Source organism: Varroa destructor, unplaced genomic scaffold, assembly GCF_002443255.2.
Source record: "Varroa destructor unplaced genomic scaffold, Vdes_3.0 BEIS01000001.1, whole genome shotgun sequence".
NCBI lineage: Eukaryota > Metazoa > Arthropoda > Arachnida > Mesostigmata > Varroidae > Varroa > Varroa destructor.
The window spans coordinates 34842293-35130650 of NW_019211454.1; the positions used below are offsets into that span (position 1 = coordinate 34842293).

General features: G+C 41.7%; 9 protein-coding genes and 3 long non-coding RNA genes across 58 annotated transcripts in view; 5 read left to right on the forward strand and 7 right to left on the reverse strand.

The window, feature by feature from the left end:
• Nucleotides 1-9004, reverse strand: part of LOC111252260 (neural proliferation differentiation and control protein 1) — a 19574-nt gene extending 10570 nt beyond the window's left edge. The window contains exon 1 of one of the 2 annotated variants that reach the window (XM_022809821.2): nt 8518-9004. In XM_022809821.2, the coding sequence (XP_022665556.1) occupies nt 8518-8608 (91 nt within the window). In that variant the 5' untranslated portion in view covers nt 8609-9004. The remainder of the gene's footprint in view (nt 1-8517) is intronic. The other variant, XM_022809813.2, reaches the window with a different exon arrangement.
• Nucleotides 1628-11271, forward strand: LOC147758559 (uncharacterized). Its single transcript, XR_015325049.1, has 4 exons — nt 1628-1753; nt 6457-6625; nt 7490-7561; nt 11023-11271. It is a non-coding gene; the product is annotated as an uncharacterized LOC147758559 (long non-coding RNA).
• Nucleotides 11272-14626: 3355 nt separating this feature from the next.
• LOC111250207 (uncharacterized) lies at nt 14627-21117 on the reverse strand. Its single transcript, XM_022805079.2, has 2 exons — nt 19589-21117; nt 14627-16272 (listed from the first exon to the last, which is right to left on the reverse strand). Exons 1-2 carry the CDS (start codon nt 21046-21048, stop codon nt 16092-16094), a joined length of 1641 nt encoding a protein of 546 aa, XP_022660814.1. The 5' UTR covers nt 21049-21117; the 3' UTR covers nt 14627-16091.
• A 2429-nt stretch (nt 21118-23546) lies between these two features.
• On the forward strand, nt 23547-83074 carry LOC111243171 (uncharacterized). Of its 26 annotated transcripts, none has more exons than XM_022788336.2 (12): nt 23547-24564; nt 25263-25986; nt 31304-31408; nt 42101-42217; nt 46311-46475; nt 50751-50950; nt 51805-51904; nt 77302-77695; nt 78760-78979; nt 79143-79410; nt 79679-80040; nt 80391-83074. In XM_022788336.2, exons 8-12 carry the CDS (start codon nt 77517-77519, stop codon nt 80667-80669), a joined length of 1308 nt encoding a protein of 435 aa, XP_022644071.1. In that variant the 5' UTR covers nt 23547-24564; nt 25263-25986; nt 31304-31408; nt 42101-42217; nt 46311-46475; nt 50751-50950; nt 51805-51904; nt 77302-77516; the 3' UTR covers nt 80670-83074. The 26 variants fall into 26 exon arrangements, with proteins under 26 accessions (XP_022644071.1, XP_022644077.1, XP_086839386.1 ...); XM_022788342.2 differs by having other exon boundaries at nt 25521-25986; XM_086983260.1 differs by having other exon boundaries at nt 23547-24547.
• A 1169-nt stretch (nt 83075-84243) lies between these two features.
• LOC111242911 (uncharacterized) lies at nt 84244-113416 on the reverse strand. 6 transcript variants are annotated; one of them, XM_022787869.2, is made up of 4 exons: nt 112970-113416; nt 98274-98462; nt 97442-97582; nt 84244-96573 (listed from the first exon to the last, which is right to left on the reverse strand). In XM_022787869.2, exons 2-4 carry the CDS (start codon nt 98344-98346, stop codon nt 96368-96370), a joined length of 420 nt encoding a protein of 139 aa, XP_022643604.1. In that variant the 5' UTR covers nt 98347-98462; nt 112970-113416; the 3' UTR covers nt 84244-96367. The 6 variants fall into 6 exon arrangements, with proteins under 6 accessions (XP_022643604.1, XP_022643591.1, XP_022643599.1 ...); XM_022787856.2 differs by having other exon boundaries at nt 113196-113415; XM_022787864.2 differs by having other exon boundaries at nt 112992-113415.
• Nucleotides 113417-124169: 10753 nt separating this feature from the next.
• On the forward strand, nt 124170-128462 carry tw (Protein O-mannosyl-transferase 2). Of its 3 annotated transcripts, none has more exons than XM_022787816.2 (6): nt 124170-124356; nt 125621-125766; nt 126231-126408; nt 126592-126817; nt 126964-127110; nt 127324-128462. In XM_022787816.2, the coding sequence occupies exons 1-6, from the start codon at nt 124295-124297 to the stop codon at nt 127870-127872; spliced, it is 1308 nt and encodes a 435-aa protein (XP_022643551.1). In that variant the 5' UTR covers nt 124170-124294; the 3' UTR covers nt 127873-128462. The 3 variants fall into 3 exon arrangements, with proteins under 3 accessions (XP_022643551.1, XP_022643534.1, XP_086839301.1); XM_086983175.1 differs by having other exon boundaries at nt 124221-124360; XM_022787799.2 differs by having other exon boundaries at nt 124208-125766.
• Caf1-105 (chromatin assembly factor 1, p105 subunit) lies at nt 128431-133223 on the reverse strand. The gene is made up of 5 exons (XM_022787829.2): nt 132593-133223; nt 131267-131464; nt 130662-130957; nt 129302-130230; nt 128431-128821 (listed from the first exon to the last, which is right to left on the reverse strand). Exons 1-5 carry the CDS (start codon nt 132851-132853, stop codon nt 128808-128810), a joined length of 1698 nt encoding a protein of 565 aa, XP_022643564.1. The 5' UTR covers nt 132854-133223; the 3' UTR covers nt 128431-128807.
• A 193-nt stretch (nt 133224-133416) lies between these two features.
• On the forward strand, nt 133417-210555 carry LOC111242859 (WD repeat-containing protein 47). Of its 6 annotated transcripts, none has more exons than XM_086983145.1 (15): nt 133417-133553; nt 135981-137052; nt 137326-137558; nt 138235-138392; nt 138630-138919; nt 139143-139922; nt 140506-140639; nt 141023-141150; nt 148934-149009; nt 188565-188726; nt 204837-205054; nt 205549-205675; nt 205941-206157; nt 207460-207636; nt 207970-210555. In XM_086983145.1, exons 2-15 carry the CDS (start codon nt 136980-136982, stop codon nt 208296-208298), a joined length of 3102 nt encoding a protein of 1033 aa, XP_086839271.1. In that variant the 5' UTR covers nt 133417-133553; nt 135981-136979; the 3' UTR covers nt 208299-210555. The 6 variants fall into 6 exon arrangements, 4 of the variants coding, with proteins under 4 accessions (XP_086839271.1, XP_022643500.1, XP_022643518.1 ...); XR_015323410.1 differs by lacking the exons at nt 133417-133553; nt 207970-210555 and adding exons at nt 133593-133913; nt 206582-206877 and having other exon boundaries at nt 207460-207599; XR_015323407.1 differs by lacking the exons at nt 133417-133553; nt 207970-210555 and adding exons at nt 133593-133913; nt 206582-206819 and having other exon boundaries at nt 207460-207597.
• On the reverse strand, nt 153819-160319 carry LOC147758560 (uncharacterized). The gene is made up of 2 exons (XM_086983159.1): nt 159758-160319; nt 153819-157806 (listed from the first exon to the last, which is right to left on the reverse strand). Exon 2 carries the CDS (start codon nt 157573-157575, stop codon nt 154735-154737), a length of 2841 nt encoding a protein of 946 aa, XP_086839285.1. The 5' UTR covers nt 157576-157806; nt 159758-160319; the 3' UTR covers nt 153819-154734.
• Nucleotides 210198-221467, reverse strand: LOC111242945 (uncharacterized). Its single transcript, XR_015323505.1, has 4 exons — nt 221329-221467; nt 212824-220460; nt 210991-211061; nt 210198-210813 (listed from the first exon to the last, which is right to left on the reverse strand). It is a non-coding gene; the product is annotated as an uncharacterized LOC111242945 (long non-coding RNA).
• On the forward strand, nt 212954-229723 carry LOC111242845 (uncharacterized). 9 transcript variants are annotated; one of them, XM_086983107.1, is made up of 23 exons: nt 212954-213094; nt 213186-213349; nt 213994-214131; nt 214281-215480; nt 215788-215954; nt 216240-216376; nt 216598-216721; nt 217035-217176; nt 217397-217478; nt 217737-217895; nt 218014-218146; nt 218378-218506; nt 218810-218909; nt 219254-219363; nt 219781-219885; nt 220291-220424; nt 220730-221630; nt 221738-221776; nt 222281-222354; nt 222665-222759; nt 222893-225664; nt 228777-228863; nt 229575-229723. In XM_086983107.1, exons 1-17 carry the CDS (start codon nt 213072-213074, stop codon nt 220908-220910), a joined length of 3228 nt encoding a protein of 1075 aa, XP_086839233.1. In that variant the 5' UTR covers nt 212954-213071; the 3' UTR covers nt 220911-221630; nt 221738-221776; nt 222281-222354; nt 222665-222759; nt 222893-225664; nt 228777-228863; nt 229575-229723. The 9 variants fall into 9 exon arrangements, with proteins under 9 accessions (XP_086839233.1, XP_086839252.1, XP_086839221.1 ...); XM_086983126.1 differs by lacking the exon at nt 222893-225664; XM_086983095.1 differs by lacking the exon at nt 222281-222354.
• Nucleotides 229724-260432: 30709 nt separating this feature from the next.
• The window catches only part of LOC147758561 (uncharacterized), a 33372-nt gene continuing 5446 nt past the window's right edge, over nt 260433-288358 (reverse strand). The window contains exon 3 of the long non-coding RNA XR_015318635.1: nt 260433-270922. This is a non-coding gene — a long non-coding RNA (uncharacterized LOC147758561). The remainder of the gene's footprint in view (nt 270923-288358) is intronic.

Consider the following 288358-nt stretch of genomic DNA (forward strand, 5'->3'; position numbering starts at 1 on the left):
CCCAAACTACTGTTTCCAACAAGGTTTTTTCAATGCGTAAAACCCAGGTAGGTACTAGCGTCGCTTCTAGTTCTCCCCCCACTTTACTGTAAACACCTCGACAAATAGCGATTTCGTCGTCAGACACGCGTACGGGCGTGTGTATATACAAGTAACGAACATAGGATTTCTTTAAGCGAATTCAACTATACGTTACAGTGAACTCCGGATTTGTACAGCTACGGTATTTACGTGTACAAGTTAGATTTCTCTGATATTGAACACATAAGTATTGCATCTATATTTGAAGTGTGGCTTTATCCAGTGGCAAATTGGCGTCAGGTGGACGGGAAATAAGTTGAGCGTTTCCCAGCCAGGCGCCTGCTAAGCTTACTTGCTGTTCGACATTGGTGCCAGGTCTGTTCCTGACAATCATTCTATGATATACTTCGAGCGGTGTTGGCGTTCAGCATTTGTCAGACTCCGTCTTATTTGAATTAACCATTTCAGTATAACAAGGGGCGATAGACACACCTTATGCACATTTTTATATAGAGTGTGCATAGTCAGTACGCTACAATGTCAGAATGAAGCGCCGTCCTACGCTAAGTTCTTATTGAGACATCATTACTAGACAGCGCCTTGGTAGCACTCGGATTATTATCGATTACGGTATCTGCTAGCTATCCTATTATTTTTGCTTTGGGAATACGTTATCTACTGGCACTTCCAAATCTAGGTTTATCCATAGCACTATCCATAGGTGCACCTGAGGAAGTTAGATCCGGGGGGTGAAATTGCATTAGATAGAGTTCAGTTTGTGCAAGCCGATACGATCAGAGTTGCGTACCGGTCCGGTTGCTCAGGTTAGACTGGTCGGCTTATTTAGAACGTAAACATTTCAGTAGGCAAAACTTTGACATGGCGTAAAGTTCACTAGTCGGATAGAGGACTTGCTGCATGGTCGCTTACCAAGTAGGTAGTATGAATTTTCTATGAAACAGAATATGAGATCTAAAAGCCTTTAATAATGAAACAGTCTTTGCGCAACAACAGATTGCACAGAGTTTGTGAGCTTATTTCGCATTCATTATTAGAAGGTGCATAACACGATCGAGTTTAAAGTTAAGAAACTACTGTTTCATATAAAACGCACTATTATTACTATAACGTATAATAAAGTAATGGTTAATGCCAGGTTGAAGGATCTCTGACTACCTATTAGTGTTATAAGCTCATGCGAATGGCTGAAACGGACTCAGTCCCCTTCCGATGATTCTGGGCACTCAGTTTGCCCTGCGTATTTCAAGTATGTAATAGCCTGATCCCGATAGTGCGCGTCGCTGGTCACGCTGCTCTCTTCGTGTGCGCTGTTGTGTTCGTACTTTGAACGTCTTTTATGGTGGCAAGGGGAATAGCTATACCGAAGTTGAAAATGCCATATCACACGCGGCCCGAAAACGTTGATTCGACATTCGCTATGGAGAAACGGGTCGAGAGACGGTAAAAAACTACCAACCTTGTCCATTTTGTTTTTTCCCACCGCCAAACCTAAAATCCACAGCTCATGAACTTGCTAATCGCTCTCCGCTAAGTTTTCGTAGAGGAAATATATGACGATTCATAGGTCTGTATGTGCGTTGTTGGACGTATGTTGCCATTCGCGGGGTCAATGGTAACAGCGCGGAACGCTGAGGCTATCGGGCGTGGTCGTTCGGATCACTGAGGATTACAATTAGGTAATAATGAAGTGATGTCGTGTGCTACAACAAAGGTATGTATACATTTATGGTACTCTTATACGACACACCCAATGAGAATTACGCATTCGTATGATGATTAGAACACTGAGTTGTAGAGTCATTTTCCTTTATTCTATTTTAAGCAAATAGCATATGACAAGATAATGATGGTCCTGGTAATTAGTATAGGAAATAGGACATCGAGCCTATCAGCGGGTTATCAGGTGAACTATTTTCATCAGTGGCTGTTTTGGCTTTTATTAAACATTTGCTTACAAAAAATCTATTTGTAATATGCACCAGTCGAAACATTTTGAACAGCGAAAAACTTAATTCTTCAATCCTGTTTGCATTCTTTCAATACGAAGAAATACGTCTACTTCAACTAGATGTGAAACTTAATAAATTGGCTATGTTTTCGCTATGCCGTCAAACGCAGCTTGATGCGTCGATCATGGCTTCATGGGGTATCACGGAAGCGAAATTTGCACACGAATATAGTAAACAGCAATTAGAAATAATACTGAATATGTAAATGTTCAATTCTGCCCCCGTGGGCCATTTCGAAATCTGCAAGGCCTTACTTCCAGATCGTTAACCATGGACAACATGAGCGTACATTTAGCTATCACTTAGCGTTGACTTTGCTTATCATGAAAGCACGTCCAGTGACTAGATTGATGCCAAAAAACACCTCGTGAAATTTTATTATGTGATACTAAATTGAAGACAAATAACGTTTTGGAACGGTGTAAGTAATAAATGTAAGTTCACTCAAGCCATCTCTCACTAAATTTCATGCGTTACTGTATCAAGCAGTGCTAACAATTTTCTCATATTATTATTTGTAACCCTAAAAGATTTTATATATTTGCAATAGAGTTACATAAACAAAGAATCCCTTAGCATCGGCTGAGCTTGCTTCGAGTAATTGGGCTACCTGGGTAGCCCCTGCCCACTCTTAAGAATGACTTTCTTTTTAACACCCATCCGTGCAAGTGGGTTTCCTCATCTGTAGGGTGATCACTTGAACTTACGCGACGTTCAAACGCAAATGTTATCCTTAATTTCGCCTCAGATGTTTTTTCTAATCATCCTTCGGGGAATCGTAAGTAGTACTGGCTCACAGTCGGCCCGAAATAGGTGTAAACGGTTGTCCTTATGGATGTTCACCAACAATATCAACAGGTTCTTTCCAGTATATTTAAAAATAAAATCTTTCTGGGGTTGAGCCAAAAAAAAATCTATGGGATCAACGTTTGATGGAAAGCTGGCTTGAGATACTGAGGGTCAAGAGCGGTCACAGGGGTAGCTATTGCATGCGAATAGGAGCTGTATTTGTGGCGAAATGTCGTAACATTAACGGATCATTCGATTACGGACTCATCTAATGGCACTACTCCCTGCGGGAGGTGATCAGTCCCTGTGGGCTAATTAGTATGAGACAAATTGGTGACCATGAACGGCACTTGTTTGTGATGGAGAAAAGTTCTATTCGTTTACAAGAGAGAAACAATTCAATCGATAAACGTATAGGGGAATATTTGTGTAACATATACTGCAGTTCCTCTATTCCTCAGTGCCATGCAGTGCAATGAACCAACATATTCGCTATGGAAACCACAACTTCTCGTGGGCGCAATTTAGGTGTGAAGTTTTAAAGGAGAAGATAAATACGTCGAGTTATAAATTTATTGCTAATAAACTTGACTGTGCAGTGGAAACTTGTAGTGACATCAGGGAAACTTGAAAGCTATTGTTTACGTACAGCGAGCCGAGATCTTCACATCACTTTGGAAACCATGATTCAGGCGTTAGAACGTGCTCGGAACAGGTAACGTCTTAATACTCGTACGCATGTCGAACCGTATTTTAAGGGAAAGCTGTGAACTAACTAAAACAAAAGTCAAAGCTCGTTTGCGTTTATTGATTTTCGTAATAAAAAGATCTGTACTGTAAAGAGGGCAAGGCCATGTCTTTGGTATCGCCACTCACTTCGAAAGAGTTGTGGGCAGTATGGGTTTTGAAATTGTGGCAATGACCCCTTTCTCTGTTTTTAATTATAAGGCATAGTTTGTTGAAACATTGAATAATTCGACATATATCTAGTGCGATAGCAAAGCCGTTGGGAGAAGCAATTAGGACTCAGGACTATTACGGATCATTAAAGTAGTTACGGTTGTGTGAAGACTGTGTCTCTGAGATATTGATTAGTGTTTCACCGTTGCTAGCTCGAGAAAAACTTTTCATTCAGCCCTTTGCATAACAGCATGCCCTGTATTTAATATTTGATCCATCGATTCGAAGGACGTTGTCATTCGCCTTGGAAACAGACGGCTGCACTTGATTAAAGCTCCATATTCTGGATGTACCATATGAGTAGCGCCGTTTTCTCATCGTTGTAGATACCCTGTGCGAGCTAGTGCAAGACTAATAAGAAATGCGTATGCTGGTAACCATGTATGTCTGGGAATGATGACGCCCACTTGAAGATCTCGGAGTCCGATAACTTATACAATTTGGCATTTGAGACCAATTCTTGTCTAGCTCTCATCACATGGGTCAACAACGCAATGGTAGGAAATAGCCCAGATCAACTATACAAAACGTTATTGCTAGGAGATGTATCTGATACGCATCGTGATCGCTTAAAGCGTTTAGAACAAGCTTTCCATGTACGAACTAGAGGTAGAGTTAATTCATGTTAACGGACGCTATAGGAGATCAAATTAATCTTAAAGACCTTATCCCTATATTTACCTATGTGAAAAAAAAAAAAAACTGTTCCTACTGTGAGCTTTTTTTTTTTGATAAACAGTATCGTAGGAAATAGCCAAGTTACTTCAGCTTCTACGCCGGTTTTTTTTACCGAAGGCCTTCTGCGCTGGTCTGCTACCATCATCTGTTGCAACACTTCTAATTAACGTTAGACAGCGTAAAGCGACATTCTTCAAACTGTATTCAGTCTTAACTGATCATGTCAGTATTGCGCTCGGCGGGAATCTTCCGGCATGTAAATTTTCAGCCCAGTTGCCAATGGGTAAGGATCAGATAAGCTCAACCCGTACGCCACGTATAGGCCCGATAATGGTCTCGTCATTTAACTCGATGTGTCGGTGAAATATTAAGGCTGGGAAGAAGCAACACCTTAGAGCCTGGTTCGGCTACATGACATATGCTACCGTCAATCAGAGTATGAAGAAGATAAACGTACCAGCAACTGTGCTTACTTTCGCATTAAAATATGTTTGCTCCCAGCGAGGAAGTAACTTTCAAGTTAAATATTAGTCACACAAATAAGTTATACAAAATTGGCCATTGAGAAAACCATGTAATTAGCTAATCTTAAAGAGAACCGAGGAGCTTGTTTAGCAAGCTACGCATCGTTCGGGGCCAGGCAGAATGTAACGCGACTTACTGACTTTTCATTTCGCTCGATTTGTTTTACCTAGGTATTTAGATATTAATCTCTAACCTGACATATTTTTTGGGCAAGGGCGCTTGAGTAGAACTTTATAAAGCTTATTTTCGATGGTCGGGTTACCTTATATATTCTTAAAAGCCTTTGTTTATTTTCAGTGCTAAAAACACCTGCAGTCATTCGAAGATTTATTCGAATAGAATTGTGTGTAAATTTTACAGGTTTAGCGTCTTTTTACGCAGCGACCAATATGATAATTGCTTTTCTATAAAGCCTATTGAAAATAATGATATGGTAATAAAGTAGGCGTGCGAATCTATACGAAATAATGCAAGTTACCTATACGGACCCTCGGAGCATATGTAACTATTCTAATGTAAATTATCCTACGTCAGCGGGGGTTCCTTTAAGGCCCGAACACAGGACGAAGTCCAGGCAGCTTCTAGGTCGGCTTAAGTTAATTTCAGAAGTGCGGGTTGCTCCCAGAGCAACGTATGTAAATGTATAAGAAAGACCCAAATTTGAATATTCATTTGTGGATGGCTTTGAATTAATCTATACGCTTACCCAGGCTTTTTTTGCTATAAAATATTAGCGGTGCGTATGCAACACTATCCTGTGTACAGCTTTCTTGTAAATGTGTGAAAATCGAGAGCCTTACCATTAAATCTATTGTATGTCCTTGAGCTCGCGAAGCGAACCAGAGCTGATTTACACGGAGGTCAGAGCAACCCTTTGGAACGTATGGTCTTATTATTTTTTGAAAATGGTGCGAGGTATGTGTTAGTCTGGGAAGCTATACAGTTCACCCGTTCCTGGCTTACAAAACGCTAGCAGATGTTCAAAAGTAGGCTTTTCGATCACAGCTAATGAACCTGATATGATAGTACATCTATTATAACTGCCGCAGGTCCACCATATGATCGGACGCATAGTTCTACTTCGTCACTCTAGTACGTAAATACGCTGGGGCAGTTAGGGCCGGCTATCGCATAGGTCACAGGCCACCGGGCAATTCAAACGAATCCTCGTAGCTGTTTCAAGCTTGACTTGTATTCGCGTCAGATATGTTCGATTATACGGTTATATATATGTATGTACCCTTGCAATCGTCACAGAGATTGGGAGGCGCTAGAACCTGTCTAAGAACTGTTTCACAGCCACTACGTTATATGTTGCCAACTTGGTAGAAGTTCTTAGCAATTAACGCTTGTCTGTGCCTTGAAATCCAAAGCTTTTAGAAAGGTACTAATTAAATACTTTACGAAGAAACATTGTATGGAATGAAATACATTTTTTTTACAATTATTACAGAATATTTCGTTTTTGAGCGAAACTCCAAGCGCAGTTGAAGGTGGTATTTTCTTCAACAGCAGGGCCATAGGAAGAATGTTTGATGGAAATATTGAGATGAGCTTGTCGATAATGGCCAAGCCTTACGGGCGCGAAGAAGCTGAGATGAGACTATGGGTAATCTGCAAAGGTATCTGAATAATTACACGACAAGCAGCGAACTCAAAAAAAGGTTAGAACGATCCATTAAGAGAAGACAGTTAAGTCGTGGCTTCTATTAGCAGATGTGACGTGAAGAATGCAACACAAAAACATCACAGAATATATCATTTCTCTGCTAGCTAGTTTCTCTTAATAAATGTAATTTATTTTCCACATGAACGTTTGGCTTGAACTCTTTCGAAACCTATGTTACCCGCCGTTGCGGGTACCATAGGTTGCAATAACTTATCTCAGGCAACCAATTGCAGAAGACATATTAACAGTTTGGTAGGTAGAAGTTGTGATCAATAACCTCAAATAGGTATCTCCTACGTTGTGAGACCTTAGATGATATTGTGCTGATTATCGTACCCCATCTAGCGCTTGCCCCTTGAATCCGTCCCTCCTTACCTTCAGACCACGAAATTCTTTCAGCTCACACCCGTTTGGTAAACTAGCTCGCGTAGTTCACCTGACAATTCTGTATACTACAGTATGACTTACTCTGGGCGTATCATAATTACGTAGTCCGTAACAAGTTTGAGACGGATAGCTTATTACTACACAGCACCAGCAATCGTTCATACCTGTTACTTCTAGAAGGGTTTAAAAGTGTTTCTTCGTTACCAGCTGCGACAGCAGCTGCCCATGGCAACGGAATCCCGGTGATTTTGAATCAGCATTTAAATATTCTTCTAGGAAATATCATGCTGCCCCTTAGCAGTATTTTGTCTTCATAAAATGCTTTAGCTAATGATAACGACGAAGCCCAGATATCATGTAAAATTTAAACGCGATACAACGATACGTCTTTATAAGACTTGTACCCTAATTGGTCGTTGTTTTTCAAAAGGTTTCCTACAGGAGATAACGAGGGGAGTAGACAATCTTTGAAAAATTGGACGACAGCTTTCTCCGATGTCAGGTAAATCGGAACGCTTTACGGAGCTTACGTCTAAAGTATTTGGAAATATGTCACAAAAAACATCGGCAACACCAGAAGTATTTTGTATAACTATCTTGGTAACTGTGTGGAATATATAAGGGCATATTCATGCTTAAAACTATAAAAGAAAGATTTTTACGCATGGTCTTTGTTACTGATCGGATAAGAAGGCATAACAAATTATCCTTGGTACACCATGTGGTATGAATTTTTTTTTTTTTTTCGATTTTCTTTTGTTCTTCTACGGTTTCGAGATTGCATTGCGCACCGTCATGTTGGAAAGCCTTGCTGGAATTTTTGTCAAGTGACTGTTTCATCAATGAAAGTCTTATATGATCTGCCATCGTACAGACCGATTCACTAACAACTACGCGCCAAAGACATTGTAGATTAAGCAAAGTCAAACACCGTCAGACTCTACTTAAATTTATAACAACAAAACACTGTTTGTATTTCGAGCCCTACGGCTGAAAGGTGTCGTACAAATCGCTATGCAGAGAAGTGTCATTATTAACGCAAAGTTGGCACATCCCTTCATTTCCGGTCAGCATCGTTCCGGTTTTTTCGTTCCGCATGCGGATGCCTTCTGGGAGACTGTTTTTCTCACAAGCTCCAACTCCCTTAGCCTTTAGCTGCTCAACCGGTACAACAAAGTCCTCTATCACACCTTCTGCTTGCCGATGCTTTACATAATAAGTGAACCCCAAAAACTCACTATTAATGTGAATCAACCAAGAAACAGACGCTGTATCTGTCATACAAAGATAAGCAAGCACGTAAATCTTCCACATGAGAAGTGCAGCAAGCTCTGGGGACTAACAACAGACCCAGCTGCCTAACAAGTTATAGTTCTTCATCTGCAACAACTGCAAACCATAATCAATCCTCACAGAGTTGTAAAATTAAGGGCAAAAAAAAGTCTGCCTTTAACACACCTTTGTCGAATGGTATAGCGTTAGCAACTTCAGTGATTACGTTGAGAACTAGTAGCGCTAACAGCAGCGCGGACCCCAACGGGGGGACCATCGCCAAGTCGGACACCAGCGATACTAATTGAAAAGTTCGGCGTCGCGAAAGAGCGTTTTAGCGTTCCGCTAGACCTACATATGGATCTCACATACAAAGCAAAACGAGTACAACCATATTCCTACGAAGCAAACGACACACGACCGTAGAAATAGCTGTCGGAGGATAACACACAGCTCGGTAAGCACACAGCCACAATGAATAAAGTCGCAACAGGCGGTAAGGCCACTCCAGACAAGAGATCTTTTTTGTTTCACTAACGGCGATCTGCAAGCTTGCTTCACGGGCCTCTTGCTATAGCAAGCAGAATTAGAAGCGAGCTGCCGATAGGGGACGCCATCTTGTTAGCTCCAGCTGGCTTAGGAGAGACAGAGAAGCCAAGCTGGAGCGCGAGAGTAACCATGAGCACCTCTTCAATAATTGGCGCAACTACTACTGCTGCTTCTGCTGGCAAAAACGTTGATCGGCAGACAGGAAGGCAAGTCCGTGTCTAGTATGGGGAGCGCAGAAACGAGACAAATCATAGCACGAAGAGTAATTGGAGCAGCCTACGAAAAAATGTAAGCCTGATCTCAGACTATTGAGCTGAACGGGCGGTGAACATTTTGTATATCTTGTTATGGACGATCTAGATGGCGAACTGCTGTTCACAGTTGCCTCAAGAAAAGAATATTCCTGAAGATGCTTTTTCGGTTTATTCGATCGAAAAATCCCGACCACTTTAAGAAGCGCTGTTTGAACTAGTTAATTATCGAACAACAAGACTGAGATGGTAACCGACTGTTTTCATATTTACCGAACCGGAAAGCTATAATATACGGGTCTTCAATGCAAAGCAAACGTGTTGCAAACGATTCATTCGAAGCGTTTACATACAGGCTTGCTATTGCACAACCATCTGCACTGAAATATGTAGGAAAACCATATAAATACGATTATTCATTTAATTAAGAAGGCATCATGTAGCACGTCGTAACCTAGGCAGACCTCCTCCTTAACCTTGGAGGACATCGGGCCCTCTCCACCAAAGGCACCAACCCCAGAGATCTTACTATGTTGCGCAGTGCCTTCTACAGACGGTAGTGGACATACGTCACATCGGATTTGGACGCCGCCTAGCGGTTATAGGGCACGGAACCCCTGTCGAAGCAGCTCACAGCCTCTAGCAAAGGTCTCTGAGCTTTCCATAGTTGCGAGGGCCAGAGCGTGAAGCAAGTCCTTGAAGGAGAGTGAAGCAGGCCTGAAGTTCGCCTCGCGGATCTACAGGAACGTGGCATATGGAGCCTATAGCTACAATTAGAGAAAGGTCACTCAAGCCGAAATGTCATTATGCCTTCAAACGAGAAAAAGGAACTCCTATAAAGAATTTCGGTCAGTTTCGGCGCCTTCGATGAACATGCATACCTCTAGCTTCCTCAAAGAAAGCTAATTAAGCAACTTGATTTGCACCGTTGATGAACTTAGATCGTTCCATTATGAAGGTTGTTAGTTCACTTTATTCACAGTAACAACACTGAAGTTCTATTCTTTTAGTATTTCGATAGTTCGCTGTCGTGCTGCTTCACAGCGTAAATACACGAAAGTATTTTACAGCAATTGAAAGCGGACGATGTTTATGGCAACATTGATTGCTGGATCAGGATTATGACGATTGGTGCAGGATAATTTTAGATTCAAATCAAGTGTATTATCAAGTATATATTCAAGTGTAGAAACGACTTTTTCTTAAAGTGCTTATTATCAAATAAAATTCAACACAAATCTAGGGAAGTAAGTATATGTATGTAGGGTCCCCTCTGCGCTCCAGGATAACTTGCTTGAAAAGCTTGGAAAGCTTTTCAAAGTGACAAAGCAACTAGTGGAGTGCATCATGTAAGCTGATGGTTTCGCTCATCGTTTACGCTAATCTATCTTAATATCTTGCACCTACAAGAATTAGAACCATATCCGTTCAAAATACATCCATGAGCGTCGAAGGGACTCAGTATTAGAAACTGACAATTGGTCAGAAACATTTTGATTCGTTATTGAAATGCTGCGATGCACAAAATACTGATTAAGTTACCACCACCGTTGGATTCGAACCTGTATCGACGTACAGTCTGTATAATAATAATAATACATGTTTGCTGTCATACTCTCTAGGGTCAGTAGGAAGCAATGCGGACATAATATTGCCTTCATGTCCCCCCTCCCAATATATTCCTCTTTATTGTGAGCGTCTCTTTTACATCATACAAACTATCGTCGTCGGTGAGAATCCAGCTTTACACAGATCGCGAAAACAGCATGAATCAGGATATGTAACCCTTCCTATGAACCAAAACGCGCAACAATCTCACATATGCATAGGACACTTCCACTATTTTTCATTAATAAATGTCACAGGTTTTACAATATATATATTCGTTCAGTTTCATTGGCAGAGATGATAGCCATTACCGCTTGCTAATGATAAGACTGTACCGCACATGGGCGTCTTTAGACCTACTTGCCGATGGCCATGGGTGGCGTATGCTTCAAGGTATTCCTTTCCGTACAAGGATATCCGGTTATAGCATTGAACTCAAATGCTTCCACGTTTTTGAGCTTTGAGTCACACTAGGACTGCTCACGTAGAAACGAACAAACACGTAAGCAAATAAAGTACAGTGTTGTTATGTGTAAACTCAAAATGTATGCGTCCTGCTTGCTATCTTAATAGGTCCAATGAACACCGAACACTACTGCCTGATGACTGACTCTTGACCTACATGTCGAGGTTGAGCCTGCGCTTAAATCTCGGTCTGGTCGACAAAGTAAATAAAACAAATTCTTCTCAGTACAAAGTTTCATAGGCTAGTACGAATTGTCAGCTAGTAGTATCGAAAAAAGCATTACCTAGTCAGGCCGAAATTGATGATACCGTCTTTTCTATCTGCCTTTTGGTTATGTACGAAAAAGGCCGAGGGCTAGAAGAAGCAAACAAACAGCAAATTCACTTTTATCTATTACAAACAATATAAAAGGCCAGAATACGTTATATGAATACGCTCGTCTGAGTACGCGTTTCCGCTATTCGTACTGCGCTTGTTCGTCCTACTTACACAGAAACACCCCCCACCTCACGCCCTTCGTTCCAGCTGGCCTATTTTCCCGTCTGATTTCCCGAAATGTTCGCTGAGCTTTCATGCCAGTGCAAATTACGTTAAGGCAATATCCGAGCTATACTTGTTTTTGTGGTCTCTTTTCGGAGGATTCAGGTTGGTTAATAACAGTTAAATTATCTTCCATAAGCTACTATAGCTTAGAGCGTAAAACGGTTGAAACCACATTGAAACGTTTTATGGTTTCATGAAATACCTATAAACAAGGTCGAAGTTACATTCTAATTGTTGTTATACACAATTTTTTAAGCTGGGGTAGTTGTTTGACTGGGTAGGTTTTTTGAAAATTGGCGCCTTCTACTAGCGATTTTTCGTCACATTCGATATGTTTATGGAAACTGCTATTTGATGTTGCTTTTGCAAAGTTTGCGCAAAAAGCTATTTTTAAACAGTTAGCACATTGTGTATAAAGGAACATAATTCCCTGCAAAAATTGCAAGTCGGTAGGTATTCTATGTCTCAGAGATCAGCTGAAGGTTTTCTTTCTTAACAAACTCAGATCTAATCAGAGTAATATATAACAAAAATTCATTCGATTTCAATCGATCAAAAGCGATTTAGAAATTGGAAAAAGATCCTTAAGGCGAGCATGGCTTACCGCCAGTGAGAACCACTGGCGCTCTACGAAACGGTGTTTTTGCGTTTATCTAGACCGTAAGGTTCACCCATAGGATAGGAAGCGTAAGATCTGAACACCTATAGCAGCTCTCGATCAGAAGTATAGTGGGGTCCGATCTTCTGTTTAAAAAGCAACCTCGTATCTCCCTAATAATCGTAAAGAATCAAGAACAGCTGAAAAAAAAAACATGAACACTAAAGTTTCACGTTTACTATTGCTTTTATCACCATCAGGGCTGCTGACCATTAATGGTCAACTTTCTCTAATAGATTTAACGATAGAGAGTGTTGTTAAAGCAGCTGATGTGTGACTTACGCGTTCATAGAATCGATAAGACCCAGCTTTTATATGCGTTGGCCGCTTTCTGCTACATACGCTACCTGCGACCCAAGTGCTAAGTGCTTCCAGCCCGTAGTGTCATTGATGCTGACTTTGCTTATAAATTTAGTCATTATTTAATTTATAGTCGTCCCATTACTTATCGATATTATTAAGTCACCTGCTATCTCAGCATACACACGCTAGTTTTTAACGATCTTGTTCTTTGGTGCATGGACGTTTCCTTTGCGTCAAGCTTCTGATCTCGTACGGACAAAATCGTTCACGCTGACAAACGTCACGTCGTTGTTTGCTCGATACTGACGATTTACGTTACTGCCAATTTTTGGGATATATCTTCTAACGAGTTGAGACTTAAAGGGCTTAGAAATTTATCAAAATGGCGCAAAAAGTCAGTTTTAATATAGTTCAACTCTTGTTACAGAAATTACCAGTTGTTTGAGATAGGCGAATATCAATTGCCGATTGAATCATCCAGATAAGGTCCAATTTGTCCTGAGACTTCTTGCTTTCGCTTTCAACTTTTTAGCCGTTTCAGACTCTTGGATTTTTTGAACCTTTGGCCTGCTATCGGTTTCAAATTTAGTTGAAAAGGAACTTGCTAGTTAAGGGAAGAGTACGTTAGAAATGGCCAGTTAGTAGTTTATGATCGCCGGGAACGACACGTTTATCACGTGAAAAGAAGTTCGCTAAAAAAACTCTGTTTTTGTTGCGCAAGGTAAACCCATAATTTAGGTGCGTTACCCTGAACATATCAGAAAACGAAGATCACTAAGGCCATTGTTAAAAACACAAAAAATAACATCTCGCAAACGCGGCAAAATGAATGGAACGCGCATGTACGGCTCAGGCGAATAAGCGTTTTGCATATCGCTCTGTTATATATATGTATTATTACTGGTAGGTGGATGCGACTTCGGCTTGCTCTTGCTCACCGAGCCGCATGCCTCATGCTTATCGGTAAAATATCCCGGTAGGATCCTTTTATCGACTTGGCGTACAAAGAAAGAAAAATACATTCATTTCTGTGAAGGTAACGACAATCGCAAGTTTCCGGCATGGGTGTGTGGGAGGCGGATCGGCAGCAATGCTTTAAGCACAAAATCATTTCTGAAATCGTACTTTTCCATTGGGTTAAGCATATCGGGCCTGTACCAAAACCCAATACAGTCCAGGCTTTGTCTGAGGCTAGGTCAGTACATGTACTAGTAGAATGGCTCGTTTGCGCTGCTAAGCTTCCTGCTTCGTATACATACTCATAAATTGCATTTACACTTATCCAGAACTCAATGAGTAAATTGCTACTAAAAAAGGCATTATGTTAATACACATCGAACAAAATCAAACTGGCACCTTGTACTCGTCCAACGCCTTTCTCTGGAACAAGTGATCATTTTTTTTTTTATCTGAAAACTTTGTGGACGCGCTCAAGGAGAACAACAGCTGTGTCAGTCATCCTACCTCCTGAAATTGAGATCGCACATCGGTCTCCTAGGACCAACGAAAGCTTCGTCGCTAACAAGATGGCCGATCCAGTATGAAAGCAAAAGCTCGTTCAATATTAGGGTTTCCAGCTAATACTACGCGTCTTATCTATGACGTTTCTTCTGTTTGTTAGTAGTTTTAGTAGAATCCTAAAAGTCAGTTGTATCGACATCATAACCAGCGTAAAGCGTGTATATTAGGTCTGACATTGCCAGCGACGAACGCTATCATATAGAAGATAGGCACTATCATACATAACATAATTGAATATATTAACTGTCTTACATTCTTTTAGTACTTTTTTCACTAAAGATCTTTAAGAGAGAACGCTGCTTAGGAAGGCATATTTACCTGTTACGCTTTCTATATACGGATGAACGGTACTGCGTAGCGCAAGAGTCTATTACCTAAATTGGAAAGAGCATTCAATGTCATAGTTAACGACAGAGTTACGTCAACTCTGTCGTTCTTCTTTGTATTTAAGAAATCTATATGCGAAAGAGTTTACAGGCTTACGGGAGAATCTTTAGCTACCGACTGTTATTTATACACGCTTGGAGTGAGTGACCTTTGAGATGACTTCCGCAGTGAATGGAAATATATACGGATCCCTCTTAAATAGGCATAGTAAAAAAAATCGCTTTACATAAACAAGGATTGCAAACAATACACCTATGTAGGAAGAATTGTTCCGTTGTGTAATAAAATGCCAGCCAGCTTCATACCTATCCTATGAAGCGGGGTCATTCGTAGTTCCTAGACACCATTGAAAAAGTTCTTCTTATTAGAACTGGACGCAGTTAGTGTCTACCGAAGGCGGTCAAAAAGTGCTCGCAACTCATGCCTTATTTTATAGTTTTATAGATCTATTGCAGACTCAAAAATATATTTCAAACTTAACGCGTTGCAATGTCGTGGCAACGCAGAAAAAATATTGCTTTGACTAAGACGTCTCTACGTTTCACCTCTGGATAAAGTCACAATTCATTTCTCTTTGTTGTTATCAAAAAATCATCATGGTATATATACGCCTTCGTATTTCATGTTACATCACTTCCCTATTCTAGTTCGATGAAAGCTATTTATTTCCTAATCTTTTCGATCGCAACTATTTCATTCATTCAACAGTTGGTTATCGCATTATGTACATAAAAAAAAGACAGTTTACATTGAGATGTGAAATGACGTTTTTGAAAGAGCCCGCGTATGAGCGTATGTCTACATCCTGTGCTCTACCCAGTCCGGTTTGTTTTTACAATATCTGTGATTGAACTTCTCAATAGAGCTCTTTCCTTAACACTAGCTTCGGACTTTCTGATAGCACGTTTGAAAGCTTTTTGCGATTTCGTTGACGACCGATCTGCGAAGCGTTTTGAAGACAAAGATGCACTACTCGATGTACTATTATCCCTGGAAAGAGTTTTTTGGATGATGCCATGCCCGTTGCTATTGACGCGCGCTGTGCAGGTACAACTTATTTAAGCTGTACTTCGATTTGGATTTCGAGTTCGCAGTAGAAAATTTCTTTAACTAGTTATTAGATTTGTTATTGCACAGATTTTCGTCTGCTAACACTCCTATATAGGTATATACATGAGTGACACGTGTGCAATAAGCCGGTTTTGACCATCGTCGCTTTTTCAACCACTGAGGATCCACTTTAGGACGATGCTGTTAGATCGTCACTGCACAGTTTACAGACAGTAAAATGTATTGATTGGGGCCAAACGGTTGCGGACGATGACCAGAGCGATGCTGGCAAAAATCCTCGAGAAAAAAGATTGCACGAGGGAGGTAGCCATGTGTCGGGGCAGATATTCAGGTCTTGTTTGTTAGGTCGGCGCGATGGCGTTCTGTGAAAGTACAATTGCTGTTACTTTAGACTTTCCTCGAGTTATTTACTGTGCCCTCTCGTCATCCCGCCCCGTCCTCGGCCTCCACGTCCGCGCGAAGGTACCGGCTTCGGTGCAGTAGGCATATATCCGGCTGGAAGGGGTTTTGGCTTGGCTTCTTCGATTCGACGGAGGCGTTCTTCCTCTGCCAACCGTCGAGCCTCGGCTTCCGCTTCCTGACGCCTGAAAAAACAGCAGCAGCAGTACCAACAACGACATTTGGGTGAAAAATAGGTGAACGAAAGGAACATTTAGAGACCATATTGATGCTTACTCGCTTCGAAGCAGTGTAACGATACAGTTATATATATATATATATATGTGTATAGTGTAATCTGTACGACCTAAGATGCCCATAAGGATGCTAAAAGCTGTTGACTGTGTGCATCTCTGTATTGGAAATTAGACATCTTTGTATACGTATTTACTACAGTTGAATATTAATAATAGAAAAGGTTCGGAAAACTCATCAATCTCTCAATAATCTTGTCTTTGAGGAATACAATGTTTAGAACTTACCCTTATCGATTTGGTAACCTAAATAATCCTGCAATTCATTATTATGTGATTCTTCGAAAAGCTATGGGGTGAACCAGTCTAGGTAAATCTAGTTCCCAATAACCAATCTACTTAATTTTGTTGTTGGGTTTGCATCAGGAATCATCCAGTTCAGAATCAGGTGTATAATCTCACTTGGGTCGTTTTAATCCATCAAGTTTGAATATTTTGCTTATTTACTAAAATTTACTGGAGCCTATAGAACTAAATTTATTTTTCAAGATTACAAAGTGTCTTGCATTTCTATTTTCGTTGCGCCAACTCAGCCGAAAGGAAAAGGAGCGAAAAGCTCAGATGTATTACGAAACCGTACTTTATCTGGTTCTAGACCTTCTTCACGAGTTATACTTTACCCATAATAGCATTAGTTGTCGGTACTCTCATCAAAAGTTTCCCGCCTTTGTCCATAGTCGACCGTACCCCATAAGCCAATAAAAACAGAGGTCAATTTCTATTTTAAGAAACGCATTGTCTGAGAAGCTGTCACATATGTAAGCTCAAGTATTTGTCATCTAAACAAACTGCATTTGTGTGCAGGGATGACCAAGTTCCTATACAGTGCGGTGCACAGATAGAACCATTAAGTAAAACTTGTATAGCGTCCGCAACACCAGCCATTTCTTGTTTTATGCACATGATTATTTGAGTATAGCTAAACTGACTAGAGTTCTATTTTTAGCGTTGTCCTATGTCTGAACACGCACGCACGCATGCTCACCCACTGCGTTGTTTAAAGCCCATTCAACCGAGACATCGTCCTAACACAGTATAACTGGGTTGATCAATTTTTGACCCAGTATCCTATTTACGTAGCATATGCTTTGTCGCATTATTTGCCAGCGATCCAAGTACGGCATCGTGCGTGCACAGACGCAAGGACTCGCGACCCATAGTACAGTATGCTTATTCAAAGTTAGTACGTTCCATTTGTTTAGGCTTCAATTTCGAAATGATTTTGGTCCTGAATTGCTCATATGGCTATGGCCTACGCCAGCCTGTGAGCTTGCAGCAATGGCCATTATTTCGTATTATCTGTACGAAATTTACATCTGATCGATTCGTCGAATTGTCGCCGTGTGTGCGGGTGCTGAGGCGTGTCACGAGTCGAACTCTGTAGGCAGAAAGACGTAACTCGTCCTAAGAGGTTACGGTTCAAAAGGTAAGTCAAGGCTGAAATCATACGAGCGACTTACTCAATCGTCTTTGGCTAAAGCAGAAATGGTATAAATCCAAATGAACGTTGCCCGTTAGGGCTAGATCTTTTGAGAGATCTGTCACAATAAATGCTAGATCTATCCGCGACTATGCGTATCATGAAAGTTTTTGAATTTGAATGAAACGAGACACACTGACATTTTATTTCCGACACAAGATGATCTGTTCAAATGAGACTAGTTAATTTTGTAATGTATCTGGGTTGTAGAGAGGATCAAGAATTTCAGTTTACCTAAATAAGACACAACGATATCTTAGCCCACATCAGTTTATGTATTTCGATAGGGCCTACAGATGAAATCGGGCTTGAGTGCCGCTTGCGCAAGGTGCCTCGAGTAATTTCTATAGACCAAGGCACTGCAGAGATTATGAAGGTTCGTAACTTGTGTCTTTTGCCTAAAACTATCGATTCCAATTGCCAGCGTTTTCGAGCAAGCAACGCATCAATCCCACAAAGGGGGCAATTTGATTAAAAAAAGAAATATAAGCCAGTACCCTGTACGATATCGATAGAACGCGAGAGTGTAGTTGATAGTACACAATTAGAGAAATCGCAGTACGAAACTTGCATAGGTGAGACAGGGCTTCCAATCATACATTCAAATGGGCTATTATCATTATTATTTCAATGAGCTAGATGAAGAGATTTCCATCGTTCGGTATTGTGCAGACTAAGATGAAGTCTTCCTAACTACAACCGCTGTTGGCAGCTTGCTAGGCATCTCAAAAACACCATTCGACTTATACGATTACTCCGTTCCTATTATAATATATCTATTTGAAGGAGCTTTTTAGCGCTGCGCATTTCGAAAAACTCTGAAAACATAGGACTACCGCATTATTCAGCACTAATCCTGATCGTAAGCTTTACAGCAAAATACACCGACTGGTAATCTTTTTTCTGTCTTAATTCAGTGGTTTAGACTTTTAGTTATTATCAATTTCCACCACCGCAATCCCAAATGAATCTCTACTAGCGATATGAGCGTCTCCCTGCTATTCGTTGCAACGGAACTCAATATACTATAACATGACGAGCTTGACTCGCGCGTCAACGCAAACACACGAAACGTCGTATGTTAGAGTAGTAGCAGTGGTAAAATGAAAGGAAAAGGTGGTGAACGTTCGGAAGACGAACACGCGTACCCGAGCGCCGACGATCGAATGCTAACATTCTATGCGAGCTGCTGCTGCTGCTGCTGCTACTGCATCGAACGCCGTCGGCACATCTGCGACGCAAAAACCCCTTGTGCTTCGCTAGTAAACCCTAAAAAAATTAACCCTTCCTATAGTTCTGGCCATTGCCTACTCTATATAGGTTCAAAATTGGAAATTACAGTGTGACTGAGGGTAGACGGTGGCAGGTGCAAAATTCCGTAGAACTATTCAGGGGCAGCATGGCCTAGTTGGCTAATGCGCATTACTTTCAGCATGCTGCCATGGTAGACTTGACTACCAAGCATACTGCCATGTTAATTCAAATCTAGTGTGGGCAAAATTTATTATCAGATATTAATAATCAGCAAATTAAACAATTAAAAAAAATGAGGAGTTCAAGAAGTTACTATTGTTGAGATTAGCAGCGGGTTTGTTGGGAAAACCAGTCAGCAGAACCCACTTCGGTTAAATTTCTGGTGGGAGCAAATTTCTGCTACGACTAGTAAATATATGTTTTGAATCTTGCACTGTGTTGGCATTATTGCTATTATCACTAACGAAGGCTCACTTTTTTAATTCGATGGCGCGTCGAAAAAGCCAGTTCATGAAGATTTCCTTGAGAACGATGCAGATCCAGATCAACAGCATGGTGCCAAAGACGATGAGAGCCATAAATGTTTCGGTTACCGGAAGGATCCATTCACAAAGCGGAGGCTCCATGTCGTATTCGCCGTTCTCTAAGCAAGTAATTCGTTCAGGCCCCACCATCGTGAAGCCCTTCCAGCAGCTGTAGGTCACATTAACCCCCACGGGATACTCAGGAATGAAACCTGTTTTGAGCTGGCGTTCCCAGATACCCTCAACTTTCGACTTGGTTGCAGCAGTTGCTACGAATGGTACACCACAATGTATAGGAGGAGCTTTGCAGAGCACCTGCAGTTCAACGTTCGCTTTCTCTGCTTCGATTTTGCCGACCTTTTCCATCGTGTCGATATCGGTGTCGAGTTTAAATGTGGCACAACTTCGGTTGTCTGCGGGACACCTAAAGAACACTTCGATTTCGTCCTTTTTGACGTACGCAAGAAATGTATGAACAAAGTATTTTAGATTCGGCCGACGCATCACCTCCTCCCTGGAGAGTTGCTCAGCATGGATCGAGCTGCACATCAGAGCTGAGTTGTTAGCATTGAACCTTTTTGTGTTCAGATAGAAGCACATATTGTCCATTGTCGAGATAATAATGTCCTTATTATTTGGGTTGTAGCACAGTTTCGGTGGCATTGTATCGGGGGACAGTACGGCAATTGTGCAGATGTCGACGGTTACGGCTGCCACTGATGTCTCAACGAGTTTAAGATTGACCACCGTGCCATTTCCGTTACATACAAGCTGAAAGCTGTTCTTCCGCATCGGGACGAGAACTGTTACCGAATCGCACATGACCCGACCGGCGTCTGGGTCATCTTCGGTTGGTGTTTCCATCCATGCTTCCATCTCTATCTTACCCTGGCCGACAGCCTCTTCGTCAGCCAGAGTTTCAGGTGTTTGTCGAAAACGCACTTCGAGATTGGTGACCAATGCGCTTTCTAACAACGTCACATTCCAAATGTATTCAATCCCGCCGATGCTCTGACAATAATCTTTATCAAACGACTTAAGAATCTCGGCCGATCCATCTCGGTTATGTTGGATCTTGAGATCGTTTTTAACTGCGACAAGATTGTTGAGACACTGCGGTACTTCAGGTGGTTCCCAACGATCAGACTCTGTACACAGTCTGCGAGGCTCGCCGAATAGGACTTGCCCCTCGTCACAGGTATATTCGATAGAATGCCCTCGTGGAAAGCGAGTCCATGTCGCGTTGATTAGGCGTCCGAACTTTGGTGATCCAGGGTGTGGACATGAAGCCGTGCATTGCTGCTGTCCTACTGCGATACACCATAGTACTAACAGTGTGCGCATCGTTCGATTGCGTTTGGTCGATCTTCTCAGCGACGGAAGTCGCTGAGCTGATTTTCGTAGACTCATAAGTGATTCTGAGACGTTTGGGTGGGCTGCGAGACTGTAGCCGACCTTCGGGCAACGACTAGCGGGCCTTTAGCCAGTGAGGGTTCTTTTGTCGCTTTTGGAAAGGGCTAGACTGGGCAAGTGTGTGGCAAGCTTAAAGTAGTCAAGACCCAACTGGTACTAGTCGTTCTACCACAAAAAAATAAGGCAGGACCATCTGTTAAACCTACGCTAATGCAGAACAGAGATTGTTGACTCGCACTGCCAGCAGCTTGAGCTCTCACACCTTCATACGTACAGTCAGTCAAGCGATGTCATTAAATCTGTGTAAGCTTCAGCAACCCCACTTGCGAGGTGACAGCAGGGTTTGTCTGAGTACACGTTATACTTGTGATACGATAATGTTAATGAAATTTCAGAATCTGTACTTTAGCTGTGTCTGCATATTGGTTATTTCCGCATATAATAATAGATCAAATAAATTATTCAGCGTTGTGTAGTGACTATAGCCGCGTGACTAGACCGCGTTTTGGCGAGCTCAGAGAGTGGCGCGCGCGCCGTCTGATGCTCTTTTTACTGCAGAAAAGGTAACCGTTTCTCGCTTCATAAGCGACAGTATTAAACGAATTTGGCGGAGTTTGAAGTTAAAAGCTTTTTGAACTGAGCGCCTCTAACAAACGCAGTTCAGTCTGTAAATACCTTAGTCCTATAGCAACGTGTGAGTGTAAACCGGTTGAGTAAATCAAGGATAAACGAATTCACAATAAAAAAAATATTTTTTGGTCGCGAAAATCAGCGTTCAGTGGTTAAGGTTTTGTTCTTCGAAGACCACAGTGCTGTGCAAATTCATTGAAGGCTAGTGATGACATCAGGCAAAGAAAGCTTAAATGAAAGCATAACTTGCAAATGGTGCAAGAACAATAATTGAAGTGTTAAAGATCAGTGAGGAGGTGATCAGATGTCGTGACTCGCAGCACAACAACACATTACTGCAATTCACGGGGCTTTTTAGGAGAACAGAGCTTAAAGTGTAAGGTCTTTGACGGTCAAAACTGGCACTTTACATGTAGCGTAATACATAACTAAAATCCAAATACTAGGGATGTGGAAATTGATTGAAAAATGACTGCCTAGTAAAGTGATTCCAGGGCATGTAGAAATGCGTCTGATGTATTCTATGGGCATTTGCGGATTTCTAATTAACAAGAATCCGCCTGAAGCATAGACGAGGTATGGCTAATCTTTACCGCCAACCAGAAAGGCATTAGGCGTAAGAATAGCGTGATCCTGGAGGAGAATCAAATTCGGTGGTGGTTGCATTGAGTACGTTCGGACATAAGGTGATAGTAATACTTACAATGGACATCAGAAGCGTAAAATACTTTCCGAAGATGAACAATAGATGTAGCCCGCTAACTCGGGTTTCTCGAAAAGAAAAAAACTGTGGACACGGATAAAGGTTTACCGTCAGCCGTAATTCAGCACTAAATAGCCTGATAAGGTGATTGGGCTTTTAGCGAGAATCTTTTTATTTTATTTGGTTGCTTGTTAAAAAAGTACATGCTATAATGCATTTCTACTTTGAAACAATGCGATATCAAATCGTATATACAAGATACTTATGGAACAATTGAATCCTGTTGGATTTTTACAGGCCTAATAATTTCAAGCATTAGAATAAAAACTTAATGCCGTTTGTCACTGGGAAATAGCGGTTAATAAAACTTTATAATCGCCGTGTAATACATTGAATGACATGTGAAATTTAATAGGAAAGAAGTCACTTAGAAGCCTTCTACATTTGAAGTTTAACTGCTTGTATTTATTTTAAATATTAATATTCAGATATGAACGCTTTCGATCAAGCGTCAGGCGGAAGCACAGATTTGAGGCGACACGTTTATAACGTTTTACGTTAACGTATCCTTGACAAAAGGGACTTATAAATGAGAGCTTCGCTCGACATGAAGCAAAACGCTATCATGAACACAGTATTGAAAAATCATATTTAAGTCTTTCTTTTTATCTTTTAAGGATTTATGGAATTTCATTTGCTAGACTATGGCTTGTACGAATTCTGTCTTGATGTGTGCACTCATGCAATTTTTTAGCCCGACACGTGTTATTAATGACGAACGAATGAACAGATTAATGTGTGCAAAGATTGTGAATTCATTTAATGTGTAAGCAGACACCTATTTTTCCTTTTCATGTTATTAATGCATCTCCTTTTTTGCCTGTATGTCCGTCGCACTCGAGCTTTCGACGGCTCGATCTTTGTTCACCTTTCGTTTCATTCCACAGGCTTTGCTGCACTGCGCGGTACCGTCCCAGTCTCTCGTGCAGTGACCTCGTTTCGAATCAGCCGCCAATCGTCACCCATTCATGCCACTTCCCTGCGCACGACAGTCGCCCAGAATACATCCATTCGTTTAGGTTTCTCCCTCTACCCACACATGCGCTAGACAATGTGCAAGACACGCGACGGTTGGCAACCGTGTTTAACGCTTGACAACATCGCGCTGGCTGGCCGCCGAATAGGGCATAGCACGGCTTTTTACTAGCAGACGAACGTACAGCAACAGTAGCAGCGGCAAGCAGACATTCGACTTGTTATACTGTGTAAATAGCTGTCCGTTGCGCTACTGAGTAAGTAGTGCTCGGATAGTAGTGTTCTGTGGGTCTGTGCTTCGTTTTCTCCCTCGCTCTCGCAAGATCCAGTCCGCTGGCGCCGTCTGTGTCCGCTGTCTGTCTGTCCGTCCGTCCGTCCGATCGGTATCGGCCTGTCGTCGTCCCGTGTTGCTTAGTTAATCCATCGGTGCGGTCCATGGTGGCCAACGTTGGTTTGGCCCGCTCAATCGTTGGTCCGTTGTTTAGCAGTCGTAAAGATAGCAGAGTCGGGTGAGCTGTGGCCTGCTGCGCTCGCTGAGAACAGCGCTGGCGCTCGTTACAACGGACGACAGTACTAGCAGCAGCAGCCGCGGCGGTAGCAGCAGCAGCAGGCGGACTCCAGTTTGAGCAGCAAGCAAAGATACGACGATTAGTTGGCTAGGCAGTGTCATGGTCGTGGTGTAGTGTAGGACAAGACCTAGGAACCTCAGGACATGAGAAGAAGAGAAGGCAGAGGAGAATGATGTACAAGCGGTCGGGCAACCAATCAAAAACGGCAGACAACAGTAGGGACAAGTGGTGACGATGGTAGCAGCATTGTAGGAGATGCTGCTGCGACAGTCGTCAAGTTGTATGAGGTAGCTACGATAGGGGCTACATTTACAGTGTAGTCATGCGATAGGAAAGAACGGTGAACAGCGACTAAAAATAGTATAATCACCACTGAGTGAGCGTGTCTGTGCTGTTGTTGATGAACTGCTCCCCACCCTGTAAAAAGCACAAACAGATACGCACATCGTGTACGACTGGAACCAGCGGTCCGCGGGCTGATTGACCGAAAACGGTCGAACTCCTTTGGCCATCAAGAACACCAGCGTAAACAGAATGAGCTGGAGCGTTGCTGCTACTAGTAGGACAATTAGAACGGTTTGAGTATTGATCGTATCAGACTATATTTGTTCATATGATTATTCTATGTAACTGCTCTCTTTGTTGAGCTCTATGTGTAGAATTCTTCTAGAAAGTGGTCTACCTGGGGTACTCACCACTCAGACAACGTGACTTCTGCTCCTTCATCCTCATTGCGTAGCTATGACAACAATAGGCCACTTCTAGTACCAGTAGAGTCGAAAACAACTGTATGAAAGGCGGTCAGAAATTGAAGGCCGCAGAAAGTATCGCTCACCTATATACATATATAGGTGAGCGATACTTTGGTGAGCGATATATATATATATATATATCAATATCTCTATATATATATATATATATATATATATATATATATATATGCCTATTGTAAAATCACTGTCAACTAAACAGCTGCAGGCAGCACGATTAGTATATTTGTAAAGAAACACCAACTATATTATAAATGGTCTTCATTAGCGCGGAAGCAGCATCGAGTTATCCTTGTTATTCCGCCGGTTAAATGTTTGCCAGTGGTGCCACTTTTACCGTAGATTTCGCTCATTCGTATCTCCAGAGTCCTGTTTAGCCATAAACTCACTCGATCATTAAGCAAGGCCAATTATATCTGTCGCAAAGTCGCTACCCTTAATTCTCGATGGTTGTACCCCGTATATATTTTGCCGCCACTCAGATTTATGGTTGTTGTGCTGCAGTTTTTGCAGATGGCTGGTGAAGAGTAGTAAGTCTCTAGTAAATTATCGTGTTACTTTGCCAATAAAAATTAAGCAAAAGGAAGCAAATCGAGGTGCTGGCCGCCTCATAGTTCATTGCTCGAACTCAAAATCGAGTACCTGCAACGCACGCGAATTCTGAGATAGAAAGCCAGAGGGAACCAAATCAATACGTTTCCCATCGGACTGCACGAGCCACTTTTACCTACTCTCGTGTGTATGTCGTTTTTCAACAAACAGTCTGACCTCTGTAAAGCGTGCGTTTCCGCCATCGCTACTTTCATCACCGTTGGACGAAATATCATCGTATCTTGAGCGAATCGCGCCTGTGAGCAAAGATCGGGGAAAAAAGAAAAGCAGTTCTGCCCAATTAATAGCTATAAAGCCATTAGCTATTCCGCTACTGTTAACAGACATTATTGGCGAGGACAGTCGGTAACGGCGTTAAGAAGTACGAACCAAAGGTGTCTGAAGCTGGCGCCAAAAACGGAGCCATAGTGACCGATCGTTTCGTGAAACAGTTCTTTTGGAAGTACGATGAAAACAGAATTATAATGTTATAAACGACGAGTGAAGTGCATACAGAAGGTGATGGCTTTTATTTCGAGAAAGGGCCACGGAAAACTAGAGTTGCAGAATCAACGGTTGAAACAACGTCACCGATTCGGTTGATTGGTCGGCGACATCATCGTACTTCTACTACTACGTAAGTTACGTGTTGGCTAGTTTGTGTTAATTTCATTTGATGTGACTAAACGGGACTAAAGTAGATATGTATAAAAGTGTTGAAAAAAATTATAAATTAAGTAAATATTTACATTTCGATTATTACGTGTGATTATCGGGGATGCACTTGTCAACACTGAAAATTTAAACCTGAAGCACATGCTCAGATATTCTGCTAACATTTGTGTAGATTTCGGACGAATCAATCGCCAGACCCCGAGAACCGCACCTAGGATGATGGACTAATACTCGTAAGGAAGTACATATGAATCTTACATAAGCAGAGCTGCTGGCCAAGCCAATTTTGCTGAAACAGACCAGTGTTGCGCGTATTGACGACGATGTGGTCCGATAGGAGCTTGCGATAAAAAAAAACAGCGTTGCGTTGGCGTTAAGCTGCTTAGGTCTTGCAGTGTCAATGGGAGAAAATGATTTCTGAGTAGCTTAGCATTTCATACTGTTGTTAGCTGCTGTTGGTTCTATAGAACATATTTTCTGGAGAAGATAAACGACGATAAATCGAATTTATAAATTAATGCGGTTGTGTACAGTGGTAGTGAAGATGGTGCGCAATTGAACCACTCATTGTTATAGCCATATTCTTAGTTTCTTAACTATTAAAAAAATATTCCAACTAATTTACTCGGAAGTTCCTTATTTAATGAAATATCAAATAAAAATATCAATTAGCCCAATAAATATAGCGTAATCTTTTTAGAATAGTAGTATCATCCCAATAGTAACCCACAGATTCTTTTCTTTTTGCTCTGAATGGCCCTTCTCACCTATGATAATAAGCCGTCGCCATTTTTATCTCGATTCTGGAATCACTTAACGCATGACTGAAGCGTTTGCAGTAAAGGAACCGCAGGCCGCCATTTTGATGGCCAACGTCAGTAGAAGGAAGCACAACTGCAACACTACTCAAGGCAGCGGCAACAACAACAACTTTAACCTTGCGATTAACTATTTATTACGTACAGTGGTATTACTACTGCTGCGATCTGGCGACAACATACTTAGCAATAATTGACATTAGTTAGTTGTGGCGATGTTAGTTGAGGAAAATCAGGCTCGATCGATGCCTTGAAACTGGTCGTTGCTTGTTCGGTGTTTGCTTTCTCACCCTCCGATTCCCCCTGCCGCCGCTCTTGTTCTTCAAATCTTTTGATGGTCGATCAAATGCCGACTGTTCGTCCTCGGTCGGACACATTCGTTACCGTAAAAGTCCGTGGCGACATATTGAAATCCTATTACAGGTAGGTTTCCGTTAAAGTATTTTTGCCCCCGTTGTTTCGGCCTTTGCGGCCGCTCAGCCATTTGAAACGGTCTCCACCGTCGCTGTCGGCCCCACCAACTCTGGCGGACGGCAAACTATAAAAAACCCACAATGCGACAGCGACGTGTGGCCGTCGGATCGGCGATGGACGCGAGCAGCCGCTGCTGCAGTAGTAGCAGCAGTAGTAATAACTGTGACGGGGAATGAGCCCTCTTGTCACCAGCAAGCGATTGTTTGCGAAGCAATGAACAAACAAACGAGGTATACTATTACGTGAGATGTCCGCGCTGCCTACCAGCGTCGCTCAAGCGTCCCTCCAGAAGCCTCGGCTCAATCCACCCCAATATGGAAATTGCTTTTGTAACCACTGAGATGTATTATTCTACGTACTGGTGCGGCGGTGCGAATGCTATGTCCGGCTGAGCGACACAAGTAAATGGATGACTTATTATGTGGCAGCCGAGTCACCTTCGATGATGGCGGAGCGTGCAGTCACTTCCAGCAACTTAACGACAGGCCGACCAAAATGAAAGGAAGGGATCCACAAAGATCAAATAGAGGGAGGAGAGAGAGCAAAGGGGAGCAACATTGCTATGGCCATCGCTTAGAGTCATTCCGTCGCTGGAGCCAGGCTCAAGACGTTCGGACAGTGATGCTGTGTCATTGACGTATGTTTCCGTTCGTTGTGTGTGGGTGTGTGTTCATACATCTACCGATGCTGTGCATGGTCATGTTATAGGAATAAGCAGGTACATACGCAGAAACCAAGTCGGGCTTTAGCAGTTATCACGTATGAGCTTTTCGTTCGTATCTGAGCATATACATACAGATAAAGGGTTAAACTAACCGTCGATTTTGACCGTTACCAACAGACAACTATTGTATTTAACGGGTTGAACCACTAGTAGACTGTGAGATGGCGCTATTTTGTCGCGACGTGCTATAACGTTACCGTGCTGAGCCCACCAAGAACTGCATTCATGCATTGTAGAATGTGACACAATTTGAAACAAATCATCCTAAATCAACAAGTCGAAAAATAACTTCTCGAAAAAGATCGCATCATGCTCAACTATTTTCTTTAATATAAGGTTAAAGAACAGACGGACAGCGTCTCCACCGCTCTCGTCTCTCCATGTTCCATTGACGGCACATTCCTTCGACTGAGTTTCTGTTCTTCAATGCCTTTCCTGAATTACCTGTGTCTCACGACTCGTCGATTCCTTCATTACTCCAGTTTTTCTTCTTTGCCCGCCGCTATTGGACGACATTGCCATAGACCGCCCTAGTCTGTACGGGTAACAGGGGCAGGTCCAGGGACTTCACAAAGGCTTCGTTGCTGACGCTACCGATATCTTCTCGGTGTCTTACTGCCGCTGTCCCGGTCACGGTTCGGCGAGCTGGCTTTATTGCCGTCTTGCTGCAAATATAGACAGAGAAAAACGCTTCATTCGATGCTGATAGATCTCCTCGAGTTGCTGCAGTTACTTTTTCCTCGAAAAAGCGACAACGTTTGCTTTTTCTGAGGAACAGGTAGCGTCGATGAGAACTGTGTCGAAGTCGTTAAAGTAAAGCTGTAAAGTTGTTCGCAGAGCGAGGGATCCTGAGAATATACCTTTTTTGCTTTGTTTTTATTCGCTTGTCCTTGGATTGCGTTCATTGACTCTCCATTTTTCTGTTTCTTATTGTTGTTGTCATTGTTGTTAGCACAAATCGATCACTTTGAAAAGCAGCGAATGTCATTGAATAAATGTCTGTCATCACCAGTTCTCCCATACATATATCGATGACTACGCGGCTGCTACTAGCACGACCGGCCTCACGGCCACGTCAAATTGACATCGTATTTTCGACATTTTCTTCGACCTTCCAAGCTCGAACAGAACGGTCCATACCTGTCCGGTTAGAAGAGCCTTCCTAACATGGGGCCAGCGGGCCGCCCGCACACTCACACGCGCACATACTCTTCTAATGCTTTATATAGCATAGGCGGACATAAGCTTTCCACTGCCGGCGCATTGGCAGCCAAGTGACCGTTCACAGATTAAATTGACCGGCACACCTGCGATTGCTCAACCGTCGCCGCGCTGGTTTCGACTGCCACTGTAGCCGTTGAGACTCGTCGTCATACACATTATCGTATGCAGAGAGACCTATACTAGCCGGCATTTCTTAACTGACGCGCCACATCAGAAGCTACCGGTGGTCGACCGTCGCAAAATATATTCCGATGTTTAGAGAGTAGCATGTTCGCTTGAATCATTGCTAATTCTGGTGTTTCTCACCTGCGGGGGCTGCTGTCAACTCCTCGATAAGGGGCGCTAATGGCGTGGAGGACACTGCCGGAAAAGAGACCACTGGCAAGGTGACGTTACTGTCGTTACATCGAGGACCCAATATAACATCGAAATGCTTTGTTGTCTATGATAATCATTGTAGAGGTACCAATAGCATTAGGTGACATTTTAAGAGATATGAACACCGAACAAATTTGACAAGTGAATTCTGTTCTGTTTGACAATATCCTTTGCCAGCGTTGCTCCTGGTTTGACAGGTCGTTGAGCTTAAGGTTTCCATGGCGACGTGGCCTGGTCAAAATGAATTAGAATGTTGGTACAATTTTTAGGGGAAAACTGTTGTCATTCGCTCCGTCATTAGTGCTGTAACTGCAGATGATTTTTACGCATCTCAGACATAGGCAGTGACTCGCCAATGTATTTTCAGATGAATCAATGAACCTAACGCTTAATCTCGGTAGGGCATAGGTATAGAAAAATGTTTAGTGGACCGAAATCAATTTACAGGGCAGACGCGTGTGTTAACTAGTCAGACATTGCGCTGAGTAATTTATTAACCGACGCATAGCTGTAGCTTATTGAAATCTTCAAATTTTGTCGTAAATATTGTATTCCGAAAGGATTTATCCAGCCGGTATATGCATTTGATGGCAGCACAATTTAGGTTACAGATTGGACTTTTGCGTCCGAATACATTGTATTACCGATCCTTATTCAAGTTTCAGAGGGTGCAAGTCCGCCACGATTCTGACTAGAAGCATCGACGTGCACGCATTCGGAAGAACAGGCGATGCAACGCACACTCATTATTGTCATGCCAAAACCCATTGCGTAGCAATGACTGTCGCGGGTGTATGGTGTTGAAGTCTACTGACCAATAACAAATTCGCGTTCTCTAATAACCCTGATCATCGTGACTTAGGGACAGTGAAGTCATCAATGCTATTTATTTCTAATCTAATTTATATGCGCACCCGACCTAGTCGTTTCGTTTGCGTACAGTCAGAGTGATCGTTAGTCATCGATGTAGAACGCCCAAACTGCGCATGAAATATAACAGACGATGAGGCGTTTGTGGCTGTTGTTAAGTGCTGTTAAGTATTTGTGGATCTCACGAAGCAAGCGTGGAAGCGCCATCATATGAGAACAGTTTTACTCTACGAGTGAGCTTACCACAACGGAAGTTGTTCTGCTGATACCGGTCGTGAAGTTGGTGGACATCATTGCGCGCACTTTTCAGCCTCTGCTTTGTCTTCTGCAGAAAGCTTTCATTAGTTCGATCCCGTAGAACAACTAACTCATTCAGCCATCAATCATTAATAAGCGCTAGGCTTATCATTCACAAAAAATATCAATGTGGAAATGCTTCCCGATTAATACACGTTTAGATAGCAGAACCTTACTATAGGACTGAATTCCGCGAGGCCTGACTTCTGCGACACGCAGATACAAACCGCGCACCAAAAGGCGTCAGATTCGATCTCTTAGCACAGGATAGAAATAGCAAAGGCTAATTATGACGAGAAGAACGTACAGTAACGCATTGTATTAGTTGTGAACTTTTGCCTTTGACTTGCGTCAAAGGCTTGCGTTGGCAAGCCTGAAATGAAAATCTGTTGCGCATGCGTTTGGCCTTTCTTAATGCCAAACGATGCTGTTATTGCTGCACCTATTAAACAAGATATTATGTTAGAAGTAATGTACTGTTTCCTCAATTGTAGGAAACGCTCGTGCAGAGCGATACGGCAACAAACCACGATGCTTCGCGGCATACCCGGAGATGAGTGTGGACGCTCGCGTGATGTTCAGGTGCAATACGGATAATAGTAGGTCTTGACTCAGATAGTAAGATAAGCGTGAACAACTAGCAGAAAAATACAATATTTTTATTGCATCTAAAAGCACGTCTAGGAAAAGAGAGTAATTTTGGGCTTAGCTCAACATGTATGTTATGTGCTTGTATATTGTACGGAATTTGTATTCTGGACTTGAGCCTACATAGTAACATATAGGATAAAACAGTTCTAGCTAGAATGGTGGCTCACGGCGACTTCTTTTAGCCAGAATCAGTCGGTTACGCGTACGGAACACACCACACGGTTAGCTTTGAATAGCCGAAGGCTTGTGTCGACACGTCATAGCTTAATTAAAACATATTTTAAGTAAGTACATAGTGATTTATAACGGCATGCATCCGTTTTTGCTTTCTATTCATTATCATTACTACTGTAACGCTATCACCTGTCTGTGTATGTATCTCTGATCGACATATTGTGCGATTCGATAACAGATAAGCAAGCGAACGAACAACTGGAATGGCTTTAGCTTTGTCGTCGAAGAAAGGAGGGGTCTAGCTAGCAGAATGCGTCAAAGTTAGCTTATCCATTTGTCGACGCAGACGACGTAATAACAAAAGGAATAGCGTCAGTCTGTTAGATAAGCACAAAATTTCTATCTATGTGAATATTTCTTAGTTTCAAGCGCACACGTAGACGCACAACGGACCCAACAATATTTGTAGTTTGATATATTACGTACGTATGTTTTTTATTAAGACTGTTACCTGCAAGGGCGGTTCTCTAATAGGCGTATGCGACGGCGGCTCGATAGCTGCTACAACTGCAATGCACGACACTGAGATTCATGACTGTGACTGTGTGTGAGGGCGACAGTCTCTGTTCTTTATTGGTCTGCAGAAAGAACATCGTGTCATTCTCTCTCTCTCTGTCTCGCTTTAATGTTTGTCGGAGTGATAGCGATTGTATCACTGTGTAACATTAACAACATCGTATGTGTCTGTAAACATGAAAGTAGGTAAGTTTGCTATTTAGCACAATAATGTAGCCTAGTTAACGAAGACCAAGCCCGCAACTAATTATCATGTACAACATAAACAGCCAATTCTATTGTATTGCGTTCATTATTAAGTAATTATAGTTTATTGGCGCCTGACTTCTTATCAACTGGCAGGTAGTTTTGTTGCAACGGCGGCAGCGGCACGGTCATTCCGTTCACGTTATACCACAACAAGATTACGGGGAACGCTAACGGCTAAAGATTAAATAACGTTGATAGCGAAAACAAGAGCGGAACTTGTAGCAGCATAACCCATAGCGCGCGCAATCTTGGCTAGGTTTTTCGGCGCTGCCGTTGCTCCTACATGGCAACAGCGGAAAAATCAAGAGCGCCACAGAAACAAATGCAAGTGATTCTATCTGACCGTTCTCTCTTTCCCAAGAAGTGAGATCACTCAGTATGTATACGCTAAAAGCGTCCCATCTCTGGTATTATTTTAAGTCTACTGTTACTGCGGATAATACAGAGTATAGTATTTACGATTATCACACAGAACTAGGGAATGTAGCTTACAAAAGTGTTTGATTGTCAGCTGGAGTTCAAAGCTATCCATTCCATTGCCTTGCCAAATGATTTTTGATCGGCCTGCTGGCTTGTCACCATTCTGCTGCCGGCGCCATCACCGACGGCGCCGCTATCGCCTGCCTGCACCGTGGCCTTGTCGGAATAGACGCGGCCGTCCCACTACAATAATAACGATAACAACAGTGGCAGCCCCTAGCTTCCAAAGGGAAACTATTGTTGCAGCTTCTAACCGTGAAAGTAGTGCTTCGCTGGTTACTATTTTTCAACGGTTTTTCTCTTTGAGCCGAATGCACCATAAACGTCACGAACTGACTGCTGCATTGTTGTGGCGACGCTCGTGGAAGGCAAAGCTTTTGCGTGTGTGTCTGCTGGCTGCTTTCTACAGGTTATATGGCCAGGTAGGTATGTAATGCATTGGACTGCATTAGTTCGACATCGCGGGCATTTCATCGGCGTTCTAATAGTTGTTCTAATAGGACGTGAGTTTAAAGTAGGTTTAAGCAGGCGCAGCTGTTCGTGTTATTATTGCAATTCGTTGTCATGTCCTGATAGTTCAGATACGACGTTAGGACACAATTTCTGCTCGGTGCTAAACCTACTCGAGTGTACTTTGTTTGGGCGTATTGTTTATTACAGCTCTATTCAAATCTCTTCGCAAATCATCGTGACACCGCTACTTTGTTACTTTGTGATATACTCACATTTTTTTTTTTACATATTTTAGTTTATTGTCCACCGAGGAGCAACCTACATCATTTTGATTCTGCCCTCGTTAAATGCACTTGTTTAATTCTATAGTAGATCCGATGTAGTCCAAATATAGAAGCATTTATGTCAATCTACACATTTAAATTCTAACATATAGGTAAGCTTTATATTTCGGATATGTTAACCAAAATTGCTCGTGAATTCATTATTGATCAAGCTATTGGTGATCCTTACTTTCATGTAAGCGTTTCCTCGCTATGGTTCGATCTATCAATGATATAGGCGTTAAGAGCCTACTGTGCTCGACTAACGGTGGTATTACTCAACACTGTAAAATTTCCATTTTCCAGGAGTTCTCTCCTTGTTTTTAGATGTGCTTAGTTCCTCGTTTAACGCTTATTTCACCCTGTTTTACTTTTAATGTGAAACAAACAGCTGCAGCCGATGAGCGCAGCTGCAGCACGTAATCGAAGTTACCGTTTGATCTAAACGGAACTTTAACGTTCGTTCAAGTCAAAATTACAGCGTCGAGTTGCGCGCCGTGCGCTAATTTAACTAGTGAAGTAGAACACATCATAAGCAGCTATTTTGTACAAGCTGGAAGCTTTTGACCAGATGTCTGAAGACGATAAATATAGCGAAGAGTTCCGAAATAGCATTAAATAAAAAGGACAAATAATTGCAAGAGGACTAAAGAATCTAGAGAGGATGCAAGTGGATAGATATGAACCTGTAGCTCGGCCTGTCTTCACAACTACGCTTTGTACAACCATGTATTGATACCGTCTGTTAGCTTGGGTTGTCAGTAGCCATATTTATGTAGGCTTTGATACGAGTTCAACAATATCTAGGTTACTATTTGATTGCCCAGTAAGTTAATGAAACAGCTGAGTTTTCGTACTGCAATAACTCTCAGGGCACTCAAATGACCTAGTCTATTTCCCAAATAACAAACACTGAGCGAGGATTTGTTCGTACGATTTAGCTTGCTTTGTTAGCGCGATACACATTAAACCAGCTCAAACGCTGCCTAGTGGCTTCTTGATGCACCTTCCATTGATTTCATGAATAGATGAGCTGAATCAATGAATTCAGCGATCACTTTCCATTGAACGAAGTGGATGTTTAAAACATTACTGCCGTTCACTGATTTCATTTGGAAGAATTTGTTTACTTCATTAGTAAGTGTGATGAATAGAAGCTGTTATCAAAAAACCCTTTACCCATCGGTTCTACATTAATATTCGGGTTTACGTATCTATAGAAGTCTCTTCAAGCAGTTTCAGTGTGGGACCATGTGCGACGGACGTCGGGCCATTTCTTTTCAGTTGCTTCGAACCTGTAGCAATGTGACCTATATTTGTTTTGTTTAGATGGGCCATAGAGGCTGACGGTGCGGACCCGTAACCCCCGTATAATCAAATAGTGAATGAAAGTAGGTACAAACAGTGGTCACTAGCAGCTGCAATAACTACATTTTTTTTTATTGAGCAAGCCTGGAAATGAAGGAAAAGAGACAGTACAGAATCATGAGTCAAGTTTTCCCTAGAAATGAGAGGGCAAATGGTGGGTTGGCAAGTAAACTCTGGCCAAAGGCTACCAGACGCCATTACTTTCTAGCTAGTGAATATAAATCTATTGACTGCCACGCCATTATTTGCATCATTTTCTACTTCCAGGCGCAGATGATGATTGATTGATGGTCATCGCCGGAAACGTCACGCAGCTCATGGTCGACCTTTGGTCGAATCGAATTCTGTTTTTACAACCGGACATAGCTTACTTATTAGCTTGATAGCAGATATAAGTAGCGGTAAATCTTCTTTTCGGCTTCCTTCTTTGCAAGAGACATGCAAGAGATTCGTTCCGGAAAGGAAATAACCGACTTCTAAGCTTTCAAGCGTCCAACGCTCAGATCGCCTTCGCAGACATTACTTTTCCAAAGCTCTAGTAAAACTCTGCTAGATCTGCCGATTTATAGACTCTCAAGATCACTAAACGAAATAGGCCATAGAAAAAAACTCGGCCTTCTGCTTGACAGCGGCAAATGTTCAGGACAATAGAGTAGCGAAGTCATCTTAGTCTCTGACCGTTATTTACTGTGTTCATTAGTAAAACAGACAAAAGAAGCGTGCAGCCCAGTGGTTGTATCGCTATTACGATGTTATTCAGTCTGTACTTGTGTAATGGAATACGCGAAGAATATCCAGGCGTATAGTCTGTCTATAAATGAGGAATGTGGTAGGGCTAGTGGTAGATCCTAGATTAAAAAACCCCGTGGGCGGCAACAATGTACAGGAACTAGCAGTAAGGAAACGGGAAGGTGAGACGGAATTAAAGTGACGCTTTGGGATCTGTAGGCTTAAAGCTTGTAGTGCCATGATCTGCTATAGGCCATAGATCGGCTATAGGTCACCCTAGAGATGGCCCCCTTATGAGAAACAGAAACAAAACAAAAAACGAAGTCTGTAGTCTACTTAAATGACACAGTTCAGGAGTCGTTTATAAGACTTTTTGCGCGCTCTTTTTCGTTTTCCGCAAGTAGAAGAATTAAATAAGCCGAACCAATGCAGAAGTAGCGCAATAGGATACACATGTCATTCAAGTCGACAATACAATAAAAAGCCAAGTTTATGTATGAGCGAGATGAAAGGTGGTGGAGGTGCGCCTCTTGTTAACGCTTTCTTCTTTTTTTTTTTTTAACATATTATACCATATTACAGTTTCTAAATTATAGAGCTCGCTTTTCGTATCTGGTTGGTTCATATGGATAACCTGGCTTTGTTTCATATAGAAAAATTAACGTTCGAGATAAACGAAAACGAAGCTAACAAGCTGTCGCTGTATCACGAAAATATAATTTAATTGATATTTAAAACTTTGATATCGCTGGCGACAAGTTAAATTCTCTCCTCTCGCAAGGTCGGTATGCCGTCGTAGTTCTATTACGTCAGTGCCTGTTTTTATAACACATACTCTATGCACTTCTCCATCGACAGCGTCGTCGAGTATACTCTGTGAACTCTAACGTGAATCCAAATGCAGTGAATGTCTTAACCATACCGATGCGGCGTGTTCAATAATGCCAGCAGGTCTTCATCAAAATTTCACTTCGCACTATATATATAAGATCGTCTAGCTCTTGCCATTTTTAGTTGAAGACCCTTATGACACGTGTGTGTCCAGCTATAACGTTGTAACAGCGACATGGTAGTACGAATTACGGTGTATTAGGCAGGAATGTATCATACAATAGTGATAGGTTTAGATCTTATGGTAATGAAAAAGGGCGACAATTGAAAGGGTGCGACCTGTCCTACTGTAGGTCTTCTTTTCTCTGCGAAAGCTGTTGTTGCAATTTATGACTAATTACATAGCGACGAGACTGGTAATAGTTACATAGGAATATGCTGATGAGCACTGCAACTGCAATTGAGTCCTATTTATCATCGTTATATCACTATTATCATCGTTTTGTCACGTTGATCATTTTCTCCTGTCGAGTTAAACTATGACGACGTCCACCCTGATGGTCTGCGGACTCTTTTCACTGATTGTTTGATTGCTAACCATTCATAATGCGTACAGTCGAATCTTCTCTTTTTACCTCGTGACGCGCCGCTGTTCTGACTGCGATCAAAAGGATAGCTGAAGGTCAGCGAGATTCAGGCCCTACAAGTGAAGAATTAAGCTGTTTATTTTCGTCTAACGTTGTCTTCGAAGCCGCCGGTCGTTCGCTTGCGCTCATCTGACCAAACATCGAGTTCGCGGCTACCCCTGATGCCGTGTGTTTATTCGTCAAGGGCACCTACTGTCCTCGTTGATGAATGCGCTTTCGACTTAGGATCTGTGCTCACAGTCAAAGTTCCCGTTCGAGGCTACCTGCGGAAATTTTGTCAATTATTGCTGTCAGTCCCGTTCTGTCGTTTGTTCAAAAAAAAATTGTTTACGAACACTAGACATTTGTAGGCCATTCACGAACCGAGCTGCTAGTGAAGCCATTCCCTTATTAAGCTTCTCTTCAGACTCTATTAATAGAGTCTGTAAACTCATCTTTGAATGGTTTGTTATGATACCTTTTTCGAAAGACAAAATCACTTTTGAGCAAACTGCTTTACCGTTGCTTTTGTTAGCAAAGAATGATCTTTTTTTCTCTCATTCTCTGCGTCACTACTTCGCTCATGGTATTTGAGTGACTTTGGCAGTATCAAGGAGAGCGACAGGGTCATTAAAGGTGATGTCATTCTTTCTATGATATGCATACCAAAGCAGAATGCTTTTGACGACCTGTCAGCTTTCTGTCCTCTGTGATGGCGGCTTTTTTCGAATTAGGTCAACCGTATGGTTGTTGAAGGGAAATCTACCGGCCTTAACTCAAACCGAAGAAATGGGCATAGTAAAATAAATGTATAGTGCTATTTTGCTTATGAGCTGGGTAGTGTTTATACTGCAAAATGAGTAACGTATTACAATTATAGTCCTGCTTTAATCTGATTCTCCCTCAAGGCATGCCTAAAGATGCCTGTGAGGTCCCGTTGAGATGGTTGATGTATGGCTCTGTCCAACTATCACTGGAATATAATTCGGCATACTGGTTTTGCATCTGGTATCGACACGATGTGAATAGAAATGTGGTTGTTTACGATTAAGTGGGCAGTTTTTGTGCAAAAGTAAAATTGCCTAGAGGAGAAGCATTTTATAAAGTGATGGCGTAAGGTTCTTGTCATTTATATTACCTTTCTCGTGCCACTATATGTGTCTATACCAAGCGTACCATTTAAACCTTCGCATCATGGCAAGATGTTTTGAAGTGGTAAAATTTTCCTTCAAACATCCCGTGATCAACGATTTATCTCAACGTTACTCTGTGAAACCAGTGAAGTACTTCACTTCTAGCGAATCCGATAGAATTTAGTTTTTTTTTTCACAATCTTGCTGTTTATTAGGCGTTTTGCTAAGAAAAAATTATGGAATCGAAAATGGGATTTTTGCTTATTGATTGTGCCCGGTCGTATTTACGTAACTACTCTTTTATCTTCCATATAGATAACTCATTATTATTCGCGATATAGATATCAATTTCTATTTATACAATTATGTAAGCGTATGTATCGGCATGCTAATCAAAGAGCGAATGTAAATGTCTTTTTTTAAAGTTAAAAATTAAAAGTTGGAAAGAAGTTGACAAAGCTACCTATCTATATAATTCTCATCTATATATATATCACACAACTGTAAATTTGTAAACATTGTCGAGCTGTTCTGTTTATAGTCTGCTGTCTTTGCACCAGCCAGGAGGCTCTGTCCTATAACAGACGTTAACCGTGACGAGCAGATACACGTACTGAAGTTTACATACAAACTCTCCGAACATTTTTTCATCAACGCTGTTTCGTAAGTTTAGTATTATGAAAGTTATAATCTTCTCTAATTTGTTTGCTGCTTGTGATGTGGTGGCAGCCATTAAGGTCGTTTCGTTTGGCGATGAATATGATTACCATTAATTCAGTCGAGTAGCGATAAAAGAAATTGCCTGGACAAAGATGTCTACCAACGCAGAGTATGTGGCGTTCGTGAACAACACTATCATATATATTATTGAGTAAATGAACGTTTCTGCATTGCCGCTGCTAATGTAGTGGGTGGAATGGTCCTCGACTGGTTTCATATGTAGACGCATAATTGTACACGAGGCGACTATCCCATCGTAGAAATGCGTAGAGGCATTTCACGGTATCAATCACCAGCATATCGTCAAAGGTCCACTTTTGTCTCTGCGAGCCTCAGATCGTTCGAATCGACTACGTAGTAGCGTATGACACAAATATATGCAGCATATATTGCGTACATTATATATAGGACCTTGCTGCCATTAACTCTGTAGTGTTTAAGAATCGTATCATAAAGAAACACGTGCATGGGCCGGGCTCGTTTTCATACGGCGAAAACAGTTTTTCTAAAACGCTGACCTATTTTGCCCCACATATGTTCATGGCACAATATATATATATATATCACGCGGTGAAATGCTAATTCTAGCTAATTTCTAATGGTGTCGTACGGAGTTTGTGTAAGAAGGTTGAATACAAGCGGAATGGGAAGAGTTAGTGCTTTTCGAGTATTTTCTCGCATCTAAATTGTACTGCTTATATCCATCGCTAGCTACCACTGCTAACAGCTTTCCAGGGAAATGTTCAACGCGTGTCCACAACGTGCTTTTTTTTCACTAGCTTGCGGTATAGAAACGAAAAGGGATAACACGTTTAACGTACAACCGCTACTGATCACCAGTCTATAATGAACTATTAGCTTGGTTGATCACTAAATTCAATAGCCATTGTGTTTCGTGCTTCATATTGTATTCTGATTCCGTTTAGCATTGTCACTGCGTGGCTATTCTATTGGTGTTAGGGACGCACGAAAACACGTTTTCGACACACCGGTCTCCGTGTCTACGAGCTGAGTGCGACGTTCAATCAGCTGCCTGTTGACCTTAGTGGCCTGCCGCGCATGGGGGCCTATTTGCGAAGCAAAGCTGTTAAAAAGGCCGATTGGAACCGTTATACGGCCGCAGTGTTAGCAGCGGCTGCAGAACTTCTCCCGTTACAGTGACAACAGTCAATGTAGGTTCACGTAGTGCAACCTCACTTTCGCTGCGTCCTTATCGTCTTAGTCGTTACGATTCTATCTTCTCGAAGTGCTCCGCCATAGTGAGGAAATCTGATGCAGCAATGGCGCCATGGCACAGCTGTTACTGGACAAGCGAGAAAAGCGTTGAATGAAAATCATTTTGTCACCTTTTGCTTAAATAAGCGAGGGTTACGTTAAACTATATATAGCGCTCATAGCGAATGGGAGCATACTGTGACAGCTGACAACAGTAAGACGAAGATTTGCAGCTCGATACATTCCGTTCTACGCGAACAAATCCTTGATGGTGAACTATACACTTCTTCTAAGGGTAATAGACATAATGTAGAAACTGGTGCATGATCAACAACGTGTACTTAGTTGAGAACGCATTTGCGGTTTACTTGCGACCGTCGTCGTAAAGAGCACAAAAACAAATACACGCTATAACTCTCGCATTTTTTTTGCTTTCCTTCTAAGTACTGATAGCCCGCCAAATGAAGGAGATCCACACGACCAATGCAAAATGTAAAAAGACGAGACATCCAGACAAGCCAGTACGCATACGCCTTATTAATTACCAGCGCCCTAATTACTCTAAATAGCTCTATTCATAGATGAAAGAGAATAGTGGAAATATCTTCATAGTACATCGTTGACCGTTCGCGCGGCTAGAGGCATGTGTGGCCGTAGTAACATTGTGCATATGTTGCTGGGTACAGCTGCCGTGTTCTTTCCAATGGGATCCAAGAGTCGAATTCTCGATATGAATCGTATAGGAGTGAATGGAAAAGGTGATCAGAAACTCCAGTGGAAGTTAGCTTGGATCGCTTTAAATGTTACGTACGTGCAAACTAGATGGGACTGTCGGGGCGTGGAACACGGCCAGTGAATTATACCCTGAAGGCATAATGATAAGGTTCGAAATTAGCGTTCGGTCGCGAGCGGACGCACGATCGACGGGAAAGGCACGAGTGGAAAACTGGGCAAAGCTAAAATAAAGTTCCGCAGAACGGTTTGTGTTAAAACAAGTGGACATTTTGAGACAACCAAAATGTTTCGTTTTGGTGGAACATCTTCAATAACTGGTGTCTTTGTTTATAAACGACTCTTGTTTAGCAATTGAATGCCTTATTTTTAAGACGGAATACAGTAGAACAAAAAAAAAGGAGCCAGAGATCGGTCCGTGTGACGGCAAGACAACTATTATCATATTTTTTAGCTCCATTTTGATCATTACGATGTTAAATAGCCCTATATTTAGGAGCATTTATAGCCAATAACACAATACCTATCTTAATTCATTATAATTTCATTTCAGCTAAGCTACACATATCTGCCGAGTTATACATGCTCGAATAGGCCACAAAGCGGTCATTAATTTAAACGAACCAAAGATCCGAACGTTGACGATTAGGACACCTTTCTCTCTTTTTTTTTTTTTGTTATTTATCTCTTCCAGCACAGACGTGCGTCTGTTAAAGCCGGCACAGCTGTATGGATCATTTTCGTAAAATAAGACGCCTTTGCTCACCCCTTTATTTGCATAAAGCCAAATGTACCAATAGTGAGATGGCTTTACTCATTTCTTTATCATCTTCATTGATACGTCATTGCTGTGGAACTGCATTATCCGGCATAGATTGGCATCTGGGTGAACTGGGTGTGGGGGGTACTTTCGACAACAAAAAGCTGCTAGGCCATTTAGGAGTGATTTGAATCGTTTCAGGCCGAATAACAGCAATAGTTATTTATAAATCATAGTCAACTAACCTCTCCTTCTGGTATTCTTCTTGCAGGTAAGGTAAGCCAAGTACCCTTAAAGTGGTCGATGGAGCAGACTAAGGCAAAAAACCTAAACAACACTACAGAACTACGCGTATTGGCATTTGCACAATAGAACGACAGCAGGTTGGGTAAGAACTTACCTTTACATGTTCAGCTCGATACTGATTTATTACGGAACTACTCTTACACAATTAGTATTTAAGCGATTTTTATAGAAGCAGTAATATCACGTAGTATGCTATCCTCAGTGGTATACTGTACAGCGTCTCTAGCCCTGGTTGTTACCAGTCCTGCGTTTGCTGTCTTTTTCCCTCATAACTGTCGGTGGTCGCATATTGGCCGCAGCGAACAGCGTAATGTCGACGGATGAACGCGGCACCGGCATCCACTAAAGGACGCCTGTCTGCCATCTTTCATCTAATCTGCAGAGATGTTCTCCGCGCGACAGATCGTCTATAAGACGGCCTGATATTAGTGTAACCACTAGCGGCATTGCTGGTACAGTTTCTGCCCGAGGTAGTTTCGTATCGGCAGAACATTTCGTTGTGACGGCGCGATCGCTGCTGCCATCGTTTTCTTTTGCGGTTGTCAATACTGCCGATGCTGATGTCTGCCTATCGTTGTATAACATTCAACAGTTCTGTTTTTCATCGAAACGCAGCATGGAAGCTATGGACATTATTTTTATCTGCCGGAATAAGCTGACGGCTGCTACGGCTATTCAAGGGAGACGGCCTTCCGAAGTGGCCATCTAGACCATGTACGCACTCGGCTAATAAATATATGGGTTCACGGGCTCGCGCGGGCGCTGCCTCCCGGCGCAGAATGTTCGACGATGGCGTAGATCATCAAATGACAACTCGATAGCTTCAATGAAACTCAAAGGCTGCTGCTGATCTTTTGATAAAGTAAATGGCGTCGTGCACGATCGCATCAAGGGCAGCGGCTGTTCCGATTTTGTCACCGTCATAACCGATTTTGTTGATGGGAGCACGCAGATTGCCATAGATCGCCGCATACTGTACCGTCAGTAGTCCGTGTTGCAAACGGGCTCATAGACGGGCAAGTAAAGGCAAACGGTTCCACTTTCTCTGCGTAATCGTCATTGCATTGTTTACGATACAGATGGATATCACCGAAACGTTTCATCATCTATCTATATACATTTATGTATACGAAGCATGGTTCATCGTACGAATAAATGAAGGTATACGACAAGACGAGCTGTCAAATCTTGACGCAGAGGTAGAGCGACGTGCGCAGCTCCTGGCTTTACATTCGGTCAATGTTAATTTTAGAAGTAAGTTGGAGCAGCTGAAACTGGCGCTCGGTTTTTTTTGTCCAATACTTGCTTACTCGAATACTGGATGCCTTATGAATGATCGTTTACACCTGTTCTGGAACTTTGATTTATTGTGAAGATACATTCTCTTACTAAGATCTACCCTTACTGATTTTCTTATAAAGAAACAGCTTCATTGGAAGTTGGCTTAATCCATTTAGTGCTGTTCTATCAAGATAATATAGGATACATTTTTATAAAGCGTTTCAAATTAAATGCTGTCTGGTGCTGCGTACTCCCTGAAGCTGTGACGCTTTACCGAGAGGGTTAAACCATGGTAGTGTTGGCGCTCTCGGCGTCTGCTGTATTTTTACATGTTTTTTTTATATGTCTTCTAACAACAAGAAGTTGAAGATACGGAATTGTCTGTACGGCAATTTACATTAAGGTTCTAAAGTTGTTTTTGCAAGTGTTCCAGAGGTAATGTGCAATAGGTAAGCTAGACTAACTATTGGTAAAGGCCGCTGTCGTTTGGAAGTTTTGATCCATGAATTGAGGTCCTCCACTTCATCTCGTTCTCGGCAAACGCTGTTCACTGCACTCTTTGATATGAGTGCAAACGTGAGTCCCAAGAACTATGCGCCGCCACTTTATACACTTTAAATAGGTTCAGCAAAAGGAGCTCCTACACCAAAGGATCAATTTAAAATTGGACGCACGGACCCTCGTTGATGCTTATGTTCTATCAAGGACTTGTATACCTCTATGCAAATAACAATGTTTCATTGATCCAAAAGATACTATGAGTATTTTCAACTATTTCGTCTTCGTTACCAAAACTAGCACAGCTTAATAAATCCTCCAATAACAATGTATAGCATATGTCTTTATCTGCATGCTTGAGGGATGAGGTTATGCCAGTTAACTCAACCAGGCCAATTGAAAACCTGACTACGGTTTGTTACTTCGGGTTATCAATGATCTGTTTCAATGGCCCTCCCGCATTAAATTGGATATCTGTTTTGCCCCGTCCGCTATTATTTATCTTCCGTAAATTGGATTGTGCTGCTAAAGGTTGGTATTGTTGCCCCGCTGCTATTGGTATGATGCTCTCGCATGTGCTGATTTGATTGTGGTTGCTGGTGGGTTTGCTGCTAGGAAACAAATGACTTAAAAAAAATTGTAGAGGTTTTTACTTTTAGAAGATCGTATTTACACATCATCCAGCAATAATTGCACTGGAAATGTTAGTATGTCAATAATAATAATAAGCGTTAAATCGTGGAGAAACAAAGACACCCGTCATGGAAACAAGGTTCCAAGTCCTATTTTAGAGACATGTGCATTAGAGACAAGGTGACTGGCGATGCTAAACTTTTCCGAATAAGCAAACTCATTAGACACTAGGAGATTTATCATTCAACAGATGGATACGGTTTATGCACACGGACTTCAAGCGCTATGCTTTTTATGAAGGCGCAGCCTGTAATATCTGCTCCACCACGCGTGGTCTAGACTCTTGGCAAAGCTAAAAGCTGCTGCCCTTAACCTTATTATACATACAGTGATTCTGTATATCATGCATATCCGATCATCTCGCTAAAACCACGTACACACTGAGCGGGTGTATTTAGGTATTCAAGAATGAAGCCAAACATGCATTCCTACATAAAACTCTCCTCTTTCGTCTATTTCATCTGAAGTTATCATAGATAGTAAACGGAATCTTTCTGTCCCTTTTATTTGTGAAATTTTCGGTTTACGGAATACCTACTGGTTGGGTACGTCGTTTCTGCGCGCGCTTTTTATTGGCAAAGAGGGCGTATGAATGACGTAATTCCTGGAGTTCCAACGTGAATAACATCCTAGCCAATAATCTAGTGCTCTTTTACAGTACTGCAGATTATGAGATCGGACAATGTGACTCGATCAAGGCTGCCTCGGGGGGGGGGGGGGGTCATGAAGATTTCGCTAGCGATCTCATCCTTGACGGTGTTGTCTAAGATAGGTAAAAAAAAAAAAAAAAAAGCTGTTGTTTCTAGTGCTGACAAATAGTGCAGTGACGAAATGAGTATGATTTGATGATAGCGTCAAAATCATGGCAAGCACACGATTAATCCACACTACCAACTTACGTTTACTCGACAATCAAAAAAATGAGGTAAATATTTCTCATTTATTGGTGCCCGTGTCGCGTTTCCATTAATATTGTTCTTTATCATGTTACAATGTTTTGCTGTGTTATTACTCGTTAATGTTTGATTAACACAAGATCTTGCCATCTGAAGCATAAGAAGTGCCAGCTTACGACTGCGCGTGGTCCAGACGAGGATACGGCCCACAGTACCATGAAACCATTCCATTGTATTATATGGAATGCATATTCGTTAGGCACCGAGACAGGCGTCTGTGGGCCCGGAGCATGTTTAGATCATCCAGGGGTCCTGTAGAGCTTCTGCTGTTTATGCGGTATGTTATCAACTATGAAGGATGTAATGTAACGCGGCCGTGAATGACCCATATTTAGAAATGTGGGTGGAGCTTGTCAAACCCGACTCATCGCCTAAAGAGTGTACTACATTGTGTCCGTTAATTTGAGGGGTTTATGAACGCGCGGAATGAATTATTGCGGAGAAGTCTTATCAAAGACAAGCAAACCATAAGTGATATATTGGCGATGCACGACAGGACGCATGCGTTCTTGATAGCGCTTACTATTACACGTGGGAATACATTAGCAACCACTATTAACTTCCCCGCCAATCTGTTACAGACGTTGTGTCCATCAAATAAATCATACGATCATCATCCCGCAGGTAACAAAGGATCGAAAAGACCTGCTAGTTTCTATGTTTGAACTACTAGACCCTAGAAAGACGATGCACTTCAGCACCAGCTAAACTACGTCCTGGTTGCTTGGTTGCTCCTGAATGTTTCAGGAGAACAACCTTAGCCTGCGCTATGAAGAAATTTCGAGCGCCGCCGCTGCTTACGTTGCCGAATTCATCTTTCTATTCCCTTCAAGCAAAAATAGGGACGTTCCAGCGGAATGGGACACTTGCTAGGTGTCATACGGTTCTTGCGTGCTTCAGCGCCAGACTGATGTGAGTACAAAAGGTCAGTCTATAATCATTAATATTTTGTCTTGCGAAAGGCCACGTAATTAACGTTGATCTGCTTTGTGGTTACTAGTCGAAAAATTTTATAGGGGTTTTAAAGATTTATGGTGTCAGCAGAAGGTGAGATAGGGATCATCCGAGGAGAAATGGGTCAATATTAGAATAACTACGTTCCCCTTTTGCTAATTCGCCAACAGATGCTAGTCAAAACAGTGTTTTTTTTTTTTTTCCGTATGATATGAACAACAGTGAAGCAAAAAAGAAGCTGGGTCGTCATTCTTCACCGACTCTGACCAAGAATATCAGGGGACGACGGAACTGTTGGGCGTGTACCAGCACTGTAAATCTTACAGTTCTGCGTGGATACGCGTTCCTAGCCCCTAAACGAGCCATGTTCTCTGAATACAGTGTTTTTCGCACTATACATATACATACAGAATAGAGTGTGCAGAATTTTTCTGCACCGAGCGATGTCAAATATTTACTTTAGCTTGTTTCTTTGTAGTTTTCCTTGTTTGGCCTATGACCATATAACGCATTATATCTTCCTTTTATTTTTCCTTTACTATTCTGTAGTCGAGCTCATAAGCAGAAGAAAGACGAAAGATTGACACAACTACAACTACATCGCCTCGCCGACTTCCTTGGATCAGGATTGTAGCTTTTCGGAAAATTCCTATTCGAATAATGACTATTAGGTAATAAAGCGACTGGCACGTTTCCAGAGAACTCTTACTAACACAAACGCTGCGCTCGTGATCACTAAGCCAGGTCACAATTAGGCGGAACATTGTAGGCGCCACCCGTTGCTGACGGATTCTCCGCTATGTACGTGTGTCAAGTTGGCATGTACGTTTGTACTTATCGTAGTGTATGTGCATACGCTGATGGAGTAAACTTATTTGTGAACCGGGCATACCAACGATGAGATCTGGTGTAAATTTGCTTTGTGAAACAATGTTACAACATTAGAAAAGGTGGCATCCTAGCGTCGAATAGAATTTCAGAAGATAATCTCGAATTAGCAACGAGTGCTTAGATTAGCCTGTAACGCTATGTATGATAAGGTATACCTAAACAGATAAAAAATACCGACTAAATCATTGCAAGTATATGGCAATTAACACGTGCCCAATAAAAAACACTGTTACGTCTTTCTTTGATATAACAACAAGTTCTATCTCAATATATACACATCAACAGCAAATGGAAACATTGAAACTAGTGGACGCTTCGTGAAGTCTCAAGTAATATGTCAAAAAACGGGATTGACCGCTTTCGACAAGCGGAAAGCAGGCTTTTGTTTATTTGCCCCAGACGGTTTATATAACAGTATCATTGCTGAGTGATGGCTTGGCCAGTGTCAGACGCTGTGCCGTCTCTGCCTTTTTCATCCCATTCGCAGTCACTATCGCCAACGCTTAGCCGATCTGAAGAGCGTGGCGTTGTTGGGTTAGATTGAGGTGGGTTCTTATTTCCTTTGTTTCTAATCCTCCTTTTTCCACTGTTCGTTTCACTTGCACCACTGCTGTTTCCATGATCATAACCGTAGCGGTCTGGCGAGATTGCATTCCCGTGCTGACAGCGTCCGGCCTAACTTTTTTGCCAAACATCTCTCTTGGCTTAAGTTGTCTAAATTTCGTGTATCACATGCTTTTTTTGTCTATCCTGGTACTAGCGTATTTACACGATTAGTTTAATTTGATTGCCCTCCTAAATAGACGCGTACCCGTATACCAAAGCAGGCACGCGTTCACGTTGCCCAATCGTACTACCGCTGCTAATCGTTGCGCCATCGCAAACTATCTCTGAGATGGTACTTTTCGTTCGTCCTCTCGGGCTTGATTGAAAGCATTTTGTCGGGTAAACCTGGGCTGGCGTGGCCACTTTTTCACTCGGGTAGCTTCTGTCCTTTTCGAATCTTACGTGTAAAGGTCTAAAAATTGTTAGCGAGAAATAAGTGGTCTCTATATAAGAGATGAATCTCAGAAACAGCAACAGTGACTGCAATGACCGGACGTTTCCCACCGTTCGGTCTTCAATACACGTTTAAGTATGGCTTCGCCCGGATGTGTTGCTTATATATTTTCTGCTTAGGTATACCCCTACGTATATCATTATTTCACAGACCACAGAATCTCTTGAAGACAAATATTGCACCGCAACTTCACTGACTCTGTCTGCAGTACAAGTTCGCAATAGCATAGGGAGCAATAACAAACCATAAAAGTAGAAGGAATGGCGTCAGCGTTCGTTGTGGTTTCTAGTTGTGCCGTTTTACGATCTTGTACCTATCTATCGAATGCATTATTGCTATAAAATGGCTTATTCTTAACATGTTTCTATGGCATAATGCGTCTAGTGTATTGTTTATGGGTAGTGCTGTGCTGTGCAGTGTTCAGCCTATTTAACATTGAGAGAACACGGCATTAGCAGCGAGGACTGCGGAAAAACAGCTAAATCTGTTGTTTTATTTCTAGCAGACGAAATTCGTGCACGGCGTTTAAGGCTCACTGTGCATTTGTGTTATGCTGCGCGATCCTCCATACGAGTGGATTAAACATTAATGTACGATTAAAATTAAAAAGGATTGACCGTTAGTAACGAAATGTACGAAACGTGTAGCAAATTCCAGTTGCCTTTTCTTGACGTCACATTCATTCCATGTACAAACCTCCTTTCCAGCTTAGAACTATGTGGCCTTGCCCTTAACCACAGATTGACGTCTTACCAAATCGTGAGCCTACTTCTACACCGTCCTGTATTGTTGTTGTTATCGGCTTAATAATAACACTACTATAAGAGCTTAGATAGCATGTTGTTCAAAACAGCTGTTTTCTATTTTAAGCTTTAATTGAGTGGCTTTGAGCAAGTTGTGGTTTTGGACGCAGATTTCACAGCTCAATTTCATTTCAGCCCAGCTATGAGCAGTGTCCAGGGAGCCTAACGGGCCATGGTGCGCCCTCGTGTACGACGTACTCATGCCTCCGCAAATTAGCGGTACATTATTCGCTGTTTACTCTGCTGAGATCGTGACGTCAAACCTATGCGAACTCGTTGAGCTACGCCGCTTTCTTATCTTAAATATTATATAATCTATGATACCAAACGCGACATTGCGTCGATGTTCTTGACATTCGTTTTGTTTGTGTGTATCGTATAGAAGAACTAGAGCAGGCCATCGAAGGCCGAACGACAGCAAACTGACCGTGGCAACGATAACTAGATGCAACGTATTTTACGATCGAACTTCACTTAGCGCTAATTATCATCATTCAGCGATTTCTAGCGACAGTACATGACGTTACATTTCAACGTTCCATATTGAACTGACACGACCAACGAATTGCTGACGCTGTTCCTGTACTTAAGGCACGAAGGACATACAGCTTCGGCTATACGGTTGATTGCGGGATCGTTAATCTGTGTCTATCTGCTAAGCTGTTTTCTTTTAATGTGCCTACAACAGCGACAGGACATCGAAATCAACCAGTAACACGAGTGTCGGCGATCAGTGGCTGCGGAGCTCCTCGTCATCGAATGCTTGTCCCGACGTCATATTATTTGTTTATATAAAGTTCCGATCCGATTTTCTGTGGAGGTACAGCGTTCATATTGAGCTGTCTCATCGCACACTCATTGCTTGTCCGTTTTACCATTTGATCGTTGTTATACTATTCTTTATGTCAATAGAGCGAGTATTGTAGGCCAACTGTTCCTTACATTAACATTCGTTAGGAACACAATACAGGTACTGAGCGGGTAGAGCCAACAAATAGATTTCCAAATACTATGTTAGAGTTCACTCTGACAGATCAGCTTTTCTTTGATGCGAATTTGAATTGTTTTCATTGGACCTTTCATATGAAATCAATGGGGTCACTTGAAGTCTATACATTGTTGGCAGACTAAGCATGATGAAAGAGGATTTTGAAATCTTAGCCACTGAAGATACTAAATATCATTCCCTGAAGGATACTGAATTTCATTACGTTCTTAAAAGTAGCAAGTAGGAATTATTGCGTGTTCTCCTGGCACTATTTTCGAATTGCGGATACGACTATCAAATAAAACAGCCCTTTCTTTCGGTACCTCAATTAGTATGTTAATACCGCATTGAGACTGAGTCGGCTGACTTTGAGCAAATAGCAAGGTTATTTTAAGTTTCCGTATGCAAACTTCTAACGTCAACAAAAAAGATCGCTCTATACAATATATCTAACCATGTCGCTCGAACTGTATTTGTCCACATTTTAATAGATATCAGTTGGTCAGAGAAACGTTCTTCTGCACGATCGGACAACGAGCCAACAAAACCTTGGCATGGTGGCCTAGATGGGGCCGGGCCCGGGCCCGCGGCGAAAGTCCGGTTTAGCGTGTTCGTTCACGCGTCCACCGAAATTATTTGACGTTTGGTTTTTAAACGGACGCAACATACGGCACTGCACATTGGATTGAAGGTAAAGGTCTTACCAGGGCGAGCAGCGCTTTTATTCATCTTAGAATTGGTTTTTCAACAGCTCGGGGAAGTAGGGCAATATCAGTCAGCACCCAATATGTAGAGACCGACCGCCGACCATAAACAAATACAAAAACGAACACCGTCGGGCACGTTTATTCAGACAGGCCGCAAGTTACAGATTGCCGCTAGCTCTTGGTTGACACGAAAACCCGCAATGCCAGACAGAATTTTAGCCGAAGTATAACTTGAAGTACGTAGCAGAATAGAATACCAGAAAAAAATTAAGCAACAAATACCTATTGAACAACCTGAGGCCGTTCTAACTTTTAATAGAATTTATTCTGATTGAAAGCCCTTAGAGATACTCATTTTAAGCGCCGTCAAAGCTTCTAAGATCTAATAAGCAGGCTCTGGGTTATACGAAAAGTGACGGAAGCCTATAATCGCAGTCGCGTTTAAGATGGAGAAGTAACCAGTAGGACGCAGCAACCAGATACGGCCTGCCTAGCATATGCAATCGATTTCACGTCAAATCGGTAAACTGTAACCGGAATCTCATTCTGGATACGAAGATACGAACTTACACAATCACGAAAAACATCTAGAACAAGCTGACCGAAAACTGATTTAAAATAAATCAAAAAATATTCCCTAGGCTTTAATCGAGCTCGCTCGATTGATGGCAATCTGACCGGCACTATAGTCGAACTGAAACAGACACGATCAGTAGAGCACTGCTACTTATACAGAAACCTGTTTAGTCATTAAGAATTGTCGAAGCCTTGATTATACCCTATCTACTTAGCACTCTTATAGCAGCTGGTCCATAGATCGCAATTGTTTTCATTTCAGTGCGGAAGATTTTGTGCGGCTTATAGGAGAACGTGGCTTACGCTGAAGTGGTTTTCAGGGACTCCAAAAAAAGGACAAGGCGGACCAGGGATTGAGGAAGGTAGTAACACGATTCTAGCCGATTTATCTTCAAGCTTACTCTCGATGATCAGCTCAAAGTATGTCACTAGGGAGTGAGAAACGATAAAGACTGGAAAGTACTGTCTTTTGAGACCTAACGAACTCCTTTTGAGACGAAGGTCGCGTCAGGTTTCCTGTTCTTTACACGTGACGTCAAAATTGATTTAATTACGTTAGGCAGAAACTTTGTTGAAGGACATGAAACTGATCTGGAAGGTACGTCACGTTTCTCCTGTGGCAATTTCTCCTGTGTGTACTAATCTCAATTAGGAACGATTAAATTACAAAGTATGTTACGCTTTTGTTCTTTTGATTGCTTTACCACATTTTCATCTGCTGAGTTTTTCATTGATTAGTTTACTTTAATCAGTCTAAGTAAACCCTTCTTAAGCTCTGCGCTCATCATCGATTCGAAGGTTTATTCGACCCATTTGCTCTCTCAATCGTTTGATACTATCAAGCTGACGTCGAAAAGTTTATTGGAGTAAGGCGTGAGAACGTGCAATGACCAACATGTTTATACCCCGAAGCGTGTTCTCTTCTCAAGTACATATAATCAACTCTAGCATTAAAAGGTAATGGCTTTTGAACACTTCATAGATTTTGGAGGGTGCGAGACATAACCTTCAGTCTAGGGTCGAAATCCATAGGTAAGCTATGTCACCGTAATCGATCGTGCCCAAGACTGCACGGCAATAAAGTTCAAGTACGATACCGTTGGGTGAAACGAAGTGATTAATGCTAAACAGGCGCCATATTGCGCTTGAGTTCTAGGGAAGATTAAATCGAATCCTGCTGGTGAGAAGTCCTCTAGCCGTTAGAGTCTTTGTGATGCATTAGTCTTGGCGTGGCAGGATAATTGTTAACGTATATACATCTATAATATAAGCAACTATAGCGTATATGTTGTCTTGTTCGTTACGTCACAACACTTTGCCATCTAGAGCGAACGATGCTTATATCGTTGTGGTACTTTGACCTATCTCGTATTTGTAAGGGAAATAGGGGTTTTCCATTTAACAAATTCCACATATTTTCAATCACCGTCAATCAGCAGCGACTGTATTAATCATTCGAAGCTATCATTGGGTCGCTTTGAAATCGTGGAGCGTGGTCTAAGGTGCGTCTGTCTGTTGTCGTGTCTGCAGCGGTAACTACACCAGAATCTTAACAGGGGCGCGAAGTTCGCCTGCTACTTGCTTCCGGCGTTACCGTTAGTCTCTGTTTGCCTAAAAAACACTGATTTCCCCCGTGTATTGAGGGAAGGGAGTGGTGTCGTTATATTGCTTGTCCAGATACGTTTTGTCCTAGCAGACTTCCTATCTAGACGAATAATATTTTCGGAAAATTTCATTAGGCGTATGGAATAATTTAACAAAAAATATAACAGATCAAATATGTTGAACCGACCATTAAACCACTTGACTTAGTGCTAGTTGGGTGTCTACTGATTAAGCCGAACTAGTGACGATAGTCACTGAACAACGCTGGCACAATGTCGATTGTCCAACTATTCGTGCCACTTCAATCTTCGCCTTTGGCACGGGAGCTTTTTCCGGTCACACGCCAGCACGCGGCGATGCCTTAGCGTATTGATGTCGCGGTGGAATAATATCATACTCGTCGCTTGCCCTTTTAAGCGATACAGTAAAAAGCACATGGCGGCTTAGCCGTGTTCGATCACTGCCATTCGCGCTTTTCGACGCGATCCATAACTGCTCACCGTCGCTATCGTTCATTTTGTAGTGGTCCTCGACGAGCGATGCCCGACGATGGTAGTTAACCTTTAGGAGCTTGCTGTACTAGCGCCTGCTCATCCTGTCATCGTCCTACTGCCCAACCACTGGTAAGGAACGACTTGATCTGCATTCAAATGTAAACACAATGTATAACAACAAAGGCTAACTCAGACAACTCTAGCACACAACTTGTCCAGATATTCAGGTGTCGAGATAGGCAATGAGATGCACAGAATGATTTCTGAATTTGTCCGCAGCTTAAATGAAGTTGGATGAGAAAATTCACGACCTTATAGAACCCCAGTCGAGCTAACGAAACTATTCTAATCGGAATACGTTCGTGTCACATATATAGTGCAGTTGGTAGTAATGCTTACCTAACGGCTGTTTAGCTACAATGACGTCCACGTTATTGACAGTTACCATAAGCGTTTTCGATGTTCTTCTGCCCTACAGCCGAATCGCTTTGCGAAAGCAAATGGTATGGTGGTTTGCTCTATGCTTACTTATATCACTATTTCTCTGTATTTCTCCATATTGTTAGCCATTGTTGCACTAGCCGACGTTGTATTTTAACGGCCAAATATTGTTTCAACGTTAATTCATCTTGAGCACTTACTACTCTTAGGCTTCCCTTGTGAAAACCGGCATCGGTAGTGTGGTCATGACAGTTGTAAATTATAGTTATTACCTTTATAGTTACCTTACGGGACCTATTTTTAGATGTGATGGTGGTCAGTATTATTCATCTGGCTCTGTGTCTATGATTTAGTGAGCCTTATCCGGCGGTGCACAATTTTTGCCATTAGCAGTAACCCTGCACATCGTGGCTCGTGCGTGTAATTAGTATACGTCCGACGTCGGGGTCGGTGCGACATGCGACACTTCGCATTAAGAAAACGCAAGCGATCTGCTCGTGTATAGCGTTTCTTCAATTACTGAATTTAGTTTGAAGGCCAATGTTTTACGGAGCGCCACTGTTTCATGTCGAGTTAGCACTGGCCGTTTAACGTTATCTATGTAATTATTTATAATAAATCGAATAGTTAACCATGCAGAGGTGGCCGCCAGCGTCCGGTAGATGGCAGGCTAAACCTTATGCGTTTGTTTTCCTTCATGCATTTTAAATGTTGCCCATTCCTACACTAACTGGCTCTATATCTGAGCGATCTTAATTACGTTTCGTCGAAGCGCATCACACGGAACTAAGAACTGCAATAAATAACCTTATGACATAGATGCTTAACTTTCTAAGATCAACACGTATAACTATATATACCACACTAATCGGGGAAGTGTCTCCCCAGTAGATTTCAGTTTCTTTTCTTCACTTCAATGTCTAATTCTCTAGCTGCTACGTAATATTTCTACGCTAAATCACAAAATTTATTATCGTTGTGAAGTTTTCCTCCTTTGGACGGAATTCAGCTTCACTATATTTCAAACAGGCAGCTGTTAATATAAAAAAGTAGTGTTCATTTGGCAAGAGTTACTGTTTGCTCCCTAGTTTGGCTTGAGTGATGTATGGAGGGTGCGCGGCAACGAGGGCTAGTGCAGCCCCTATCTAATTTCTAGGGGTGTCCTATTGACCTAAGTTGTCCTTCTTTTGTTTCAGTTATCTTGTCGCTACTACGGATACGGTCTAATACCTAACTGGGAAATGATAGTCACAGCGTTATTTTGAGGCAAAGAATCTTCCGTTTGCCGCCTTCACCCCTTTAGACCAACACTAAATCATCTTCTCCACCATTGGCCGTCATCATTGTTGCTATTGTTGTCAGTTTTCTAGTGAGGCTAAAACAACAACCAAAGTACATTTGTGGATCACTTTGCAAAGATGTGCACATATCATTGCACACACACAAATTGTACGGATCTGCTGATCGCTGTCAGCCGGGTGCTGGTCTCGCTTATCGAGCAGGCTTTTTTCCGGTTCATTGATGGCTACACAGAACATCAGCTGCGGAATCCATCAAAGCAAAGCGATCGTATTTGTGTCACAAGTTTGTGCGCTGCCGTTGGCTTTTGTCTGCGAGATGTCCTGTGCTTCTGCCACCGTCCAGCTGGCAGCTGAGGGTGAAGGCGTTATCGGTGTCATCTCGGATAGGTACGGGCGGGGCAACGTTTTGCTAGATACAGACTAACAGGTACCCAATCGCGTCGTTCTGATAATGCCAGATTGCGCACCGTAGCACAGAGACGTCGTCACGCTTCGAAGGACGGCGCCGACGCTCATTAAGTCAACAACAGCACCAACGATAACGACAGTCAGAATTCATGATAATATGCATAATAATATATAATGCATTATAATCAGTCACTTTCGTTGAGTTCTAGTCTTACGGTGGCAACGAGTGTTCAGATTGTGGAAGTGTGGCGTTTTTTTTGGGCAGACAGCTTTTACGGATAAGCAAACTTGATAACGTCACGGTAAAGTCCAACTTAGGTCACATCCGATTTCCACTTTGATACAACCACTGGTACATTGAATAGTTACAACTAATATATACACATATTTGAACTTATAGCATATATATATATATATACACACAGCTTCGCTGTGTCTCATTGCAGCATTCCGTTCTGATTTCTTTAATAGAAGGCATAATTAAGAGTCCGTAGCCAAATCGTGTGTCTTCATTTGCTAAACTATAAAAAGATGTTTATGACTATGATTCTGTGACCGCCTTTACCAACTGTACACCCACTATAACTTATTTATTTACGCGGGGTGCGCTGCCGGAGTGGACTGAATTGATCGGATACGTGTGCGTCCGCGAATGTTTGCGAGTCGCGAGGCGCTTCAGCGATGTTGCTGCTGATGTTAATAGCGCAGACGCTGTATCCGCACTAGAATAAACGCCATTACGTCTTCGCTGATGCTTCACTGGTCATCGTTACTCGCGCTGCCCTTATGTTGTTACCACAAGCATCAACCGTGTGGCAGGCGAGCACCCAGCTACTGCTCAAAAGTCTTTGCTTCCTTGCAGTATCAGCCGCCAGGTGAGTTAAGCACACCCAGGTCGACCAAACCAGACGCAGTCCTAATGAACGGCATTGTTACAGCTTAAGCTTGACTTAAGTCTAGCGTAGTCTCCGATTTATCTCTTCGAACACGTTAGAACGTCTGCTCTTTTGTTGCCGGATGAATAGGTCGGCAGTTAAAGGACAAAAAAGAGCCATGAAATTGCCAGCGTTTTTAGCCAATGGCTAGTACAATGAAATGGTTGGGCGAAAAGGCTGACAACGTACTGCTACTGATCCTGCGGTTTCCGTTGTTACCGCTGTCGCAATATTTTGATATTCGAATGTTAAAATGTCTCTGGCGGTACCGGTGGATCGGATCAGCGTGATGACTCAACTAGTAAAGTCTGGGCAAACCATTGCGAGTGATTGTAAGCGTTTCATTTTCCTGCCTCGATATTGAACAAAAGGAGATGTCCTTAAAAGGAAAAAGCAGCCCTCACAGAGCGGGTCCGTTCTAACAATGTGTATCCGCCTGTGTATGTGAATGCCCCAAACGTGCTGTTTTGTTCCACGCAATTATCTGCGAGTGCCCGACTTGATCGACTATAACTGTCCATGCGCTTCTGTAAGTTCTACCTTGACGGAACAGTTTTTGGAATCCTTTTTCTCCGTTTTCATGGGAAAGGAAGCGGGTTCGTGGACATGTGTCAATAAAAAAAAAATATACGCATCATATGTTACCTGGGCTTTAGTGTCGGACGAAATGTCTAGGACCGTTAGAGAGTCAATGGATAAAAAGCTGGGAAAGAAAATGCTTCTATGGCTACCGGCCTAGGCATAGCGTTCATTGAGAGAGAAAGAAATTTACTGAACGCCTTGCTTTTTTGGATTTGATGAAAAGGCAAGAAGTTACGCCCACCTTACTTGCTATTTACGCTCACAAAATTAGGGGGCACAGTCTATAGGCAGAGCAGCGGGCGTGGGCGACAAAGAAAAACGCAGAAAATGGAACGCTGCATAGCTCACCTGTCTGTATGGTATGGGATGTAGTCGCACGTTTCAGAATTAACCTCAGATCTCGTCTCCATTTTAATGCTACTATATAGATCTGTTTTTTTTTTCATCCATGTACTATTCAGCTACGCGTAGCATATCGCTGAACCTATGCTTGTCGTTATGTTAAGCGTCCGAATTCGATGTAAAATTGATGGGCAAAGGTAGAAACTGCAACGCGCGCAACTTCTAAGATATTCTGTTGTTAACGTAGTTTACATGTGGCGTGTCCTAAGTTACCATAACATACGAGTTTATTCAGAATGTATGCATAAGATATATGTTTTTAAAAAAAGAGCGTAAGCTAAATGTGTTGCATTGCACATGAGTGTAAGGACAGACCGCACACTGCTAAAAAGTGCTACGTACACATATGTATATATACTACGGCACCTAACCTAGAGCAGACCTATAGATAGTTTATTAATAATAACCGTTTTAGGACTACGTGCTTTCACGACTTCTTATCTGCTATCAACCCAACATTTAATACCGCTAGAATCAGATCTTCTATGTGGCATATGTTAGCGATACCTTAATGGATTTACACATACGGGTATCGCGTGACCTGCGGTTGCTACTAGGGGACTGTGTGAGAATTAACATGGGCATATTTTAAAAATGGCATCGGTATAAATTTTAAATTGAAACTGTCATCACGGTGGATGATGATTATACTGAATAAACATAACCGTGAAGAAGGACAGTTCTAGTGCATAAAAATTAGGACACTTATTATTATACCTATACGTATATAAGGTGTGCTTTATTGGTAGCAACCTCTCAAGGTGAACCGCCAATCATTAGGTTGCTTTAAATACACCTGATTCGATCATAGTTTGTTTCTTTTTACTGTTAGGTCCTTGTTTATTAATTCTCCTAAACTTCGTCCACGTAATAACCAACATGGTATTGTTGCCTTGCTGTGTTGTGGTGTCTTGCGCGCTGTGACGCCTGGCAAAGCTAACTGTGATTTTAGCAACTCAAGGTATCCTTTTTCGTTTACAAGCCTCTCGATTAGCTGATAGGTTTAGATGGTAATAGCATGAGTGTGAATATACGCAGGGTCCTTCTGGTAATGACCGACCACAGGTGCGTAGTTATCAAAATATGGAACTAGAAAAGGCGCGCATATTTTCGTTGCCCTTAGATGCGGCCAATAACGTTTTTAATAATTTATGATGCGTCGTAAATTTGTAGCATAGCGACTCCCGTATGACTTTTGCCATCCACCTGATTTGCTAGTGTGATGCCAGATATCAACCACGCTTAATGGTGACTGACGTGTAAGTCACGAGCACAAGCACCTGCTATTAATAACGGCTATAATATCATGGGTAGCAGCTAGGGTCAAGCACGCGCGTACATGCTTGATCATCATTACGAGACCAAAAACAGGTTTTAAAATATTGTTGAAAGTTACGGGATTCTGTCATTCCTTGCATCGTTGGTTTATGTCAATCTATTTATGTTTTGCGGAAATGTCTCAATGTTCCGGCAGGTGCACGCGCATGTTGTTATATGGCCAACTCAGCGTCTGATGCATCGGAAGTAGACGTTGTTTAGGCTACCGTTAAACGTATTATATCCATGATCCTAGCCATATGCCGTGTCGTGCACGTCATTTAGACGGCCATTCTAGCCTAGTACTGTCGCAAGGCCGTATAGTTGTGGATTCATGCATTGCTTTATGCCTGCAGCTGCTGCTCCTATCTACAGAACATTAGTGAGCACTGCTTTGATTTACAGTGGATATCAATCAGACGATCGTGGTATTGGTCGTTGGCCGCTACCAGGCGTCCGTGAACGCCGCCCCACTGATAATCACCATTGGCCGATAGGAAGAGATCGTGCCGTATGAGCATCCTCCATAGGCTTATCATCAGATCCTAGACAGTGGTAACAACTCCAGACAACATGCGTTGAGGTTCGCTAGTGAGTTGGTCGATCCGCTATCGTTGTTAAAGTTGGCTCCTGCCACCGAACATGCATTCGTTCTGTGGCAAGCCAACATGACAAGACCAAAGACGGCCAACAATAAAAAACGGGGTAAAAAAGAGAATGAGTAAGTAAATAGCGGAGGTATAGTCTACGGTACAGAAAGTCGTGCTTCGGTTTTAGACGAGCAAAATTATGTTGTGTTGGAAACGCAAAAATGCGCGTTTTTCTCTCTTACCGATGGCGAAAGTGATGCTGTGGTAGTGGCAGCAATAGTAACAGCAGCGGCAGTTGTCAACAATCCGCAATGTCAGCATCCCGAGGACAACTAACCATAGGCTGGCCCTTTTGCTTATTGACATCTTGGAGCCGCCGCGTGTTTGTTAGACCCCTCACAATAGCGGCGCACAAAGATTTGTAGAAGGAAAAAGGGAGAAACACGTACACACACGTATACGCTAGTCTCAGAAATCACCTTCGTGCTTTCGGTGATGATGCTATTGTGGGTTCAGTGTATCCATATGCATCATAGAAATGCAAATATTGTAGATGGAAAAAATAATGGATCGTAAAGTATACACCTTATGACTGGTTCTTAAGAGACCTGGAATCATCTAGGTATCTTGCAACATGAATTTTATAAAATTCACCACAATAACTCCGGCAAAAGAATATCATACAAATATGACCTCACGAAAGAATATTCATGCTTGACAATGTGCTGCAAGTCAAAGTATTCTATACAGATTTAAGCCTGTCATGGTCATCTTGCTGCTACTGGTTTGTTCCTGTCACATATCATGTCCCGTACGATCTAGAACTGGTTTTGTCTTTATTTACAAAAAAGCATTTTCGTTCCAAATCCAGATAAGAGCAAACGCGTTTGAAGAGCGTCGGTCGCTTGCTTTAGCACGTACTGCTACCGGAACTATTGGTAAGGAGCGTGAGGAAATTTAATGCGGTCTAATAAAAGTAATGCCCCCTCACTTGCCCTTTCTCTTTCTCTCGTTTATTCCTGGTTCACTTATGGCGATAGATCAGTACCAGTAGCTTAGCGGCATACTCTAAGCTATTCATAATAACGCGCTGATCTTCCGACCTTAGTGAACTGCCTAGATTTATTGTTTTGTCAAGAGGGCGACCCATGTTGTTTCCACTGGGCTTATAGGATAATTACTTCGTATATTTTAATGCAACTGAGTCCAGGGACGGTCCAGATCGAAGAATCATGCGGGAGTTGAATATTTGGGCAAATCGGGGCAAAAAATGCTCTGATACTTTGCCTTTCTCATACTCTATTTATATCGATATACTTGTTTTTGATAGATTTTCTTTTAAAGCATTCCGTCGGCTGGTCTTGTGAAGAAGTTTGACGGTGTCAATCATTTTACTGATGTTACAGTCTGTAGCAATGGCTTCTTCGAAAATTGTCTGCAGCGTCCATTGAGTTTATGCCTGATGGAAGAATTATAGCCATCTCCACTAAAGTTAAGTGAAGTAAGTGTATCAAATGCCAATAGCATTGAAGTAAGCTAAAAAATGATTTTTCGAGTTGAGGGAATTCCCTCACGTAATGACTTAAAGGAGCAATGAAAAGGCCCGTACAGACTATCCTGCTTGCTTTGGCTGGATGCCCGTGTGCTAGTTGTAAGCAGGTGCACCAGATGGCGCCCTTGAAGGTTTCTATGAAAATCCAAAAGCGGCAGTTGACTAGTAGTTGACGGTAGTTAGATGTTAAGCCTAAACAAGTCGACATTTGACTACATATTTAAACCCCATCGATGGAAAGTTTTAGCAAGTCAAATGCTCCTTGTAATATCGTCGGAATTAGTTTATGCTGGAAGACCTTAGTTTCTCTCAGAGGATGAAAAGCAATAATAGTGGAAGCTAGCCTAGTATAGGCCGACATTCATCTGCTAATAGCGTTCAATTTCTCTTTGTTGGACGACATAACGAAATGGGTGGCATATTTAGTTAAAAAAAAAAAAAGTTCTATCGCATTCTACGTTCGCTGCTCCTAATATGAAACTTATCTAATATTTGTAAAAGTATATCAAATATTGTTTTTAGTAATTAAAACTGTTGTCAGCGTAAGTATCGGCTTATTGTACCTTCGGACGAATGTTTCTATTCCATATTTTAGTCCAGCGTTTTTACTTGCTCGTATCTCAAGCCTGTTACTGCATTGCATCTTAATAACACTTCATTGACCTCGCGTGACAACAGAAATACAAATCGGCAAGCGTAATTTTAAATTATAATTTACGTTTCGTCTCGATGGCTAGCATCTTTGTATAAAGTTGTGCGATATATTCTCCATTTCAGCTTAGAGTTTTAGCTACAGGAACGTCTTAGCTCTTCTACGGTACTCCTTTACAAGTTTCGCTTTGTATTTCTATTTTAGAAATTAAATTGATGGAAGTTGATCCTGTTGTTTCTAGCAGCGCATCGATGGTGTCGGCGTACTCACAGTACTCGAGGACCGAGGCTAGTGTATGGGGAAAGATGAGAGTGTAACCAGGAGACCATACTCAGTTTATGATCACTGCCATAGAAACGTTTTTCGATAGATAGACAGCTATCGGGCTGTTGTCCAGTCAAATCTGGTACGGACGTTTTATTGGGCTATCTCGAAACCATCGTCTATTTGTCCAATTAGATGAAAACCTTTCGTTTATCTTGCCTCAGACTCCTCTGTTTGAAGCTGAGAGGCGTACTCAAGGTAACCGTCGTTTATTTTAGTTACCCTTTAGCCTGCTCACACGTGTATATACAAATAACCCGACAAGTTAACGGGCCGCCTTAACCTCCCTCTTTCACTGCAACCTGCGCACGCCGACGTCGGATAGTGCACGACTTTCGCACTATCCGCTCCTTATCGGTGTCTGCCCTCCATCCATCCATCAATCCAACATCGCCTGGGGTTTTCGCCTGGGCTTGTAGCGCTTGCTCTACGTCCGCCCGTCAATTCAGTTCTATTCGTGTTTCCGTTAAGTCTGAGACCGACAGCAGTCTACAGAGAGAAGCGCCGCCACTGTCGCTGACTTCCTTTTGCTGTCGTACGAGTTTTTGCCCTATTCTTCCCTGCTCAGCGTTTAGCTGCGTCTAATCTGCACTACCAGCTGCGCGCTCACTAGCGCAAAGAATTAAATATTTTCTAAAATCTCGGCTAGCGGCATCATTCTCGTAATTCTGGCAGCTGCTTCCAGTTCAGGCTGGAGCACTGGTCGAACCATGGCAGAAGCCAAATTTTGTCCGAAACAAGAATTCTATGCAGTTCGATATGCATTCAAGGTGATCCTTTCGAATTTTACACCTCACCGAAAAGCGTCATCGTACATGTGTAGATCTTTTTGAGAAATACAAAAAAAACGTGTGTATGTGCCTTAGGTCGAATGACGTTAGTGATTTTCTCGGCACTACTCAATCACTTATGGTAGCTTGCTACTTGTGCACCTGTCAGTTGCTATCTATGGACTGTATCAGGATTCATAATCTCTTTTGATTTAAACTGTAGTACGTCTTCTTATGAGCTACATAGTGTGCGTTTACCGCTTGCTCTCTGTCGACATAAAAAGATCGAGACGATACAGAGGCAGTTGAATTCTTCACGGTCGTTTTACGTTCCCCTGCTTGCCATCCAACATGAATTATCTTCTCGAAATCGCTAACCAATTCTAAAGTTAGCTGCTGCCACACTGCCCACACTTCATCTCTAGGCTGACAACACGTCCATGTTGTCTAAATGTCGACAGTTCCTGCTACTACTGTTGCAGTAGTCAATTCATGCTGGACCAATGCACGTGTGTATGCCATTGAACGATGGGCACGGACGATTCCGTTGATCCTCATCGTGGCCGGTGTTATCGTTGTTCAATTCTATTCTACGTGCGACAAAATAGAGTAACCCTATCTGCGGCTCGGTAGCCAAAGTATGAAGAATCCGTAATTAGATCTCTGCTGCCATAACAGCAAGTTTATTAATTTTGTATAATCTAAGCGGTTACCCAATGTTCAATCGGTGTGCCAGGAGTACCTGGTGCCAGGGTTTTTAAATGGCGCTGGATATTGTCAGACAGACTCCAGACGTTTCGACAGGGGGAGATGCGGCTAAGAAGATGAACTGACCAAGCCATGTGGTCCTCTATCATTTTCGTTCTTGGAAAACAGTGCAAACAGGTATCTCTAATTATCATTATTGCTAAGGATTTAGCCGCTACTGTCGCTGCCCCAGCTGTATGTGATCTTTCGACCTTTAAGGCACACTGCCACCCACCAAACAGCTCCTAGATTACCTGAGTGCTTACGACATCGTCTACTCGATAATGCTAATCTTACGATATATATATATATATATACTGTAAAGAGATTTTTTGATGTTGTAGCGAAAGAGTGCGCCCGAAAGCTGATCAGCCGTGTATTTAAGGTTTATTACATATACCATGGCTAGATATGATCGAAATGATGATGATCTTTGATTTGGTGCGAAATGGACGGATTGTCTGGGTCTGGTACAAATCAAGAGGCCATAGTTGGAGCGTGTTTCATGCGTACAATTTCTAGGTAAGCGTACGCGTCCAATTCGGTTATCAGATATGTGATGAGGAGCATGGCAATGTTTTGAATTGACTGTTTTCCAGTATTATCCTCGTTAGTCAATGTGCATAGCGTGTAGACACACCACGTACGTTCTGCTGTTCGATTCCGACAATATAGGAATATCCGATACAGGTGGGTCGTATCTTCGTCACGCTAAAAAATAACCATACCACTAATTAGTATCGGATAATCAGCTAGTGACGACACACCCAATCGCGTTTATCTTCTCTTCAGTCCGCCCGTACGTATTTTTGTTCGTCCTTAATCCCATCGGCAATAATCAGATTTTTCCGCGAAATAGCAAATCATCATCATCGAACAGTCACTGCTACACCGAATATGCTACCCTGATCCTAATCTATGGCTTTGAGGAGATATCGAACGCACACATAAGTTCACCATTATAAGATTATGGACCGAACTATGTGCTAGAAGATAATGATATTAAGACAGCATCCTGTCGCGCTTATCCAAATATATATCTATATAATTCTGTTCAATGTCTCCTTAAAGCCATAGATTAGGAGCAGGGTAGCATATTCGGTGTAGCAGTGACCGTTCGATGATGATTTGCTATTCCGCGTAAAAATCCGGTTATTGCCAACAAAAATAGGCGCGGGCGCAATGAAAAGGGAATCGACAAGTGAACGGTATGTCGTCATTAACTGATTATCCCATATCGACTACAAATAACAGCTGTGTTAAAAATACAACCCATCTGTATCTGGTATTCTTACGTTGTCTCCGTTAACATAGATTTGCCTTAAACAGCAGAATATGTGTTTATGTGCTCAATTCGATTGAGGCCTGCCAATATATGTGTGTATGTATGTCTTGTATGGCGCAATCAATACCTCAATACGGATTGAGTGTCTAACAGAGTGCACTTCTGGGTTCGGAAAGGCTGTGTACCCACTAAGGACGGAAGCAGAGCAGCTACAAGGGAAGGGAGACGATCGAAAAGCTTGCATATTGGCTAAGTCCACTAATAGCAAATTATGTTATTCGATGGCTTAATGGGGGTGCATCTGGTACTGCACCCGCAGAGCTTGCTATGAGAGTCGTCTATGGAACATAATAGTGCACCCTGGCCTCATGTGCATTACTCCAGAAGTGATTTGACGGTAGCGGATGCCGGCAGAAGGCAAAGCGGCAGAATTGGCTTGGGAGTTGCCAAACGCTGATGAAAGGCGGTGTCAGGAGCTAATTGCCCAACTGTTCTATGAATGACGATTACGTACAGGTGTGCGTATATATCCACAAGAAGTATGGTGGAAAAAACTTAAATTGCGTTTTCATGAAACGTCCTGCCCTCTGACCGGCAGTGCTAATGCTAAATGTAACCTGTGGTCGGGCCAAGCATGATGGCTTGTACAGTTATAGACAATCCGGTATACGTCTACTTTCTGCGATTCGACGAAAGGGATCCTGGGAACGGGATGCAAAATGCTTTACTTGTGTGTGTTCGCACTTGCAGCAAGTGTCAACTGGCTAATATGCAGGCAAAGAGAAGACGACGCTGAAAAGCGGCTCTTGAATGGGCTGGCAGACTGCTCGAATGGGGGGTGAAGAGGGAAACACTTGTTGGTTCATTACACTGGAAGGTACATTATACGCGTCTTGCCTTGGACAAGTTCGCCCAAAAGAACCACACCCAAGAAGATTGGGTGTGGTACTGTTTCGTATATCGATGTTCGTATACTAGAGGAGGGGCAATAGTGGAGGCAGAAATGCGAGCGAAGCTACATATTTGTAAAGAAGTAAGGGGACGAGCGATAGTCTACCGTCAAAATGCGAGTCGCTTACGTAAAACAAACATTGAAGGTGGTCACAGACAAGATAGATACCTTTAGGAGTTTCCCATATCGAAGCTCCCATACATAATTGCTGGTTGTGTGCGCTTATACGTAATCAAATCCGCTTTATCTGAAATTCTCGTACATTTGATGACAATAATGATCATAAAAAACGACTGTAACATTGAAGATGTGTTTATACAATCTTTAGCATAATCCCCTTGTCCTTTCACGAACTTGTATACCTAGAAAAAATAACCACCTAGCTCCAAAGAGTCTTCAAAGTCGACGCAGCTCATCGATCCTGGCTGTTTGATTTTAGCAATTTCGAACGTACCAATTTCTTGCCTCTGCACCGTTTGTCCTGTAGCAATCCAGGTTTAGATGCGCGTACAGCATACGGCGTGAAAGGATGCACACGGCAATACAAACGTACAAAGCTGACAACGATTAGACAGACTCATTTCTCTATTTGACATACGTGCACGTCAGCGTGTCTTATCAGATGTATTCTTAACCTTTCGGTCCCACTAACAGCATCAGCATCAGCAGCAGCAAGAGGAACAGAAACAGGAACACCGTTAGCGTCACGTTGCAAGCTAATACCCCCTTTAGCTTTCTCTAAACCTCGAATACGTTGAATGGGGTAGCTATGCTCTTACTATTCATTGTGAAGTTTTTGTTTCTATGGCTTTACGATTCACACTAATCGCTAGGACGCTCCTATTTCAGTGGCGTCGGTCCTATAAGACCAGGGTATGCCTGTACGAACCTATTCTAGGGCTGTGTGATTGTCAGCACAGCTTGAAGTTACCATAAAAGCTACGTTTTTCACTGACATACCCCACAGCTTCATAATATCGTTCAATCACTACCACCTACCGTGTGGTACGAAAATAACACCAGACATTTATCGAAATAGATGTCAATTTGTTTTCTCTGTTAATAGACTACCTGAAACTTTGCACATGTCTATCACACATGTTAGTGTACATATGTACATGTACTTTTAGCGACAGCAACAATCGTGCCTTTGTCATTATTAGCTGGCGCGTTCTACTTTTCATTTTAGGCACTTTGAATGGCCAGTAAAAAGAAGGTGGTAGTTTCATTGAGGCTCGGGGTGTGGAGAGCGGCATGGGCGGTAGCTGTGAAATAAAGGCAAGTGAAGCCGTATTGGGTCATATGGATGTCACGTCAACGCTGCTGGGATGCGGCTAGGGACCGGTCTCTATGGACTTACCTGCTTTTATTTGCAGACCATTCATGTGCAAGCCCCAACGTCGAGACATATAGTCCACGCTTGACACGCTGTCACCTTCTTTGTTTTGCTAGGGATATACCTTTAACGTGACGCATTTACTTGCAAAGTTGTTTTCATTACATGTATTCGTTAGTTCGTTCTCTAATCACGGTCGCTATTCACGCGACGGGGCTACATGATGCGAATGCAAATCGTTCGCTCGAGTCAAACTGGCTAATGCGAACACTGATTTACGTAACGGAGGTGGGCGGCTGATCTTCGAACGGAGGGGCAAATGTTCAAAACGAATCCAAATTCATTCACAAAAGGGCTGAAGCACTTTGCTAGCGATTATGACATAGCACGACCCACAAGGGACCGCGTGAATGAAAAGAAGATATCATATCGAACCCGAACCAAAACAAAATCTGCAGCTACACGTGCGTCTTGCATGGGTCGTGCATAATGAAGCAATAGCGAGGTGATGACTTAGCGAAATGTCTTCCTGTATGCACAGGATGGTATCACTAGAATCCTATTGTCTTCACACATACCCTTCACACACTGCATTCAGTGTCTACGGGTATCGCATAGTAGATGGGTACGTAGAGGTGATTGGTACCGACAGACAGAATCCTCTACATACATTTGTGTACGTAACAATGGCTACGAGGTGAAAAGTATCGGACTCATACTCTTATCACGTTAACAATGGATATGCCCGTTATTTTATTATTGGACAAGTGAGTCGATGTTCTTTAGCTAGTTGCATTCTATATTTTGCCTGGTGTTCCGTCGCGCTACTGAACAGTGTTTAAGGTAAGTAGTCGTAGCGGGGTCTGACCGTTGTTTCCACCTTAATATGTATGACAGTATCCAAAGCCCGATAACTATCATCACGATCTACCAGTAAAATGGATAAGTTATCTTTACGGAACTGGTTCGCGCTTCGAGGTTGCATCAGTTCAGATAATTTTATGCATAGTGTAACTAGCCCGACTCAAGGGCCAATAGTAATTTTTATTGAAAATACTTATACGTATGGTTTTATAAAAATATCGGTGAAAATTTGAAGCCCCAATGAGTGCTGGAACACTTTGTAAAATGATGAATAAGACAATAGTGCAAAACCATGAACTTGGTGGTGACAAATCTGTGTAAAGTATTTTACGTTTGACCTTGAGCTATGTTGATCGGGATCTGTCAATGACCATATATGCATCTATTGGAACATTATATTAAGCTATTACAGGTGCATCTGGCGTACTTTTGAATTAAATAAATTTTTTAAGTAGTTAGACTAGGAGAATGTTATTTTTTATAATGCGTTAGAGACGCCCTTTTTATCTTTTTGTGTGTCAGAAAACAAGAAAAACCTCTTACGTTCGCTTAGCCATTCTTCAAACCTTTAAAAAGATCTAATAGCAGGTGCTTTTACCTCATTTTGATGCATATCCCTTGCCACTCATTAATGCTTCATCTATATACATATTAAACACGTTAAAAGGGCAATGGAGGGGCGAAAATAGTGAGAATCACAGCAGAATACGAGCCTCGAGCGGTAGCTGCGATATCTGTCTCAACGTATTCCGTTTATTTGTCCATCAAAGAAATGCGTAGGCCAAACTCTATTTAATCTGTACTCTCTTCGACTGTACGGTCAGACATTATTCTTTTAGTGATCACTATTCGACAAATTTATGGTGGCGGACCTGTTAGAAGTCGTCTATGTGCGTGCGGTTACAAATGAAAAGGAAGAGCTTCATCCTTGCGTGACTCTGCCGATACTACCGAATCATAGTAGCTGATAGAAAGATAGTCCAGATAAGGAACTATAATAATTCTTTTTAACACGTTACTTCAATTGTAATGATATTCCAACATCGTTCGTAAAAGGATAATCATTGGAATTACTATTACTCCCATAGTAAATGATGAGGACACAACGACCGTAGAGTTGTCGTCGTCCCATCGATTTTTTATACCTGTGGCTGTTGATTTGACTACCATTTTGAGCGCTTGAACCACATTGCGTGATGAGATGAAGGTGGCATGGGGCCGCTTCCGAAATTTTTCACTGACGAAGACGGCGATACTTCTAAGTCTAGAGCTCAATCCTTTGGACACGTGTCGCTCATATACTTCCGGGTTTTACCATGACTATTGTATGCTGACGTTTGTCTCGCTGAGCACTTGTGCAGCACCCCTTACATTTGACTGCATCTTTTTTTATCAGTACGGAGGGTTAGGAGGGTTAGCTTCAGAGGGTTATCAGGCGGAGCCGCTAACCCTCGAAGTGCTTTGGAGTACAGTCATGCTTGTAACGGATATCCGAGACTTGGTAGGCCTGTTTCTTTTTCTTGGCTTCAAGGGAGTGGGGCCTATGCAGGTGCCACTCTGTTACCAAGCCCACAGGCGAAAAAAGAGCGTCTTTAGGAAACGCCAGTGGATCTAGCGAAAACCCCTTAATTTACGTCGTCTATCGAGGGAAAACCTCGCGCTGGCAAGAGTGGGTTACTCGTCACGTACAAAAGGCGTTTATTTCAATTATATATAGTACATTTAAATTATTAAATAGTGGCCTTTATTTGCGTCCAAGAATTTTTGAATAGCTCTGTCAACTTATTGAATGTAACCTTAATTGTATAGAGTAAATGGAATAATGAATAATATCTGAAAACTTATTTGCGTAAACAGGTTTTAGCAGCACTAAAGCATGGAACTGACTACTTTGGATCCGATGCTTCAACGCGTTGGTGAAGTAGCAATATGCCTGATTTCTTCATAATTGATTCTTAGACCTAAATATTTAATTATTTATATATATTACTGATTTCTCCGCATCCTACCTTCCTCCGTCTCTTTTCACTCTGTATATTGGATCTTATTGTTTCAGCTATTGTTTTTTCAATTTTTTATATATCTTTATCGAGGCCTCATTGTGTAGGTGTGTCCTCACTTAATTGGTGGTACAAGCTAGCATACCCAACCCATGTCGCGGGTTTTAAGCTCCCGCCGCTTCCAAAATATTCGAGTCATCGCGTGACTGATGTAAAAGACCATATTTCATTCAATTATAAGTATTGATGCCCGAGTGTTGACACGAAGAATGGGAGTATATATGCTCTGCTGCATAATCAAGTAAGCAATAGCGTAAACTTAGCTAGATATTTATCAAATACATTATTAAAACTGATGGTTATGGCGTTCTTGTATGTTGGAGAAGCTGTGATATTTTATTCAATAGAACGGTTGAAAGAGGCAAAAGAAACCTAGGTAAACATGCTTAAGGGTTTGTGGCAGTGCAACTCGATCCAAACTGTTATCGAAAATGAGCTTCTGAAATGGCTTGTCCCTAAGGGTCATTCATTGTTAACGCTAGGTGAGCTTTTTGATTTCCTGCCGTAAGTTGGTCTCAGTTCTTCAAGACCTAGATTGTCCATCTGATTGTCGGCCGGCTCAGAACGGGGCCCAATTGAAGTCAATGAAATCTTGTTTACAAAGCCTGTACTTCAATGACAGTTAGAATACGTTCGCAATCCATTATTTGGTCATTTCATGCAATAAGGCTATGTTCTGGTCTTTTCCTATTTTCTAAAGTTGCTAAGAGACCATTTTCGCGCATTACGGACCGGTCATATAGCCTGGAATTTCAAAATGCCTACAGCAGCCTTTCGAAAATTGAGATCGAATAATTTTAGTAGAGTAGGCACTTCATAAGCAATAAAGCTTATTCAGTTTCGAAAGCCTTAACTACACCTTTTTCAATTTGGTTCCTGGACCCTTTTGCTCCAAACGATATTCGAACCGAGGCGCCTTTTCGACGACAAGCGCCTATACATGTGTATATATGGAGCAAGCCTACATAGGCTATCGGAGAACAGTTGTGCTGTGTGAACATTTGTTTAACTGTGTCTCGGAGCATTTGAATAACCGACGTTATTGACAAATAAATTATTGTTAATAATGGTTTCGTTGATTTTTGTTAGCACTAAATGCAGTTATCCTATCGATAATGCTTATATCTCGATTGTGTTTCCCGGTCATCTGGAATCTAACCTAGGTATAGTAGGGCTGTCTTGTCATGCGCGGTCCCGATCCATCTTTCTGGATGACGGTTTTTGTTGGTGTGATATGGACTGCCATCACACGCTGTGATGATCTATGAGTTTGTCTATGTGAATTTGTGTGTATGTACGTGTGCAATTAGGATAGACAAATGGCTGTCGCGCGTACCGATTCCTGCATATTGTTACTGTCAGATACAAACATATGCTGCGCAAATGTTTGATATCAAGGTAGGTTGATAGGTGCTATTGATGCAGCTAGTCGACAAGGTGGCGCTAACAGGGAATGATCTAACTGCTCTTTGAGAGGAGTTACCAAGTCCGCGGCAAGTTCCGCGTTCGTTCTCGTATCGCTAATGAGCTGTTCTGAATTGCACTACGACAAACTTGACATTTACGAGGCGCCTATAAAATCGGCGGGGGCCGCTGCTTTCCAGCGGGCGCTTGCCCGACCGCCTACCCTAGCCATAAAATCCAACGTCACTCCATCGGCAGCAACGGTAACAGCAGCTGCTGTGACAACGAGTGCCATTTGCGGCGCAGACGCGAATATTTCAGAAGTGGTCCCCGAACGATGATAATGTTGCATGATAGGTACTAACATCTGAGATCACCATGTATAGCAATAGAACAGATTAGTGTTTTGTTACTCGTAAATTGGTCGCACGGGTAGCGAGTGGTCAGTCAGTGCGCGCTTTAGACAGACGGATTTAGATAGCGATAAATGTGTAACGCCAGATACGGGTTATTTATGCTACCTGACGCCGTACTGACGAGAAAACGCTCATGCGACATTTGAGGTAAACTATTACCACTGAACTCGGGACACTGGGGTGAATTTTCCCACTATGTACTTTCTGTACGGTGGCAATACATGATTTATATTAGGGTAAGGTTTCGTGCCAAGTAGCAATCACCTTTTAGTAAGGACAGTGGTCGCAGTTATTATTCGATAAAAGACATAGCATACGTTTGCTAGTTACTTGTGACCAGCGAGAAACCTGGTAATGGCCAGTGTGCTAGTTTGGAGTTGGCTGTCCGTAATATTGTTAGTACGAAGAAAACGGTTGCAAAGCACTTCGCTGTGGTAACAGGAATCGCTTGTATACGTAGCACTTTAACGGAAGCCAATGGCATACCGACATTTCGGCAACCTAACCGTTCCTTACGCGGTGACAAAGCGACGAGGGGCAAAGCTGACCTAGGTAAGAAAGACGTGCTGGAGTAGGATCAGGTTCAACCTGTTCCGGCTAAGCAGAAGGACCGATCCCCGCCTGCTGTTACGTTACCGCTGCGCGTCGCATCCTAGCAGTGTTAAAAAGAGAGATTCTAGTGCATCTCAACTGCAATAAGATCGGCTGACAAAGCGGCCAAGCGGCCTATGACTGCCAAAGGCAATTGCAGTACTTGTAGCTTCATCATAGGTGCAACGAGTAGTGCGACCCTACTAGTATTAAGTGTCTTCAGAAAGTTCGACTGGTGGGATTTTAGCTGAAAGCTGCAGTCGAAGCTCAGAGGAAGACCTCTGTGAACGCGAGCACACATAGGAGATAATGTGGGGAATCGTACGTCCAGAAACAAGAACAAGTCCTGCAACGAAGAACTGCTAAAGTCGAATGTAAATTGCCACTTCCCACAATTTAGCTTAGAAGTAGGTACTTGTGCACATCAATGGAATGGGAAATGAGAAAAAGCCTTCTTCGAGGCTTTGTCAGCCGCTGGTTTTTATGCAATTAAAAAGTAGGTGTTTCCACGCAGTGAAAACCCTCTTGACTTGAGCACAGAAGGAATACGCTTTATAAAGAGCCGTTAATATTATAGTGCTACAAAAAGCTCTTTCAATTACTCTGCTCTATAAGTAATCCACTGCGACACTTCATGGCTTTTCTTATACAAATGACACGTCGATAACCCTAGCTTACGTGGACTAGAACACATTTACAGTTCGGCTACGTCGTTTTTACATCTCTCAAAAAAGATAAGAACACATACGGGTTCTGTGTACACTGATTATTTAGTGCGTATCAGAAGATAGCGCGAAATTGACAAGCTGAAACAGATAACAACGTGCCATGATACGCTTCGATGGCTACACGTTAAACAATGCTGGACAAAGACCCAATCAGAATATATATACTTCTAAAATGCCGCTAAATTAGCGTCATCTAACAATAGGATCATTTGCATACGCTTGCTTAGGTCTCTACTCTAAGCTAGTATGAATCTAGCGAAAGTCGAATTTTTCAACAGGCACCCATCCTATGGAGACAGTGGAAAAAGTTATCCTGTGTGCCCTTTGTAGGTATGCAGAAATCGGTGATAGCGTTACCTAAGTGAGCCATTATTAATTTTCGCACACATTGTCGCTATCGTTCTAAGGAATTGTTTTTATTGACAAACCGTCAAGAAACGAAAAGCGTAGCTTCGCGCAAATCATTCAGTTGAGAATAATTTTCGAATGTATACGTACTCGTAACTCGGATTATTGAAATATCATTGATATCGTACGTTGTGCCGTATCCTTTACCGTTCAATTCGCTATAAACCGCGACACGCTCTACCCTATCGGTATAAAAAAGCAAGTGATTTTTGTTGACGTGCATTCATTCCGCTCTCTCCACATTGTTGTCTGTATGTTGCACGCTGGCGTACCATATGCTAGTGCATTAGATACTTATGACACAATAGCTGCACACGGATAACAGACCTGTCATCTAGTTACTTAACGCTGTTAATAGCAATTGCAGCGCAAAAGGTTGAAGACCTCTAACAATATCGTGCACGCATCTCGAGAAACCTCCTCCTTTTGGTCTATGCCCCAGAATGGAGCAACGTGGAGCTCGCGTTGTCCGCTTTATGCACCATACACTTGAACTATCTGTTCCGTTTTCGCATGGCACGTGAGTATAGCTCAGCTTAGAGACTTTTGTTAGAAGTCGGCAAAAGTTTTCGACGCAAATAAGCCCGCAGTCGTAGAAACTATAAAAAGATATTTGTCCTTCAGATGTGTGCGATGAGTGTTTTAGGTAAACCCATTTAAACGTTGCTCCCGGTACCGTTGCCTTTCAATCAAGGCGTTAGCGTGTGTTTAAAGAACTTTTTTTCTGGAAACGCAAATCCTGTCATCGGAGTTGACAGGAACGCTGCAGGGCGCCGATCAGCCGGCTTAGCGCGTAGTTGTTATTTTTAAGGAAAACCTAGATATGAAAGAGGTTCAACGCCTACCGCATTACAACCTACTTCACTGGTGAGTGAGCCGTTTGGAATGTCTCATTTGAACGTGAGCTATTACATTAAAACTTTGTTCTAGTTTAGAATTGCCTGCGAATAGGTATTGGACTGAGAAGACATTATAAGATAACCCGAGCTATTTTCTTTCAGAAAGTGAGCTAGGATTTTTTTGATTCTACATCATGACATGGATACTAAAAGTAAAAAAAGAGCGTACTACCGTGCCAATCCTTCAGATTATAATCCAGCTGTTATGATTTTACGGTGCAAGGAATATATATATATGCACTACTTGGTAGAAGTAACACTTAAGACGTTCTTACTCACATTTCATTATGATGAGTAACCGTGTCGCATTGTGACTGCATGTTTATCGGGTCACCTTGTGTACAAACTATAGTACGCAATTGTAATTTAATAATAACAGTTGTTTCACATGATGAGAACTTAATTAGTACTTAACAAAGAAAAGGCTACAAACAAATAACAAAAATCCTATTTCTTACGCATTGGCCTAGAAGTAATCTCCATAAGAGCGATAGTATATAGCTCTCCCAGTGGATTCGACAAGGTATTAGAGATTTATTAGGAACAACTATCAACGATCATCTTTGACGCAAAAGAACGCCGTGCGCTGGACAATGAGCATAGAGCGTCTGGCGACTGTTTCGCCAGAGCAACAGATTTCGACTGTTGTGTGGTTGAAGTGAATCTTTAGTGCCAAGTAATCACTAGTCGCGGGTAGATGCGATTCTCGCACCATTGCTCGAGCTAGTACCAGCTACCATCATCTGTGTCGGTACGCTTGGCGCTAACTGTAAATCTGGTAAGCGTTTGCAACTATCCTTGCATCGGAACCAAACGTCTCCAAACACAAATCGACGACGATTTGAAATGTAGGCGCTTGACCGAAGTCACGCAATGCTTCTGTTCCGACTTCCCCCAATGCGAAGGGTACGGAAAAGCGGCCTGTCTATGGAGCGATTGCTCATTACGCAAAGTTACGTTCATGCACTTTGTTTTGGGTCGGTTTTTTATACTCAATAAACATGCGGTCGGTGAATTTAGATGCAGCATATGAAGAGCTCCGTAGGCCATGGGTGTGTAAGTATATGCGCGCGACCCGGCTGCGCTTGTCGCTTCTGTTGAATAGTGCTATCAGGCCTTGGCTGGCGTAACTAGTCCGATTCAGAAGGGAAACGTTTACTGCGCCCATATATATATATATATATATATATATATATATATGTATGGGACGTTCAGTATCGCGCTGTACAGATGAGAGACTCGCACGTTGTCGGAATATTATCCACTGATCTAACCGCCTCTGAAATGTTAGGTCATCTTCATTCATAGTACCGTCGAGGCCGCTGTGATATTCGGTAGACGGGCCGCACCGATTCACATTCATGGTATATTAGGGCGTGGAAGGTTGTCGGTTCGCCTGCTGGGTCTATTACGATCTTACAAATACTATTGGCGGCAATGCCTGAAACGCTCGAAGTAAATATGACCAGGAAGCAGTAAATATTCGACGGGAACCACCGTATAGGGCACGCAAGCATCTTCCGCGGAACTAATCTCGTTTGAGATAGGTACGTCGGAGCGGGTTTTACAATCGGGCCGACGTCGTGTAATCTATGGACGCACATACACTTGTTAATAATGAAGATATTGTGAAAATCCGGTTCGTACTAAGTGCACGCAGTTATGACATGTGTCATAGTAAAAATCCGTTGAATCGAACGAAGGATTTATATCGGCTTGAAAATGGTCCCTTGTCTTCAAGCCGTAAGTAGTAGAAGAAGTTTTGATGACATCTTTACAATTACTAGCCTTGTTTTATGTCGATCGAGAAGTCGAAGACTAAATTCTTGTTAGTATCGAGTATTCGAGGTTTGTAGCTCGTGCCTCGGTTTTGTAGGCTACCGATTTCTGATGGGACTATTTGATAGAACTAGGACGAACTTAAATAAGTAATTGCAAGAGGCAAGTACAGAAATCTCGTAAGGCTTTCCAAGCACATCTTGATATGTAAGGTCAATTATTCACGAAGCTCCCAAATGTCTCCGCTAAGCCAAGTCTTTCGCTGCTGCCCTTTGGCCTTGCAAGATTGATCCAAGTGCCCGGACTTGCCGAAGTCATTTCAGGCATATTTAGGTCATTCAGTAGAACCTCATGGTGCATTGCACACCAACGATTATTTAACGGGTCTTTGAATAAATCAGTGACATCGTGTGCACAAGATAGATGCATCGGTGGCATTCTTATTGTTGTATTAAATTATTATATTGGGTACCCAGATTTATTCTGAGCCTATTCTACTTATCTTTGTAAAAAGCTTAAAATGACACATATTTAATTTAAATTAGGCAACAGGTAACTGTTCGTGTTAATGACGCTCTACAAACTGTTCACGGTTTTAGGACAAAAATCTTATTCTTGTTTATACTTAATCATTGCTGAATCCTGATAAATTGTTTCAGATACACATGTTGAATTTGCTTAGCGTCAGCTGGGATTTCTCCTATGGTAATTATCGGACCAGACGTATCCAACGTTAATTATGACCTTCATTAATGCCTCAGTGCTAGTCGGGGTATAGTACTTGCTTTTGTCCGTAATATTAAACCACGTTCGGGCTAGCAGTGTAATCCAAGCGAGGGTAGGTCGGGTAAGTTAAATGTTTTTCTTACCCATTGTTGACCTCTCGTTTAATGGCCTGTCCTTATTTCCTGTTACAGGTAAATTTTGGCTGCCTTCTGGCTGCTGGTCGGGGCAGCACTGACGTGATGCTACCTAGAGGCGTCGTTGAACACCGCCCTTCCCGGCTGCAGCCTCTTTCCCCCAGTTCAAGAGTGGAACGACAGCTTAACAAAGAACCTTTACAAAGACAGCAGTGTCCAAATCCCTATAGCGACATCAGGACTACGAAGATTCCGCTTGCGCGGCTCTCACGATGAGTATCGGAATGTTGCTTAAGAAAAAGAAGTACCGTTTTTTGGTCGATTGCACCATCGAAGAGTTGACGGCTGTGCCATACGTCAATGCCATTCTTTTCGCCAAGCTGCGCCTCCTCGAAGGAGGCACATTTACCGAGGAAAGTCCGAGACTCGAGGTTTCCGACCATTCCGTAAGGTTAGTAGTAACTAACGTTCTTCCTTTCTAATCTGTCATTATTACTATTATTATTATCATCATCATTATCGGTTTTTCTGCTAAGAGCCTTCGTATGCCTTCTGTACAAGAAAGTAATGCGAAAAAAGGTAGGTGAGCTTGTTTCATCTACGACATCGATGATGCGAATATGCAGATCCTCTAAAGGCAAAAGGGGTAGGGAAGTAGGCGTCGAACTTAGGGTCCAACGTAGCATGGCCATGTGTATAAAGTAAATCTCACGATTCAACCAAGCTTCTTTGGGTGGGGAGGGGGGGGACAGGCCGTTAAAGGCCGCTTGCTCAAAGCGGGAGAGTCTTACGGCCTGTTGTTCCATTAATTGGATATTGGCAAAACCGGCGAAAGGCCAGTGGTGCCTTTTGAGTCCTGTCAGCACGGCCTTGGATTGTCCGAAAGCAGGGGAATTTTTAGCAATTTCTTGTACGCACTTAGACAAGTAGTGCCGGCCTCCTCACATAATTACCCTTCAGCTTTACCGACTGTGAAAATTGTTTGTTACTGAAGCTACAGCTGCCGTTAAGCGAGTTTGTCGGGACCATTACCGTGGCCGCCACGTCACTTGTCTGAGGCGATTGCCTATTGCACGTGACGCTTAAGAGGATTTTTCACTCTTTGTGTTTCAGCCACCCGTATCCTTCGGATTGTTGGAAGGGGCTGTGCAATTTAATCAAACAAGAGATTGCTTTTTTTTCGTTTAAGCCGTCTTTCGATAACCTCTTATGTGCTGCCAGCTTTATCTAGAACCTGCCTATAAGCTTTAAAAACAATAATAGTGTTGTCTTTACAGATATTCGTAGGGGTCTCATAAGATTATGCATGTCGAAACGAAGAGTACTTCGCAATATTGACGTTTGAAGTGCAACAGCGTTAGTTGTAACAGAAATGATTGGATCTATTGGTATTGCTATCATCAACCTAACGTAACCGCCTACCAGCAGTAGCGTAGTTACTGCTCGGAAAGCAAGCAGGACCAACTAACTTATGGTCCTTTTTCCACCTTCTCGCTCTCTGTTCTCTGGAGGCAGATGGCACAAAACGTTTTCATTTCAAAGCAAAATGACGGCGAATGCGGCGACGGGCGTGCTGGACGCGTGCCACTGCCGCGTGTCCATCCGCCGCGAGGCGCAGGGAGGCAAAAGCTGCCATAAGCTCGGCTTTGTGGACCTCAACTTAGCTAGCTTTGCGGGTCAAGGCGCCACGACTCAGAGGTTCTTGCTTGAAGGCTATCGCACAAACCACCGACAGGTACAGCAAACATTTGGCGCACGTCTTATTAATGAAAATTGTTTCTCAGTTTGTAAAAAGTGTATATATGTATAGCCAATTATCGAATACATTCACCGAGGAGACGCTAGTGCCAAAAAACTGTTCTTTGATATGTTTATGTGTGTGTCTGTGTGTTTTACAGGATAATTCGATCCTGCGGGTAACGGTGAATATGACGCTAGTGTGCGGTGACCCGTGTTTCAAGACGCCAAGCCGTACAGCTGCGGGCGAAGGAGATGGCATCCATACGAGCAGTAGCGCTTCCGCCGGTAAAGGTGGCGGCCAGCCCCCGCAGGACGGGGGTAGTCCGTCGCCCGATTCGTCACCGCTGCAGGCCAGCAGGACACTTCTCGCCCCACCATCGTCTGACGTCGATTACAGCAGCCTGCCTCGCCGGCAAACCAACCCTAGTAAGTTGAGTTAACTGCATGTCTCCATTAGTCATTTTCTTCAAGAAAATCTGCTAGGTTTAGCTTGGAATATCACTGTATTATGTAAAACCCTTTTCGTTGCAGAAGAATTCTCATATCACTGATTATTAACAATGAAACATTATATTATTAATATCATGTTGTATTGTTTTTAAAATAAAACTATGATCCCGCAGCATGATAAGAAACTGGATAAATTGAATTAGGAAACAACTTGTAACTTGAAATGCACTCTTCAATTCTCTAGCAGATGGTTGTAGCAGTGGAGGAAGTAGCGCGGAAACACCGCCTCCGTCATCCCAATACCCGCTCCTTGAGCGGTTGGACAGTTGCTCGCTGGCGGGCACATTGAGCCTTGCAGGTAGTGGAACTGCTGTCACGTCATGTTGCGAGTCGGGAGCTGGTCTTCCGACTGCTGCCGAATGCGGCTGCGCCGTTTCAGCTGGCGGGGCCTGTCCTGCAGGTCAGGGCGGCAATCTTCACCAGCGTCAAGGCAGCGGAGACTCGAATCAGCACCTGCGCATTCACAGTTCGGGATCCAGCCACTGTGACAGCGCCAGCGGTTCCCTTAAAGGCTCGAAGCGTAGCAGTCACAAGAACCCTCTTAATGTAAGTAGCTATAGCGTGTGAGTATACATTTTCTTTTACTTATTCTACGTTTCCTACGTTTGGCATTGATTCGTGTCACTAGGTCTACGAGTCCTTAAACGGCATCAAGGTTAAACAGAGCACTGACGAAATAAACTGGAAGAAATTATACCGTTGTTTTGATGCTGCTCTAGAGTGTAAACGGGTAGCAGATCACTAGAGACACTCAGTGCTTCCCGGTTTTCTATCATAAGTTCTGTTTTCGTTCGCCTTTGCTCCTGGATTCATAGCTAGAATAAAGCTCTGACTCCTTTAGATCGTTTAAATAGCTTTTATCTCATCCTTTGACTCTCTTTATTCCCATTTTCCAGGTTGTGGAAGAACGGGGCAACACAAAAATGGACTCAACCAGAGTCGACCCTGATGTTCTCATTAATCAGCTGATCCTCTCTAGCAAGTTGTCCCCATCTCCGGTTGGTAGCGGTGGTGGGGTCGTATTGTGCCCTTCACCATTACCCCTGGGGGGTACGCTCAGCAGCGGTCCTGATTCGGGTGTGGGCATTGAACATGAGTCGGAACTAGAGGGTGGATTGCGACTGGTGATTGGACGGGACGGGGTGCCCGCATTGACGGCGAAAGACCACCATTAGTCACCAGAACCACCTTCGTCCCAGCTCCGATGAAAACGAACAGCGACAGCAATTAGTAGCTCAGAAAAACACAAAAAATGAGACCACGTATCCTTATGGGCGCAAAGGGTAAAAGTACACACATAAAAAAACACACACACACACACCCATATACATGCCGACAGAGACACACACACACACCCATATACATGCAGACAGAGACACACACACACACACCCATATACATGCAGACAGAGACACACACACACACACACACACACACACACACACCTTACCCATATACATGCAGACAGACACACGCGCACGCAAATGCACAGGAAAACCGAAGCAGTCATTTGCATCTACACACTGCACAGAGAATTACATAGCTAGCATCGTATAATCCACTATATGGCTTTGCTATATTTTGGTGAGCTAGTCTGCGCCATTGTTGAGCGTTAAAGTATAACGGATTGAGCTGCTGCAGAGCGAATCAAGTTTTAACAACGGCTTGCGTACGGAACTCCGTTCATTAGGAAATTAGGATGAACCAGATAGGGCAAAGCTGGTCGGTCAATCGGTCGGAAGCAAAATGGCTATGAAGAAAAAGGTGTAATTAATGATGATCATGTCAGTGAAGTCGATGATGCTGCTGCTGCTCCTGCTGGAGCTGCCGAAAATGTCGATCAGATCGACGATGATGATGATGGCACTCTGCTTTGTATCTCGATTTAGTCAACAATAAATAATGTTCAAAGGTGCCTGGTGCACTCCAGTTATTACTATTCTGGAAAAAATATATAACCATACGCTCCTGTAGTTACCGGGTGGTACCCACACGCTGTAAAGTAATTATATTAAATACATAGGCTAATTCGAATCAGTCACGCTACTAATACAAATGATAATACCATTCGTCGACGAACAAACAGATAACCGAGAGAGCGAAGCAATGACAAAAAAGACAGGGGGAGCGGACCGGAAATAAGCACCGACCGTCTTTAGAATACCACATTCATTGAATTAAGGACCAGAGCAAATGGTCATGGATGTTCGCCTTTCTACTTACTGAGTAACACTATGAAAGTTCGTATATTTGTGCCGATGCGGCTCAGCGCCGCTGCCGCAAGCATATCGGCCTCTAGTTCACTCTATCACCACGAGCTGGCGGTGCCTTACAACGGGATCGCATCGACATCGATCCGATGAACGCATTTCAGAACCATTTCGGCATAACGTTGCAATGATCATCTCTTGGAACCACTAAGAGACCGCTGCGGAATGATGTGTCGATGCCTGTTTGCCCTAAATGTTTAAAGGCCATGCACCTTTCGAGCCGCCAAGCTACATTAACAGTATTCTAGCCATCCGTACGATGTGATTGTTATTAAGACGGTGAGAGTGACGGTAATTAGGAAATAGGTAGCGATTTTTTCACCACTCACTCAGAAATGCAGAAAAAATCAGAGCGTTAAATTATGCTGGCGTTAAACTATGCTACGTTTATTAACCTTTGAGCAACGATAGCCTATTCCTATATAGGTAAATACGAGATTGATGATTTGGATCTTTGATATCGTTCCGCTAGACCAACTATTTGAAGATAAAATCGAATTGTGAACATCAATTACGTACGCTGGATACGCTGCCGTCCGAATTGCTGACTCCCTTACTAAGCTATTTTATCTTTGGTCAGTTTAATAGGTCGAAGTAGTAACGCAATCACAATGCCAATAGTTAAGACCAAGTGCTGTAAACCGTATTGCCTTTCTGTCACACTCCAGCTGACGAATAACGGGACTAAAAAGGATAGTTGGAACTTTAAAATACTATTAATAACAAAGGAAGGACAAAGAAACACTATTTCAAAATTCCTAGCTAACTGCGCAGTCGCCAGCAGGGAACACGGGCTGAACGTAACCTTTACCGTCAATAGTAGAGACGGCTGCAGTAATAGCTTGAACCGGAATAGGTCGTTCATATGTACGAAGGAAATATCGAGGCGAACCTGAAGTTAGCAGTGTTTGTGAAGCTGCTGCTGCTTCTACGGTACGGCCATAAAGTAGGGGCGGCCGTCGTCGCAAGACTGTGAGTACGATTCTATAGCTGTTGTGTTAACGTTATTCTATTACTGTAGCCGGAAAACGAGAGTGAGTGAACGATAACGTGGACAGAAAGAACGAGCGAAAAATCGACGAAAAGTGCAAAAAAACATACAATAAGATCATAAAATCGACGAATATAAACAAATCGTTAAAGTCAAACACACGGACCATTAAACGCGTTTCGAGTTCGGGTGAGCGAAGCTGAAGATGCAATTATCACTAATAATAAAGTGAAATACAATATATATATATATATATATATATATATACATATATATTTTTATATATATATATATATATATATATATATAGTAAAATTCAGTAATTTTTGTATTCACTGTTATATGGTCCTGAATCCAGGGAAGAAATCCCTGACCAATGGTTACACTGGTCAGGGATTTATTCCGCGGGGATAGGAATAATTTCGTTTCATGTATTAGGCAAAATGTCGTAGTTTAAGGATACTGCATTGTACCGTACTGATTAATTGTATGTAGGAAAAGTCAACTGTAACCCTTCTTTTCACCTATCTATATTAAACTGCAATTGAAAATTGTAGGTTTCGAATACCCTAACAGAAATGGTGACATCAATACGGTTTCATTTACAAAAAAAAGCTTGTAAAAAAACTGACACAGAAAAGGACCTTTGGTTTCAAGCCGAACGGTCGAAAAAGTTATGTCGGCCCTCAGTACGAGATTGCCGCATAGCGATAAGTTGGTGCAACTTGATGTAGATTGGTGTTAACTTGACACAGCGAATGGTGCAACGCGATGCAGACCGTAAATAGCACTGTTGTGGAGGGGGATGATAGATAATACATGGGCATTTAAAGCAAAGGAATCTAGCAAAGCGTTCATATGGGCAACAGGGGGGTTAGTTTACACCAGTACTTTAATAAAGACGTAACTTTTATGAAATGCCTTGACGAAGCTCTTTTGTGTAAAATGCTGATTCCAAAACGAAGCTAGTTTTTTTTAGAATTGTGAGTCAAGGGTTTTTATTTAAGAGCTGTAAATTAGCCCCTACTGTGCTACAGGCATTACTGCCTCATTAGAAGGATTTGAGCGCTCTGCGAGATTTTAGATCTAATAAAAAATGCAAGACTTTGCTATGAGGAAAATCTAGCCTAAAAAGCTGAAGTTATAGTTGTTTATAGAAGTAAAACAGGCAATGACGCAGGATTTTGTTAAGGACAATCAAAAATTAGATTCTCCCTGTCAAATATTGGAAAAATAATGGTAGCCGTCAAGGATTATTCGCATTTGTTCGAAACTCACCATAGCAGACGATAGATCGTCTGCTATTTTCAATATGAAATTCTATATAGCATTGCAATATTAAATAGACCAGCGACTCATGCGAGTTTTCCTTCAAGAAAATAGAGTGAGTTTTTGATAGCCATTGCACTTGGTTAGCTACTTGCCATTATTTGTTATTATGTGTTTGTGCATACCTTATAGAAACTAACTTAACAGAAAACATCACGCTTAGTGGTCTAAAATTGAACATAATTAAACCTATTTTTATTTGTTTATTGTTTTAAATTTAGTGAATAATAACAGTCTCGAAACGATCAGAACTATATCGATACGTAACCTAAATTCACTAAAGACTTTAATAATATCTTTATTAAGGGTGTTGTTTACTGTTCATCTTTGTCGTCCTCCTTGACGTTCCCCCATACACTTGTTATCTTGTCATTAACATCCACATCTTCATCATTGTCATTTTGTATATTTATCGTCGTCTATCGTCATATATAAGAGCAGACATCACTCAGCTGTTGTTGTTGTTGTTGTTGTTGTTGTTGTTGTTGTTGCTGTTCTGTTACTGTTCTATAATGATGTATCAACTACCGTCCATTTATTGGTTCTTTGTCACTCTCTATGGGAGGGCAAGAGAAACCTGTGTTTCGGCGAGTTAGACTCTTCTGGGTTTGTTGATGAGTTCCCAGATGTCATCCATTTAGTTCTTGGGACTTCGAAAAAACCGACGACTAATCCAAAATTCAGTTTCTCACACACCCACCCCTTTAACAAGCGGCTCGCAGCGCCGACGTTTCGAACTCGCGGCCTTTGGACACGTCTCCTATATCATTCTCTCTGTCGTTTCCATTAGCCCATCCCTTGTGCACGTATGTCGTTGGGGTTCCCTATACAGAAGCCGCGGAGGTGCAAGACATCTGCAGCTAGCGCCATGATCGTTTGCAAGACCTACGCAACTTCAGGCGTTTGAAACACAGACGCGCGCAGAATCTAATCGGTTGATGTATTGGTTTTCTTCTAATTTAATAATTAGTTGTCGTTCACATGCGGCTGGTTCGTTTTCCAGGTGGGTTGAAATTATTTTGAGCTCTTAAGTGATGCTTTTCTCTCTTTATTCATAGTTCGTATCTTATTATGGTTATTGTAGTACAGTCGGTGTTCTTCTAGCTTTATTTTGTCACTGACTCTCATAGTCGACATCTTTATCATCCCCAAGTACCGTCTCCTAATTGCCCTCCGGCATTTTACACGCTCGTAACTCTTTAAGTACTAGAAATTTCTTAATCATTTCATTAACCCGCCAACATAATCACCATTAACGTTATCGTTATCATTATTAATTTAGTAGTAATATATAATACTAGTAATCGTACTGCTCTCTCGACTGATTTCTCGTGTTTTTTTTGTTTGTCTATTTGTTGATTAATAATAACCGCTCAAAATCGTGACCTTTCTCTCTCGTATTCATCTTATTTTACTTGCTCGTGCTCTCTGAAGTCCTTGCGCACCCTCGTATTCCGTCGCTTTCGTTCAATATCCCAGTTGCTTTTACGTTTCGTATGCAACCCTCCCGCCCTCCCTTCTCCCGGCCGATCGTTCGTTCGTTCGTTAAAGTTTCTTGTTCCCCCCGCCCAACATCGTCTCCGGTTATTACAGAACAATGATCTCGTCGCTTAACCATTCCCAGCATTGTAATTATGATGTTTGTCGTCGTAACTAACACTTTTCATCTGCTGCTTACCCATTCATTTTCTTTATTTCTTTCGTTCTGTCTTTTTTAGCATATAATAACACTGTCTCCATAAGTCCTCGACTGAGTAAACTTGTCTCCTTACATTTATTAGTCGTATTATTATTTTATTGGTATTTATAGATTGATCATTCTTCTTATAGGCGTTCAATTTGCAGACACGCACACACACACAATCTCTCTTTCTATCCCCCGATTTATATATGTCGACTTTTTGCTCTCGTTTCGGCGGTGTCTCCTCATCTTTCTGGCAAGAGGTGCTCTTGTAAACAGCATGCCTTGTTTCTATGCACGTTTATCAGCGTCAACGTTTGATGAACAATTCCATATTGATGAAGAAACAAATGAGACACTCGAAACAAATTTTGTCCAAAGAAGCTGCCCCATGTATCCTGTTTGAGGCTAGCGGCTCACAGATCAGTCAGTCAGTCAGTCAGTCAGTCAGTCAGTGAATCAGTCAATCATAGTTGAGCTGATCTATTGATCTAAAACCGTCGTGGACTTAATTCAAACATGAGCTTACATAGATTTTTTTTAATTGAATAACAGAATCTGTTGGCGAACTCAGATAGCGCATCAAGGCTCGAAAGCGGTGATCGAATACATAACTGAGGACTCAATAACTGGGGAGAGGGGTTTAATGATTTTTGATTCATTGGTTATTGTAAGCCGAATGCTACACAAATCACCTGATTATAGCTATCGTCTGGAGCTTGCTTAACCGTCATCTGTTTCCGCTTTTTCTCCCGTTTTTTTTTGTTTCCTTTGTTATTGAAAAAATTTACCTCATCTCTATTCACAATTTCCTCGCACGTTGTCTAACATCCGACTAATACAGTAACTATAGGAACAATAGTTATTATGATAATAAGAATATTAAATGGTACCTATCGCAACCTCACCCATATACCTACAGTACAGCAGTGGCCGAGATGTGGCCGCACCAAGAGTGACGATTTGCTTGGTAAACAGTAATGTCTTGGGGTTGTGTCGTATATTCTGCGCCCCCATTATGGGTTTGTTTGTTACTGTTGGAAAAGTGAATTTAGGGTAGGAAGTTTAATGCGCGGAGATCTACTTATCATCTCGTTCTGTTGGTACCTCTCAGCCCACAATCTTTATCTCTCTTTCCTTTGCAAGAGTCTGTGCTAGCCTTTCTGTGTTACTCCTCTTTATACGTTCATTTACGTTATTTCTGCTGTGTTGTTTTCCATAATCTCACCATTATTAATAGATTAGCTATAACATCATTCTCTCCGAAAACAAACTTTTATCCGCGTTTGCCATTTATCAGTTAACTTTGTTATCGTTTTCTTCTTAAGCTGATCGTTTTTGAAGTTTGTTTGGCAAAACAACTATACATTGCAAGCACGTACTCGCAGACTCGTCCGTCCATTCATTCAATATATAGGCATACATCAATCTACCCATCGCAATCAGTCGTCTCTGAACCAGCGTGCCCTGACCTTCCCTGCTGCTACTTCGACTTTTTGCTTACCATAATAAGGTTCTTTGTATACTATTCCATACAAGATATTCATCAGCGATGTTCCTCAGAACTCCCGTTGTCCCTTCGCATTGTTCGTGCCGCCTTTTATGACCTCACACTGCCACTTTTCCGGGCTTCTTATTGTCATGCCTCGTTACGTTGCCGCCATTTTCTCATTGTTGTCAAATTATTGCCACATGACAAATAGTCAATTCACGTTTTTCCATGAGGTGTCCGTTTGTGTTTGTCTTTTTTTTCTACTGTTGTAAATAATAGTATTCAATGAACAACTGTAGTAGCATGTAGTAATCGTCATAGTAATATTAACCTATGGTATTTAAGCTAGTCTTGCCAGGTCAGGTGTACAGCGTTAACAACGAGCCGTTCATTATGCTACACATCGTGCCGGCCCAACTTCCCTCTACAATTTTGACATTTTAATTACATAGGAGCCCTCTCCCCCCTGGCTTCTTCATTTCCCCCCTCTCTCTGCCTCCATTCTTCCCCTCAATATCCAGCCTTGAGATTTCAAGTAAAGCGTTAGCCTACACGATTTGTCCTCCGTATCTGCGCCCGTCACTATGAATGGGGCTTCTTTTTCAAATCCACCTAACATACGGTTTCGGTGGTAGTAGCCACACGTTCCGAAAACTGTTGTTAAAGGCTCTTTAGCCGACGATGTCGTAGGCAAACACAGCTACATTCCCAGCTTTTTTTGTTGACGAAAAGCTAGACTTGTTTTGAATATAGAGACTTTTCACTGCACTCCACCTACACCTCCTCATTGCCGCCGCCGCCGCCGCCATTCGGCATCGATCGTTTTCTTTCATTCTTATCTTATCTTATTTTTCGCGTTCTTACATCAGATGCTACTATTTCTGTATAATTATCAATTATTTAATTCTCATTATTGTCATTATTATTATATTCATTCTTTCTCTTTATTTATAGTCATCGTTATTCATGTTATCAACAATTACATTAGTCTGGCTATTACTTGTTGAATTTATAGATAATTATCCGTACCTATAGTATTTATATCCGTAATTATGTCGGTAACTAGTAGTTTATATAGCATCATCGTCCATTAACTAGAAACAAGGGTGGAGCGTTTGTCACTCTCGCGATTTTTTGGCCAGTCAGTCAGTTATAGGCATATATACGATACTTAGTAAGCTTGTGGCTTATAATTCGATACACTCACCTATCAAGAGTAACCTAACGTTGCGCATCGAACAGTAAGAACATCCTGACCACGGAAAGAGAAGTAGTAGGCCAATCGTATGTATTCGTCCTTAAAGGAGCCCTAATATTTATACTCATCTAAACTGGTAATGCAAGTCGCTGCCTGCCGGCACTGATAGATGATGCGGACTAGATTAGCTCGGGCGGGGCATATTAAGGGCTAGTGATACAAGCGTCAATCAAAATCGCTACTGCGGGTCCTGTCTCCGCTACATGAAATCCTTTCATTTTCGCATATTGCAGTCATCCGCTCGATATCGGTCAAGTTCCTTATTTACTTCTATATTATCCTTAGGAACCACTCCGGTGTCCACTCTGTGTGACTACTCGAAAAGTGAGCATTCACTAGACAGATACGATGCTACCATATTCGCTATAATAATTTACTTTACGTTATTTGCACTATTACCGGTTGTTTGTTAATAGTCGTGAAGAGTAACAGTGGGAAACAAGCCAATCTTCATATTTGATACGGTGGCTATTTAAGCTCGTGGAAAACCCCCGATTCCCGGGAGAGGGTCAATATGGGAGACCATTCATTCCACCATAACAGCTCAATGAATACCTCGGACGAGTATCCGAAAATGAATCTGACAAATAAAGTAGCAAAAACATTTCTAATCGCGTTCCGCGAACCGTTGAGCGAAGCATCTTATTATCGTTTTTTTTCTTTTTAGCATAATTTTTTCAGTTCCTCTGCTCGTTCCCTTCCGCCGCTTAGCCGAAAAAAATCCTGATTTCTGCGCCTTGATCTCCCGGTCTCCTCTTTTCCCCAGTCGATATCTGAAACATCCCATTTTTACCGGTCGGATAGACGATCGAAACCCCACAACCCTCGTCGTACTCATTAGCATATTATATCCATAGTGTATAGTATGTAGACGGCGTGTGTGTAATAGTAAATCATTTCCTTCCATATTTAGTGTTATATAATTATTATCGACTTCAGTGTTATTAGCAGTACAATCTTTATCGTCTTAACGTTTGTTAGCAGCTCGATTTTAACAACTAATAACAAATCTCATTGTTTCTGTGCTTTCTGACTGCTCAATGGTTACTACGTGCATCCGTATCATCGTTCTCAATTCACGCACACTCGTTTTTATTATTGTGGTCCTGCTGCTAGTGGCCATCACAATGGTCCTACCGTCAGGGTAATAATTAGCAGCAGTTAGGCCAATTGTGACTTTTGCCTTTTACAGTGCGTGAGGCACTTCCGTCCGTAGGACAGCGGTGCTTGTTTCGGTCACGATCGTGGCTAGGTTGCACCATCTTGCAAAGCTGGCCTCGACCGTCAACACGCGATAGGCTGTGATAGACAACGACTGTGCTAGTTAGTTATGACCAACCTGTTGTTGTTGTTATAGTTATCATTCTGAACAGATCGATGGACACAAATTAAATTAATCGCTTGTCCTGGAAATAGGCCTGGTGTAGATTTGCGATAGATTCACATGGCTTGTCTGTAAGTGCATATAACTCGCGATTCGAAACGACGTTGCTCGATTTTTTTTTCTGGCTAACAATTGAGAAGACAGAGAGCTGTCGGTTGGCTAAGTGGGTTCCACTACCAGTTATAAGACTTGGCTGATCGGATAAATGATATGCTGAATCGTTTGAATTTATTCCTACGGATATACTATATATCTGAATACCATGCGTGGGTCAGTCGTCGCCACAGCAACTCGAGCGACGAGCGGAACCAACTATTGGAAGGACTGGCAGACGCCGTCGGCGTCAAACGGCTGCCTGCTAGCTGAGAAAGAGTAGAAATTTACCGAGATTTTTGTGTCCCCTCTTTGTGGATATATTTTCATCGGTGGTTTACATATCGGTGAATCTATTTCGGCGATTTTATATTGCTTGCAAATCTTCGCTAACGATAACCGAGACCGCTTCGGCCGAAAGGCACACGTGGGTTTGACTTATCATGTGCGTTACTCGAACACGCCAGACCTGATGGACCCTAACCGTACCCATGTGCTGGCGATGCAGCTGACGCGCGTCAGCGAGATAATCAATAGACCGATGGATGCACAGAGAACGAAGGCTAAATAATTTTTTCACGTCACCGTGTCGCTGCTCAGAAACGGTCTCGGGTCAGAACCACTGAACAGATACATTTGAATCATTGTGTAACCCTTCATATAACCAAAACTTGTACGAGCCTACGAACAATTATTGTTATTTTTATCAATAGTTTATTATATTCTAACAGTAATAATCTTGTTATATGCGTTAAGAACATGAGTCAACCAACCAACCAATGTTTACGGTGCACTTGTTGTCAATGTTGTTATATTATTAATACTGTTACAGCCACTTCCGGATTTGTTGTTCAAAATTTTTGTACAAACATCCGTATATATATATATATATATATATATATATATATATATATATATATATATATATAATTAGTTGTCATTAATGTTGTTTTTAGCTGTTGATGTTGTTGCCCCTTTTGCAATGGTGTCAGTGGTTGCGTAACACCTGTTTCGTACGTAGGGTACGAAGCATGTAGGGTTTCGTATACTCTAGCATGGCAATAGCTAGCACGCCGTGTGATTGAGCTGTTGTGATTTATTCCTTGAACAAATATGTTCTATTATCGCTGTTTTTAATGTTATTCTCACATGTTTTTTTCTTTTGTAGACTTATTATGGTTGACTCCCGTAGGTGTTGCGGGATCACTTACGTAGACTACGCGGCATTCGTGTATCTACTACGTAACGTGAAGTGTTGTGGCGTATTCGTCACAATGTGAGACAGTGTCTCGTTTGTCTTCTGTCCTGTCAATGACAGGCACTGTTTCCTGTCGTCGATGATAGCAGTTTTGGACGGGTAACAAGTGGATGAGTCGACGGAAAAATGCCACTTGTGAACCATTAACGCCTCTATTTTGCAGTGGATCATAGCCACGAGTAAACATTCCGACATTCAATTAGTATAGATATCGTAACGTTGATGGCAATCTTGCGTGTTGATGTTGTTAATTTGTCTGTTTGTATCAGTTGTTTTGTTTGCAAGGGAGCTGCGTCGGTTAGCCGCTGGTGAATTGTGCGGGGGTATCACGAGATGCTTATATGTTAAAATAGTCTCCCCTTTTACCTGCTCGGCCAGTGATCTGAAAAACTGTTGCAAAGTTCTTCAAGCCAGAAGAAGTTTTCGGTCTTTCAAGCGCTACTTTCCAACTTTTCGATATCAACTATTAACGAATTGAATCAACTTGTACACTTCACTCGGAACTTAGAAAAGACCTTATAAGAAATATTGTTAAACTGCTTTCCCCTTCGGCGCTAAGTGCCTTATCAATGTCAAAAGGCCATGCTTTTTGTTAATTTTGGAACTCTCGGAAACGCTCCTGTGAACAACGCACGCTTCTCCAGTCTTTCTTCTGTCAGAGGCAGTGAATAGGTTGTCGGTCCGGCGTCTCGATCGAGAGAACATTCTAACGTATTGATTGCTCGTAATTTTTCTAAATGGGGATTGATTGATTGATTAGCACCATTGCCCTGTCCTGACGGCATCGTTTTATGCTAAACTTTAGACTTGTTTAGACAAAGATATTTTGCAGCGCTTCCCTGTGCCCGGGTCCGGACCCAGATCTTGCCTCTTTCTTAGTCGATCATTTATAATTACTAGTAGTAATAACAGTAGTATTCTTATACTAAGAGTATAAAACACTCGATGGCATGTACTTAACATCAAAGACAAGTATCCTTGTATAACCAGCATCACGATCATAGTCATCGTATTTGCTCTGTCATTCTTAGCATCAGCAGTCATGTTATTAGCGGTATTAGCAGAATAGCTATTCATATATCTATTAATGTTATTTTTATATAATATATGCGGATGCATTGCGGTTCGTGTGCGAGAGAGCGTCGTGTCACCCCCTAGCCAGAGAGGGGGCGGTATCATTATCATGATCAACATCCTCATCATCCTCGCCGTTATCATCATCAACCGACTACATGCTTGGGGGCTTGTTATGTGTGAGGTGTCACTATATATGTGCTGTGTCATAATACAAGTTTTGCTTACGTAGCACTCACGCTCATCCTTACGTCTCTCACGTGTTGCCGTTGTTGCTTGTTGATGTTGTTGTTGTTGTTGTTGTTGTCGTCGGAGTTGTTGTTAACAACGTTGGTGATGTCTCTCAGAATTGAGTTGTGGCAAGCACCACACAAGGCACGCTCGAACGGGTACAGGGGCGCGGATAAAGCGGGCCGGCAGTTCTGTGACGAATCGTCGTTCATCGTTGTTGTCGAGGGGGTGCGGACAGATAACGGCTGCCTTAAGCTTGAGTAAAAGCACAGAGGGCTATCTCTCACGATCTTTCTCCCCGCTCCCCCGCTAAACATGACACGAACATGACCCTCGAGACAGGGCGAGGCAGGCAGGGAGACACATTTGAAGTAGTTAGCAGTTAGGTAGTTAGTAGTAGGAGTAGTTACTTAGTTAGTAGCAGTATTTAGTTGCATTTGTACTTTGGGTGATTCGGGATTGGCGGCGTCCGGCTGCGCACATCCCGCCGACGCGAATTATCCCCATTTACGTCCTTATGTTTACTTTTGCGTGTGTGTGTCTGTGAGTGTGTGTTTGTGCGTGCGTTTGTGTTTGCGTGTGTGTGTGTGTGTGTGTGTGTGTATGTGGTGTGGGTGTGTGTGTGTGTGTGTGTTTGTGTGTGTGTGTGTGTGTGTGTGTGTGTGTGTGTGTGTGTGTGTGTGTGTGTGTGTGTGTGTGTGTGTGTGTGTGTGTGTGTATGTATAATCAAGTCGGGCCATTGAGTCGCCGTTCACTTCCTGTATCATTCTATTGAATATGTCGAATTCTTTGGCTTCATTGACTCTTTTTATAGAGACAATTTTTTTGTTCTGCGTTTTCCAGTCCGTCACTTTCTTCCGTGGAGCACAAACCTCTTTGGAGGTTCTGATACACTGTTTGGTGCAACAGTAACTTTGTTGCTGTTATTATGATTGTAATGACAATGATGATGGTCATTATTATGTTTAGGACAGGAGAAATAGCGTTCGAGCAGATGAGCGGACACGGACGGTGCCTTCCGACGCAGACCACGGCCCTTGGGAAACATGTTCAGTAATAGCAGTGGTAGAAGTAGTTGATGATGATGATCGATGACGTGCCCACCCATGGTCCGCCTAAATCTGCCCAGACCGGGCTTCGAGATATGAGCAGCAATTCAAATTGACTGGTAATGGTCAGGACCCTGCTCGTATTCAAAGTCGATTTTTGTTTCTCTTGCGACTACTAAAAACTGCGATTTTCCGGTTTAGTGGTTACTTAGATGGCGACAAATTGGCTGTTCAGGCGACACCCCGAAAAGGCAGTGAACACACGAGTGGACGTCCATTGCCAAATCAATTCGTGCGCGTAATAACGCAATTGCTCAATAGTCAACGTTTCGACATTGTTCAGTCATCATTTCATTGAAAATCTTGTTCTCGAACGTGTTCCAGCGCGTGCTGCAACACGTAGACAATGCAATTAAGCCGATTCGCAGGAAGAATTTCCTTCATGTTGAAATTTTGTGTTTTTCCGATAATCTTATTTTCGACACTGTTAAAAGTAAGTGAATCGCTCCTGCTTGTCTATCTGTTGGTATTATGTTGCTTGGAACGGTATTTGCCATACTGTCGCATACATTCTGGAAGATACTGCGGTCCTCCTCACCACCTTCCTTGCCTCATCTCTATTCTTCTCCTGTAAGTGGTAAGTGTTTTTGGCCATGTGAACATAGGCGCGAAATCGTTGTTGCTATCATCTGGGTAAAAAAACAACGTTTGCCGCTTTTGTTTTTGCGTCAGTACATGGAGATCGACAAACAAAACTATTCATTAGTAAAAGGACTGATTTCGGTAATACGGTGATTCGGACACATCATCGAATTACGTTAGGTTATTGTGGACAACAGTCACCAGTTATTAGTCCGTGACTATTGTTCATGGTTATTAATTACGTGCATATTATTACTATAGTTATTGGTGTTAATATCGACTGATTTGCAAAAGCGACCACGAACGCATATACTCGTGTGTGTATATATATATATATGTATATGTGTGTATATATATATATATATATGCGTTGAAATTGTAACGCTCACAACGTGCTTCTTTTATTATGACGACCTGTCATCGTGGTGATACGATGGTAAATGAGGTGAACGTTTTGCCCTAGGTCTTTTTGTCACCTTGCTCTTTTCTTGCTTGTCGGATCGAGGTGGCGTAGAGACCTCGGATCTAGTTGTGATGCGGTCCTAATGCGCTCATCGTCTGGTTAGTTGTTCGTACAGTGGCAGATGCACGTTCGACACGGGAGGTCTCGTCTATCGAGCTTTTCTCAGTCATTTCAATTGTCCCGTTTCTTCTACAGTTTAGTAGTCGTTCACGTAAAGTTTGCCAGTCAAGAATCTCTAGCCTATTCTAGCAAGTTCTGTTTACTTATTCCACCTTTGTTATCTTTACGCTTTGTTGAAATACGCTCTAATTGAGACGCCCGCCAATTGCTCACGTTGATCGCAGTTTGAAGGCTTGCCGTTGTTTGATTATTATTCTTTATATTATTTTTATTGACATATCTTCAATATTCTTCATTTTCTGCTTATCATTAGAATAATATCTAGCATTCTTATAATCGTCACACCATCACGAATACTCAGCCATATATCTATGTATATATATATATATATAAATTTCCGCTTCAACATTATCGTCGCCGCCGCCGCCGCCGCCGCCGTCGTCGTCTACGTTGCAAAGAAATTCAATTAGGACTGTTTTAAAATTTTTACTTACTTCTCTGCTGTCGGCTTTTTTTTTTTTAGTCTCCAAAACTGAGTGAGTGGATTCTTACAGATTTGGGTCCCCCTCATCTCGATGGTCACCTAGTGCAGGAGCTCAGTACCGAGGCGACTGGGGCAAGGAAACGGGCAATCTATACAGCAATGACATTATTTTTTAGTAAAAACGTGTTATTTCATCATTTCATTCAACGTCTCCATCTCGTTATTACGATTATTATTACTATTTTATGGCCGCATACGGATCTTGAGTCGTTCCTCGCTCGGTTTGGCTCACAGTGGTTTCTTGCTCATATCAGATCTTTTTTTTTTATAATTATAACGATTTTTCTATTTAGCATTGTTAGTATTTTTCTTACATCTTTACTAATAGTATTGTTGTTATTATTGTTATCATCATTTTTATAATGTTCTAATTCTTATACTTCACTTAGCCATTATATTTATCAAATAAATCCCTTTGTCATTGCAGTGACTATAATCATAGTACAATATTGCTAGTAATAATAGTAACGATCATAATCATATAGTTGTAGCAGTAGAAGTGGTTCGTGTTTTAGCTGTTCATAATCGTATTAGTGTTATTAGCAATAATTTGTTGCTGCTGTTGCTGCTGCTGCTGCAAATGGCTTGCTTTTGGCCTTTGGTTGATCCTACTGCTATAGCTGTGTTAGCAGTTGCTTCTATTGCAATATACAGATCGCATTGTTACTAATGTCGTAATGAGTCTTTTAGTACTTGTCTAGTAATTGTGGTATTACAATTAGCAGTTTTGCCTTCTTATTGTTACTGTTTTTGCAATGGCTGCTAGTCGATTTGACAGAAGAAAAGATGGAGTCCCGTTGTTATTGTTACTGCTGGAGGGGTTGACTACACTTGTAGCGCTTCTTGTAGCAACAAGAATAGTAGTTGTTGTGTACACTAAGTGACTGGGGCATCTGCTTCTGCGCAGGCCAGACTGGGCCGGGCGCTGTAACGCAGCACTGTATTCTGCGAGTGCTGAATATGTATGAGTGTGTGACCACTAGAACTAACGGCTTTACGGCCGGCAAAGTCCGATGCCGATCACTGCGCTCAGCGTGACGAGCAATAGTGCCGGAGCTGCAGAGGGGGACGCTGGATTACAGGCGTCCGTTTTGCATTGGCAGGTCGTGGATTTGATCTGGAATGTCGCCGTGTTCAGACAGGTCTTGTGCTGGGGTAGGTAGCCACAACGGCGATCCACTGTAGCCTCCTCCATGCCCACTGTGAATCAGACCGAGCAAATCGTACGTGGGTTAACTAACGGGGGCAGACTAGATGAACTCTCAGATTGTTCGACTCGTACGGCTCTGTAGCCGCGCTACTAGCATTATGATTATAACATTACACCACGTGACTTGATGAAGTTGCTCGTACAGAATGGAGAATCAGGGTTTCCCCACCCAGTCAGTCGGTTGGTCTGCGTGTGTTACCGGTCAGTTTGGTTTCACTAGTCGCTAGGTGATACTAGGGGGCCAATAAACGGTGAGCTCTTGTGCAAAAATCGCTATCTGCGACCATGGGGCATGGATAGTAATAATTTCGGCGGTTCAACATAATTATACGGAGATCTTAGGACTGGCTGTACGCGACCGCGTTCCACACTCAAACGAGATTTCTGATAATGGCTAGTCGATAGTCACAGACGGAAAAATATTATCGAGAACGAGAATCCCAGATCAAAATATTATAATGATGGCTTTATTATTATTATATATTTATTATGGAAACTTAAATGCAGTTAGAATGGGGCATCTTTCTCGAGTACAGAGAAAATATGAATAGGGTATGTATTAAATTTTCAGCTTGCCTAAATATTGTGATTTGTGATAAATTTGTAACTAAATACTGTGAGATTTTGCTATCTGATTGCTACACTTGATTACACGAGTATCGGAATTCCGCTCAAGGATAATAAACGTCTAGAAAATACTAACGATTTGTAATTACTACGATTTCAAAAATCCCGCGCATCACATCAACAAAGTTTAGTATCGTATGATTTTTTAAACAATTTTTCATTAGATACATGTATAGACTAGAACACGAAAGCGGATTATATGTACGTATTAGTCCCGTTGTTTGTACTTACTGGTTATGTACATGGTCCTGCAAAGGGAAGCGGGGTTGCCGTGTATGAGTGGGCACTCTTGTATGTGTTCCTTGTGCGGCGGTGACAGGCACGTCGTGCCATTGTATTTACTGTTACAGATGTAGCATCTAAGGGAATCCGCTGTAACACCGAACATGAATGAAGAACGATTCAAGTGATCGGCACATTAAACGAGATAGATTCTAGTAAGTGTACTAATCAAATTTATATTGTGTGAGGATATATCAAGGATCGCAATAGAATGAGCAAGGGAGCTAGCTCACTGAAGTACAAAGCCGTTCACCTCTTTGTCATCCATAGGATTACGTCTATCTTAAAGTAAACAGAGGAGGCCACTAAAAAAGCTGAGATCTGGCATGTGCTAATGACTAGCATGCAGTAAAGTGCTGGCAACGTTAATTTAGTAGTCGAATTCAACAGCCATTATTGCAGTAGGAATCGTTTTTTTTCTGTACTTTATTAGTAGCCTGTAGTGAATCAGACTAGTTTCTTCTGTGGCGGTTGTTGTGTTCCATCTTAGGCTTGGCATGCCATTCCTCCGACAGCTAGAAACAGAAACCCTGTTTATAGTAAATAATTTAAATTGAATCTATTGAAAACACGATTTGAGCCGTTAGGTCATCTGTTATTAGTGTCCCGTTTCTTAATGCAGCGCGTTCCGATTTTAAAAACTCATCCATTGGCACAAAAGTACACAAACACGCCCGACGCACGAAAACACTACTCCCAGGGGTACATACAGATAAGTCTCGCCACGAACCGTATGACCAGACGCATATAGGACTTTGTCCGAGATGGTTTTTCTACCCACCCGAGGGAATAAAGGTGATGGCAAGGATGAAGACAACGGCTAGAATGGCCACTTGCACAGATGTGTTCACCATGGTGACGGAGTGCGTCTGTGTCTCTTGTCGTCTGTGTTCGTGCTGTACTGCTAGCAGGAAACGGGAACGGGACGGGATTCCTGGTGCTCCGGGCTCCCGACGGACGCACTACTCGCCTGCTCGAGCAAAAAAGAATAACAGACACAGTAGTAGAAATAGAACAAAACACACCAATAACAACAAAATTAAAAGAAAACCTATCACCAAGTCAATATCGTTATTCACTAGGTCTTGTAATTATAAAAAAAAAAACCGGGCGACCTGGTTTTAGCTTTATCTATGCTTACTATCTAGTCATTACGGGAGTAGACCTGGAAGAGACGACACAAACCAGCACGACTGCAGCGCACTTAAGGCTTCTTTATGCGAAAGGAAGTGACGCTCTACTACAAGATGAAAAAACAGAAAATGTGTTTTTACTTTGTATACTAGTTCAACGACTACAGCTACTACTATATGGAAAAATCGACTCGGCCCATCGTGTCCTTACAGAGTTAGAATAACTTTCTCTAAACTGCCTATGTACATTGAGACGAGAGGAACGGTCCAATACGTTTTGAGCTATTGGTTGTGCGTTGCATTCAAAGGGCCGTTAGTCACCAGATTTTTTTCTGCTTCTGTCTAACAGGGCAGTAAAAGCAGCATTTCGGCAGTAGGCAAGGCCTGACCAAGTCCAGCCCAACCTGGCGTTGTGCGATAGAAGGAACGGAGAACAAGGGCGTCACACATTCTCGCTCGAGGAGAAGGCTCCTTGGGTAATCGAAATAGCAGAAATACAGGTGGTCCAGACCAAGCAAACATTCAGACTGGCACGCACACTTCTACCATCCTATATCAGCTGGCCTTTTGATGTGCAATTCAGGGCCCGTGATCTCGGAGCGATTGTCGTGGCCATTTGGTGGGATGTAGAAAAACGAGGGATGAAAATAAAGATGGTTTGCTATATTTATAAAAATATAACCTTGAATGTAGATCCTCAAACGATAGTAGAAAAAGTAAAATTCAGACACGCTGCTAGAGGTCTAATAGTACTAAAATAATAAAAGGCAAAACTGTGAATATCTCCGTAGTTGGTTCCGCTCGGCATGACGTAAGAGTATGGAGAAGTCGAAGGTACCTAACAAGATAAATCAACTTGACAGACAAAGGAGCTGTGAGGGAAAAATGGTTAAGCATTAATTATAGCCACTTGAAGGTTGGTCTCCTCGCCTTTCTAAAGCAATTTGACCCAACTCTTTGAAAGGTCTGACGACATGACGGGCATCGTGGGTGCACACGGGCAGCCGCTTTAGGTAAAAGATAACCTAGTCGGCATTCTTGTTTGACCTGTGGTTCTGACAACGTTCCATTGAGTTAAGACACAGTATTGTTTTTTCCATTATCCAACTTTCGTTCCCTGATATATCGTTCTGAAATATAATTCTCATGTCGCGTGATATAATTGAACATGTCAACAAAAATTGCACCGTTATCTTTGGCGATCATAGTCTTACACACTAAAGAAATGCAAATACAAAGATGGGGGCGCGTACAAAGAAAAACTAAGAACGCTGATTGGCTCGTGATCGGGGCGATTGCTTTAGGTATGTATATGTATATAGTGTCCCACACAAGTTAGATGCACGGTATTTATTAACTAGTTGTGAGAGATGTGCTTGCATTAGTGGAAATAAACACGTCGTGTTGGACGCTTTGATATTCATTTCTTTCTTCCTTCGAAATAGGCAGTGCAAACAATATGTCACAATTCCCGCGACCCTGTGTGTTCCTTACGGGCCCTCGCAATGTTCACTCTTCAAACAGGGAGTCACGAGACGGAGAACAGTACATAATAAGTGCAGTGGTTCCACTCTCCCGCTTTGTATGTTCTAGTTCCCCGCTAAGTACAATGTGGTAGCTGCAAGAGCTGTGCCGACCTAAACGAACCGACCAGCTGACACAGCGCTCGGACCCGCGTCAATTAAAGTCAGTTCGTCAGTGGCTCAGCCGCCAGCCTCTGGTATCGATTTGGCTGTTGGTCATCGATCGGTCGACCAATATTTCGAATTTGTGCGGGTGGGGTATAATGGAGGTGGTCAGATGAGCTTCTTTGTTGAGGGACCCTACTCATCACAGCAGCCCCTGCAACGATGCAGCCTAGACAAGAGAGTACAGTTACGTAGGTGACTATTGCGGTTGCTTCGCTCGTCCGTACATTCCACGTACGTAGACACAGTACGCAGTTACTACTATTTCGATTATTCTGCCACCTTATACCAGCGTTTACCAACGTGTAGAAAGTGAACAGAGAACCCAGAAACGGTAGTTCTGCGATTTTTCCTCTGCGTGGCTTATATACTTGGACTCACAGAGAACTGATATAGGAACGCAGATTTTCAGCATCTGTTGCAGCATTTACTATGCTGAAGTGCTGGCGTTCTATAGCCGGCCCTTTTCAAAAGGTCGCTACTCCCATTCGTCCTTCTATCCCTCCCCGATTCCAACAAGTCGTATCGAAATAAGTCTCTAGTCAAGTAACGATTGTAAGACTGGAGAGAAACATTAACATTGGCTCAATGAGAATCGTTTTCATCATTTCGATAGAAAAAGCAATCCGCTTTACAATGCGTACGCCCTATTCTTTCTTTGAGTCTACCTTTTTCAGCTAGCTGGCTTTATCCGAAGCATGAGAAGAACAAGGCGTAGCTATACCTTAATATAATACATGGCATTTTTTGGAAGTGGCATTGTCTGCATCTCTCTGTATGTTTGGCCAAATGCAAAGTTCGCTTGGATGTCCTTGACCTTTTGACCTTGAGAGGTAACTAAAGAGGAAGAAGCAAAAGCGAAAAGTGACGAACATAGCACCGTCTTGTGCGTGGTTAGAATGAATGCGGATCACCAGACCCCGTATTACCATACGTGTACAAATATGGTCAGTGTTTTATGGGACTAGTTTTCGCAGCCATCCATAGCTTTTGTAACTGCTGCTATTGTTAGCGACCGCCACGCGCCATTGCTGGCAATTTTTCCACCCTCGGTGTTACTTATCGCTGAGCGACCAATGCGCTATAGTAAAAATTAGTTGTTTGAGTTTTTACTTTTTGGAACGCGGCGGATTTGTTGTGTTGCGTTGTTCCCAGCGCTTTATTGTCAGCAGTAGCAGCAGCGTGTTAAAATGAAAGAGGACAGCGTCAAAGGTCAAAAATTATGCCAGCCTAGATCAGACAGATCTAGACAGCCGTGGCAAAGGCCTCGATTCGGAAAAGGGGGTTAGGGTGTTGGAGGTAAAGCAGACCCAAGTGTTTCCATACGTGACTTGTGCATTCGCAGCAGTCGTCTGATACTCGACAACCGCTTACCTGCTGTCTCCGCGAGGTGGTACGATAGGTCACGACCCCACAGCGGACTTGGTAAGGGAGCAATGTCAAAGGAGTGCCGCAGCTCGACTTGATAAAAGAGGAAGATAGCCAATTGGAAAATAACCTGTATTCTTGAACAAGGAAAATCCACCCTCTTCTTACAGGATGATTTCTATGCTATCATCAGAACAAACGGTGACGTTCTTTACGGAAGCAAGCCAAGCTCAATGACGACACGTATATTTCACCGACTTTGCTTCAAGAAAAAGGACAAGAAATCAATAGAAAGCTCACGGCAGCAAGATTCTTCTAAATCTTCTGTCTGTTTATCCCTACAAGTGATATTATGTCTGGAAAGTGACGGGTAGGCCAGCGGAGGCCAATTCGAACCACTCGCAGATACATTATAAACCCGCTTTGAAGTAGACTCACCGACCCTTTAGCCTACCTATGCAATCCGAAGGTCAAAAACATTCTTCTTATCATTCTTTCTTCTAGTCCGAGACGGAAATATAATCGTTGGGCCTCAGCTGATGCGGTTTCATTTACGACTTCGGTACACTACACAGGAAAAGAAGATAGAGTTTTTATAGTGTTATTAGGGAAACGTACAAAGTAACCACATACGCTCAGTAAAGATGCGTAACTATTCAATGAGCATTGTATTTCGTGTAAAGTATTTGGCAAGCACGGAATCATCGAATAAATATAGCTTGTTTTGTGTCTCTGCCATAGCCTTTTAATGTATAGTTACAGCTATCACTTTTCTAATGACATAATTGAAGCCATTTATACCTGGGAAAAACGCCTTGACTCCAAAACTGCCAGCATTAGCTATAAAACGATATTGACACCGTTTAACTCTAGATACCGATTGATCTTTCTAAATGGACGCCTTGGTTCCTGATTTCTACTACTAGTAAAATCTTCGCTTCTATGTAACCTTTCAGGGGTCAAGACAAAACAAGCAGATGTTCGTGAGCTTTTATCTCATACAATCGATCAACTGTCAGAAGGTGCGTGAAAAGAATTGTGCCCGTGATTGAAAGAAGCGAAACAAGCTCTAGTTCAAATACGCTACATTCCATCTACAATAAGAAGTAGACAATAACCACGTCATCACCTCTTATGTGCCACCTGTCATCACACAGGATTGTACCTTCCACACAACCGTGTAATCCAACCAGCTATTCATCCAGCTTTCCCTCCCAAAAGTAGTTCTCCTTGTTTTAAACAAAAAAGCACACCAACATAGACAGTGACTTTTTGTTCCAATGGTAACCATCTGCCAGCTTTCGCCATAGGAATATTCACAATTTATGCTTTCATGCTCCATTCGGCCATGTCGCGCGTGATGGTAAATATAGCCGACGCCATGTCAGTATTGTACTCACTCTGGCCGAGCGGTAACGAAGCTGCCGCAAACGGCGCCTAGGGGAAGACAATCCAAGCCAAGCTAGGCGAACGGACGGATGGACGGGTCTGTCGAGTGAGGTAGTGGACTTGCTGGCTGGCGTGCCTGTAGAACAGCTGAAGAGCGGCCGAATTAAGGGAAGAAAAGGCTCGTAGACGGAGTGAGTTGCAATGAGAACGATACTAGGTTACGAGACGACGGAACACAGCACAGGATTGGATAAACCCTTCGCGGAATGGAGAAAAGCGCCGTTTCAGATCGGGGGGGAGGAAAGAACTTTCCAACACTTTGCTGAACAGAGGAACTACTCGCGTCCCGTTCTCTCTTACCATTTATTTCTCTCTGGTTCTCTGTTCCAGGAAACAACAGAAAACGCAGCGTCTGTTAGTTTGTAGGAAACGCACCGGCAGAGGTAGCAGCAGAAGATTGCTGAATTATGAAACATGAGAGGAGTAGCTTGAAAAACTAGGAACAATGCACTACTATGATTACCTCTGCTACTAGCCGAACTGTAGAATCATTCCGGATTTTATCTTTTTTACCCCCCTGCACATTTTCTGTGCGACTTTTAGCTGATCTACGTCTTTTCAAAAAAAATCCTCTCTCTGACATTGACAAGTGTTCCTGTGTCTGCACGCACCGTATGGGATGGTAGTGCGGCGGCAGTGGAGCGAGATATAGGCTAAATTAAGAGCGTTGCGAATCCTTCTTCCAGCCGTGTATAGCAGCGGAGTCAGGCAATCATAGAGTGCATACCAGTGGCATTAATGTTGAAGCCGATCAAAAAAACTGACGTGATGACCCGAGCGTGCTGTACGCTTCCCAAAGCTGCTAAGTACGCGTACTAAGATGCGCTTCCACACACTCCTACAGACACTGCGGTTATAAAGCTACAGACACCCACACCTGCGATGTTGCATTTCTCCACTATGGGAAACTCCATGATTTCGCGCTTGCACAGCCACGTGGAACAGAGGACGCATATGGAAACAGAAGAAATACGTACCGTACTTACTTGAAACCGAGAACATTCCAGTAGGTAAGAATACCAAGAACGAGAGAATTGACAATTACAGAAGCAGAAGAAACGTCAAAGATGAAATATTAAAGAAGCAGCGCCAGTTATCGGTCACATAAGCGCAAGATGCGTGAATTGCTAATGTACTGCCTGCTGGATAGGAGCCACCGAAGGCCAAATTTGGCTGGCGCTTAGCAGCCTATATATCGATGAAGCGCACATCTAAAAGGAGGCAGCGGCAAATTGGAGTGGAAACTATAAGCAATGCAATTTCCCAGATTTCTTGCAACGGTGGTCAGAATCCAGATAGTATTAGAAGGACCAGCAGGGAAATTTCTGTAGGCGAGAATTTGTATAAACGGACGGAACCGACAGAAGCGAAACTCTACTAAACCTCATTGCCACCTACCCGAAATGCTGTTAACTTCGCGAAATGGGTCTATGCATAAAGTAGCGAGAAGGTGGGCGTAGCAAAGCATATCTAGGTGTGGCCGATGGTGAGAAATTCACATAGGCAAACAAATAAGGGAAAACAGGCTTATGCCCCCTAAATAAACGTTCTAGTTGAGAAAATACTCAACGCATAGGACAAAGCATAATGGAACTTGCACGAGGTGGGCACGGGTGGGAACAAAATTATGAAACAATGGCAATGCCCTTTGGCAAAAATAGGAAGACAACGAAACTTCGCTGGCGCCGAAAATGTTTGGCGCTAGTTTCAACCTCAATCGGCAGGAATCAAAATCCGTTTCGTTTAATTTATGCGGCAGCAGAAATAGCACTTTTGTATGGCGTCATTTATGCTGAAAACTGCATTAGAATATATAGGTATTGGGTGTTCGTTAGCTGATACAATCTAACGCATCTATTCTTTCGTAGCTTTCGCTGAGGTTATTTGGTTTTCATTATCTACGCTGCATTTCGAGACGAACCGGAGCGAATGACGACAAGCGACAAAGATGATATTATTTAGCGACTACGACGGCCAGATTAAGCCCATAATGTTTGCCGGTTTGAAGCGTAAGAGAGAAGACGTACAGTGATGCGTAGAAGTGAACAGGTGACTTGACGCTTTGTACAGATAAAGGAAGCAAAGTAACGTTTGTACTATATTCAAAATTATCTACGGTATTACACCTAGTCATCCCGGAAACGTAGATAGAAACAAGAACCACCATGCTTGATAAAAATCTTGATCTTAAAAATGTCTACCAGTCGTTGGCAGGTTAAAAGGACCACGTGTACAATATAATGTTTGACTATTCGGATTGTTGTAAAAACACCATAACATGATTGCAACGCATCTCAAATGAGGTACATTGAAGACATCAGTCCACACATGAGGCAGTTCAGCAAATATTTGTTGGCAATGATAAGGAGCACTTGTAAAGCCTACAACACGGCTCTTGGACATAAAGCGTAAGGGCAGAATCCGTGGGCGTGTCTGCCTCTCTCTTTCTTTCTTATTTCGTCCTTTCAGACTTCGTAAATGCGTTTTTTTTTTCTGCGCTGAACTGGATGCAATGACAACGATGGGCCGGTCGTATTGTATGATGTTAGTGACGCGCATTTCTGACGCTCGGTCGCAGCCATGTAGTGCGCAGGGCGCTGACAACAACTGCGCGACGGTGGCACACTGCACGTGCGACGCCGATACTGGTGCCAGCAGCAACTTTAGCTTTGATAGTCGAGAGCAAGCATGGCAAGGAAACGGTCTACCACACTTTGTAGGAGCTGCACACCCATACGTGTACCAAACGGAGCCGAGGGGTAGCGCCTTGAAGAGATGACACAGGGTAGAAGAGGAGGAGGCTTCCGCCACCTCCATGTGCGTAGTAGAATTGCCCGTCCGTTTCGGGGACAAGCGAAAGAAACAAGGAAGAAGACCGGCTGAGTGAGAAACCGGCGAACAGAAAAACGTTCCATAAAAACCAGCTCCGTTTCTTTTAGACTGGGAAGGGCCGAGCGCCCCTCATTGTGAACCCCCGTTAATCCTTTTCTTGCTTTCTTTCTCCCTCTTTATCTCACATTCTTATTTGTCCGCTTCTCAAAATCGCGTGCTTCAGCAGGCTTTCTATTTCCCTTCTTCTCATACAGCTGCTGTAAAATAATACCATGTCCATACTATACCCTGCACACAGAATGCTTGGTAAAAACATAAAGGTAACATCGCCAGATAGGTGAGGCTTGGTAAGCGTACGGACAGGAACAAGACATAGTAGCACCAGCGGCGGCAGCAAAGGAAACAGGACAGAGAAAGGGGTCAGTGAGCCCGTCAGTGAGAAGATGAAAAGGACATCTGTTTTCACGTCTGTATCTGAAATTGCAGGCAAGGCGCCATCAGTGCAGACGCCACAGACCAGCTACTGTATCAATGCTCCAGGGAACTTGCTCGTTTACGCGATTCCGCGCAGTGGTGGCATTGGTTGGCTTCGGTTAATCACTGCTATCGTTTAGCATTTAGATAAGGCGTTCGAGTGGGCACCTCCATATTGAATAACCGTTCTCGCCTGCTAGGTCTTCTTAGCTGCGGGGATAACCAGCGACCCCATCTCTAATCGGGAAATGAGCGATGACAGTTTTTAAGCATAGGACAAAAATTCCGGGAAGTTATTGCGTTTAGATCTAAACATTGTTTTCTCAAGAGTTACCAGTATAGCAGTGGATAACAAACTTAGTACAATATAAATAACTGAAACGCAACTAAGTTGCTGAATGAAACTGGTTCTGATTTAGCAGCAGCAACGATGACTTAGCCAATAGCACCCCTCTAGAGGAAACTAGCATTAACGACTTAGAGGATCCTACAAACACGCTATGAACTTACATTGCTCAGCCACGATATACAATCACGGATTACACATTCATATGCTGAGCCTCAGTAACAACTAAACGACGCACAACTGGAAGTTTTTTCTTTTCCGCAAGTGTCGACATCGAGGACAACGACCATTAAAAAACATCTCGCGGAAGAACTCTTCTCTGCTCTCCTTTCACTTTTTCGTATCGCGGAAGACCCTGAGTATTTAGAAGTAAATTGGGAGGCGCCACCAGACAGGCAACAATTTTGTTGGGTCTTCACACTGCCGTTCACGCGTCGCTCGCACAAGATCACGAAAATAACCTACTCCAAAAGCAACGCGTAACTCTAGGAGGGCAGAAGAGCGCTTGGAGAGACGTCTCCGAGACGCCTGTCTAAAAATGCCTATCCTTTTTTCTACAGCATGATCCATAACAACGTAAAACCGTCGTAATTTTACTCATAATGATTCATACTTTATAGTGATTAGCACAACTGGCCGCTACTGTTGCTGCTATACGGATTCGAAAGGGTTAACATGGGGGTCCACGAAGCTGACGCGAGCCAAGGAGACAGCTGCGAGACAGGGATAACGTGAAGACTTGAAGAGATTTATAAGGTCGGCGGCATATACGGGCCTTGCGACGAGCAGCGCGACTTGTCGCACATGCAGCAAGAGTGACAAGGATACCACGTAACCAGCAATAAATTTAAGCGAAAACGATACTCGAGCCACTGGACTAGGATAGTACTACTCAAATAGCTTAGGAGCAACGACTTGAAGAATGGCGTCGGTGCCGTTATTGCGTCGCGTGTGGCATGGTAGGGGCGCCTAGTTTTCTCGACGCCTTCCTGTGCGCACGTTGGTGCTGCGACGCGGTCCTGACTAGCAAGAGATTTGAATGGTCGTTGAAATAGAGATGAAGTACACTGCAACACTGAAATACATATAGACGGGTTTAAAAAACATAGTGCTGCCGCAGACCGTTACAGGTTTGTTTTGATCGTTAATAGAGATTGTTTCTGTGACAACCGAGCGTAGCTGACGGACAGAACCCTTAATCACTTAAGCCAATTAAGTAGCCCGCTTAAATATAGGCTCGGTAACGAACTTTACAAGCCGGAGGCACATTGAAATTATATTACGTTACTATTTGCTACAAAAGCAATCTGCATTAAGTGAAGTTCGAAAAAAAAGTGATCGATTTTACTTTTACCAGCAATATAAATGTATACTAAGTGTGTAATAACTAGATATGTACGTTCAGCGATGGCGATGCACAGTTATCGGAACGGTATCTTCGTTTCAAAGTACGTATAGACGGCGGGAGTTTCAAATATGTCAACATCACAGTGTACGACCATCTTTTTCTGTGAACGTCCATCATCACTTTTGCTTTGCCAAATTTTTACTACTCCTTAATTAGGTGATCATGACTTTTGAGCGAAATTCGGTCGATTCTCCTTTTCTGACCGCCCCGTGAAAGAAGTCGGTCTTTTTGGACATCCCAAATAAATCACCAACAATTAACTAGTCGAACATTATTATCCTGTAATGTATTATAAGAAAAGAAAACATTTGGTATGAAATAAGATGTGTGCTACTTCGGCGGCTCCCGTCACTTATCGAAACAGATTCTCTCTATAGAAATACGATAGAAACATTAGTTGTTAAATGTTAGCCGTTTAATCATGCCCCGTAGCTCTGTCCACAATTTGTTCAACTTAAGAGAAATAGCAGTCAGGCGTACTGATAAACTTATGCCATTTCTGCTATGTGTCAGTTATTGATATGATATCAATGGCGGCCACTGAAGTCGTGAATATTGTTTGCTATAGGGAATAGGCGGCGCACCGATTTGACCGTTTTTTAGGCTATCATTTATTCCAATCGACGTTCTAGCTTAGTTCGCTTGGACCATTGTTTCAATTATGCGTCTATGCTATTCAGCTGTAGGCTATACATCGTCTCCATGATATGTAATATATGAGAGATGATATTGTTTTTAATTTTGCTCCTTTCTGATGCGAGTAATATCGTCGATTTTATGAGTGACGCCCGCAATGCCAACAAAGCCAGTAGCCAATAATCCTCTGGGACATGAAGGTGGCTTAAGCTCTTTGCTACCGCCTTAGTTAGCCCTTGTCTCTCTGTACGCCCTTACGAACTTACACACACGTACAAACAGGCGCAACGATAGCCAATCGACCGTCGTCCGGCCTCGGTAAGTTTCGAATGTCGTATAGATAGACAAAGGCTATCTATTCGGCATTCGAATGTCCTAACCAGTTGAACAGGGCGCCGACGACCGTTTCGTCAGGTGATCCAGCATATGATGCACTGTGGCGTCAACGTTGTCGCAAGCTTCTGTTTACATCTTGCACTACCGTTACTTACATTGTTAGTGTTGCCACTGTTGGGTGTAAGCATGTACATTTTCGCATTAGCCCAGGGGCTTGTCTGTCACAAGCAGGTCTTTTCTCTCTCTATAAATGTCGACTTGCTTCCCCTCTCGCTTTGGCTTGATCTCGACCTTAGAGAAGCGCCCGTGCTTATTATACTGCCCTTGTCACAACGCTATTCTAGTCTAGTGCGAATTTCTGCGTAACAACACGCTCACAAACTTACTAACTAGTGAACATTCACTATAAATAGCGTTGATCGTTGAAGAGTAAGTAAATATGCAGCTGTTCAATCACAAGCAACAATATTGTATATTATATATACTGCAACATGGATATATGTGCTTCATAAATATGCATCAAGCATTAAAGAACGACTATTTAATAAAACGTACTGATGTATCACCAGTATGACAATTACGACTATTCTAAATATACTTAACAGTCTTCGTTCAGCTCTGGGTTGACACATGTGCGTTTTCTTGTAAGACCAATGGGCGTTGCCGGCGCTAGACTATGTGGCCGCAGTGCGACGGACTTACAAGAAGATAAATATGTCAACGATTACCGCTCGACCGCGTCGGATAGCGGTCCTGCGTTAAAGGCGAAGCTAGAACGGAAGATGAGATGTCTACAATGAATAGAGGTGAGGGAGGGATAAGGGACCTTTGTGACCTTGCCTAGCCAACAACTACTACTTTGTCACCGAATTTACATAGGTGGAAGCGGTGGATCCTGTGGTAAAGTCACATTGGTCCCGTCACCGCCAGACATTCGCCGTCCCCAGCTGCGTTTGTCTCGTCAACCCGCCAAAGTATCCAATGTCATCCAGCCCATTTATCTGTGGATAGATGTACATATATGATCCATCTGTAGCCGTTGGGTTGGCTCTGATGGGTCCTCTGTTCTGTACGACGCCTCCAGTTCCACCTAACCGCCGTAGTTTAACGAATAGCAATTACTGAGTGATCGACACTCTCATCGTAGTCGCCAACGAGTGCTCACTCTAAAATCCCTATTCAAACCAAGTGACACGCTCATCAAGTAAATGGACAACCTTCGATATCGTTACTTATATATATACACACTGTAAAATGCGCTTCACGTCTTTACGATCTGACTCAAGTTATGAGCTGTGACTGCAACGGCGGCGAAAGCCAGCGACAAAGACAATATCTCACAAGTTTCGGATGCAGTGTCTTGGAGTCTTGAGCCTGACGTCTTGCAAGCAGGCCGCCTGCCTGTCGTGTAAAGACTTCATAGAGAGTCCTCATAATCGTCCCATCGATCGTGATCCTGCCCATAAACGATAAAGTTTCATTATAAGTGAAGCCAGTGGTTCTCGTAACTCGCCCGGTTCTGGTTTGGCCTAGACAACCGAGGAAGAGGACATCAGATGGCTATTAGCCAGTTGTAAGCTAATGAAGTCAATGCTGTGTCAAATGTCAACATTGCGCTGTCTCTCCAAAACAGTGCGCAAGATAGACGCGCTGGGCAATGTACAAGCAATCAGCATCGAAGAACGAAAAAAGAAGATAACTTTCCATGGTGCTCCTGTATATGACATATACGCAGTCCACGTGGAGTCACATCGCGTGAGGACCTTCGCGCTGAATAAGCCTTTCCGTTCATTTTTGTTTTGACAACCATATCTATATGGTAGTGGTCGTAATGCAAATCTCATTGCACTAAATCACCGATTCACTAAAAAGGTCCGCAAAGAGCGCGACTTTGAGTCGTATTTCGGGAAATTACGGTGGTGACATTTGACGTTCAACAAGAGGCATACAATTGCCCGAGTATGTAACACCAATTTCATACAGATCGCATTAGCAAAAATAAGACCTTATCACAAACGCAATTATATGGCGCGATTACGCTCCAGTGGTACACATATAAGTGTACGTTATGGGCTAAATATATGATTCAGAGCTCATCGTGTACAACGTTGTCTCAAATTCTATTGCCGTCATCGTACGACAATCGGCAAGTCAAAATGGCAGATCGTTTTTAGCTCTCGTAACGGGCACATAGCATCTCTAACAGCTGAGAGCAGCGTTTGTAGTACTGCCGCGGCTGCCAACTGCTGCAACTAATCGGCAGGTCTTAGCCTAGGTCCAGTAAGATTTGAATAACTACTGGCTATTGGGCTGGTTTAACAGCAACATCTACGAGAAATCTCGTATTTAGCAGTTCTCTGCGGTCTGCCAGCATCAGACGAAGGTGGAATTGTCCCACCGAAGCGATAGGTGGATGAATTGCAACTGCGGGGTACCGGGACAACGGCACACACAGACAGAGTCGCACTTACACGCGCGTACGCATGGACGCGCACACTCACCCCCACACATACACACACACACACACAGACACACACACACACACACACGCAGACGCAGACGGCCAGAGACGGACTCGAACGCCGACAGACGGACGCAAGAGACGGTAACCGTAAAAGCTTTTAAATCAAACGACAACACTCGTCATCGGCGAGGTTTACATAAATAGATTTTCTTCGGGTGCATCAAGCAACGTCATCATCAGCACCGCTTATTCGAAGCGACGCGGGCGACGATGGTCACTGGCGGCTTCTAGCTATACAAAGCATATCCGCCGCCGAAAACGAACTGTCTTACTAAAACGCTTGCTTCGCACGGAGGACTCGAATCATCAAATGACGCCACCATTAGCGCGAAACACGTAGTAGAAGAACAATCATCGTCATCACCAGCATGACGAGCCATCAACAAACCGACCCGCAGGTCAGATCACTGCCGACAGCACACATACTCACAAAGCCTGCGCAGCTCATATCTAGCACGTCGAGCCAGCTTTCTTTCTTTCCATGTCTCGCCTTTTCTCGCTATGTGCGCATGTATGTATGCACGGAGATCTAAGAGTGCACACACAAGGCCGCATTTAATGAAGATAGATTTCGCTCCGCGGGCACCTTCGACGCTACGCTTTCTGTACCAATGCCATGAACCTTATTGTCGTCATCATCATCATCAACAACGTCACCAAATCTATTTTTATGCGTCCACACAATGTCAGCTACCCTCAGTAGAAGCAGTTGCAGTATCAGTAATGGCCCTCCTAATAGTGGCCGAGGAACCCATCACAGCGGCAGTAGCAGCACTCTTTGCTATGGTAGCAACGTCTTTTCAAAGTAATTTCCATGCCCACCGTTCGTCTAACAAAATCCCTACGGATTCATTGCCGATTGCTGCACCGATTACGGCCACGATGAGTCTCTACATCTCGACGTGGACACGAGTTTTGGCTTTGCATGCAACCTGCAGCTACTGACGGCGCAGACGTTTTATGAAAGGCGATCACTATTAGTTACCACCACTATCAGGAGGAAACAACAATCAAACTCCACCGTCACATTGGCTGCATAATATCCGACAGTATATAGAATGGGCGCGGGTCGTGCCGATAGGGGGTCGACCGGGGAGGGTTGAATGTCATGGCATTTTGGCTGCCGCCATCGCGGTTAGACCATGCCGGCGTCGCCACTACGGGCGGTCACGAGTGCCAGGACGCATCAAGACGTCGTCCGATGTCGTCCTTCAGCTATTGCAATATTCTTTATAGCGTTTCTGGCCACTAGCGCGTATGGGGGGTGGAGACGGAACGCGCACCCGATATTGTCCTTAGAGTCACCTTGTTGTGGGCACACGGACTTGCTCCTATGTGGTGGTGGTCCGGGCCGCGGCTTGACGGCTGGGCACGCACACACAACGCTGGCTCTGCTTCTCGGCTGCAAATCAGTCCATGCGATGGTCAGCTGCACTGCTGAACTCCACCAGCACCTGCACAGCGATCCGCAAAAGTAGTAGTAGTAGTACTCAGTCGTGCTGCACTCACCAAACGCGCGATCAACGAACGAACGAATGAACAGTCAGACAGTGTTAAGTCGTCAGACAGATAGAGATAGGTAGACCACGGTAAAGTCTGTGGCAGGCGATCACAGGCAGTGAGTCGAGTTCAGTCCACTCAAGACAGGCAGACAGCAGCAAACAGGCGAAGGCAGCAGGAGGCACAGGCACTCGCATGGGCGGCTCGACTCACTCGCAGGCAGACAGAAGAGATGGCGGCCTCCCAGTAGCGGCGCTGCCAACGCTTCGTCTCTCCGTCCGTCGGCAAGGGAACGGCCGTCCTCCTCGCGGTAGTACAATAATAACAGATGGCAGCGGCACGGCTGCAGGACACGACTCTGGCGCCCACTGGAGGGCGCCACGCATCGCTCTCCCTCAGGACAAAGGAGAAACAAAACGAATGGCGAGAGATAAAAGGAGGCTGAACGGATTCGCAAGGAGTGGTGGCAGCAAAGCTTGTATAGTGGTCGCTCAGTGAACGGGTGACTGCCGAAAACGAAAAGGGAGGAGGGAAAGAAAGAGTCGCCGCGAGTTGAAGTCGAAGGCAGCCAGCGCAGCACGGCCAAACAGCAAATGAAAAAAAAAGGGATAGATCCGCTCTCCTCCTCGAGCACTGGCGCTTGTCTAGAACCGCCGTGCTACTCGTTGCTGTAGGAACGCTGCTACCACTGGCTTGACTAGGGGCCGCTAACTGTTCTCTCAGAGCTAAGCGCGCGTGCAAATGTCCGTAGCCATGGTAGTCCTACACAACGATAGCGAAAATAGGAGAATAGCAAGGGCAAGAACGAGAGAGCCCACATAGCCATGTACTGCCCATCCACATGATCAAGGAGGCAGCAATCCCACTGACCAGCCAAGAGCCCCAGCTGCTTTCGGTCTCTCGGTGTATCTGTCGATTTGACTGTTCGCTCCCACAATTGCCCGTCGTCAAATATTGCTCCCGCTCCGCGCCAGCATTGCTCCGCCATTGCCAAAGTCGTAGTCACCGTCGCCAAAACACGGCCTCCAAAGAGGGCCAACATATGAAGAACAGAGACACACCATCCGCCGAGGCTAACATCGATACGGAACTAACGAAACAAAGGAAACGATGGAGGCGGCGGCGGCTTTGTCTCCCTATCCCAGCAGAGCAGAGAGCACGACAGAAGGACATTACGAGGTGGCGGCAACAACAACAGAAGCTGGCTTTGCTTACTAGCTGCCTTGAGCAGCTTCTTCTTAGCGCCAGCGGAAGCCGACGACGACAGCGGCGATGATGTTGATGATGAAGACGATCATCATTCGATTTGAACAACTGTCCTCCACGGGCCCTTCTCCTCGCACTGAGTCGCGCCCAAGTCGACCGCCACCGGAGCGGTTGGTGATACAGACCAGCTAGACATGTAGATAGACTCACTGCTAGTGCTGTTGCTTTTAGTGCCAAAGCCTAGCGCCTCAGATAATCAACAGATAAATGTAAATCTTTGCCTCTATATTACAGCCAATCGTATCGCCGCTGATCGAGGCAATCGGCCTGTGGCCTATTCAGTTACTGCTCAATTGGTCTTGCCAATGCTGTCGATAATGATTCCCTTCCAACAGCAGAACAGGCTTCGAACGGCGATGACACGATGCCGCTACTGCACACACAACATGACTGGTTGACGTGAACGAGACAGCTGGCGCCATCTAGAGAACGTCCCTCCAGATAGCCAAATAGACTGTCGAGGACGGAGGAACGGAACAACGACGGCTAGTTTCGATGGATTGAGTCCTCGGAGCTACTTTTCTCTTTTGGCACGGGCGCTCGGACGAGTGAACTATTGCTTGGCGGGCGCTATTGGGTCACCGGCAGCGAAAACCGGCTAAGCCCAACTAAACGCTGGAATAAACGAAGGGACGAAAAGAGCCTTTCTTTTTGCTCGCATGATTCCGGAGTCGAAGCATGGCAAGGATTGTACGCCTCTGACCAGTAAAGAATGACTTGGGAGTGCACGCAGGAATACAGAAATCACTTCGTCTACGTCGCTTATGGCATTTTGCCAACAACATTAACGGTAAGGAGGTTGCGCTGGGACAATTATCGGAAAGATGAGACGGGGGGCAAGGTGGTGGGGCAAATGCGAGGGGCAATGAAAACGGTTAAGCAATGGCAAAGGCGACCGGCCTAAAGTACCAAAACAACAAACTGCAGTGTGCTTTGCCCTGCCAGCTGGGGTCATGGTTGGCGATCTATAATAGCTAAAATAGTAACATGGTTCCCTAACTACGCGCACCACACCCTAAAATGGCGGATATTTGTGTGTAGAAGGGACTGGGTGAGGAAAGTAGCCACTTCCCGACTTCGGATAAATAGAGTTCGATTAAGTGAGCGCAAGGCCCAAATAGAATAGGTATAGGCATTAATTGTCACTACTTAAAAACATTAAAAAAAAAAAAAACAATAATACAATTAAGTATTCTATAGGGATGCTTCGGTTTACATGTGCGACTCTAGCCGCGTCAACAAGCTAAGACATGGACGTAACTAATGCTTACGCATCACTGCGTATCTAGCTTTTCAACTCAGCTAGATGTAAACGATTATACTAATACAAACCAAGACAGTCAACAGCTTGAAATAACTATGGCAGTGAAATCGACCATCGAGAATTATTTCAACATTACACGTTGGTCCACGTAACGGAAAAGATATACAGAAGCCCTACTAGCTCACCATCACAATAATTACAGATTGATTATAGAAAAAAAAAAAAAGGAAAAGTATTGAACGCGTATGGTTAAATAAAATAGATAGATTTAGCCGATATCGGTAAAGTTAATAGTTGGTCTTGTACATTCCTAATATTGATCATTGTCTATTGTGTAAATAAGTTTACTATAACCTGGTTAGATAAACAATATACACATTGAAGAGTTATTTTCAAAAACCAAACGTAAAATCGCGAAAGAGTCAATATTTCATCGGCTCTATTCTTTGTTTTTCGTAAACCTCCCGCTATGTCAAACGATACAGATTTGCTTTGTATCGTGCAACAGTAATCAGACCTAAGGTTTGCTCTACACTAACCGTAAGCTTAGAAATTAAATTTTAGAGCATACAAAGCAAAAAGAAAATAACACTGTATAAGCACCGCTTGTTAATGTTTTTACGCGATGAAATTTCTATTGTGAAGATTATGGAAAAAACGTACGTTAGCATATTTACTGCATGATTAGTTTTTGATTCACCCGGAGGCGTACAGAGATAAGTGCACACGATCGTGCACTATAAATAAAGTAGCAGCTCCAGTACATTGGGTAGCTAGATACTTTGAATCGAAGCAACATCTAAAACTAAAATTCGAATCTTATAATTGTTGTAATTATAATGCGGATCTTCTTTATAATTCATCTCTTTATTCTGTCGAATCGCATACTTTCTGAGGTAGTTTAAAATACTCAAAAAAACGAATCACGGTATTACGAGTTGTGTATGTGCATGATATTATTTTTTTAGCCTTTGCAATTTTTGTAGGAGCAAGTAGTCGGAATAGTCTTCTTTTAAATACAGCACCAAGGACTTCCCCCATTAACAGGAATGGGTCTTGTGGGACCCATCCGGGGTTTTTCCAACACACCTATGAAGCGGCGTGGGATCCATACAGGATGTTATCAACCTTTTTTTTTTTTTTCTTGACAACTAATCGTATAGGATAATAATAGTAGCTAGCGCAAAATACTGGTTAACTGCCAAAGGTCGTGAATTGTTGAGCCCTTATACTGTATCGGGAAGTCAATTTGTAGAAGTTTTTCATAAAGGCTCACGTTTTAGGTTCTTGCATACGCATGAACTATTCTTAGAGAAGTATACATTTCGTACAGAACGTTGTTAAGAAAAAGGGTACTGATTTTTACAGCAATAGAGTGTTTATAAATCACTCTGTAATCTTACAACACTGGCGCCTTGTAAAATCAAACGATCGCAGCGGACCATCTTACGCTTAGATTGTGTAAGTAGCACACTAATTACGGCTGATATGTCGTGTCCAGCTTCGATTTCTTGGAAGGCGAAGTCTTTCTCACAATGTATATAAAGACTTAAATGATTGGAGTCCCCAGGGTACCTGTTTATGAGCCCGTCTAACGATATAGTTATCCACACGCACGTCACTTTTGAAGTTTTCGACGCTGATTTATTACTTGTCTTGCCAGCACGCTGTTATTCTGACGCAATACAAATCTTTACTCGCCACACTCTTTCTTCAGGATTATCTATGAAGCGTTGTTGACGACCTAGCCATCTCGGAGTAGTCTCTAAGCACGGGACGGTTCATTGGGCTACGACTGCTTTACTGTTAAACAATTCGCTTACAGGAGATACAAGCAGCGCGCAGAGACAAGAATAAATTATATGAATGCCATGTTCAGTCTTCTCAACCAAGTGTCCAATAAATTATTTTTTTATAAAACGAAAACAGCAGTTCTTCCCTACTGTTATTATGGCTGCGCTACTCCTGAGTCGTTTGAGTGCACCACAGCCGAGTCACGGCTGGCCACCGACGGCCATTTGTGACGCAAAAAGTCATGGCGACCCGAAGCGACAACGCTTACTATAACAGAACCTTATCTTCTATCAAATAAAAGTTTGCCACTTGTTTCGAGCTAATTCTACTCGATCAAGTTATCTTCCTAATAGGCGATATGTACAGTATTGTGTAAGACAGCTTTTACGAGCGTTGTTTACTATCAAGACAGACAACATTTTTCAAAGACAACTTAGCGTAGCTGATAGGTCTCAACTCCGTCTACTCCCTTACCCTTCGTCAGTTAACAATTAATAGCCCCCTAATTAGCAATACTAGATCCGCACTCTCACGTAACGTGGATGATGTATTCACAAGCTGCGGCCTTTCTCTATGTCTCATTCTACCTCACCATCGTGCTGTGACGATTACGATCATCATAAGGCTTATCAACGTTATTATAATCATAATCCAATTTCGAACAGTCCGTCCTATTGGATACAGTCACTAATTCATTTGGTTTCTATTCTCTCTGTTTTTCCTGTACTCGCTGCCTGTGCGTGTGTCCACCCGTCATCTCCATCGCCATCAAAAGGCCAAAGAGGAGCCTGAGATTGGATAATTAAATTGTATCGTCACCATTGTGGCAACCTTTCTGCCCCCGTCACCTCGCTTACCTCAACGACCGCTGCCGTCGGCTGCGTTCACTCGCTCTGCGTTAAATAGAAAAGGCTTGTAGGAGATAAGCCAGTAGGACCATCTTGTTATCACTGTCTGACAAAAGCCCGCCCCCCGTTGACTTATGTTGCCGTTTTTGCGCGAAAGCAAGCCACAATAATGACCTGGTTTGGCAAGGTGCTGCTGTCAGCTTACCTTTTTATTTATCATCGCAGACGAAGTAACCCTTTTACCCACCGCCATTTCTGCGGGTCGTCGCTTCCGATGCTCACACTTTACGGTCTTTTTCAGCGTCGCCGTGGCTCTTTTTCGAGCATTTTCTCTATCTATCGGCTCTTTCTTCCTGCGCTTATTTTTCCCTTAGTTACGCACGACTTTTTTTATCATATACGTAAGTAGAACCTGCACTGATCATTTATCCTTTTTTTTTTTTTTTTTTTTTTATTTTTTCGCTATTCCGCCAAGAGGCACGCGAGTCTGAAGACGTTGCCTATAACTTGTGTACCCTGCATGTGGCATTGTTACTGTTCTATCGAAACTAAATGCCTTGAACTTTACATCCTTTACTGCGCCAATGATTGCTTCAGAAGGGAAAACTGAGTCATGTCCGGTTTAAAGCTAAACACCTCAAATGCTTTCAAGTTTGACCACTACTGTTTCTTGACTTAGAATTTTTGTTCGGATACATTTTATTCATATTATAACGTCCTATAATAGGTACTGCATTTATTTTCCCCTTTTTTCTCGCTTTTTTCAACGATTTCCTTTTATTCGCCGTCGGTTGGTTTTTTAGCCGACGCTACTCGCTCTGTCATACTCAACCCTCGTTGTCGTTGCGTTGGCCCTAAATTCTGATTTGGTTGTTTCTGTCTCGCTGGCGTATATTAAATTACGCCGAGATGACAAATGTATTGGCCTTAGTCGCTTGATTTTTCGGTCCTTGCTCGGCCTATCCCCCCCCCTCCCCAGCCATAGCTACACCTCGAGCTTTTCGCTTTGCCCCCTTGTACGTGCGGTGTGCTCTGTGAAAAGCGGTTTCGCTGCTGCTGCTGCTGCTGCTGCTGCTGTTCCTATCGCCATAAACTTTTCTTTTCCTAACGAATCACTCTAACGGAAGAAATTAGCTGGGGCGTAACAGCAGCGTTGAACCCTTGTGGGACGGTGGCACATTGCCCACAACAGTTAGGACCAGCTACCACTGAACCTCGTCTCTAAATAGCAGCAGCAAAAATAGTTAGTACCCACTGTATGTCTGCGTCGTCGCGCACTCTTGTTCTTCCTCTGGTTTGTGGCAAGCAATTTCTACGTTGACTTGTCATTTCTTGGTTTTTATCACTATCTTTATTTGAAATATGCCGCTTCACATTACTGCCTTAATGCGTGTTTACTAATGGAGTACTCCAGGAAAGGCTTTGCTTAAAAAGCTAGCAAACAATATAAGCCAAGCCGACTATTTTTTCGAGTATAAAGCTTTACCTTAATCTTCCGTAGCAAATCGGATCGTAGCATGAGGAATAACATTCGTATCTAAATAGCTGTTCTTATATATTCGTATTGTGCACTTTGAAACGTTTTATTAAATCTATTGTTATCATACCGAAAGCTTATTGTGCTGTGAAGCGGTAGGTTTGCCGAATGGCGCACGACGCGTGTTATTATATTTACTGATATTGAATATAATTAAAAATAGCTATTTTGATTCGCCGTTCGATAATAACTACTGATCGCTAGCCAAAGTTTATCGACTGTTGGCTATTTATACAGGCCAATTTGAATGTTTATAAACACCAACATTAGACAGGTGCCAAAAAGAAATCTATAAAATCGATATACAAACTGTTAGAATGTCGAAGATAGTTGTGGATGGCTTTAATGCAATCTGTTATATATGTAGAAACAGCAGTAGAATTGCATTTCTTACATCTGTATTTGTGTTGCAAATCTTTTATAACTTTGTCATAGGTTATTGTTAGGTGCCACTACACCTTATGTGCTAGACGGTTTCGTTTGAAACCATCTTTACAGGCCGAAGGAATCTATTTCGCTTGGTAATAAATACATTCTTAAGACAATGTTGAACTCTGAACAGGCGTGGCCTCTCACAAACAACACTTTGTATCATAGTTGCTCAACGAACCTCACTCGCACGTGTTTTGTAAAATTGCATCGTCTCTGCATGATGCACTACTGAGTAAACGTCGATTGCTTGATCACCTCTACGCTTATGCCAAGAAATCAGAGAATAGTAAACCAATAGATGTTTCAAGATTCAGGCCTGATTTAAGCCTGAGTTAAACAGTCCTGCTTCAGGCGACTGATGGCCCTCTTTCCAACCCGAAACGAAGCAAACTTGCACCGACTAGCATAAGTTTAAAACCTTCAAGTTTAGCAGGCAAACACTTCGCCATTGCGCCTCGATAAGGACAAGAAAGGAACGACTAGCAACGCCTTAGGTCAACGACAGCGTCAGAAAGCTTAGCCATCCACACAGCTTTAATTTAGATTTATTCATAATGCAAGTAAGTACATATTTTATAATTGGTTGAATAAAATCTTTGTAGCTGAAGTGTGGTTTTTTGTTGAACAGCTGCTCTCGTTTCCGAGCACAAAGCAAATTGTTTATTTTATGACCCAAAGTGAAGCCAGCTTGAACGTGACTTCTTGAAGCTTTGCGAGCTGTCGACGAAGTAAGGCGACGAGCCTTGTTACTAGCACAGTTACTGACCACAATGTTAAGTTACATTCAATAGGACTACAAAAGTCTATTCCGTATATCATCTAATGTCCCTTTATGAAGTGTTATGTGTATCTAAGGGTCCATAAATCATATCACGTCAGAAGGACACAAACGACACAGACTGATTTGCGTTGCTTAGTTTTGCTCAAATGTTTACATACTTCACTGTTGCTAGTAGGTTGGATCATGTCTACAACTTGAAATAGTAGATACAGAATCAGACAGAACTTAGAGAGCCCTCACTATAAGTTAGTTCGGATATTACTGCGTGAATTTGTGTATCTTACGACTATATGGACTAGTACACCGCTATATAAAAAGCATCGAGAGGATGTTAAGCTAAGCTTAGTAACTATAAAAAGTATTCGTAATATTATGCGAATTTATATAAATATTATTTGTTTTTATGCATTGTAATGAGCTTTACGCGAGACAAATACATATAATCAGGACAGTCAGTAGAAAGAAAATGATTCGATTAATGTATGGTTTTTATGCCTACTGTTATCGTCAGTTCCCCCTACTGGCTGTTTTGCAACACATAACTAAGTTACGCCGCCATTTTAATAAAACTTGTGCGGATTGTGTTGCCATCAACTTGCACGTGAAATGTTTCATTTTTCCATTGATTATTGATTCAGTATCACAATATGAGTATGTTAATTATGACCTGATGTTACTAATGTTACGAATATAACAGAATTTGTGGCGGGCTACCCAGCCAGTATCATTTTTGCGCTGTAATGCTGCAGTTATAATTATTATTATAACTTATTATAGTGTTATTACTATTATTTCATAGTAATAGTGTAGACAGCATAAAGCTGCAAAAACAACTTTTCAATGAAAATAGCTTTACAGAAGTATTCACGAGGTTCGGTCTGCCGTAAGCACATGACAAGGCTTAATACTTTGCATGACGTGAGGCCTCACAGCCCCACCGTCTCCAGTCGATTACTTCACGCACCATTACTTCGTAGAGAGACTACTTTAAATACACTATGGGAGGGAAGTGTAACAATATGCTATTCATTGTAAGTATATATATATATATATATATATACATCGCACTAATTCTGTAGTTCTGCTACGAAGAATCGCTTGTACCAGCACCGGTAGTCTATATACAAAGATACACGGCCATGGTAAATCATAAATCAGAAGTCAATCAGTTGTTTGTAGCTTAAATTAAATACAGGTTCCTTCAGCTTTTTTCCATGGCGCTTTCTTTTCTACTGAATAATAATAATCAACTAAGAAAAAAGCAAATGTCACGAGAAAGCGGATGGCTACCATTTTTCAGAGCCTTAATCCACTGGTAGAGCGGTTGAAAAGCTATAAACAGTATTTACAGTTCTTGGAATTACGCTGCGCTAAATTATATTGAATTATGAATGTGTCTGGTACATATAAGTGTGTTAGCCCCGTTCTGCACAAACTGTGTGCACTGCAGACCGTTACTGCCAGGAATGAAAAAAATACCACCCTCGGTCGGTAATGATGGTCAAATATTTGTTTCCTCGGAATAACGAACATCTAAGGAATATCCATGAAGCAAGTTCCAATAGTATTACTTAGGACTGTTGCAATCCGTTTAATTGCAAGAAAAAGTAAATCCGAGTTGGTCTGTAAATGTAAAAAATCTTTGAATACGTACGAACGATGGCCCTTTAAAACTAATGAGCGATTTTGCCGAGTAACATTATTTTTTGTTTCGGATCTAAATAAAAACCAATTATGTATTTGCTTAAGCAAACATTCGTCGGTTAGATAACAATCAACTTGATCTTTTACCACGGGGAATGTATATATCAATATATTTTCTGTTAGAAATCAGCAATAACTTGCTGGCAGAGCTGTAAAAGCTTCTCTTTTGTACACTTGGAGGGTGAACCATTGCAGATTCAGGGCAAAATTATTGCTATCTCAGACCAGATACGTTCTTGCTGCTTTCATTTGACTCTCTCACTATCTGAGAGATAGGTTTACAATATCTCTGTGCACTATGATTGGAATTATTTTTCTGTCCGTTTCAGTTTTAATTGGATTAGTCTTTGTTGTTGCAGTAATACCTATAACCATCTTTTTTTTTTAAATCATAAAAATCCGAATCGTTCGAATACGTCCAACGCCTAATGATTTACGCAAGTCTACCGTATCTACATATGTAGACGTCTCATTGATCGGTGGCTGAGAAAACAAATGAAATGTCTGGTGTTTCTAGTGCATCAACGCCACTTCAGTAACTTTGACGGTTACCAAAAAAAGAAGTGAGTATTATATCAAATAACAAACTTTTTCACCTTGAGGGTGAGACACTTCAGCCGCAAGCCGTGTTATATTCGAACTATTAGATAATATAGCAGAACATAATAGTGATATATTATGCTCTATTTATACGAATTCATACCTTAATAAATCGTCAAAATAAATCTGAACCACTTCGAATGTTCCTTTATGCAGAAATCTGTTTGAGAACGGAGAAAAGGTTCTCATCCCTCAACGAATTCACAGAATCCAAAAGCTATCTAAGGCAACCATTAGTATTTGCATTGCTTTTATTTATTTGAGTTTTCATCGATTACCATTAGGGACCCAGTGAAAACACTGTGTGTAAATAAAAAAAAATTGGACAAAAATCGGCCCAACAACGACGATATTGACAACTTATAAGAGCTGTACGCAGCTCGTGCAGATGACATGTTCTATTCATAGGATTGGCACATCTCGGTCGCTAAATAGATAAAAGGCAATTTCACTTAGATAAATAGTGACCACCGATACTGCTGCATGTAAACATAATATACAGCAGAACAATTTTATAAATCGCTTTCACATAGTTTTCGTCGTAATGACAAAGATGCAACTATGTAAATTGACATATGCGCTAGCTTGAATTGAATTGCGTTTCAGCCCCACGTCACAGGTGAATCCCTTATCTCAGCTTTGTTGGTATGCAGCAGGAAATTAGCACCATGATAATAATAGAAGTTCGCGGTCTGTCGTTTGAGTATTTAATATGGCGTATACTCTCACCCCCATCGGGTTGGTGTATACCAAACCGGGTAGAACGAGTCGTCAGCCGTTCCCAGCTGCATTAAAGCTTGTTTATCCGCTGCGCCTTTCTCTCTTCTGGTGCTGACGGCGAACAGAAGATGGAAAGGCCACTGACGTTACAGCAGAAGATCCATGAAGACAGCTTCTTTTGTAGACAAACTGACCAGGAGCAGCCGGAGCCGACGAATCACAACGTAGGTCCGGTCATTGTTCCTGTGTTGATGTGTTCTAGATCTGATGAAACTGTGTTGTTCGTATTTTTCGCTAGTGTCAAACTTCATAGAGCTAGCTGATTGAAAAACTGATAACTAGTTGGTTTTATTTGCATCTACCTAATTATCAAGCGTGTGAAGATTCAAAGCCTTAGGCTATTGAGTTTTTAGTAAAGTCTACCTGTCCTCTTGGATGGCGTGAAAGGTGGAGCAACATAATGGTGCCTTTTCAGAAGCTATTAGAAGAATGAATTACTGACCATACGATTCGATTGCAATCTCAATCGCTCGTGAAACATGGTACAAAGCCATATGAGAACTGGCCTGAAGTATGACAAGTACGATGAGTGTCGATCGGTTTCCAGCTGATGGCTAGACGATTAATGACTAGACGAGCGGTACAAAGGCGTGACTCAAGTTGTCAACGTCAATAAAGTTAAAAAAAAATGTTTGAAAATTGCTGCAAACGCCACTGGCAGTGGACTCTCGGGGCGATCATACTAGTTTCAATAGCTACTAGGTTATACAAGATTCAAGAGCCTGAGCACGTTTGCTGGGATGAAACTCACTTCGGCAAGATGGGTTCGTGGTACATTAATAGGACATTTTTCTTTGACGTGCACCCGCCACTAGGGAAAATGCTAATCGGTTTGGCTGGCCACCTCACTGGTTACAACGGAACATTTCCATTCAACAAACCCGGCGACAAGTATTTCGATACACCATACCTCGGTATGAGGGTATTCTGCGCCTTACTTGGTGCTGCAATACCTCCGTTGGCATTTATCGCTGTCGGCAGTTTGACAAAGCGTATATCAGCGGCCATTCTCGGCTCATCGTTGCTTCTCTTCGATGTTGGTATGATCACTTTGACTCAGTACATCCTTCTTGACCCACCGCTTTTGTGCTTCATTATCGGAGCTTTCGCGTCAGCCGTTAGCCTGCAACACTTCGAGCCGTTCTCCCGAACCTGGTGGGGCTGTTTAACGTGTACAGGGACATTTTTGGCATGTGCCATCAGTGTGAAGTTCGTAGGCCTGTTTGTGGTGCTCACAGTAGGCGCGCATACCGGTTGGAATCTGTGGGATCTACTGGGTGATCTCAAAGTGCCACTCTCGAAGCTTCAACGCCATTTTCTTGCACGGGCTCTTTGCCTAATCATATTGCCGAGCATTTTGTATATATGCTTTTTCTACATCCATCTGCATCGTCTGTCGAAGTCAGGTAATGGTGATGGCTTCTATAGCTCGGAATTTCAGGCCAGGTTGGAGGGCAACTCGCTGTACACAGCTAGTATGCCACGGCAGGTTGCGTACGGCGCTAAAATCTCTCTCAAGAATCATCGAACAGGAGGAGCGTATCTGCACTCACATTTTCATCTGTATCCTGAAGGTGGGAGTCTAATATATTCAATTGCAAATGTAGTTCGCTTTTTGTACTCGAAACTTACTTCGTAAATAGAGCACTTGTGCGGTTGTTTGCTGATAGCACAGAGCAGCGCCCAGGTTTTGTGCTGAATAAATGTTCTATTTATCTCACGACTGCTGAATGCTTGCATAGCTCAGAATAGCTTTGCTGAGAGAGTGAAAAAAAAAATTTACTATTAACGATTTTATTTGTAACATATTTGTCAGGGAACTTCATAAAATCACAGTATAATCACTATACAAAAAATGCAAGATCTAAAAAGATACATATAATGTTGTAGATTATTCGGGAACCATACAATTTACATAGCTTTTGTGCGAATATTAGCTTGATTTTTATAGGGTGCCTTTAGTGAGCACTTATCAACATCTGAGATCTACAAACGATAATCCATAGCTTAATACAGCATCTGTGCTGCTACTTGATAGGAATCGGTGCCCGACAACAACAGGTAACAACATATTCTCACAAGGATGAGAACAATCAGTGGCTGATAAAGCCGTGGGATCGCGAGGTTCAAGAGAATGATACAGTTATACTTCTCAAGGATGGCGATTTACTCCGTCTGGAGCATACACAAACTAGCAGAAATCTTCATTCTCATAGGTAAGACTTACAGTGTCAAACAATTTTTTGTTCTATTTACTATCTCCCAAGTAAACACATCGTTAGCACGATTGCTTCAGTACGCTATTTTCGTTTCCTCTACGAAATCAGTTACCACATTGATGCGCGAGTCTATTTAAAATCATTAGTAATTGGAGAATCAATAGAATACTCAATTTGCAGGGAGGAAGCTCCACTAACAAAGCGTCACAATCAGGTCACATGTTATGGTGAAAAGGGTGTTGGCGATGCCAATGACGTCTGGCGACTTGAGGTTGTAAAGGGTGCAGGGCCAAATGGTGAGGTCCATACTGTCACTACAAAGTTTCGACTAATACACTATTTAGCGAACTGTGCTCTGCTGTCGCATAACAAGCAGCTTCCAAAGTGGGGTTTTGACCAAATGGAGGTACGTTAAAATATCTACAGTGTTTATTTATTCCTTACAAAATTATCCATCACAAAGCTATCTCACCATTTGAAGTTCGATATAATTTTTTACAATCATGGATTTTAAGAGGTCTAACAATCTATTTTAATAACTTTTTTCTTTAGGTAACATGTACACCAAATAAAAGAGATAAGAATGCAGTCTGGAATGTTGAGGATAATTGGTTCTCGAAGTTACCGAGTGAGTCATTTGAGAGATATCGTCCTGGATTTATTCAAATGTTCTTTGAATCGCACGCTGTTATGCTGCAGGTAATTAGCCCGCTGTACATACACACACTGCAATGCGTCTGACCCAGATGTCAGTGATATATTGGCATTTTTTGAAAACAACATCAATATTTAGTACAGTAGTTAGCTGCACAAGTGCAATCCTCTTTTTTTTTGCCCATTAACTGCATCAGTAAACTCCATCAGTCAGGAGAAAAAATAAGTAGTTCTTATTTTATTTCTTGTTTTGACCAGGGTAACGCGGGACTTAAGCCAAAAGAAGGAGAGCTGACGTCACGTCCTTGGCACTGGCCAATCAACCTTCGCGGTCAGTTCTTCTCCGGCTTCGAGTACCGCGTCTACCTTCTAGGTAATCCACTAATCTGGTGGAGTAATCTTATCCTGCTCGGCGTCTACTTTGTGCTCCAGACTGGTGTTCTAGTGCTTGGCCAGCGACGTGGTGACAACGACGTTCACTATTTGACATCATCGTGTCGCTGGCTTCTGCTTGGTTGGGCTGTTCACTACGTCCCATTTTACGCAATGGGTAGGGTACTTTATTTCCACCATTATTTTCCGGCATTGATGTTCAGCTCGATGCTATCTGGTGTTGTGATCGATTACGTCATAACTCTGTGTATTCCGACTAGACAGCGGCACTGGGTTATAGCTGGGCTACTATCAGTGATTGTATACAGCTTTAGCTTATTCTCCCCCTTGGCCTACGGTATGCAAGGGCCTCCAGCAAATCTTCCTAATAGCACAATGCACGGACTTAAATGGCTCGACACATGGGAATTTTAGATTGTTAGATTTTTTCAAAGATTCAACTGTGCAGTGAGAACGTTGTAGAACGCTACGATAAAAATCTCGCTTTTGTCACCTAATGAAACGTATCTCGAACAGTACAATGGAATATATTAACATGAAGCTCGCATGTGATTGGTCATAATAGAAGAGACTAAGAAAATTTTATACAGGTCAATGCAACAAGACGAAATTGCGATCGAAGCTGTGAAATGAAACGACGACCGCTATAATAAATAGTTTCAGTATGTATATCATTATTTAATTATCCGACTGTTGATTATACTAATGCAAATGTAAGAACAGAAATGTACATGGTCAGAAATTAGCACATAAATATGGTGTCCGTCAAATAGCTAGATATCTGCCCGGTGGCGCTATCAGAGAACAACCGCTAAAAAACACTCATAACGGTGCAACTCTTGCAGCAGACCAGAAAGCAATGATAACCCCTGTACTATATACCCACATTTATATTTTTACTGACTTCGTACGAAGGTATATCTCTACACAACGGGTATGTATACTATGCCGATTTTGGAAATAAAGACAAGATTTTTATATAGAAATATTTTTAAATAACTTAATCAATTTCGTTATTATTTCACCATACGATAAGAGTTTTTTGTTATTCTTGTAGTCGAACTAGGTGAGTGTAGTGTTACTTATAAAGCGCTGAACCAATACAAGCCTAGTGATTACAGCTCAATTGATTTGCGCTATATATTTTTCATTACATAACTTATTAGCAAACCTTTATTAGTCCCACTCATTGCATATATATGTTTCTTTTGACACACAGCTGTTTTAAGACACGCATCAGCTAGTCTAAATTTTATTATACATAAACAACTATCAGTATTTGCTTTGCCCATGTTAACGTGGTTGCGCTGCCAGCATGGTTTTCATCATACACAGATTGCTCTACGGCATCATTTTTGTTCATCTACAATACAAAACAAACAAAAGAGAAAGAACGTCACATATATCGGCTACTTTTTATATCTCACACATGTATTCACACACAAACTGAATCTTCATCAAATAGAAGCTAAGGCAGTGAACCAATCTTGTCAATTATCACATCTTCCTGTGTAGATGTGACCTGCTAATTTGAATAAGTCAAACAACTTTTATGAAATATTGTACATTCAGGTATGCTTATTATACATTACTTACGTTTTTCAAGCTACATAGTTCCCTTCAAATTACATATGAAAAAACGTACTAGTTCCATGCTAAGCTTTATGATTGTCGAGAATATAGCCTCGAAGAACCACCGCGTTGATCTTCGCAGATTTACCGTTGTTTTTTGCATGCCCTTTAGTCTGTAGGTAAGCCACTTAGAAAAAGTTAGAAAAAAAATTACCCCTCTAAAAGCCTTGGAAAAAGTCGACCTTTAAACAATGATTTTGCTACTATTTGCCTTTAGGAGGTGGATCAAGTGTTGTCAGTGTGACTCGCTTCTCGTCTTTGACATCAACGGCCACGACTTGTTGTGGGGTATTCAGAGTGGCAGATTTTTTTTGTTGTGAGGGCGACTCTTTTGCCAACTCTTTTTTCTTTATGCCAGTTATTGCTGTCGTTAGCGTCATAGACACATCCTTATTTTCCTTTTCCTTGGCGGGGCTTCCGTTCGGCGTCGCTTTTCCTTCCGAATCGTTTCCGTCTCCACTATGTTGCGTATCGTCGAGGTTGACATTATCGACATCATCGTCCATGTCGTCGTCGACGTCCATCATCTCTTCTTGATCCGGATCCCCATCGCTAGCCTCTTTCCTCTCTCCCCCTGAATCGTCCTTTTTCTTGGGTGCTTTCGTACGTTTCCGCCTTGTTAGAACATCTTCAACTACATGGATATGAGGTAAATCACCTTGGTACTGCTCTCCAAGTTCTTGGCCCTCAAAAAACATAAACGAGCAATAGCCATCTGTCGAGGACGCCATTAGCGTGTGATTGTCAGGCGACCATGTCAAGTCGCTGATTCGTGCATAGTGTGCGTCAGAGATCATAGCGAAAGGAGTGAAGGTCTCTGTATCGCAAACCAGAACCATGTTTATCGTTGCTGCAGCAAATACCATACGATAAGGGAGTACTACGGCACTGCCACTAGAGTGTCTCGTCTTGTAGAACTTATTTGAAAAACGAACAACCGTCGTAACCTGTTTGTCGGTAGGAATTAAAGCCACCGGTTTGGAAAAGTTCGACCTGTGGAATACGTAGATACAGTTGGTGATTTGGCCGTTATTTTCTATGACGCCAGATGGCGCTACAAGGAATTCACCATCAGGGGAAAAATCTGGCCGTCGGCAAAATGATTTTAACGTGTCATCATGGAAGAGGCGCGTCGACAAGCTGAAATAGAAAACAAACAAAATGTTACCTAAATAGAAGTAGGCTCATCATCATCATAGCATCATGTAATAGTTCTACAGAAATATAAATTTATCGTGCGGTAGTCCTTTGGTTATGGAAATAAGGTACTATACAATTATATTTTCGAAAATTGCCGCGTAAAAAGCGCCCTAGCTAATAAAGATGCATGGCATGGATCAACATTTTATGCTCGTCAACCGTTCTAAAATCTCTAAAATGCTTCAAACCTTGCCGATGACACACAAATATTATCCAAATTTATCGAACAAAATAGTATAAGCTGTATCGTAAAATAGCATATATATATCTTTCAAATGACAAGTTTTAGTTCTGCATGATTTCCTCCTAGATGGTTTTAGTGGTAACACTACTGTCGATTTACACCGTTGGTTACAGTTAGGGTTACTTACACCTCTCTATCGCCATTCTGGGGTATTTCGGCTTTGGCGGCAACCCAAATCTTTTTTCGTGTATCTGTCGAATAGACGTACATCTGCCGATCAGAACTAAGAGCTGCTACAAATCGCCCTCTCGGATCATAGGCTACACCCTGAATGAAACCTTTCCTCTCTTTGAAAAACCCTAGTGAGCGGCCTGTTGATACGTCCCATAGGATGCTTGCTGAATCAATGGAGCCCGATATCAGACAGGAATCTCGAGGAGACCATTGCAGGTCGCATACGTCCTCGATATGACCACGCAGTACCTAATGCAGGCCAAGCACAGAAAGTAAACTAACTAATTAATGATTTACGATATACCAATTTGGGTATAAGCTTAGCATTGGTTTATATTTTCCGAATTATTGGATATAGATAAAATGAGACAAAATCTCTAAAGCCTTGATTCTTAACAGTCTGTGCCTGCTAATTGCTGTAAAATTTGTCAGTCACTTTCCAACCGGTAGACCTGTCCCAACTGTCTGTTGAAAACCGAATTCAAATTATAGGCACACTTTAGATGTACACCTCCTACGTCTGATAAGCCTTTCTAATAAGCGTAATTGATTTATTACCTTGTAAACCTGCCAGTTTTCCTTGTTTTCGCTTGCATCAAATAGCTGGGGAGCTCCATCAAATGAACTTTGTAGCTTCCATAGGATAATGTTGGCTTCATCGTCACCTGACGCGAGGATTTCTCCTGTATGTGAAAACCGCACGACGCTAACCGTCCGCTGGTGCCGGGTCAGATCAGCGCGAAGTTCAATATCAATCTGAAAATAGTGCACGAATAATTTTTTTTTATATATGTAGAATTTCTAATACAGAGCTAGATTGAAGTACTTGCATTACAATGAAAATCGTATATTAGAGTTGGTTTTACCCTTCAAACACGAGACGGCTTTCAGCCGTTTCAACGACATCCTCAATTCGAGTCGGCCGGTTATTGACCGACACTTAGTGGCCGTATAAAGACTTACAAAAGGGTTTTTTATTGGAAGGAGAGGCACCACCCGCCATGATACAGATAATAAAAATATTACTACAAATTAACGCTAAATTGAATAACCAGACCTAATAGCTCGACAGGTCTACGTTTCCGACTCCGTACGTATCTGTTTAGAATTATTATTTATCTAGCATTGTCTCTTATATTAATGACTTTTCAAACACCGGTATATTCAACTTTTGTTTATAAATTCGTATAATGTATGAATAGTCGCGCAATAGTAACATGGTAGCTCCTGTCCCGAGATAAAACGAATGCGCGCTGTATAGCCTAATCGACATATCGGTAATATGACAGTTATCACGCATGAACACTCGCGACATCGCCCTTGCGATAAAAAAAGTTCTAAAGTCTCGTCCGTGGTCCGATATAAAACCAAAAACCACTGTAGACTACAATGCTACTCTAAAAGCACATTAAGACATTGTCTCTATCTATGGAAACGCTCAGAAAAAAAGACTTTGCTAAAAAATAACAGACGTTGCTTTTCATACGCTCGCGTGATGAAAGCAGATCCTTAAGAGTGGGTTATCTCTCATGAAAAAAAGCCAAGGGTCGTCCCTATATAATGTTCGATCGTATTTTACCGTTTGTTGTTTATTTCATATTTATAAACTCATTTAAGTTATTTCGCAAGATATGTAACGGATATATCGACTTGTAACGTCGTACTTCAAGGCATGTTGTTAACTTTACATTATAAATGATTATACGTCGACTTACAGCAAGTAGACCGACTCTGCGTGAAGCAGCTTGTTGTCTCACAAGAATAATTGTCTCAGAAAGGGTACTTTTCTTAGCCTGCGGCCTATATCACCCTAACAATCAAGATCGCTACTATTGATGTTTTTTTAGCAGTCTATTAGATATCGCGCACGATCAAATCACCTACCTTATCTCTGTCCTTGGCTTTTTTCGGTGAATCTAGCACTGTTAAGCCGCTGTTGGTGCTTGCAGATGGTTCGATATTCTTCGGACTGCTTTCGGTCGGTTGTCGTTCGACTTCAAGTTTAAGCCACCACACTCGAACGTGTGTATCGGTGCCGCACGTAGCCATCCGTAAAGAGCCATCTTCGTTGGCCGGCTGGAAATCGACACTGAACAGTGGGCTAGTGTCGAGCCACCAGGCTAACTGCGGCACGACACACCTCATCCCCTGCTTTCCAATACTTGGTCACGCTCTTTTAGCTTCGATTTAAGCACTATTTTAGCTTTCACTTATTAACTTCAATTCACACGCGATACTATTGTCTAAACACTTCAGATGGATACACACACGCACATATGCACAGACTCACTCGATAACCTGTCTACCGTTTAAAAGCGAGTGAATGGTGATGAATAAATGCTCTTGATACACACCCTAACTGTCTCGAAGTAAAATAGTACCGAAAAACAGAACGTCGGTTAACACTTCACGCTAGGGCTCTGATGTGGGCTTGACAGGACACGTTCAAAATTACATAGAATACTCACGTTACGCAAAGAGACACGACCGTATTCCACAAATCGCCAAGCTTGTTGCATTCTCGGTGACCGCCAAAAGCATTCCCGCTGTCGTCTGCCCGGGACTAAAAACTTCCGGGTGCCGCTTACGCATTCGCGAGCTCCCGGATATCTTGCGGCAATTAGGAGACTTTAACAATGGTTTTCATGAAGGACCCAGTCAGCAAACCACCATGTTTCATGACAACTGCAGTAAAGTGCCAAGCACCCCGGAGATCCTAAAAAACAGCCGCTGAGTACTGGTGTAACGCACTTTTCAGAGTGGACATCCGTGCACATGCAAACAAGATGGCGACACCCATGAGCAAGGGATCGACTGTGTGACGGGAGCGCCCGTGTCGCGCGAGGTAAATACTGTATTCGCGAGTGGCCGCAAGACCAACTAGTATTCATCCATATTCAACAGTTCAGTGAACACCTGATGTGATGGCTCTTAGAAGATGCACCATCTGTGCTCATAGTAGCTTCGACGTTCAGCGATGGCTGTGACTCAATTAGCATTAACAAGGGTTGAGCAGAGTACCGGGATCGGGATGGGGTGGATTGCCTCTTAGGAGTACTGATAACCGTCTGTGCAAGTGCTGTTGTGTACAGTCAAAGTTATTACACGCAGCGTGAGCTCTTTGTCGCTCGACCCGACACGGTTGGATATGGTGAAGTGGATGTGTTCTGGACACTCTGTCATATCGTCGTTATGGCAAATAATGGTATGGTCATGGAAAACGAATTTTCAGTTCCAAAAGGTGAATCCGAATAATCAAATTGATTGCGTTCTTAACGAAGAAAAAAGAAGCATATTACTACGCAGTAGGTGTATTCTCCTGCATCTGCCACGGCGGGGGCGCGGTCTATGCTATTGTTATATAATCAATAGCAAAAACCTTTGTTGGTTTTGGTATTGTTTCTCCAAACTCTTGCTCTGCGCGGATCTTCACTGTACAAAAATTATGAAAAGTAGGTGCGGGCCACTGCTTGTGACTAGAGCTAATATTCATTATAATGAATTTCCTTCGTGGATTTAAGATGCCGCAATGTTTTGTCAGCCACTAGCTGCGATGCCCGTATGTCTGTCTTAAGTAAACAAAGCCAGGGGCAAGGCTATTGTTGATACTGGTAAAAGGGTTCCGAGTAGTGCGTCGGACATCAACTGTATGATAAAGAACATAGGGTACACTGACCTAAGTGACAAGCAGTTGTTTTAGACATCTGTGCCTCGCTTCGTAAACGGGTTTATTGCTTGTCAGCTTTAGTACGTGTTTGGTACTGTGATTAATTGTCGCCGTTGCTGAACATGTACGATGTGCATTGTAAATTCCTATAAACATTGTCTGCTTCTTGAAGACCTGGGTCGTAAGCGGCGCGTCAAAATCGAAATTACCTTAGACTGAATCACGCTGAAACAATAAGGATGCCAATTCGTGTGCGTTAGCTTTTGCTCCATTTAACGTGGACGATACGAGCTGTATAAACTTTATGCAGTTCATCCGTTATTCCTTAAACTGGCTTTCTCCTACCTGTAGCTTTTACTAAGGAACAATAAGCCACATCGCAGTTTTCTTGCCTTCGCATCACCGTTGACCATTGCTTTGTTCAAGGCGAGTGCTTATTCGGGTGCGGCTTCTGTTGCGCCGTTAAAACCGACACAAAGTGAATATGACGGCAACGCGAGCCCACCAGAAGATTTTGTTCAGTTCGCAGTGGCCCGTTGCTGGCAAACGCACAGACACACGGCGTCTTCATGTTGTCCTGTTGAGACTTCCACATCATTCACCAGGTGGTGGACCATAAAAAGCTGCGGACTGTGAGTCTACTTTTGGTATTTGCTGATGTATCGCTATCTGTTTTTCGATGGAAAATTGCTAAAAATCTTATTCAAAGCCTTTCGAGCCGGATCACGACCCCTCAAACGATCTAGATCAGTTATGTTATATACTATTTTCGTAGACAGGATACGTTCGACACTCATTAATGGAGGTGTGTTATAATTGTTGAGCTCGATTTCATAACAATATTCGTTTTAGCGTCCGCCGGAGGAGGCCATGTTCCTCGAAGCTAGACAGCTATCTAAGCAATACACTGATAAGAAAATGTCGATACTTTGCTGGCCGTTAAGGCGTGTACGTATCAAAATTTGTTAGGGAAAAATATAGACCGCGAATCATCTGGTAACTGGTAGGATGAGTTTGACATGTTGTCATTGTATATAATAAGGTCATTCCATTGACATACTCATTTTGCATTAATAAAAAAAAAGAATGAGAATTTCCGTTAAGTCGTAGGGGAAATTGAAACTCGAGGCTTAGCGTTCCACTACTGCCAGACTGTAAGAGCAACACGCCTTGTGCGTAGAGACTTCGTTCCGACGTACTCGCTGCGTCGCGTCTCTGCTTAGCCGCCGCTTTCGCAGCAACAATTGACGTTCTGTGTGCTTAGAGATTTCTAATTTGGATGAGTTCATTAGAGATAAAAGAAACAAAGAATGTTTTAATTTTATCGATATGGTTAAAATCGATAAAAGCGCCTACATTCCTTGATCGTGTGTTGTAGATACTCTCAAAAACCTACATCACGGAAGCTGAACAGCTCGGAGGTGAAAACTTTTACCTGGAGCTTTATCTCCTTGTCGACTTTTTTGGCATAGCGCAATTTCGGGTCTTAATTACTTAGCGTTTTGTCTAACTTGTGTTCATGGTGCACAGGATCTTTTTATCAAATAGATTCAATTAGCTTACCAACAGAAACTAATGTAAATTTTCTATATTGTTTTGTCTTAGGTTGCAAACGGTGGACACAATGTGAACCCTAGAACAAAAATGCCCTTATGCATGGAAATATTGTAAAACTCGATGTGGTTGTGCTGGTATCGGAAGTCTCGAACGCATTAACCCTAACTAAAACTGGGGCAACGACTCCGAATCATGGAGGATGTGCCGAGTCGTTTCAACAGGAACCACCCTTAACAACTCTTACTCTTATCGATCTTTGAACACATGTTACACATTTCTGGAACGCTCAATCATTGCGACCACTCAGAAGCCAAAGATATTCAAGCACTTATAAACACAAATTAACAAACGCCACTCTTATATACAACGAATTCAAGCGTATATATACATATATATATATATATATATATATATATATATATAGAAGGTATAGAGGGCCGAAGGGAACCAAACAACAAATACATCCCATTTATCTATCAAAGACACGAAAAAAGTCAGTCCGGAACTTTGTGCACTAAAGGCGCGCCATCCAATTGTAGCAGCCGCTGCTAACAGGTGTAGCAAACGCCACGTAAAAAGTGATACAAATGGGAGAAAATCGTAACCAGCAGAAATAAATAGAAACATAAAGTTCGGCCCAGCACGAGCTTATGACTTCAGCTTACGAGGCACCTATATAGGTTGTGCTTGGTGGATCTCGCAGTTGCTTCAGTAGGGACAATGCCAGCTGTGATGGTTACGGCGCAGATAGAGACGTTCGAACGTGGCTCCACGCCATATCTATAGACATATATACACAGAGTTTATACCGGTGAGACAAAAAGGAATTAAACGCAAAAAAAGGCCATTAACGAACTACTAACGGCGACGATAAGGGTAGCAACACTAATAATAGAGGCAAAAACTAGCAAGACCATATCGGCCGCCACTGCGTCATCCGTTATCGTCGAAGCCGAGAAATAATCGTATCAATCGACTTGTAGTAATGATTACAACAGCAGCAAAATAAAGTCTAGTTAAAGCCAGAAATCTACTTTACTGTGCAAGATGCCACAGCTACAGATTCGTGAGGAGGACGTTATCTGTCTCGTGCTTGAGTTCCTGCAGAAACGAGAGCTTGGTAAGTAGAGAGCTGCTTTACCTGCCAGCTAATTTATACATGATAAGTTTGTACTCATTGTTGTCCTACATAGTCTTCTAAAAACCGTTTGTTGTGGACGTACAGAAACAATTGAGAAGCAGATATTTTTTTTATATTTGCGTACTGCTAAATGTGTATAAAAAAATTGATTGGATTTGCGAATTCCTCTTATGGCAGACTACCCGGTCGCAGTCGGTGGGTGCATGGAGTTTATTCTAATAATAAGTTTCTCTACCTTCTGTCTGATATTAGGTATTAGCCAGCTGGCCCTTGAACGTGAAACAGGACTCGTAAATGGCGTCTTCTCGGACGATCTACTTTTTTTACGACAGCTTGTCCTTGATGGTCAATGGGACGCCGTGCTTGACTTTGTTCAACCGCTTGAACACGTAGAGAGCTTTGATGCTCGGAGATTTAAATATGTCGTCCTGAAGCATAAATTCCTTGAACTTTTATGTATTCGGGGAGAGACAGGTTTAATTCAGGTAAATCAAGCAGTTAAATCTGTGTGTATTTTCTGTACCTAAAAATAATAGCCAGTCTGATAATGGAGACATTTTTGCACTCTATCGTATGATAGTAGTAAGAAGAGAAATAATGTAAAGTCAGAACAAACAATACAACACGTAAACAATTAATAACACAAACAGCCGATATTCGCGCAGGGCTTTCAATAGAGCGACAGCGATGAAACCAATCATAAATAAGGAATGTAAGAATTTCACTCTGTTCCATTCTATAATTTTTATTTTTATTGAAAAATGTTGGATTTGTATATGCCTGCACAAAAAAGCGAAGTAACTTTGCTTCTAAATCTGTTTTTCCTGCTACAGTTCAAGTCGTAAGTTATGTTTTATTAAAGGACTTACATTAACTTTTCGTCCCAGGTTTTTTCTCTCTTTGTCTGTCATTAATTAAAAAATAAAAAAATACACGTATTTAAATATTCCTGCCATTGTTTATAGAGCAAATAATATAATATTATACGATACGGAAGTAAATATCTTTTGCCTTTATCGCGGTTGTCATAGCAAAAGGTTAAGGATCTTCCGTTGATAATACCGTTGGATAGGCGCTAGATTAGCTGATGAGTTTAGACTTGTTATACAAAGATATTACCGATGCGAAATATCTAGAAGGCGCTCCATATCTCTGTTTCAGCCGCAAGAAATGAACGTCGACGAGATGGTGTCTACGTTGAATGATCTCGAAGCGGTGGCTCCATCTAAGGAGGCTTACAACTCTTTATGTCTCCTATTAGCTTACCCAAAGCTATGCGACCATATGGACTATAAACACTGGAACCCCAGTAATGCTAGGTTTGTGTATTGTTTTATAATTTCATATTTCAAAATATCATACATTTTGAAAATGTAACTGTTCTATTTGCTAACCTTGGCTGTCTCTACATTCTCGTTAATCTACATCATAGAATTGGGCAGTTCTGCAAATTATCTTTTGCCATGAATTGATTCTATATACAGCAATCTATTACCAATCGACATACAAAAATATTACCAATCTATTTTATCGGATAAAATAATTTTTTTTTGCAGAATCCGCTGTTTTTCGCAGTTATGTCCGCTAGTTGAGAAGTTTCTACCAGCCCCAGGTAGTGCACAAGTGATGGCAGGAGGTGGAAGTGCTACTAGTGGTGTGCCACGACACTCAAAGCACGATCGTCTACTCCAGCTGGTTATCAAGGGTCTTGTTTACGAGGCCTGCGTTGCCTTCTGCCAGAACCGGGCAACGGCGGAGAACGCAACCCCGGAGAAGGCCGGAGCTCAAAAAGTGGATGCCGCCTCGAGAATCATTCAATTCGGAACTGTCTTCAGCAATTCCAACGGTAAAGCTGGCTGTTCATATCTTTTCACAGCACTCTATTTAAACCATTTTGAGGAGGAAATTTGTTGTCGCACTTTTAGTGGAGCACATATAGAGAATGACATAATAGAGACGAAGCCGGTTTCCATCAGCACAATTTGCGCATATTTATATTTTTACTTACAAATGCACTATTAGTATTGATACTAATTATATACATACGTTACGTTCGCAAAACGGTGCAGGATTTTCTGGTGCGGACTTAGGCCTTTTCTCCTGGTTGCAAGCTCTACCCAACGAATCGTTCAGCCACCCGTTCGAGCAGAAGACGCTGAAGATTGATGTTGCTCAGATGGAAAAACCGGTTTTGGACGCCCAATGGGCGGAGCACATTTTGGGAACGCCGGTGAAACCACGAGCTGTGTTCCCTCACTCACACGTGCCCTTCCAGAGGTCACAGGGTGGCCTAGAGATGATGTCTCGATCACTGATGATGCTAACATCGATGGAACAGAGTCGCCTATCCCTCTCAGGCATTTTGTCTGGTTCCACTTACGGGGACCTCTCCAAGAGCAGTTTCCACCTGACCGGCGCAAAAGTCATGACAACGTCCGTCGACAAGTTGTTTGCTAGTACGACTGACCTTGCTCTTAACCAAAGCACGACGAAGCTTAATAGTGAATTCCAGGCCAGAACGCAGGATGAAACGCCCCCGAAGACGTCCCCAGTTCACAAAACCTCGAGGGTGGTCAGTCCAGTACCGGTCTCGATGCCGCAACAGGAAGACACCGACACAAATGTCCTTTGGAAAGAATTCCAAAAGCAACGCCAGAAGCTGGAAACCCTCGTCGAGGATGTGAAAACGCCCGCAACCGATGGCACGCCACGGCAAACGGCGCAGCAGAAAGGCCAAACAAACAAATCTTCTAATAACAACGTCACTACTCAGATCCAGAATACAACACCAAAGAAGACGAAGTTGGGAGCGTCACAAGTCAATCAAATACAGGAACCTATTCCACGAGGTTAGTCCATTAACTAATATGGAGATAAATTTGATTATTGGCATAAATAGGGCACCGGACGGACCGCCTTGAGGTCTCGAATTTGATATGCAGCCGAGACTCAAATGATTTCGATTGGTAACTCGGCTTATCGCACAATGACGCTTGACCAGTGTGAATATCATTTGCTAGCTTCTCGTCATATCTCCAACATTGGTCCCTACAACGGCATAGGCATTATCGGGCTATGCTCTAGGTTTATTGGTTTAGGCGTTGCTTTAGAAGATGGAGGATGGATATTATCTAAATCATTTTCAGAAGTATTTCAGTAAGTTTAAGTAGCACTTGTTGCTAATACGGTTGTAGTTCCGAAAATGTTCTATGCAGGAGTTATTGATTGTCTACTAATATTTTTCCCGCTATACACCTTGATTTGCGTATTAGGGAGAGGCTTTTACCTCAAAGTATTGGCATTTCTCATCTAACCTAGTGACGTTGGCATTTTTGCAGTCCTAAATTCATTAAACTTCGCTTTTAAGCAGGTATGTACTTTGCCGACTTCTTTCAAATAACAACAACGTTCTGATTGTTGCATCTAATATAGTGGCTGTGGGATCGATCCCACTCCCCGCAGCTCCGTTCTACACCTCCCACGGGCCTCCCAGTTCGCACTCACCAAGTATGACGTCGCCAACGACGGGCGTCATTACTTCCTTGAGGGATTCCAGAGCTTCGCAGGTACGTTGAAATTTAGTTTGTGTTTATTAGCGCCTATTATCAGTAGGTTAGAAAAGTGCAATTTTACTCTTTACTTTCCTGAGCTGCGTACTTCCATTAATGAAAAGAATAGAAATTTTACTGACAAAACTAAAAATACAGCAGAACATCAATTAGATAAGAAGTGCTTATGTAACATGTTGCTGGGAAAAGTCATACTTAACAGGCATCGTATGTCGTGTACAAAATAGTGACTGCAAAATGTGAACAAAACATAACGTAAATCCTTATATTACTTCCTCTAAACCCAAAGAAGCAATAAGATCCGGTAATGAGATGTTTTAAAGTTAATTGTTTTAAGACCTTTTATAGTATATTGAAGATTCTTGGAACTGTTCCGCTAGGTAACTGTGTTTCAGTCGGAGCGACGAGATGAAGACAAACGGCGAAGTATCATTGAACGTGAACGCGAGAAAGAGGATGAACGATTGTCTTCCTCGAGGAGCTCTTGCAAGTCCAATGAGACATCCTGGTGAGAGAAAATGCGATGATGCATGTATTTCTGTTGTAATTATTACCTGTCTATATGTAGACTTCCTTACTGTTGTCATGTTATTGATGCTGTTATTGTTATTAATATTAGTAGGTCAATATAAAAAAAAAATATTTTTTTGCATTGGATCAGTTTTAATTTCATAATCAAACGCAATACATTAAAGAACTAACCGGATTCGTACACTAGCGTAAAGTTGTGCTACGAATTTGTGTAAAATTCTATTTGTAGTCTGCTTCCAAACTGGTATATCGTTTTGGTTACAGGCTAGTAACCTTTAAAAACTTCGAAAATATTATTCGTTGGCATGTAGAAAGTATAACAGATTTGTTTAAAATTATACTGATTAATTGTTTGTGAGTTATTGACTAAGTGCTTGCTACGAAATATTTGCTGGGCTCTATAGTTCATGATGTGGCTAATGCAGATTGATGAATTTATGGAGTTACTTTTCGTTGACCCACTAGATAGTATATAGATACTATTAATTGCTTATTTGTTCTTTAAAAGGATTTTTTTATTATGAAGTTCTATATCCAGCCTTTGATAAGTGATCGTTTAATAGTAATTTACATTAGAATGCCAAGATCGCTAGTGAGTGTCGAAAGAAACTTCCTTTTGCTACTAACATAGAATTTGAAATAATTTTTAAAACACGCGATAATCTTGTTGATACGCGTCATCCTTGTTTTCCTCATTATGAAACAAAAAAATCTCGCGTTTTGAAGCAAAAAAAAAATCATGGACTTAAAAATGTTATATTCAGTAGAATTTTATCATTGAAGCTCTCCATGTCTTAATAGCAGAAAATCTAGGGTCACATCTAAGAGAACATCCTAGCTTAAACTCAGGGAAATGCATTCTGGGCGGCAAGTAAGCATCTTTTTAGGTGAGCTGCTCGGGCTTCAGAGATAATCGAGCCCTTAAATTGAACAGACATAATACCAGAAGAGGATTTCATAACTAATAATAATAATGTGTCTACATTTATCTTGTTTCTTTATGTGATCTTGCATAAATAAATGTATCTGCAATGTATAGATTTGCTTCTTAGAGATTAGTCTGCATGGACATGCATAGTTCTGTACAATTTTTTTTATCCTACTGCATGTTATAATTACGTCAAAACTGTGAGTGCAGATAGACATAATATTAGGTTGGGAGTTCTAGCGACAAATTAATTTTTGCATTCGCCATCATCAAACCTTCTCCCATTTGTCAATCAGTGACTGCTTGATGGAAATGTTTAGATCCGGTATTGAGGAGCTCCTCCAACAGGTTTTGACATCCTCGTCATTGTCAGACGTATGGTTCATAGCTTCGTTTGCCAATGATTGAAAGAGATGGCAATCCGTCAAGGTGAAGTCTACAGGATATAAATGCAAAAGAACTTCCGATTCAGGTTCTTGCAGAGTGGCTTTTATAATCCTTCCCAAGCTTTGGCTGGCATTCTAGGGGGGAAGGATGACTTTAGTTCGTCTATCGGGTCTTTTCCGTTGGATAACCTCTTTTACTCGATGCAACTAGGCGATATATAAATCCTTGTCGAGTGCCGTGTTCCTCTCAGGTATTTCCCAGGTTGAAGGCCAATCAATGCCTTCTTGGGATGAAGACCCAGTTTAGCTCAGAGCTACCCATTCCTTTCCATGCCTTAAATCGACTTAGAGATATTTCTCCCCATCACCGGTGACAATTCTGTGTAGAAACTTGTTACTGCGATTGCGTATTTTTCGAAGCTAGGCAACGTTTTAAGAGGCAATGAGAAATCACGTTTCATTTAGTTCATAAGATACCCAAGCTGTAATCTTTGAGTGAATTCCAAAATTGTCTGTTGACAGTCTGCAGTTCATCTTCTTGCCCAGTTTACGAAATTTTTTTGGAACCTAAAGTTGACATAATATTTCGTTCATTGCACAATTAGATCATAACGGGCTTACAGAGAAAGAGGGAGAAAGCCTTTTCGAATACCATACGTAATGAAAGTAAATAATCAGTGGAGAGGCGAAAGGGAAAGGGAACGTTACAAAGACACCGAACCTGTTTATGTTCTAATCTGATGTTTTTGGGTGTTTCAATAGTTTCCGAAAATCAATTCTCGTCCTCAAATCCTTCGTGCAGGTATATATTTCATTCGAGGTCGGCAAGACAGATTAAATACCTTTCGATAAGGTACCCAGCAGAACTTTGTTTCAAGACAAACAAATTCTAGCTGCAACTCATAATAATAAAAATAATGATACAGCAACTTCAATTTTTTTTGACACTTGTTCACCTCATTGTTCGCAGTGGTTCAGGGTCTAGGTAGATTAATTAACAGCAAAATAGCTCCGAGTGATTTTTTCAAATTGATTTTTTCAAAAAAAATATTCAAAAAAAAAGACATAAATCTTCACATTGAAAAATGATAGTATTATAATATTATTTCGGATTGCTTTATTACAATAGTGGTGAAGGGACTTTGGTGGTAGGTTGGCACGTAGTAATCTAAAATAGATGGGCGAACGCATTGTAACTGCGTTAGCCTTGACCTCCGTAGGTTCTTATTGGCAGACAGATTATTCTTCGAAGTTTAAAGAATAGGCAACTTTGGTGACATAAGCTAGAATATAATTGAATAAAAACCAAAACAACTGAAGTGCCACATTGTCCACTAGATAAGATGTTAAAAAACTGAAGGGTAGCATGTTCATCAAGTTTTATCCAAATGTTTGACGAATAAGTGATAGGAAGTTACAATAAAGAACGTTATTTAACGCTCAATAGGAATATGGCAGACACATTTCTCACCTCAACGTATGTACTTGACCCTTTTTAGCTTAGTAAAAAAAATATATATAATATTATTCCGTTCTTTCTGGAAGAGCGTATCTTCACATTTATTATGTACTTGAAGTTCTGTAAGTACGTCAATATCTGCGGGTATCATCGATATTAATTTAGTCTAACCCTAAGCAATGTTTTAGGCTCATCTCAACGTATTTTAAATTGCGCAATTGCGGCATGCTATAGTGAGCGTAAGCAACCAGTTAATGCAATATGGGTGCCATAAAACGTTAACCACTAGCGTATGTCTGAGCTGATTTTCCATACAGGACTTGATATATATATATATATATATATAGAAGTCGATAGAGTTAACTTAGTCTCTCAATATATTTTATCAACAATATGTTGTCAAGTGCAACAATGTCACTACGTCATAGTGAAGGGCATTGTATTAGGTATGCTCGAAAATAAAAGTCATGCGGTCTGGCGTAAAAGTCCGTTACTTGTGTTGTATCAGAGTTCTGTATCAGAGTATGCATTATAGATTTGCGCATATACTTGTTCCGTATTGATTTCCTATTGAAGACGTTCGTTTACACATGGGTCGCTAGGTTTTTTTAGGTTTTGCTGTATCCAAGCCTAAAGCCCGTATCCGTGTTCAGTGTCTGAAATAAAAGCTAATTGGTGATTACCGGTTGTTCGGTGACATGATCTCCTGAATAAGATGTGCCTTGCATCAAGCAGACATGATCTGTGAAGCACTGTAACACAACTACTTGGACGACCTAGCGTGACCCTTCTTCTTGTCGCCCAGCGCTAGTTGTTACGGGTGACGCCCACTGACAGTGGTGACACTTGAAGCAAGCAATAACCAGATCTAGCTTTCGAGCGTGACAGTTCAGTGCTGGGTAGCTTAACAGTTTTGTACATGCCCAAATTGGACCATAATAACACTCCGACGTAAATTACAAAATGCACTAGCAATTTGGCTCATCCATGATCCATGGCCATGCAGTCGATTTTGTACGCATAAGTGCATGGTTCAGTACGAAATCTAATATGCGTGCGTTTGGCACCACAACAATATCCATTTGCTTTAATATGAGTCATACGATCTGATGTCACTCAGCTAAGCAGATCAGCTCATGCGTACGTCTGGCAGAGTCGGCTGCAACAACTTTTTAGTGTAACATATATTATATATATATAATACGACAGGTAAAGTAGCGGGAAACAATATCGTCTAGAATGACATAATGATTTGCTGTAGGCGATCGACACTCCTATTTGAAGCTTTGATGTAAACCAGCGAGCTTTCACCATATGTTCCTATCGTACTCGATTGGGTTTATTGTTCATGGAGTCTTCCCCGTCCTAGTTACGTTTACTCTTCACTGTGATTTTGAGAACTTTTTTCGCTGATCCAGTGTTACCTCGTTTACTGGAGGAGGTTTTTCTACCCGAGACGTGTATACTTTGCTATCGTTAACATCGTTGGCGAACACATTACCAATTAGCAGGCTTTGTAGTAGAAGACGCATGTAAGGCAAATCCTTTAAGCAAAGGGCGAACAGTGAACCGAATGATTGCCAAATAAAATCAAGCCACCTCACTACGTTTATGGTAATGCTTGTTCATCTACGTTCAGTCTAAGTACGCATAGAAGTGATGAAGTAAGTATGTGAGGTTATCTTTGAAGCCATCGTAGGAACTGGTACAGGTATTTCGAGTGAATACGCCAACCAATTATATATATAAATCACTCTATTCTTCACCTTGATAACATGTGCTAAAGCTTTTCGCAATCATTAGTTTATACCTAAATACGAAGTTAGACAAAATGCTGAGATTCTACCCAACCATGTAAGAAGTATTAAGTTCTAAAAATGCTTTGATTATCCTGTTATAATCCAGCAAAGAAAAAAAACGCCTTTAAGATTTTTTGAAACGACTCAAACCCAGCACCGATACTTCCCTTTCTTCTTTTATTAGGCATGTTTGATTCATATGTATCATATTTAATGATTTATGGTCGCAATTATTTTTTCCTCACATGGTCAGTCTTTGCTGCCCCGACGCCGAGAATGTTTGTTATCTATTTGACTAGCACTTTTCGCCGTGGAAAGCGGAAACGCTATTTTTATGTGAAAAATGTGTCTGTGAATGTTTCGGAAAAATCTAATCTCAGCAAATTTTATCTGTTGTCGATCTATTTTTGTTAAGTCGTAGCCGCAATCAAAAACATTTGGGGGCGGCCCAACTAAGAAGAAATGGTCGCTGTTTAACTTTGTTGCGGATCGCTGGTTTTCCCTCTTGTAGTTCTTCTCCTTTTTGCCTTGCTCCTTTGTTCTCGATTTATACTGTGCGTTGATTATAGTGCCTGCCCTCTCATCGCTTGCATTCACTTGCGTATTTATTATAATAACGGCCAGTAGATCTGCTTTATTTAGCTGTTTCTTGCTTTGCGCGGTGTGGGATGGGAGTAAAAGCGCCGCCGTCCCTGTTCTTCTACTTGCGATTCTATAGCAAATATATGTAGTCTACACAATATTCGTTCGTCCGGCCGGCGTCGAGCAGTCCAGACTGAGGGTTGACATGAACACATACAGAGGCCTGCACGGACGTTAGGAGATCTAGTAAATATTTGCAATAACCACCTTTAGCATAGCCTCTGTAAATTCCAATAATCACTAGTACTATCTATTAGGGCATCTGATTATAACAACCTAACCTAGGTTGCAGCCGAGCATTAGCTCTGCTAGCAATGATGTCTAGCATCCAATTGGACCTGTAATATGTAAGATCTGTCGTCTCTTCTTTAATGTTTCTTTTTTACTTGCGTTGTTGTTAGGTTAAGAACTAAATAACGATGAACGATACTAAACGCTTGTTAGATGAGAAATCAATCAGCCAGTTGAACTGCTCAACGTAATCGTATCCGGGAGTATATAGAGTTTACACGTGTTGATGCGATACCTTTCTGACCTAACTCATAGTCACGCTAGCGTCTAATTAGACTGAACGAGGTATTGAGAAAACGAAAGGCGGATTATCCCTAGAACTAATAATCCTTCCTATGCAAACAGAACAGTACCTTTCAGAAATATACCATACTTTTTACATCAGTATCAATATGGAACTCAAAAGATAAACTTCATCGGGAGCATGAGCGGTTACGAACCGTTACAGGTTAGTAAAAGGCGTTCTGATGATCGCGTTAAGCATCTGCAACATATGCTAGGTTAAATAATAATTGTAACTGGTCGTGATAGCAGGTGTATGTATGTATGCATACAATATGCAGCCAGATCTAAGCCCTTTGAGAGCGCTCAGCCACCCGTCGAGTTAATAACCAGCACGGCTAGTGACGTACGATTGTACGTTGCACGTATCTTTGAATGTTCCTACCTTGTAGCTCCCGTGACATATAGGTTCATTTATTGGTAGGGGTAACAGGGTAGATTCGTCTGCGAACGAACCCTTTTTTATAGCGTAGCAAGATACCCAGATAGCATAATGGCATAAAACGAATGCGGGGGCGGAAGTAGCTCTTGAGTGTGTACTATACGCGGAGAGTAGTGTTGCAAACAGCGCCTGGGTCTGGTCGTTAGACTGACCAATGCCGGCGGCAGTTGTGGTGACAACAACTGCGATAAACCGATCTCGCGATAGTACCACAGCTATTGCTATTGCCGTCGGTGCTACTCGGTTTAATTCATCAGTTAGTTGACCTCTTGAAATATTCTTATCACATTTCACGCTTCGCGTGGTCTGGGGTTTAATGCTGATGTTGCTCCAGCGGGTAGCCGACTGGCGCTACATCAGATAGAACAACGTCTTGTTTTTCATGCTCGGTACTTAAACTGTTAGGCACTACTTCAGATGAGTGGTTCTTCCCAGTACGAAAGAAGTGTGTCTCTGCCCAGAGTCGAACATAAACCAATAAGTGTTTCCTAAGCAACACACGTTACTCCAATGCGCAATCACGATCACAGCGCCGGTGCAATCTGGAAGGAAGCAAGAAAGAGCACGCCGAAGGCCTAGAACGAAGCCGGTTCTTAAGCGTTGGCGGTTAGGTCAGCAGGCGGTAGGACAGCAACGAAAATGATGATAGCACTGGCGATGTTGATACGGACGACGCCGAACGAGCAATCAAGAGGTGTCTAGCAAAATATTAGAAGTTCTGGCGAAAGTGTCTGGCGTAGTAGTGATCGAACTGTGATATTAAATTGGTGCGTAAAAAATGGCACTTTTTTTTTTAACTGCTTTTTGCTTCGGTGCCTTGTGTGCTAATAGTGCGGGACGAGGCGTGTATAGCGTAGGATGCCGTTCAGTAGGGGTGAGCCAAGTTTCAAAATGACATTATTCTACCTAAAAGATGTACTCGACTCGCTTTTCGTCATTTTTAAAGAAAGATGATTGTTTTAGATTACATCTTTTAGCTACAGATTGCAAGCGGTACAAGTACTCTGGCTTGCTTTCGTAGTTTTTGCACAATGTGGAAAATGTAAAACAAAATAGATGCTAAAAATATTAGAGTCGAAAGAAGAAGAACAAAAATTCGTAGGCAAAACGACGACGACGACAGCCGTGTGGGGTGAAAGTAAAAGCTTGCCGGCACACGAATGCCAACATGCCTAAAATTGAAGAAGGAAAGATATGAAATAAACAAGTTTCGTTTATACAATAATTTAACATATCAATAATTAGTTAACATATTTACGTGACGAGCCATGGTGGAAAATTGTATCATCTACTCTCTCTTATTACAATACACTCATTACGCCATACGAAAAATCCTAGCAGCATAAAAAGTGATGACCGTTAGCTTTTGTTTTGGTTTTATTTCTGTTTACCGAAATTATTTTTCTGGGTTATAGCCCTAGCTTCGTTAACAGTGAAGTGTTTCTCTTCTAATTAAAGTGTAGTTTACTTTGATAAGGCCAAAAAGCGTAAAGACAACGTGTTTCTTACCTAAATCTCATATCGTTTACAGGTCCTCTGGCAAAGGATCAACGATGCTGCAAACTTGTCCCACTGGACCTCAAGAGCAAACACAACAACAGAATAGGGTGAGTACATGGACTCTTTTGCAGGTGTGGTATTGGCTACTATGTTTCTGTAGAAATCCTAGCCTGATTTTACGAAGAGTATGAAATTGTCATGCTCTTTTTTTGTTGTCTTTTCTCTTACTGTCGTTGTTCAGTATGCAATAGCTAGACGATAATATACGTCACTTCATTTGGCTTAAGCTGCTTGATATTTGAACTATTGAAAAGTAAGGTTAGAAAATGAGGCGCTAACTGGGATTAAATTTCGGTGGACATATTATCGATTCTTGGAAATCTTAAGCAAGCATCAAACATATCATCAGGGAAATTCTGTTGGGACCACTTTGTTTTGGTGCCCAACGACGTTTTGAAATTTTAATAAAAACATGAAATTACAACAGCCTGTAGAAACGACAAACGTCCATCTGTACTTTGTAAAGTGCGTCGTAAAGTGAACTATATGTATACAACAACAACAACAAACCTATGTACTTACGTGTCGCTTCCTGATTTCCTCAAGCATCGTTTATGGAAATTATGGAAATAAACATTATTCTTGATTATCGTCTCATGTTAGTGTTTTAGTTATTTTCGCATCACATTATATTGTTGTATCAACAATGCTGTGATGGTTAGCGAACGAGTCCATCACATGCACGTTCTCTTCGTCGAAGTATGTAGGAACTGCAGGATGAGCGTCACCATCAAGCAAATAATTGTCTCTGGTACCACTGTTGTAAGCCTTACCAAATGGTCAGATGTTGCCTACTCAGCGTCGCTTGAGTCGCTAACTTGACAATAGTTGTTCCGTGGAATCATTCTGGACTTTAATATCGTACCAACCTTGAAAAAAAATTCCGTAATTCTTTATTTAACTAGTTCCGCTGAAAAAGGACTCGTGATCAACGGGCTGCATTAATTGCTTCTACTTGATTTGGTCCAATGTTCTGGCCATTGTTTAGGTTTTGAAAGAGTGAAGAGTCCTTAAGAAAGTTTCAAAAGATCTGGAGCTAGATTAATAGAGGCTGGTTTTGGCCCAATCGCAACAATATATCATTGATGACTCCACGTGGGTTAGACTCAACGAGATCGTAGACTGAAACTTTGTTAAAAGAGATTAACAAAATTCAGCTGGAGTTTCTTCCTCTGACGGGCAATTGTGTAACGAGGTTTTAAACTAAGAAAAAGCTTTAAGATTGCATAATATAATACGCAATGTTAGTAATATCGATTATTGAATTACCCAGACACAAAAATCGACTCATGAATCTTACTCATGAGATATTCTGGAACGCGTATTTTAGCTAAACTGACAATTTTCTTCGTGTATACAAGAGTTATTCGAATTTAGGAAAATTTCCTTAAAACGGAAGAAGTCGAGAAAAAAACCTGGCGGCAGACGTCTATGAGTTCCCTGACAGTTTTCTAGCTAAAGCTCTCTGGAGTTCAACTTTCCCCTTCGCAAAAGGCTAATAAGACAAGATGGACGGAGGCGTTCCTATTGAATCGCATTTACGTCTCTTAAAATCGTCACTGTTCTTGGCGCTGTTGGCTGTTAGTTTCTAACTCATCTGTGTACGTTCCGTTCACATGTACCTGAAAAATTTTCCAGAACCCTGAAAAAACAATTTTTCCTGTTATAGCATCCCGAGTTCGGTCTGATGGGCTGTGCGTCATCGAATAGTCCGCCCGATGTAATTTGCGTACAAGTTGGACAATCAATAGGATTAACTGATTTATTTTGTTTTGTTAAAACTTCAGTCTGTTATCCGAAAACAGGCAGACGCTGCAGGCGCCTGGAGGAGAAATGGCGCGCCACTGCCGCCGTTGTTGTTGTTGTTTTTGTTATTGTCTGTGGCCTTCGTTGCCACTGCTGCTTTTCATCATGCTAGCATCATGTCGATGTCAGTGGCTTTCAACTTAAATGAAGCGCTGACGATTTACTTTTGAAGGCAAGAAGCACTACGCTAGGCAGGGGCGCAGGCAGGACGCTGTAAAGACCGGCGATGGCGATAGCAGTGTTAGCAACGGGCGGTTAATGGTCGTGGTTATCGGGCAGACGCAGTAGCAGCGTTATATGTGGCGGCGACGACGACGACGACGACGATGTTCCATTCTGTTAAAAATAGTGGCGGCAGTGATAGTGGGGGGATAGGTAGTGCATTTAGATTGGCAGATGGTAGAATAACTGTTGCTCTATGGCCATTTCTCCTACGACTATCTGCGTCATTTTGCCTAAAGCTCGTGCCTCTTGTACAACGAGTTTACACGACGTGAGAATATGGACGCCGCCAACAATCACGAAGATGACTTGAGATCAGCGAGCGATTGGACCAAAAGAACTGTCTGCAGGAGGTTGGAAAAAAAATTGAGAACTTAGCTGAGTGAACTATAGCGCACGAATGTGTTAAGACTTGCGGAAAAACGAACTTATATGTTGCAGCTATGAAGTATCGTTCCATCCATGGGTGCCCATTCATCCTTCTGGTTAGTAGCAATCTTGTCTTTTATTATATTTATTTTCTTTCTTTGGTCTACTGTAAGGCCAGGCGATGTTAGCTTTTGATTCGTTTCAATAATGGCATAAAGGATTGCTAAAAGGAAGAGCGAAAATATCAGAAATAAAAAAGTGAACAATAATTGAAAAATAGAACTTACTTTAGGAGTTTAATTAGTTTTTAGTCAGGCCCACCGTTGTGGGATGCCGAGTAGGAGTTCTCAGTAATGAATTATAAGCTTGTTGTCATCGTATTCTTCAAGGTTTTAGACATCGGCCCACTAAGCGTAGTTAATTATGATAATTCCCTGACAAATTTTCAAGCTCATGATAGTCCCTTAGCGGATTACACCTGCCTGTACGAGCAGAGTATATTTATTTAATAGCAAATAGCGTGGAGATAAAAAGTTTCCGCTTCTGCAAGTCCCGCCAACGACGCAGAACTACACAATTTGTATGAGTAGAGAACGTTATTTGAATAGAAATTATATAATCATACCAACCTCAAACAGTCTCTCGTGGGCTCGTTTGTTTGGCGTTCCAATAAGCGTGCTTGTGAGTTGAAGTATTTTGAGAAAATCGTCGATCAATTTGCGGAAAAGGCTAACTGGATGATATCTGCTCCACTGTGTCATTCAATTTCGACGTTTTGTTGACATTTTTAGCAGCAGCAGCAGCAGCAGCTGTAAAGTGTAGTGAAATCTTTACGCCAAAGTTAAAATCTGCTATCCATATTTATTATTTCAGCTCATATATACGAACGAAAGAGCAAATCATGCCATAGACTAACAACATTTTTTTTTAACTTTATACGCGTCGGTTAGCTCTAGAGATGAACAAGAGAACTGAATTAGCTGAGCCTATCCAATTTGGAATAGACTCAGCGAGGCAAAGCTCTGCTTTTTGTTATTAAGAAGAGTCTGTAATTGGCAGACACGTCTAACTTTTTGTCTTCTGGTTATCTAAGCGAGAGTTCGGATGGATGGGATGCGCGCCAAGCGTTTCGCCTACTCATGTAACGAACGACGTGAATGGAGCAATGAACGATTAGACGATCCAGCGACGAACTCGTCGGCTTTCTTCTTGCTTACGTCAATGAACATTTTGGATTCATCGAAACTATGAGCGAAAAAATATTCGAAGCAAACCAAAGACTGGTTCTCTAACTCTCCCTGGGTGTGGAAAGGCTGGGTAATTGCTCTGTGGGAATATCAGGGTGAAGGGGTGGTGGCGGTTCAATTACTAACACCCAGGGGCTCGAATAAAACCCGCGCCTTGATTACCATGAGTGACGTAACAGATGGAACCATCGGGTTCAAAAACCCTTTATGCTCTGGCTAAAAAAGGTTCCGTTAGGGGAATGGGGGGGACAAGCTAACATACCTTCACAGATCATGTGATATGCAAAAGGCCACGATGAAGACAGATAGGGAACACCCACCAGAAGGAACTTGCGTTTTCATTTTTGCTGACTAACGATTTTTTAGCCTTTCCTTCTCTTGTCCTTCACCTCTTTCTATTAATATAAAAATTTTACACAGAAAAAAACAAAATCAAAATTGTTGCGACCATAGATCATCACGAGAGATAGAATGAAAATAGATAAAATAGAAAATACGACAAATCGCAAGAGTTATCGTATAAACCTTCATATAAATTTCTGGTAAATAAAGAGGGTTCCGATGAAAAAATCTGTCGTTCTCTGTAGGCGTCTTCGAACTTGTATGGGGATTGAATGAAGATATATCCATCCATACAAGAAGAATTTGCAAAGCTTGTACCATTTGTAACGTGTTTGTAACGACTACTCAGATAAGATAAAGCGAATAAGAAGTTCTGTATACAGGAACAGATATAAGTGGGAGTTTGCAAAATTGCATCTCGTCACGGAATTGTTGAACCTAACTAGCCTGTAATTATTAAGCTTACATAAATTGGTTGTGAATTCTCTGCATTATGTGTCATTCTCGTTTATAATTACGATTTCCAAAGTCATTACAGATTAGAAAAATTCTATCGGTAAAAACTAGCAAAGATTATACATACATAACCAGTGATTTTTTTGTTATACAATAATGCCTTAAGCGCGATACCATTGAGTGATTCTTTTTAACTGTAAACAATTTCCGCTTCGCTTAGCACCAGCTGTCCTCGTTTTTTTCCTGACAACCCGTCCATCACAAGAGATTATGGCGGGTAACAACGATCAACAGCCGCAATTGTTACTTTTGACAAAATATGTCAACATTATGAACGAATATTGATAACAGTGATAATTAAAGTTTTTTTTTTTTGTTTTTTTTGAAGTAAATGAGTAAATAAATACATCGAGATAGATTTAGTTGGCGCTCGGTGGCGCATTTATTCAATGGTTATTGTCATCATCACAAGGATCGTGTTTAACATCATCGAATACCACCATCGGTAGCTCGCACGGCCATTGATCCCCTTATTTCGTCAGACTGGGTTTCTACTGACCGCCGATGTTGAGGCTCTTGTGGGCAAAGGTGGCGGCGTTGCACTGATCGTGCTTAGCTCCGCGAGGAAGTCCACAAACCTGACACTGGCATTTACGCGATAGGGTTCACGTGATTTGTTGGCCGATCACCCTGCTAAGATAACTATTTGTTGGCAGTCCAACTATGACATACATTGTTGTTGCACTCATTAACGGATATATATTCGAAACACGGGAGTATCAAGTGGACAAAAAGCAAGTTCGAGCATCTCGACACTTTGTCCGTTGTTCTACATATATGGCTTATGTCGTTCGTTTGTGAGGCCTATCCATATTCTCTTTCGTAAAAGAACTGTGGACGCGCAGAAGAACCTAAAAAAACCTGAGAGTTTTTTCACGACTGAGTATGCTTTGCAATGTGACTACAAAGAATAAGTTATTTTCGTCTTCATTAACTTGAATGATCGCGGAAAGAAAGGGTGAAAAAGAACGGAAAGAGCGAAGTTAGCCAGTGTCGTGGTCGGCCATTTCGCACGTCAGCGCCCTTGTATCGAACATATTGATTATTTCGGTAGGTCAGTGAGCGGCTAAAAATAGCGAAGTGCTGTAACTAAGCTTAAAATATTCGAATCGATGTCATTTGTGCGCAGAGTACACTGCGGCAGCTAAAATACCTTTGGTCCCTTATGTATATTTCGTTCTAAATTAACCGACCAACCGTTGGGCTGTAGCAAGCAAAAGCTGCTAGATATATATAGGACCGTAAATGTACGGCACAAAGATGATTGGCACTAAAACGCTTGTCGATTCTTACGGTCGGTCATGAAGAACATTCCGTTGTTGAGACTGGTCAGCTTCTGTAAAGTCTCTCGGGCGGCTTGAAAGTTGATCCGGTCCTCTTCCTCGTCACGAACACTTTCCTGATGGGCGTCCGCAGCAGCGATCTCCGAGAAGGGTTCAGAAGGCTCTTGGGGTACCTTCGAATCGGCCGGGTCAGAAACGTTGGCCAGTGGTGGATGCGATGAGACTTGCGGCGTCTTCAAATTGGGCGGCGCAGAGACGGTTTTTGTTAGCTTGGCTTTAATAGACGTCGTCGAAGCTTCAGCCGCTTTACGGGTCTCTTCCACGAGCATAGGAATGGAGCGGTTGGGTACCTGCTTTAGCAGAGGGTTCGAACCGTCGTTAGTGAACTTCTTTAAAGCTTCTCGAGCCTTCTTAAAGTCCAAAGCTTCCACATCGATTTGTGAATAGGCCCTTTTGTGTTCACAGTTCGCGGGCAACCGTTCCGGTTCTTTGGCGTGTTCTCCCTCAGCAACGGTGGAAGCTTGCTGTGGGTCTGGTACTAAAACCAACAGTTCTTTTGCACGAACCTCAAAATCGACTACAGGTAGTTCGAAATCAATCTTGCTTTCTTTGCGCAGGTCAAGCGTAAGATAGGGTTCACCTGGCGTAGAAGTAGCTTTACGCCAACCACCGGTCTTATGAAGCTTCGTTATAATTTTTTGGATTTCCATCCGAATGGACAATTCATCATTCTCCTCATCGATGGGTGTGATCTTCCTTTCAGACGCATCTCTCAGTTTTGGCATTTCGAACATTTTCGGGCTTTCGTCTATTTTTTTGTCACCTTCATCTCCAACAAAAACGTCTGTTCCTTCCTGGGTGACTGAAGGCATAGGTAAAGCAGGTTTCTTCTGACTTCGTCGTGGTTGTTCGTCAACCACCATAGGCTCGTCGCTGTACGATCCTTGTTTTACTGTACGAGGAAGTGAGTGACTTCGGGGTGTCCGCGGGGGACTGGGCGTCGCTGCCCTATGAATTGGCTGATGAGAATCAGGCAATATCTGCTGCTGTTGTTGTTGTTGTGGCAAAAAATCTGCCTGAAAATTCCCGTTTTCATTATTTACTGTTGGCTCTATTAACTTTATGAGCGATTCGCTCTCGATTTGACCCCGCGAGTCGTCATAGAAGTCCTGATCTTCCTGGACGAGGGCTTCAATCTGTTTCACGTGTAGCGGTGGTGACGAAGTCATGATATCTCGAACGTCCGCTCTAAGTTCGTAAACCTTCATTTCTTCCTTATTCACTTTCGAGTAGCTGTCTTTACGTTCAAGCGAGTCCTCATTTGATTGTGGGATCTCTGTAAGATTATGAGTGGACAAATTTAAAGAGCGCAACATTACCTTCGAAGGCGAACACTGATCGCCCTTACATTCGAGAAGGTCTCGGCAATCGATATCAAGACCTCGGCTTTTATTATCAGTGTAGCATTTCTCTATGCTATTCAATGCATTTTCGTTCGACTCGATATCATCTTCGGTGGGTGTCGCTAAAACAAGAGCTTCCTCTAGCTCTTGATTTCCATACGTAATCTCTGTTCGGGGTTCACTAGGCGGGGCAAATTCATCGGACTCATCGCGTTGACGAGGCTTACGCACGTTTATTCCTAGCGATCCTCGACGTTGCAGATCCATATCTTCGTACGTGTTGATAATAGTTGAAGAGCAATTCTCCCAAATGGCACCAAACGCAGCATCAGGTTCCACGTCTTTACGAGCGTAATAAATCCCTTCAGGATAATTAGGGTATTCGCTTGATTCGTGCTTATCTTCCTGTTCAGGTTTGGCTGCTACGTCTAAATCGTAGTCATTTTCTGCGGCCTGCGGGGAAGAAAGAACCGGAGGACTCGGGCTGCGTCCTACAGATTCATGCGACGAAGCGGGGGACCCTTTATATTGAAGCTGCGGCTGCATCGGCTGCCGTTGGTGAAGCTCATGATCGAGTGACTTTCTCAGAGACCGATCCGAACCGTTGCCGATACTCGAATTAATCGAGTTTTTATCAATTCCACTGTCCTTCTCGCTCACATCGGAGGGTAGGGGTTGATCTACGGTGGTCATAATCTTCAGCACAGATTCCATCGATGCTTTCTCCGTCGAATGAATCTCAGCGCTGACTCGACTTATGAGACTCGACCGCGATCGATCGCTGCGCTGATTGTCGGAGTATTGCGACGCGTATGGGCTCGATTGCTCATCTGAAAGATTGCTCGCGGACTGCCTTCGACGTTGTTTGAGCTTCTTGTGAGCCTTATGGCTACGTTTAGACTGCTGCTGTTGTTTGCTCGTGATCGAGTGCCCGTGAATAGGACAGTCTGGCATTGGCGTAAGGAAAATTTGGTGTCCACTTTGTATGTACTGGTTGTAACGGACAAGCAAGTCCCACATCTCTTGCTCGTTGTAAAACTCCCACGTGTTGAAGAGGGCCATTTGACGTTCGATTAGTTGAAGCCTACGTCGCTTCTCGACCTCTTCCTTGTACGCCTCGAATTGTCGTCGTTCGAATACCTCGATATCAAGAGCGGGAATGATGTCGTCACTTCCAGTCTTCCCCTTCTTACCTTTTTGAGACGTCTGCGACTGAGGCATGTGTAGGGGCAATGTGATGGAACTTTTTCCTGCTCCGATCATGTCAGGACCGATCTTTTGAAACGACGTGGCTGGGGTCGAGATGCTACGTAATCCTTCCCTGAACGCCTCAAGATTCTCGGCCGGCTCTTCGAGAAGGTTCGGTGGCTTCGTCTTGGGGGGCTCCTTGCCCCCCGACTGCGCGAAGCAGCACAGACCGAACATCTCCACAGCGAGAGCTCAATCCATAATAGGTGAGAAAGTTTTAAAAGTTTGTGCGTACCTTTTCCTACAGGAAAGCAATTAGACACTATAACTTAGTCTCACTGCGCTGCCGACGCAAATGACAGCTTCACCAGGATTGAATTGACAGTAATAATCCAACGTTGTGAGCACATTCAAATAGTCGCACACGGGTAAGACGGACGAAACCAACAACTCGAGAGTCCACCGAAGCTGCTGGAACAGAAACACACGAGTTACTTTTACGAGTACGATTTCCCCTGTGACTCGTTGTACTAGCACGATTAGAACAATGTAATTGATAAGACACTACACGTAAATAAAACGAATTCAAGTTTCGAAAGCTGGGTGCAACCCGAGTGCGCAGTGGCTGATGTCGACTGGCTACGTCACTTAACGCAAGTCACCAATTAGCTCGACAGACAATTGCGCTTTCCTTTTCTTTGTGCTACAAGAACATCGATCGTGTCTCCGATGTAGTGTTCACAGGTGCTCGGTTTCGTATAGAATGAGACTCGCAACCGCGAAGCTTGAGTAGTAATAGCAGCACCACGACTACGTTCGCGGTCCACATTCGTAGAAGTTCGTAGTTGCCTAGCAGGCACTCCCCGTTTGATGCCTGCTGGTTACCAAACCGCTACCGGCTAACGGGATTTGGGAGCGGGCGAGGGAAAAGTGCGCGTCACTGGGGCTGGTAGCGATTGTAGTCGTTGTTCTGTTGCCGCCACCACCGTCGCCGCCGCCGCCGCCGCCGCCGCCGCCGTCGCCGCTGGCGGTGGCAGCCACGCAACTAATGCTCAGACGGACCGCTCGCGGGCCGGCTGTAGAGTCGATTACCGGGACTTGCCGCGTCCACCAAATGCTAGAGCAGGCAATGGATGCTGATGCCGGAGCTGCACCGGTGACTTTATAGGGCAAAGAACGCAGCAGCAATATAACGTCGTCCAACAGAGGTGTGACGCATGCGGCACGAGGTGGCTGGTCATCCTCACTTTCGTTCAGTGGATGACTGCTGCTGCCTCGGCTAAATAGGCGGTGAAGATCGCCGAGGTGTCGCTTCGAAGAGTGGCGGCGACGACAACAATCAGTAGAAGCCGCTGCTACAGATATGAGTGCATGGATAATGTTTATTGATAAGGAAATAAATGACACCGCAATTATACTGTGTATGTACACCGTGTAAGCTAGCCGAGCGTAGTGCGCGTTGCTCGGATGGATAAGTAGCACCAAAAATTGACTCTAAGTGTGCAACAGTATGCATTCTAATCATCATATTCGTTTTTTGATATGACCATATAGATATAACGTGGGTCAAAGTGATATACAAGAAATACACAAGAAAACGCCTACGCAAAACACTTCTCTTAAACTCTCGATGCTTGCCTTTTACCGGGATTCTAATCAAAGGTCCACACGACTAGCAGCTCTAGGTCGGACGGAATAACCTCCCTTTGTAGATACTTATGGTCTAGAAATACCATGACAGATTGCCGTCATTTCACAGACACAGCATGGGTCTGGGCAGCCTCTTATAAACCCCGCGTACCTAAGCGACAGCAACATACCCGGCTAAAGCGAGTTAAGCAAAGATTTGTTCCGCCTAGGCTAAAAAGTGGCTTAAATACGCCTGGTGTCATTGTCAATCAGTAGATACACAAACAAAACATCTAATACGGCAGATTTCGCACGTTTATCTAATATATCCGTGGATCCGTTTCTCGACTGAGCAAACATTGAAGCTATTCGTTGAATGGAAGCACGGTCGAAGTCTGTGGTCGTTCCAACGGCAAAGTAACACCGTCTGTTTGATTATAAGCTCAATATCTATAAAATATTGTCTAAGATATACACAAATTGCTTTTATAAGAGGTCAATAATCTCCCCATTGGCTGTCCTAATCGAAGCGAAAAATACCGCCTTATCTCTCTACACGTCACGTTTGCTTTCGTTTCAACACAACTGACATCCGCTTTCACGCATGACCTCTCGTAGCTTTATTACTATACTTAGCTAGATCAGCTTTAGATGAAGAAGTACACGTATAGAAACTATCACAGATCAATAAAGATAGCCAACGGCATCAATATTCGTAATAATTATTCTAGTTCGTCTTTGGACGATTTTTATTCTGGAAGTGCGCGTTCAAACGCTTTGAAATAACTACCTCTGGTAATTGTCGTTATGACGGAAGTGAGCCCTGCGTCAGGCGTATGATCATGGCTCGACGACCACTCACTCACTCACTCACTCACAATCGTTCGAGCTCGGAAGCATCTCGCGAAGACCGTAGAAAACACTGATGCCCGCTAGCATCTGGAAAGATGGTTTTTTAATTTCGACCAAAAAAGATAACTGTGCATGCCGCCCAACTTTCAGCTTCCATGTTGAGATAGGCCAATAGTGATTAAATAGGCCTGAATTGCAATCCGCCTGCGGCTTTGAGCATTTTCCACTTAACGAATTTCTGCGAAGTCAAGGTCTATTGTTGTAAGGCGCTCGGACAGAAATAGACTTTTTTGACGGACGCTAAGGAAGCCTAGGGATCCGCCAGCGGGCGCGTTCAACTAACTAATCTTGTTAGACTCATTCAATAGCACCCGCCAAATCGTTCTCTTTCGCTTGGCGTGTCCGCTAGGTTAGCTGTTATTGTTTTGGGCAGCATTCGCACTAAGTAACATACATTGAATTTAGCGCTTATCATCGAACCGAAATAAGCATATAAGAGCGTCATATATGGGTAAAAATAAGCTGGCAGTTGAAACAAACCACCACTGTTGCGGAGCATGAAGGCGAAGAGAACAGTCATATCACTATGTCGGAGTAATTACGCAGTCGCGTAAAATCCGCTAGTTTGTTGTTTTAGTCGTTTAGGCGGTAACTCACCTGTGAATACAGTTGGCAAAATCCTTACGGAACTATTTAGGATCGTTTAAATATATCAATAATTGGGATAATGTAATCAATGAAAAGAGTTAACAATCGCTACGGTAGCTCGTGGCAATGCGCCTGATACAATTCCTTTGATACGAATTCAGACTATCCGATTGGTGGATTCTCTTATTCGAACGATTGAGACATAGTGGACGCGTCACATGCGCGAGGAACGAACGATATGCATATTAAGCGTGGTAAATTTTCGCCTGGCAAAGAAGAACGGTTCGCTTGCCAAGGATCAATAGTTGAATGTACTTCAAAACGAACGAAGCAGTGAAACCCAACTAGAAGACGCGCGGTGATTATTCTAGCAAAGGCAGAGTTCTACGCGAAACGCTAATCGGAGCACGAAGAAGTGCGCGTTGCTTGTCAATAGTTTCGCTACTTATAGTACATCAAACATACACGCGTTAGTTTAGGGACGTTCTATCATTTGTATGGCTACGACCACGACTAGATCACCGAACGTTGGATAGCTAAATATAGATCAGCTTAACCTTGAACTAAATATCCACTTCTGACATGGTCACGCTTGCGCACTTACGACATCTCTACTTACAACGTCAAAATAAACTTCGCATGCATAGCAACGAAACCCAATGGCCTGAATGTCCTGTCATCCACACAGGTTTCGCGTAAACATACCGTACGCAAACGACTTCCTTACCCATACATTATGCGTATCATAATATAGTACATAATGTACTCGTGTGTCGTGAAACACGCCAGCGATGATACAGTTACCCATATAATGGGCATGCGTTCGTCTGCTTAAAGTAAGTCTTCCGACGTTGCTCTACACATAGGTGCCCCTCTCGCCCCCAACTCCCTCAATGTTTACAGCTTCAGCGGCGTTTTAGTGGAAATTATAGATCTTCATCCTGCACGAGCGGGCAGCAAGTGACCGTTGCTACAAGCCGATTATACTGCTATTGTTTGCGCGTAAAAATCACTTAACGTGAGTTATGGTCGTTGACGTTATATAACACGTACTTCCTGACCGTTACTGCTATTATTATTGTTTCTATTATTAACACTTGGCTCCTGAATCATGGAGCACTCAAATTTTGCTCCATTGTTGCATTGTGTATCTTGTTGTTTTCGCTTTTCCACATCTTGATGTGTATGTAACTGCATCGGCGCATATACCCTATAATTTCTCCTTCATTTTACGTTTTTTTGTCCAGTTAAATTTACTATGTAGCTATGCGGCCAATCTATGAACCAGTAAAGCAGTTGTGACTGAAGTAAAAGGTATCTGATGCGCACCGATATTTTCGATTCCCAGACAGAGACTAACGCCGGCCGACAGGCTCGAGCAATTCAGTGAGTCCGGCAGATCAGATGGAGGGTCCAGATCAAGACAGCGTGTCACTACGCTGTGGGATGTGACCAATCGTAGTGACGGAAATATGTACCTCGTTTCTATTTTACTCTATTGATTTTGTAGTTGTTAGTTCCAAATGTAAAAATCATCAACAACGATCACAGCCACCGTCAATACCGTCAAATGCAGATGCTCAGGATAACAATGGGCTGCTGAAAATTCAGGAAACAAACCGTAGACGGAGGTGATCACCATGTTAGCATGCATGTCAATCCAATTAATAATAACATCATTAAATACTATAAAGACACGCGTTTGAAGTATCTCCAGTGGACGTGTGGGTACGAACACGTCATATTAAAAGTAAATGTTTTTGCGTGAACGATTGGGTACAAACACTGAAATGAAAACTCAATTGATCCGATTAGTTTAGGCGGCCGTTAACGGGTTTGGGGATTCGGATGAGTGGAAGTTACGCACGTAAATAAGTTCTATAACTCAGCTTTTGCAGTTAGTCAGTCCGAAACAAACCGAATGATCGAGTAGTACCTATAGACTCCAGCAAAGGTTACCCATGTCGCAAACAATGATCAACCCTTCGACCGCATTTATAAGCATTCCAGCCCAGCAGACAACGAAAATGGAACAAAATTCCATGATTACTGTTTTATGCTGGTTCGGTTGAAATCGAACGTTTCTAATGTTAGTAATTCATTTAACAATCGATAACGCCGATATTTTCGTACGGCCTAAGTTCGAGGCGCGATACGAATTGTTGAAACTCTGGCCTAACCGGAAGATAATTATGCTACAAATTTTTGACGCTGCAATGTGACTGTGGCATATATTTTCCAGATCACATCTTTGTTCCGCGTTATTACATCGGTCGACCGAAACTGTGCTGACAGTGAAATGTGCCTTCTCGTGTGTTAGCACGTGCGCCTTTTGTGCCGAAAATATATAGTTTGGATTACAAAATCCTATCTCCTTTGACTGCTTGACTTTGGCCGTTTGTAAGGTCCGCCTGCGTGTAGTTTTCATTCTTTCAATTCGTTTGCCAATAATTGAAGGACCGAATAAACTATTTATATACCTTCAATGCCTTAACATTTGGCTTTTCATGCCTTCTCTCAAGGGGAAACAGCGTTAATGATGTCCTAATGGTCAGTGAGGTGTTGGACGAAGGCGCTGATTTACATCAAACGACATTGCAACAGTTAGCTACAAAAACAACATGGCCAGTATTATTTAATAGGCTGAAATCAATAGCAGAAGGAAGCTCGAAAACATAACGCCTTTCCCTCGGACATTTTATGCTTCTTTGTAAGTTAATTGTCTGTGCAAATACTTGAAACTATGACACTAGCCATCTTTACCGCCATGGCGCAATCTAAGGTATCTGCCAGTAATCAAACAGACCTTAGCTTGAATCGCTTCAGCATAGATTTCAGCAGTAATATAATTTTTTTTACAATAATATTTCAATCGTCCCTAATAATACACAAAAGGAAGCCTTCGTTGCGTTGTCTGCGATTGATGCCGTTATGAAAGAGCCTATTACTCTGCAGTGTCGTGCTTGGCTTCATGGACGTGTTACTGGATAGCGACGCCATAAAGACGCTAACTTCTTTCATTATATGAAATGATAGTATAGAACAGTATCTTTTCCAGTGTTCTCTTGTTCCATGACGCGCGCGCACACATGCATGTGGTACGTAGCCTATGTTGACGGCTAGGGTTTTTGCAGATTAAACATCAAACAATTATCTGTGACACGAGATGAAAATGAGAAATATTTCTACATGTGATTATAATAAGAACGATACTATTTTTCAATCAGACGTCTACTAAGATGATGGATTGCTTGTCGTATCGCTCAACTGGCTATACATATTTTTATATTCGTAGCCACTCATGATCGTTTAGCTATTAATGGCAAAGTTCCTCTGATACTTAGGCGTTCAGCTAGACCGTCGTATGACCGAGTTATATTTAAACCGGCGTTTAATATTCTTCTGATATAGAACATAGAATTACAATGTATAGCAACGTTGTCATTGGAACTGGGCATCATGTGTATATATATATAATACTGGCATAGTTAAAAACATCTATGAACAGAACGCGTAAACTAAATGAAGCGCAGCGTAACCAAAACGATTCGCCGATCTTGCGAAGTCCGAAGCTGAAGAAGGAAGTCCGAAAATTCGTTTAAGTTTTATCTGTGGATTGACAGCTGCGCTGAAGCATATGCTGGCACCTGCGGCCGGCTGCTTTTCTCGTCATTCAGTTGGCGGTGCTGAGGCTTTTCTAAAATAGTTTTTGGTCATTTTCTTTTTTTTTCGAAAAAGTCGCAGGAGGGTATTCTTTAACGCTGTTTTTCGGTGTTATCCTTTCGTCACCCTGACATAACTTTGCAGAAAAGTTCAAAGAAGAAATTCAGCAACGTCTGTAAATCTTCACTTCTGTTTATTCCTTCACGTCAGTGGAGAGCGTTCTTTTATGGTAGAATATAATCATAATAATATGTAGATAGGGATATGAAGCATGATAATACACTGCGATGATAGAAAAACGGGACGAAAAATCTTATGTGTTATAGCAGTGTCGAGCGATAATCATTATTATTATTAGCTCACTATGAATATTCTGCTTAACGGAAAGCTTGCGGACTTTAACGCAAAGAAACTTATTTAGGCACACGCTTGTTGGAACAGCCTGGTTTAGACCACTAGGCTTGTTACAAGGTATGCTAGGTCCTTTTGACGACCTGATGCTCGACGGGTTCCAAGAGTCATGCAAGAGGCTGGCCAGATTTCGGACGTTGAGCGGACAAATTTTTCCTAGATTACGCATTTAAACTTCGACCTTTTATACGCATCAAAAGTCACTCGTTTTCTAGCCCTAACGAACAACTATTCAGATAGCCGGTAAACCGTCTAGCCGGAAGGCACACGATAATCTGCTTTCTAGAACGGGGAAATATTGAGCTCGATACAATTTCACGGCGAAGTTTTAGAGAAGGGAAATCGCTCTTTTTGCAAAATTGTTTGCTTGTTTTCGCATCTTCTTGTAAAGGGTTTCCAAGCATTTGCGCCAAAGATGACCATCGAGCAGGGAAAGTTGACCACAGGAACGACCCTTTGAATTCCGCACAATTACCATGAATGTGTTTGCTAAAGGCAGCGACAGTTTTCTTTTGGCTCGCTCCGAAATTGGTTTATTAATATGGCGACCGACAAGATGAAGACGACAGAGAATAGACAGACTTGCCAGTTTTCTTAGGATATATCCACAAAATATGGAAGTTCCATATTGTGACCACATAAAGTGGCATAGATCGGTTGGCCACTAGACAAAGCTGCAATCCTTCTTGAAATCCGCCGCTATGTTTACCCCAGACACCTAGACGAAAAGAAGCTCCACATCATTCATCTCATATGGCAACTATTTTAATGGAGCTTCTTCCTAGATGCTGTTAATATTGCACACATTGTGAGCTGTTATTCTGATTGGATAGAGGTTTTATTTTGTGTTTCCGAGGAAAATACTTACGTTCTCGTGTGAGTAAGTTACTTTTGCTTCGGCTATTAGCTATGACAGAGAGTTTTCCTTTAAGGTTAGGGAGAGAAAACTACCCTCGTCAACAGCTTGCGTGCAATAATCTGAACGCGTCAGACATAATCTGGGGTGATGAAGACAGTTCGTTTCATCTATATAGTAGCATCGTTGTACCAATTGGAAATTTGAGTATGACAATTGATTGTGATGTAATGATAATGCGCTGTTTTCGATTAAACTCTTTCTACGGACTGCGATTAGAAATCTACTAGAGTTATGGATAGAATTCAGACAACCTCAGATTACGTTATCGGGTCGGTATTTCGCCCGTTCCCGCGCCGTTTAGAGGTGGTCGACATCGACGCGCGGTTGACTCCTTGAAGCCCTAACTTCTTTTTCTGCTGCTGCTCGCCCGATCTACATTTGTATGCAGTCATATTTTCCACACGTAGTTCCCGTTCTGCCTCGATCTGTGTCTGTATGTCGCATCCATTGCGGTAGTAGTCTAATGGCCCAGCGTCCCAGTATCGAGATCCTGCCCGGATCCATCCTACTTTTGCTAGCAGCAGTAAGAGGTTAGCACCGTTACACGCCAAAACCTCTATTAGTCTCAGACAAATAAAATCGCTAATTGTCTACGTTGTGGGTGCATTGCCTCCGCAGCTGCTAGCAAAAATGTTTGATTGACCGGCTAAAATGTTCGCTGGTGACCGCATGTTTGCTAGTGGATGGGACTCGGGGGTAGTGGGGTAGATGTAAACACAACGATGTGTGGGTGCTGTAATGTCATCCTACCGCATGGTTCGTTCTGATGCCGGTGGCGATCCTTTCGGTTCTGTTGGCCACTGGTACACGTATCTGCCGACGTGGTGGGTCCGATGGGGAGAGTCATTTATTTGCTAATGAAGCCTATCGCAGAGAAATTGCCAGATGAACAGACAGACGTCGCCATTATTGCGGTGGTCTGTTGCACTGTTCATGCAGGCGGCAGGAACAATGCTGTACACACATGTGCTGTCAATGTGTAGATATGTTTATAAGCGTACATAGAGGACGTTGATCTGTGATGACTGAACAATGGGACGGTTCTGCAGATGCTGAGCGAAACGTGATCCTAAATCGCGCGGGTAAAATCGGTTTTCCGAGTCGTAATGCAGTACGTTTTGAGCACCATCATGCCCAGGTCAACTTGCTATCGCCAGTCAGTATCTTTGTAATTTACATTCAAAAATATTAGACGCGGCTTTTCCTAATGCAGTGTGTACGTAGAATGTACAAAGTACATTGACTCTATAACGTAGCGTCGTTTAAAATGACACGCCCGTATGAATGTGTGCGTATGCGTGCCATCTGGCGCAGTAGATTTGTCAGCGTCATAATTACTATCAATTGTGAAATATTTAGATAAAAAGTTGTTGAATTACAACGGCTTTATCGCGAGTCTCGTATTCTATGGTTGGACTTCATTCCGCCGACGATGGTGCCCTCTTCTTTTTCAACTAGTGATTGTGACGACTATACAATATGACATCGTTGATTTTGGTCGGCCACAGTCGAACAAAATGCTCAGTTGTGTCCTCCATTATGGTTGAGCTGTGAAATCTGTGTTCCATGTTTGGCATGTCGGTGCGGGTATTGTTTAATGGAGATCTAATTTATTTATTATTATTTAATAGTATTTATTATTATTAATATTAATGGAGGCTAGTCGAATGAATGTATTAGGTAATTGTACGGATGCACCAACAATTGCAGACGGTATATGCGAGAATTAGACGTAACGTTTATTAATTTTTGGTGTACTATTGATTGTCACCGACACACAGTTTGTCATCGTGACGACACCGAATCGACGGGCAGATATATGGGAACATTTTCAGGGTTTCATCCTCTTTTGAATTGCGGGCTGCAGATATAATGTAGTCAGCGGACACGACAGACACACCCACTAGCGGTACAGAGCTATCGGCTGATAACAAAAAAGCATCGAAGTTATTATAATGATCGATGATGTTATCGATCGATCACCGATCGAGGGACACAGCTATTTCTGACTGTTCCTGACACCGCGGAAACGATGCGCATGGGCATATGCGCCGATGGTGTTCGTATTAAAAACAATTATGCCTACACAAGCTCTATAGAATACGTCTGCATGAAATATACACAAAACTATATGTACACGACATTCAATGTCCCGCATTTTCGAGATCCATCGGTTTTATAAGCAAAAACACGCGACACCATCCGTCTAATCTTTTCCCCTCGAAAGTCAGTTCTTTTTACGGTTTTGTTTCGGATTTACACTTTAATTTAGATTTCCCTAGCTGTTATTTTATGTTGTGATAGTGATCATGATAAGGATGGTGACAGCAGTACAGGAGGCGTTATGTAATGTAACTTGACAAATGAACGAAAGTAAAAAATAATCATCGGCGTAATTGACTTTGCCATGCGCCATGCATATTATTCTCTACCAGTGGTTGTTGCTGCAAGAATAGACCTAGAAAAATCTACCGTCACAAATAGCCAGCGACATCCGGCGGACCGTCCGGCCGATATTTAGGATTATCGCTAGATGTTCGCCATTCTTTTCTCCCCTGTTTCAGTGTCAGCAACAACAACGCGACAAAGGGTGTTAGCTTCCTCCCAGTAATTTTGCCATGCTTTCCAACATGGCGGTTGTTTTGTTAACGCGATTTAAACCCCCAAGTGTTCCCCAATGGCGGCCGCCTTGTTGGTCACTTCGTTCCAACTATTACGTTATATCATTGCATTGTTACCATTACAAACATTGCGACCATAAAAGGTGACAGCGCAGCGTGTTGCCCGTAACGAAATCGATGACTGTAAAAAAGGACACCAAGGTAACAAGCGGCCATCAGATAGTGAAGTCTGTTAACTTCAACAAACACAACAATAGTAGCAGCAGATGTAAACACAAACAAATTGCCGGTTATTTACCTTGTATCTCGCAAAGAAAAGGGAAAGAAAACGGTGCTTTCTTGTAAATGCCGTAATCATCAGATTCTGATGTTGTCGTTCCTACCGCTATTGCGAAGCTAGCTGTCGGAGACCCTGATAGCACGTCGCTGCTAGCGAAGATGATCTGTCACTAGAACTTCTATGTGGCTCTGTAAATAGATACACGCCAAAGGTAGCAGAGAATAGGAAACAACTGCAACAATTGGCGGCGGTCAGGGCTCCAACATCTGCATTTCCGCGCAAGCTAAATCAAGAAAGTAATTTGCAATGGCTGCATCACTGAAAAAGACATAATTTTTTCACTCACCTTCTATTTTCGTTGTTATGGTTGTAGCTGCGGTGACTGCTACTGTCATTGTGGGTGTTGCGCGTCTTCAGCCTGACCGTGGAAAGTGCTCCGCGAATGGCATAATCTATTAGAGAATGGCCGGTAAGAACAGTTCAGCTCCGTTTGAACACTGAGTCATAGGTAGCCGATGTAGGTGGCCATGCATAAGCTACTATGAGGGGGGTTGTAGTTGATCCGTCATAAAAACATGATAAAAACGCCCATTTCATTTTGGGATTAGGCAACCCACCAGACGCTACAAGACTCGGCCGCGGAGATGCTCGTGAAGATGATGCGTTCACGCGCTTAGATGAGCGTCCTATGCATGCTTGCGTGATGTTTTTCTTTTTGCGATAACAGATTGTTTATTTGAACAACAACGGTGGAGCGAAGCTTGCAACAGGGACAAATTGAACGGGAGAAACGAAGAACCCGTAACAAGATGATTAACCCTATTGTAAATGCTACAGATGCTAGCTTTGTTGAAGTATGCCTCTGACCTTATGCGTACACATGACACGTATGAGATCAATGGAAAACGTGAACGTTGAGATAGTTTGAGATCATTTTTCCGTGTACTGACGCAGTTCTCTCGCTGTTAATAAGGGAGCAGTCTGCGGAACTGATTTCGAATACTCCGTCATTTTCGGTAGAGCTTTAGCTTTAATATACGGGTCTAACATTATATAGTGGGTTTAAAAAAGGAATAATTTACAATTGCATCGGCGAGGCTTCAGTTGATAGATTAATAACAGCAATATATTGTGTTTTCACCTGCACATATGTTTCTATGTGTAGGTAAAGCTCCAGTACCTATATATACAAGCATACGAATGCATTAAAGAAGATTACTGAATCGAAATCCGAGTAAGATTCTTTCTGTGGCACTCTTCACGTAGACAGATTGTTCTTATCGATGAGCGTACCCACTTTAGCGCGCGTGGGTTTACTTCGAACTGTTCTGAGTGGTTTATTGTGATATATATTGGCCAGAATAAGCCGGTTCTAGCGCGCGACCCGACCGTGACGCGGCAAAAATAACAACAGCTATAAACATCTGACTCGTTATATCGCCAATGTAAATTGAATGAAGCCGGCTTTTTATCTATAAAGATGTTAAAAAAGCTCATCAACATTCTGTTCACTTCACTGCTTATTAAACGCTCTCTATTGAATCTGCCGATGGTGTTCGTTGATTCGGCCGAAGGTTATTTCTACGCTATGAATATCATTAATGTATCAAAGTCCACTGGTTCCGTCCGGAAAAGCCCCAATAGATATTGAGAGAATAACATTGGAGGGCCTATTACAATATAGACAATGACTGTGCAAGCTTCCAAGCACACCGTGTGCCTTTATACACGAAAGTGGATGAATGGAATGCAAACGCGTGGTGCATCTCTCTTAATGGCGTCATACACGGAAGTAGCATGCTGTACTGTTTTTTTTTTTTGCTTTTCGTTAAGTGCATATATGTAAGACTTCAAAATAATCCTTACTTGGTTAGGGGTATTTCATCAACCGCGAGTCGTAAAAGCTCATCGATCACTGCGTGCGTAAGTAAACTTAAACAGAACGTCTCTGAACAGACAACAAATAATTGTTAATGTCATTCTAAGTAGGTGGCGTTGCTCGCTTTTCCCATGTATCTGCATGATTTGAAAATGCCGGTAGGTTCATATAAATCTACTGCGGTGATTGTTCGATATATTAAGGAAATATGAATGATCGTGACAAGATTGATCAGTAGTTTTGGGATCATTTCCGGATTTTGAATAGGTGAGTTTCTACGCATGGAACGATTCCTGAAACCCTGCGGATACTGACAAAATGATAGGGCATCAACAAATTATCATTTTATTCAGATTATTACCAGGCGTCGCGCGTTCTACCTTGCATTGAAGAGCTTCTATCCATCCAACGAAACTGAAAATATATTACCAGAACTATACTCGAGGGAATTTAGGAGAAAAATGATACTTTTGCCAATAATATTTACATTCCTCCTTCCACCACGTGTCAGACAAGAGCCGTTAAGTGAACTTTAGAATTAATGCGAATATTTTCGGCCAATATGTTTTTGACCCACGGGTTTCCAGTCGTCTTAAATAGCAAGCATAGTTGGCAGATAGAGACTTGGGACAAAGCGGATTCTTGGAACGGATGGGAAAAACGTGAAGAACATATCTTTGTCTAGTGTGAAGCCATAAGCTACACATGGGACAATTTGCTTAACACGCAGATAAAGCTTAATGAAACTCTCTATTGTAAAGTTACATCGAGCGTTGAGTGTCAATTAATGACGGAGTGAGCCGGCACGAAAAAATTCTATCTCAGATGAATCTATTGTAAAAGCTAGCGTTCACTAAGATACTGATTGAACTGCGACCCCTTAGCTAAATGCTAACCGGTAAAGAGGAGGCCCAAATGCCCGTGATCGAATATTTGGTCAAGGTTCAGCACATCCACACTTTTGGAATATGCAACACCATCGCGTGCCGATTTGGGTGCAGAACCCAGTGCACTTGTTATTCTTTATTTGTGTACGTATGTTTGAACAAATATTCAACGCGTCTCATAGTAACTATATTATAAAGTATTCTCAACTGTGCCCATCCCGCACCATATGATTAGTGTTTGTTATTCTATGCCACCGTGTTTATTGCTCCTGGTGACACTATGTGAGTACAGAATTGTAATGGTATAGGCTACTTCTAATCGTATAACTACAGCATTATCGAAATTTCACTAACTGTACGAAATGTTTGCGAGACAATCTAACGAGACCCATGTCGCGGTGATGTTTTTGCGCGTTCATCGCTCCAAGGTGAACGTTGGCCATCGTATGTGCAGACCTCACCACTACCGTAGCATCGAATCTTGTATACGGGGGATATATACTATTGCGAACCATAAAGCCAATCATTGTCGGTCGGCGCTTAACGCTAAATCGGGACGACACGACCCACGCACGAATCTCCAAAGCGGACACCGCCTCCTCAAGACAACTTCTGGATGACGGACACTTGACGAAGGGTCGCGAGGAAGAAACACGTCGAAAAGATTTGGTCGATTGGAAAGAGAACCCACTCGTTGGCGTATCGAAATCTGCTGTACAAAGTTATTCGAGCAGTAGAACGTCTGCTAGGGGCAATATAGTGGCATGTGAAAAAGTTTTCGAAAAATCCACCGTCGCCTGTTGTCGACTGCTTGAGGATTCGTAAAGCTCTTGCAATACTACTTGTGTCATCGACAAGTTAACTGACGAACATTGTCTGCTCCTTTGCGTGATTTTTTGTAATATAAATAAGCTGAGAGCACCCTCGTGTTTTGTCGTGTTCAACACTGAAGGAAAAAGCCTGTTTGAGTAGAGACGAATGGCGTGTAAAGGTGCTATTTAGAATAACTCAGCATATGATTGTTGAAATCATATGTCCCAATAAATAGTTAAAGCCGATATACTATATGCCCTTAAAAAGTCGATATATGATATGCGTATGGGGCCGATGCTACTGTGAACATAATGCACTTGCCCTAGATGGTGTTTCTGTGACAGCAAAACTGACAAGTAGTGAGGCGGTGCAGTGGGGCACGCGAGTGATATTCGAACACAGTTGGTATATTGGCCACGAGAAACAGCAAATAAAAAAGAAATCCAATTGGTGGACGGCTGTTCGAGTGGATTCCACCAGGTTCCACTCAAGGACCAGGTTCAGTTTGACCCGGCTGGAGAATTTGGACTCAGTCGAACGATCGCTGCCATGGAGCAACGCCGTGTTCGCAGGAGGCTTGAGGACATTCTCGACGTTAAGCGGCGGACGCTTAGTGACGATTGGGAGAGGGCCCATTCACCTAGTTCTATCCACGGGCCTACTCGACCTGAAAGTCCTGAATATCGCAGTCATACTCCAGAATGCCCTTTGGGTAGGAGCCCGACACCAGGGGGCGGAAGCCACGTCCATGTAATCACTACCACTGTGTATAGCAACAAGGGATTTAGCCACGGAAGACCTCGGACACCAGGAGGGAGACCATTAAGCCCTGAAGCTGGCAAGCAGTACCATCATTACTGGGAGGTGAGAACTATGAACAAGTAATCAACTTACATCATCAACCCGGAACATTGACACGCATTTGTCCCATTTAGGTTGTTACCCTACGAGCATCAATATATGCTGGGATTTGCCTGCAATTCTTGGTAGATATAGGTGTGTAAGGCGTATCAGTCCGACTAAAAAAAAGTATTCGGGAGTGAAACCGATCCCGAGACCCCGTTTGGGCCTGCATGTAGTTAATTTTAAAGAAATGTCTATATCAGAATAATTTTTCATCTTCTTAAATCGGACAAAACAATTTACAATATTGATTCGGGTCTGCTGTGAGTTTCGTTGCTGGTCGGGTAGAGCACAAGTATAAATTAGGCCACATTCAAATTAGGCCAACATTAATAGGACTTGGAAAATTAAAGAATCGGCGAATGACACGAACGGTGTGAACTTCGTAACGCAAAGCCAAATCCATTAATAGATCTGGAAGGAAGAAAAGAAAATGGGAACATGAATATTTGGTTAGCGCAATCTAGAAATATTAAGTGCGTGTATGCGTGAAGTCGATCGACTTTTTGTTTCATTACTTTTGTTAATAATACGTGTCTTTGATTATTGGTCACGCACCACGAACTGCCACGATTGCCATTGGCGCAATTTAGATGCACAATTTAAAAACACACTAAATTATATACTACAGAAAGTTGTATCTGTTAGATGATACGAATCCTTTTGAGTCTTTTTTTCATTCTATCGATTAACAATAGATATTAATAACCCATAATGCCTATACACCCTCCTGTCCCTAGGGTCCATATTTAGGCTTTGCGCTGAACGACAATGGGCTCTTGATTGACAATGATAATTAGTATATATATATACATAGTGACGCCTAATAATAGATCGTCTGCTACATCATTGTTCCGTCGCACTATTGTTGTTGTTATTATTATTATTATTATTATTATCATCAGCGGTATCTGCGATAGCAGACCCGGTAGATGGAGGCACAGGTACATACAGACAGAGATGATAGTGGGCTCTGGTAATCGGATAAAACTGATCCGATCCGATGATGTAAGTTACTCAATTACTGTGTAATAGCGACGATTTTAATGCTGATAGCAACGATGATGGGGTAATAATAAACATGATTATAGTGTCGTGACAATTAGGGTGATCCATCACCGCGATCTTTGGTGCTTTAAACAGCTATTTTTCGACATCGTTGGACGACTTGATCCGTTGACTATAAACATGCTTTTTTCGTGTCTTCTCTCAGGACCTAGAGTTGACTGCTAGCTGAGATACAACTGCTAGCTGTTGTAAAGAAACGAGTGGATACTAACGCTTTGGCTAATGACGCTACGACTACTAGCATGACTGGTACTGGGACCATTACTTGAAATACAATTGTTACTTCGGAAGCACGTAGGGCTTGACTCTCGGGTGCGATACACAACCATAGCTTGACTTTGTGTGATGTGACTTCATCATATATTATTTGAAGTAAGGCAACAATACCATAGTCGCCGGACGAAAATGGCAAAAAAATACGAAGATATTTGCAGGAGCGAACTGATAGTTTAGAAATATTTATTTCACAAAAATAGATATTTAAGTAAGTTTGATGTCTTACGTTTTCACCTCAGAAAAAAACATCTATGCGTCGATAATACGATAAATTAGCTGATTTTCATTTAGCTTTTCAAATTTCCCTTTTACCCGGTCACCTTTTCCATCTGCTGACGAATGACGATGTCGTGACGGAATCAAAGTGACGAGGAACCGAGAAAACTATTTCAGCAGTTTGAAATAGTTCGTTTACAAATTCCGTTAACTGGATACTGTTTTACCGAGTCGTGTCAGACTAACGCGTCCTGCCGATTTCGTAATTAAAGCAACAATTGTTGTAGCATCATAACATATAGGATCCGTGTAGTCACGCGAATGAACACGTTTCCACGCTGCATCTTTACTACTCCTTTTTTACTCTGTCTTCATATTATTTATCCGTTGTTCTTGGTAATTATGGTTTTTATGGGTTTTTAGTTTATTATGTGCATATGCACATGTGTATTTGTATGTTTTTACATATACTAAATATCCTTGTCGATATTTTTCAGCGACGTTATCATTGAGCGTTTTGCTTGATTGAGTGGATGCGTGTGATGTTGATGTATGAATGATCCAGTGTTGTATTAAAAACTTATCACATGATTGTGATATTATTGTAGAAAATGGCTGTCATAACATATGCGCGTCGTCTCTAGGAAAAAGAACAAGGACGTTTTTCTCAATATTAGCTTATTACAATAAGCGAGTTCTATTACACGTTCATAATGGATGACGCAATAGCACTGCCATCTATTGTGTTAGTAGCAGTTTTGCTAAAATGAAGGGGGCGTCAGTAGGGGCCGGGAGGCGGCAGAGAATCGTAGGCGTTTATTGTTTGGGTAGACGATTTTTTGTGTTGTTGATCTTGTTAGAAAAGTAACCGTTCGTTCCTCGCGTTGATTTTTCCTACGAAAAACAAGAGTGGTGTAAATGTTTTAGGGGGCAATGAAATTTTAATGGACATCTCCGGCCGCAGCTGTTAGACTCACATCACTCACACTTCATCTGATATTATTATATATCAACAACCGATAGTATGACCCATTCGTTCACAAATCGCTCGTACGCGAAAATTGAAAGATTGTCAGGTAATGGTAATTTTAACGGTGAATAGTATGATTATGTTACTATTGTGCTTATTTAAAGGCTATAGAATGAATTGCTCCTGTGATCTGTCTGTTAATGGGTGTATCTAAAAAAGGTACAATTGGACTGCTATGTACTGTGGAGAAAGAAATCGATTTCGTGTGCTATTCTACGATACGGGATTTTTCTACATAGTAGATAGAAACCAAAACAAAAATCTTTCATCAATATTTGCTATGCTGTGCACATCTCCTTGGACCCCTAGATCCTCCTCAAAACCCCTAGACTGCTACGTATCGACTCCTGTTAAATGATCTGTTTAATTCCATATGCTCAGATCAGTGTGTTTTGTGCTAATAATGCACGTCGCTTCTGTCGTTGAAATTATTGCTTAGTTCACCAATTATCTATTACATTTTTGTCTGCTTTTTTTTCAAGCAAAATGTGGCTTCTAGACATTGGTGTGATGAATTTGGTATTTATCTTCATTTCGAGCGGCCACTATACAAATCAAATCTAACTACAGAGAGTGTGCGGATGTGCGTTGTATTTGTAAAAGTGAATATCCTTGCTTTGTTTTTGCCCTTCCTTAGTAAAGCGGTCGTAATTGCTCCTATTTAAACATCCCCGTCGTGGATTAGCAAAGAATGGACGGTATGAATGGGATTTGAAAGAGGTTAAACCAAAATTGCAGAAATCATTACGCTCAAGCTGGGGAAGATAAAAAAAAAAAAAAAGAAAGAAGACGCAGGAAGCGCTACGACAACAGTGTATACAAGCAACCATTACAGCGGGGCAGTAGTCACACGATGTGCGGACAGGCGGATATTAGGTCTACGGAGACGATGACGTGGAATGGGGTATTATTACAACATTGCACCAGATCGCCTTCGTTAACTTAGAGCAGATGGCCAATTTAGCTAACTTATGATGTCAGTTAACAGCAACGTAAGATGGCAACGTCAGCTCAGCAGATCACGGCACAACAGCTCAATTGAGCAGGTAAAGTGACGTCAACCGGAAATACTAACAATCGACCGTTTTTGTAGGCGTTTCAAGCTGGTACATGGCTGGTCCTGATCGTTCAACATTTAAAATTGAGTCCTGCAAAAGCAACTAATCTGGTTTATGCAATCGGAAGAGACCAGGAGCATAAAAACAAGCGTAAGGGAAATCAGCTAATGGAATCCTTTCTAACGTTGCCGAGAGTGTTGCCCAGCGTCTAAATGCTAACTAGGCCATTCGTGTGACTCTGTAGTAAATGCGCGGAAAACGCGCAAGTTTGAGGTCGTAGTTTCTCAGTGAGACAAGAATACATTCTCATATTGTATGGAACTAGATTAGTTCATTGAAAGAATGCTGATGGATGAATTAAATCGGAAGAAGCTTCCCGCCTAAACAATAAGCGGTAAGATTCGTCCTTGTTCCCATAGGCACCCGTGATTATATTATGCAATCATTCATTAATCATTTAAATATTAACCAGGTTTCAGAGGTACCTAAATAACTTGTGCCTTTGTTTGCATTAGATCAGAAGCATGAGAACATCCTTAGCTATTCATGGTTCATATAGTAGTTTTTATTTATTCTTTGGTATTATACCTGCGTATGCATGTGATAACGTGCTTGAAATTTCAACCATGCGCACTGATTGCTCGTCGCGACGCGCTTGTGCATCTACAAGTATATAATATTTAACTAGTATACTTTACCTTAGTAGGACTCGCTAGATCTTGTCACCAGCGCACACATTATACAACAGCGTACGATCACGAATTTAATAAAGAGGTTTCAAAGTGTGTACTACCTCTGTAGAAAAGGCCTAAGGAGGCCCAAATCAAATGACTCGCGGTCATCAGCTGGCATCGTATGTCAGTAGAAGTCCCGATATGATTCGTTCAATAAGTAGCATTGGGGTAACGTTATTCCCCAAGGACGATATACACCTATGTTTGATCTAAAAATATCGCCGTTTCGCCAAGAAGACCTCAAGGGGTCTGATGCCATGAGCTCTTCGAAATCGAAGATAGTCATAGAGGCGACAACAAACGCCACGAGTCACTCACTCCATCGTTACTGTATTAGGGCTACGATCCACTCGAATTTCTCCAACGCAAAAGAAACTGGTCACTCGCCGTAGCGAAAATTGCAATGTGCTTCACTTCAGCCTCAAAACGAGTATTGTTGCCCCGATATGTTGGGGAATTGCTGTAAGTAAGACTCACGATGAGTGCTTGTTAGTGCCGTTGAGCAGGGACTTGGCTGTAGAGTCTGGCGAGAAGAACACTGCCCGTAGGTAACGACAAACGAGATGTTGAACCAACAATAAATATTTGTGTTAACGTCGTTTTCGACCAGCAGCCGGCCATTCTCGACTCATTAGTGTTTTGTAACGTCACGAGAAAGGTGCGAGCGGCTGATAATTATGCATTTAACAACTTTGACGACGACGACGACGACATGACTCCGGCGAAAAGTCCGGAGAGAGAAAGCGTGAAACAAGAGTATGTGATAAACAATGCGGACCTTACAGAAGCAATAAAAATGAATGCCGCAGGTTATCGAAGACAATAGAATCGCAATGAACGAAAGTTAATATGGCCGACCTGCGATCGGCTAGTGAAAGCGCTAGTGTCACACGATCTGCGTCAATTTAGTGCTACAAAGGGGTAATCACTATTCAAAATAATCAAATTAACTGTACTCATCTAATTGTTATAGCTCCGTTGTTTTCTAGATTGTCGCTGGGCTTAGAAAAAAAATGCCTAGGAAAAACGTGTACACTATTTGGTTATTTTTTCTCAAATGGCCGTTTAAATGGAACAATCGAAGTCTAGACGACAGTACAGGTACCGTTTTTAAACGAGCATTGGCCAATGAATACGTCTATAGATAGACTTATTCGTTGAACTTGTTTATAGTTGTTAATTACAGCTGGTGCAATCACGCCGAATTGCCCAATTTCTAAAACATCCAAACTCAAAAAGCGACGTCGATTACGCACGCTATGAATTGAACGGGACAGTGACCCCGCATTTTCGGATTGCTGCGGTATCATTTAGAGATGCATATAAATATACATGTAGAACTTAACTCTCGGAGTAAGCACCTCCAGCAGTATTTGGTGTTGGCTAGTAAATATTGCCGCTGCTTATGGCGATGGCGACGCGATTAAAGCTTTCTTCTACCATAACTTTCAGCCTGAAACGCAAACACGAAATGCGTGTTTCACGAGTCCTTCTGATTTCATAGAGATAGCTTTCGCTCGTTTTTTAGACTGAAATAATTGCGCCCCGTGGCTAGCTCTGTACAACAGCAATCACTGTCGCTATCGCGTAATTGACGAACGAGACGTACTGCGGAACGCCGCAGCGCCAGAGATCTGTATGCTTGCTAAGGCCGATCTATGCATTTTTTTATGATTTTCATCTATTTATACATAAAAACAAGTTTTTACTAATTGGGTTAATAGGGTGTGTGATCGTTGTTATTTGCCATAGAAGAACAAACAGATCCACCCGATGATCCAAGGAAGCTAAACAGGCAGCTAGGTTGTATCTTAAACAGTCACACTGTCAATGACACTACGAGACTAACTTGGTCATGAAATTGCCAGCTGGTCCTTTTGGTTCGTTGAAATCTTCTTGACCGAATCTGTCCGTTTTGTTTTATTGCTTGACAATGACGTCCGTGGAAGTTGTTCGAAAGAAGCAGCAGCTGGTCCATTTTTCTTTCAGCAATCCACCTTTCTTGAACATGTTGAGAGCGCTTCAAAAGGACGGTTGAAAGCAAAAAGACACAGACTTGAGCGGGCCTGTTGTTTTTTTTTTATATTTTGTGAAGTATGCCGACTGTTCCAACTGAGCAGCAGTAACAACGAACGTAGCGCCACTACCCGGTCCGGCGACCGCCAGGAACCGATGGTGTGGTAAAAAGCTTTGTTAGCGCAATTTCAGGCCCTGCACTTACGGATGCAGTTGTTATCATAAGGATAGCAAAATGATGGCGCGTCGTCGGTACGTATGTCTGCGCTTGTGCTGGCTACGGTACAATTGTTTGGTCTACTATTATAGCCCAGGTCTTTTGTCGCCATGTGCCACGGACTTTAGTGCAACTTAATCCACTTTGTGGCCGTTTGCGTTATATTCCTTATTGATTATTAATGATGTGAATAGGAGAGGCTAAATGACAAGGAAGCTAAACAGAGTTTGCAAATTTTCTCATCTTTGATAAACGCGCCAAACTTCTAGAAACTCGATCGTCGTTACACTGAGTACTGTTGAAGATATTAGGTTGCGTTAGTAATTACAGTAATATTAGGGAAAAGCGATATTTAAGGTGTTTGTCCGTCTCATTCTAAATCCAGATACCATCAAACAAATTTTCGAAATTAGCGCGCATTTTCGGTGCATCTTTGGTAGATGTTATATTCTGAAGGGGTAAGAATCTATTAATGAAGTTTCCGCACCTACTATCTGATTTGTAGCGTATACCCCATTATGCGTGCCGAGATAATATTCTGTCATAAAAACTAACACCTGCTGTTTAAATATAATAATATATTGGTGTGTGTGTGTGTGTGTGACACGGATTAGTCAGGCTTTTGCTTCAATACGGTAGGATATTCCGTGTTGATTATTTATCCTGACGCCGACGCAGGTTGACTGCTGAACTACTAACGTTTGAATCGTAAATTTAGAAATGCTTATCTTGACTGTGGTCAGTCGGGTTAAACCGTTTCGAAAATCCATTTGTTCCCACTGTCGCACCGGCTCCTGCTTGATGGCTATTGTTATTTACACTTAAGGCCATTGCTGATATTATTGAATCTTTAATATATTGTGCCACACCTGAAAGATTAGTCTGTCGATGATTTATGCACCACAATCGCCGAATAGTCCTGTGTATTTCATCGTCAGGTGCATATACGTCTGTATGCCGACTTTGTCAATGCGTCCATTTCTTTAAAACAACTATCGGTATATAGTTGCTATTAATTAACTCCTTAGAAATAATTATTACCATCAAAAATAGGTTGAGAAATTTTTCGGGTAGGCCAAACGTATGCTTCACGGAACGTCAAGCTAATGGAGTGCTAATGTTTTCGATCGCATAACGGTTGGAGGGTAGATTTTTATCGGTACTTTCACATAAGATTGTTTCGTGAGCGATACCCTTGCATAGGACAGCCTTTGTAAATGAATGAAATGAAGATAGCAAGAAGTTTGACAACTCCTCCAGCTAAGAACCCCAATACGTACTTGCTGCTATTCTTTCTGCGATCCGGGTATTTCCTCGGTATCGCAGTTTAGCATGCTTTCAATGACTTAGGTAGAGACTTAATATGAGCAATACCTGGAGGGACCAAGCAGTATATGTTCATCGCTTTTCCTAGTACTAACCGGATTTCTGTTCAAGAGTTAACGTGAATCTGCAGCCAAATTCGAAGCTAGAGCACCTTTGTATTATACTAGAGTAGATAAATACGTCAGCTACACGCCATTGCCAGTATATAGTTTTTCTGGTAAACGAGGATAAATCGCCTACATGCCCACGTCCATTGCATTATGTGTCTCATAAAAACGTCGACAGCTGACCTGTAAGCTATCTCATGAAGGAGTCAATTGGTTCATCGCTTGTTACGGTACAAAGCCAACGACCATCAGCCATATTATTGGTTGTCTCCTCTTTGTTTTTTATAGGCAAAGAAAATAAAATAAAACGAAGTCAGTAACGGCTCTAGCTACTGTTGGGTTGATGGTGTCCGATGATGCCGTTGTTAGTATTGTTATTACGGCCGCCTTCGGTTGAGTTTATAGGGCATGAAGTTTCTCTTGTTCCATCACGACAATCAGCCGAGACAAGCTCTCAATATATAATGGGAGAAGTGATAGTATTCAACGACATTTTGTACAATCCGGAGTAAGTAATATGGATAACAATTTGCGAGATAGTGATTGACCGTTCGCTTCGCACACCTCACGCTATTTGTTTAACGAATAGTGCTTATATATTCACATGTTGCGCGTAATATCGTTTGCCTGTGACTGGGGGGGGGGGGCAACTGGTTTCATACTGTCTCATAACTTTGGTTCCTTGATTAGGCAATATGGGCTATAAATAAAATTAGAAGGAAAACCTGCAGTGTTTGCGAACTCAAATTATACTAGTGACAGGAGTGAACACACCGATTAAAATGAGTTCGTGGCTCTAATCATATATATATATATATATATATATATATATATATATATATATATATAATGTTACGGCATTGATTTAGGGCAATTTTAGTTTTAGGCTGTACAAGCCCTGCGATGAATGTATTACATTACAGCCATGTTAAGTGGAAGTGTTAACTTCTCTAACGCCACGATTAGGTCTTCGTTAGAACGAGCATTTTTAAATAGGCTATTTTCTTCTATGTTTAGTTTATAATTGCGTACGTGTACGTATTAATGTATGTAATGTGTGAAAGTGAAGGCTGGTCGAGCCGATTTATTAGATAGAAATTATTTGAGCGACAATCAGGGTGCTCTTCTGTACTTTATTTAATAATAATAATACTATTTAGTTTCTCCGAGTTATATATTATGCGGTGTATGACTGGTCCAAAAATGTTGCTTTTATACGAGACAGATTCTCGGCTTTGTTCTGAAGAAAGTCAGTGTATGACGAATGAATAATACGTCTGATCATGTGATAGTTATTAAACCCGGACAGTTCTATATCAGTTAGCGTGCACGAATGCTGTGCATCGGTTCGACGGTTTCCCATATAACAGTTTCGCTAGGGACCTTATTTAGTTTAGTTTATACGTGCTGAGATTAGTAATAAGTGAGCTGAAAAAGGGTTTTCGTAGAAGTCTGTGCGACATGCGTGCCATATGAATATGAATCTGAAAACTTTAAAAACGTGCATACGCTATAAAAAATAGCGTATGCACGTTCAATTTAATCGATCCCATCACAACATAATATCAAGTTGGCACTTCGCTCGGGACCGAAACATATGTCTATAGCGTCCTCTTGCGAAGTGATGTTATTTTTGTGCTAAAACATTCGTCTCACAGAACGACTTTGTATCGCGATCGACCACTTGTCTGAGTGTATACGCTGACCAGACGTTGTTTTTCTTTCGATGTCGTCCTTGGTTAACTCTTCCTTGGGCAATCCGCCATCTTTTCGGTTTGTTGTAACGAGTTCACGTCATGAGCACAGTCCCAAATATGGCTGTCACTAGATGGTCACGCTAATCGCGTCATACGACGCGTCGGACGAACTTTACGCTCTGTCCGTAGTTAGAAAATGAATCTCTGTATCAGTGCTGGAAGTCACAATTATAGTGGCTGTGGTATTCAACCCGTTGGGATAACTAGATTTTTACATTCGGTTGAACGTAACGATTGAGATCAGACGAGCAGCTATCTCTATAATTCTGTGTTTTTTGAATTGCTCTACAATTGAATATGATAGATGGTTTCAATCGATCACTGTGCTATATTCGATTATCAGGTTGGTGTAGGTACTCAGAATCAGGGCAATACGATTAAGAAACATAGTTAAAGTATAGGACAAATGTCTTGTCAGTCACATTGTTGTGGTGTTTGTTTACGTCACCGGTATTACCTACGGCAGAGCTCGTTTCAAAAAGAGTTTTTTTTTTTTTTTAAAAATCAATTGAATCAATTAAAATCTAATAGTTGATCTAGTTCATTTTTTATTTTTACGAAAAAATTTCTGTCGCTACTTTGGGCCTGCATACAGTCACCAAGTTAGTACTGCTATTGGCCTTCTCGTCTATCATAACAATTTTCAGTCACAACACTAAAATGAAGACATGCTAAGAGGATCCTGCAGGACGTCTATGATAAACCCAACATACTTTGCTCGACCATCCGGAACACGTAGAGTAAGATGATTATGGATGTAACAACAGCAGCAGCAGACGCCGCCCATATTTTTGCTGTCTGTTCTTGTAATGGCTCTTTTCATTCGCTGATTGGGTTCGCTTCCGCCTTCTAGAAATGTGTTTTTCCTTCTGGGTCGTTCTGTATTTTCGTTGGTTGTCTGCTTAGCTTTGACTGCTGGTGCCGCTGTCGCTGCTGCAGTCGACGTCGACGTCGACGTCGACGCGCCGTTCGCGGCTATTTTTGCGTGTGTTTGTGAACGATTTGGCCGAGTATGTAGGTAGGTGTTTTTGATCGCGTCCGTATTTTGGATGCAAGATTAGCAGTATGCGTATGTGTGAAGGGAGGATTCTGATTTTGCACGCAGTACACAGTGAGGTTGGGCCTATTTTACGGTTAGTACTGCGATTGATGCCGGCTTCATATTGTGAACTCGTCTTTTTATAAAGCTACCCAATTGTTCTTCGCTGAAGTATACCCATATGGTCGGTATCGTCAACAGGAGCAGCGCAGCCTGAGGGCAGCGATGAAGATGATTCCTTTGTGAACGTTCGTTTGTCTCGGCCAGAACCGAATCAATACATTCGCGTCTGGCGTTGGCATCTGTCTGATTCATGTGCGTCGCACCAACCAAAGCCGTGAGGGTGTCCTAGTCCCTAAGTTTCCGACTGTTACCGGGTGCTGGACACGCTTTTGCATCGCTAGTCAGACTGGAATATACATATGTGCAACTTCCTGTGTGGCTTAAAGGATACAAAAAAAAAAAAAAAAGATTTAGGACAGAGGTGAAGCAAGGTTCGGCCTGATTAGTTTGCGTTTCGATCCTACTTTTTTTCAATTTAATTCTAGCATTAGCGAAAGTAATGTGCACGACTGGTACTTATCAACAACATGTTTTTTGTTATTGTACATAGCTATTGATTGGTTGTCTTATTTCTAACGGGTTTCGATTATACGACAGGTGTTCACAGACACAAGCTCAACGTTTTTATACTAACAGATAGTAATCATCTACGTATAAATTAATCTATTATGTGTTCAATCCGTGCACAAATTGTCTCCAACGATTCTTTACTGAATGAGCTGCTTGAGTAGTGTGATGGCTGAAAGCCCAGGCGAAACGAAGCGATTCTATCGTTTCGCGTCCTCTATAGTTCGTTTAACGTTGGTCTATAGCTGTATGGCAGAGCTGCATTCTATGTTAAAATGATTGGCTTTGTGTACCTATTGCCCACTGCCGTGGCACGACTGGGTATGACTTTACTAAAAATAAACTTATTTTTCCCCTGAATTTCTCATTATAGCTTCGGCTGCATGAGAAAGATGACTCTCTCATATTTAGAGAACTTAATTACAAAGACCATAGGCGGTTGGCTTGTGTCGGTTGAAGCCATCGGTCTATCGATACCGGTCGAATATATGTGACAGATTAGTGGATTTGAAAAGCCATCCTGAATAGTAGGCTCATGTAGCATAGCCGTCATCAAAATTCAGTTATCCATTCAGGTCGTTCAGATTATTAATTTATTCAGGGACTGTTGTTTGTAGATATCAGCTATAGTTTTAATTAAAGCAATATCTGTGTAGTATAATCGTGTAAATGTACGGACGCAATTCTGTATAGATTTACCGTGTTGTCGTTCATTCAAATGATTCAAGTCGGAATTGATCATTATCGAAATGCAATCATTGATTTTGCGATAAAATACGCTGTCGGATTGGAGGATGATGGCCTAATTGATATAGGGCAGTGAAGAACTGAGAAGCAATGCAGACTGATTCTAGCGCAGTACAGATTAAGGGCGAAGATTTCGTTCGCGCCCGAGGGCGGGGCTTAAGAGGCGGGCAGAACAGTTAGATTTTTCTCATCTTAACGGTTGATTGACGTCTCTTGATTTGCAATCAGCAGTAGCTAGCATGGAGCAGGGTTTCCAAAAAGCTGTCACGTTTTTGAGTCTTTGATAACTAACACCACAGAATAAAGATGAAACAGCATATGTCTCATTGTGTATATATATATATGTATATATATATATATATATATATATATATATATAACAGGTTTATTTTTGGTTAATTTTTTCTAATGTTTATGCAGTAATGTTTTACGCATTTCTAATGGGATTAAACATTAGCAACGGGTCTAAGCATCTAACAGTGGATTCTTAAGAGAACTTTCTAGAAAGTTCTCTAGAAAGTTGTAACATAACCAAAACATACTTAAATGAAGATACACATAAGAGACTTAATAGATAGATTCATTGTTGTGATACGAAACGTTGCTTTGAATCAAACATTCAGTAAAAATTAGCTTAAAGGCGGTACTGCAACATTCATTACCGTGACCGAATTTAAGAGTTAGAATACTTTGGTAAACCGGTGGTGTCTGCCAACTTTCGATGCACAATCAATTCGTACGTTAGAACTCTGATATCTGATGGTGGAGAGTCTCGATTGGCAGCGCTTTTTTGTTAGCTGTACAAGATGTCCTATTAAAGCCACAGAACCTTGTGACTTCGGTGGTAATCTTTAATAGGTGGTAATGTTTATATTGGATACTTTGGTGATTGAAGGCAATAGAGACAATGGTTAAGGATAGTTCACATCTTAATAAAAACGTGGCTTCTTGAGGAAAGATTGTTTATAATTAGTAAAATAAGACGAAAAATTGATAGGTCTAGATATGAAAGATATCTGAAAACGCTTTACAGCATTGTCTGAGCAGTTTAACTGAAATCTTATAAAACCAAATCATTCTCGATTAATAAGCGTTTGCTGTAGCTTAGAAATTTAGCTCTCTGTGGTATCCCGACACCTTCAAATATGGCACCGAAGTACAGGGGATGATCTGGATCAGACATGCCACTAGAAATACTAGTCGTGTATTTACCAGCATTAGCAAATTGTTAACCAATCTAATTCGGAACAAGATTCATTAACTCGGCGTGCAAGGGATCCCTATTTTTTGACCCTCTGAAGTACAAGTGTGCATGTGGATGTGCAAATCTCACATTAAAAACTATGTAAGTTTGCTCAAGATTATTATGCTAAAGCTCTGCCTTTGTCGGTTTTAGCACTTTCTGACACAACTTATTTTTCTGAATTTTCGGAAGCAACAGTAATTGTTCCGAGGTTTGTAGTCCTTCTGCGGAATTTGTCCCTTCTGCCAATGGCTCAGGAGTGCTTTGCGTGTCAGTAAACAGACACGTCGATCTGGATGTTTTTAATTCGAATGGCTTGAAACATACGTCCTAAAATATTGTTCTACAATTTGAAGAAATCAGCAGCCTTTAAGCCTAGTTTGATTGTTTTTGTAGGCAGCAACTATTCTTATCGTGACAAAGTAAACAGAATTCGAAGTTAATGGGTACTTGTATTGCATTACTTTGTTTAAAGCCAACATGTCGTCTATAGAATACATAATCCGTTAAACTTGCACTTGTTTCTTACATTGTTTATCATTTAATATGATAGGCCCAGGGAATGCCTTCGTTGTTCCGTATGTTCCCGTTACAGTATTGTTCTCCGAAAATCCGTAAATGTGTATTTTGGAAAATCTTTATCCGAGTGTTTTCTGAAATTTTTCCTTAAACCGATTTTTTTTTTAGAAAATGACGAATATTTGGGGTATAAGGAATCGGTGATCTATATGCAGCAGCGTCTCATTTTTGTCTCGCATGATATTCATTTAGTATTTAGCAGTCATAATCCGCAGTGTTTTTTTTATAGTCAGTCAGTCAGTCAGTAAAATAGTATACTACTTTTTACGGACACTGAATGGCCATCTACTTCGTATGTTGAAGCAAAAAAGAGGATTAGGGTCTGTTCAAAAAGAAGTAAATCTTTAGCATAATCACTGATTCACGTTTTGACCAAGTGAAGATATTAGCAGTTTCATCAATTACTGCTGAAGAAAATCGTCAACATTTTTGCAAATGCTTCGTAAACTTAGTATTACTAAGCGAAATCGTATCACCCGCACCAATCCCAGCTAGAACTCCCTGAACTGCCACCGAGCCTTTCAGAAAGTAGAATTTATACAGGAAAAAATTTCATCGAAACGGCCTCTATTATATCATTCAGAAAACTGTAATCTGGTTCAGTACTTTCACAGAGCCTTTACCAGTCGAGCAAAATACTGAATAGTCATTAAATCCGTACGGTTAGGCCGTGGAATGTACAGATGTAACTATGACAGCGTCGGATGCTGGAAGCGACATATTTAACATAGGCTATTGCATCAAGGGAATGCAAATTAATTGTATCTATAAAGCAGCCCTTGATTGTTTGGCGTTCCCTGGCCTTTCAGTAAACTCGATCAATCCACTACCAGTGGCTTTCATTTCCTAGTTAATGCTGTTCCGGAAAAATGCAAGCCCGTCCGTGCGAGCGAAACCACTATCGAATATCGCACATAAAGAACTGCCTAGCCATCATAACAGCCCTTGGATAAGTCACACCAAGGGTAACGTTTGTCTGACCCTCACGAAGGATGACGTTATCGCCAAGCTCATGAGCACAAAACGGAAAAGTGAACAGATGGCAAAAAGAGTTCTAGATATCGGCTTGGATCAACAACAGCTCTAACTAACTGGTCTTTGAAATAGACGGCCAAGTGTATCTCTTGGCCTCATAACGCGATCGACTCTGAACATTGTCGAATTGCAGTCGATGGACGATAGGCCATTGCCAAACCGTAAGAAAAATCTCAGGAGATCATGGGTCGTTGTATTACGGCATCCATGATGACTACGTACTTAGGCCATGTCAATTAGACTAGTGGAACTCGACAGTGTATCACAACATTGTTTGAGTTGCAATACTGGTCCTTAAGAATCTGCTTAATGACAAAAGCGTGAATGTTTAGCTGAGGTCAAATAATCACATATTACCTGGCCATTGCTTCGGGTTGTGACTTGACTCGCGACTAAAATTCGATAAACATAATAGTGTTGTATGGGCACAAACATGAAATTTTAAGTGCGCGTAATAAATGGAGTGAACTGCTAAGGCTAGATTTTGTTGTGTCTCCTTTCCCACTTATCTGTGTGCCCTGAACATAACGAAATGATTTTCTGAGAAGACAATACCATGGAGTTGGATAAAAGTATATCTTGGAGCATCTCATCAGTGAAGAATAAATCGGCCAAACTGAAGATTGACCGTCTCTGTGCACAGAATCGATGTGATGCTTGTCTGAGGGCCGAGAGATGCCGTTCTACTAGCTCGTCGTCGAAAACTGATGAACCGTCACAACAAGACGCATTCGAAAAGGAACAACCTCTACATTACTGCAGTGGGGCAAGTTTTCCCAGAAGTATCGGCTCTAATGAGAAAAAGGTGGGTAAGTGACGCCTGACACGCGAAATACTGGTCAAAGGATTTACCCTCAAAACATCTAAGGCAAACACCTCGTAGTTTTCTACTATGGTACTTTTGCTAAAGGCCTTCTGCTTAAAGCGGTGATGTAAATTTCGAGTGTGATAACTTAATGAGATCTACTGAAAGATTAAGAATTACCTCCGCTCTGTGTTCAATAGCCATAGCTAGGATAGGATCATACTCTTTTATGTTCTTCTTAAAGTTATTACAATTATGGACAATTTTTGTTCCGAACGTATCTATAAATCGCGCAATAGCGAACCTACACGACATTGGTCTTTTCTGCGGATTATTGATTGAGTCAAGCAGCCATTCTTCGTGTAGAAAAAGAATTTGTTCAAGCTATACGATAGCGTTGTCGGAATGTCGGAAGTTAGCCCCCCCCCATAGATGCGTGCAGTTCTAACTTACGAAAATACACATAAATTCTACACGAATTAGTGAAATATTTACAACAAAAATGCTTTTTAATATATCATTTAGTTCATGCGTAAGTTTCAGCCTGAGGCTTTGTTTCAGATATTTCCTTTAACAATATTCGCGGCCCGGTTGGTCCTGACCAACTTCGATACAGACCGCTGCCTTTGTCCAATAGGGTTTGTCCAGACTTCTCTCTTCTTTGTGTCTATAATCGCTCGATGTTCTTTTTATTGCTGCTTGGCCAGAACATACATCGGTGTGTATGTCCGCGTCCGTTCGCGATCACTGATCTTATAACCAAGTGGTCATCTTCAAGAGTCGGTTACGTCGCAAAGTTAGAAGCAATCAACAGAGCCTAAGGCGTTTATCAAGGCCTTAACGACATGGGTTCCACCGCTCGGAGCGAGGAATGTGTCTCTGATGGCGCCAAGTCGTCACCTTATAGCCGCAGTGGAACGTGTTCCTGTCATTGGAAATTAAAGTAGGCCGGCGTCAGACTCCCTTAACACAATTGCTCTAGCGGTCTCCTGTTGATCGTTGGTCTATATATATATATATATATATATATATGTAGGTTTATATATGGTATGTGCGTGTTTGCCTTATTATTCGTGTAAATCTTAGCGAAAGTGCCTCTAGACTGTTTTTTTCAATTTTTATCACTAGAAAAATTCAGCCAACTAGCCTAAGTATATTTAATGAAGCAGTAATTTAGCTGTAGCAAATTTCCTTTTGTCGTTCTCTATAGTCTACGATTGTTATTATTATCATTAATCAAATCAACTGATACCCACTATATTTTTGACACCCGTATTCTATGTTTCAACTAGCTAGCAATCGTTGCATCTGGGGCCATCGATAGCGTTCTATTCGAAATAAACGAAATGAGTGATACCCCGAATGAGAATTGTGTCTACCAAACGTGTTTTCCCCCGTTTGACTGACTTAATTTCGTACGTCAATTTCGCTTCTTGTTAATTTTCCTAGCGAAAAATCTAACGGCAATTCGTAGTCGTGAGGGCAATAATCCTCGTAAAGTGGAAAAATCGTTAGGGGAGAACGGTGAATAGACGGTCGAGCAAACACCGTCGTCCTCATTCATCGTTCTTCGGCGTACTTCGGACGCAATCGATGTTTTCGTTATTGTCGTCGACGGTCTGCAGAGTTGTTCTTTCCTGATTAAAAGTATCGAATCGCAAAAACGCCGATGGAACGAGAAAATGGCTTGCTTGATTCACGCTCTGGTTGTTAACGCGCTGCCGCGTATTCGGTCCTGGCCGTATGACCTTTTTTCATTTCAATGAAAGAATGAATGGTGAGACGCGGCTTATTGGACGGCGATGCTCGTCTTGATCCTAGGACAGTAGAGAAGCCATGTTTCTGAGAGAAACGAATTCTTCACTAGAACTTTCAACGAGCAGGTTAAAACTACTGCGGTATAAACTTTAAGTTATAATTTGAGCTTGTTAATCACAAAACTGTTTAGTTAGTATGTGTCGATTATAGTCTTCCTTTATCTCCAGTATTTCTTTCATTGGATTTTCAGTCACCTCTTAGTGCAACCTTGCCTCCTTCCGTCTCTGATTCACTAAAGCTTCCTTCTTCGGACATTCGTGCTAAGCCTGGTTTTGTTAAAACGGGCGCATTTGAATAACGCGTGATTAGTATTCCTCTTTTCCAATGGACAGTGGACGCAGGACAATGTATGCGATGCCTTAGCAAATTCCAAACAAGCATTTTGAAAATGACTATGTCTGATAAATGCTTATACGCCGTGACAACTTAGTTCGCCGTATGGCTTCCTGATCTCGTTCCGAACCTAGACAATTATACGTATCGTTAAATTTACTAAGCAGGCACGCTAGCGTTGACACAGGCATGGCCTTCCGGCTCACTCGACGGTATCACACATAGTTATTATCTAGCCTGCCTTTTCTAATTATGGAATCTATGTATCTTTGGATCTCTTTTCGTGTTAATAGCAACTATGAAATAGCGAGAATGAGGACGAGAGGAGTTTAGTTGTCACAGTCCTATACGCTTTTTGATGAGTCTAATAGCAGAAATTTTTCTGTTCGTTAATGCTCGCACGAACGGTTTTGTATCGCTGAAGCCATTACCGGCTAAATAGCTAACGCACATAGGACTATCGATCCGATTACTTGCACAAGGAGTCAGAGAAACTCGTAAGCGTATAATTAGAGCTTTTTCAACGATATACCGAGTATGAGGTCCTTTTTCCTTCCCAAGACCTTTATCCAGGATATGTTAGTGGAAACGATGCGCCTATCAAGATCTACTGAGAGGGAAAATTATTTTGTTGAAGAAAGCAGCGGTCCAGTTGCTTATATCGTGTCTTCTGAAATGCCAGCGCTCTGTCCTCTGTCATGTGTAAACTGGAGAGTTTACGACGCTATCAAACACTATCGATCATGCTTATGTCAGTCATTGTTAGTTAGTCCTATTTCACTACACACCATCAATAATACATGGCATAAGGCGTTACCTTGGCTTAATTTATGATTCATATATATATATATATATAAATATATGTGAGACATAAATTAAGACAGATTTTAGTCGACGATCCTATGGATAGTATTTTATCACAGTAATAAGGTGGATTGATCGATGATCACATATTGTTAAAGCTGATAGTTTTTTGTCAACTTGAATCTATTATCGCTAAACAATATGGCATCGTAATAAAGATTCGTTTAGTAAAGAGCGCGACTGGATGCTCTTTTGCCGTTCTAGTGTTTCTGCTCAATAAATCGAGAGAAAATTCTGGCCCCTTCTGAGTACACTTGTTTTGCTAGTTGAGAATACCCTAAACCGGCATCAAGCGTATCGTGTCCTATTGACAAACATGATTGCTAATTTTTAATTATTATTATTATTATTGTTAAACGTAAAAAGAAGCAGAAAACCAACTGGACCGATAGACTAAGGCGGAATCACCTAAAAAAAAGGTGCCTTACGTCAACCTTATTGCCAGTTCTATTTTCGTATAGCCCCGTTTCTTCACTGTCGCTTTAAAAATATCGCCATGTTTGAATTTCATTATCACGTGTCCGCTTACCCACTTCTCGGCTGTAAGTAACGACTACGAGCAGCAATTCTAGTTGTAGCCTGGCGCTTTTCAGCCATGGCACGGGGAATCATGCCTTTCATCCGTTTTGCTGTCGGACGCTATTAGGCGGGTATCATACGCGTTCCACCGCAACGCTAACGCAAAGCAATTCGTTCGTCAGACGCGGTAATCCATCGGTAGACCACCGCTATGAACACAAACACAATGCTTTCGATGGTGCACCCTTTTGCCCAAGCCGCCGCAACCATCGATTCCAGTACTGCAGGCAGCCATTGTCGGCCACATTGTTAGCCTGCTCATTTCCCATAAATGTCATCACATCAGGATGAACGACGCTGGCATCGTCGTGCGGTGCAAGCAGCAGCGGCACCTCGCCGCCTAGGGCGAGCGACCTGCCCTCGCCTTCTACGGCACGTCGTGTCTTGGCACAGAAACTTCCTCAATAGTCAGGAAGCCCTTTGTTCTGGATACGGATTTGTGGTAACAATCGCAGCAGAAGCAATAGTTGCTATAACAATACAGTACAGAGTGAAGTGGAATCCCTTTCTGTAACATGTAATACGTCGCGCATGTTTCCGCATATAAGCAGCCCGTTCCAATGAGCATGCAAACTTCGTTATCGTGGTTATGCCTGGATCTGTTAATGTCGATCTTGTTGTTGTTGTTGTTGCTTAATGATAGGGCTGTTCGTGACCAGACATATCTGACTGGAAGAGTCTAGTCTACGTATTTGTCGAGTCAGCCGTTGGTCCTCTACAAGCGCCACGGACATGTGACAATAATTGTTATTATCATTGGTAGTATTGTTATTAGAAAGACTTCCATTCTTAGTAGCCCCATGTCCACGTGTTTCGTGCTGACTCAAAAATCGGGTTACGGAGGAAACGAAGTGTTTTCCTGGTAGAGAAGACATAATATACCTACTTAGTCAGGAGAATAGAGGAAATTCTCAATTGAAACCATTACTTCAAGTGCTATCCTTAGGTCTTTAGCGGACTTCACGCCACGCTCAGGTCATGCAGGCCACGTGCGCGTGGATTATCGTTGTTAACTGCTAGCCACATGGAGACATTATTATACTTAGACATAGTAATTATATCTGCTGTTACCCTTGGCCTATATAATATGTCAACGTAATTGTAGACGTGTCGTTATGTAGCTGTGAGATTTGCCTGGCGGTCAATGTGGATTAAATTACTAGCTTTTCCAATCTAGGAAATGCAGCAAGAATATCGACAACAACAACAACAACAATAATAACAACAAACAAACCGTACAGTATGTTAGCGAGATTCGACACACATATGCGTGATCTCATATAATTGATATTTATATCATCGAAGCGGGGCGGAGCTGTACAATACGCGCTAATAGCTCACGATAGCATTGCAAAATTGACGGCTATCACGACTCAATTCTTTTTTAAATCTAACCGCCAAAATATGGGTAATTGTTACGCAGTGCGGACATATTGCAAAGACGAGCTAGCGAATTACTCTATACATAAATAGTGAATAATATTTATGTATGAAATCATTTTTTTTTTTAGGTGCTACCGTATAATGAGCCGATACTCTGAGCACAAACGCCTTAAGTATTACACAAATGGATATACTATCTCGTACGATATTCTCATCCGCACGATCGAAAGTCAGCTATCGTCAGCTTAATGATCATTGCATATAATACAACGGCTTGTTAAGATATAAAATCGTATGATTACGCAAGCGCCGCGAAAGGTAGTACAGTATAATCACTGTTTTGTCGTCGTGTATGGGACGAGGTAAAGCCGAAAAGGGAGCCGTATAGAATAGGCAGACTTCGTTCCACATGCATACGGCGTGTGGGGATTTGGTCAAATGTCAAACGACTGTCAATGTTGATACCAGACAAACCTTCATTTTTGCTGCGCGTTGCTCCGCAGCGTCTCATGGCATCTAGACAGACATCACCGCATGAACGTTCACATCCGACAACAATCCACAATGACCAGCCTATTGGTAATAAATAAGAAAAAATAAAGCACACTGCTAGCTTTCGGCAACTACCTAGCTGTACGATACTGATCTGTCTTAATAATTGGCACTTTCCTGTTGTTTCCGATTATTATCACACATATTATCAGTTACGACAAGGTAACAGTAGTAATCATTGTACATCTGGTGTCTGGACGGTGTTCATGCTGTACACGTGTGTGTGTGCATAGTTTCGGCATGTTATATACACCTTAGGTACCCTTAAAGTTCGTAGACAGACGCGTTACGATTGAATCACCATCCGTGACAACGGCGCCGTTAAGTACTACTACCGACTAGCAGTAGTACTGCGCTTGTCGTCCCTGCGTCGACAGGGAAAGGCCAAACTTCTGCATAGCAAATAGCCAATGTAGAGGCTGGATAGGAAAATCGGATCCTTGTTTCATGTCGTACGGGATTCGGTCCTACGGACCCAGGTTGGCCTCTCAGGCCTCAAAACCAGCGTGCGCTACCCGCAGCCTTTTCGCCACTGTGCTGTCAATGAGCACTGGGCTGTTTCAATGGTTCAGGAGGTCATCGGGTCCTCCCTCATAGTCGTGGCTGCATACTAAAGCACATTCAGGACAAGAGCGGACTTGATCAGCTCTGTTGATGTTATGGTGTCTAGCAATAGTGACAACGAATGATCATCATCCTGGGAGATATGATTTATCCGATGCCACTGCAACAGCCGCTGCCGACTGTTCTTTTCGTCATTATCGGTGTAACCGTAGCGATAGATGTAGACGTGTGCGCGAAGGCGAATGTCACGTCACGCGAAACGTCTTATCTTCAAGATGACAAGAACGCGTCGAGCTTCTATAGAATTAACAGCATCTGGTACCTGATATAATCAGATGCTGTTAATTACATTATACAACATACTGTTTTTGCTGTTAGTAGCACTGCTGCTAAATTAATTTATTCTTTAATAATTATTATATATTTGAAAATAAATAAATTGTAATAGAACATTTAAAAAATAGTAGTAATCATTACTGTTAATAGTGGCATCGTGCCTCTACTATTATTACTATGATGATTGCCTCATAGCGAGTCACATTCAGTGAAGACATTGCGTACTCGCTAGCTTTTATCATTAGCACGTTGGCCTTTTCATGAGACAGCTACCGGCATATAAATAGCATATTGCGTAATTTCTGCCGAAACCCTGTTATGGGTCAGGATGTTTCTCAAAGAAGACAGACGACTCTATCTACTAAAGTTGAAAACTCAAAAAAATGTTGAACTACATTGGGTAAAAACTATGTAAATGTACATTCAAGTGAGATGTGTGCATAAACGCTCGCGTCGATTTCCACTGATATTCTCCTTTATAAGATTATCAGGAAATATAGAATTTCCTGATAATCTTTACGGCTTTTCCCGTGAATAAATACTTGGCTTATGATTTGCACCAGTACCTATAAACATGTGAGGCCTGAACTTTAGCTCTAACGACGAATATCGCCAATTCAGGTTAAATTGTAAAGATATGTTCTTGGAAGGGGTACAGCTCTCAAGCTGTTAACGATCCACGAAATCCTGCAGGAAGTGGCATAGCAAAGTACGCCTATTGTTACGCTTGGCCGGAACGTTATCCGTCATCTACTTGTATAGCCTGCTTTTTCCTTTGTTCTTGCTTTAATGCCATCTCTAGACGATAAGCGACTTCAATGAATGCGCGTCTTATTATTAAGTTACGTATAAAACGGATCGTACAATATCGTCGATAACTAATGATAACCTTCCCCGTGCTCCTTCATCGATTTGCTACTGTCAAATCCACTGTGTAGCACTAAAAAAAGCCATCGAGAAGATTTGAGCTACGGCTTTTTGATTCAATTCAAAGTCCTCAGCTAGTGATAAGGCGTGCGCATTTGTATGAGACATAGTGATGCTTCACGTAGTACTATTGTACTATGTTGGCATATTGCGCCCATGTCACTCTTGTAACACAGTTGTATCATATCGCGGGCAATGTGTCGCCATACCGTAAATACTGACAGCTTCTGAGCCAGCTTGATTTCTCGGTTTGTGCTGGATACAAGCAAAGATCACGATTTCTAAAATAATCAAGGAAATCGATGTTTACGCATTTTTCCGGTTAATACTGGGTGTTCCAAAAAATGTACACACTGCATAATGAACTATAATTTTCTTTTTTTCTTTTCAATGTATAATTTATTGGAAATAAGAGCTGCACCAAGCTTAACATCCAAACAAAAAAATGAGTATGTGGCAGAAGTAGGAAGACAATATCACAAGGAGTTTTACGAGGATCCGCCGATGCGATTTACGGTTAATCGGATAAAAGGTAAGTTTGAAATGAACTGTGCAGGATGTTCGTAGGCAATCTTCTTCGAAGACCAGGAACATTAACGAGCTTCGCCAGCCAGGAAACAAAACTGGAAAGCTATAGTAAAACATTTTAAAAATCTGTGGGGCAATGAAGTCGTAAGCCTGGCATCAACGAGCCGAGCGCCCGTTGCGTTCCAGGTCCTTGTAGATACAAAAGTTACATTTCAAAGATGGCGCACGCTATCAGAGCAGACGATCTGGATCAAACAAGATAGTTTCGCGAAAAACGCGAACAGAATGCACACGTTCCGGGCTAGATCGTTCGAAGCGATGAAGCTATATTCAAATGAAATGATACAATTCCTCGACATAATTGTTTTTATTGGGAAACTGCAAATCTACATGTTATGTAGAACGACATATTGATTTGCCAGTAGTTCCAGCAAAGGACTCACTGGCTTATTGCTAGCCGGGACTACCGTCTATTATTTGAGCTTATTGCAAGAACCTGCATTGGTAAGGGCGGCGAACTTCATTGACAACAGGACGGAGAATTCGTATACTATTACCGTAATGTAAAAGCATATGTTAACGAAAATCTTCCAAACAGATGAACGGGACGATAGCAAGTCGTGTAGAATGCCGTGGCCAGACCTGATGCCAATAAACTTTCCTCTTATCCCAATAAGCTCATCATTAAGGTATCCCAATACCTTAATGATGAGCTATCGACGATACTAAAACGCTGAAAAGCCATAACAGCAAATTAATTGTTTGTGAATCATTAATCCACCGTTATTAACAGAAAACCCACCAAAACGGTAACATCTGCCCGAGCTAAAAAGTTACACATTTTATACAGATTTTTTTGCAACCCAGATACTCAGCGTACGTAAGGACAAACACGAGTTACAACTACGTAAATTCTATCTATTTTTTTCGAACACAGTACATTGTATGTATACTGCTCATGCATATTGTTGCTTTCAAGGAAGTAATACAAGCTCCGGTGTTCGCTACTTTCGATCACCCCAATAAACGTTGACAGGAGTCATCGGTAGGAATAACAGGCGAGTGAATGACGCGAGTATCCATCAGCAGAGATATCTATCCAATATCTTCTATTGTTCCTTCCATTTTTTCTGTCAGCAACTCAGCAATGAATGTAATCTTAAATTTCTCTTCGTAATTACCTATCGGTATTTTCGACTTTTTTTGGCCACTTATTAGCTGATCTTGTATGATGCTCGGGATCACTAGATCGCTTACCTTAAGCTCGTATTCGACGATGCATCTCTACGCCGTTTTTTTCCTTACACTACGTTGGTCGGCGATCTGGCTGGCAAATCTTGCCTCGTTTTTGAGCATTCAGTGTGTGAGCGTGCGCCGAGAAATCTCTGCGTAAACCGTGCTTTGTCCGGCCTTCAGTTGTCGTCGGCACCGTGGCATTTACCATCATTCGTTCCCTCACCTACTATCGAAAGGACCAATCAGCTGATCTGTGAGAAAAGCGCGAACGCCAACTTGCTTTCCATTTTGACGTTGCCGTCAATATTATGCGGAGGATGAATATTGAATCACTTCGTTAAACAACGATTGGCCTTGGTGACGGATGTCTCACACCTTGTCGCTGTTGTTTTGTTAAATAATCACCGAATATTGTTCGTTTATCCTTTCGGGTTTAAAGTCTTTATTTCTAATTTACGAGTCACCAGTGTGTTACTATGCGTATAGAGTATTATTGCCACGAGCGAAGACCTTAAATTCAATTGCTAAGAAACATCTTTTTCGGCACACTGCTATGCCAAAATGTGGACTTAGCGTGCACATATATATATATATACGCGTTTTTAGATGGTATATGGCGTATGTCACATAGTATTTGGACTCTGATCTTGTTTCGTTAGGAAAAATGCAGGTTGTTGTTTGCGTACACGAATACCTTGACTACTGTGAAGTAATCGTGCTTCCACGAATGCAATGTCCTCCTCAGCTTCCTAGCTTCCACTACGGTGTTTGCCGATCGATCGGTACGATGTCAAGTCTATCATCTGGAAATGGCCGGCAGGGGTGTTGCAGAGAACTCTCGCGATACAATGTCTACTGCATTGCGCACTCCTTACCCTACACAGAAGTGGTCAGGTGCTGCTTCTGGCCTGACGAGCAAAGAGGGAGCTAACACAATGGTGACGAAGACGATGCGTACTCATTGACGCTGAGTGTACACTGCTCTGTCCCGGACCATCGACGTTGCCGCCGCTGCTGTCCGATGAATTCGGCAGCGGTTGATATCTGTGGTGTGCCACACGCGATGTGGTGCAACTAGACAAGGTAACGACCTTGTCTAGTCTTGTATATTTCGCCGTAGAGCAGCCGCCTGCCGTAGAGGACTGATAGACGGTAAGCGGCTATGCTGATGCTAAACCGGGCAAATATCAACCAAAGCGAACTGCAGTAGGAGCAGCAAAAGCGACACGCGTTCGTTGTTTAGCCAGCTACTCAGCCTATCTTAGCTTCGTCCGCACCTGCCCTTTCCTGCAAGAGTCTAGGCCTTCTGCCGTGAGGATTTGCTCCAGCAATTCAAACGACGCTCCACAGAGCTCACGTGGCGAACGACACCATCGCATCTGTTGCATGGCTGCATCGTCCGCGCATCCGCTTTCATAAAGCGCCGACGTCCATGAAGTGCTTGGAAGTACCTGCTTCGTTACTGATATTGGCAGAGAAACAGAACAAAATCAAGCAGGAATTTTATTTCCGCGACGGACTTACAGTCCAGTGTGTGATTTTCTTATATTAGAAACAGAAATAACTTTAACTGATAAGTTATTGTTTTTCGTGCAAGTGAGAAGGACCGTCAACGCTAGTATTCTTACTTTGGTCCGTGTGTATAACGACTCGAGTCGCGTAAAACAATACTTCAGACTTGATGGGTAATTGAACTCGCCAGCTTTTGTTACATCGTTTGCTTACCAAATGCAAAAAAATAGAAATTATGGTCCTCTAAACTTACCACGGTTTCTGCAAAGCGAGAACCAGCAATCAAAGACAAAGAACCGTGCCTTAGTCTTACCACTCCTTTCAAGAAAAAGATTTCTATTCTATTGTACCTCAACTCTGTCGCCGCCTAGTTCCTAGTTAGGTAGTGCTTCTGATTTCCGATTTTCAATGACCCCAGTTTACTGGGACAATCTGAAGGTAACCGTTTGTTGACTGCCCCAGCGGCAATTTGCCAGAAACTAACCGATATTATCAACAAAGGGGCCGTCCGCTTGTGTAGTTTTATTTCTACCGCTGCTACTTGATCTCTTGTGGTCATATAGCGATGTCAAAGAGTATGGTGTGACCCCTATTATTGGTATATTCAGCACAATACTAGCCGGGCTGGCTATATTAATCATTGGTTGCTTCTATTGCGTATGTGCTGATGATGGTGATATATCTGAAAGGAGCGTGTACGAAAATGCGGACGACTCCGACGATTTCGCACGAGCCGGTGAAAATGCACCAGTGTTTATGGGTAAATTTTCTGTGGTGATAATTCTTCACCACCAGCATGGGTGGCCAGACGGATGCGAAGCACTGACTGACCCGACAGGTGCGCGCGAATTGACCCATCGCCCTCGGTTTACCAGCATCACCGCTGTTGTCATCGCCGCCGTAACCTTAGCAGCAGTTACGATCGTTTTTATTTAACAACTAGAACTTGTTCCTGTCAATCGCCCAGATGGCGTTGTCCACCATTTCGTCGGCCGCTTGCTCACCGGGCCTGCCAACAGCTGAGCTTTCAACGCAGCAAACAGCAGCAGCAGCAGCAGCAGGAGCGGCAGCAAACAACAGCTGAATCAAAAGGCCAGCGGCTTAAAGTCGCAGGCGGTCGCTACTTGCTGACCGCCGTTAGAAACGCGTCCGCGCACCGGGCACGCACCTTCCGCGACCTCTGCTGTACATTTGAGTTTAAACGAACTTTTGTTAAAACAGAAACTGCATTAGAGCCGCAGAGGCAGTATCCAGCAAGCGATAGTCAGTGACGGCAACACAGCCGTCGATAATGCTGTACCAGCAGTAAGAATATGCGCTAAACATTATCAGCATATCATAATCGTCTATAGCAGCAACAGTAACGGCACAGGTTACAGTAGCAACAGAAACGTTTCTAGACTCAAAAAACGTTTTGGAGAAAGAGGCGGAGAACGGTGCGGTGCCGTTGGCGAGTCATATAAAGCAGGTGACGAACTCTGTCGCTGTCAGGTCTGCTTCTACTTCCTATCACCAGAACCGTTTGAGGCCTTTGGTTCCGTTGGATTGCGATCACATATTTGGTAATGTGTATGTATCAAACGACTGCAATTCAATTGCAGATGATTTCTCACTCTGATATGACCAGTGATTGTGAACTGTGACACCTGTGGGGGGTGGCGACATGTATATGGTAGCTTCTTGTAGCAAGTGCTGAAAACTCCTTCGGAACGCCGGAACTGCAAGGCATTGAGGTTTGCTGCCTGTGTATAAATGAACACAGATAAACCCTTCAAGAGAAATCGTCCCTTTATCATCGCACTTTAGGAAATACGTTACAGCTGAACGTGGAGTATCAGACCAGATGAGTCGTTTTGCCTATCCTTCATACGCCCAATTGGGCTTTCGGCTGATACCGCGAGGTATTGCCGAGGATCCGTCCAAAAGAAGAAGAGCTCTTCAGACGCTGGTAACTGCACATTAGTAATGTATAGTCATTAGCGAGCTAGCTTAATAATGAAGGAGACATTTCAGTTGTTGCACTATTGCCTTTTCTGTCTATTCTAGATAATTCAAAAATGATTATCTCCCAACAATAGTCATTCTTAAGTTAGATAGCAATCAGAAAAAATTTGCTGTGATTTCCACGCAGTCACATAGGCATGATGTTAATGTATTTAATGATATATACTAGACCTATTTATCGGCCTTTAATGATTTGACCAGAACAAAATAGGCCATTGTCTTACAGTAGGTTACAACCCTATCAGATAATCAAACCAATGAAGTCGCTGTAACGTTCAACATAGACCTGAGTGAAATCGGGTGACTGCAAGTTGCCAAGCTCCTTCTTTGTGTCACCAAAATGGGTTATTATTGTGGGCTATTTTCCTTGAACCGTATGAAGTTAGGTTGCTAACTGAATGATATCGGATCCGATTGAGCTTTTAGTAAATGTTTTTTGTGAACAATTTTGGAGAAATACCTCTTAATGTTCGTTTCCGTTTTGAAAATCCGCTCTCATTTTTGGCGATCATTTAGAGCAGTAGCTAGATTAAAACGTATATCCTAATGCATATCCGAAAACTATCTACGATACCATTTTCTTCTCTTGAAAATATAATGAATCATGAACAGCGCTTTGTGGGGATTTGCTCGTCTTAATAAAATTGTTCAAATGCCTAGTGAATATTACTACTTCTGATATATCGGTTTCCAAGTGCCTTCGTTTAGGATAATTGAAGCTTATAAGTCGTGCGAACTGCCATTAATTCTCCACAGGTCCTATTTTTTAATGCAATCATCGTAGCTTGTGCAAAAATTTGTCTGTAGGCTTAAGTTTAAGTAACCTTATTGACTTGGTGTCCGTAGTCCTTTACAAGATATTTGTGTCTATATTGCCCATCAGCAGGATAAAGCAAATTCAGATATAACTAGTTGTGAGTAAAAGCCAAAATAGTTCTTCTCAAGGCATGCGATTGAAATGTACCTTTTTTGCGATATTTTCTGCCTCGTAGTTCGTAAAAAGCGAACAGGCCTATTTACCGGTTGGCCTATTTATTTGAATGGACGCATTTCGAACTGCTGTAGGTGTGCGCTTTTAAAAAAGACGGTTTGCTACACGGTACACTGCGAGATTCTCATGTGATGTCTAAGGCATAGTGCAAGCCGAAAGGGAGAGAAACACATTAGACAGCATCTTATGGATAGTATTTACTTGACTGTCAAACATGATCATCGACCTATAAGATAAGGTGATCTCACTAGATGGGCCAAGACCGAGGCAACTTGGGCTTATTAGTTCCAGCTGAAAACCGCTTACCACGTGTTTTAGTAATATCTTGCCTGTCGTAGAACGCTGCGGGAAAGTTTCGCGCCTTTTGTTCTATAACTAGATGATAATTCGTCCCAAAATCAGTACATGTACCATAAATACATCTATTGAGGACCGTTCCCATTAAGGCGGCTGTTTGCCGGCTGCCTGAGCAAAAATCCCATCAGCAGATGGTATTAATTATGTACATCGCATGTACCATCCTTGACTTGGCGCGGGAATATTTCGATTGAGTTGAATCCAGCAAATGAGTAAACTTTTTAAGATATGCCTCTTAGTATTATGCACGTAGGACTAACAAAATCATAGCACAACTTGAATATAAGCTGAACAATTATTTCGCAAAATTAAAAATGTATTATTATTATATTAATTATCTACTCCAATTTTAAGTTGGGTTGGCCGTTTTACTGAAAATATATTACAACGAGTTAGCTGACGTTATTGCTATAGATTCGAAAGAGAAAGGCGCCAAACTATAGCCACAAGCTAATCGAAATTGTCGTAAACTTTAAAGTGACCGCTCAAATATGACCGCCAAAACAACGGAGTACCTCGAGTAAACTTCTTGATTGAGACCCACACTATTATAATATTTGGAAAGATGTGCTAGTCTTCTTGTTCAACGAGTTATTATAATAATGCCTGTTTTTACTATAATTACAACAACGATTAGTGGGAGCTGTGTTAACGTAATGGACAAAAAAGGTTTTTGCGGGGGGAGGGGGGGAGGGGTAGAATAGTGTGAGCACTGATCCTACCGTATGTGCTTAGGTGGCTACAGTATAATCGCAGTCCTACTATTAAAGCACGATGTCTATTGCTCGCCTAATCTCACACATAGCATGGGGACTAACACAAGTTCTAGTAGCAAGAGGATTACCATGCCCCTTCTACTACCCCGTTCTTGACCGCAGGAACATTACAGCAGGACACACAGTGTATACATGTATTCTGATGGTCCTGCCTTCAGTAGCAAATTGATCGCCAGCAGGCAGTGTTGTAATCAAACCGGAACAATCGTCCTCGATCAAAAGCGACCCATTGCGAAGTAGCGTCAACAGCCGACATCAGTATCGTGAATCGTCAAGAGGGATTGACGCGAGGAACGTATGTGAAAGCCAGTCAATTTGAGCGAGTGTCATATGGCTTAACGACTGCTGTTGTTGATCGATAATGTTGTTGTTGCGGCTTATAATAATAGCGTTGGTGCCAGTTTGTCATCGTCGCGTTTTGTGTAATTATTCTAGGTGCCATGTATACGCTCGATCGTGTCGACTGTCACGCCAGGTACAATAGGACCCTGTGATCCGTCAGTCAATACGATGACTTCTAAATTTTGCCGGTAGCTGATTTAAAACCTTTTAACTTATTTCTCTAGCAACCAATCTATTAACAAGCAGAATAGTGATAATGATATGTATTTTTGTGACCTTCAACGTTCGGCCGGTGGACGTCACAACAAAAATGAACGGGTCAGCCACAGAAAATAACAGAAGTCTAGGGATGAATGAAAACACATATGTGTTAATCTGACGCTGACGCCCGCCATGAATTCTATTATTATTGTGACAGCCACGAGTCAGATATATGTCATTGTTTTCCATGTTGCCATTGTTGTGCACGTTTGTCGGTACCACGACGAACGATTACTGTTATCTTAAAACATCTGGCAAGACGAGGCGATGCTTCGTAAAGGTGTGTCATCCGGCAACTACTTCACGAACTACTGAGGTAGTTGTCGACAATAAACATGAACTGTATCCTCTCGTGGAGCATTTGTTTTTTTCTAGAACGTCCCGTAATCATAGCCAGAGTTACGTATTGATAAGTTTAAAACATTAAGCTCCTACTACATTTATATGTTAATTAAGCAGCGTATTAACTGCATGAGACCTGTCATTAACACTAGGATATCTATCACAAGTCGGAGGCAGATGTTTGGAAGGGCCCCTTAGAGGAACATTGTGATCTATATGAACGCAGTATGCCTAGATGTTTTCCTCTAGGTAAGACACTGTTGTTGTGTTGATATAGTAATTTACAAAAATAATAATTGTGCAGGGTGATAATGAAAAAACCAATACGATTGTTGAAACTTTTATTCTCACTGCAGTTGAATCTGCTACATTTCAGTCAGACAATCATAAGCCAATATATTTCAGTATCCTTCGAACCAGAGTGGCAGCTCAGGCAACCACATTCGGCACGAACCTCGGGATTCTGGTGCTGATGAGCGCGCCCAGTTTATTCCGGTCACAACGCTCGAAGATGCTCAGGTGGTCCGTGCAGTTGATTTTCATCCGTCGGGTAAATATTACGCCGTTGGGAGCAATTCGAAGACGCTTCGGATATGCGCATATCCTCAAATGGATGACCTCAGGTAAATCTAGAAAAAATTGGAACTCTTCATGACGACCTCTTGTACTGTACGAAACTAGTTAAATGTTCATTTACTCGTGTCCATCAGATGGGTCTATGTCTTGTAAAAGCCTTGGTACCATTATGAGCCAATAAAAAGACCAAACAACGTACAAACAAAAATGTTTTAGCCCTGAAATATACCCGCTATAGCGTTTTCTATTGTGAACCCGCATAGCAGACTGATTGATGTCGCAGCGATGTGCAGGCAGCCGAAGCATGACTTAGGTATGTGCATCTTGAGTTCTAGAGGCTTCATTGTAAGCTGTCCAAGATAATATAATATAGTTTTGATAGACGAAGTTATCTACTAAAGTAGCTATAATTTTAGAGCAGTAAGCGAACTTTTGAACCGGTCAACCTTCAGTCGAGAAATATTTTGCGCTAACAATATTATGGAGATGTGCTAGTGTTTTTTAATACATGAATTCATCGCCTCCTCGTTTCTATTTGCAGGGAGAATCACTTGGCCACGCAGCCATCGGTGCCTCATAAACGTCTGAAGCATCATAAGGGCTCGATCTATTGTCTCGCGTGGAATCAGACCGGAGAGCTGATGGCGACTGGATCCAACGACAAGACCGTATATATCTGATATAGGAAATTCATTAGCAACACAAACAGAAACACATTTCGAATTTTAGCGGAATTAGCAGTCTAGTACACCGCTCAGCGGGGATGTTTTGGACTTTTTCTTTATAGGAGAATTACAAAATCAAATCATACAGTTATTCTTCTTATCGACTGTTCGTTTCATCTTATCAGTAGCCCTGCCGCTGCATTATTTAGCAATCAACTTGATTTACACGAGCCATATTGAGCGTCATCATGATTTCGGATTTATCTAGGTGAAACTGATCCGCTTCAATGAACATGACTGCACCTTGGACCACGGCGGGGAAGCAGAAATGACAATGCATGACGGGACTGTGCGTGACCTGTGTTTTGTGGAAGACCTGACTAATCGCAGTTCTCTACTGATCTCCGGTGGTGCCGGGGATAACAAAATTTACATTACTGATTGCGAAACAGCTATTCCATTCCAATCACTTAGTGGGCACTCTGGTACGTTCATAAAGGGTAACATCATGTATGTACCATATAGGTAGCCTTATGTCCCGTATCTCGTGCAGTGCATGAGGATTTTCAGCTTATACGCACACGCCACCCTCAATCTTTTTCTTAGAACAGAAATTTATAGATGTGCAATATTTGAACGACACTTAGTGTCTTCATATAACTGCCACAGTAATTAGCTTGAAAATGATTTTTACTTCGATTTTTGATCTTACATAGTTTCCTTTTTATAAGTGCATGTGACCTGTTTTTTAATATACTTTCTGTTGGCATTATATGCGTGATGAGTAAAACTAGCAAGAGATAGAGCATCTACTTTATGAACGACGCCAGAATGCACAGAGCCGTCAGTTATGCTCCTGTTACCTGGCCTTTGAACGTTTTGTTCTTGCATTTACCGAAATGCCTTCAGCTGCCGTCTGCCTCGACACCTTCGTAATAGCGCCTCAAGGTCGGCAGAAGTCGACGCCAAAAGAAACTCTGACTAACTCTGGTTACAAACATCACAGACGCGGTAAAGGGTGCTGCGGATGACCAGAGGTAATAGCCACCACACTTCGCTACGAGCGGAGCTTTAGCGCGAAAATTGCGCATCATTCACGATACGACCAAGCAGACGAATTGGCCGATTGGCGGCGGGAAATGAACAGGTGCAGAACAACTTCATGAGAACGCCATAAGCTGAACTATCTACGTCTGAATTACTGTGTGCGGCCCTCTATGTGTATACGTCCTATGTGCATATGTCTATTTAGAAAATAACTGCTAATGAAATAAGCGATTCTGTGGTAAAACAAACTCGACAGAACAAAGTTTATTTGTTCTCATCTAGGTAAAAACTGTCAGCCATGAAAGAAGGGAGGCGTGGGTGGGATAAAATATCTAAAATAGCAGCAGGAGAATAAATCGGTATCGTTCCGATGATGACAATGGTTTATGTACCTAGGGAACCTTATTCGTGTGTATGTGATGGTTGATAGATAATAAGCAACGAATGCAAACGAGTGCGAAGTATGTTGGCCACGAGGTAAAAATATATTGCTCGTGAAAGATATTTAATGGTTGAAGCAATCCGATCGGTACACAGTGGCGACTGAATAACGCCCAGCGTTTTTCCAGTAACCAGCCCCACGTCGCTCATGCTCAAACAAATCTATATTCTTGTAAATAAGCCGCTATGAAACTGCTGGTGTCCACCACAAGAAAAGGTGTTATCTTACCATGTTCGAGAACTAATTGTGCTATTTGCATGATAATGTGTTTTTATGTTGACAATTTTACAATTACCAGGTCACATCCTGTCGCTGTACACATGGGGAGGAGCCATGTTTGTTTCGGGATCTCAAGATCGCACCATCCGTTTCTGGGATCTACGCATACGAGGCTGTACCAACCTGGTAACAGCACCGCCCGCTCACGGCTCAGGTCCAGGAAGTCCTGTGGCCAGTGTCTCTGTAGATCCTTCAGGTGAACAGGAATTCTTCGTACAAATAGCATGTCTATCGTCCGCAAATACATGGCATACTTTTTAATAGACGTCGCGGAACAGGACAACATATTTTCTCATTATTGTATATTATTAGAGTTTGTGTTGTATAATAATAATAATGAAAGGCATTATTACTGTATAAGCGCATTCAAGTAGAGTTACTCTGTTACAGATTATAACCATCCGTACCCACTGTCATTATATAAGATGCGTATGGCATCATACCATAGGTTTAAAAGTCGTTATTGCCGAGAACAAAGTAATAACAGCATTTCACTTAATGTCCGACTTTTTTTTTGTAATTTTATCAGGTCGAATGCTTGTCTCTGGCCACGAGGACGCAACGTGTATGCTGTTCGATATTCGCGGTGGCCGAGTGATACAGTGCTTCCGGCCTCATTCGCAAGACATTCGCTCGGTGCGATTTTCACCCAAGGCCTACTACTTGTTGACCGCCTCCTACGACGGCCGCTGTGTGCTCAGTGACCTACAGGGAGATCTGACACAGCCACTGCCCTCAATCGTTGTGGCAGAGCACCCGGACAAAGTGATTCAAGCTCGCTGGCATCCCACCGATTTTACGTTTGTCACTACGTCGGCCGATAAAACAGCCTCTCTCTGGGGGCTTCCAGTCGACTGAGACGGAACCTTCTGACTGCGATGAGCGGACGTTAAACATTCACATGGGTATTACGGACAGTTTCATTTCATAACTCGTAGCTAAGAACGGGTGGTCAACATAAAAAATAAAAGGTGTGCCCCTTTTATCCAGGAACAAAATCACACTTTTTCTCTACCCAGTCTCCCTTCTTTGTGCTTCTAAATCTACCCCTTTGCTAACTAGATAGCTGGAGCAACTTTCAAGAAAACTATTGTTAGAGCGGAAAAATTTACTTTTGTCCATTCTAAGCGTTGTACAGAAGCTCAATAAAACAAAGGGGGGGTCCAATAAGCGGTAGCATTATCGCTTAGGCAGCTGATATATGCGCAAACATCGCATAGAAATGTAATCTTTAGCGGCTTTTCATCCGTTAGTCAGTTGTTGAAGCCGTATGGGAGTCGTCACCGACGTTATAGCGACGTGCCTGAACGAGTCGCCACTTCACCATCAAATACATGCGACCATTGCAATTGAGCTTCTAATAATAATCATAATAATAGCTGATATGCATGCCTTCAGTTCAGACTTGAAAAAGAGTGCATGCATCGCGTATTTATTGCGCTACATTACTCTGAATACGAAGAAGAAGAAAAAATATGAAAGATAATGGGATAAGAACACGACGACGCAGAGCAAGAGAACGACAGAAAAGAACGAAAAGCTGGCCCGCTTTCTAGGAGCGCCCATTAACGGGACGTAGAAGCGAAAATTGCCGGTGTATGACCGATAAGATAGTTGTAACAAATGCGTATTTCCGCAACAATTGCTAATGCATTCATACAGGTGACATGAGATAGAGATGAAATCGCTTTCACTAAGGAAGTGTGATTTGTCGATTTCGCGCGAAGGACAACAAATGCATAGGAGAGTATATGAAGACTACTAATTATAAGTATACAGAGCTGAGTGACAGCTTTGGCATATACATACCCAGCACGTATATGATTATTATATGTAATGAACAGAGAGACGATAAAACTAACCGAACGCTATATATGTACTGCTCTGCTATAAATGTCATCTTTGTGGTAAGCTCTTCGCAAATGGCAAAACGACACTATTCGAAAATAGGCTAACTCGCCAAGCGAGATTCGACATAACAGAACAAACAATAATGATACGTAATAGAAATTAGGTGACATATTTGTGGGTTTCAGCAACATTTCTATAGATGTCTATATGATGACCCGTCGGTAAAGAAGTAAATGAAAGAGAGCCATCGAGAGGACAGTTATATTCAGTAACGTTTTGACACACCATACCATTTGTAACGATGATCGCCACCAGTCATCCCTTGCGCCTTACCGATACGGAATGGTCACACAAGAGTATACCCGGAAAAGAAAGGTGCTTTACTGCTATTAGTACATCCATAGAGGTAACAACCAAGAAATGACCATTATTTGCAGATAAGGCGTAACTCAGTGCCATGAAGTGTCTCACGATATTCAAACGATATTTAAATCAACAACGAGAAAAATGAAGCACAGCCGCACGATGACGGACAAAGGACAAATAAACAAAATAACAACCCACAACGTGACAATATTCGTTTCTCCTATCGAAGTTACCATTTGTTCTTAAGTTCATTCCACTGTAGTTAACTGACTCTCAGAGAAAGTGGACGATGGAATATGTTACTTATGCATACACGCATTTATCGAGTGATCCCTGTAGTTCTAAACGTTGTAGCCGGTAGAATTAGATAGAGCGAACGATTTCTATACATGTACCCGCCAAACATTATAATGGCACAGTAATCCCTTTAGCCAGTGAGGATTCTTTAAAAATTTTATGTTGCTTATAAAAGTCATTGTTACGTCTGAAGGCTATCCGACGAATCCAGCTAACAGGACAGTAACAAATTCGTGTAGAGAGCACAAGAGTTCATTTCCTATGGTGACTCATACACAGATGCATGCCGATGTCAGCAGCGGAGACTCTTCTGAAATTTATGACCATAGTGAATAAACATTGAGAAAAAAACAACACGGAGTCTGTAAATGGGATTGCTTGTGAGGGTTTGCATTCATTTTGTGTTCCTAGATTCAACTAGTACCTATGTTCAACCGACGGTACAAGACGGAATTGTCGTGTATGGAAAGATACAAGAACCATAATGTTTGCTAAACGACTCTCGATAATAGGGACATCTTCGAATAGAGGTAAACAAGATGCAAAGATGAGGAAATTAACGGTGTCGAATAAACGTAAATTTTGTTGTATAACACCGATAGTTACCAAGTGTTCTTATGTATAGATATTCGATAACAATTCGTTTCGAACAGCAGACTATTCAGACATTACTAGTTATATCATTGGCTATTTAATAAACAATGGTAGGTTATTTGTTAAGTATAGAGACTGAAATGAACACTGTTTGCGACCTTATTTTTGCTCAAGAACCGCATGCACCGAATAATTTCGAAACAAGAGCGGAAACGCTGACGACACTGCCGTGCGGTGTTGACTGGCACAAATACGAAAATCTCTCCTGGAACGAATGCGGAAGTATAAGGAGAAAAATTCGTTTACTCAAAAAGCGCATCCTAAACAACGTAATGTGTTCAGACGAACACTGACACAATTCAATTCTAGAATAGCTTCTTTTTTATCGTTGATAACTCCTTATGATTTTTTTTATATCACAACACTTGGAAAGCTTTTTTACCAGGTTCGAAAGTGAACGATCCTCAGGAGGACCAAAAACGGTTATAGCCATAGCGTAAACAGATCAGACACCTGCAAAATACCAAAAAAAAAAAGATTTAAAATTGTATAGACAGAAAGAGATAAAAATATTTTGTCGTGAGCATTTGTAAACAAAAAAGCAGATAACAATGAACATCACACTTTTCCACCTCAGTGCGAGACTTCTTTTCTAGAGGCTATCTTGTTGGCAGGAGATGGATCGTAGCAAGTGCATCAAACTGAAATACTTCAAGCAATGTTCCTTTTTGAACTGCCTGTTGTGGAGGGATATAAGTTTTAAACGATTATTTTGTGCCTTGAAAGTTATTATTGCTTATATAGCGCTGGGCTTAGTTGACAAGTTTTATGAAACAAAAGTTTCCGAACTTTAGTCAGTGACCTTTGGAATATCTATCTCTTATCAGACGCCGACATAATAGGATATCCCCAATCTATACTTATTTCTTAATCTGCAAATTATAAGTGTAGTTGTAGCCTATGCCACCAGCTGGCATACGTCTACGCTACAAGCATTTTAAATTACATTTATAATTTCGAAAGCATTTTTGTGATATGTCGTCTTAAACGTTAAACATTTATGGATAGCATATTATGGAAATTTTAATGATGATTCCAAAAATAGTATGGTACTTCGGAAATGCCGGGCTATTGCCTAGCAGCTCTGACTTGCTAAAAAAAAAAATTAAAAAGTAATTGAATGGATGTTAGCAAACATTAAAAACATAAGATCAAGATAAATTTCATTCCCTTTTCTACTAGGGCCCCTCTCTAATGATGGCACCAACGCTGACAGATCTAAGCTGTAGCAAAAAAAATTATATAATAATAATTTTAATTCATTTTTAGAGTTAAGCGAATTAGGCGCTAAACACCGTAAAAATTTATGAGAAATTCAATAAGCATAAACTCTGACTGCAATATCGTTATCTTTAAATCTACTCAAAAAGAGCGATTCGGGAGAGTCTTAATGAGTAGCTACTATGGCTAGTTTCGCATTGTAGGATATCTACCATGCTATGCTTTCGGTACCAAGATGATATATTTTTGTAAGTAATAAGTTATCGATAAACTATGATTATTTTAACTTTTGCGCCGAGAAACACTTCGCGTTTTATGTGCAACAAGTCGCAAACCATCGGCGGCGTTATTTTCGATGAATTAAATAAAGAATTAAGAGAAAGATATGCTTTTACCGTATACAAATTTATTATCGCTTTTTAATAAAAAGTCCGTTTCCCTTTTGCTAAAGGATTCTGTAAGGTTTCGCTGACTTTTAGCAAGTTATCGTTTCCAACAGCATTGCATATAGATTTTATCGCAACGAAGACAACATTTTCTCTTTTCAATAGGTTGATATGAGAGATATGGCCTAGCAAATACAACTGGAGCACTCGAATCAGAGTGGCACGGAACAATAAATTAAAAGGGTGATAAGCATGTTTTTACACGGTTTGAGACACTCATTTATTACGCGTCTTATCGCCTGTACACGATACCCTAGATAACGTATGATATTTAATCTTTTTTTATGGCAACAACTCATAAGTATAGGTTTTCATTTAGTATTCTCATTTTAACCGTCTGCTTCTTTGGTATTACGTTGCTAATATGATTTCAAAGCTATTCAAAGCAGGATAAAAATCAAGGTTGGGCAAATCTGTGTTTTGCTGATTATTTCTATATATGAACAATGTTGTTTTTTTATCATAACCGGTTGAAAGGTAATAGATGACTTGATGGTGTTATGTATCAGCAAATATTTATAAGATGGCGAAGACCTGCTGTTCTTAACCTGGTTAGTGCATGTGGGCAACACAATCAAGTTTCCGGGTGCTCTGCAGAACTTTCCCGCGCAGCCGCTTTTGGCGGGAACAAAGCTGCCATCGAGCAGATGATTGGCTTATCCGTCATGTAAGCGACCGAGCTCGCTTGAGACATTGTAAAATATTTCGTTATCCAGAGTAAAGGCTTCGTGTACATATTACGCATTATTCAACGACAGCAAAAGAGGGCAGCAAATACCAGGAAAAGGTGGCTGTCATGAATTCCAACACATTAGAAATGTCAGTAATTTGTACACCTATATGGGATAAAGTAGGTAGGGAATTTCGTGCAAAGAGTTCCTACTAAGCCGTTTTGCTTTCAATAATTTAGTGGTATGTCGGATCGGACACCTTTTCGTGTGGTGGTGCGAGAGGTTGTGAATTTGTTTGAGGACAACTCGTCAGCATCAGCGGGCGACGAGAACCATGACCATCATGGGGACACGTTTGAAATGACCGCGCGCTCCCGCGAAACGTCTCCACGGACAATTATTGGTATACTTTGTAATAAAAAAAAAGTTTCGTATATTATATATGCGCACGGGAAGGGTTCTAGACTTTGTTAATCGTTGCACTATCTTCAAGTGAAAAGTCAATATCTACGCCGATTGAACATGATACAAACTTGATGTGTACTGTTGCCATAATAATCTCAGTCCAACGACTACCTAATACAACTCTGTAAAAAACTATAATGTATTTTTTTCGTAATAAAGTGAAGCATAACTAACGTGTGAACGTTTAGCGGAAAATATTATCAATTACGATTTATTTCACTGAGTGACAATGAACAAATTCAACGAAGTAAGCGTCATTGCTGACAAACTGCTCAAGCTTATAGTTTTAGTAACTTGTCCGTATCTAGTAACAGAATTCAATTAATATCGCATTATCCCAAATAAATAGCAGTCGTTTTGCGCAATCAGTATATATTGTTTACTAAAGGAGGCAGATCCAAAACGCAAAGCTCTCAACTAAAGTGTGCTCCATACTTAGTTTTTAAAAATCTTGACTTCTGCATTTTTCTTTCAGTAATAAATGCTCAAAAATTGATCGACGAAATAACACACCAATCCAATTTTACATATACCTTTAATATAAGACTCAAATGTGCTTGTTTTTCCTTATTCTCGTAAAAGGTGATCCAGATACGGAGTTTCAAGGCAAACAAGAATTACAAGATGGCGAGAGATTCTTCCAAAAGCCCCAAAATGAGGATGACCTCTTTGATGACTCCTTTCAGGCCCCTCCTACTCCATGCAGTTCTTCAACTAAAAGTGAGCTTGGAACCCAGCCATACAGGCCTTTGGATAGTGATAACCTAGAGAACGTTAGGCATGTTAGGCCCTGCTATCTTGACGTTATGCTTTGGTAACCGTTACTGTTCTGCAGTACTGACCTTCAGCGATGTCCGTTATTGTTCCAGGTAAAACATTACCCTCATTAGCGCCTGTGAAGAATACTGAGGAAGACGATGATATCTTTAATAACATTGACACCCAGGACTTTCACATACCATCCAAGACCGTGCATCAGGGAGAAACAACGGTTAAACAGGAGATTCGTCCAGATGGAGGTAACAAACAGGAACATTTAGTTTGTACGTCAGCAATTTCCAAGACACTTTCTAAAGAAAAGGTGGCGTCAAACGTTGAAGATCTTAGCGATTTCAAGACAGCTGGCGGTAAAGCTATGTACATATCCGCTACAACTCTTTCAGCTGTAAAGGGTATACTTAAAGATGAAACTGATGACGGTTTAAACGATAAACAAAATTCAACGGAAGCATCCAGTGGGTCCGTACCTGTAAGTCGCTCTAGGATCTCTGCCGAAACCTTGCGGGCGTCAAGCAAATATCAACTTGACGCTATCGAAAATTCAGCCGATCGACGCCATTCTTTCAAATTGCACACTAACTCAAAAATCAGTCAAGTATTTACAGAGGACCTACCACGACAAAGCCATGATGGTAAAAAAAGCGTTTTTGTAAAAAGCACTTTTGAAGGCTTTAAAACAGCAAACGGTGAGTCGGTCCCAGTATCCGCGAAGCATTTGGAATTAGTGAGGGCGATGTTTGAAAAAGAACTTGCACAAGTTCCTGTACCTGACCACGCATTAGAGCTGAGTGACAGAAAGGATGAAGTAACATCGCTTGCAGGGGATCAAGCGAATAAGTTGCATGAGATTCCGGCGATTCCCATTGGATTTGTGAGTGCCAAGGGTAGTGCTCTAAAGGTGTCAGCTAACGCGCTTGAAGGCGCTCGGCGCATGTTTCGAGAAGAATCGCTTGAAATTAACATTCAAAATGGTGACGTCAAGGCTAACGAAATATTCGAGCCAGCCACCTCTGGTACTCGAGACTTTTTCAGAGCTACTGGAAAAAACGTTACAGCCAGTGAGAAACATTTGAAGACTGCGCGCAATATCTTAGAAAAAGAACCAGTTTCATCTAAACCTTCAGTCTCAGCAGCGGCTAAATCTTTGGTTCCTACAACACCGTCAGAGAAACATGTTAGTGATGCCACAGTTGAGCGTAGCATGAGATTACTTAGTGACATTGACACAAAAGAGCCAAAGTCTACGGCAGGGGTGAATAAATCAAAAACGCCAGTGAGACGTGTTTCAGGTTAGCAGTTAATTATGATTAATTCAACAAACATTATATGGTCAGTAAACTTTATATGGAATCTAAGTAAACTCGATAGTTGAACAAAAAGATTCTTACACTAAAAGTAGGTTAAAAGAAAAAACGAATCATTTTTACACATCTGAGTGATGTATCAGATATGTGATAGTCTGTGTAAGATGCTCTTGCTTTTAGAATAATACGCTCTGCACTCAAAACACTCTTTAAGTACGATATATTTGTCACCCTCACATAATTTTTATCACGGCATGACTTAACCTAACTTTATTATGTACGCGTGATATAGGCTTAAAGCGACGGAGCGCAGCAATCTGCCCTACCGCGTCGAATGAGCCCTCTTCGTTTACTACTCCACAAATATCAACTTGGATTGGAACTTCACTTGAGAGCACGCCAGAGCCTGTAGTTCGCGGAGACGACTTCTGCCAATCTAAATCATATCAGGATTCGAAGGTCTGACATCATGTTTCCAATAAAGGCGCATATAGAGATCATATGATTCTCAACATCTACTAGGAATTAATATAATATGTTAAAACAACGGAATCGATTGCTATTTTATAGCTAGTAGCTTTCATATATTAAGCTGTCCATTGTCCAGCTTGTTTGTCATAACAATTTCTACGAACAGATTTCCGCCTATCTAGAGAATATATCTCTAAGATAGACTTGTGATTTCCATTTATTTAAAGGTTCTGAATACACATAATTGAAACTGAGTCATCTTTCAAATTGTAGGGTCAAGGTTTGCCACTAATTGATTCATGTGTAACAGCAAGTACGTCAGATGGCATGTCGTCGAAGAGCTCAGTAAAAAATGCCCTCCGAGAATTGATGCTTATCGATAGAGCACCTGCGTACGCAGGAGCCGATTGGTAAGCAGTCTAATCTATTTCAATGACATTAGGTCGCTGAAGTGGACGCTAGCCAGGGCGTCACTAGAAAAGAATAGCGTGCATTGTGCAGTATACTCCTAAATTTCTTGTCTTTTAACTCTGCCAGGGTGGTCATGTTCTGCGCTTCCTTAAAATGGACCGTTCAGTCAATATATGACAGTAGATATTGTGTTGTCAACATATGATGTTACCTTGTGCAGGTTCCAAGACGACGAGTCGGGCAAAAAGATTGACCTAAACGTATCAAAGAAGATGTTTCTACAAACACTCAATGTGTCTTCAAAAAATGACTTTGACCTCTGGTTCGCAAATCACTTTGAACAGGTACAAGGAAAATTGTTTTAAGTCTTTTTTTTTTATATAGCAGTACAACAAACACTTCTCACCTCAACTTTTTCAAGAAAATATCATTTCATTGTCTTAGCAACAATAGAATTTTTAGTTCTGGTAGAAGTCATATTTGCTCACATGACTTTCTAGCGTATCTGGTACGTAAGCGTTGGTATAGTTGGTAATTTGCAGTTCGAGGGAATTTATGCGATTATGTGTATCTGGAAAATTTTTCTCATAAGCACTTTTCTACTATCAATAGACTACCGATTCTGTTTTGACATTGTATTAATCTGTCGTTATGCAGGTGGTGTGGAAGCTGTCTGCGTATAGTAGACGAATTCGTGAGTTAACTGGTTGTTTAACTGTGCACAACGTTCTTGAGCAGTTACGAAAAAGGTGGAAACTTGAAGTGCAAGGAACCCATAGAAGCCCACTCAAAATGATAGGTAGACATATTATTCAGGTTTTAAATAGGCCCAATTTCACTTCTGATTTTATGCGGCGTTTGTGTGATGTGGGTCCTGCAAACAACTGTGCAGCATTAGCAGCCTAAACAAGCCCTTAGCTTGTCAAAATGCGGGCTCGACGAAAGAGGTGTGTTTAAAAACATCTTACTCTCTATGTATCTAAATCTTTATTTTAATGATGAATGTGATGGCATTTCAGTCGAACGTGATGAATCTTCAGAGAGAACAATGGTCCTTTTGGTGAAGCAGATTTCTCCGGAGCTAGTCCTCTCAGATGGATGGTGGGTTGATTTTCATAGTTCCCAAAATTTACCTGTTTATTCTGGGACTCAGTAATGGCTCATGAAGAAACGTTCTTTTTTCAGCAAAACTTTTTTGCATAACTATAAAGAAACTAAGATCACATGCCTGGTATAATTAAAGCTCATCATTAAGCAATCTTTGTTTATTTTGGGCTGTCACAGCCAAAAGGCTTCCAGGAACCTTTTGATCGCACATTTCAAGTGTTTGTTTTATTTATATGTGCTACGTGTGGGCAGGTACTCAATCCCGTGTGATATCGATCCCCCCTTAGCTACAGTGCTGTCACGTGCGGGCTCAAGATCTGGTATCGCCGTAGGACACAAACTGTGTGTTAGCGGCGCGGCCTTACGTGGTGCTCGAGACGGTGTTGATCCACTGCATCTCGAAGGAGCAAGGTATGACGTTTGATGCCAAAGGCGTAGGAACCCTGAATAAGAAGTAACACTCATATTGCTATACCATAGGCGCCATAAGTCATATTGCAAGTAGTAATACTGAATGTGACGTTCCCAGATTGGCAATCCACTATAATTCGACTCGTCGGGCTCGATGGCATGCTCGGCTCGGTTTCTGCAGGGAGACGCTTGCTGTGCCTCTATTGTCGGCACAACCTAATGGTGGATCTCTCCCCCTCATAAGAGTTCGCGTAAGTAATTATCGAACCGAATTCATACGACGAAGATGTGGATTAAATAATCTTTTTTTTTTACTATGGAGTGCTTCATTAACTTTTTTTAATTATGTTTTTGCCAAAAAGCGTGTGTTAACATAACTTACATTTGAGGCCCAACAAACTGTCTTAGACATCAAACTATACCAGTTTACTTTAGAACAAGCATCCAGACGAGGGCGAACTGAATTTAAAATACTTCTACAGGTTACGTCATGTTCAAGTCTTATGTATTTTGAGAAATTCGCTCAGGGAGGCAGCATCATACGAAAAGAATCCGACGAAGTTAAGGAGCGCCGAAAATTTGAAGGCGAAATTGCCAAGATTCAAGAAAAGGTATGTCCACGACGAGCAAACCTACCCTTTTCATAAGAGTATCTATATTTATACATATTTAATAGCCCTCGTTTCATACAACAGTTGTTTGCTAGCCAATCGGGACTTTGCATTGATTACTAAACCGGTTTCTATTTATTATAGAAACAAGTATCTAGTACGTAAATTTAGAAAGCTATCATATCTACACGTTTCGGGAGGTCTGGTAATTCGACATTGTATAGTCTTTCATATAGGTATGTAGCGCCACTTCGCAAAGCATTCAATCGTGAGCATCTTAGGAAATGTTTTATATATACGTAGGTCCGGGAGCAAGTTCGAAAGGAAATAGAGGCAGAGAAATGGCATTCGAAACGAGTGTTACGTCCCCGCAACAAAGAAAACGTTTCAAAGCTAAACTCCGGTGAGATACAAAGAAAACTTTTTTTTTCGGTTTGGTGTATTAAGAGAAGTTGCGACATCCACAGCCTCAGAAAAGTTTCACTATAGCCTTACTAGTTCACGATAAAAAAAAATACAGCCTTATGCATATTCAGTACACAGCCAAAGGTCTTGCCATAGTGTTCTATTAAGGGTCTACACAAATAGACACGTTGTTTTTTTAAGGGTTAAAACGCTCGATCATATGGATGGCGCGCAACTAAGAAAGTCAATAATGGTCAAGCTCCTTGGGTTAAGCTAAAACTTTCTATTTTATTTTATTTTAAAATGATAATCTTTACACGGCTAAGCGAACTTTCGTTCCAGGTGAAGAGATCTATGAAGCTATAGAGGCCTCACATGATCCTTCACAAGTAATGATGGCCTTAAGCTCATCGCAAAAGCGTATGCTAGAGCGCTACCACGATTGTGTCCAGGTAGTTATTGGTTCGCGCGATCGTCTTTATTTTTCATTCGAGTACCGATATATAAAGTAAATATTTCGCAAATCTTGTTACGTTCGCAATATGGCAGTTCTTAAATCGTTTAATATTCGGTGATTGCTTTTAACGTTTAGTTATTTACTTCAAGATCAAGAGTATCAGGGCTTACTGCAGCAAAAATTACCTAGATTTTACATTTGGGGCATCTAAGATTATGATCCGGCTTGCTAAATAGCCCCGTAGCTGGTTTGGGAATCCTTCTGCGTGTCTGTTCATATCCTTCAGCAGATGTTCTCTGATCCAGATTCTTGTTAATAATTTTTTTACGTGTATTGTTTCTATACAACAACGTACGACTTGTAAAATTTTGCCTAATTTACGAATTTGGTCCGTTCACGGTGCTGTACTTAGGCAAATCAATGCGCTCGGATTGAAGAAGCTGTTCGTCGCAAAATGGAGGAGCTTCGCCAGCGGGAAGAATGCCCGCTTGAACGAAAAGTTGCGTCTTTATTAAAGGTATTTTTTTGTTACTTCTCGTTAAATTGAGCATATTGTAGTGAAGTGATAGACTTTCTAGTACAAATACTACGATTAAAAAATTAAAGGTATACGTGGTACTAACCGGTTTACTGTCCTCTGTTGAAAAATGTTTATAATACTTCGATATATGTCTAGTTGGGTTAATATTTTCTAAAATAGCATGGAGAACCTACGTATCATATCCATGCTAACCAAATGAATGATGTACTTACACTACTTTCCGACAAACGTTAACTATTAGCTAGTATAGGCCGTTTACACTGCAGAGAAAATTCCAATATTTGCCTATGGCTTCTTGCTTCTAAAAATACTTTTTTTTCATGTCGAATGGATTAGAACGAACATCTTGTTGACGATAACTGCAGCTGACGACTCTTTCAGCTTTTTGTGCGCTGCGTGTCCAGCGAAGTGGAGGTACCCCTAACAATATGGAGACCCTCGGAAGAACTCCGCGCTCTTTTGTCACGGCCTCATGTCATTATTGCGATCCTAAGAGCGAATGTCACCTCGTGCAGGTTTAAATTTTGCTGCTATGAGCTATGTGGATAAACCTAGCATAAAACAGATACGCATATTTAAAAAATAGTATTACTCCATATATATCTATATTTTTTTTTATCTCCTATTGCAATATGATTTTAGCTACTTACAGGCTCACATCAAAATGTGCGGCGATTTGATTTCTATTTAGATTCAAACCAGACTATTATTTGAAAAACTCTCAAACAACTCAAAGGCATCCCTCACTTTTTTTCTTTATCTTAGATAGTGTCTTGAGGTGCTTGATGGATCTTACACCACATATGCAATCCCCTTTCAGGAATTTTCCCTTGGGATTAACAACAACGCAATCAACAAGATTCCACTGTCTAACTAAGGAGCCTTTACCTACCAAGAATGATTCCAATCAGAAACGAGAGAAACGAACCTCAGTTTCACTCACTCGAGATGTCTCTTCTCCCAGTAAACGCCCTCGACTTCATTTAAAAAGTCATAGTTAATGCTATGTATACGCGGGTTATACTTTTTCTATCACAATGTAGCAGTATTGTGTATTTATTATATTTATTATCCGGTTTTCCTATTTCGGCAGCGTTCCTAAAGTACACGCAATGGCTGTGTTAAAAAGTGGTAATTCAATTGGCTAGTTCCCTGTACGCCGTTTTAAATATGTGTTAAAATAAAAAAAAATAAATAAATGAGCATATAACCGTTCTACTGTAAATTACGTTATTTCTTTGGGTTGTTATGACTAGGTACGCTTAGTGTGTATTATATAGAATTGATTTTGCACATTTTATTCCGCATTAACGTTCTTTATAAAGATTTGTACTTGGCAGCTAAAATACTGCTACGTATAAACATGATATTATATAATCATCTTCTCCATATACACAGTGATACTAGTTATGTTTATACCTGGGATGTCCGAAAAAGTGAAGGCAATTCAACAGTCATGGTTCACTAAAAAATCATTCACTAAAAAACGCTGTACGCTTTAGTGGTTTGTGCAATACCTAGCTAGCATTACGTAAACAGTACCATCGGAGTATGCAGCACGTCAGCATCTGACGAACGATTCACAAAAAATCGTCTGCTTAAATTTACACCATATAACAATTGCAGACAACATGAAATACGGTTACTAGGTGTCGCTATGGATTGAATTTGTTTATATAAGAGTGAACGCAAAACACAACTCGTAATCGTTGTTTCTAGGTGTGAGTATTCCTTCTGTAATGTCGTGGCATCTCTCCACTAGAACAAGTTTTTTCGGATAATAAAATCGTGTCTCTACTAATTGCCTTTATTTTACTTCTTTCGATAGATTTCGAATCTGATACTTCACAAGAAGACATCGTTCGAGGTTGGCTATTACCTCTCACATTATGATTTCCCGGACTAACGAAATATTATTGACTAACGAAATAATTGCTTGAAATATGATTCCGACAGTGCCATAACGCAGCCTATATATTTCTCAAATCCTATACGACTCTTCCATCTTGGGTCGGCGGTAGAGAACGGCGTTCTGGCGCTATGCGTTATGATGACACTTAGCACATCGTTTTTTGCTGTTGGTTTAAGCTTTCTCCGGATACTTTTTTTAGTTAGAGTTCTGAAACTCGATACAACGTATCTAGTGAATGGACGCATTCTTTGTTGCGTCCTATGTTGTGTCCAAATTTTGGTCTGCCTATGACAGGCCTCTCGACGTGATAAATTCGTTGGGTCGATTCTAAAGTGAGCTGACCGGAGCAAAGATAACAGAGATAAAACTCGGTTTATCAAAGTGGCGAGTCGTAAGAGAAAATATTTATGGATATCATATAAAGAGTTTTTTGAAAATTATTGGGTTTTTTTTTCATAGGTGAGATTAGAGCATCGGCACATTACCTAGTACTCCAAAATCTCTCAAGTAGCTGAGGCAATCCTAACGTGAACGTAAGAAGTCTATTCGGTTTGATATCTTCTTCTATTAGCGGAATGCGTTAGCATTCACTTTTTTCCTCTTACCAAAGTAGTGACTGCGATTAAATCCACATTACATATTCAAATGTTATAGCTGACCTAACCGTTATCGCCCATCTCACTTCACGTTATCGGAACTCCGGTCCAACCATCTTAGATCTAAGCTGCGCTCTCACCGTTTAGAAACTCCCCCGTACGTAGCATGTTTTCGGAAAGTGTATATATCGTACACTAGCCAACGATAAATTGAACCTATAATAACGCTGTTTATTAAATCGCTTAGTACGTGAATCGAATACCCCTTGCCTTGACGACTTATTCGAAATACCACAAACGTCTACAATCACCGTAACCAACTTAGAAGACAAATACGCAAAGGTAAACATTTATGATCAAATACTATTAAAAATGTATAAACAATAAATGCTTTTATTATAAGATTGGACTCTTTTTAAACACAATGAATAGTGCTTTGCATCACATATGCGATTCACCGAAACTTGAAATTCAGCCGCAGACTCTATCGATCTACTTCAAGGCCAACAACTATAATAATACATTACGAAAGTGACATCTGTCGCGTGCCCTTCGCCTTCCTTTTGGTTTTCCTGTACTGATACAAAACAAAAGTTCCGTTACCCATAGTAGGACCAATCAAGTGATGCTGGAAAGCTGAAATTGTTAGTTGCATCCCTATACAAATATGACACTTGATCTATATTTCGTAGCAACCATTACAAATTCTACCAAAGTTCAATAGCAAACTACCCTGACGAATTGCTTTCTGTTGTTAATATTCGATGAGATATACTCACATAATCTTTGGCGGTTTAACATTCATGCTAAGAGTACACGTTAGTACTCTTTTGAGTAAAACAACCTAGCCTTTCTAAGTTTTCATTTGCTTAGAATAGAAAATGTAATTGAAGAGAATACTCTAGTTTATATATTATATTACTTGATGTATTTTTTTGTACTATAGCTACATCACTTGATAAATATATTATCATTGTGTATATGATCAATAGATTATTCTATTGCTATATCTATTTTCTATTTTTTTTATGTAATCTACTTGGCCTTGAAGAGGTACACATGCAATATATTTGAAAAACAAATCTGTTACAGGCTAAATGATTTACACAGTGGATAGCTTATGAATCACATCGCTAAATTATCTCAACATGGATAAACATTTTGTAAAATTCCTCGACAAACACTATATGTATATAAGCTAACACAAAGCGAGCATATTGTGCGATAAACGTATCTTCTATAAACAATAGATCTGCCAAAAAATAATTTCGTTTTTCCTCTCAATTCACATAGTATTAACTTCTGGAAGAAGCTAATCTTGTTTCTTAAAATAACTTGTTTGAATTTCCGCAGCCCTTTTTAGCATTTGGACAGTAGACGGATCTCTATGATAATATAAAAAATTTAAAGAAGTGATCAGTTCATAGGCTCATTTTCGGGCTCCTGCCTCTTGTTTTGGATAGCTTGTTTTCTAGATATATAGATATATAAATAGAGCCAAATACTTGTAACCCGCTAGAAGAGTGCGAGAGCTCTAAGAACGAAAAGTATCATTTATTTGGTTTGCCAAACTCTCTGGACCGCCGAAGCCATAAAAGCCCAGCCCTGTCCTTTGCCTTGGCTGGGCCTTTACATTATCTTTTTTTAATTCAATCTGATGAGCTGAATTAAAGCGGAGTTTGCATCGCTATTTCACAATATTTGGGAGGGGGGAACCTTTTTCGAGTCTTCAAGTATTATAAGTTCTCGCGAGTTGCTCAGCCTTTAAACTCTTACACAATCCTCGTTGTTGTCTTAGATGCATTTTTTTCAAGGCGCAAGGACGTATAGGATACAAACTTTTTCGGTTGTGTGATTTCATCGTATAAAAAACTACTAAAAACAAACGGATCCAAAACATAAACAATGCAACAATTGTAGAAAGCTCCGGCAAGCGTGCAGGTCGAATGTCCTGTAAACAAAGTTCCAAAATTGCCAAAATTACTTTCTGGCTAAGCTAATCAAATAAGATTAATTAAGATTAACTAACTAGCTAGTTCAAATGGTAGTAATATTCAACGCTGGAAAGTTTTCTAATATTTTTATTCAAACTCTGTAACATTCTTGATACGACACGCAAAATATGTATAGCACTGTCAAAAAATATATTAATGGCTAATATAATTTACATGAAGTTATCGATGGCAAATAAAAAACATAATCGGTGCGTAAACAACAGCTAAAATAACGGTCAGCCGAACTATGTCAGCCTCCGGTGCTAAATACAGCATCCAACAGGAACTCACTTATCAGCTGACCTACCCCATTCCCAAGGTGGGCAGCTAGATTAAATATGCAGGAAACAATAGCGTAAACTCGAGGATGATTGTATCCTCCCTGATACTGATGTGTAAAAAAAAGTAGTAGGGCAGAAACATGTGATTCGTCGCATATCCCCGAATAAATTGGCAAATACATATCCGCTATAGATCTACCAACTTGTTAAATACGATAGAGATGGAAATCGATGCTACGATCCTTGCAGGCAGTACAGCACTAGGATCCTTGTATCAGACACCTGCTTTGCGAGATAGCCGAATACAAATCAAGGCAAACAAATAAAGCTCACTACGTTCGTGCAGCGCATTTATGCCGGCTTTGGCAATAGGTTGATAGACAATCCGAATCTAATTGTCGTTTTGTCAGAATCAGATGCCAAAAGCAGTCTTCCGATGATCGTCTAAACCATAACGGTAACAATTGTGGCCGAACCCATTATTACGCCCAGCTGACCCTGTGACAATCTGATAGGTTTATCGCCGCGATACAGCAAGTGTTGTGACAGGATTGTTGGAGGTATAAAGAGGGTCTGGACTACGCAGACAAGTCCAACGAGTAACGCAACTTTGGGTCGAGACCGCGTCACACAGCCTGCAGCAGAACCAACAGATATTGTTGCTCGACTATAGAATAAATCGATAGAGGCGTCTTCTCTGGCATGTAGCGCTAAGAAGACGCTTGTGGCGAGTGGAGACTTGCGTACGCTGGCGGCCCTGGAGAGAAACCCTGGAAAGACTACACAGCTTAAGCTAGAGGGATATAGCTCGAATGAATAAAACGGTAAACCACGTGAGAGCTGTAACCGCCGAACACTTAGTGCGCTCTTGCCTTCGTGCACAGGCGTAATTACGTCTCGAGACCAGGACACCTGAACGTGACGTTCGTATGAAGATGAAACTCCATTCAAGCATAGAGATGATGTACCAAAGTAGGTAATAGGTGCTTTATTTGAATTATGCTTTTATTATAAACATTGTTAGAATTCTGGTGATCCTTTAAGGTTGATGTAGGTGCGTGGCGTTAACATCAAGCTCCGTGAATCTGTGAGTTTGTTTCTTGTCCAAACACTGGCTTACCCTTTTGCAAACGTATGCCCCGCATTACATACATGAATCAGACGTAAGACCATGGTGCTACTTCCTTCCAATGTGAGCTAAGATCTGCTCGGTTTAAATCCGAACTGATGCTTGTTACAATTCTCCCATCATTTGAGCCTTGTTTCATATAGACCATTGCAATGTTTCATTCGTTCGGTACGCTTGCTGCATATACACGGCAAGCCTCTTTAACAAATTAATAACGTTCTTTTACTTCCGTGTTTGAATATTCCACCGCTGTGACTTTGCCATCTAATATTTTGCATTAGTACTCCCGTGCTTATGTGTTGACTGTCCACTCGAGCTAAAGACAATCTATCACACTCTATAAGTAATCGGTTAGTTCTATTCAAATCACTTCATTACCGCATTACCAGGCTATTTCTAGAGGAAACTAACCTATGACGAAACCTTGTCACAAAATAACCCCCAAAAAAATCTGATGCGAATATTTTGCTTCGTAGCGAATCGAGCTAGTATGCAGCGTGAAGAATGTCTAACAATATTTTAATGGTATTATTCTAAACTGAACTATGCAAGATGGTTATAGATGATCTTCCTAGAAAACCAGCAACGCTAACGAGATTTATCAACCAGGAAAGTTATAGCAAAGCATTATAAACATATGTAAGACAATGAAATCGTAAGCTTGGCATCAGCAAGTCGAAAGTCCATTGCCTTTCAAATCGTTGCGAATAGAAAAGTTACATCCAATTAATGGTACATGCTATCAATAAATGCAGATGATTTTGATCGAAAAATACAATTTTACGAAGGGTACTTGAACAAAAGTAAACAGAATGCACACTTTTCAGGGTAGATAGTTTGAAATGATAAAGCTACATCCCATAACTAAATAGCACAATTAGTCAACACAACTGCTTTTACCAGGTAACTATAAATTCACCTAATACACACGAATTAAACAGGCGCAAAAATGTGAAGCCATATTTCAAACAAAGGATTGATTTCTTTAACGGTACAGTGACTGTTGATAGTTACTTGAATTTACTGCAAGACGATGTTGTAGCGCACGCTTGTGAGGACATCAGTGAAGATAAGAAGTTCAGTTTTGGAATACCTGTACACTAGATCGTGATGGAGGAGCATAGCTTAACGAAAAGATTTCAAACAGATGGATAAGAGAAGAGGTTCTATAGGACACCCGGTTCTCTATAGCTGACGTCAATGGGCTTTTCTTATCCAGAAGGAAATTTTAAGGATAAAGTCAGACTACATCAGAAACTCAATGACACTGCATTATTTAAAGGCCACAATTGAGCAAAACCGCGCCATAGAACCAAATTGAATGTGCGTAAATATATGTCAATTAATTGTCGATCGTTATCAACAGCGTATTGACCAGGAGAATAATCATTTTAAACACCTGGGGTAGGAGGATAAGTTCTACCATTTATGTAGATTCTTTCGCATTATAAATAAACATAATATATAAATATAAAAATTAAGAAAAAAAGACCCAAGTTAAATTCATTCGACTGTATATACATTTCTTTAGCACACCCATCGTACTCCATATATATATATATATATATATATATATACAAGCTCTTGCTTGCGTACATGAACATGAATAATAATATGGTGTTATTATTTATAACCGATAGAAGAATAATGTTAGATTTGATGAGTTTGCAGTTCAAGGATAGTTTATGTTGTGTAGTCTGGCGCGTTGTATTTCAAATTGATGAATCGACACTTTGATAAAAGTGTCGCTGTGTGGTGAAAATAAATGCGGGCGAATCAGCAAAGGACGATATTGAAGCCTGTCCTGTCTCTGTTGTATCTACCAACTTGAGCTGTGAATACCGATTGATAGTTGCTGCACTTACAACTGTGCTCGTTTGTGCTTTGACCCGATCGAGAGGCCCCGGTGACATTGTATAAGAGTCGCTGAAAGTGAAGCCTACTGAAATATCCTTGGGAGGATGTGGTACGAAATTATTCCGTCCGCAGCAATCATTACGGGCCTATTGGCCACACCCTTTATCGCAGATCGATATATTCATCGATTGTGGACCGGAAAAGTATGTGCTTTAAATAATGTGTCCCCTTTTCCAGTCGAGCCACGCTTGCAGAAAATGAATTGATTTTATTAACCTATGTATAATGCATGCGTTACATTTCTACCAGTGTTAACTGTCATTGCTGTCGTATTTATCAAATAAACGCACTTGCATCTTTTGTCAAATCTAAAAAATATTATTATGATTCAACTCATCAGTGAATCAGGCGATGAAATTATCACTACAATGTCCAACCCCTTTTGGAAGAAATGGACAAACGTTGTTGCTGGGGCACCTATGTAGCGCATCATTTAATCAGTAGTTTTCTTAGATCATAGTTTTGGAATTTTATGGAGCTCAAGCAACATAGCAACATGACACTTTCATAATTCTTTTCATTAATTCATGTAGACTTTAATAGCAAGGACATAATAAAAAACAACAATGACAACAAAGAGTAGTGAGGTATTTAATGACTTTGCATAAACTGACTCAATGTTTTTTTGCCTTTCTTGTGTAGAATGAAAAAAAACGGAAAGTCATAAATCTCGATCATGGATTCAATTTTATTCCAGCAGTTGTCTGTTTATTTGCTTTAATCATATACCTAAGCTTCTTGTTCTATGCAATTATTATAAACCATATTGCCTAGTGTTATTACAGTTAATTTTTACTATTCTTTTGTTATTCGCTTGATAATGTTGTAAGTTTACGTTGTTGTTATAAAAATACTTAATTGAGAGATAATAAACACTATTACTTAATATATATCGTCTAGCTTTTTTTGCTGACCCTCTGTCATTGGTTGACAAGTTAGCATTCCTTCATCGTGACCATTATTTTTGTAGATTTTATTTTAGTTTACAAAAAGATTGTAACTAATGCGGTTGTGACATTTTTTCTTTAATTTTTATAGCCATACCTTCGCGATACTACACATCCGCGAGCAACGGAGCTAATTCTTCGAGACATCCGACTTACAGGCGACCAATACAAGCCTTTGGTAAGAACATTTTCTGTTAGGTTAGACGAGGAAAGACATGACATATTCTTTCAGTGTACTTGGCAGGTACTTGCGTGAATGCGGTACTTATTATATTGTGGATAATGGCCATTCGGAGTGCGCGTGACCTCGAAAGACGAAACAGACTTTTATTTTAAGGCATTCTCTCCTACTGGCTATGAGAACGACCTTAGACGTACTCCTCGTAGAGCGATACCGTTTAGACAATTGGCGTTCTGATAAGAGAAACAGCTGAAACAATCAGAATTCTAAAGGTTTCTTTATCCTGATATTGTATGGTTCATTTTACATCAAACGCGACTGGGAATAAGGCAGTTACATTTTTTGCTATAAGTTGTAGTATCTTAGATTAAAAACTTACAATTGACAACGCGCAACAGATATAAAGACGAACCTTGTGTAAGCTATGGCTTTCCTAGGAGAGTTAATCACGTGTACTTCATAAGTAGACGTTTACGGCAATTACGTGTATGTTATGTTATTTCCAACAAGGACTTAAATAAAGTCCTTAAATAAAGGTGACTTGACTTAGATAAAGAAATGATAGCAAAGGCTCTTTTCCTAATGCCATCGCTACATCAGTAAACCCGATACGAGACAATTATCTTTAGCTGTGTACTTTACTTTAGTAATTGTTACGTGTGCTAAACCGGAAGCCATTACTAACTCTGCATTCTGTTCCTATTTCAGGGCATTGAGGTTGTTCCTGATCTCGACAAGGAGTAGACTTTGCTAGAACTGTTACTCTGTTTTAATTAGTAGGAGACTTAGTATTTGATAAACGAGTACCTCTGCGCGTTTAGAATAAAATTAGATACGATCGCGTGTATACAAATGTAGCCATACGGAGTATTTATTTCAGTTTAATATATATTAATGGGTACGCTGTTTGTAGTGTCTTCTTTTAAAGATTACGGTTCTAATACTGAGCAAATTGCCAACACAATTTTATGACGATAATTGCGTTAGTGTAGACCAGCATGGCATCTTAACCACTTTACCTACCCCTATGATAACAATAACGCTAACTGTGAGCTGAAAAATCTTGCTTGTTCCGCAAAAATCCCGTTACTGGTGTATTTCGCACGTGCCTTATGCGTCTCATACATTAAGTTTAGAAAGTCTTTTTTTGGCATTGAAGATTTACTAGATCACAACAACTTTAAAACCTATGTACTTCTGAAAACCAAACGGAAGATGATTTGTTTTAAATATAAATGGAAAGCAGCGTGTTCTAGATCTCTGATGCGCATTATGTCAAATGCGTTGCCATGATAGCCCTAAACATTCGGCCATTGTTCGCTCAAATTAGGCGTTGAAAAATCGTTACTATGGCATATTTTTACCAAACCATGTCATAAGTCTGTCCTCATCAGGGTTATTTTATAAAATGACAATCTCATCGTTTTCTTAATATATTGCAAGAAAAAGCAATGTTGCTTAGTGCTTAAAACATCCAAAATAGTTTATTGGTTATTAACGTGAAATCTCAAGAGTTTAAATGAAACTGACGTATTTTATTTGAGGTTAAAAAATCATGTGGTTTGAAAGTGTTTACCTTGTTCACGGGAACATCTCTGTGTTGGGTTTCGCAGGTCAGTTTGAGATTTTTTTTTAGAGCCTGAGAAAATGATTTTATCGAGTATGCCTTTTATCAAACACAAGCTCAAAACTTACACAGTAACTTACTTTTTACTAAGCTTTTTTTACCTCGAATGCACCTAACTGAAAATTAAAAAAATAGTACTTTCGAGAACGAGACGCGTCGTTCAATATACAGAGTTGCATATTTTTTCCGGACTCTTAGCTACCACTAGATCATAACATATCTGCCTTGAAAAATAACGTATAGCTTCTTGTAAAAAATGTTGAGTTGCCCTTTTTAAATTTATTAGAAGTTGTAACAAGCTGTCGTTTTATGTATCTCGTATGTAGCATGTTAGGGTCCTTGCTAAAAAAACATATTATTTCCCGAAAAAATATTAATACAGTTATACGTTCGGCGAAAATGAAAAGTTCCTCAAAAATTTCACCGCAGTATTTAATTAGTTTCATAGCCATAAATTTGGAAGCGTTGTTTTTAGACTCAGGCATAGTTTAAGGAGCCAAACTGGAATACAAAAAGGCTAATTTAGGATATTTTTAATACCATTCATTGATACTGTGGTCTTTGATGCCTGGGTACGAAATCATTTCGTTTTAGTGGGGCCTAGCGAAACAGTATGATGTGACCTTTAACGCAGACTTCATTTTAAAATAAACGTAGTAGCAGGTCGTCGTGGTGAGCAAAGCAGCGTTGGTCATAGTTTGACGTCACAGCTTCTCAATTGTTTGGACTTATTAAGAAGTAGCCTCCGCCTAAGGGAACGGCGCATTGTAATCATTGGTTTACATTTCCCGATACAGATCCAGTTAACTCATCCGATAGTATTATTGCTATTATAAAGTCAAAGGAAAAACTCACTGACCAGTTTGTCTCGTCATTACATTAGATGTATTAAATAGAGAGAATTTTGCCCTGACTGTGTGTTGAAGCGTCGACTTCTCGATGTTTCTTTTGGGTCTGACCAATGAGCGCAGCGATAATTCGGGCATGTATCATATGTTATTGTTTGTCGATCGACCGCGCAGAACAGCTTCGTGACATCGCCGTTTACGGACGATACCCATATGTATTACATAATTAATGTTATTTCGTAATATACATGCAAATTCGAAATAATGGGGCGTCATATAGTAGCAGTAGTAATAATCATGACCATCCTTGATACTGTTTATTAAGTATTAGAAGTAGAAGTAGAATTTGGTGAACTAGAATATAATATCATAATTAACCTATAGTAGATCACTGTTAACATAACATGATAAAACATCGCAGCGAAATCTATTGTGCATTATTGTCTATATATGTACATCTTTTTTTTTCATTAGAAGAACGTAGCACGTTTATTTAACTCTGCATGATGCATCTTAGCGAATTTCACAAGCACATCGAAGAAACCTTCGGTTGTGGGCTTTGTACAAACTTACTCCGAATACCTATTATTATTATTATTATTAGTTTATAAAAAAAACACTAAACGAAAAAATATTTTTGATTGTTAGTAGAGGCTTAATTGTGTCGCTCATTATTGCAGGTAAGGGGCAATTTCTCGGTAGTTGTTCATACGTCTGTAATTGGCTGAAACTATTTGCAAATATCAACGAAACAAAAATCTCGAATGTTCCTTCATTATGTGTTCCTCTTCCTAACTTAACTTAACAAATAGGAAGCATTATATAATTTAACTTAATGTCTAAGATTTTCGTATTTTATAACGTCGTGAAGTAATCTCTCGTTTTATGTTAGGGCGCAGGGTAACTTACATCGAAACACCAAAAAACAGAACTGTTTGTTAAATTATCTGAGGAATAGGCATCAGAGCATACCGTGTTGAAGAGACTCTGACTAGACCAATAATGAGAATACTGTAGATTCATAATCAGCACATAATGATGGATGTAACAACAATGGTCGGGATAAAAATAATCAGATAATTAGGATGGAAAATGCAGGGGTATCGGCCCCGAGTGACTTCAGCCTTTATAAATGAGTGTAAACAATCCACACGACTTTCTATAAACTACACACACACACACACTAAGTAATTGTTTATTTATGCTTCGTTAACAGTCGTAGCTTCCTTCAAGGTGCCAGGATACTTATATCCTCACTTAAAATCCGCTAACTATGACCCTAACGAGGTTTGTCGCATTATTGCATTATACACACGGGATTTTCGACGAGTGACTCTGTCCATAATAATGTCGAGGTGCATTCTCCGTCCGTTCTGCAGTGAAACGAAGTGATTAGCAGACCGTTCATTGGAGGAACTGTTAGCAATCAGCCACACAAAGGCGTTAGCATGATATGGATATGTATTTACAGTTTCCTTTGTCTACAGACTGACCGACGCTATGAAACGAAAAAAAACTTTAACAGTATTGCGTCTTTTCACTGTGTTGTCTTGTCTGGTTACGGATTAATAGATCTCTATAAAGCTTCTCTAAAACCCCCCCACCCACAAAAGTTCAGACTACGCTGAGGTACTATAGGCCTTTGTCAAGATTAAATTTTTATTGCGGAACTGATCCTTTTTAAAGTAGTCTACCGGAACTTCCGAATGCTCCAGCACGTGCCAGAAAAAATTCGTTTTCTTTCAGTCCGCAGCCCTGGCCACCCCACCAGGTACTTCGGCCTTTTTTTGCTATTCCGTAATGGGTTTGTTGCATCGCTGGCCTATAGTTTTTGATGGAAACTTCGAGAGAGTTATTAAACGTAGATGTACATATGAATGACATGCCTGATTTAATATTAATTTGTACAAGGACCTTTTTACGATACATAGTCGATGTGGAAAAATCGTTCTAGTTAAATCATATTACCGTAGGTCTACATATTTCCCGTACTACTATTTTTACGCGCTATTATCTGGATGTTCTTAGTTAAGGACAAAAGAGATTAAATCACCGCAGAAACTTATACAAGTGGTATCGGAGTACTGCTTCCATATCGGATCACTTGTCGAGAGAGGGAACCGTCATTTTTTTCTAACCTGTTAACGCTTGCTTCCTATTTTACTGGCAGTAAACATCAAGCGAATATGGCTAGTACCGTTATTCATCGTGTTTTGCTTTCTTAGGTCGGATTAGTTGTTATATTTGCAATAACTACACTCAATAAAGAAGTTCGTTTAGTATCCGGAGTTCTTGATTCAAATCAGTTGATCGTATTTTATAATATATAGAATACTGCCAATTACTCGGCTGGAAAGCTCATTTTTGAAGTATACTATTTCAGATATCAAACTATAGCACCTTTCCTGTTAGAAACAAATAGCGACGGTACGAACTTTACACCAACAACTATAAGCGGACATTTACGTGTATGCGAACTAAACGATTATCGTAAAGAACTGATACATCCGTATAAAGTAAATATTGATTAGAATGTAGGTAGATACGAACTGTACGTATTAGCAGACATTGTCAAAATATAGATGGACAGCCCCATTAGCATGAACCCTATCGATGAAACTTGCTCGTCGAAAAGCGGCCGTGCGTGCCGTGTTATCGCATAGCAGCAGGAGCAGCAACAAACTTACGCGACTCAGTTCCCGTCATTACCGATACCCTTTATTTGACGTCTTTATCGGCAAATACTAAGCAAATCTGGCGCGCGCGCAAATCAACATTTCTCAATAGAAAGCGAAAAAAAAGTATTGCCGCGCTAATAATCTTGTCGCCGCAGACTTCCAAGGTTTTTTCGTCGTTTTGGAAAGATACTAGTACGGCGTACAAAGTAAACAACACAAGTCGGACTAGCGAATGCATTTAATTTTGCCATAATTCTTTTTTCCACCTAAATTACACCCTGTATCTCTTCGAGTTGCACAAGGTAATGATATTTACATAAGTTCTACATTGTTATTATTATGGGTATTAGAAAAACAGAGACCGCGTACGATGCGGTCATTCGAAAATACCTCTCACCTACATAACGAACCTTTCGCAAATTGGCTAACACTGAATGTACAGCAGCTAAAGCTGTATTTCGGATGTGGTGGATATTCTATGATACGCGATATTGAGGTGATACGACATGAGAATTACCTCGTTCCGCTTCAAACACTACTACAAAAAATCAATAGAACAAAACAACATCGGATTAATTTCAGAGCTAATTAGTATTTATGTACGTTGCGTGCCTTCAGCTTATGCATAATTTAGAGCGAAAGATACATTTTTTTCTGTACTAAACTCTGCGTAGGAATATGTCAGAAGTGGTTCCAGCGAATTTCGTCTACATCAATGCCTTCTTAAATCATAACTAGGCTCAAGGAGCAGGCTTTTTAGAATTAATACCAACAAGAATCATGTTAGGCGGTGCTTTGTTAGGTAGCACAGTTTATCACACCATAACTGAGCGATGTATTAGATGCTTCTCGGCACTCGTACACGGTGCTACTTTGAATGTCGGATTGGAATCGTCCTGTTAACTGAGTGGCCGGCGCGTCTAAGGAGCCGTGCTCATCTTCCCCTCGACCTGCACTTAACTGTCGCCAACCAGAAAATGAAAGTAGTAACGCTTTATTGAGACCTAGAGCAGGCAAACGACTCATTATAGCACCACTACCTGAGGTAAGTCGAATACATGTATTGCACGATCTACAGAAGGGTTCTACGATTGAATCGCACTCACATGTCATACAAGGCGGTGATAGTTCAATAGTATAGGCAATCGGATGATGGACTATCGATATATTCAGTTTTTCGATGAGTCGTGTGATGATTAGAACGGCGAAGATAGGAATCACTGGTTTGATTTCCATCTTCACAGAAAAAAAAAAGATTATGGACGGATATACGTTTTGGAAACATTGCTCTGTCAGATATACTGTCAATGCATAGAAAAAGCTGAATAGTTACATTCCGGTCAGTCTATACGTAACACCACACAGAGCATCAGCTGTTGAATATTTGGTGTCGAAGTTCGCATCAAAAATTTTTCCCGCCACTAGAAAGAAGGCAAAGGCCGTTGAGATACTCAAATCAATATGGGTCAATTTGTTTAAACCCAAAAATATGATATAAAGATTTTAGGACTTCGTCATTTCCAGGAAGTTTTGATATGAACGGTGAAAACAACGGCTTTCATAGCCTATATAAAGATAGCACAGACTAAAAGCAGCAATAAAAAGGAAGCGAACATTATCGAAGGGTTTGCTGAAACTGTTTCGGCCTGTTTGTTCGAAAATAGACGGCCTAAACTCGCTTTTACGTGTGAATGGTGGTTTAGGAACGATATTAGCCAGTTCGGCACGAGCCGGCCCGAAGCTTGTGAACGATTAGCGAAAATTTCTCGCAAAAAACAGGTCTATATGCATGGAATTTACTTGTATTCCTCAGTTGCTTTCCTTCGTACAGTCCTAATATAATTTTTTAATTATTTGGTTCTGAAAAACTATATTGTATTGTGAAGTTTAAAAAACGTATGATGGTATCACCCCATGAGTCGAGTTAAGCACAAATGTGGCGAAAGTATCGTAGCAAGTTCACTTCGCACATGTCCCGTCAGATCCAATATAAACGACAGCGATCGGAAAAAAATTCTGACAAAGCCGACATCTTCACAGGTGACACTTGACCACTATCAGTTGGAAGGCATTCGACAACGAATTGGGGAAAGAAAAAAGTCAAAAAAACCATTTAGTTTTCATCCTTAGACAGAAATTGTATTGACGGCAGCTCCGGTTGATTCTGCCGCGGCCCATCCCAGCTTCACAGCAGTTCTAGTAGATGGGCATGTTTGTTGATCATTTGTCGTCTACCTGTGCAATGTATTGCCCATTTGGATGTCAAAAGATTCCACGCTTCCAGACCAGTTGCGACTAATTCCGTCCTCTAGCCCGTCGTTTCTTAGAATCAGTTGTCTATCTGAGGACTCTGCAGGTTTCCACTAACTTCGTACTGCGTATACCAATTAAAATTCATAGGTTTACTGGACGTTTCTATCGTTCTGGACGTTCTGTCGACGTAAGTGACGTCGACAGAGTGCTAGTCATAAACAAGCGGACAATAAGACTTTTGCGCTTCGATTCCCTTAAATATAGAGGAACGACCTGAAATCCCTATTCAGATAGGTACTGAAAAGACGAAGGCCATTCTGAGTCGCTGTCCGTTTTGTCGAATCCTCATATTTCTGTCAAAGATCATTTGCCTTACACACAGAATCAGGTAAAATATGCATAAAATATCATAGTTACTATAAGAGGCAAGCGGCGGGGCTGTGCTTGTGATCTATGCCCTAAGCAAACAATTTGAAGGGCCTCGTACTATAGCCTCCGCCTAGTCGATGTGCCGTCATAAGCCAACCGCCAGAATGGGTCTCGGCCAGCAGCTAATGTCTCGGAGGTTCTCTAACGAAAGACATCTATCTGTCTATCTATACCAACTGCACGAAGTTCGAAATTTTGGCGAAGCGCGAATATGTAGGTGTTTTAGCTGCAATTCTGAGTTCTACAAAAAACAAGCCTACGCCTTTAGCAACTATATAAAGAAATGTTGTTCAGAACCGCTGAAATTATTTTCAAAAGATTCAATAACTAATAGGTTGTGTGCCAAAATGTGGCACATTCATAAAATTTATCCGTTTGTTGAGGAAGGGTAACATTGAAGGATACATTTTCGCAAGAGCCGTGATTGGCACTCACAATGTAATCAAATAAGCATGAAGCAACTACTAAAATGGTAAGGGTACCTGTATTTTATACTGGCCAGCTTTTTAGTACTATCCCATCACGAATAGGTATGATAAAGCTTTACTGAAACTTTTACATAGTTTATTTCATCGAAAGTAGATCGTGTTAACAAAAGCTTACAGTTTTGTAAGAAAAGTCGGCTAGTTGACAGAACTTTAGAGGTTTTGGCTAACACTATACTCATATGTTGTGTTAGCAACAATGCTAAACGGTGGGTAATTTTACGATATAGTAATTAACTATTAGCCACTCCTTTTAGCCACACCCACAAGACATATTCTTGCTCGATTTCTGCTATTACAAAATGCGTTAAAGCTCGACAGATTTGTAAGCATTTCTCGTCTTTCTAGTTAGATAAGTTTTATCGAACAGATCTTTCACTGTTTCTGACTTCACCGCTGTATGAGTAACTTCATCGGCCAGCACAGTGTGCGTTGATAAGCAACCCGGGCGTTGTGAGACAAGACGAGTACATGTAGCAATAGAATCGATAGGTGCCGCATATGGATGCGGCGAAGTAACCCCATTACGTCAAACTAGAATTTGGACAAGTTCCCCAAGGTCTCTTAAGCCGTTCGACTTTCCCATAGATCGGATCACTTTTTGAGGAGTAACTGGACGAACGACTGAAGGGCTTGAAAGCAGATCAAAAATCACAACGACAGCAATGGCAGCACCATCAACGTTGACCTCATTCAGTTTGTGGCGCCAAAACGAAAACTTTGAAAAGAATAGAAAAAGGGGGAAAGACAAAGAAACGTCATGTGGAAATCTAACGATAGACAGCCAATTATCAACGTGGGTAGAGGAAGGCGGTACGAAAGGGGATAAGAAGGACTTCAGACAACAGTGGTTCGTTGTCTTTCTGAATATTTGCTTCAACGGAAGATGTAAGAGAGAACGAAGACATTGGGCGCGATAAAGGTCTTTCTGCGAATCCGAAATATCAACACGAGTCGTGATAAAAGTTATCCGATACTGATAATTATGCATCGAATATCGCGACTATCGGAGTTGATCATTGGCTCGAAATGTACGATAGCGTCCTTATCTATACGCGGTAATTTGATTTGCCAAGTAAATGTTAATTACACTTGTTCTTATACCACACCGTATTGTCGACTAACGCGCCACAGATTCAAAATACTCATGTGCGATACCGAAAATGTCTTGTTAGTAACTAATTTATACAACGAAGTCTGTGTATTTAGCCACTTTGATCGAAACGGTAGATTTCGTTCAAGCTTAACCATGCTTGTGTTATACATATAGAAAATATGTGGTGATTACTCCAGGAGCGTATTTGCCTGCTAATCTTAGAGACACATTGTGATCTAGGTTCGAACCCGAACAAAGACAGACAGGTAGAGTTCGTTTCGTGTTGGGAGCCGGCCAGGCGGCCAACCAACCAACCAACCCTCTGTCTCGGGACAACGATACATGACGTAGAAGCTCGAAACATAGAAGAGGCTCTGGTAGCGTTCTGTGTTGTTCAAAGCTTTCTTTATAGTGGCTGATTTACTAGAGATGAAGCAATATGCTGACTTATTAACTGTGTTAAGTTCGGCCAGTAGTAAGGTTGCACACGCAATTAGTTACTTTCAAAGCAGCGCTATCAAGAACTGTTAAACTGTCGTATGAGTCTAAGAACATGGGGTCGCCTTGATAATGTGTTATCGGTTCTGTGCTCGAGTATGATCATTGTGATTACGTCAGTAATTCGACCAAGTGCGGTATCGTTTCAAGAGACCTGAGTAAATTTTCATGTATAATTCATGTGTGTTTAATGTAATTCCTAATACGGACGTGAAACGCGAATCATTTAATTAGTATGAGTCAATGCAGACGATTCCGCAAACATATCACTACTTGTTGGACTCGTAACGGCAACTTGTCCTTAGGCGTGATTTTATTGTTCACCTGCTTACGTGTCTCGGCCCTTTCCAAAGGAATCGAACACCAGGCATAAGCTACCCCAAGCACTTGCTACACTCGCTTGATTGCCAATGAATATGATCGTCGCTCCATCAATCGTCGATTGAGACCGCCGCCAGTTTTAGCCTGAACATTTAGACAAGGGCTCCTCATGCTCTCTTTCGCCCTTAACTATGCTTTTTTTCTTTTTCATCTTCGGTCTATTCACTAGTGCTGTTGTCAGTTTTCAATACAGACATCGATTTTACTGGAGGCGACCCGATATTGCAGATCGGACACTGGCACCGCTACTTTTTTATTTGGCGCCAAAATGTGTTTAAACGCTGGCGCCAAAGCCGCCGGCGCCAATTTCGACGAACGAACGGATAGTCTTCAGCGTGAAACAGTCGAGCGCGCGATTTGATAGAAATGCGGCGCGTGCGAACCAACGGCTAAACGAAATGTACAAAAGGCGTTCTACATTGTCGGAGGAAAGGACCGAAATATATATTTGTATAAAGAGCGAGAGTGAGTGCGGCAGAGCGATAGAGAGAGCGCCCGTTTCTTTCCGCGCGCTCGCCTCGGTGGTTTGTGCTACTTACAGCGACGAAACTCGCCACAAAGGCTACGACGACTCAGATTCGCTGTCACGTTTCTCGCCATTAGCAACTGACTGATGTGACGAGTGGCTGTTTGGACGGTAGCGATAACGGCAGCGCCGTTGACGCACGATGAAATACCGGCCTTCACCTGGAGACCCAGAGCGGCATAATCGAGAAACAGCAGCGTCTACCAGACAACACACTTTAGTACATAGGTGTAGTAGAGAACACATGCAGTACGCAAACGAGTTGACTATACTAAAAAAGAATCGAATGAAGCGCCAATAGAAGTAGCTGAATGTGACAAAATGCCTCTCTAAGCGAACTTTCCTGTGTTACTAGCGCATCTACTGCGGTCCCGTTCGGTATGATCCGTGTAAAACTAGACAGCTACCATAGTGGTACAAACAAATCCGATTGGTTGCAATGTAGCTAGCAAGATCATGTTAACTAGTTAGGTCAGCTCCAATTCCTCCATTTTCCCATGAAAGCGTTGAAATTTCATGATCGTTTGTTTACCAGGCTCTCTACTATAAGGCTACAAGACATTTGGGCGATGCTTTCTTATGGACGCAAGATGATTTGTGAGAAACCAGTTTGTCGGTAAAAGCTAGACAGAAGCCCAATGTCAAAAGCCAAACACTATTCACCTGGCGACCCGTTTGAAAACGGAAACGGCTAAAAGACAATTGTTCACTTGTCGTGAACGAAGCATCCGTCGTCTTAGGCAACACGTAAACCGACCCAATTTAGGCTGGAAGCTTTCGAAGAGGCCGCCTACCAATACGGTGCTCTGTGCTGTTACGTGAAAGCAATTATTGTCGCATTAACTCTAGCGCCTATGGCGCAGCCGAAAGAATCAGGTCGGCAAATTAGCAAGGTCCGTTTGGAAAGTACGGTTTTGAAGCAGCCTATTTGCCATGTTGGCCTTTTCATTTTCATAAAACCTCAACACACGGCCTACGAAGAAGGCGAAAATGTATCGTGTATAAAGTACATCAAGATTTCATGTGTATCCATTGGGCTTTGGGAAACGCGATGTAAATTTTTAAATATCTGTAAGCATCGATTGAAATGGAACACATGACAATATAGGTAGCCAGCCTTATGGCAACTGAAAAATTCCGGGTTTCATGCATTGATTACGAGTTGATCTCGGAGCGATACGTTATAGTGGTACCGCATGTTAGGGATTTTGTACTAGTTGGAAAGAACCACTGTAGGTGCACTAAGCAATACCTTTTACAGCATAGCAGCATTTTTCAATCCTAATTTTTAAAAAACTTTTAAATGATAGAAGTTTTCCAGTGCTTGAAATAGAAAGGTTGTAGACTTTTTAAACTGTACGTTTTGGATCATTACATGGTTATAACACCTGCTGTCTTCGGCAGAGATTTTAGGCGTTCAATGATGTGTACAGTGTATACTAGATACTTCGGACATGATCGTGGCTGCTTTAACAACGTGGCTCCTTCATGGCAGATCACGATAGGCATGCCTATGCGTACAATACAAATGCTCTATGCGTCGCATACGTACGAGCTTTTCGCTAAGTATACTGTAAAGGTAAACATTTTTTTGAGAAGTCAATATTGCAGCTATGTGACGAAAGTACATCATTACGGCAAACGTCGAGCGAGCATTTCCACCCATGTAATTAGCTAATTATACATATCTACTGCGTGAGCACTTTCATTTCGATACACCTCCAGGTCTTAGATTACCATCTAGTCCATCATACGAAATACGTTGGGTGGTTCCTGCTGACCTAAAAGGCCTTTTGCCCTTTCAACGCAGATGTGGTGATATGCATCTCGGAGGCGCACTCCTCAGAGGACGGCTCACTGCGATGACAGTTGAACTAATAGCGAACATATGTGCGTACTTAATATGTGGACGTCAAGCGTTCATCGGCTTGAAAGAAACTGTGCAGCGTTCGTATAATCTATCTACTAGAAATCTTTGCTTGTGTGGTTCATTGTCAAAGCTAGGTCGATCTCCTGATGTCGGTCGAGAAGATCGTCGCTTTCTTGGATCGCTCGAGGTTTATCCTGTGAAGACTTGCGCCAAAGATGGAGCCGATCGGTCAAATGTTTTACTCTATAGGGAGAAGTTTACTTTTGTCCATGGAGCGTCATTGCAACTTAGTTAATTTCAAAATGGTCGAAAATTTGTTTTGGTTTTCGACATTGTTTCGAAACAATGCCGTATCACTGTTACAAAGACGAAAGCGGTTAGCAGCGCCGCTGAATCATCAGTATGGATTGCGTTGTCTTGCGTTAACGAGTACGCTCAACTTAACAGGATGTATTTAAATGATGTTGCGGGTTTTGATTGACTATTATTCGACTGCTATTTCTGATGTAAACATATCTCTACACAGATAAAGTATGTTTTATAGAAAGCGCGAGAAGAAAAAGCGGAATGAAATAACTGATGTGTATCATTGATTGCCAAATTACCCAAACAGGATGCATGGGGAGAAGCCTACGATTAGCCGACTGGTATAATCCTGTTTTCCTTCTGAGACCAATATTTTATTACAGTTCTATTACCTTTTTCAACTACACTCCCTGCTCGTGGTCCTTCACGCAGGTAAACTGCATGGCTTACGCGCAATAACTACCTGAGTTTGTTATATAACATTTCACAATCGAAATATGGTCATGAAGCTTTCATTGTAAATGGAACGAATGTCGACTGATCGAGTCATATACCACACGATCTCGTTACTTTCAGTTGTACACATACATGATTGTTGTTTCTATTTAGCGTCTACCGTTGACACAGTGTGCCGGTATCTATATGGGGGTCGAGATAGATGGAAATTCCAGCATGTCGAACACGACTGAAGTGGTATAAACAGCCGCGTATTGCTCATGATGTTTTTGGAAGTTGGGCCCTGACCCGCTCTGATGTCACGGCGATAGACACAGCCGCCGAGGCCGATACTTGGCTAGTGGCGTTGCTGCTAGTGGTGACGCCAAAGTGTTTGGGACACTACATGGAACGAAAGCGAATAACGGAACCGAACTGGGTCCCTGCCTGGGCAGGGTTCAATTTAGGCGCCAAAAGTGCATTGCCTTTTGAATCGGTCTATCGACTTGGTTTGCTCGCCATGACTCCTAAGCGTTCCGCATAGCTACCGGTAGAACTTTGTCGAAAAAGACCAACCGTCGTCAAGCAGGTCTACCCTTTGGACACGGGGCCACGAGCGACCCTTTCCAACTCAACGAAGCAACTTTCGTACAGCGTGTCATGACGAAAAAAAGACAGCTGAAAGGCACCGTTATCTTCTGCAAATAGTAGACACTTTTTTTGACCGGGAACATGATGAATATCGTCTTGTCAACCACTTCGAAAGGCATTGCAACTACTAGGAGATACGTTCGTGGAAATTAAATTATATAAAAATGAATCACAGCATATTACAGATAAATTAGCTTGTAGGTAGGGTCAATGTATGTTTCCATGACTTGACATTTTGATAGGGCCGAAAGTGGAACGTAGACTTGCTATAGCACATTAGCCATCAGGAGTCAGGCGTATGCTTCGTTTTTGCTGACGGCTCGGATGAGTTATAGATTTATCGCTATACGCTCGTATAATCTGCTCGCGATTAAACTCTACAGCGACCTAATCTGTTCAAAATAAGGTCATCATAGGCACTTTGTAGGAAACTTATTATTTTTTATCGTTTTTTTTTTATCCGTGTACGTGTGATACACCTCAGTGAATATCGTCTCCGGTAAGATCGCTCAACTTCTCGCACCGACACCTCCGTATCGATGACGACACAAAGTATAGCTAAGTTAACGTGGAACAGTTACGCAAGCTGTGCATCATCGATCGTTGATCTGTTGAAATAAATATCCTAGCGAACCATATTGGGTTATGCCCCCCCCCCCCCCCGACAAAAAGGGGTGAGCTTGGTTTTCCTTGAAAAGAAATCCAATCGAAATCTGCTAACGAAAGTGATCTCGACTAGAATTGTAAGACATTGTCGGGTTATCGTTCTGACCTGGCATACGTGCTGCTTTATCGCACACAATGGTTCAGTTGAGATTATAGAATTGAAATAAGGCAAATTCGATTAGTACTTAGTGTCGAAACAGTGATAAATACAGGTATTATAAACTTTGATGTCTGGAGAATTTCGATACATAGGCTATCGCATTTCTGATCCTGCTCCGGAGGATTTCCGATTCTGTAATTAGCTTACGTTCCCTAGTTTTTGTGGAAGGCGTTGCAAACTACTGCTGATCTGTTACTTATTCCATCAAGGTAGTGTCAGGATTCATAAAATTATTGTGCTAACACGTACTTGAATTTTTTTGGATCGTTCACCCCCCTCCCCCCCCCGCCCCACTACCAATATTAAATATGAAAGTATTAGATAACCCTAGTAGTAAGATTTCGGATTGTGAGCTTAATCATTCACTACTACAGGCTTGTTTTAAACCAGGCGAAAGAAAATTGGGTTTTATGTATCTTTTTTCATCAATTGTTCTACTATTATTACGTCGTAAAGGCAACAGGGCACTTCAGCTTCACGATTATATTAACCTACCATCGCTAACGCCACTAGAGGGAGTCAAAAAAGATCTTAGCCATTCTTCTTGCCATTTCGTGGTCATTCAGATACTATCATCCAATGGCTAACAGGTGCACATCGGCTCCTATTCTCCTTTTTTGTTCAGCTGTCTCTATCAGACGTCTGAGGTTTGTATCGCTATTGGCGGCGCTAAGGAATGATTTCGATTCGTCTTCTCATGTAACGCCAACGGGCGCAATGGCCGTGGTCAAAGAACTTGTAATGGTAGTCCCACGCGCTCCTTCTTCTTTCTGTCGTTATTTGCCTTTTTCTACTGACTATTAGCTTGAGTTGCAGTGATCAGAACGAGGTTCTACTTCATTGACGGGTTGAAACTGCCTTTAGCGTTTGATTTTGGCGGGAACCTTTTGGCGTCCACAAAACAGTAGTAGTAGTAGTAGTAAAATTGGACAGTGAAGTCCGTTGTTGTGCACGCGTGTGTACGACTGCACGACGGGCTGCTTCTACTCCGCTACGAACTAAGTTAACCCCCGCTACCGGACATCGACAACGTCGTCCGACCGATCCCCCGCGCCGTCGGCGTAGTGACACGGCAGCGTTACAAGTGACCGCTGCTGACTGAATGAACAACGACGCGCCGTTCACCGACCAGATGGTACTGAGCAGAGAGCGCATCGGCAAGAGCTGCAAAAACGATAACAACAACGGTATTGACTAATATACAACTACTACAGAAACGTAAAGCGGAACGTTCGCCAGATGAACAGACCGGCCACCTGATGATACGAATACAAGGCTTCGTCGATTCCTCAACTTCAGTGCGGAACAAGGGCTCACAGCAGGAAAAAACCTTTGATTATAAACGGCATAAACTGCTTAACCTAAATGAGTAGGAAGAGACAACGCTAGAATCGAACGGCGAGCATGCGGTCACAGCACACACAGGTACACATGGACATCTTCTGATATACGCTCTTATTATCACCGCGTAGTTAGCAATCAACTCTTTTACTGTAATACGTGGTAACAGAGTCCGACAAGTACAGACAGATGAAAATACCGGAAATTAAATAAAATAGACGATTATTTTCATTTAACCATGGCTAGCAACCTATTACACTATTGAATATTGCTTTAGATGGCTGGCTGGCTCTTACCATAAAACGAATCGTATCTACGCTCCTATTCGAACCTTGACCGACCACTGCGTGTTGCTAACTTCGGCAGGGAAACACTTTACCCACTACGCTACTTTATGTTTCGAGTTTTACGTCCGGTATTGCCCACATTCCATCAACGGCTGGGTGACTCTGAGTACGAAGCGAAGTCTGTTTGTCTATGCCCGGATTCGCACCTAGATCTACTGTGCTACTACGGGAACGCGACCACCAACCTGCAAAATGTTTACATTCGTTTGTTTCTCCTTTTTAAGTTTAAATTCAGCCAAAACTGGAAATTTTAAGTTGTGATACGTCGTAGAATTAAAAAAGCTCGTCGATGAGAGGTAGCATGTTTCGCCAAAGTTCCCACATACTAGGAAGCTTCAAATAACTCCAGGAATGGAGTCGTTCACTCTGCAACGACGAGACGAGACCCGAAAGCCAGGAGGCAACAAAGAAGTAGAAGAGACAGATCGAGGGAAGATCGGGAGAGCTCTACCCAAAATATGGCTAAGCGGACCAGAGGTTTTATAGATACGAGTGGGCAACACCTGATCCTAAATGATGGCCCTAGAGGACCCTCATTTCAGTCTGAACCCCCAAAAGCTCCCAGTTTGACAGACACTGCTGATAGAAAGGTATTTTTTTGTCTCTCTTTCACTTTCGTCGACCAACTCGAACGCTTAAGTCGTGCGCATTTGTGCCGGAGTAAAACACTGCATTTAGCACTAGTAACGTGGGTGCAGTCATAGGAAGCCGTTTGGCTTAGTACTGTAAATCACTTGAAAGCGCTAAGAACTTAATTGTCTATTCCCGAAAGGGGAATAAGGACGAAGTGTACCTTTGAGCGTTTCCTAGACCGAGTGTATATTCAGCTAAAAACAAATCAGTCATTCGTACAAGTTTAGGCCACGGAAGTATTTGATCAATCCAGAGGCATGATCCTCTAAGAGAGAAGATACGTTGATCTTTAAGCAATGTTTGTCAAATAGGAATGTAATATAGTTTGGTTTTATAACGTGAACTGAAATAGTCAGCTTATTAACCCAATACATCCATCGTTCACTAACTACCATTGATACTTTTTAAAAGACATCACCGATTTCCGTGAAGTAATTACTGTGAAGATATAATCGAATTTTAGCTAGGGCGCCAGATATCTGATCTAGTTCAATTTTATGATCGGCGTTATGTTAGTTAGCTTTCCTCTTTACCTATTTCTGCCTATAAGGATTTCAATTTCGAGTGTGATCGGTAGCATTTCTCTTAGAAGTCACAGTCAATCAAGTCGGTACTCAGACATAAATCATGAGCTTATTCTAGTTAATCGATACTATTTAGGCCCTCATTATGTGGGCTCCCATGATGACTATTAAGTGACGATTCAACCTGCGATCTATTGACCGATTTTACATGCGATGGCTTCACACAGGCGGCTTCGTGAGTGTCTCTTAGGGGGTCTATAGTATTGAACGAATAAATGACACCCCACGCGACAAGTAGGCTGCCATCCACGGCAATGAAACATTTCGACGCTTTGCTCCTGTAAAGAGAAAACGATAACTATTAAAAGACAGAATAACGAACAGTCCGCTATGGGAACGTCGGCCCTGCGTTGTCTGACCTAGGTAAATCTCACTTGAATACGATAGGTTGGATGGAAACTGGATAGGAAGGAAGTTCGAGGGCAATCAAAGCAGACAGAAAAGATAACCATTAAGGTAATTTTGAAGATTGATTACGAACTATGCTTTACCAAATGAATGCTTTGAACTTCACCATCCAGGTAGAAAACTTCATTCAGCTATCCCAACAGTAAACTAATTGCTGCTAACATATCAAAAACAAGTCGGATCCGAAGAGCATCGGACAAACCCACTGATTGAGATCGGGAAAAATCCCTGTAGAGTAAATTGTCGTCAATTTATGACTACCAAAGCAGACAGCAGCCACCAGTTAAAAAAACGGCTATGTTAAATCAATGATTTCCAGTGATTTCTCGTAATTGTTGATTTACGTGAAAGCTATACACTTGTAATATTAGGTAGGCGCTAAGCTTAGTTCACTACTATTTCTAATAATAAAACAGCTTCTAATTTTTAGGGATTTAATCAGATCTTGCATGTATTGCTCTGTTGACGCTGTTCTTCTATTCTGTACCTCGCAAACCAACAGCGTTTCGGCCTGGACATGTTTCATACATGTAGCTATTATGTATCTATTTTGGCACTCAGAGCCCGTTCTATCGTATGTTGGTCACGACCACGATTAAGGCAAAAAATGCCCCAGCTCATTTCTTTCTGTTGGTTTTAAATGGTGGACCCTGCATTCGCTACGTTTTTCTGACCGTTGACATACAGACTCGACATATTCATCCGCTCTGTTGTTTACAATTATGCCTATGGCCCTGTCATGACGATATAGATAGACGACGAAGATGGGCGTTGACCATCGTCGTCCCTGAATAGAAGCCGGCCTGGTGCATGTATCTTGGATAAAACCCAGCATAATCCATAATTTTGCAGAAATAACGAACACGATTCACGCATGCGTGACGATATATTTGTGCACGTCATTGTTATAACCATTACTATCAATGCCGCTATTTTTCAACTTCTACAACAGACAAGCATACAGGCCTATTTTCTGTTAATCTTTCGGCTGGGCAAATCCTTCAAGTCTTCCTTGGGGTAAGTATGCACTTGAAAAGAGTTAGATATTTCGCAGCTACTAATGAATTTTCTTGAGTTATTCCGTTCGTTTTGCCTGCCATTGGGGCATGCATGAAGAAAAATATCAGATCTGTACAGGAGACCGAGGGTGAACGTACATATAAAAATAGATATACCAACATACACACAGTGCGTTGACTCAACTCGATAGATTGCGTACTGCTTTTCTATGTATGAACCTAAAATTACTTTACATTTATCAGTCTGATATGACTGCTACGTAAGTTCTGAAAAATTAAATTTTGAAATAATAATACCGTGACATATAGTGTATGTATTAAAACAACAATACAGATAAACTCTACTATTTTTTTACCACACTGTCTCTGTGTGATAAATGTAAAATGTAAATGTAAAAAAGACAATCTCTGAATTCATATTTGAGCTCTGGGTTAGGCCAACTCATCTTTTGTATTGATTGCAATAATGATAACTTTTCTTCGCTGACACGGTTTTTGTGATTGGCGCAATTTAACTAGCGTTTGTTTTGCGTCAAGAATGCAGACAACGTTTCGTCGACCTTCTAGGAAATGGCGAGGCAGCAGAGCGTGGGGTGGGCATAGCGCACAGGTGTATCACTTCAGCGCAAAGTACGATACCCAACAGAGAAAATGCCAGAGATCAAGAAGACGCAGTGTCTAGCGGCTGTCTCCGGTTCGTTTAGGCCAAGTCGGGACTTGCCTGGCCACTAGACATGCTTCGTCTATCTGGTTACCGTTAGCATCTAACGGTGATAACGATCCGAATAGGTTTATGTCAGGTAAATTAGAGGGTACGGAGAAGACTGCGAGCGCACGAAGATCAATCTGAGAGTCGTCTTGTGTGAGCTTCTTTATCTATTAGGAGCAGCGCTGTCTGCGTACATCGCCGTAGGTAACTGCGTTCGTTACAAGCCTTAAGGCTAGAGATCTTCTCAGGTTTTGCAGTGTTTATTTCAACGAGTAGCAGCCTCTGCGTGCCAACGTGGGATGTGTATGGATTATGTCACACGTTTATGAATAAGATATCTGTGTAGGAATAACTGTAGGACTAATATTGTGTTCTAGTTTTATGAAAATGAGAAAGGAAGCGCTGCAGGATCATTGGATGACTATGTTAAGATTATCGAGTTAAAAAAGCCTTAGCAACACTTGTTATAAGGTGACAGGAAAATATTTATCTTATAAAAGGATTTGGTATTGATTGTAGAGTAGTGAATTTCTTAATCGAACCCTTCTGTAATAGAACAAATAGAATAATAGTAATAAGAACGTCGAATTTATTTTCAGGTTGATCCCTTCAATTTGTAGAGGCCAATTTGACTAATGTAGTTCAACTAGAACAGACCAAGTTAACTAGAGCAGTAATTTGTGAGACATCTGACATTTCGATTTCGATGGATCCGACAAGTTCTCAGTAGCCTTAATTTATAACAACGGAAACTTTAAGAAAACGTTTGCTATTCTTACGCTGTAAAAGTATAGTACTGCGTGCACAATTCTAATGGTAGGGCCATACTTTTTAGCGGATATCTCCTAGTCATAACGAATCGGACTTACATGATACTTGAGATTTCGAGATGGTCTGTGCACTCAGCCGGAACTCGAACGGGGTTGCCCCGCATGTTTTTACGCGTTTGACTCCTACACGTTCTTCTCTACAGAGAAAAAGGCTCCCTGAAGGAGGCTACTGCGAAGCTTTTAGAAGCCGCCATGCCTTTGAAATTTCCCGCTGCACGAATACCATTATGAGTTACTATCTTGAATTAAAACTGTAAGTAGTGGTAATAACTTTAACATGCATTTGGGAAAAAATGTCGGATATCTTAGAGCATTAGGAAGTATTAACTTAGTTAGCTTCGTAAATCCCTTGAAGCAAAATGAGTAACGGAACTCGCCTTTTCTCGGAGCCGATATCTCCACGGTAGGCGGTACTGCCTGTAGCACAACGGAAACCAATCTAGGAGCTATTACGAATACGGACAACAGCGACATTCATGGTTATTATAGATTTGTCATTATCTTATATATGCAATATTTACGCTGCTTATTTACGTAACCGTACAGCAAGCCAAAGTGAAGAACTCAACGAATTTAAAAACGTCAATCAGCCTCAACTAGAGATTGAAGACAGGGCCTCATGGTCGTCTATTTTGCTACGACAAAGTCGGACAGCACTCGTTTTTGATATACATATGAACTACATGCGTGTTGAAATGTATTCCATTTCGATCTCCGAAACGAAAATGGCTGGGGCAAGAAAGTGGCAATATAATCTTCGCATCCGGCTGGTAGAGAGCATTCGCAGTATAACGATGTGCAAATAACCCATGAATCCGCACACTAACATCTCTTCTTCAACAAAACACATCTAGCGTAAGCGCTTACAGTCAAGCCTTTACCTTGAAAGATTATGTCGCTAATCGTCGGTGCTGAACTCTGACAGACAAAAGTCTGTACAACATTAATTAGCAATATAGCAATAAGATCAGCAACACATGGTTAGCGGCGAAAATATCGCTACTACTTGGCCTTTCTCTGTCTAACGGTATGAGAAAATCACGTCTTAGGTGTTTAGAAAGGGAAAATTTCAGGGAACGTCAAATAAACTGAAGCTCATAGACCCAACTCTAAGCCCGCATATAGCGAAGGGCGGCTGCATAGTGTACAAGCTCAGTGATGATGCCCGACTCAATCAACGGAGATTTATTGCTGTTAATACCAGTCTGTGATCGGGGAAGCGAAGGGCAATCAGGCCATAGCGGCTAGAGTTGATCATGAAGGCGAGCGGTACTTTGGGTTAGCTGAATGTTTCAAAGGGTAAACGTAACATTTATCATTTCGCCACTATATGTATGCATGTAAATCAATGTTCCGGGACATCATAGGACGATAAAACAAAATTTAACGTAACGGTGGCAGTGGTAACCCGTCACAGAAGGCTCTATCAAGTTTCAGCCAACATGTAGACGTAAACTGACCTCTGCATTCATCGATACTGCTACACCGTGAACGAATTGAGCAGTCGCTGGATACGTGTGATAAGTAGTACAGACACAATGCACGGTCAGAAGACTGTTTAACATGATTCGATACGGCTTTTCTATTTCTACAGCGCTGTTATGTTGACCTATATCAAAAAGGCTCTTCTTTGGTCACTCGATAAGGCTCGTTGGATTTTCAACCAAATACTCCATTCTACTTTTTAGTTGCGATGTTTTGACGCCTATAGGCGGGACATTAGTTGAAGTCTAATACAAGAGCTCTCAGACAATGGTTTTGGTGTATAGTGTCGGACCAAGTCGACCTATGTGCTGTTCCATTTTAAAGTCTTCAGATCTGCTAACGAGCGTATTCGCCAGTGAACTATATCTAATATACGCGGTGACCAAGAATGAATTGAATTAGAACAGTTTTTCTTATCGCTTATGGATTTTCAATGTTATAGAAGACTTTTTTTTTCAAGTATTTCAACCTTAAGGAACACTCGAATCTTAGCTAGTTCGTATAGTTCAGATGTGATACATACAACTGTGTGTACATATACGTAACTTGATGATGGCCTCCCATTGGGTCTGGGACAGGTGTGTACAAGTTTGTCCGATTGAGCAGAGATGAACCTGGACCGGCTGCGTCTTGACGTTGAAATCGCTGCGAGTCCTTGTCGAGTAACGCGTCCGGCAAACATGGAACTGCGCCACGAGGCGAAGTTTCGTACTCTTTTCGTTGACGACTAGTACTATTTGAATAAGGTTTGAATAGCATTTCGCAATATAGCCATGCTGATGGTAGGTCCACCATATTTAAAACGTTATATTACAGTCTGGCATAGGGCTAAACAGAGGTCAGCAGTTTAGGCTGCCCAGACGGGTCATTAAGCAGGACAGGTTAAAGATACAGGACACACTCGCATAACGATCAACTATTAATAATCTACTAGCCATATATCAAACGCTCTGTTCTTGTGCACCCAAATGATTCATAGAAGCAGATTTGTTAGACTATAATGTTATAAACGGGAACAGGTCCAACCGACGACCGTTGGCAGGCTATTACTTGTGTGACATATTGTATACTATATGGGTACTTCTTTTCCCTGCACTTGAAACATTTTTAAACATTGTTTCCTTGTTCGTCTTCACATTTATTGGACACGCTCCCTCCTCGGTGGTACGTGCCGATATATTACAGCCGATTGCTTTAGGTGAAATATATGCCACTAAGATTGGCTTCAATGATGAAGTACATCAGTACATCTCACTCATTTTTTATCTCTTTCCCTCTCGCGGTAGTATCTTTTAAAACTCACACCAAATAGACATTTCTACTTTTGCCACTTTGTCGCTCGATTTTATTTCCCTCCTTTATAAACGAAGCATCTCGCACTCGATTGTTACCTTCTTCAAAATCTCAAAGCGTTCGCAGAACTTTTCCGATACGCCAAGGGCCTCCGTGACCCAGGACGGATGCCGCCGTCCTCATAATGTCAAGACATGAGGCAGTCATTTTCGTTGAGGAGAAACGAGTGCGTACGTACTTTTGAAGAGGGATATAAAGCAGATATATGCATTCTACACATTTTTCTTAAAAAAAACAGGCTATAATGTGCATTTTTAGTGGAGTGTACTGATTTGTGTGGATTGGTTAGAATACAGTGTTCACCAATGTCTGAATATGTCAATGTCTCCGAATTTAAGTAGCTCTACATATGCCCTGAACTTTGGCCCGCCAAACAATGTCAGGACATGGTCAAACGTCAGTTGGGATCTAGTTGTTGTTGTTGCTGCTGTAGCATGCGGTTCCTGTAAAATCTTCGAATGAATTCAATAGTAGCTAGCTTGCCTTAGCAATAACAAGGAGATGGGTCCTAGCTGTTTTATAGACCACCTATGGTTACACCGCACATGGCCTAACGGATGCCCCAGCCCACATGGACAACGAAAGTTAGCGAAGTCCCTTGTACTTGCAGCATAAGTCAGCTTGGATGTCTGAATAGGTTTTGCGCATAGGAGTTTCGAAGAATTCTGCGGACATTAAATGCCAGTAGATAGCCGCCTATGGTGTTACGCTTAAGGGGGCAGTAAGTAATACAGATCTGACCAAAGTGCGCCATTGGGAGAAACTCTATAGAACTTCTCACTTTAGTAACGACGAACTTTGTTTCTGGAATATTTATTGTATTGAGTCGAGTCCGTCATGACATAACGCAGTACAAGCCTTTGCCGAGCAAACGGCCTTAGGCATTACTTGAAAGACTTACGATCTGAGGTCAGACTTAGCCGTCGGCTGATTTTCGCCAACAGTACGTATAGCATTAAGCTTGAAGAGTTATGAAAGACCAAATTTAAAAATTGTAGATGTTTTTTGAGCTACAGATGTAAATTGTCATTAGCTGAAATAAAAAACATGCTTTAAAGTCTTCTCACCAGTCGATATTTATATGACTACCAGGGCGGACGTCTGTAGAGCAGTTCTCCTTTAATGGACCCGCGTTCGTTTCCATCACGTTGCTGCACTACCGCTGGTTCACAATGAAAGCGATGTGTTTTAATATTTCCTACCTCTTACATTTGATGATGAAAAGGACAATGGAGACTACCGTAATACTCCACAGCTCCTCGAATCGAGCCGAAAGTACAAATCTGTGTACGACGACTCGCGTAGGCAGCGAAATTTGCTAGCCATCGATTTTCATTCGAACGCTTGTTATGAACGGTCACGACTCTGATCGAGTTGAGCAGAAGCGGCTGATACGTGTCTAATGCCGATCGATCCGACAAAGTGTGTACACCGAGTCTCAACGTGGCAACAGTTTACATGCAGACCAGGGGAAGATTTCTCTCTTCGTTTGTACTCTTTTATTTTCGTCTTCCTCATTGTTTTAGCTCCAGCTGTTCATAGACCGCTGTTAGCCATGCAGACGGACGTGGGCTAATGGGGAGCTCCAAACCAACATCTCACATAATCGACACTATCCTTCTAGTGCAATGTTAAACTACCGTTTAGGCCAATGAGACCCATAATCGGTTCTGATAGACCCGCTGTCTGGTGGATGAAACTGAATTGAGCATAGGTATCTCCATGCGAATTCCATCTGCTGCCTTTGCTGTTATTAACACATACTCCACACTCGAATACGCCTTGAAGCCACCTCATAATACTTTTTAGCGTAACGTATTACTAAACTGTATGAAGTTGCTAGCTGTTTGGGATGGCAAATTTGTTGCGGAAAACGGTGGCATAACATCTTTGTGCAGCATAATGATACTACTATTTACTTATATTTGTTAACCAAAGAAATCATGCATGATTATAAATGATCTAGAATTCAGGCGTTACTTGGGTCATGAGCCCACGTGCAATAACATACACTACTATACAGGGTTTCGCCCAAAATAATATAAAAAAATACGTCATATTAGAAAATCTATAATTAACTACCTACGGGTAATGTGATTTTCACATATATAGTATTTGATTCTATCATGATTCGGGCACTTATAACATTATATTAGCCAAAAAACCACCCTGCTGTTTATCATTATTTCCCCTTCTGTATCCAGAGACCGAGGGCTTTACACAGGGATCGACGATTAAAGCAGGTAATTAACGAGTTAAAAAATCCCCGAATGATCTTATGTTTTATCATAATTTTAACTACATTGTACATGTTTCTGTTAATCTCTAAGGCAATGGAGAAATATATACCCTGACGAGAAATGCGCAGATGTCTTCCGCACTACCCGTTTCAGACGTTTTTTTTCTTGCTAAAATAAAAAAAATAGTATTGCTATGTAAGTCTTCAGTAGAAAGCTTCATTTATTGCCTATCTTCTTGAACGAAACATGTTTTGCTATCGCTCTATCTATCTATCTATCTATCTATCTATCTATCTAAGCTGTATTTAAATTTGGCGCCAAAAGTCCATTGCTCCAATGCCCTCCCGACTGCGACACTGCGGAAGCATTCTAGAAAGCCGTTATATTACAGCACTTTAAGCAAAGTATCGTTGTAATCCGGCTATAAAAAACCATCTGGGATTCGATAACCCGTTCAACCCCTCCTTTTTCGCTCCTCCGATTCTCTTCGAAAAAATGACACATGTATGAAGGAAGATACATGGTAAAGCCAGCAGACGTTTCATACCGATCTTACCTTTAAAACAGAGACCGAATAACTTTTAGGTCCGTTGCGTTGTCGTCCGATGAATCAACTTTTCGAAAGCTAATGGCGAAGTCGATTTATTAGAAGAGGATTCTAGAGAGGATTTAATTTTAGGTCCTTGAATGTTTTTTTTTTCTAGCGATTTAAAGACCTTGTAGTCTACTATCCGGATTTTATTTAATTTGTAACTATAATTATTGATTTTTAATTTTTATAGGAATTCTAAATTAAGGCTAACATTAAAAGGAAAGTTTTTGGAGGAAGATGATACATTTGGTAATCACTATTGAAAATATTTGCCTAAAACTTCTTTCATTGACCAAACTTGCTTCAGTCCAAACCAGTTAAGTAGATATTAAGCTGAGAGGTTAGTTACGCTAACTTCAGTCAACTAAGATCTGTCCCTGTCTAAATTTGGCCGATTGTATCAGGCCCGTAATTCAGGCCTGGCGACTGATGAGTGTGTTGTACATTGAATAAGTATCTGGTTTATATGTTACACACAGTGTATATTATAGTTACACACAGCTAGAAATATTAAAGCATCGACATTGGCTATTAATGTGACAATTTTATTTAAAATAACATCGTACAAGGCTCAAAGCCCAAAGGTGCGAGGTCGTAATTTTATGAAGCTAATTCGTTTGAAACGTTGGCAGACGCCATCTCAGTACAATCTACTGACTCAGCAGGAGCCCTCCTGATGGCCACCAACGAGTCAGTTAGTTAGCACTGAAAAAAGTGAAGAAGGTTAGTTTCAGTAGATTTCCTCGTACATGTATATTGGTACGAGCGGTATGAATTTAGCCAGGAAACATACGCCCTTTTGACATCTGTACGCCGCCCGTAAAGACCAGTGGATGTACACATGACCATAGAGCAAACGTCTACCTACGAGGCGCCGTTTGTCAATATAACGAAATTTCTATATCGAAGTATCATGAAGAGTTCGCTGTGGTTTATATATCCAGGAGTTGAAAATGACTTAAGGTTTTTAGATTAGGAATCTGTCACTAAATGTTTGATGGACATCCGTATGGATATATTTAGTAAACGGCTTATAGATATCTCAATCATTCCTACCATATAGACCTAACTGATGGATTCGAGGATACGCGTGAGTCACACTCTTTGGTCCACTAACATTTTCTTCGGCTGTTTTGGTTATGGAAGCTTACAGCTTTTAAAAACGTATATTTGGACATTGATGATCTGTTGAAAAAGTTATGCGTTACTGTTTGCTACTGTAGACGGGAATACAAACAATAGGACTAGCTAAGACTTATATTTAATCTATGCTGTTACTACTATAAGCACACGTATGATATGTATCTGTCTATTTATTTGCATTGCGAGACTAAAACGCCCTCTGTGTAAATTTTTTCTGCGTCAACTATTTATATGTCTATTTAAAACCGAATCAGAAACTACTGAAGTCAATTGAATACCGAAACAGAGCTGAAAGTCTTTTTACAATGGTCTGATTGAGTGATCAAACTTTGGCCGTGCTCTAGCGTAAATGGCTACCCAGCAAGATACACTAAAGGTTATTCAGTTGCAACAAGCAACTGCCCCCTAATGAGTATAACCTTAGCCATACTTCCTATTGCAAACAATTTATTATTGTTTTGGAGACATATAATAAATGAAAATGTAATGGCGTCCTATGTCATTTAGCTGATACACAGTAGAATCCTTCACAAGGACGATTACCTTTATATGAAAAACTCTACCCACCGGCGCGATTATACCCTACCCCCGGTAGCCTTCTCAGCCTAAGCCAGTCCGCGTCGAGGCGTCCACTGTGAAGTACCGTCCTGCCTGTCAAAGTGTAGTGTTATATTCAGCAGTTCTTGCCGCTTCTTGTTCCATCAATGGATCGCAGTCTGTGTGTTCCTATCCTTTCAGATGCACCCAGAGACACTTTGGTCTGGTCGACTGATTTACAAGCGAATTAACACAAACAACAAAAAACCGGCTAATGCGGTCCTCAACGACGGCAATTCGTTAGACAATTGCTTTTGGAGATTTGAACCGCCACAGCGACCTGCGCCAGAGTATCGACGCCATTGCCTCTTCCTCCCCCATCTCCCGCTCCTTCTCTACGAGAATAGCTTCAGATCGACGGACAGCCGTCAGAACAGCAGTCACAGTGGTCGCCTTCGCGCTGCTCATCAGTTAGAATTAACAGCCCTCTCCTAAATGGTTCGTTTGGTGCGCGTCCGCCGGCCAAACACAAAAACTAAGACGATCCTCAGCCATAGCAGGAAAGGAGCCACAAAAAGAAAGCTAGAATCTGCCCATGTAGATCAGTCTACTTTAAACACTGTATCGGTGAAGCATATGGGGATGATGGGCCTCATGGGGCTTGTGGCGGGTCTACTGTGGCCTGTCTGCTGACTGGTGCCCGTGTGTTTGTTTTACTGATCTGCCCCATGGTGTCCGCCAGTCGTAGCCGTTCGGATCAGATCTCGTCCTAGCGGTCCAGTGGTAATGTCTAGTGCAAGTAGCGCAAGCAAAACATGCAGCTTATCCCGTCACTTCCAAGGTAGTATTATTCAATACTGTAAGTATAAGGTCCATGGTGAAGATTGCCTGCGCGTGTTACGTCGTCAACGATGCTAGCAAAAACAACGAGGTTCACGCGAATCCACAGGCTCATGCTCTTCTATGAACAAATAATATCAGCAGTATGCCATTTATATTAGGCGATGCCTTCATATATCATGAGTGAGTTGAGCCGTATTTCGTAGCGTCCTCGACCACAAAGGTGGCCTGCTAAATCAAATAATAACTAGAAAACGATAACACAGAACCGGGGGAGTCGCTCACTTGAAGCGGTGGATGTTACCAAATTGAATCCAATGCTAGTAGCTTTGGGGCTGCTAAGTACTCTATGTATGTGTCCATTTATAAAGAACATTTAGCTGTTGTATTTACATGTGGACCAATAGAAGTGTCTGGCCGTTGAAGTAGCTGAAAATGGAACTAAGCACTGTAGTAATGTAAAGGGCACAGATCTACAGTATACCTAAACCGTATGACGTGAAGGGACTTCGAGGCCCGCCTGATTTTCGAATGGGGAACAGAACATTTTCTCGCGTAGCGATATTTACTGAAACCATAAAAAGCGCATTAACTAAAAATTGTTGGCAGTGGAATGATGGTTTGAAATATAAGAAATACGCCTTATTACGCACCTACAAAAGGCAAGCCATTGAACTTGCCTGGGCACAGGAGATGCTAATAAAAAGCGCCTTGTTTACAACGGCCCGAACGATACCAGCAAACTACATTGGCTTTGTTTACATTGACCGGCTGAAGCAATCCCAACCCACGACTAAACATATATATATATTTGTGACGCGATACAGCCCCTTGAAGCGTGCAGCTGGGGACGCATAGTTCTAACCTATGAAATAACGTATCATTGGCCAATGGGGATTGACCTCGTACCAGATATTAGTTATGAAAAGTAATCGGTCCGCTCAAACCTATCATGGACATAAATATCTAAGCTATCATCGGTGTGTCCCTCAATAAGCTAAGCAAATCAGCTGAATCATTCTATAGAGAATCTTTTAGCACCGTTGCCATCCGTTTGACTTCTTTAAGCTTATTTCGGTACAAAGGTACAGGCAATCAAAGATTTCTTGGCAATACGTTATTCGCACGTAGGGTTGAGCATTGTCCTGTCTTAATTCAGCAGGTCATTTCCTTATGTTCAGAAAGTGTGTATCGTATCTGCATCGATATGCATTTACAATGCATTATTTACAGCATAAAAACAGAAATGCCACACGTGGATACAAGGCGACTTTATCATTGAAGTGGAAGATTATGAAGGGTAACGGCTTTGTCGGTCAAGGAAAGCTGCGGGCGGAAAAGTCGAGGGACGGTTCTTGTGTGAGGAAAGCTCGGTTTGGATAGATATATAGAGGACGGCAGCCATTCAGCACATGACTTCATTCGGAGGTTTGCTGGGTTAACATCGTATAGTAAGTACGTGTTCACCCCAGCAATTCTCTTCTGTCTTCCTTCGTTCTAGTATCAGGTAGATCTTCCTACAAATAGAACAGAGACTTTTGGCAGCTAGGCGGCGCGTGCGCGATATGCACAATAGTCGATGTACCTTTTGTAGGCACGAAGTCGGTAAGATATATGCAAGGTAGATCTACACATTCTAGAGTCCCTGATGAATTTATAGGTTATCAACTGTACATTATGTCTATGGTATGAAAAGGGACAGCCTGAACAACTATTGTATTCCATTAAGTAAACATTTAGGCTAGAGACGATTCGCAATTTAAGTACGAACGTATCTCCACAGTTTAAGTGTAGATGATCTCGGTAAGAAGTAATTGCATTATATGGAAAATCAAATTTTCATGACAACAAGTAGCCGTTATGATAAAAGGTAGCAAAACCATTATCGCTGTGGCCGATTACTGTTTCGTCGCCGCTTACATCTAATTACAGACATATCATATATATATATATATATATCTAGTTATTAATTGATTTAAGTTAACTAACTTTTTTCTCAAGGCCACGCAGTGAATTTATTTGCCTCAGTAGTTAATGACAGGTATCAGAAAAGGTAATTATACTAATAATAATAATAATAATAATACCTACTACAATATGGAAGTCTCCATAGTTCTTATATATTGATGGATTTCATCGTAGAGTTATTTGCGACAAATGAGCCTCGATCAACAAGCGACCCACAACCAACTTATCAGTCCGGACTACGAGACCAAATCAGAGCTTCGGGTCCTTTCGCATATTTAAGTTCTTTATGTATAAATCTCTACAGCTAGTTAGGTTATGATAGGAAGTCATATTGAGTGGATAAAAGGAGCACCACACGTTTCGCGATGCTAACATCGTCCATATGGTGTATTTCAATATATCGTGCATATACTCGGCGGGCCACTTTCACGTTCCGCGCGTTCATGCAGATAGCAATTTGTGGTCTAGCAAGGAACGTAATGGCGCGGACATCAAATGAGCAAACGCTCACCAGATTTTCTACTTCCTTCGCAAACTTCCGCTACCTAGTTTACGCCTAGTGACGTACATGTTGTTAATAGGTACGCCGCCTTCTCAGCTGAAAGCCGGTAGAAGTTTTGTCGAACCGCTCAAACCCGCTTAACCCCCCTCCCCACCTTATGAACCGACTTGTGTATATGTATACATATATACGCACGTTTTCTGTTGGAGTAAGAATGTATCGTTAAGGATTTTATTGATTGTTACACGGAAATGAGCCAGAAGAAACATTCTAGTTTTCTGTTCCGCGAAGCAATTTTCACGGATTTTTATTGCACAGTTTGATATAGAAAGCGGTTGGTCGATTTCTATTAATCCAGAAAAATATCATATGTATACCATACATGTGTCAACTACCATTTCTAGGCCAAAGACGTGTGCAACAGGACGGATTCCATTAAAATGATTATAAGCATGTGAACGGCATTGGAGAACGAGATAGGACTTGGCAAGTATAGTCTTTTAGTCGCTTCATTGGAATTGTATGTAAAGGACGAAAAGAGAGTTATTAGTGTGAACAATTTCCTACAGAGAAATCGCTTAATTAGACGCTTTGAGATTATTTGTGTGAAATTTCGTGTGAATCACAGTATAAAGTACCAACTAGCTCGTTATTGACTCTGCGTTTAATACTGCGACCTGTTTGCTGTTCAATATTATAGCTGGGAACGGGTCAACTACTCGTACTCAGCGTAAATTGTCGAGCTCCGAACGCACGTGGATTGTCCTTTGTTTTTTGGGCTAGATCCATTAGCTCTTAACTATTGGACGTTCACACGGTACGCGATGAGAATTCCGCTGCATTATTTGTTGAACCACTGAGAAGTGCATAACTTCAATTGCAAAAACATTCGCGCCTTCTCCAGATGACACTGTAAATATGGCATCATATATAAATGAATGTAATATGCCCTGTCAAACATTGGGGATGCGTGCCGCCGATTCTGCCAAGATCATCCTCAATAAAAGCAAACCACTGAACCTACCCAAATAAGGGGCGTCTCTCTCTCTTTGGTCAGACCCATAACTGTTTCGTCATCTATTTCAAGCGGTACGTATTATATATCTTTCAAAGCAAACCTCTTACATCGGGTTGCTTACTTTTGTCACTCAAAAGCGTCGACGGGTCAAATAAGACTTCACGAACCATGCTTAACCCGAGGCCTCCATTAATCGTTCGCCGTACTCCTTTATTATCGGCGGTCAGAGTCCCTCTGATATGCTCAGCTCTATATAAGACCTACTTTTCTAACACCGTATTTCTTTCTTTCGTCACTTTTGTTTGATGCATATCTTCAATCAACAACGACTTCCTCTAGGGAAAGAGTCGATGTGCCTTGGTACATAGACTCAAAACAAGATCGCTTATTTCTTCTTATTCGAAATACGAGAATAAGATTATTTGTCAGTACTTCCCATGTTACAGTGGGAACAGGCGTGACACGATTTGAAATGGTCGATACCATTTTACACTTTCAGATGCCACGTATCATTCGAAGAGTGACTCAGTCGTAGATAATGAATGGACATTAAGAGGGAATCAACATCGCCTGCCCAGTTGGTCGTAGTGTACGACGAACGGTATAGACGAGATCTGTTGTGAAATGTCTCATGAGAACCGGCCGTTGACGCAGCTCGCTGGCGATTGCATATCATGGCAGTAGTAGTTTCAACGGCCGACACGTACCTCCGAAGCAAATGCAGAGATCAGCGTATACTAATCGCTTGTTGCTAAACGCACGTACGGGCAACGGGAGGTAAGCACGAGACTAGATTTAATTAGAACAATTAAGAACGAAAGAAGAAAGGCTCGTTTAAGTCTTAATTGAGAATAAGGACTTTGCAGAGGTGTATGAAAGGTAACTTCATCGAGACGCTGAAACTTACGCGTGTTCACTTAACTTCAACTCTTTCTTCAAAGTGATTAGATTAAATTTTTGATATCAGGGATTACAGATCGCTTGCCATTTCAAAAGTAATCGGAACAACGTATTAAAAAAAAACCTCCTGCGAGTTATCCTATCGAACCGTTCAGTTATGGCTCTCGCCTATTTTCGTGAGGCTGCAGATCGGTTATACGTAAAACTACGAATGGAATCGAGAAATCTCACAAATGCAGTAATGGATGCGTATGTATAGTCTTGTGCTGTGTACGCTGTCAACACGAATAAAGGTAAATTGCTCGCATACTATATGCACAATATGTGAGCCATTTCAGTTGTTTATCACCGAACATAGAAAAGGCCATCTCAGGCGTTGACCCTTACCTTGACTGGGACCGGCCTATGCCATCAAGATTGTATGCACTGATTGTGTTATAAGGGTGCCCGCACAGACCCAGACTGTTACAGAAAGCAGACGCTTCTCAAGAAGGGGACATTTCGCGTACGGTGGAGACTCATTATACAATACGGTTTTGTTTACAATGGATTCGGTAAACACTTGTTATTGGTGATGTTACGGTCGTTGATTTTTTTACGGCGTGTTTGTTTGAATGGAAAGACTAACACAAGCGATGTGTCGCGATAAGCCTGGGCTCCACGTACAGTTAACACCTTTGTCACGTTAGGCTGAGCCTGCTGGTGACAGAAGTCCCAAATGCATGGCCTTTAACAGTCGTTCGCGGCATGTCATCAGGTAATTGAATGTGTAACTGCTCTATGTATATAGCGCTTGGCTAATAATGTCTCTATTGATTTGTGCTGTAATCTATGTCAGACTAGAATTTGAATTAGAGAATTTAAAGATTCTTATCAGTCTGTTCTTCTCCCAAGTATTGACAACGATCATTTCTTCATTTCAAATGTCCGCGCATTATATTATCTATTACTATAATAATTCAAGCGCTACTCTATACATCTTTGTTTATACTCTATGCAGGTACTAGTGTGAATATATAGACCCTACATATTGGTAGCACCGTTTGTGTGATCTGCAGTTATTTTTTCCGTGTATAATTGGAGATCATATTGTGACGACATTCTAAATCGATACATGCGAACTTTGAGGATCTCTTCGAAGTTGCTGATCAACTGCTCTGTTTGGGTTCAGCTGGCAAAGTTAATGCTCGTTCTCGTAGATCTCGTCAAACGCGACAGCCTGTTCCTAGGTCGTATCTGGATTCAAAGCGCCGCCAACGCCTGTCATTTTACGTTTCGGGCAGATGTTCTAACGCATATACTGCCATTCTGAATTGGCAATATTGAGTTGGATTTCTCAAAATATAATATTCCCTCCAGTAAAAATAATTCTGTAATATGATGAAAAAAATAGCGATATATCAAATGAATCACTCGGGCAACGGTTCGAGCAATATTAGCCTGACTCACAATAACTGAATGGTGAGAAAAAAGGCCAAGGCCTATACACGTCGAATGACGATTTTTTTTTGCATCTTTTGACGTTAGCAGGCCCTTTGATTGAACTCGAATTCAGAATATCGTGCACCACTTCGCTGTATTACTAGACAACGGCCGAATAGCTTCAGAGTTACAGCCAAATCCACACGTATTACGCACGTGCACGTACATTTTTGCAGTCATAATACATCCGGTTCCAGAAGCAAACCCATTATTAGTACTGCGTATATGAATGCTGAAATTTATTATTTTACGACATCTCATAGTGGCTCCATTCTCATGGAGGCTTCCCCTTACTTCGTAGTCCAATGCAGAAGATCGCAGTCATCTGCCCCGCAGTTTTTAGCCAACGGTGATCCCTCTGTCTGTTAGAATAAGTTGATTTTTATTATATTTTCAAATCGAAACTTTTTAACCTGCTCGAACAGGTTCAATTTGCGCGAAAATAAATAAATAAAACAAGCTAGAAACATAATCTATGTAATATGGAGTATCATATTTTTATCTGATAAAGCTACATGTTCGAAATGTCGAAGGCTTCTTACCGCATCGTTTTTTCTTGCCTAAAAAACCAACCCTTAAAATTAATTACCGTTTGTAAAATTACAATATAATTAATATTGCGAGTTCGGATTAGAAAACATGATTGTTTATTGAATTAAATTGACTACTATGTGTTGTGGTTGTGTCGGCGCCCTCGATTGAAGCCACTGAAGTAAGTCTACGGTCGCCTTGACGGTTAGCGGCAGTCTTGCGAACGCCTCTTTCCACCCAGTGCCGCTGAACGTTGGATTTATTGTTTACATCAACAAATGTATGCTAATAAACCTTGCTGGGTAAATTAATGTGCAAAAAGTTCACTGGATCCTCTTTAAATGCATTTATGACAGAATTACAGGGATGAAAAGGTTCGACCGCTGCCGATGCCCTTGTCGCTCCAAGACGGTCATGTTCATGTCAAAAACCATAGGTTTTAATACTGTTAGTTTAGATGTTCGCTGTCCCTATACTAAACTCAAGTTACAACGAAGGTGCATGTTTTAAGTTTAGCGTTGGCGAGTTTCACTAGCCGATATCTCAATGGAGGTGATTCAAACTAGAAATGGATGCTCTGCCTGCTTACCCGTTCCGATTGTTGCACTAACAATGGCTAGATAAACCGCAATCTGTCGCTAACGGTTAGCGGCGTGGTTACCTCGTGGTAGATGAGTCGTTGGATTTACGACGCATATAGTCACATAAATCTGCGATACAACATATCTGGCCTTTGGTGCTCGTCTCGTAACAGGGCGCTAGATGTTTAGTTAACAGTAGTAGGGAAGTTATCAACAACTAGCATCGCTATAGCAGTACCCAAATCTCAATTCGAGCATTACCACTGGACATTAAAATTCAGTTCCAGATTTTTTTACGTATATCATATTTTGACAAAAATGGCTCTGGGTTAGCATAGTGTGACACATACGAAGGAACGGAATGTTACTTGGTACTGGCGTAGGTCAGTTGTTAGAAATTTATTTAATTTAGATCGAACAGTGACAGTCAATTATGTTCCAGAAAATGTCGTGTTCGTGACCTTCTCTGGTTTTATGCCAATCTCGTAAAATTATATTACTATAATTTATTCTCGTATGTATCATGAGTTAGAGTATGAAACAATTAAAAACGATAATCAAAAGCTGCACGCAGTTGGGAACAGATACATCTAAGGAAAAATATCACTTGTTTTGGTTTTAATTAATTTCCTAATTGTACTTGTACGGAAATACAATAATATAAAAATATATATTCAATTTTTGCAATCAACGATTAAGCAAGCGGTTAGTTAGCTTCTCGGAACTTTGTGGTCCCATTCGATCTGCGCAAACGGTCGCTCCGCCATCTCTAGTTCCTATCCGAACCTGCGCATGCGTGTCTGCCAAATTAACGTAATCTATAATATAGAAATATACCACTGGAACGCGTGCTATAGCAAAGACATTATTTCGTAGGAAGTCGAATGCGTACAAAGGGCAGGTTCGCCCGACAAACAGAACTGAAGGGTTGACGACCCCTAGACATTTTCTAGACCCCTCAGTGACGAATGGTCAGTCGTACTGTAATGTAACGCACTGTGATATAACGGCTCTTCTACTTTTAAACGACGCGCGCTTTTCTGTGGACGGGGCCCAAAGAATTAGAGCAATGTACTTTTCCCGCCAGAATTTAAATGCAACTGGGAGACATGAAGAAAGAAGGGTATGCGGACAGATCGTTCTGCTACGAGCGGGACTACCGGTATCAAAAATTTACGTCGAATTCTCTTGACGCTCTACCAAAATGCTACGTTTAAAAGCCATAAGTAAAGCTGAATTGGCGTCCGTTAAGGTAGCGTGATAGCCAGATCTAGCACTAAACACATTAGAGAATAAGGTAATTCGCTCGCCGACGATTCGCTACTTATCTGTTTTTAATGTAAATACTGGCGGGTTTGCGACCGGCGCACCATGATATTCACTGACGGTTTTAGACATGACGTGAAATCTAAGATGTGGCTAGTATGAAAACGTTCATAGGCAACTTTCGTCCCTATTCTTGAAAACCTTTCTAGCTTGCGAGTACATAAATATCAGATTAAAAAACCCCAATGTGAAGTCATCTGGAGCCGCCAATTGAATATTTTTAAGACAAATTAAATTAACTAATTTATTACTTAATATATTTAGTAAATGTAGACGTCTGTGTGCTTCACTCAAAAAGTCACTTCACTCAGCATTACTATTATTATTATTACTATCGTTCAGACGAAAATAAAATCTACATAGAAAGTAGTCTATGTAAACAGAGACAGGACTTGAGCTCTCGGATTGAGTGATCGCAAGTCCATTGCTCTGACGATTAGGTTTATCCCTCATGTAACCTGAATCAGCTTCACGTTAGCTTCGATCGTGTAAATCCAAAGATCGTTAACTGTCAAAACGCACAAACATTTGAATTTGCCAAGAAGGAAAGTCTCTTTGAACACCCCCATCAAAATGGCGCTTTCAATGTCAAAAAATAAACTCGGTACAAGTAGCACAAAAACTAGTGGCTGGTATGTTTAAGCCTGCCAACGACCACACGCATACGTACGCATATTTAAACAGGCCTCAATAAATGGACTTGTGAATCTTAAACAAGGTCGGTGCGCTCATGTAACGAACGCAGTTACAATATTCCAGCATCCATTGACAATTGGACTTGCCATTCTCATATACAGAGAACAAGTTACAAGTTTTAGCGCGGCCAGTTTAAAATGATTCTATATAGACAACAGATGCACATTTTTACGGTGTTTTATATATGCCAATGTCGAGAAACGCTGTATAGGTAGCTGGTATCGAAACTAAAGAAATCTCCTTTGAAGCTTACTCCCTATAGTACGGATTATTTATGTTTGATAGCACATAAAACAGCTTCACATCAATATTGAAAAAAACTATGAGAACAGCCATACGGCGCCCACACTTCAGAGACACTCAAGTGCGAGTTCTCTTGAGAAGCAGATGGACGCCGTTGTAAAACCGTACCGTTAATGCTGCGTTAAATAGGGTGGAGTAAACGAGCCTAAAGTCCACCAATTGTCTTGAGGCTCATGTTTTTCATTCGGTGGCAGTTCACCACCTCGCTGCCTGTGCCTGGTCATGGTTATCGACCCATATCTATATGCTATGTCCTGTTACAGTAGGACACAGTTATTGTGGAAAGAAGCAGCTGGGCCCGAAAACAATGATCAAAGGAGCTTGTTACATCGTCAATGCTCTGCTTGAGACCAGCATTGTTCTCAATCAGTAGATTTACGTTCAGTTGGGCCTATCCCTTTAGCCAGAAGTCGTGACCAAGTGTATGCGTTCTAAGTAAGTTACACGAAGGCTACCGAAGTGCACCCGAAATCCCGAATCCAACACAAACGGGACCGAGGAACAGCGGTAGTTGAACTGAAGGCTAGTTATGTATTATTCTACGTGCAGGATCAGTGTTTGGTGGGCTCACGACCTTCATTTACTTTGATTAACGGCAAAACTTAAAGCTTATACACCAAACAAAGGCAACCACAGCCTAACTAGGCACAAGCCTGAACAGACAGCCGTTTCTAACGGTGATTTATTTGCCTACACAACTCTGTATCATATTCACAATAAATTTTTTTACCTAGCTCACCCACTATGTATCGACTATGCATGTAAATATAGTGAAGTTTGATGTATGTGTGTACATGATGGGGACTCAATTGACTTCTCTCGACTTCTCTGATCATAACGCCACGTGCTTCCTCGTTATTATGATAATTATATTTTCATTGCTGAAAGTTCTATATAATAAAAAGGTTTGAAATTACTTGAAGGTTTGAAAGGCTTGAAATTACTCGCGTTCTTTTTGAGCATTTCAACAGATACAAACAATTTTGGCTAAGATGGTTTCTTTTGAAATTTTTAGGCCGTTTGCTTTATGATGTGCTGAAACAGAATGAAAAGTGTCGAATGAAGAGAGATTTTAGGACCAAGAGATGAAACAGCTGCAAAGTAACCAATTTGTTGTAAAATTTAGTATAATTAAAATGGCAGACGTTGCGAATACTCAACGAATGCAACACGTTCCACTTTGTCTTTCACCGAGCGGAAAAGTATCGATAGATAGCTGAACCTGCCATTGGTACGATTTAAATTTCTATCAATACCCGCAACAACCCGTAATATAAGTAGAGCGCGGCTACGGTTTGTGATGCATGTTAGCGTTTGCGGACTTCTTGACCGTTATCAACTGCCACAGACAGGTCTTCCTTCACATCGTTGAAGTTGTCTTTAGACGCTTGATGTAAACATATTTCGCCGCCGGGCCTAGTGGTCATCGAAACAAACCCGCAGATAGTTTTGGCCTTCAAAAAGCTGGGTTTAGGACATCACCGGGCCTGAAAATTGCGCAACTTTCCTTTAATAACTATAAGCAACGATTTCGACGTCTCAAACAAACAAACATTCAAGGCCTAGTGTCCCTTCCAATGAGACGACGTGTACATGAAAGCCAACGTATAACCATCGATCTATGTTGAACGTAACAAAATACGTTACCCATTCATGCGCTACAACCTTCATTGGCGCAACACCTGCTCGTAACGACCTCTTCGACGACACTTGGCGGCGGGCAGTAACTCCTCGAAGAAAATGATATGTTCAAAAGCATCTACATATGTAGCAGCAGTACTTAAAGGAACCGTAACATCTCGAATAAGCGACCGTACCTGGTTCAAATCGGCAATATCTCCTTTAACCTGCTAATTTAACTTGTGCTTGCTAAAACAGGGTCTACCTCCCAAAATTGACTACAACAAAACTTTCAGCCCACTTCAAGCAACAATGCCCTTCATTTATATTCTTCTCTATTGACACGAAAATAGTCGGTTTAAAGAGTAAAGATTTAAGGTTTTAAAGAACGTTTAGACGCATCTAGTGCACAATAGATAATTGGATATATATATATATATATATATATATATATATAATTGTGGTCTGTAACATTGAAACGTTACGGAAGCTTTCAAATAAATATTTGGCCATAAGGGAAAGTTTGTAGGTAAACCCTTTGACAATTGACGCAAGAGCCATAAGTCCAAAACCTTTTTTACTTAAGGATCTAGTATTATTTATCTTAGTCAATTGACTCGTAATAGATAACAAATGTTTCCTATTCGTAGGTTTTCTACCTGAAACAGTGTCTACATGATGCATCGGCCCTGCTGTTTTCTTTAACGAGCTCCATTGGCGCTCGAAGGGTTATTGCGTTTGTGACAAGTGGCTAAAGGCTACTGTCTATCACTTAATTTAGCAAAGCGTTTCATCTCAGGCCTGTTGCCAAGCGCAGTATTGCCAGCCATCTTGCCATGTTTACGTTCGCTTTGTTTGCTAGTTCTCTGCTCGGAGTTTCCGCCAGTTCTGAGCTATTCTGACACTGCTCATAATCAAGGTTAAATGATTCTGATTATGGCAGAGCTCGGTACAGCTATGCTGATCGGTCCTTGTAAGAGGACGGGGTTTATAAATTACTGCGTTGAAAATACGTCTGAGTGGAACAGGCGGATTCAATACCAACTGGAAGAAAATGTTTTCAAATAACTAGTGAATATCCCTATCTCATATGGCAGTATGAAGTTCGTAGCGTTTAAACGTTGCAGCTACATATATCCTCTAGTAGGTTCATTTAGATATAACTACACGCACTGAATCTAGCCAGTGATCAGCTATTCGACCCATAGGACTTTAATCAACAAGTACCCTGCTTGCTGAGCAGATGCTGAGGCGGCCTGAATCTCTTAACAGCAGCGAAGTAATAATAAAAGTATTCAGCTATGTTATGCGGGTTTTATTAACGCAATGGACTTCTCAAGGGCCACAGGGGGGTCAAAATAGGAAAAAGTAAAACAATTCGTCAGACACCAACGGTGCTTTGGTCTTCGTGTTTAGGATACGCGAAAATTCCTCCAAGCTATCGATACGTTCACAAGCCAGTCCTCGGAGAACCGAGCTTCTCTGTGGGAAATTGTATTATTGAACTTCTTTGTTCTGAATAATTAACCTTTTTATGTATATACTTAGAAAGCTCGATCGCGAAATCGTATTAGGCTCTTATGCGGTGTCCTTACTATGTCGAATTCTATACGATTGGTACGCTCGGCCCCTCAACCGCTCTAAGCGCGATATGCCTTTTTATATAAAGCCATATAAATCATGCCAGCCAAAGAACGAGTTACGAGAGCAACAATCAGATTGTGATTAGAAACCGTCTCGTCATTCAAAATGGTTGCATATATGTTCTTGGCTGATATAGGAGAATTCCTACGTGAATATACATTTGCTAGCCCAACGAGTAGAAGCTATTACAGTACGGTCTATGGTTTATGGTACGCGTGTAAAGTCATTCCGCTGGCAGGCAACGATGCCTATACTATTTAGGCCCGTTTTTCATAAATCCATCATCACCCGAATGACCATTCGAGTAGTTTTAGAACTGCAGGAGAGCGAACTTATATAGCTATTGTTGTAATCCTTTTTTCTGTGTAACACTATAAGTGACTTGATGGGACCAAACGAATTCGAGAGCACTTGTCCAACGCGGCCCGCAATATCCTAGCGGCTGACGATTAGTGGAACCGATGCGGCAGGCAGATAGCTCCTGTGCCTTTTCACCGAGTGGGCGGCAAAGGTCTCTGAAAAAACAAAATCAACACCTCATGTTAACGACCAGCAAATGCAGCTGTCAACGAATTGTTGTCCCACGAAACCAACATGAAGATGTAGGATTATATAATGGACCGAACAAATGACAACTGACGATAGGACGAACTTCGATAGGTGCCTTATACAATATCGTTACCATTAGTAATGATTTTTTTTATCACAGCCTTCAACGACGGATCAATTTTAGTTATAATTACTGTTATAAACAGGGTGCATATGTTGAGTCTCTCTTACCATATGTTCTAATTCCATGCGCTGTCTCTCTACGCCAAAGTAAATTACGGCATCCAGAAGTGTCCCACTGACTGACTCAGGCCCAGTTTGTAGTGGCATAATCATTTTAAGATATTGATTTAAAAAATGTATTTGTCTCAAAAATACGCAAAGGACATACCAACTGTTTCTTACATTGGTAACTCCAAGCCGTTACAACATGGCCTGTATCCCAGAAAAGTCGTCTCTATATCATATGAATGAGAAGGAAGTGACTGGTATCATTATCTTGACTTCACTAAAATAAAGCGCCTCTGCAAATGACTTTAAGGAAGATCATAAGCTCTTTATCGGCGAAGTAAAACGCGGCTAGTTATAATGCAATATGGGATTTTTTCCATCATTCATTGTGTCCTGCTGTATAATGGCAGTGTACGTTAAAAGCTTTAGCAAAACTAGCATCTTCTGATCAGGTTACTGTGTGTCGTATATTGTTCTAAACAATAACCTGGTCAGAACAGAGGCCCAGAACATGTATATCGGACTCTGCCATGTTAAACCCTAGCCTATTTCGATGGCTGGGTCTTTGTTCTCTATATTCAGTTCGCTAGATATTTAGGCTTATTAACATGACCAGGTTCAACTTTCGTTCACACGTACTCTTAGGCTTTGTTCTAAGTTAAGCTAAGCTAGAGGTCGATTTCCTCGTTCTTTCATGAGGCCTATTCGCCCATAAGTGATGGGCTGAGTCGACGATTGAACTAGCCCAGGTAGATATATGGTAGATATATATCCGCTCGTAAATTTCTTTCTAGGTTATAGCTTAAAGTTCGTTGCCCCCCGAAATGACACGAATCAAGTACTGCGATCGGTTCTTGTTCTACTTTTTTCGTGTCAATTTTGCGCTCGTCTCCGTCTTGCTCGTATGCTCTACTGACTGCCCCCAGACCAGTTGAAACAGACACGACGTTTGATACCAGTAACTGTTTCGACAAAAAAAGGCGCCATTTTTAAAGCAACAAAAACTCTTTATATTTTCAAAACGGCCTGTAAGTGCCCGAGTCAGAAAAGATTGTTATGATTATGTCATTATGATTAAACGGGTTATTGAATATCGCGTAGGTTTACGTTCGGCAGTCGCCAGTAACATTATCACTAAGCTAAAAATTAGGAACTTCTCAGTGACAACAGTTTATTCTTTACATTGTACGAAGCTTCATGAAGGCCTTGGTGAGGTTAAACTAGTTTGGGACTATTATCCAACCGCACTGCATAGCCTTCGTGCATCGAATACGTTATGTCAACAACATATCAAGGACTTTAGCTAGGAAAAAACACTGATTCTTTGAAACTAGCTGCAACTCCTAATCGTAATTTCCGTGTACGTATGGCGTGACAGACATTTGTTCGCTTGTTTGCTACAAGGTAACTTCAGTGAAGAACGTCTATTAATTGACATCATGTATGCTGATATTTAGTAATAACCAATACCCTTTTCGAATAGCTTCTGTGTACGCTATCCAAAATTGAACTGTATTTTGCAGGACGATTTCGACTATCTCGTTTCATTTCTACTTTGATTTTGTCCTGAGCCATCCCGCATTAACAAACCACACCTATAATTCATAACTTATTGCCTTTATGAAGTAGACGACATGTCAACTTCGTTATGGTTTCGGTAATCTCTTCTCGTCCTTACTTACAACCGTCGAATATGTACGTAACTTATTTACTACACTTATGCATCGATTCTTTTATCCTCTACAATAAAAGGGCCACGCCTCGTTTGGGCCTTCGGTCAACTATTGTAGCCTGGGAATGTCAGGCAAATGTTTCGTTTACCAACAGCGGCAGCAGAAGTGTTCGCAGCGATGACAACAATCGGAAAAACAGCTAGATTCTTCTGTGGACCGCGTCTAGCCGAAAGCAGTATTCAGTTATAGTTCCGCTAATACAAGTCGATTTCTATTGTTCTTCGTCGTATTCCTACATTAATATTCTCGACACTTACCCTGTCGGCCCCGGTCTTGGCTTCCACCTACCGCCTTCCGGGAACAGAGAAGATGTCGAGTCATGCCATCATCGTGGCTTATTTCGATGTTGCCCTACGGCTTCTTTCGGCTAGATTTAGGGCACTTGTGTCGCAACACGATGACATGTTATGTCGTTTGCTTATTGTTCGCTTTGCCCCTCGTCCCCCCAACGTTCGGCGCTCGCGGACATAGTAGCAGCGGCTACTGGGCCTTATTGGTTGCCTGGCCAATTCCAGAGAGCAAAATTCGAGACCTCAACCAGCTCAGACGTCACCCAGAAAGGTGAATGTCGACTTCGCGGCAATTCTTCGTTATCAGACCTTTTTCGTGCCAGCCAAACAAGGCTGAGGTGTCTCCTTCGTTCGGCACCAATGGCAGTCTAGGTTCGAACTTCGAACTGACTAAAGGGCGACGACCTGAAGTCCCGTGCCGTATTTAAACTGAATTCTGTAGATCTGCTCTACTTGACGGCAGTAAAATCGAGCTTCATATTGATCGGAGGGACAGGCAAACACGATGGAGAAGATGGTGGTGCGCTATGGAGAAACGCTGCATGCGACCAGGGAGGTCCGTACACCTGAAAACGCCAAATGCTGCATTCGAAGTGCACAGAAGTGAAGTAATTGAAGCTAACTTCAACAGCTGATTCGATGGTACGATAGCATGATACCCTTCCAACCCAAAGTCGATGTAACGACTTTACAAAGCACGTTTAACTTCCTATTTATACAACATGCCCAAGACCAATATCTACATAAGATACGATCTCCAGTAAGAGTAAGAAGGCACATAGTAAAACAGTCGCTAATTATTGTACACACGACGCCTCAGTGTTTATCCCTAGAATCAACAGTATTTTCTACAAAGGTATGCCTAATTATTATACTCGCATCTAACGACGCCATATCAAATATAACAAAGTAAATAAACCGTACTCCTTCTGATACAGAAGACCATTGCAGACATCTGCGTCAAGCAATTTGGAAACGGCCTGAACTATGGAATCGCTCGTCACTAATATAACTCGTACAGCCAAAGAGTTATATTTTAATTACTGTTCTCTCTCCGTTCTTTATCTCGCTAGTATTAGGTGTAAATCTTCCATATGATCTAATACCGTTTCTAAATAGAAATTTCCTCATACATGAAAGGCTTTACAACTGTTTGAAATGATCTGCCATGTAAAAATTCTACGCGGACCCATAGACCATATAGAAATTGAAGGTGCATGATCCTAGTCGGTACTCAAGTGGCCCAGCGCTCAATGTTTGCTCTTGGCCAGTGTATTCGTTCTCTCTGGATGATTTCAGCAAGATACCATAAAACACTCACCATTCTGTTAAGTAACATAGGAAAAAGTATGACCACAGTCCACGTGTCGAACGTACATTTCGCAACAACGAGACTCTTCTTCCGCCTATTAATTTGCCGCATCGGTGCATAGGTAAGCACATGAACACACGAATTTTTTCAGGCCTACGCCGTTGCTGGTCATACTGGGTCTGACGGTGGGCCTCCGTCCCAACTAGTACGAACTCTGCTTCTATCTCTGTACAAATAACTCTACCTTCTTCTATTCTGCTATCTGTGGCGACATTGCTACCTGTCAGATGAAGGGCAGCCTGAGCTGCCACACACATGCGTGTCTCTGCTTGTTTGTATATATGAAGACAAATCGAGTCCACCCCAGTCATCTAAATATAGGCATTGGCATCGGCATCTAGTTTATTAGGTATCTACCGCCAAAAATATTTCCATTGTTGTCTGTGCGCGGGCTATTCCTCATGCCTCCGCTTACGAGTCACGATCATCTAGCTATTCATCGTGGCTTATCCGTGCCCCTCTCGCAACAAACCATGTTTTTTTCACGGCTTAATTCAGTACAGAGTAGACTACTACGAGCATTTTCATTTGAAGCCACTTTTCACAACGCGGCATGGCGACGGTCTCGCGTACTCGGATATCTACTTTGTCCACTTGTGCTTCCTCTCGAGAATTTCGACGAAGCGCCATTGCCAAAATAGTGAACCACCAATCTACCAGCTGCAGCACTCGCTGGGTTGCCGGCCCGATCAAACTCTCACTTCAAGACTGTGCTTTCAGTTATCTAGCTGATACGGACACTTGTAATAATTGTTTTGTAGCATATAATACGTGATCTTATGCGCCAAAAGAAGTGCTTCCAACAGATTTCTCGTTCACCTTGGAATTGGAACGGATAATGAGACACTGGCCTTATCAAACCCGACTTTCGAAGACACCTATTACGGACCTTTTATATATCTACCTCTGCATAATATCCATAACATATAGATTAATTGTTTGGTGACAATTAGAAATATCACGAATAGGTTCCTCATTTTGAGGATCGCTAGGCAGAAAGGTAACATCAGTCACGAATAATCACAGAGACACTGAAAATTTCAAATGTTACCATATATTGGGATATAAGCATCTTATTCCTGAAAGCGTAGGCCTTACTCGCTAACTGAAAGACTTGCTTTTACTGTGTTTAGACCTATCCGGATCAGCGTCGGGTGTTTACTGTTTGAGGCTGACGACGCAAATAAGAATAAGTTCGTTTGCAATATAATCGGTGTGCATCTGTTAAAGGTTATTTTATGTAGTCACTGACATAAATTCAACACTGCAACAAAGCTTTAATTTTAGACGGAGATGTCTGCATAGGATCGAGTTCAGCATATTTCTCATAAGCGGTTTCGGCATCTGTGACATTTTCATTCATTCATTAAAGGTACGTTTATACGCGCGAGTGCCGTGATCGAATCTTATCTACTGTGAAGAACATCCACGCTTTGTCAAGCCCCCTGTCAATACTGTGGCCTGTAATAGTAATATTGATCTATTGATGACAAAAGAACCCTTTCTGACGTACGCAATCACGAAGAGATCTACGTTGTTGTTATTACTACTCTTATTATTACTATTGGCAGCGATCCGAGGCGACAAGATTAAAATGGCGGAAGCTCTAATTGTCACTTTCCCTCAGACGATTACTGTAGAAGAGCGAGACGCAGACTAAACGCTTTGGTTGTCTGCGTATTGCTAGAGTACAGGTACTGCCATTACTATCACTAGCAGATCGTACTACAGGGGACAGAGAAGCTGGATACGGGGCGGGCCAATTTCAAGTGAAGGCTGAAGTAGAGACGAGATCCTGACCAAAAACTGCCCAAAGGCCGCCGCCCTCCCTGCGACGCAAGCTGGGTACTGCTGCCGCTCCAGCTCCAGCTTACGTCGGCTTTACAGCGAAGCAAGAAACCCGTTTCCGTGATGTGAACGTGCGTTTTCTGCCGCTTTATCGATCGGCCTAGAAGCATCATACTAATAATTAACCTTGGTTGTTTGTCTGGCCAGAGTGGACTACGGGGCGGCGCCTGCTGTTGTTATTTCCTTTGCCACCACGATGATCATCGTTCACTCTGTACCCTTCATGCAGTATTGAAGTTTCTGTGAAAACATACTATCGTCACACGGCCGCGGCAGCAGTAGCAACGGCAGTAACACGAGTGCTAGTCATGACGCTGATGGTAGCTGAAGTAATAGTAATAATAGTAGCAGTCAAGCGGTCGATGATGGTGGTCGGAGGTTTCGCGCCAGAAACGTTGCCAAAGTCGTTGCCGCCGCTGGTGAGAATGGACGACACGTGCGTCAATCCATTATCGCCTGCGGCATCAATATTGCCTCAGATACATTTCCTCCTCCTATTCTCCTTGAGGAACGGCTAGTTAATTTAACATGCCCTTCCCGCGGTACGTACTGCCGCCAGCACTGCCAGCGCCTCCGCCGCCCTTGCTGCTACTGATGATGGTAATACCGGCGTCGCACTGGCGGCAATGGAATTTTTGCCTCTATAGTCGCGGACGCCGTGCTATATTTGCCTACCATTGAGCCATCGGATGGACTCGTGATGTCATAGTGATGATACATACCTGTCACCTCACTTCGCGCCGCGACGATAGGTGGAAAGGGGCGGATGTGAAACTCGCGCGCGGAATTACTTCGGTGTTTTTAGGAAAGTGGTGCAAGAAATAGCTAAAATAAGGATGTATGGAGAGAGAGAGAGAGAGAGAGAGAGAGAGGGGGGGGGGACAGGAGAACTCGCATATACGTAATGAACAATGTTGAGACAGATCTACTTACTATACGTACGTACGTACTTCTGTCTACTTCTACAGAACAAGTTGTTGTTAACACTACATATTGTATGTATATGTTTATGGTGCGACGACATGGCGTAGGACGATGAAATGAGCTGATTTTCTAATTAAGGTTATCATACAGTGAAAAGGTACATGGGAATTTGTTTGCGACATCTACCTTTCCATTGTGCTTAGTCCTGGCTTCTTAATTAAACGCACAGAGTGCAGAATGCCGCAGTAAAAACAATGACCTGATAGAAGGCATATTACTACGTGCAACCCTATTGTGCTCGGTGAGGTTTAGGCCTATCCAAAATAGCCTTATAATACAATTTCAAGCTATTCCATTGCAATTACTAACTACCCGCATTATATCTAGTCATCTATTAAGCATAGCTTCATCAAAAAGTATAGATATGGTTTCAGATTTTAAATAGGCAATGTTAAATTCATTCTTCCTGAAATGGCCTTAATTAGATTACATTACTTATTGAAACATGTTAAAAAAAAAAAACGTTAAATGTATGCAGTCCCTATAGAGCGCTCTTCTAAAGCTTCCGTAGACTTATAGAAGCAATCTAATTGTCATTTGATTAAAAAAAAAGATGTAGTTTTAACGCAAGCCTACCCATCAATGGCATCTCGTATCTTTGGACGCGCAAATCAATCGAGACGGGGACGGATTATAATTATAGCAGCGAATGCTGAACGAGTTAAGCTCTATTATCTAGGCTACGCATCGAGGTTTTTATTATATTTTGAGACAACGAACATTTATATGCAAAGTTAGCAATGAAGACCCTATCGATTGTCCACCAACACACGGACTCGATGTACGCACGGGAATGAAGGTCGATAAGTGCATTTGTGTCCGTACTTTATGCGTGTGCTTATTGTTTTAACGCGTTGTTCTGCTCAGCGCCGCTTTTACCGAGCGTCTAAACCATATATTTTTCTGGAGGATAGTTAGACGGTTTCCTCTGTTTATGCAGTATAACTTCCAGTGTGAAATATTGTGGAACACTATGCCACTGGTTGTGGATGCTCGCCTTATATCCAGACAATGATTTCTGTTACGTGTATATGCTAATATTGATCTACACTTTTTCCATGAGGCGGTGTTTGACTTGCATTAGGACACAATGTGGACTCGGTATTTCCGAAAGGGTCTAAGCAACGCGCTGCTGGAGTACACAAAGGCCAAAAACTCCTAGTAGCAGCAACTTTGTCACATTTGCGACTGACAAGCAGCACAGCGCTGGCGATATAAACAGATTTAATAATCTATCAGAAAAAAATCTACCCCTACCACCGTCGCTATTTACGTTCACTGCTCGCCAGATGTCACGTTTCTGATTCGGGTTAACGCCTTATTCGAACCGCAACAGTGTTTTTGCAAGTTCTGCTTTCATCTTTTATGACTGACGGTTTATTCGGCCGTCAAGCGGTAGAAGTGGGCCTACGTTTTAGCCTGAACACTACGGCGAAAAATAGTCCGAACGAAACGACTTGAACGACTACACGAAGTGTTTCCATCTGCTGTGCTAGAAACAGCTTGGCAAAAAGTACACGCCGATTGGTAGACGAGGCAATACACTTTTGGCGCCTAAACTGAACCCGGGCCGGTCAGGAGGGCAGACGCCCACTCTGGTTTCGTTACCCGGCTCCCCGCTGCACGACAGGCCACAAAAACGCCGCCAACATCAACAGCCATCGGAGCGACGTAGGGGCTGATATTTCCATAAACTAAAAGGCAGACACGCATGGTGACGCATCTTGCTTAATAGCTGAAGCCAACGCAACGTCCCACTTGACAAGCAAATATATTTACCATTTCGATTAATTCACAAGCCATATATTAGTACTAGATCTATCCTGTAAAAGGTAATGCATAATTTATCTCGAACGCTTATGTCCGTCGCTGTTGGCCTACGTCCTAATTTGCTTCACTTAACTTGTAATTCGTCCTGATGCAAATAATTAAGACGTTTGTACTTAAAATATCCATTAAAAACAAACGGGTTTACTAGAGATCTTGATTTTTGGTAGCTCGTTTTTGTCAGGTCTTTTGACAGCTTCAATTACTGCGGGTAGCGTTTTGAGATCTATCTAGAACGCTGAAAACGATCACTCGTAATCTCTAGTCGAAACAAAGAGACGATCTTATGTTTTTAAGCTTCTCAAAAGTCGTACTAATATTCTCCCACAGAACTTTTAGGGCAGGGTCCATACGAGCAGTTCCTCAAGTATAACCGAAATATGAAATGATTGATTGGAAGAGCGCATAAGCGTATGAAATCAATATTGTAGAAAGCGATCATCGACTCTGACTACACTTGATGCGTGTGTGGGTGTCTGATCGAATGGGTGCAGGAACGCCAAACGTATTAGTCAAATTTCGATACTTTTCTACATTTCTCTCAGTTATATTAGTTGAAGATTGAAGACTGCGTCTTCGAGCACGCTACGATTTCCCTGTAAGGACGAGTCGCTGTTGATTTGGGTTGTTCAATCCGCGCATTTCATCTGCACTGGATAGCGACCACTCGAGGAGCGTGAATGATTGCTTGTCGTCTGCAGGACGAGGAGTCCTGATGCGAAGGCACAGGCAACTTGATCAGTTGGAGGACTTCCTTCCGGGCTACTTCAATAACTAGCCAATCGGATCCTTCCTTCGAGCCCAGCAGCAGCGCTAGCCTAATTGCCGTCTAACTACTCCATGTTCAGTTTGCTATAGGATATAACGTATCCGATCGCAGACGATGGTTTACGTAGGACTCTTTCTATCGATAGTTCAAGATTGTACTCCCCGAAATACGGTCTATAATAGTTGTAACGGGTAACGCCACCACATTTGGTCCGAATGGCACAAGGCTCCTCATTTAACTGGTACATATCTAGATACATAATACACAATGCCCTTTTCAGTCATACTCGAATACGCCCTCAGGCTTTATTGGAGAAATGATTAATAACAATTTTTTATTTTAAAGAGTTTTGCGTGGAATTTATGTGATGATGATGATGATGCTGCCTTCAGGTAGAGCGATAGTAATTTCGGTAGTTTTGTAACAAGACTATAATAAATCCAGTGAAATTTTTTTCTACGAATGAATTACGTCTATTTGTTCTTATATCACTTTTACGAAAAACTTAAATAGTCCTTTCTATTTTCTTCACCAAGCTAACGTCCCTAACGTTATACGACTTCAGATGCTAGGTCACGCACATTGTCGAAGTATTCTTTTCATAGGTACAACCATCTTCCCATGTTTTTATATCTGATCCTTTTTTTTAACAACCATACCAAGCCACTTTTTAGGGAGAAGACCGGAGCTTTTTCTTTGGTCGATTGCTGTGTAAGTTACTTACGCTCTGAGAAAGAGCTCCGAAGTCGAATCGCTGCTCACAGGTAGACTCCGTTCTCCAGTGGCCATGTTTGTACAACTTCGTATACCAATACCTTTGAAAAGAAGCGGACTTCCTAAGCGGACCTCAGAACGGTCCAAGTGTGTATATATAACAGATTCGCAAAGCGGTCTTATCGCCGCCCCAGCGTTCATGCGCTGTTGAGTGAGCAAACCACGTCTGTGAAATAATTGGTAGTTATTGCGTCTATAACATTAGTGGTCGGTAACTACTTACTCTTTTTCTGTGTGAAACCGCATAAATTCAAGCTAATGTGACAATGATTGCTTTCATCAGCGCCGACGACTGGCGACACTTGAGGGAATTGGCTATAATTGGCTGAACGCTGGGGCGGTTTTCTAAGGCTACATGGCACCAAGAAGGTTTCCAGTTCCGATTAAGCGTAACTCTGATCCTAAAGGATCTGCAGTAAATAGACGAAGTATGTTCAGCTGTGAAGGAGCTGAATAGAACTTCGGAGGCGTTGCAAAAGAAGCGGTATATCAACAGGTGAAGACGTTTAATTGAAGGAGGTGGACGCGCCGAGTCGTTAGTCTACAACAGTAACCTCCTTCCGGCCGGCCGGCCGGCCGGTTCAGTAGCAGGTTCCGGCTGGTAAAAAAAATCGTGGACGTTCGACTACCCCAGATTTGCCTAAACGTGCCTGTGAAAGTCTGAAAAATATCAGGTTCAAGCGCCCTGCAGGCTGGGTAATCTCACAAACTTCTAAGGCACATTTTCCTTATCCCAATCTTATAAAGAGCGTACTTCAATTTTTAAAAGATTACGCCTACCTTTCGTTTTGCGAGGAAGGTACACTGATAGCATCGAATTTGACACCGCATCTTTTGACAAAGGTTTTAGCATCGAAAACAGACGATTTCATACAAGCCGTGAAAGCACGAAACCGTACTATATATATGTTCATATATAATACGGTTTATATATATATATATATATAATCCGGTTTATATATATATATATATATAATCCGGTTTATATTTATTATACGGGCAAGTGTAAAATCAAGATGACATTTTTTCCTGTTCTACTTGTGCAACATAATGGTCGATCATTTTCTTACCACTTAAGTAACATGCAATCGTTAGTTTCTATTTGTTCCTTCACAACGCCAGAATAACATCGATGACCTTCCTTCATACATTCCGCAAACCATCAAATACGTTTTCCCCTGTTCACTCTCATTCATTGAGCAACATTCACACTTCGTGGAAAAAAATTTAAGAAAGACACTGCCGTTAGTTTTGCCCTCCTTTATCGGTTCAATCGTTTCCAGGATTTCTTTTCCACCTTGCGTTTGGGCGGCATCGAATTTTTACCGCTCGTTTTCCCTAGCAGCTCTTTACTGCGTGTGTGTATCTGAGTGATTTTTCCACTGGATAATCTAGGGCCATGTCGAATGTCCTTGAAGAACCTAATTCGATTATTATTGTGTGTAGGCCATGTAAATATATATATATATATATATATGGTGTATATACGCTGAGCGCATGCACGATCGACCTTTTGTTGTCAGAGTCTTAACGATAAGCGAAACAGGAAGCAAGGTTCTATAAAATAATGAATCGAAAAAAGCCTACAAATGAAAAAGACGAAGCCTGTAGACGCCGGCTAAAAATATATCTCATCGACTGTGAAAGCTGACAACATACCCGTCGTGATATATCGACAATAAATTAGACGCTACTGTAAATATCATATTGTATCAATTATTTTGAGGTTTACCTCCGATACTGCTGTCGCCGTTAGCTACTGTCTCAGACGGCGGGCTTCCAGCAGCAAATGGTTGTACGCACCCTTGTCTGCATCGTTATTGGAGGCGTATTGCTGAGTGGACCTACTCAGTCAACCTACAAACCGTTTAGGTAATCCTGCGTCTTTGATGTTCCGTTGATTTTCTTCAACACGCGTTATAATGGTAATAAGAGTACATGTTGGAAATGGTTGAAGTGCCGTTGACACACGTCTTACCCTCACTAACGTATCAAATTATTCTGCCACTTGTTATGGTTTTCGCTGCCACTGTCGCAAATGCCACGATTACTGATCATGATAATAATCTACTGCTGCGCATGACAGTAACATCGGTCACTATTGACCTGCTGTTCTGATCAGCGCAGCCGTCGTAATTGAAGCTCCTGATCTTCGTTTTAAAATACCTTTCTTCTATTCATTGTTGATTGCTGTCTGCATCGCCCTGTTTGCCTTTGTTGCTCTTTTTTATCGACCAGCCTTCCTACCTTCCCCTTTGTTGTCCCTCGCCTATTGTATATGCTAACTGCCTTCAGCCTCCTCCTTCAGCCAGCAATCGATTATCAGATATAAACTACCTGCCAGTTACTGGGTCGAAAGAAAGAAAACTAGTACCGCTACCCGGCGACGGAATGGGTCGGGGAGAAGAAAGGTAGGAGAAGTAGAAGAGGTCTTTCATGGCGGCGTTTTCAACGACTTACAATAAATCGTATTTGGTCAAAAGCTTGATCGGGTTCTCACGCGCGTGGAAACGTGTACAGGGTCTGCTACTGCTGCCGTTGCAACGGTGACTGCATTCGATACACGACGTACTCACTAGCTAAGTTTGCCTTCGACAGCCAGGAAGGCGCAGACGCGGCCGCCGTGCCATCAGTGGCAAAAAGATCTACACTCAAGTCTAGGCGGCGGCGGCGGCGGCGGCGAAGGCTTCCCGCTAGCAGCAGACGTCGTCGCTCTGTCTGTGGGCGCAGTGGAGATGAATTAGTCGGCTCAGTTCGGCGTTCCGCATTTATCCGACAACAAATAAAAACCGAAAAAAAAAAGCGAGCACAGTGGCATTTCGAAGAAGCAGAACTGCGAATAGCAACGCAGGCTGAGTGGGGTGGAGTGGTGAAGCGCGGGCGACGAGGAGAGGTTGTCGTAAGTCGGTAAGTGCGTTTGATATAAGATAGACGCAATAAGATCTGCTAGATAGATAAAGAAAATCTACTAGATAGATGGAGTATGGTGCGTAGACGCATAGACGTTCACATAGTTTATGTGGCATATTGACAATAGTACAACAACACAACAGAAAGGCGGATAGACAGCATCAAGATATCATTATCGTCTCGCGCAATACGTATACGCACACGAATGGTGTCAAGGGGTCACTCGTGGGTAATCATTGACGGTATTGCCCCCTCTACTTACGCCTCGATGCGCACGCGCACACGGTGCGACGACAAACGTGTCAGAAGTCGAGGATATAATAATAAGGATAATATATTTGCATATGATGCAAAGGTTGAAGATCGAGCGACCAACTGAAGGACCATCACAGCGGTACAGGACCGAACAAAAAAATGGGATCAATAGAAACAGCGCCAATCAGAGAGGCGGTGAAGCTGCTAGCCACTACAACAGTAACAAAAGGAACTGTAGGGGCAAAAACAACCTTGAAGAATGCTATTGGATATTGGCACCTGTTGATCTTCTATGGTGAGACGACTGCGGCAGTCCAGCCAGATAGACGAAATACTGAACAGTGTCTGTAAACGAGTAATAAAATCATGATTACTCTCTACTACTGCAAACAAGTGATGCCTTGATTCGGCCATAAATGATAAACATGATTATATAACTATAAATTGTTGTTGTAGCACTACATAAAAATGTAGAAAATGGAAAAAGGAAGACTAAACGCAGACCATAGCAGCAATACATTATCGTTCAAATTGTACTGATGCCTGTATTGATGATATAGTAATGCTTGGCCTACACGCCTTTAGAACTAAGTCGACCCGGGTTTCATCTGGCGTCGTTGTTGTGTCTAATCTGATTCCTTTACTTATGCTAAAGAAGACTATAGGTCGAGTACATATTATCTCGCTCTAAGTACCTTGCCTTACCTAACCCGATAGCATTCCGTAATTTCATCAATCTATTGTTGTGTGTTTGCTAGGAGCTCAACCAATTCGAATTTGTCAAGCGCTGATACGTTAGCATAACATTTCGGCGTTATTATTTACAGCTTCTGGAAGCTGCGTGAATAGGATCGGCCGACGACTGATCTCTGAAGGACCATCGTGAGTCGAGTCGGCCTTCAGCCGACGTTTAACAGATGTTGTCAACATAGAGTTGGCTAACTTATTGAAACATCAGAAAAGCTTTCAAATATTTCTTTATTTACGTATTCTACACGAAACGAAAATCAACTACGCGTTCAGGACACCGGCAAAGCTTTTTCTCCTGTCCTTTTTTCCTAATCAAATACATATTCTGCCAATGAAGATATAATAAACATTCAGCAATGATTTTATGTTTCGGGAACGTTGTAAATTTTTGAGTGTTTATTGTTATTTTTTACAAGTGTTACTAAGTGAGTGCTCACATTTTAGTACGTTCAACTCGGTATGTTAATGCTGTTTCCGAGACGTCATCGAGGGATGAATATCTTTTCCTTTTTTGTTTATAGTAAATAGCTCTTTTTTTTTTTTTTTTGACATTTTAACATTCGATTTTGAAAACGAAAAAATTATTTTTAACCGAAACTGATTCCACACTTAACTGTTTCAACTTACTAATTGACAACTATCAGGGGATTGTTGCCATATGGCGCCACCATATTTCGTTTCTATTCTTCCCAAATAAGTATTACATTAACTCGATTAACCTCAGAAACGATTCGGCCAACATAGACTTCCCTCCTAACATACATTTTTTTACGTTGGTGCCATCTTAGCAATAAAACAATTTCCCACAACCGATAGATCAATTTTAGCTGCTTCAGATTTTTACTAAATTTATCGAGCTCGGTTGATTGACGTGAACACTAAATCGCCGCTAGCGAAGTGATAGCTGATATGGGAATAATATTTTCATTTTTTTTTTTTTAGCACTTCTCTCACAAGGCATATTAAGGAATATTTATGTAGAAATTATCTACGGTGTTCGCCATATTACCCTCCAATCGAAACTTATCATGAATCATGAATGAAAAATCGTCTTTGAACAGGCCTTCGCCATGTTAAAGCTTCTGAATAGACTGTCAGCTGCAACAAAAACGAAAAATAGATTTATTAATTTTACGCTATAACCCGAAAAAAAAATGATGTCTGTTACGTTGGTTGGGCATAATAATCAGTTCAAAGGGAATTTGCTCATGCGAGCGCGTAACGCATAACAGGTTTGAGTGGCTTACAATAATAAGCTTACGTTCGTTCGTTCTTCTTGCTTTCATTTACTCAATGTCCATAATCCCAGTAACCATCAAAGAAAGGTGTCTACGGGGGTGCACAGGGATTTGAAAGGGCAAGGCCACTGAATATTCTATTTGGGATCCCTCTTAGCAGCGGCTTTCTACAAAACAAGAGTACAGCAAGCCTCACAAAAGAGCCAAGTAAGTCGCTGTTGTTACTTATATAGTACTTCGTAATGGCCGAACGGTTCCAACGACAAAACAAACGCAACCGTGACCGACTGATGGCTAGATTCATAAATTGTTTACTTATGACATCCGTCACGGAAGATGACACGATCACCTACGCCTAATCTGCGTTATTTGCCCTGCCACAAGCCGTCTCTATCGCAGGCCCCCTAGCGCACTCTTTGGCTGTCGTCACAATCGAATAGTAAAATTCAGTAGATAACGCGAACATATACGCGTATCTGCTAGCAGGTGCGCGGTCGCTCATCTCTTGCTTTCGCGGCCTACAAAAACAAGCATACACGAATCCATGTAGGTCGCCTTCCTTCTGATACAGCTGTTTTCATCTGATTTCTCTCTGCTTGAGTACGCGTCGTATCAAGACGTCGTGTTGTCCGAAACTCCAATTCAAGATGTAGGCACCTACCTGAAGAACCAGTGACCGCTAAATAACCATGACAAAGGTTGTGTGTCTTATGCTACAAGTAAATAAGTCGGTAGGACTTGTTTTACACATGGCATCTCTTAATGCTATCAACATTAGTTAAACATCACTACAAAGGTTCTTTAGTCTTAGATCTATCGGACCTCAACGTTTTGGCATCAAACTGAATTGGTTCTAACAAACGTGAAGGATATATAAAAGTCGATTGATTTCGTTAATGCTAAATGTAAGATACGGTTCGACGATAAACTGGAATAATAGAAAGGTAATATCATCTGTTGTGCATGTTTCTACTTTTTCTTACTTTCCCTATTGCTATTTAATGTTTATATAACTGAATGAACATTGTTCAAGCTATAGGTATTTGGCAAGCCTCTAGGTAGCAATTTACCAGCTAATCTATCTATCTATATTAAGTAATGCAAATAGTTTTTAGCCTTCTCACAGCCGCCGCTATGCGTCATCTGGCTTACGAGATAGTTATTTAGGATTTTTTAACATCACCACGTTACCAATGGTGGATGCGCAATCCATCTTCGTGTGCTATTCGATAGATTGAATAAAGATTACTACGCGCGCGCACCCGGGCACAGCCAATGGGACGATAACAGGCGACGTCGGGTGTCGGGTAAAATCCTTTGGATGAAGGTCATGTTGACGCTAATAAGAGTCAGCGGCAAAGTCATTTGAGCGTGCCGTCGTCTGAGAGAGAACGCATTGCCCACCCCCGAGAAGATGCATGATAACTTCTGCCAGTTTAGCCGCGTTCTGATTCAGACACAAAGACATCATAGCCTGTATATTAAATTTACCAAGTTCAAACAACGTTTGGGAACTCTTAAGAGCTGATATAGAGTAGGTTCAATGGCTTGACAGTCTTTGCTAATTAAACTAATCCGTGATCAGTTCGACGCTCAGCCCTTGAGATGGCTGTAGGTAGAAGGTAATAGCTACGATACAAAATCCGATACGGGTTGGATTGATCCATAAAGGAATTTTCCGAGTCACGCAAACTGTCATATTGTTGCAGAGCTTCGAGAACTGAAACGAGTAGCAAGCTGGAACTTTATGTCATACTTTCTTATGTATTAAACGCAGAGGATAAGATAACAGCAGTTACTGAAAGATTCCAGTGGTGGATGCGCTCTTGCCTTCCTGCTATTAGCATAAACTTCTTAACGAGTCTTTCCTTCATTATCGACCTTACAGACTAAACTTCCGAGAAAAAAATAATGGCCATATTAAACAATGATTTTATCGATATAATACTAATTTGCTCTTCCGCCTGAAACCTGAAGCGTCTTTAAATCACTAGGACAAATATTTTACTCGAGCACTAAGGTAAAGCAAAGAGCAGTGTGATATTTAGGGAGAACGAATCGAGAAACGTGAGGTTGGACAAGCCTGAGTAACCAGTAGATTCGAAATAGCTGGCATCTAACAACTTTTTCATATTTAAATACTTCAAAGCATACCTTTTTTTTTTTTTTGAAAACCATACAATTTAGCGGCCTTAAGACACGAGCTGTTATCATCGTAGGGTGAGCGGCCATATAGATGCTATTTTCTGTTGGGTTTCTACGTTAAATAACTATCTAGCAATAGTTTTTATAAGTATTTCCTGCCTTGGCCCATCGACACCTATCGAGTAACCTAGGACAAACTGCGATTAGTTTTGTGCTGCAATTTTAGCGAATGCGGAGCTAATGGTTGGATTCATTCTGTAAGCCAATGACGTGGCC

Bases quoted from the DNA above. Each gene is read 5' to 3' on its own strand.
- LOC111250207 (XM_022805079.2), bottom strand. From the start codon at position 21,048: ATGAGTCTACGAAAATCAGCTCAGCGACTTCCGTCGCTGAGAAGATCG. The intron at 16,273-19,588 runs GTGAGCCTTCGT...CTGTTTTTTCAG, and splicing joins CGCGCCATCGAATTAAAAAA to GCGTCAGGAAGCGGAAGCCG.
- LOC111243171 (XM_022788336.2), top strand. From the start codon at position 77,517: ATGAGTATCGGAATGTTGCTTAAGAAAAAGAAGTACCGTTTTTTGGTC. The intron at 78,980-79,142 runs GTACAGCAAACA...TGTGTTTTACAG, and splicing joins ATCGCACAAACCACCGACAG to GATAATTCGATCCTGCGGGT. The intron at 80,041-80,390 runs GTAAGTAGCTAT...CCCATTTTCCAG, and splicing joins GTCACAAGAACCCTCTTAAT to GTTGTGGAAGAACGGGGCAA.
- LOC111242911 (XM_022787869.2), bottom strand. From the start codon at position 98,346: ATGGTGAACACATCTGTGCAAGTGGCCATTCTAGCCGTTGTCTTCATC. The intron at 97,583-98,273 runs GTGGGTAGAAAA...TCGGTGTTACAG, and splicing joins CATCACCTTTATTCCCTCGG to CGGATTCCCTTAGATGCTAC. The intron at 96,574-97,441 runs GTAAGTACAAAC...TCTGATTCACAG, and splicing joins CAGGACCATGTACATAACCA to TGGGCATGGAGGAGGCTACA.
- tw (XM_022787799.2), top strand. From the start codon at position 124,821: ATGTTTGAAAATTGCTGCAAACGCCACTGGCAGTGGACTCTCGGGGCG. The intron at 125,767-126,230 runs GTGGGAGTCTAA...GCTACTTGATAG, and splicing joins TTTTCATCTGTATCCTGAAG to GAATCGGTGCCCGACAACAA. The intron at 127,111-127,323 runs GTAATTAGCCCG...TGTTTTGACCAG, and splicing joins CGCACGCTGTTATGCTGCAG to GGTAACGCGGGACTTAAGCC.
- Caf1-105 (XM_022787829.2), bottom strand. From the start codon at position 132,853: ATGAGGTGTGTCGTGCCGCAGTTAGCCTGGTGGCTCGACACTAGCCCA. The intron at 131,465-132,592 runs GTAGGTGATTTG...CACTATTTTCAG, and splicing joins AAGCCAAGGACAGAGATAAG to ATTGATATTGAACTTCGCGC. The intron at 130,231-130,661 runs GTAAGTAACCCT...TTTCTATTTCAG, and splicing joins CAGAATGGCGATAGAGAGGT to CTTGTCGACGCGCCTCTTCC.
- LOC111242859 (XM_086983145.1), top strand. From the start codon at position 136,980: ATGCCACAGCTACAGATTCGTGAGGAGGACGTTATCTGTCTCGTGCTT. The intron at 141,151-148,933 runs GTGAGAGAAAAT...TATCGTTTACAG, and splicing joins AAGTCCAATGAGACATCCTG to GTCCTCTGGCAAAGGATCAA. The intron at 207,637-207,969 runs GTGAACAGGAAT...TAATTTTATCAG, and splicing joins TGTCTCTGTAGATCCTTCAG to GTCGAATGCTTGTCTCTGGC.
- LOC147758560 (XM_086983159.1), bottom strand. From the start codon at position 157,575: ATGTTCGGTCTGTGCTGCTTCGCGCAGTCGGGGGGCAAGGAGCCCCCC.
- LOC111242845 (XM_086983107.1), top strand. From the start codon at position 213,072: ATGAATTCCAACACATTAGAAAT. The intron at 213,350-213,993 runs GTATACTTTGTA...TTCTCGTAAAAG, and splicing joins GTCTCCACGGACAATTATTG to GTGATCCAGATACGGAGTTT. The intron at 217,896-218,013 runs GTATGACGTTTG...TGACGTTCCCAG, and splicing joins CTGCATCTCGAAGGAGCAAG to ATTGGCAATCCACTATAATT.